This window comes from Clarias gariepinus, chromosome 6 (assembly GCF_024256425.1).
Source record: "Clarias gariepinus isolate MV-2021 ecotype Netherlands chromosome 6, CGAR_prim_01v2, whole genome shotgun sequence".
Classification (NCBI taxonomy): domain Eukaryota; kingdom Metazoa; phylum Chordata; class Actinopteri; order Siluriformes; family Clariidae; genus Clarias; species Clarias gariepinus.
The window spans coordinates 29,779,105-30,067,462 of record NC_071105.1 but is presented as its reverse complement, the minus strand read 5'-3'; the positions used below and the strand labels follow the sequence as shown (position 1 = coordinate 30,067,462).

At 36.8% G+C, this 288,358-nt stretch overlaps 11 protein-coding genes across 21 annotated transcripts in view; 6 read left to right on the top strand and 5 right to left on the bottom strand.

Moving 5' to 3' along the window:
- Positions 1 to 14,308, top strand: part of stx16 (syntaxin 16) — a 15,659-nt gene extending 1,351 nt beyond the window's left edge. For 2 of the 3 annotated variants that reach the window (XM_053498734.1, XM_053498735.1), the window contains exons 2-8: positions 5,812 to 5,919; positions 8,420 to 8,560; positions 8,979 to 9,141; positions 9,902 to 9,990; positions 11,599 to 11,742; positions 12,279 to 12,359; positions 12,476 to 14,308. In XM_053498734.1, coding sequence (XP_053354709.1) covers positions 5,812 to 5,919; positions 8,420 to 8,560; positions 8,979 to 9,141; positions 9,902 to 9,990; positions 11,599 to 11,742; positions 12,279 to 12,359; positions 12,476 to 12,577 — 828 coding nt within the window. In that variant the 3' untranslated portion in view covers positions 12,578 to 14,308. Of the gene's footprint in view, positions 1 to 5,660; positions 5,673 to 5,811; positions 5,920 to 8,419; positions 8,561 to 8,978; positions 9,142 to 9,901; positions 9,991 to 11,598; positions 11,743 to 12,278; positions 12,360 to 12,475 lie in introns of all 3 variants that reach the window. The other variant, XM_053498733.1, reaches the window with a different exon arrangement.
- A 10,201-nt stretch (positions 14,309 to 24,509) lies between these two features.
- Positions 24,510 to 80,657, bottom strand: gnas (GNAS complex locus). Of its 4 annotated transcripts, XM_053498200.1 has the most exons (14): positions 79,207 to 79,253; positions 61,054 to 61,126; positions 60,476 to 60,583; positions 54,564 to 54,618; positions 54,350 to 54,469; positions 49,707 to 49,804; positions 39,158 to 39,212; positions 38,907 to 38,980; positions 38,632 to 38,690; positions 34,838 to 34,936; positions 33,153 to 33,273; positions 32,888 to 33,018; positions 32,699 to 32,766; positions 24,510 to 27,923 (listed from the first exon to the last, which is right to left on the bottom strand). In XM_053498200.1, exons 5-14 carry the CDS (start codon positions 54,452 to 54,454, stop codon positions 27,777 to 27,779), a joined length of 957 nt encoding a protein of 318 aa, XP_053354175.1. In that variant the 5' UTR covers positions 54,455 to 54,469; positions 54,564 to 54,618; positions 60,476 to 60,583; positions 61,054 to 61,126; positions 79,207 to 79,253; the 3' UTR covers positions 24,510 to 27,776. The 4 variants fall into 4 exon arrangements, with proteins under 4 accessions (XP_053354175.1, XP_053354173.1, XP_053354176.1 ...); XM_053498198.1 differs by lacking the exon at positions 60,476 to 60,583 and having other exon boundaries at positions 79,207 to 80,657; XM_053498201.1 differs by lacking the exons at positions 60,476 to 60,583; positions 61,054 to 61,126 and having other exon boundaries at positions 79,207 to 79,319.
- Positions 80,658 to 93,708: 13,051 nt separating this feature from the next.
- Positions 93,709 to 99,863, top strand: tubb1 (tubulin, beta 1 class VI). Its single transcript, XM_053498692.1, has 4 exons — positions 93,709 to 93,831; positions 94,425 to 94,533; positions 95,821 to 95,931; positions 96,228 to 99,863. The coding sequence occupies exons 1-4, from the start codon at positions 93,775 to 93,777 to the stop codon at positions 97,337 to 97,339; spliced, it is 1,389 nt and encodes a 462-aa protein (XP_053354667.1). The 5' UTR covers positions 93,709 to 93,774; the 3' UTR covers positions 97,340 to 99,863.
- A 9,485-nt stretch (positions 99,864 to 109,348) lies between these two features.
- Positions 109,349 to 152,506, top strand: mtss1 (MTSS I-BAR domain containing 1). Of its 2 annotated transcripts, XM_053498759.1 has the most exons (16): positions 109,349 to 109,750; positions 109,940 to 110,052; positions 127,322 to 127,383; positions 134,353 to 134,426; positions 136,663 to 136,747; positions 137,957 to 138,048; positions 140,996 to 141,070; positions 144,228 to 144,385; positions 144,840 to 144,947; positions 145,073 to 145,170; positions 145,308 to 145,398; positions 146,789 to 146,899; positions 147,102 to 147,258; positions 147,634 to 147,660; positions 149,717 to 149,997; positions 150,135 to 152,506. In XM_053498759.1, exons 1-16 carry the CDS (start codon positions 109,651 to 109,653, stop codon positions 150,867 to 150,869), a joined length of 2,367 nt encoding a protein of 788 aa, XP_053354734.1. In that variant the 5' UTR covers positions 109,349 to 109,650; the 3' UTR covers positions 150,870 to 152,506. The 2 variants fall into 2 exon arrangements, with proteins under 2 accessions (XP_053354734.1, XP_053354735.1); XM_053498760.1 differs by lacking the exon at positions 147,634 to 147,660.
- A 9,401-nt stretch (positions 152,507 to 161,907) lies between these two features.
- mych (myelocytomatosis oncogene homolog) lies at positions 161,908 to 165,155 on the bottom strand. 2 transcript variants are annotated; one of them, XM_053497801.1, is made up of 3 exons: positions 164,989 to 165,155; positions 163,713 to 164,217; positions 161,911 to 163,487 (listed from the first exon to the last, which is right to left on the bottom strand). In XM_053497801.1, exons 2-3 carry the CDS (start codon positions 164,203 to 164,205, stop codon positions 162,988 to 162,990), a joined length of 993 nt encoding a protein of 330 aa, XP_053353776.1. In that variant the 5' UTR covers positions 164,206 to 164,217; positions 164,989 to 165,155; the 3' UTR covers positions 161,911 to 162,987. The 2 variants fall into 2 exon arrangements, with proteins under 2 accessions (XP_053353777.1, XP_053353776.1); XM_053497802.1 differs by lacking the exon at positions 164,989 to 165,155 and having other exon boundaries at positions 161,908 to 163,487; positions 163,713 to 164,982.
- Positions 165,156 to 171,913: 6,758 nt separating this feature from the next.
- ergic3 (ERGIC and golgi 3) lies at positions 171,914 to 187,339 on the bottom strand. Of its 2 annotated transcripts, XM_053498328.1 has the most exons (14): positions 187,179 to 187,339; positions 186,791 to 186,861; positions 185,055 to 185,142; positions 184,725 to 184,844; positions 184,509 to 184,602; positions 183,638 to 183,803; positions 183,414 to 183,471; positions 179,865 to 179,879; positions 179,631 to 179,662; positions 179,429 to 179,525; positions 174,060 to 174,124; positions 173,137 to 173,273; positions 172,909 to 172,964; positions 171,914 to 172,829 (listed from the first exon to the last, which is right to left on the bottom strand). In XM_053498328.1, exons 1-14 carry the CDS (start codon positions 187,264 to 187,266, stop codon positions 172,750 to 172,752), a joined length of 1,167 nt encoding a protein of 388 aa, XP_053354303.1. In that variant the 5' UTR covers positions 187,267 to 187,339; the 3' UTR covers positions 171,914 to 172,749. The 2 variants fall into 2 exon arrangements, with proteins under 2 accessions (XP_053354303.1, XP_053354304.1); XM_053498329.1 differs by lacking the exon at positions 179,865 to 179,879.
- romo1 (reactive oxygen species modulator 1) lies at positions 174,221 to 175,896 on the top strand. The gene is made up of 3 exons (XM_053498330.1): positions 174,221 to 174,371; positions 175,096 to 175,243; positions 175,656 to 175,896. The coding sequence occupies exons 2-3, from the start codon at positions 175,113 to 175,115 to the stop codon at positions 175,762 to 175,764; spliced, it is 240 nt and encodes a 79-aa protein (XP_053354305.1). The 5' UTR covers positions 174,221 to 174,371; positions 175,096 to 175,112; the 3' UTR covers positions 175,765 to 175,896.
- Positions 187,340 to 191,814: 4,475 nt separating the features above from the next.
- On the bottom strand, positions 191,815 to 192,566 carry atp5f1e (ATP synthase F1 subunit epsilon). Its single transcript, XM_053499292.1, has 3 exons — positions 192,414 to 192,566; positions 192,045 to 192,169; positions 191,815 to 191,934 (listed from the first exon to the last, which is right to left on the bottom strand). Exons 1-2 carry the CDS (start codon positions 192,443 to 192,445, stop codon positions 192,046 to 192,048), a joined length of 156 nt encoding a protein of 51 aa, XP_053355267.1. The 5' UTR covers positions 192,446 to 192,566; the 3' UTR covers positions 191,815 to 191,934; position 192,045.
- A 2,433-nt stretch (positions 192,567 to 194,999) lies between these two features.
- Positions 195,000 to 211,511, bottom strand: chmp4ba (charged multivesicular body protein 4Ba). Of its 3 annotated transcripts, none has more exons than XM_053497698.1 (5): positions 211,129 to 211,511; positions 203,453 to 203,630; positions 197,023 to 197,137; positions 196,772 to 196,898; positions 195,000 to 195,389 (listed from the first exon to the last, which is right to left on the bottom strand). In XM_053497698.1, exons 1-5 carry the CDS (start codon positions 211,310 to 211,312, stop codon positions 195,265 to 195,267), a joined length of 729 nt encoding a protein of 242 aa, XP_053353673.1. In that variant the 5' UTR covers positions 211,313 to 211,511; the 3' UTR covers positions 195,000 to 195,264. The 3 variants fall into 3 exon arrangements, with proteins under 3 accessions (XP_053353673.1, XP_053353675.1, XP_053353674.1); XM_053497700.1 differs by having other exon boundaries at positions 195,000 to 196,111; positions 211,129 to 211,510; XM_053497699.1 differs by having other exon boundaries at positions 195,000 to 196,114; positions 211,129 to 211,507.
- Positions 211,512 to 227,903: 16,392 nt separating this feature from the next.
- Positions 227,904 to 245,802, top strand: ahcy (adenosylhomocysteinase). Its single transcript, XM_053498997.1, has 10 exons — positions 227,904 to 228,043; positions 231,964 to 232,154; positions 235,784 to 235,859; positions 236,410 to 236,562; positions 237,119 to 237,231; positions 237,960 to 238,167; positions 238,274 to 238,361; positions 240,245 to 240,362; positions 241,019 to 241,213; positions 245,564 to 245,802. The coding sequence occupies exons 1-10, from the start codon at positions 228,016 to 228,018 to the stop codon at positions 245,693 to 245,695; spliced, it is 1,302 nt and encodes a 433-aa protein (XP_053354972.1). The 5' UTR covers positions 227,904 to 228,015; the 3' UTR covers positions 245,696 to 245,802.
- A 7,668-nt stretch (positions 245,803 to 253,470) lies between these two features.
- Positions 253,471 to 266,065, top strand: dtd1 (D-aminoacyl-tRNA deacylase 1). Its single transcript, XM_053499242.1, has 6 exons — positions 253,471 to 253,738; positions 253,951 to 254,041; positions 254,179 to 254,414; positions 254,518 to 254,615; positions 254,769 to 254,916; positions 265,771 to 266,065. The coding sequence occupies exons 1-6, from the start codon at positions 253,696 to 253,698 to the stop codon at positions 265,785 to 265,787; spliced, it is 633 nt and encodes a 210-aa protein (XP_053355217.1). The 5' UTR covers positions 253,471 to 253,695; the 3' UTR covers positions 265,788 to 266,065.
- Positions 266,066 to 288,358: the final 22,293 nt, after the last annotated feature.

The window sequence follows — 288,358 nt, the reverse complement described above, 5'->3', positions numbered from 1 at the left end:
GTTTCCTCATTTCAATTTAATTTTTTATATAGCTCTTGTAACATGATCATTGTCCAAAGCAGCTTTACAGAATTAAAAGAGAATTAGAGGAATGAGTATGAAATGTGTGTAAATCAAATTGATCAGATTGTGCCTGATGAGCAAGCAGAGGGCGATGGTGGTAAGGAAAAAAAACTCCCTGAAATTCCAATAAGGAGAAACCCTAGAGAGAGAGGAAACAGACTCAACCCATCCTTAACTGGGTGATCATTTATAGCAGGAATTGATAGGCAGTCATGCTATTTTCTTAGCAACAATCTAGCCAACTAAACTGTATTGAGGGATGTATACACTCACTGAGCACTTTAACACCTGTTTACCGAATCATTCTTGGATTAGCCTGTCTAATCAGCCAATCATGTGGTAGCAGTGCATGATGACAAAATCATGCTGATACACTCAAGCAGCTTTAATGAATGGTTACATCAGTTATTATAAATGTGGGAAAATGTTATCAGAGTGGGGGGAAAATAGCAAAAATGCTGTGTAAATTTCCTGTGGCATAATTATTTGTGCCAAACAGGATGATTTATATACAAGTATAAATGCTGATATCACACACACAATCTCTCTCTGTGACCTATTATTACCAACTGTAATATCACAGTTATGATATAACTACAAGGATTGGACAATAACACTAAAACACTGGCCAATTTAATGTTTGAGGTTTTATGGCAAAATTTAACCAGCCTGGTGGCTAATCTTTATTGATTGCACATTCCACCAGTAAGAGCAGAGTGTGAAGGTTTAATTAGCAGAGTAATAGCACAGTTTTGCTTAAAATATTGCAATGCACGCAACATTAGAGTGGAAAAGAGGACACATTGGACACATTGTTGGTGCCCTTTACAGTATATCATAAATAGGATCCATCAGAAGAGTTACAGTAGTGCAAATTGCTCACAAATGCTGCCTGTAATAGAAAGGTGTTAGTTAACCCTAACCCTCTTTAAATATTGTCGCTGACAATTTTAGTCACTTCATGACCACAGTTTACACATCTTTTTAACATCCTCTTTCCAGCATATTAAATAATGCTCCAACCAAAAAGTTAACTTAAACTGTTTTTTTGCACCTGACAGTGGGATCAGTTGTTTTCAGTGACCTTCACAGTCACCAGATCTGAATCCAGTAGAACAACTCTGGGATGTGATAGAAGAGGAGATTTGCAGCATAATAGTGCACCTAAACAATCTGCAGGAATTGCATATTGTCTATCATGCCAATATGGACCAAACTGTCAAAAGAATGTTTCCAATGTCTTGTGAAAGCTATGCTGCATTAAATTCAGGCTGTTTTGAGAGCAAACATAAAGCCTGTTATATTAATCTAGGCGTCTAAATAAAGTGCTTGGTAGAGCACTATGGTAGATTTTTATAATGTATGTATTTATATGTAACATTGCAAAGTTATGGTATAGTAAAATAAAGGTATGCTTTTTCATTTATTATGAATTTAACCCCTAAACATACAGACAAACTTGTAAAATATGGCAAACAAACAAACATGCAAGCAACGCTACATCTAGCAAGTCCTCACTGACATGATGTCTTTTTCTTTTCTTTTGAATTAACCGAATTATTAAAGAAAATTACTAGGATTAGTTAAAGCAAGTCTGTGTTTACTCGTATTACAATGCGAAGCTAATGGTACAAATGCGATTGTCTGCTCTGTTACACACTGTATGTGGGTGTGTTTTCAAACCAGTTAATCTGGCACCAACAGCATTGCTACAGTTAGGTTACAGATGAAACATTTTCCTCTATTCTGATGTTTGATGATAACATTTGATGGGAGTTCTTGAATTATTTTTGTATAACTGTATGCATTGCGCTGTTGCCAAATGATTAGTTGCTTAGATTACTACATTAAGGTGGATGGAGTGTGGTTGAGTGTTTAAGGTTCCCACTTTTCACAACAGTCTGAAAAGAATATTGTGAAGAATAATAAAAAAAAAAACTGTTAAGAATCAAAAGGTAATAGTGGGAGTCTGCTTGATAAGACAGTGTTAACCCTTTCAAATTCCTGTTGAAGCCGAGTGAGAGTCATAGCTTTCACATGACTTCAAAATTTTGTCCTGTACATGCCTTTTCATTTTTTAAGCAACCATAAACTACAACTTGTTAGTAAACCTTGGCCATTTGGTCATTCCTGCAGTTTAAGTCTATCATAAGGTATCAGCTCAATCCATACAATTATTGAGGCATAGGTCAAGAGCTTCAGGTGATGTTTATTAGTGGTTTCATAAGTATTAAGGGAAAATGTGATTTCTGACTTTGACTGTGGAATGGCTGTTTGTGGCAGATTAAGGTGCTTTGTGGTATCTCTAGAACTGTATCATAGATCTTCAATTTGATAGAATTTTCGGCTTGTGATTTTTGTAGTTTGATTAAATGGAACTAGTGTTTACTGCCTAATTTACCTTAAGCAGCTATATTTCTTACAGGTATTAAAATTTTAAAAACTAGTATTTAATAAACAGGGAACTGCTGGGTGGTGATTTGTTTGACATGTCTTCTGCCCAGTCCACCAGGTATTGCACCAACCGTCCATAAACTGCCCAGTCCACTAGGTGACAGTATTGCACCAACCGCCCAGAAACTTGCAGGAGTATCTCTTTTTCAAGTTGCAAGTGGATTTATGTTTTCTGCTAAAGCCGTAATATTTTTTTTTTAAGGATTTAAATTAAATTAAATTATTGAATTAATTGAATCGGATGACAATATATTGACTTAATTAATTATATCTGACAATAAATTATAAGGCCCATAACCCTATCTGCTCCAGGGGCGCTGTATCATGGCTGACCCTGCGCTCTGAATTTCGCTGTGCAGTAATGTATACAGTGGGGCAAAAAAGTAAAAGCCTGTAACTTTCATCATAGGTATACTTCCAGTGTGAGAGACGAGGTAAGAAAAGAAATCCAGAAAATCACATTGTAGGGTTTTTTAAGAATTTATTTGCAAATTATGGTGGAAAATAAGTATTTGGTCAATAACAAAATTTTATCTCAATACTTTGTTATATATCCCTTGTTGGCAATGACAGAGGTCAAACTTTTTCTGTAAGTCTTCACAAGGTTTTCACACACTGTTGCTGGTATTTTGGCCCATTCCTCCATGCAGATCTCCTCTAGAGCAGTGATGTTTTGGGGCTGTCGCTGGGCAACACAGACTTTCAACTCCCTCCAGAGATTTTCTATGGGGTTGAGATCTGGAGACCCCCTCCAGGACCTCAAAATGCTTCTTATAAAGCTATGGGTGGTGTGTTTGGGATCATTGTCATGCTGAAAGACCCAGCCATGTTTCATCTTCAATGGCCTTGCTGATGGAAGGAGGTTTTTACTCAAAATCTCACGATATGAGGCTGAATTCAATCTTTCCTTTACACGGATCAGTTGTCCTGGTCCCTTTGCAAAAATAAAAGGCCCAAAGCATGATGTTTCCACCCGCATGCTTCACAGTAGGTATGGTGTTTTTTCTCCCCCAAACACAAAGTTCTATTTTGGTTTCATCTGACCATATGACATTCTCCCAATCCTCTTTTGGATCATCCAAATGCTCTCTAGCAAACTTCAGATGGGCTTGGACATGTACTGGCTTAAGCAGGGGGACACGTCTGGCACTGAGTTGAGTCCCTGGTGGCGCAGTTTGTTACTGATGGTAGCCTTTGTTACTTTGGTCCCAGCTCTCTGCAGGTCATTCACTAGGTCCCCCCGTGTGGTTCTGGGATTTTTGCTCACAGTTCTTGTGATCATTTTGACTTGCGTGGAGCCCCAGATCAAGGAAGATTATCAGTGGTCTTGTATTTCTTCCATTGTCTTTCCAGCCTGGTGCAGGTCTACTCGTTGGTCTTGGCTAAAGTGGAGTTTGGAGTGTGTCTGTTTGAGGTTGTGGACAGATGCCTTTTATATTGATAACGAGTTTAAACAGATGCCATTAATACATGTAAGGAGTGGATCGCAGAGGAGCCTCTTAAAGGAGAAGTTACAGTTCTGTGAGAGCCAGAAATCTTGCTTGTTTGTAGGTGACCAAATACTTATTTTACTGAGGAATTTACCAATTAATTCATTAAAAATCCTACAATGTGATTTTCTGGATTTCTATGGTCTCTCATAGTTGAGGTATACCTGTGATGGAAATTACAGGCCTCTCTAACCTTTTTAAGTGGGAGAACTTGCACAATTGGTGGCCTATTAAATACTTTTTTGCCCCACCGTATGTGACATATAGGCTTAACTTGTTAAAGTTAACTGGCTTGACTTGGAGTGGGGTTCCTAATTATTTGGTTAGTTGCTGTAAAATAAATTTTCAATTTAATATGAATAAAACAGTGATGCATAAATGTGAAAGTTGTTGTTTTTCGTGGGTATTTCCAATAGAAGCTGTTTGAATCTACAAAACTTGAGTTAATCCTAGCTACCCCCCTGTATCTAACCCACAGCATCAGTACAGAATGAGCTAAAACAAAAATACCACTACATATAGTCTAACAAATTTAGTTACGCCACTACCCACTTGGCTACATCACAGAATAAAGCAAGTCTAATTTTTTATAAGGCAGGCCAGGCCACTAGGATTTTCACAAATCTTTAGATGGCTAACCAGATGCCTCCAGAGGCTTGTGCAGTGGCCACTACGCATGATGGTCACTTCTGCCTTCTTCCCTTCTTACCCTGACGTGCCCATTGTTCTGTTATAAGTTCAGTCTGACCTCATCAGACAACATGAGCTTCTTTCATTGCTCTTAAGTGCAATCTTTATTGATCCTTGGAAATTCAAGCCTTTTTTTTGTAAACTTCACACAAAAGTTTAAGTAATCTCAAAATCCTTTTTTTTTTTTTTTAACAAACTCAACGCTAGTTGAGTGACAGTTCAACGCTATCGTTTCAGGTTTTGATATTGTGTTGAACAGTTCCTAAACCAGTTGCTTTCATTTCATTTCCTTTTTTTTTTTGCTTGATGCAGCCCAATAATTTGACCCTTCTAAAATGGCAAACCTTTATTTCCAGGAAGTGTACATAGACAGATAGTGTACTGTTTGGTGCTATCTGTGTGTCACTTGTGCTGTGCATTAATTTGACAGCCATTAAAAGGTTATTCATATAAATATTTTACATGCTGAACACTATGGATTTGAATGGCTGTTTTTGTCCTTATAGCCTTGTCGTCCTTGTTAGTTTAGCAGCACCTTTTTACGCTTTGTGCTTGCTCATCTTTACCTTGAACAGTTGCATGGATCTTTTTGGAATTGCCCACTGCAATGCTAGTTATCTGCTTGAAAATTGCATGTCAGTTGATCAATGTCTTAATTTGTTGGGAAAAATAAGTTTTGTTGTTTTAACTTATTGATGCAGTTTTTTTTTACGATATGAAATTATTATACAAAATCAAAGATGCCAACTGTTTGCTTCATCTGTTGAATTAAACCTTTTAACTTTTCTGATTTTTTTTGTCATAGTAAATTATTTCTGTATTCTGTTTCCTAAAGCTGTTGTATTTTTAATGATCTTTGCCTTTTGCTTTGGACTCATTTAATGTCATTTCTTCACCTGTCTACTACCTTCTCCTTCCTATCTCATTGGATGGCACTCTACTTGGCTCTGTCAATCAAATTAGGAGTATGATGAGGTATTGTACACGCATGTCGCATCTAAATGGGTGTAATTTTCATGTTTAACAACTATGATGTGCACAGTAAACTCCAGTAATGAAAGTGGTTGTTCATATCATAATCATGTGTGTTTTTTATTTTTTATTTTTTATACAGCTGGTTGATGATCGAATGGCTCTGGTGTCTGGAATTAGTTTGGATCCAGAGGCTGGCATTGGTGTCACTAAAAGGCTCTCACCCAAATGGATAGAGGGTGTGGATGAGGTAAAGTAGGTTTTTTGTGAACTAAAATAAGGAAGAGTATATATTTTAAAAATACCTATAAAAAAGAATTTCGTATAAACTAGGTCCATAGGTATTTGAACATTAATACTGTACAGCATTCATATTTTTGCCTCTGTATATCGCCATAGTAGATTTGCTATAGAGCAGTGAAGATTTGATTGCAATATAACCGTTCAGCTCTAGTCAAGCAAAAAATATTGCATTAACCATATAAGAATTACAGCCTTTTTCTCACACCCCCTGGATTTTTCACAGGCTCAAAAATAATTGGACAAACCAGTATAATTATTCACTTTAGGTTTCTTTGATACTTGAATGAAAAAAAGCAAGCTTAACTGGGTTTGTTCTCTAGCATTCTGGTACAATTTAATCTTGTATCAAAACTAAGCAGGCCTTTTTAGAGGACTCTGGTCTTTCTGTTCTTTTGTATTACTAGTGATTTGCATCTAGAGTTTATAGGTTTTGTATTTACATTCATATTAGACCATGATACTCCTACCTCTTTCAAAGAGTTTTTTGCTTGGGTACATGTTATTAAAGTTTTTTTTTCTTTTGTAGGGGTTTGTCTTCTGTGCTCTTCAGGGCCTTTTTGTTTTGCTAAGCTCGCGTGTGCATTCTTTCTTTTTAAGAATGTGCCAAATTATTAATTTAGGTCTGTTTTGTATTTTAAATACCTACAAATAACAGGGGGCACCACGGTATTTTTGAGGTTTTACAAAGAGCACTGAGGCAAATTAGCAATCGTAAACTCTAACCCGAGTTTTATTACAGTCATTTGTAACATTACAAAAATAATGTAATTATTAAAATGTAAAAAGAAGCACTGAAGGTGTTCTATGAACCTACTGCATGACCTTACTTGTCGTCATCTAGATTTTTAAAAATCATTTGGAATTACTTGATTGTAAATGACTGAAATAGCAAAGAACATAGTATTTCATTAAGAGATTTTTATTTGTAGAGTAAAACAGCAATACTGTAGCAGGGCTATAGATGCCTTTAGATGCCTTTTCTGCATCTTATGTTAAAAGAACTTTCGTTTTGGCATAAGTAAATTAGTGTTGGATTTTCAGGCCTAATAGTTCTTATCTGTTGAGCATTGTGTAATCTGCAACTAAAGTTGTTACAAGCTAAATAAGATAAATATTTATTGATCCCGGAGAAAACTGCATAGAATAGCAGTCACAGACTGTTGAAACACAATTACTTAAAGGTAAACAAGGGCATACAGTGGGAATAGTAATAATAAAGTAAGTACAAAAAAAGTTCCATTTAGATATCACACACACACACTAGTACAGATACGTCTTCAGATTTGTCCAAGTATTGTGTATACTGTGTGTAAGATTGTCCAGCAGCAGTGACAACAAACATATATGGTGGAAATTCACTCTTTCATCAGCAACAAGGAGGTCGACAAAACCCTGGCCCTGCAGGGACTCATTAAAGATCCTAATGGCTGCAGGTATAAATGACCTCCCATAACACTCTTCAGAGCAGTGAACCTCCCAGTCTATTACAGAATGTGTTTTTATTTCAATCATTTGTTTTGTTAAGAAAGCACAGAGTGGGTGAAAGTCATTATTTAATATGGTCTCTATTTTCTTTGTCCTTTGTTTGACCACCGTCTCTAGTGTATCCAGTCTGGTTCCTATGACAGAGCCTGCTTTCCTGAGCAGCTTATTAAGCCAGCTTAATATTCTTTTATTCTTATTTTCATTTTTATCTTGTAACTACTTATTCTTTTATTATTATTATTATTATTATTATTATTATTATTATTATTATTTAAATGTCTTAATAATCTGCACAGTCTGGAGTTTGGCGCAATTGAATTTCACTACTATTGTACTTGTTAAAAAAAATAAAAAATAATCGATTGCCATGTCCCACATTTACACCATTGCCCTTGCACACCACAGCATAGAAAAAAATTATGCTGAGTCTTCTACACTTCCGTAATATCTCGATTCCTTCATTTTAAATCCATTGTGTTGATGTACAGGGGCAAATAATTTTGGACCTGGCTGTATAATTCCCTGAAACAGTTTGTGTTTATTTCCTAATAATTGAAGTTTTGACCTTTTCATTTTATTTATCTTTTTTTTTTAACCTTTATTTTATTTTGCTTACACAATGATTGTGCAAATGAATTGCCTGACATTCCTTAATTTGTTGTCTATTATTGTCATGGCATTTTTTAGAGAATATTAAAATGAAATAAATATAAGAGGTATTCTAAAATAATATCTTCTCAACATTAGAAAAACATTGTTCTAATAAGTCATGAGGTGAGATGGGTTAAATGAAAAATGGTACAAGCCATCCAGCTTATAGTGAAGGCTAAGTAGTAGCTTAATTAACTGAATTTAATAAATAACATGCCAGTCACTGTTTTTATACTCAGAGCTTCGGATGGTGAGATATCGCTCTGCCTGGCTCCTAGTGGCTTTTTTCCATTTGTGTTTTTTTCCCATAGATTCAGTATGAGATTACACGGATAAGGCAGAAAATGAAGGAGCTGGCAAGTCTACATGATAGACACATGAACCGGCCGACACTGGATGACAGCACCAAAGAGGAGCATGCCATCGAGATCACTACACAGGAAATCACGCAGGTTAAATCCCATTCACTGTGTCCACAAAGGGCAGTTTTACTCAAAACTAAATGCAGTACACAAATTCAGCACCGATAATTATTTAGTCATTACACAAAAAGAAGAATTATAATTCTAGAATTAATTACATGTTAAATTGAAAATATTTGGATTTGCAGTTATATCTGTTATATCTAAAACAGCAACTTCGCTGGTCATTGTATTCAGAGTGCTATTCTTTATTGTTTTGGACATAGTTTAGTCATTAGGGAGTACTGATTACCAGATAACCACTGATTGTCTGTTCAGCTCTTTTTTTTAATGTAGCATGCAAACGATGAGGAAAAACTTATAATATTCAATGTGTAGATTAAGTTGTATAAGCAACTGGTAGTATTTTTTTCTGTTAAACATCTTTTTTTTTTTTTGGTGTATGTAGATGTTCCATCGTTGTCAGCGTGCAGTTGTGGGGCTGCAGTCTCGGTCTGGTCACTGTACAGAACAGGAGGGGAGGCTGCTGCGAAATGTCATCTCCTCATTGGCACAGAGCCTTCAGGATCTCTCAACCAACTTTAGGCACACACAGTCCAGTTACCTAAAGCGTAAGTGTTTATTCATACATTACATAAATTTAAAGCACATACAGTTTAAACCATTGGAACTCCTGGCTACCAGCATAAGTAATTTTGCATTACAGACTAACATAAGACCACAAATGATCTCTAAACTGTTTTAGCTACTATGCTAACATTAAAACGCTAGTGGCTGAGAGGTGTTTTGTTGTGTTTTTCTCTTGTGTATATTTAAATTGTTTATATTGCGTTGAAGTCATTTCTTTTGCTTCTTCAGTCTTTTGGTTTTAGACCTATTTTTATTTCATTTGTATAAAACACTTTTTTTTTTTTTTTATCATTTCCATAATATTTCTTCAAACCGAGGGCACAGAAATATATGGAGAGGCTGGAAGACTTGGGGTGCCCCACTAGTAGTCTCGTACTCGTACTGTACCCACTAGTAAATTTTATTTAAGTCACATTTTAATACATAAATCCATTGTAGATTTTTTTTTATTTATTTTGTTTTTTTTTAAGATATTGCCTACAGCAAAAAAAGTTATAAATAATCTGTATCTTGCAATAGCCTTTTACTACTAGAGAGGGCAAAACCTTACATCAAACAGCTTTAATGTAGCAGAATAAACCAAGACACTTATTGTATGCATTCATTATAATTTTATTACAGGGCAAAATGATTCTTTTTATAAATCTTAGACAATCATCATAAATGGCAGGTTCCAAAACAGAATAATGCTTTTACACTGTTTGCTTTGTTTTCTTGCAAACTTTTCTCACTTTATCTCAGGCATGAAGAATCGTGAAGAAAGGTCCAAACACTTCTTTGATTCTGGGCCTTTGATGGAGGAAGATGAAGGCATAGCACTACATGACCGGGTAAGAAGGATAGCAGTGGAGATGTCATGATAAAATTTTTTTCATAATGTTGATATATATATATAATGAAACCTGCTGATGTTGATATCTATCTAATATTTGTACAAAGATCAAAGTCATTAACTTGTGATTGTGACCTCAGATATGCAGCCTATAAGTTATGCTAATCCTTTTGCTACATTTGGCAACCTGAGAGACACTAACAACTGCTGTTAACACCAAATGATGTAGAAAATCAAGCAATGTGTGGTCACTAATTCCCTGATTGCATGCAGAATCCAGGCTGAAATCAGGAACTCCATAACTCCATCTCTGTTCTTTGTTATTAAAACTGTCACTGTAGCAGCCAATATTCTAGGTAATAAAAAGCATGGCCCTTTGTGTTGTGTTAGTACTGGCGTGATTGGCATGTGCTTCTTGAACAAAAAGGGAAGAATGTGGAAGCCGAGATATTGTCCATGTTTTACTGCAGAGGGCATATAAAAAAGGGGAATCTTTTAGATCTGTTGCCAAATGCAGTAATGTTTATTCACAATTTGCAGTGTACAGAGAAGATATTTGGGTTTCTAAAATTTCAGAAATGATCAGAAATAACTATCTTGAATAAACCCTGGCCATCTTGTGGTGGTGCTTTTCTCCTGATTTTATTTCAGCTCCATAGTTTCTACTTCTGACATTGATTATGCATGCATTTATACAAGGTTGTTTAAATTTATAACCAGCCACTTATGTGCTGATATGCCAAAAAATGCTGCTAATATCTCTTGCATTTGGGCACTGTGCTCACATCTACTGTGCATTTTAGTGCAGCTAGGGTATACCAGCTATGAACCGCCTATAAGATACAACACAACTTTGTCTGATTGTAAAGCTACACGTAACACATTTTCCAAGATGTATTCCAGTAGTTGGACCAACAATTACTGATGCTCTTGTCAACCATCTCGAGCCTGGGCCAAGCATCCAGGCCCTGTACCTGTATTCCTTTGATTGTGCCACAGCTCAGCTTGCTAATTTTTCCTAGCATGCATTGCAATCAGGTGGCATTGCTACCAGCAGCAGTTCTTCTGTAGTATTCTATAGGTATCATAAATGACATTAGGTTGCAGTTAAATCAAGGGCTTGTGTAAGGGCTTAATCACAAAATCTATAAGCTTATGATAATTTCTTTGTTTTCACAGCACCACACTGCTGTATATTAACACAAAGGGCCATTTGTCTGCTCGGAGTATGGAACAAGTTTTGATGAATCTATTACGTCACAATCACCCATGTGGCAAGTCGGTGAATTCTCGCTGGTCGTAATGATCTTACCACAGCTTTTAAATAAAATCTTTTCCAGGAGTTATTCGATACTTCTCGTTTCTGCTACTAGGCAAAATAGGAATGGAAAGGAGTATGAGTGACATATTTTAGGCTGTATACACAGGGTCATGACCACAAGTTAACAATTTTGCTGTTAGTAATCATATGGAAAATGAGTACATGGGAAAACCAATTACGGAAGAAAGAAAAACGTCATTGTTCAGGAATGTAAGGATATACAAATAGCTGTTTTTACTTCTCCTTCTGTCCATGGTGTTTGCACACTTTTTCTCTCTCTCTCAGGGTTTTACAGATGACCAGCTTGTCCTGGTGGAGCAAAACACAGTAATGGTGGAGGAGAGGGAGCGAGACATCCAGCAAATTGTGCAGTCCATCTCTGATCTTAATGAGATTTTCCGAGACCTTGCTGGCATGGTAGTAGAGCAGGTCAGTGATTTTTTTTTTTTTACTATTATTTTTTTTTTACTTTGCTAGAGAATGTTTTGCAACTGAATATTTACAGTTATGATCAGAGGATTATATACATTCATTATGAACTCATCGTGTTATGGCAGTATTGGACTTGGAATTAAGAAAACTAGAAGAATTTGTGAGAAAATGAAAAAAAAAATGTTTGAGGCTGTTGTTTCAGCAGCTTCCAGTCATGGGCATTGGTGGTTCCTGGCAATTAGTGAACTTTTTGGACATAATTCTAAAATATTTTGCTGCAAAAACAAGGCAGCTTATTAGTTAGCCATTTTTTTCCCACTTGTAACTAATGTTAAATTCCCCCACGCTATCATTCCATTTTCAATAATATTTGATTGCTTTCCATTGCTCATGCAATTTTATTCAGTGTAAGAATGATAAGTTTGTTTCATGTGGTCAACACAAAATGCCTGGGATCCCGTTGTTTGTATCATCGGGCTGTTTGTCTTTGACAATGAAGAGGCAGCTTATCTGTTTTCTTATCTGTGAAACAGGGTACAGTTCTTGACCGAATTGACTTTAATGTGGAGCAAGCCTGCTTTAAAACGGAGGATGGACTGAAACAGTTACAAAAGGTAATGACCATTACAGAAGAAATACACATATTTAGTATTGCCTTCTTTATTAATAATATCATCAGTTATACGCTCACTGCTGTGTATTAACAGTCGTTTTTTTCTGTTTCCTTTAGGCTGAACAGTATCAAAAAAAAAATCGAAAGATGCTGGTGATTTTAATCCTGTTTGTCATAGTTATCATTCTAATACTTGTTCTGTTTATGACAAAGTTTTAATAATGCAGTTTATGTGTACCCAAATTTGTGTGATCTATTCTCATATACTGTAAATGCAATATAAAGAAAGAGCACCAACTAATTTTCTTCTTGTGCAGGAGTTGATAAATCCAGTGTCATTAGCAGGGTGCAGTGTCCCTTAAAAGCAAGCCAGTCCTTGAATTAATTTTTATGATTGTCTTCTAGTTGTCTTTGTCTCAGTAAGGACTGGATGTGTATGTTCTGTAAAATGACAGCTTCTAGTTTAATCCTGTTGCTATACAGAAGAGCAACCATCAAATGCTACCCAAAAGCTAGAAGCATTGTTTTGTCCTTTTTTAATAAGCAATCATATTTCCTAGTTCTAATGTGCACACTCCAGTATTTTTACAAACCGATCCTTAACTTGATTCCAGAATTTACTTAGTGAGTAGGACGAATTGGGCATGCCCTGAAATTTATAACATTGTTTTAGTAACTTAAAACATGAGGAAAATAGTTTTATGAGTGACCAAATCTTCTCTTGATCATGAGAGACTTGAGAGCCGAATAAGATTGTGGAATTTAATCATAACTTTTTTCAAACTGGTTTGGATGTTATTTGCCAGTTGAATTATGTTTTTTGAAAACCACACTTTTGGGATTTATTCAAATTTACGAGTGATGCCCAATTCCCCTCACCCCATTATCCTAGCTCGGCAAGCTTTTCGGAAGGGTTGAATATGTGACTGTGATTGGAATTATTGTACCTGTCTGTATCTGATTAACAACCTGCCACTTAAGTTAAGCTGACCTTTGACCAAACACAACTCAGGTCTGTGTATGTGACTATACTACTACTGCGTTCTGTTCAACATGAAATTAGAATGAAAATTCAGTTATTTATTTAAAATACAAGAATACCACAGGGCCCTAATTGAAGTCTCCATACGCAGGGGAAATTAATAGAATTGAGCAATTACATGCATAACAGTTCATCATGAGTGGAAAAGACAACTCTGTGTGTATTTACAAATAGATGGCAATCATGTAGAGAATATATTGTAAATAGCTGTATTTCACTAAAAGTATTAATTTCCCCAGTAAATGAAGACTTTTGGGAAACCCTGTCTGTGGCTAAAACTATGTGGACACCTGACCATCATACCCACTTGTGATTGTTGAACATCCCATTCCAGATCTACTGTAGTTCTGCCTTTGCTGCTTTAACAGCCTCCATGCTTTAAAGGAGCTTTCCATAAGATTTTGGAATGTTCAGTTAAAGGTGTTCGGTGGAGTTGAGGCCAGGGCTCTATGCTGCCCAAGTTCTTTCATGGCGACTTTGACAAATTATGTGGTTATGGAGGTAAATTCATGCACAGGAGCACTGTCATGCTGAAACAGGTTTGGGCTGGTCCACATACTTTTGGGCATACAGTATTTGTGTGTGAGTGTCGAGGGTATTTAGTGTATATATGAAAAGAGGTTTTATGTTTTTCTGTTCAATATTGTTTTTGTTTTTTTAATTGAATCTTATTATTTTATGAAGAGGATTATATGTGCACCAAAACTTTATGAACTTCCCACATTTTGAAAAGACAGATCTTTATGGTAAGAAAAATGACAGGAATTGTTAATCATGGTTGTAGCATTTGTTGGCGTTTGTTGATTTTTTGAGGTTATGTGAAGAACTGCTGCATCAGTGTGGAAATATATCTGATATTTTCTAAAAACTGATAGTTTTGGAGGAAATTAAACATATTATACAAGTCACTTTGTGTGGTTATTTCTAAGATACATCTTAGAAAGTAAGCACAGATGATAACGTTGATAAGTTTGCCTTTTAAAATTCTAAATTCTATAATTCTTAAAAAAAAAAAAAAAAAACTCTCACCTAAAGAATTATTAGGAACACCATACTAATACGTTGTTTGACCCGCTTTCGCCTTCAAAACTGCCTTAATTCTATGTGGCATTGATTAAACAAGGTGCTGAAAGCATTCTTTAGAAATGTTGGCCCATATTGATAGGATAGCATCTTGCAATTGATGAAGATTTGTGGGATGCACATCCAGGACATAAAGCTCCCGTTCCACCACATCCCAAAGATGCTCTATTGTGTTGAGATATGGTTGAGGTACAGTGAACTCATTGTCATGTTCAAGAAACCAATTTAAAATGATTCGAGCTTTGTGACATGGTGCATTATCCTGCTGGAAGTAGCCATCAGAGGATGGGTACATGGTGGTCATAAAGGTCAGAAACAATTCTCAGGTAGCCTTTGGCATTTAAACAATGCCCAACTGGCACTAAGGGGCCTAAAGTGTGCCAAGAAAACATCCCCCACACCATTACACCACCACCACCAGCCTGCACAGTGGTAACAAGGCATGATGGATCCATGTTCTCATTCTGTTTACGCCAAATTCTGACTCTACCATTTGAATGTCTCAACAGAAATCGAGACTCATCAGACCAGGCAACATTTTTCCAGTCTTCAACTGTTCAAATTTTGGTGAGCTTGTGCAAATTGTAGCCTCTTTTTTTTTCTATATGTAGTGGAGATGAGTGGTACCCGGTGGGGTCTTCTGCTGTTGTAGCCCATCCGCCTCAACAAGGTTGTGCGTGTTGTGGTTTCACAAATGCTTTGCTGCATACCTCAGTTGTAACAAGTGGTTATTTCAGTCAAAGTTGCTCTTCTATCAGCTTGAATCAGTCGTCCCATTCTCCTCTGACCTCTAGCATCAACCAGGCATTTTCGCCCACAGGACTGCCGCATACTGGAGGTTTTTCTCTTTTCACACCATTCTTTGTAAACCCTAGGAATGGTTGTGCGTGAAAACCCCAGTAACTGAGCAGATTGTGAAATACTCAGACCGGCCTGTCTGGCACCAACAACCATGCCACGCTCAAAACTGCTTAAATCACCTTTCTTTCCCATTATGACATTCAGTTTGGAGTTCAGGAGATTGTCTTGACCAGGACCACACCCCTAAATGCATTAAAGAAACTGCCATGTGATTGGTTGATTATATAACTGCATTAATGAGAAATTGAACAGGTGTTCCTAATAATCCTTTAGGTAAATGTGTATATATATATATATATATATATATATATATATATATATGTTGGAATATATGTTGAAATTTTGCAAAATTAATATTTTCTTTTTCAACATAAAGCTTATTTAAGTTTGCCCAGGACATGTAGTTATTCAAATATTCATGTTTCAAATTATGTAAATTTTTTTGGAACATCCTGTATGTTTAAGGTGCAAACTTAAAATGATGTAAAGTTTATGATCAGTGAGATTAAAAAGGCAACAATAGCTTCCAAACAAAACCGGTTTAAATACATTTGAATACCATAAGACAGTTGTGCCTGGGGAGGGGAGGGGAGGGGAGGGGAGGGGAGGGGAGGGGAGGGGAGGGGAGGGGAGGGGAGGGGGTGGCCTTGGGGCAGGTGAGTTAGTGCTGTTTACGGCTCAGTTCATGAGGTTGAAAGAGCCTTAGTTTTGGTTGATTAAAAAAAATGCCTGAATGGTCGGTTTGCCTGTGCTGGTTTCTTCAAAAGGGCCTGGTCGGTGGCAGGCCCAACAAGCCAACCTGGCACATAAAACAGACCTGAAGTGTATAGTAGATTAGGGCAGTGTCACAATGGGGGTGTCATTTCCCAGTCACAGCTCCAGGGTCCCTGGTTCTAGACTGAGCTTCAGTTATAACGTGCATTCAAAAGAATTCATGGCCTTGCAGAATAGGTTATGGGAAAATTTGTTTAATGAAACTTATTCTCATTGATGTATTTGCACAGTATTGCAATGTGGTATCCCTGTATCTGGAAAAGATGCTTGAAATTTTCCACAAAATAAATTTGTGTATTTATCGCCAGCTTTAAAAATGTGCTTCACCAGAAAAACACATTCCTTTCTAGTTAACATTTTCACACAAAAATACACGGCCGACATTAAGCAAAAAACTCCTTGGATACTTGCAACTTAAATTTCATGCTGAAACAAACTAAATAAGAAAATATGTATTTGCTTTTATGTCTGAATAAACCGATTGAAAAGTCACATGATTTAAATGGATTTCCAGCACCGAAAATCCATTGTATTAAGCTGTAATACTAAATATATTTGTGGACAAGAGGGAAGACAATGCCATGCTTGTGTGCTTCCCTTCCTTTAAACACAGAAATAACCAGCTGATCCAAGAAGACAGAAGGAGTGAAGAGGATAAGTTGGTTCTTTCCACATGGGGAATGTGGGGAATGTGTGCACTTGGGCATTCTAAAATGTTGGGATGGTTTATCTTACTGCGGCGTGAATGCACAATTAGATTGTGATTGAGATGCGACATGTGAACTAAGATGGTTAAAATTAACATGTCCTCACAAAATTTACTTTACACAATGACCAAGTTATATATATAGTGGAATCTTGGATTGCGAGTGCCTCGGTCTGCTAGTATTTTGCAGGATAATATTTAACTCTGTAAACAGACGAGATCTTCTCCCATGCTCGGTCTCACTCTCTCACTCATACAGTATAGTCAACATAAACTGGTGTGTGTGTGTGTGTGTGAGAATGAAAGTCGTCCTACACACTAGCCCCCTTCCTCCTCCTCTCCTCTTTCTGGCTCTGTTGACAAGCTGGTGTGTGTTTGTCCATGTGTCTGTATGTGCGCGCACTTATGTGGGTGAGAGTCTCTATTGTGAAATTGTTGTGTGTGTGTGTGTGTGATACTCCCTCCTCCCCCCCTTCCTACTCTCCCCTTTCTAATCTCAATCACTACAGCCACAATTATTTTTAAAGGTAAAGTGCAGATGATTTTGTTTTATTTTTACCTTACATTTTGTATTGTAATTATTTTTATATAAATATTTTTGGGTTGTGGAATGAATTGTTGAAGTTTTCATTATTTCTCCTAGGAAATTAGCTTTGATATATGAGTGTTTTGAGATACAAGCGGGCTTTTGGAACAATTATGTCGCAAAGTGAAGTCTTAGTAGATGTAATAGCAGAGAATCTCAGTAGGTGTGATCGCTTTAAACTTGACTTAGCAGGGCATCAGCGCATCAAAACACGATTGAAAAATAAACATGATGCATAACTATCGTCACCATGGCGACCTGATGTCACTTCCCAGTGTCTTGCGCTGTTAAATAGTTTCATATTTTGTTGTATTTAAACTATTTACAGTATGTAATATGTTTATATTTCAATAATATATTAATAGTAAACCTTATCTTACTACTATATGTACAGCAGTGACAGCTGGTAAAAAATGTTGTAGATGTGCTACACTGACTAAACACAAGTAGTTCAGATTCTTACTTATGAGTCTTAAAATAAAAGACACCGTATGTAGGCCTACCCACTCATCTACACACACTTATTATTTATCTATACCGCCTTATCCTGTATACAGTGTCGCGGAGACCTGGATCCCAGGAAACTTGGGGCACCAGGTGGTGTAGACTCTGGATGGGTGCCAATCGCAGGGCACACACACACACTCATTCACATACTACAGGCAATTTGGAAACACCAGCTCACCTTATCTGCAGGTCTTTGGACTGTGAGAGGAAACTGGAGCACCTTGAGGAAACCCACCAAGCACAGAGGCGGGAATTGAACTTGAACCCTGGAGCACTGTGCTGCCTGCAGGCCCACCGTATATGATAATAGAGAGCATTTCATTTCCATTTTTACTAAATTAAGACTGATCAACATTAATAATTTTTGTTATTAATAATAAGACATTTTTACTTTAATTTATCATATATATGAAATGCCTAATAAAATTATTCTGATACTATTTATGTCCCAGATAAAAGACTATTTATGTCCCAGAGAAAGAATACAGTTCCTCTGTGTCAGTTTTATAGCCTAATCATTTTCTTTTCATTAGCGTAGAATACATTTCACATTTCAAGTTTGTTAGTAGTTTGCATTTAAATACATACTGTACTTTACAGAATGTAGTGAGACAGTGTTACCTTTTGTGTGTGTGTGCAACAAAACTTAAAGTTGACGAAAACACAAAACAGCCCCACATTATAGCAAAAACCAAAATATAAACTACTGTCTGAATAAGAGAATCCCACTGAATAAGGAGGCATGTAAAGGTTATTACTGGGTTAGATTTTAGATCAACTTGGCACATTAATTATAGCTGTTACACAGAGACTCTGACAACATAATTATATCTGACTAATGATCGGTCAATACAACCTATGACAACACATATACTTTAATTTATTGTATTTAATTGCAAGCTGCTAACCGACACCATGGGAAATATACACTATGCTTAATAAAAAAAATATTAAGGCTGTAAACTAACACTTGCCCTGGTTATTCATTAACAACCTGCTCGCTTGTATGGGGGACTGAATTTCCTTCTGGTGTGAAGCAATGTCACATTTGACCCTTGATCAAAAGAAAAGAACTTAGTGGTACTAAGATACAATAAGTACTAAGTCTCACCCCCATGTAAAAAGAAATATAAAATATAATATAATACTAATGCAAACTGAAGAATAAAAGCAAAGCAACTATTTGAAAAGAAACATAAAGTTGATCAGTGATCAAGAGTATAATACAAATCAGCAATTTGCAGGTTGTAGTTTTATTCATTCATAAATATATATTTTATATAAAAAGTTCATTTTATATAAAAACTTAGGAAACTAAGTTTAGATTTTTTTCTGCACATAGAACTGTAAAAAAAAAAAAAGAAGAAGAAGCACATTGTTTCTTGTGACTGGTGACTTACAGTCAGAGCTTAAAACACTTAATTATGGTTAAAGCTAGACTATATTGCCCACAATGTTCACCTAAAAGAACATCCTTCTTTTCCATGAACAGTATGGTACAAAAAATGCAAAAAAAAAACAAAAAACGCATTCATCATGGCATTGTTTCAACAACCTCATGCACAACATTTATTTCCGTCCAGTAGTATTATTTTTTATCCCAAGTCCTTGTATTGATAAAGCACTCTGTAACGTCTTCTCCAGCGCATGAGAAAACTTACAATAGGGTTAAGGGTAGGACTCAGTGAGGCCAATTTATGTATGGAAATGATTCTTCACATACAGTATATTTTGGATGTTGGCAAAGATGTATTCTGTTTGAGAAGGGTCCAATTCTTTGCTTGCATCAAGCAAAGAAAACAACTAAGAAGACTGCTGAAAAAAAATGGGTGAGGGACTGTAAAACACATTATTCAAACCTGGAAGGATAGTGCTGGAGCAAAACATCTTGAATGAGTGTGATTGGCGATCACTTAAGCACTTCGTGACATCAAACCCTAAAAAACTAAATTAGAACTCACTGCTATGTTTAATAGTGAAAGTAAAGCATCTCCACACATACAATGTGTGCGAAGACAACTCAAGGGTTTAGACTAAACTGCGTAGCCTTAAGAACACCAGTTATCAGTGAGACTAATTGGAAAAAAAGGCTTCAGTTTGCTGGGGATCATTGGAAAAAAGGCCATTATGTGCCCAAAAATTATGTCAGCTGACTAACTGCATGATATTTTTTTTCCCTTATCACACAGGCAAGATAACAATGGCAGCATTAATGGTGCTCAAATGATAAAAGAGTGGTACATAATAAATAATGTGGGCTTTATAAACAATTGGAGTATGTTTGAGGGAAAACCTGGGCTGTTAGGGCGGGACGATGTTCATCCCACTCGGGAAGGTGCTGCTCTCATTTCCTGTAGTATAACTCATAGTCTCAGAAGAGGCCTAGTTAATCAGTGACAATCTAGAGCCCAGGCCAGGGAGCAGACAGACAGGCTAAACCAACCGTCTGCTAGCTGCATAGAGTCATCACTCAGGGTTCATCATATTGAGACTGTAACTGTTCCCCGAGCTAAGAACAAATTTAGAAAGACTCAGAAAGTCTGTTTTAGTAATGTAATTTATAGAGAGACTAAAAATTCAAAGCACACTGAATACACTACCTGATCTGAAGCTAGGACTGTTAAATATTAGATCTTTTACATCTAAAGCTAAATCTTAAGTTATTGTTAATAAACTAGCACAGATCAGGAGTTTGATATACTCTGTTTAACAGAAACCTGGATTACACAGGACGAGTATGTAGCTCTAAATGAAGCTAGTCCTCCTGGATACAGCTACATACACCAGCCTCGGCTAACTGGTAGAGGAGGAGGCGTCGCAGTTATTCACAATCAGAGACTGACTATCATACAAAAGCACGGACACAAATTCTCTATAGTACCATAAAAAGTGTAGCTAGAAATATGAAGTCAGCTCAGTCGATCCCACTTGGTATCATTTACAGACCTCCAGGGCCGTGTTCCTCTCAGTGCAGATTTCCTCTCAAACCTAGTCATTTCTGGAGACAAAGTGTTAATTGCTGGAGATTTTAATATTCATTTTGAGAATCCTGAAGACCCTCTGAGAACAGCAGTTATGTCCATACTGGATTAGTAGGAGTAAATCAGTGTGTAGTAGGACCCACTTATAAAGCAGGTCACACTTTAGATTTAATAATATTCTTCGGATTAAGTATAAGAAATATAACCACAGAAATAATTTCACAGTCCATAGTTATCTCAGATTACTATCTTGTCTCAATTAAAGTGTGTACGCCGCGCTACCGTACTAAACGTACATTCACATCAACTACCACACAGAGCTTTATCAGTAAATCAACTTTGATTGGATCGCCATCTGACTCCACAGAACTCGGATCAGGCGACTGAATATCTAGAGTCAACATTTCGTTATACCTTAGATAATGTAACTCCAGTTAATGTACACTCACACACACTTTTAAACAGACCGCTCGGAAATTAGAATGCAAATGGGACAGTTATACGTCCCAGCAAAACCAGATGAGAAAAAACAGCTGACTAAAGTTGAGCAATGTGTGCAGGACATGAGAGACTGGATGTTAATTAATTTCCTTCTGCTTATTCCTGATAAGACAGGGGTTCTAGTCATAGGACCACAAGCAGCTAGAAGCTTTTTGATCAAACTGTATCTTTAAATGGCCTTTCTGTTCCGTTAAGTGTTCTCTTCTCTTACCTCAGAAATATTGCCAAGATAAAGAATATATTGTCACTAAACGGTGCATAAAAACTAGTTTATGCTTCTTTTGTAACTATTGTAATGCCTTACTGTCTAGTTGTTCAACTAGATGCATACTGTAAACAAGGCTCAGTTAGTCCAGAATGCGGCAGCGAGAGTCCCCACTAGAACCAGAAGATACAAGCACATCACCCTTATCTTATCCACACAACACTGGTATGTTTAGATGCAGTCAAGTGCATCGGTGAAGTGATTGGTCGCATCTCAGGGAGCCCTCATGTCTGTTTCCATCTGGCTCTCAATTTTTTAGAGTTATAGTCCTGCCGGAGTTCCTGCTTACACAGGATACATATACAATATACATTCATTTTATACATTGTTTGAATGTGACCATACTCAACTGCCTCCTTTCTCTCTCTCCCTGTCTCTCTGTCGAGCTATACATGTCCCTCTGCCCTCTGGACCTGTCTGACTCGTCCTGGTGCCTCGCTTCTGGTTGGAGATCTTGTCGCTTGGATGCCCCGTTTTCTACAGTCTACCCAAGCCTCCAATAACGAACTGGACTATATTTTAACTTTAATGCATCTGTTTAAAACTCCTGTTATACTGAACTTTCAGCCTCCTAACACACTGTATGACTGCAGATCAATCCCTGCTATCCGTTTTTACCCAAAAGAGGATGGGTTCCCTGTTGAGTCTGGTTCCTCTCAAGGTTTCTTCCTACTGCCATCACAGGGAGTTTTTCCTTGCCACTGTCGCTGTCGTCCTCGGCTTGCTCATCAGGGACAATCTTATAATTTGGATTTACACACATTCACATTTCATACAAACTTAAATATTTCTTTTGATTGTGTAAAGGTGTTTTTAATTAACAATTTCAATTGTGAATATACTAACTGGTTAGGAGTTCTCAGGAAATGCTGTTTGGGCTGAGACACGGAGGAGAGATGTTTTGGTAAGAGTGAATTACACAGAGCTTATTAAAAGATATAATTTGGGCAAAAATGAAATACTTTATGTGACAGATCTTGTATGGTATGCAACTGGTCCATCAACAAACATTTTATATGATGTATCTAGAGATACTAAAGTAAGCACTACCTAACGTTTTTTATGATCTGGGTTTGGCTTACATGAACCAAAAGCATCACAGCATTAAGACTAGTTACAATAGTCACAACATACAATATAAATATTCATTGCATTGTGAGGTTATTTGCAATATAATTATTGCTTTCCTTTAAAACACCCAAAAATTTTCAAAATTAAATATATAAATATTACTTTGAACATGCCTACAGTACAAACAAGTGTTTTCCAAAAGACCCACACTCTCATTATTGCATTATAATATTTAATGTTCATAATAGATTCAGGGTTGTGGGTTCGAGTCTTGCCTCTGGTGTTTGTAAATGCAGATTGCTTGTTCTTCCCATTTTTCGTTGGTTTCCTCCGGGTACATGTGAATGTGTGTGTGACTTTGGCCTGTGATCCCCAAAAGAGGGTTCCTTGCCTTCTACTTTGAGCTTACTGTGACCCTAAACAGGATAAGTGATATGGAAATTGAATGAAAAAAATGGATATTTAAGCTCTAAATGGTAACTTTGATTTAAAGACCTGTAAAAGTAATATCAGATTTCCGCTAATATGCAGTTAATTACTCCTTCTGTATCTCAAGTAATGCGATTTTAATTGCAATTTTGGCAGTGTTTATGGCTATCAAAAGTGCAGCCAATTTGGTTCTTCATGTATGCCTAACTGATTCATATTTTGTTTAAAGGTAGCCAGGATTTTGTTGATTGTTGATGGTACATTATTATTTATATTGGGGTTTAGGCTGTATAAATTGTTTTTTAATTTAAATAAAAAAACTACTACTTTAAATTAAACCTACCTGATTAATGATTGAGATAAAATTCTATAAAATTTCTAATGAGACAACGTAATACCTTTAGATAATATTTCATCAGAAATTTTGCTCCATAAGGTATGAAATGCATTTGTTTTCCACAGAAACAGAAACAACCAAGTTGTGTATACCCATGTACAGAAATATATTTAAAATAATATGGTGTGATTCTAATAATATGGTGTGACATTGTGATTAACTTTAAATCAATAGCCAAATCATAAAGTACTGTATATTTTACTTAAGTTACAGGTTTTAAGAGAGCCAAATTCAATAAGTAATAAGTAATTAAATCAACCTGCAAGAATCACCAAACAAAGTCAGAAAAGTCACGATTTTTCAGTTTTTTGGGATACAAGAAGTAGATAATTACCCATAATTTTATGATAAAATGTATGCACCAACATTTTTTTATCAAGCAAGGTTTACTTATTAATATAGGCTATAATTAATACTTTGTTGACTTTCCTTTAAGCAACAATCTGCTTAATTATGGAGCAAGAGAGTTATTGTTAATATATTTTTGATAAGCACAGAGACAACTTTCAGAACGCCCAGGTTAAGCAGGTTGGGGTAACTCTTTTCTCTAAATTTAAGTACAATTATTTTATTGGTAAAAAGGGTATTTCATGATATCGACCAAATCCATCTCTGGTATGATCCAGCCTCTTTAAAAATCTCTTTTAAAAAATCGCTTTCCAGGCATAATTTAACACGGGTATATTAAAATCTGAAAAGAACAAATAATCATATAATAATCACATTTTTTGCCGCATTTATATATCATAAAACTATGGGAGTCAATTTACTTCTTGCATGTCTGTCTATGTATTAGTTTGTAACTACTACATTTTCAAAACTTTTTATGGTTATAATAAACCTGTAGGTATGAGGCATGAAAGGAAAAATGAAAACGTACACTAAAATCATGTATAATAAAAAGAGTCAGGCAGAGTGCATTTTGATACTGAAAATCTCATGGACTTATTGCTGCAGCAATTTAGGACAAGGAAACAATAGCAAGAGGGAAAGAATGACAAAGTCGAAATTTAAAATCTTGCAGAAAGTCAGTTTAACATCTTGCAGAAGACATAACCATCTCAGACTGGTCAGTAGTTTTCAATAGTTCTTTTTTTATACCCCAAAAATGTTGCTGTGCAAAAACTAAACAAAGTATAAAATGAGAAATAAATAAACACTGGTGTTACAAGGTGGACCAATAGAGTACCAAGAGGTTGGCCCCTGCTCTTGTAATGGGAACCAGAACAGAAAGTTGGGTTGGGGCATTGTTGTTTTCTTAAGCAGCTCTTGCCAGACAGAAGAGCATTTAAGCAAATCTCGGAACAAGTTCAATATATTTTCCTTTTTTTTTTTTTTTGTCTTTTCATAATATTTAGCAATATGATTTGGTTTGTCAGGAAAAAAAGAAAGTATTAACGCATCTGAATTTTGTTAAAGCTATAATAAGTTACACCCAATTTTAAACCTCCAAACTTGTAGTCTATTGGTGACATACACATAAAACACATACACTTTAAGGCCAAACGTATGTGGACGCCTAATCATTGTGTTCGGGTCTACTCACCTACTTCCATCATCAAAAATCTTCCTTGCATCACACACTACAGAGCACCAAACTGCGTCTTTAAGAAATATGGATCTGAAAAAAAAACTGTGCATCATAAAATGGTTTCTGCGGCAAAGAATCTATACACAAGCCTAAGATGACTGTGTGCAATGCCAAGCAGCAGCTCAAGTGGTGTAAAGCAGTGGAATGAAGTTCTGTGGAGTCATGATTTGCTGAGGTGAATCTCAGCGCCAATGCCCATATAAGTGTGATGCTTATTTGTCCACATACCTAATGCTATATAGTGTATGCATATACCCATTAGGTCAATAATATTTGACCATTGACAATTTTATTATTGTTTGAGCTGTCTAACATAATATACTAAATAAAAGGTAAAGTATAGTCAAAGTGCAGACTTTCAGCTTTCATTTAAGGGTATATAGATCAAAATCAGATGAGCATATCAATTGAATTACAGCACAACACATGTGCCCCTCTGGTCTTTCTGTCTGAGCTTTCACCATGGTTTACAACTTGGGGTTTAAATGGTTTAAATCCTCTTCACTATTTGCAGAAGTCCTTTTTGATTGTCTTGATTGTCTTTGTTCTTTATCGGCCTGTTAACTTTCTTGTCATTTACCACAGTTGGTTTCTGTGGTCTTTGTGGGGTGTTGGTGTTCCTTTCCCTGGCTCATGAGTATTTTTTCTCTTTTAAAATGCAGCAAATAGTTAATTTGGCCACAATTTATTTTAATTGTTTTTTGCTTTATATCATTGTGTTTTTATTTTTTTAGGTTACTTATGCCTTGCTCTTTGGATTTCATATTGAGAGTTAACAGCAACACATTTTAAATGCAGAAAGTAAAAAACAGGCCTTGAGACATCTAAAATAATGAGTGAAAAATGTACACCTGATAAATGAACTGAAACGGAACAACAATCATTTCTATAATACCTGTAACAATTACCAGACTTGAGTATAAATACTCTGAAAGCTGAAAGCCTACACTGAGAGTTCATATTCATTATTCAATTTCCAAATTTTATTTTAAAGTTTGGTTGATTCTTTATGAAGAAAGTGCATTAAAAGACAAAGTGACAGACAGCAACTCTCCACAGACCTTTCATAAGCAAAGTTCTCTGCTCGTGACCCAAGACCAATTTTGCCATTTTTTAAGCCAATTACAGTCCAGTTTGAAAGGAAATGAAGGAAATTTTACGATCAATTACAAAAATGGTCAATATTAATCCAGAGCCTGAAGAGACCAGAGTGTTTAGGTCAAATGTAGAACAGTGAGAGGGGAATGAAGGAGGTAGGGTGGAGCTGGACAGCGCAATGTAACATTACCTTCCTTATATCTTAGCTCATTTTACACATACAATCATGATCAAGGCACAGGGAGCTTCTACAATTACTTTTTTTCTTCAATAAAGTTGTACAAAATATTACATTTTACAGTCTGTACAATAATAATGATTCAGCAGAGAAATAAAGAGAAAGAGAAAAAAAGCAAAGCTAGATGGATTAAAAGGGAAGAGAGAGTAAAAATAGGAGCGACAAATTACTTGGATTTTGTACCCCGTTTCCATGTCATGACATTTTTTACTCTCAGTCCTTACATATTAGTGTACAATATGACTGAAGCAGGGAGCAGGAGGATTGGAAAGGAGAAGATACAAAGAGACAGACTGATAGAGTGGGTGGCACAGAATGTATACTTATGATATCTTGGAAAATGGAAGGTTAAAATTGCGAATAAAGGCAATATTTGCACAAATAGTGCATAACACTCAACAGATGAAAACCATGAAGAGCTGATGTGCTGTTACAGGAATACACAGATATATCTCTGTGTACACACACACATATATTTTTTTGCACTGTAATTGGCTGTTCTGCATTACACTATCCATTGTATGTTCTCACTACTTCTCTTTGTTGCATTTGGAGAAAAGAATGATGTGATGGGACTTGAGTTTAAGTCCTTTTCCACTCTGCGAGCACAGCAACCCAAGGTTGCAAAAACTCCATGAGTCTACCCCTTTTTTATCCTTTCAAGCAAACCATAGAGGTCCACATTCTTTCACCATGCCCTTGTATTAATCCATGATTTCCCGTCTCCATCTGTTAGTCCATTTTGAGGATTGAGGGGAGACAACTGAACCATTCAGGCAAGGAGTAAAGTTTCACAATTGTGGTGTGCATGTGTGCAGTAAGTACATCATTAGAAACACATGGTTAATGTTTAACATACATATGACATTTATGTGGAGCAGAATTGTACATGTGTCTGTGTGAATGCCAAAGAAATATTTTCCTCATCCTGAGCAGAGCCTCAACAAGTGTTTAGATATTCAGCAGTCCTTTTGAAACATTTTTCCTTTCTCTCTCAGCCTATATATGTACGTATTTACCCTCTTTCTCTTTTACCATTCGTGGTCATTGGCTATATTGTCGTTTTCTGGATTGCACAGTCAACCTTGTTTATATTCAATACAGTATTCTTCTTGCCCCTCAGCTATCTCAGGATGGAGAAAGCCTGTGTTGGTGTGTCTCTTATACTGTATGTTGCTGTGGGTCCTGGAAACTCATAAGTAGTAAGTTTCTTGTTTGCATTTTTGGGGCATGAGTAGGACAGGAAGCCTGTAGGTTTTAGACTCGATTCCAGCAGTGCCGTAAGCAATCACAAGAGCTCATATTGCCGCAGATGCATGCGCTGGATGATGTCACGGCAGTCATTGAACACCCGGCGGATGTTTTCTGTGTCCACAGCACAGGTGAAGTGTGGATAGCAGTAATGGCGACCGTCCCCACTTGCTGTACTGATCCTCTAATGGACAGATTCAGTTTAAGATTAGATATACACAGAGACAATTATCCATAATAAATGGCTACATAAAAAAGTAATTGTCAAAACATATCAATCAGGATCTCATTTATTCATTCATTTGATTGATTAACTAACTGATTGATGAATAAGCAATCAAACAACATTGACCAATGAAGAAGTTACTTAAACATTACCATAAAAAGTAGGCAGATTGGATGCAATGTGAAAATGGTCATCGCATCAGCTGTCATGTTATTTTAAGAAAGAAGGGCATGAATTTTCATTGAAAGATGAATTGTTATAACGTGTAGGGGTGAGTCAGCTTCAGTATACAAATGCAGTTCATAAAATTTCCAGCATATACAATACCTCTCTCTAAAGGTAGCCACAGTTATGCCAGAAATAGATTGATTTACTTCACAAAAGAAATTGCGAGTTCAGGTCAAACCATTAATTAAATGACATTGTGGAACACTGATAACATTGCCTGAATTTGTGCTTTAGCACAGCCACTATTTTTGCAGAAATAGCTGATTTTCTGAGTGCATACTGTATTACCCCCTCAACACTCTACAGGCATTTGTAAGAAATAAATGTCATGCTAAATGTTAATGTACTGTAAATATTAAAATAAATGTTAATTTAGAGCCTAAAATTTATATGGGGAAAATTTTAAAACACAAGAACAAAGTAAAGCTTTTCAGAGCAAACTACACTGTATGGCCAAAAACACACAACACATTCAGCCCCAACACTTACACTGAAATTTCTGTACTTTCATGGCATAATTAGGCATACAAGGAAATCTGGAACTAGTAATGACTAAACACTAAAATATATTTATGAGGTCATTATTTTGTGCAGAAATGCTTGGGTTGTTTAGACATGCTCTAGAGTTGACACCAAGATGAAATATATACCTAGGCTAAAGACATTTAATCTCAGTTTTTCACAACACATTTCATGTCACTATACATTTCCTTTGGCAAGTCAATAAGAGCTAGCAAAAAACTGTAAATGTTTATCAAAAATAAATAAATAAATAAAAAGACAATACCAACAACAATAACAATAATAATTATTATTACATTATATACAGTATATACATTCACCTAAAGGATTATTAGGAACACCTGTTAAATGTCTCATTAATGCAATTATCTAATCAACCAATAACATGGCAGTTGCTTCAATGCATTTAGGGGTGTGGTCCTGGTCAAGACAATCTCCTGAACTTCAAACTAAATGTCAGAATGGGAAAGAAAGGTGATTTAAGCAGTTTTGATCGTGGCATGGATGTTGGTGCCAGACGGGCCGGTCTGAGTATTTCACAATCTGCTCAGTTACTGGGATTTTCACGCACAACCATTTCTAGGGTTTACAAAGAATGGTGTGAAAAGGGAAAAACATCCAGTATGCGGCAGTCCTGTGGGCGAAAATGCCTGGTTGATGCTAGAGGTCAGAGGAGAATGGGCCGATTGATTCAAGCTGATAGAAGAGCAACTTTGACTAAAATAACCACTTGTTACAACTGAGGTATGCAGCAAAGCATTTGTGAAGCCACAACACGCACAACCTTGAGGCAAATGGGCTACAACAGCAGAAGACCCCACCAGGTATCACTCATCTCCACTACAAATAGAAAAAAAAGAGGCTACAAATTGCACGAGCTCACCAAAATTGGACAGTTGAAGACTGGAAAAATGTTGCCTGGTCTGATGAGTCTCGATTTCTGTTGAGACATTCAAATGGTAGAGTCAGAATTTGGCCTAAACAGAATGAGAACATGGATCCATCATGCCTTGTTACCACTGTGCAGGCTGCTGGTGGTGGTGTAATGGTGTGGGGGATGTTTTCTTGGCACACTTTAGGCCCCTTCTGGCACACTTTCTGACCATGTCCATCCCTTTATGACCACCATGTACCCATCCTCTGATGGCTACTTTCAGCAGGATAATGCACCATGTCACAAAGCTCGAATCATTTCAAATTGGTTTCTTGAACATGACAACGAGTTCACTGTACCTCAACCAGATCTCAACACAATAGAGCATCTTTGGGATGTGGTGGAATGAGAGCTTCGTGCCCTGGTTGTGCATCCCACAAATCTTCATCAACTGCAAGATGCTATCCTATCAATATAGGCCAACATTTCTAAAGAATGCTTTCAGCACCTTGTTAAATCAATGCCACGTAGAATTAAGGCAGTTCTGAAGGCGAAAGGGGATCAAACAACGTATTAGTATGGTGTTCCTAATAATCCTTTAGGTGAGTCTATATATATATATATATATATATATATACACATATAATTAGACCCTATAAAAACAACAAAAGAAACTAATGAAGCAGCTAAAGGCATGCGTTATCAAACTATGCACAAGGCTTGAAAAGCTGTTGTTTAACTAAGAAGCTGCCATTTTAATACCAGCATAAATAAAATTCCAGACTAAAATTTGCAGGTGATCATCCTTTTGGAAGAGTGGTATCTGGTCAGATAAAACTAAAAAAATTGTGTTTGCTTATAACGATCACGCTACTGTATTATGTTGTTGGTTTTTCGCCTGCTCCCAGCAAGGGGTCGCCACAGCGGAATATACTGTATGGAGGAAAAATGGTGAGGCTTTAAATCTTTAGTCATGTTAGTCAACATCTGTAATGCCTAGAGGTGGTAGCATCATACTGTTTAGATATAGGGCCTTGGGTACTTAAGAACAAAAATGAAATCATGTTAAATCAAGTTAAAACTTGGTCTTTCAGGAGCACAGAGGTCCTAGATACAGTATATTTCCAATGTATCAAAATATTGAGGTATTAAAAGAATAAAGAATTCAACTACAAAAAAAGACATGCCTGAGGAAAAAGGCCCAGAAGCCTGAGTGACCTAAACCAGCCAGTTCAGGAGGAACTGTGGACAGCCATCAAATGCATTGACGAAGCAAGGCAATGCCAAGAAATACTCTTAAAGTGTGTGAAAACTTGACAGTCAGATATAGTAAATAAAAGCTGATACTATATATATGTGTGTGTGTGTGTGTGTGTGTGTGTGTATACAGTGTGTTTATATATATATAAAAATGTAAACACACTTCAACATGAAAAATATGTGCCCTTTTCTAACATATAGCATCAATAGAAGTGCTACTACTGACATCTTTAGAGGAAACACAGTACTGCACATGATGCAGTACTACACACATAATTCAGTTCGAGTTTTAAAAAAGATGTGAATACCAAGCATGTGTGTGTTTTCTACTATTTTAAAATGACTTTATGAAAATAAAGTAGATACTTTATCCTCTTTAAAAACCTCTTTGTCACGGGTGATGGTCTGCTGCTGCACACAGAAATTTTATGGAGATGACACCTTTGGCAAGAGCAATGTGCAAAGATGAATGAAGTTTAATAAAGATATAGAAACCCGCATTGAAGACAAAATCTGTTGCTTGTGATGAAGATTATGTTGAGTATCTATGGATAGAGGAAGAGTTAGTCTACCAACATGTGCAGTTCAAACAACCTATGGTTCTGATCACTTTTGCACTGTTTGGTCCAGTCGTTATATATTAACATGAAGTGTGTTGTGTTGAAAAATTCTGAATTTCTTTAGCCTAAGTACAGCATAGCATTTGGCCTCAAATGCAACATTTATTTGTTAAAAATTATCCGTGGCATGTTACTGTACATACTGTAGATTATCCCTTATGGAGACACTCTCCAATCCGCGGAGAAGTAAATGATATAGGATATAAAATTTTACAGGATAGGTAACAAACTATGCCTTCAAAAACATAAAACCATATTCAGTGATGAAACTTGTGCTATCAAAATGTAAGATACGAAACCTGCATGTACACCTTGAAGGCTTACTTAATCTGCCTTGTTAAAATACCAGTTTATCTAGGGAACTGTTCTAGGCTGAAAGGGCTTGCAAATATACAATATATTAAAAAAATATATATATCTCTAAAATCAAATTCTCTATGATTAAAGGACATGGTATAATAATAATAATAATAATAATAATAATAATATTATACAAGAACAACAGGGTGCACACATTTGACAACATGTCAAATGTGCCTAGTGACAAATATAAAAACTACTTGGACAGTGATTAGCCACTTTCTCTAAAGGAAAGTTGCAATGTTGTCATGCCAACCCCTGTCAGTCAAGGTGAGACTGAGCTGCACATGCTCGCCGTGACCAATCACAAATCCCTGTTTGCTTAGGGAGCTTCTTTGTTTTTATTCACTGTATTTAATTAGACTCATCCTTTTTTTATGTGAATTAAAAATAAAATACTATAAATATATGTTTACAATAATAAATATAATTAATTACTTATTTAATTAGTTAATTATTATTTATTAATTATTATTATTTAATATCTAGTTATTTAATCCAATAAAAATAATAACAATGGAACAATAAATAATCTTCCACTTTACTACATATACAGTTTATTCTTTTGTAGTTTGAAAACTGGAGACTGAAAAACTGCTAAAAGCAACTGATTGTTTTAAGTGTACCAATATGGCACCAAACTCCATCCACTAGCTTCAGTCCCATATACTGTATATGCACACCATGATTTTTGGCTGCTACTAGTGTCTATGCAAATACTGTGTAATGATGCAACCAACATGCATATTTGTGTGTAACATCATTTACCAACATCTAGTAGGCTTTAGCTACAAAAATATTAGACAACAATGTGTGGGTGTATAGCAGTGTGTTCACACATAGCTGTATCAGCGCACTGATACACTCACCAGGAACTCATCCCGGATGAAATATTTTGCTCTTGTAACTCGTGGGTCCTCCCCCACTTCAGGTGTAGCTAGAAACAGAAAATGTTTAGCAGGAAATGCATTTGGGGTATTTATATTTAAGGTTACACAATATGCTAAAAAAATCCAGAAAGAATGAGAGACAGGTAGTAGAGTGTGGTTCTTACTGACCATCATCTGGTGTAGTGTAGCGTGAAAACTCTGGGAAATACTCTTCTATTTTTGATTTTCCCGCTAGAACCTTTTCAGCTAGTAGGTCTTGCTTATTTAGGAAAAGAATAACAGAAATGGTTCGAAGCCATCTAGAAATTGTAGAGAGGGGGATAGGGTGAAAGTATAAAAAGAAATAATAAATCAATGCAAAGTACATAAAATACAACCACATATAGAAACAGACTTCCTAAATTAAATTAATAGAAACCTTATTATGCCCTACCTATTGTTCCATATGTTCTTGAACAGGTTCAAAGCCTCCTGGAGACGGTTGGTTTGATTGTCTTCTCGGATGACCATATTGTAGCTACTGCTGGCCACCACAAATATAATGGCAGTCACATCTATAATCACAGATATAGAATCACACAGTAGTCCACAGTAATCAAGTTTGTTTTACATCTTTCACTCCACACAAAGACTTGACAGGTTTTGCTGTACAGTATTTGGAAAACAGTATAGTGGTGGTGTTCTTTCAGCTGCTCCCATTGAGCCCGGCAATGTCCGTTTGGAAAACAGTGTGTATATATTTAAAGAATTATTGAAAAAGTAAAAATGATTACACCCACGGTCATTTAAAAAAAAAAAATTATGGTTTTAAGCTGATTACATTCTAAGTACAGTGAAACCTCAGATTGTGAGTAACGGGGTTTGCGAGTGTTCTGCAAGACGAGCAAAGATTTTTAATAAATTTTTTTAATAAAGATTTTTTTTTAAATCTTTATTTACGAGTACCGAGTATCATGTAGCACACATCTGCTTCTTGTTTTGACGCCAAGAGTCACATGATCAGAACTAAGCCAATGGTTTTTCTCTCTCTTGCGCTGCGGAATTCTGGGTAATCGTCTCCCCTGCTGGGTCTTAGAGCGTCTCTTACTGGTGTAATTAACATCCGTGCACTGTTTACTATAACACTGTGACCATATGTGTGTGTAAAACATTTTATTTTGTGTCTGTATGCGTGTGTGTACAGCGCGCATGTAAAGCAAAAGCAAGTCTCATTAGAGAGGTTAAAGATCCATTTTCTCTCTTTGTATCAGCCTGCTATTTGTGTCTGTGTGCGCGCGTCATTGGACACCGTGACACACACACACACGCACACACAGACCCCTCCTACTTTAGCCTTTCACATTCTTTCTCTCTGCTCTACAAAGAAACACTGCTGTCGCGATTCTTTTCAAAGGTAAAAACCAGGTTAATTTGTTTTCTTTTTACCTTACAGCAGTGACTCCATTAGTGTGATGCTCAACTGAGTGTCATTAGAGAGATTTCTTGTTTATTTCTCCGATAAAATAGTTGTTGTTTCCGTTATGTGCACGTGTGTGTGTGAAAAGAGTGAAGGTAGGGTAACTTGGTTAGATGAGAAGGGGGAGGGAGTACACAGCGCCTGCAAGCACAAACTGAAACACTTATCTGTCTGGATCTATTTTTACTTTATATTTTGTGTTAATTATTTTTATGTATTTATTTTTGGGGGCTGTGGAACGAATAATTTGGAATAATGTTTTGAAATACGAGCCCGCTTCCAGAGTGAATTATGCTCGCAATCCAAGGTTCCACTGTAAAAAAAAAAAAAAGTGTCACATGCTTCCTCCTAAACACACTTTTATTTAGGACTAAATAAAGAAATCCATAGTATCCATAATAGTTACTGTATGATATCATGGTATTTATAGTTGGAGTCAGAAGTTTACATATACTTATCCTGAACATGAATGTCTTGGCAATATTAAGCTGGCGATGATTTTTCACTAGTCTTTTTCTGAGGCAGAATGATTGTGCAACATACAAAAAAAATAAAGACGTTCCAATTACACGTTCCAGAGCTTAAAGGAGACATTTTTAGAGCACAGGCATCAATTTCGGATGGTAGACTTTCAGGCCATGGTAATGTAAAACTTACTTAACTATAAAGAGTGACACTGGTGTTCCAGCAACTGCCAGTTCCTGCCAAGCATATGTCTGGGTCCTGGGTTGTTCCTGGCCATCTGACCAATCTCCTCTCAGCTGAGGATGACAGTTTTTATCTTCTTTCAAACTTTGGCAAAGTGTCTACACCTCGCAATGAATCGTAATTACTGCACATTGAATCAGCAGTTAATTAGACTTGCATGCAAAAGACATTCCTGACTTGCTTTCATAATTTTCTCCAATCAGCACGAAACTCTTTAGACTTTCCCACTGTATAGGTACACTACCGTTCAAAAGTTTTAGAACACTTTCTTACTTCATGATGGTTCCTGATTTTTATTTCTTTCTACATTGTAAAGGAATGCTAAAGGCATCCAAAAATGCATTAATCTCCTTTGAACAGTTGATATTGAGATGTGTCTCCCATTTATGCTCTGTAAAGACTTTATAATGCCTCTAATCTGAGGTGCTGTTAATTGGTCATTTTTCAGGCTGATGACTCTAAATGAACTTCTCGTCTGCGGCAGAGGTAGGTTTTGGTCTCGCCCTCCTGGGATGGTCTTTATGAGAGCCAGTTTCATTATGGTCCTTGACGAATTTTGCAAATGCACTATTGCAAGAACTATTACAGAAAGGCTGACCTCTGTATCTTAAAATAACAACTAACTGTTGTTTTTCTTGTTGTTACGTAATTACCTAATTCCATATGTGTTATTTTATAGTTTTGAAATCCCCAGTATTGTTGAAGAACGTAGAAAAAAAAATCACTAAACAAAAAAAAAGAAATTTGCAAGTGTTCTAAAACTTTTGAACGGTAGTGTACGTGTTCAATCCAAGGACTGCTGTCAATTAAACTCTTTATATGTTGGCACAGAGATCACTAACTAAGATGTTGAGAGTCTTTGGTTTGGCAAATTAAAAGCCAATTTGGATTTTCAGCTCTTACTTTACTTCCACTTATGATGTGTGTTTACATTCATTTCCCCCAGAAAACGACCTATTTTGTCATGAATTATGCCATGTGTATGATGAGTATATGTAAACTTCTGACTAGAACTTTATAAACGGATAAGAAACTCGATATATGCCAGTGATCTGGATAATGCATTTTACAGTATGTTTACCTTTACCTAAATATAGTATTTTAACATTTAGACAAATAGCATCTAAATAAAACAACAGAAATGAAAAAGCAAAATGTATGTTTAAGACTACAAAAGCATTTTAAAAAATAATATCTTTTTTTTGTAATTGAATTTAAAATGCAAAACCCTCATACAGATTAATTAAAAATCAAGTAAAATATTTTAAGTCTTTTTTGTTTTAATTTCAATGTTTTTGTTTTAATTTAATTATTACTTACAGATCATGACAGTCATAAATCCATTATCGCAAAATATTAGAATTTTCCTAAGATCAATCAAAGAGGATTTTAAAGAAATGTACAACTAAAACTAAAAGTTTGTTTATTTATGCATTTAATACTTTGTCAGGGCTCATTTAGCATTAATTACTGTTTCAATGCAGAATAGGATAGAGGAAATCAGCCTGTGGCACTGCTAAGGCTATGTTGCTTTGATAGCAGCTTTCTGCCCATCTGTATTCTTGGGTATTTCTCATCTTCGTCTTGACAATGGTCATCAAGTCAGCAGTGGTAGTTTTACTGGAAAAGGAAGTGGTAAGTCATTTTGGAAAAGGAAATCAGCATGTATATAAAGCTTGATAGCAGATGGAAGTGTGAAGTGCTTTAAAATCTCCTGGTAGATGACTTCCTTTACTTTGGACTTGATAAAACACAGTGGAGCAACACCATCAGGTGAAATGACAATTGAATTATCATCAATTGTGGAAATTGATGCCACACTGAACTTAGATTCTGTGGCTCTCCACTCTTCCTCCAGAATTTACATTGACAGATAATACTTTGGTCCACAGAGCAATGGTCCAGCTCTTTTTTTAATAAATTTAAATTCAAATTTTATTTGTCACATACACAGTCATACATGTTAGATGCTTGTGACATTGGCTCTGGTTCAGAAGTGGGAATGAAAACAGTTGTAGCCCCATTCGTAAAGACATCTCTGTATGGTGGCACTTAACACGCTGACTCTAGCCTCAGTCCTGTCCATGTGAAGCTCTACCAAGTTAAATAAGCTTTGCTTGACAATCTTTGTAAGGCTGTGGTCATCCATGTTGATTGTGCACTGTTTCCTACCACACTTTTCCCTTCCAGTTAACTTTCTATAAACATATTACAATATAGCACCCTATCATTAGCCAGACCTTTTAGCAATGACCTTCTGTGGATTAACCAACTTGTGGAGAGTGTCGATTATCATCTTCTAGACGACTGTAGGAGTCAGGAGGCTTCCCCATGACTGTGGTTGCATAAATCATCAAAAAAGGCTTAAAATATTTCACCTGACATGTAATAAATCTATGATATACAAATTAAGCTACAAAAAAATACCACTTCCACAATAATCTATTTTTTGAGATAACACTTAGAAATTGAAATTTTATTTATTTTTATGTTGGCCCCATTTAGTGTTTGTGCACAATTAAAGACTGGCTGAGATTATTAATTACTGAAAGATGTGGTGCACACAGTTTTGTTTTGAAGAAGGAGGAAATTCTTTGATAGAGCGATGTGTGGCTCATCAGTTGCTTTCATTTGCCCAGTGCAATTTAAATTCAAGGGTTTTACCCACAGGCACATTTCAGTATGAAAATTGGAGAGTGGTCAGACATTTACTAATTATGAGGTAAATAATGATATCTTGCATATCTTCACCCTGCTCAAGAATTTACATGCATGAAAATTACTTCTACAAAGGCAGCAAATGAGAAGACTACACTCATTACAGTACTTCCTGTTAAATGAACCCCCTGAACTTTAGATATACAGTCCTCTATTAACGTATTGCAACAGCAAGGCCAATTCTTTTGCTATACACAAAATAACTAAGTCATATTATTACAGAAACTGTCATATTATTTTTGTCAAGTTATTAAAGTACTGAAATATGTTTTGACAGGGGTTACTTTTGCCCAAATATACCCTTTTAGATTTTATTGTTTAAACAGTTAATAGCTCTACTCTTCACAGTTTTAGCTGTCTACGCTTGAAAATCTGATAAATTATTTATAGGAGAAAAAAGCCATTTTGTAGCTGAGAAAAAAAGAAAAACTTGTTCAAGCATTTTGCATAACCAGTACAACATGTTGGAATGTCATGTAAAGTAAAAAAAAAAAAACTAAATAAACAGGCTTTGAACAGGTCTGTAAAGAAAAACAACAGCAAATGATGTCAAACATTGTAAGGTCTGTAAAAACTATATATATATATATATATATATATATATATATATATATATATATATATATATATATATATATTATGACAGCACTACACTGTAGAACGATATTCTGTAGAACACCCATTCTCAAGCTTAACAAGGCTGTGTCCCAATTTGCAATGTAAAAATTTTGGTTTAGTTAACTCTGACTGACACAAAAGACTAAGACTATCACATTGTTTAATTCCTAAGGCTTTGTGTCATTAGTTGTAGTTATTATTTACATTTAAAAAATGAATCAGAAATATTTCAGATAATTATATACCCAAGTACAAAAATTAACATTAAAAACATTAAAAAATTACATTATTTATTTGTCACAAATGTCCTCTTGTAACTCACCTGTATTACACTTACCCACACTGAAATACTGACATTTACAGTGAGCTATAAATTATACTAAAATACAGTAAAAGCGGTTAAACCACTTACCATTAAAACACTGGATCCATTTCCTTCTTTCATCTCTTTGACCGCCAACATCAAACATGCTGAAAAGAAAAAGGGGAGTTGATAAAATATGTGGATCAACCAAGCTATTACTCGAGGTAAAACTTGGTTTGTCCCTGCTAAATAGGATAAGTAACATGAATAAATTAAACTTGTTGTTGTGCCAGCTGAATTTAGCCAGTTACCATGGTAGATACTGTCTTATATATCTGCTTAACAGCTACAGAGAATAGTGATTTTTTTATTCTTGCACTTACTGAAAATTAACTTTGTCCACTTGAAACCTTGTTTCAAAGATCCCTGATGTCAGCACTCTGCATCTTAACAAGTCCTAAAATGAAAAAAGAAAAAAAATCCAAGAAAAATTACTCAACGAATTTTTCTTTTGGCCTGTTTAAAAGCTTATATCCAGGAAATTATTAAAGTAATTACAAAAGTATCATTAAAATGATAATCACCCCAGTAAAGATGATGATAATTATAATAATAACAATAATTGGCATTTTACCTGATCAGTAGGTGTATAGTCACTTTGCTTTATAGTGTCAATCTTATCTAGGAAGCTGAAAGAAAGGGACAAAAGTTGTTCATTAATAATCGAAATAAGAAATTAATTTGTCTGTAAAATTAATATATTCTTATATTCTTATTTTAAAATAGAGTTTAATATTTAAGTCCAAAATTGTATGGTCAGAAAAGATTTGATACGATAAAAGTATTTGGACACTATGCAATATTATTGTTTTTCTTTTCCCATTGCTGCTATAACAGCTTCCACTCTTATGGTATAGATTTCCACTAGATTATTAAACATGGCTGGGAGCATTTATGCCCATTCAGCCACAAGAGTGCAAGAGATTGGTCATAAATGTTGAAGTGACAAGTCCTGGTGCACACCCGTCTCTCCAACTAATCAAAGTTGCAATGAGATCAGGTTCTGTGCAGGCCATTTAAGTTCGTCCACTCCAACAAACCATGTGTTGTAAAAAGACTTTAGTTTGTGTACAGGAGTACTGTCATGCTGAAACCCAACTGGGCTATATTGGACATTTCTATATAGTGCATCTTGGATCATCTGATCTCTATCATCTAAGTATACCACAATTCAGACATTACATAAAAACCAGAGTAACTGCTGTGTCAGAGATAGCCAACAGGTGGCGCATGTCTGTGCTAGAGATCTAAGCATGCGGTCTTCTGAGTCATAGTGATCACAGTGTGTTCAGTCAGATGCCACTTTAGTCAATGGTTCTGCCCTAGTGGCAGGAAACAGTGACATAGAGAGTGAAAACAGGCAAGATAGAGAGGGAGGAAGGGAGGAAACTGCTGTTTCACTTCAGACACTTTCAAGCCGAAGAGCATCGCTACATTGGGTACAAAAACAGAGGTGAAGACTAAATGTAATATATTACTAGTCTATCAATCACTCTGTTAAGTAGTCTAATGGTCAATGCTTAAAATTCTAAATTCGAGCAGAGAGCCTACACAAACTGCGTAAGGTTGCAACCTGAAATCAAGACGCTGCTGTACAACAGATACATTTGGGCATGACAGAGAAAAAAATTAAAAAGACAGGAAGCGAGAGAAGAAGGACTAATAATGCAACAGACCCCAGTTGACCAAGAATGTAACACGAAGGGTGAAAATGTGGCATAGGGATTGCAGGTCGTACAAATGCACAGAAATACTGGTCTGATATAACATTTGTATCAGTTTGTGTGTGTTAGAGCATTTTAGTTATATGCAATTGAAGCATGTGTAGGTGTATAGTTTTGCCTAGTATAGTCCATTCCACCTTTTGTATTATTATAGTGATCATGCACGGGACACTGTGAGGTCACTAAGTAAGGTTCTCAACATGTTATACTGCTATGATGCCCATGTTAACCTGAAATCTTTGACATTTTTTAGACCATATTAAGTCTCAACACATAGTACATATCCAGAACAATACTTTTTAGTATTATAGTACATATAGTAGTACATTATAACCACATTAGTAGAGAAATTAAAATATATCACTCCAGTGTAGCTTCTTCCCAGAGACCAAACCTTACCAACCAATATTGGTCTAAACTGCCAGGAAGGATAGTAACTTCAATAATCACTCTTTTCTTCCATGATGAGCAGAAGAGCATCTCAGCATGCTCATGACATCCACCAGAAGGCCACACACTGAGTTGCACTTCTGTCAGCCAAGAACAAGTATCTGAGGCTAGCATGGACACAGTCCCGCTAAATTCACCTGGTCTTTTTCCAGTATTTTTCATTCTTTGGTTGCTCATTATGAAAAAAAAAAACAATTAATCTATATTTGGATCTCTAAAAAGCTGCTTTAATTAATTCCTGTTTAGTATGTATGACATCATGAAAAGACTACCAGACAGACAGCAGGTGGGCCGGTGGAACAGCCACCTTTGTTGTGCCCATGGCCCTTGTCCGACATCATACAGTATCTCAAGTATAGCATTTCTACCTATTAATTGTGGGCCATCAATAGTAGCAAAAGTAGTTCGATGCTTTAATCACCCCTGCATTACAGGTCAAAAACCTAGCAGCCATGACTGCAGTGCAACAGGCTCTGTTTAAGTTCTTAAAACCGTTTATGTACTAAACTAAACAGGGATAGAGAACATTCATTACACAATTTTTGGTTTTAGTTGGTTTCTACTGCATCTTTAGGGTTCCTGTAAAATTAATTTCTCATACAGTATGTGTTTAGGCATATATGCAAACACACGCAGGCAGACACACACACACACCACCCCACCCCACTCCACCCCACATCACATCACATGAGGCATATGACTTGTACAACAGAGAACCCTTTCTGTTCAACATAATGCAAGCAGTTATACACCACTCAGGTTAAAAAGTAGGCACATTGTCAACAATCTTCAGAAAAGCAAAACAGAAAAACAGTTGTAATTAAACTATATTAATCCATTAATTATTAATTATTAATTAATACCTTATTCAATCATTAAATCTTTTAAATTTAAATACAGATAAAGCTCACATTGATAGATAAAATATACTGCAACTGAGAAAAATCTATTAATTCATAGTGCTATTTGAGCAATCTACAAATAATAATAATTTTTAAAAAGTTGGTCGATGTTTAATATGCTCCATCCTTCTTCATGCACATACAGCGCCTAAGTTGCAACAGAAAAGCAGGAAAGTGTTGGACACAGGGAGCGGTAAAAAGAAAGAGAACAGGCTGTGTGTCTGACATAACAGCGGCTCTCCAAAAATAGTTCTCCAGCACCCTGGCCTCCAGTGCGGTTGTCATAGCGACAGAACCAAAGGCACTATAAATAGACTATCAGCTCCAAATCTTGTGTGACTAGAGAGAGGCCAGAGAGAGAGAGAGAGAGAGAGAGAGAGAGAGAGAGAGAGAGAGCGCAAGAGTCAAAAACAGTAGAAAGGAGAAATCGAGAGGGGGTTGGGCTTTTAGGGAAAAACAGGAGCTTACAGAATGGCAGGAGACAAAAAGAGAAAGAATGCAGCAATGGGAAAGAGGTATGCGTACAGGATTTACACAGCTGAGCCAGGTACATTTGAATGGGAAATATGTTTTCAATACACTACCTGTAAAATGATAGCTCCATAATTTAAGAAATGTTTAAATGTTTCCCCCCGTCCAAAAAAATTATGTGGCTGAGTAACATGTTACTGGATGTCAAATTTACTGCATAAGACACTTACACAGTTAACTATTTTCATTCACAGTGATAATATTAACTTTTAACATAAATGTAGGTCTGTGAATGCTGTTCAACCTTTTACTCATGCACCACACAGCCCAAGATTTTCCAGAAAGGTCAAGCAGCGACTAAAATTGAAAGGAATGATCAGTTACAGTGTGGAATTGTCGAAACTTATGATCTTTAATTGGCCATTCTGTTTATTATCTGAAAAATATAGCAAAAGAATGTGACAGAAAATAATATTTCTTAAAATACTAAGAAAAAAAAAAAATGGTCACCAGTCTAGTGTTGAGTCAAGTCTGCAGGTACACACCATGAAGGTGAGGACAGAAAGCAAGCTAGCAGAAACTGACCTCACAAAACTGACAATGAGCCAATAAACTGTGCAGAGAACATTGCACAAGAGCCATCTGAAACATGCAGCGTTGCAGCCATGCACTTATGTCTCTTCGTTTTTGCCGGCTGTAACCAGAAAAATGGTCTCAATTTCAATTAAAATTATGTGTTTTTTAATTCAGGGTAAATGTGTTTAATATACCAAATGAAGTTTATTTGAGGTTTTGCATCAATCATTTAAGATGGTGCTTGCTTCTCAAAAGAATATTGAAAAAAGTATTTAAGGACTGCAGCCTTATTGGCTATAAAAGCTTAATGTTAATTATTTCCATATTTTTTCTTAAGGCAATAAACTCTGAACTGGCATCAGTATCAACAAATTGTGCCTCACAGTATGCTGATTGGGCCATCACTGGTACAGACATATGATGCATTTTTCCCAATTATTAGCTATTAATTCGAGCACACAAGCATTTACTAAACAGGTGCAGGTTCAGAAAGTAAAGGGATCATAAAAAAGGGTATAACAGAAATAGGAAAAAGTAAGTGCACCCTTCAAAAACTCTCTACTTGTTTTTGTTAATCAGGATCTACATAATAATTGTCCTCAACAATTTTGTACTGTTGAAACCAGACGTTTACACACACTTAGATTAAAGTCAATTAAACTTATTTATTTTATTTTTTTTAAGATTGCATGTTAACAAACCATAGTTTTGGCAAGTCGATTAGAACATCTACTTTATGCATGACAAAAACATTGCCTGGGATAGATTATTTTGCTTATAACTCACCATGTCACAATTCCAGTGAGTCAAAAGTGGGTTCAAACTTAGTGTCTTCTTGCCTGACACCAGTCAAGACCTCAGAAAAAAAATGTGGACCTCAACAAGTCTAATTTATATTGGGAACAATTCTAAATGCCTGAGGGTACCATGTTTAACAATACCAACAACACTACACAAGTATAAACAGCATTGGACCAAACATGCATCATACAGCTCAGAAAGTGTAAAGTTTTATAATATTGTAAGACTTTATAATTTAATAAAAAGATTCCTGTGCCCTGAGAACAGACCCCTCCCTGTGCTTCCTGATGTCTTATGTGGTAACACCTTCTATATCCTGTATCCAGACGAATATACATCCAAATGGCTCTTGTCTGCTAGAACCCTTTTGTTTAATCAAGAGAATGTAAATGTATTTCCTTTCTCCTGTCTGTCTCCGGCTCTCTCTATGACTGACATGTTAATGACTGGTTATTTTGATGTTCGGGACACAAGAAATAACTCTTCTTCTTTTAGCTTAAAACTGTCTGGGACACACTTCTTCTTTACTTAAACCTAACAGAAAGGAAATGCATATTTTGGAACAGAAAGTTTAAATCAACCCCAGAACAACAGCAAAGGACCTTGCAAGAACAGTGGAGGAAACAAAAGTAGCTATATCCACAGTAAAATTAGACGGACAATGACGCAACATGAAAAAAGCAAGGAAGAAGCTGCTGCTCCAAAAATGCCATAATAAGCCAGACTTATGGTTCACTACTACATATAAAGACAAAGACCTTACTCGGAAAAAATGGCACAGTATTGGTAAATTCACAGTACTGGCATGGCCCTGACCTCAGTCCAAAATGTAGAAAATTTGTGGTTCTGACCTCGCTTTGTGATTTTACACGGCCTACTACTTTGTGGCTGAGTTGCTGTCATCCCAATTGCTTCCACTTTGTTATAATACCACTAACAGTTGAATACGGAATATTTAGTAGCAAGGGAATTTCATGACTGGACATTCTTACATCTGTAACAATGGAAGTGATTGGAACAGCTAAATTCAATGATTTAAATTGGCATGTGAATACTTGTATGTGTATACTATATTGCTATACATACTATATGTACATACAGACATGGTATACAGTACAATATGTTCCTCAATATCTTCCTTATTGGATACATCTAAAATCATTGCACTAATTGTATATAACTCCTTCTCTGTATACTATTTACATATGCAAATTCTTTATCATGGTATACAATACCTTCCTTATTGCACCCATGTACAATCATTTGCACTAATTGGATTTAACTCCTTCATTGTACACTGTTTATAAGTGGTAATTATTTTGCACTATGAAAATGCACTTCTGGTTAGATGGTAATTGTAATTTTTGTATATTGCTTTGTACCATACATATGCAGTGACAAAGTTGAATTATATATATATATATATATATATATATATATATATATATATATAATTCCCAGGTCAACTCCAAGTTACCTTTCTTTGGTAATGGAAACTATGATTCTAAGGGTTAGGGTTAGGGTTAGCTCAAGCCCTGCAATGTACCTGTTTATCAAATTGGCCACACCCCTAATTATGCATAATTCTATTCCATCCATCCATCCATTTAGGAACCTCTCTAGTCCAACTAGGGCTCATAAAAAGAAATAGCGAAAACTGGAGGTCAATGGTGACCATTTTATTTATTCCCATTTGTACAACCATGGTACTAGGACTTCCATTCAAGGTGCAAGGTGACAGTGCTAACCACTAACCCACTGTGCCGCCATAATTTATTGCCTAATGTTAAATTAAGTTACAGAGACCAAAACCTTTTCTCCCCACTTTAGGGCCAGTGGTAGCTCTGCGGGTAAACTGTTGCACCACTGATCAGAAGGTCCCAGGTTGGGCCCTCCTGAACAACCCTCAACTGCTCATATGTGTAAAACAATTACAAAAAAGAAATTTGCTTTGCAAAAGAGTGTCCGCCAAATGCCATGAATAAAAATGGACAAGGCTGCAGTTTATTTCTGTTGTAAAGCTGGACATTGACTTACTTTTGGAGTCATTGACTCCTAATAGTCATTCATGAAACTCTATGTTTTGGCAATTTTGGACTTATTTTTGAGAACCCAAGATTGCCTCTTGGTCTTAACATTGTGATTGACCAGTACATATTATGTAAATATAAAATATAAAAAATATTGCAATCAAGCCTTCTTTGATTCATGATCAGTTGTACTGCTTGTGATGCTTAATGACTTATTAGTTTTGCCTCCAGTGTCTTGTTAGCACAATGTGATGGTGACAGTGGTTTGATTTTTGTAGAGCTTGTAATTTATGTATAAAGAAGGTATATTAAGAATTATATTGATCACAATTAAAATCTGGCTAATTGTGCTGTAATATATGCTTTCACTCTTTCAAAAAGATAAGTGTTTAGAGGTTTTAAGCTAGATAGGGTTAGTCAACATATTTTTAAATAAATAATTTAATAAAAAATTTCAATAAATTTGAAGAGCAAATACTTTTAAATACTACAGTCAAATTAATTAATATTTACTGTAACCTGGTACATGTGGGTTTGATTAACCATCAAATAGAAAAGGCTAATTTAGGTTTAGTTATTTTAAATAAAATAGCCTCCTGGTACAAACATTAAAAAGAGTGATTACTGTTACTGTGATCAATGTGGACTGATACATGTGAGTTTGACATTAGAAATATGCCTTTTAATTTTAATTAGATAAGGTTAAACTAATGTTTTGGCGTTCAAACCTTTGCATTGATGTTGATCATTATTTAAGGTACAGTATTATAAAACCTCATTCATAGATACTGTAAATCATGTGTTAGTTTTTCTTTTTAATGTAAAAAGTTTGGTTGTGCAAAAAGTCAAGCTGATATGTTTGTGTAAAACTTGATGACTCTTGCTGATAAGTAAAAAGCTAAAATCTCAGTGAGGTAGTTTAATCTGCTTTTAGGATGAGGGTCTGTTTCGCTACAGTCTGAGGGGCTGTTTTCGTTTAGCATCCAAGCTAAGCTTTTTTTACTCCAGAGCTTCATCTGAACAGATTACACCAAACCTGTTACCTGAGGTGGGTTACATGTGGCCCATTCCTTATAACATTAGTTTTCTCACTTAAAAAAAACAGTATAGCATTTAAACAATGAAAACTTACTTCAATGCTAGTGCTGAACCGTTAACTTGAAATTTAATTTTGCAAAAAAGCTATTTTTTACGCAAGTTGAGTTGCTGTGAGCATGTAGGAGCCTGAGGCTTCTAATGTGTGCACTTGGGGCTTCTAACTCGCACAATTTTCGACTAAGTTGCACTCTCTGTGTTTGGAGACTGGTGCAAGTGGGTTTTACACTAATTCTCTCAGAGTTTAGAGAAGAAATGCAGATCCAAGGCTTTTAAAGGCCTCGATTTTTGTTAACGCCATAAAGTGTTTCTGTTGCGCTACACAGAAGCTTCTGTGGTCCAGAATTGTTTGTATCTGAGGCTCATCGGCGGATCACAAGTCACCGCCAATCAAACTGAAAACCAGCTAATTCTGGTCACTGGCCATTCAATTGGTTCATCTCTATTATAAATGTAAAGATAGTTAAAAAAAATAATAATCTGGAGTCAGTGAAACGATATGAGAATATATCACCACACAAAAGAATCACAATTCATAACGTAATAGATTTTATCCTCATCTTTAACAAGCCCTCCCCACCCACACACTATTATTCAAAACCTAACTGATTAAAAAGTCATGAAAAAACACAAGATTTTTCCAAAACACACACCCCCGCACACACACATGCACACACAGAAATGTGCAAAAGGCTTAAACCATCCACTATAAATTATGTAGATTTAATAAAAAAAAATGGGAACAAATGTTTTTTGCAACAGGTTAGAAAAATACCTAAAGATACAATTTAAAAAGTTAGTTGTTCATTTAACAACCTCTAGCAGGTTCGTTCCATAAGTCTACATTCAAATAAAATAAAATCTGGCTCATTGGAAGCAAGAAATTAAGAACTTAAGACTTGCACAGTAACACACACACACACACACACACAAATCAGTTATGACATCATGACAGGAAGAACCCAAAAATGTTCAGACCGAAAGACGACCTTCTATTGGCTAAGGAGCAATCAAATTATTTTGTCTCTTCCTTCAAACAACACTACATTCTCCATTTTATGCTATATCCCTTTTTTTCTCTCTCTTTGCCTTCTTTCTTCCTAGGGACACTCTTTTATGGACTGCATACTCATTTGACAGGCATCTTTGCTTACTGATTTCACATACTGAAGAAAACAAACAAAAAAAAATACAATAATACAAACAGGATGATCTGCCTTCTCTAGCTGTCTGTCTCCCTCAAAAGACTCACTCACTCGTGATGCCCATTTGTAAAGAGACTAAGGGAAGGAGCTCTCTCTCTCTCGTGTTTACATAAGCACATAGAGAAGGAGCACTTCCAGTCAAAACAGCCTAGCCTAGAATCCTTAACAATCACCTTAAAGAAGTACAGAAGACACAACCAGTGTGGACCAGCTTGTCCCTTACTATGGCATTATTATGTTTTACAATACTTCTACTAATTAAAAAAAACCCTATAAATCAAGAACCAAATAACCTGATAAATTTACCATGAAGGCAGGGACGCATCATATAAAAAAGCTGCATAGTACCAGGTCTCCTTAAAAGCCCTAGTGTTCCTGTATTTATCTTCTCAGTTAGTCATGGATTTGCACACACAATTCTCAATAGTAGAAGCTGAGAAACCACCAAAAGTAAAAAGTAGCATTTATCAAAGATGGTTTTGTTTCTTAAATATGCATCCAAATTTAAAAGCTTCTTGTCTAATGATTATTCACAAACAAAGTCAAAGGAACACAACAGGAACTGTCTAAGAAAAGAGAAATTATTTTATCCCAACAGTTATTTAAATGCAATTAGTTGTTTAAATATGTATACTTTGCGTCAACTAGCAGCTTTAAGTACTTTGTGAAATGCTTCAGCATCAATACCACATGGTAACAGCGAGTAAGCAATGCTTCTTAACTTCCATGACTGAGTACACTGTGGAAGTCTGAAATCCCAACCTACCTACCTTACTACCTAGTGTTTTAGTACTGTAGCAATTTGAATGTAGTAGGTTTGTTCCAAACATCAATAATTCAAAAACAGGTAGGTCTGGAAAAATGTACTTGCTGTCTGGCCGGATGGTGACTAGATCCAGAATTTGAAAAACTCTGGACAGTATGAACTAAATCCTCTTACAGTGGAACCTTGGATTGCGAGTAACTTAGTCGTTTTACAAGATGAGCAAAATTTTGTATTACTTTTAACTTAATATACAAGCGAGCTCTTAATATACAAGTAGTACGCATGCGGTTTGAGTGCCGAGCATCACATGATTGCAACGAAGCCAATGGTGCTTCTCTTTTGCGCGATACGAGATTATAGGTAATCGTCTCCCATGCTCAGTCTCAGTGTGCACGCTTCACTCGTATAGTCAACACTATAGTTCGTTCGCATAAAACATTACCGAAGTTACTTGTAAAAGATCCAGTTTATAGAGTCTGTCTCTGTCAGAAAGCAGTTATTCCGTTAGTGTTTGTGTGCGCGCGTGTGAGATAGTCATCCTACACGGTAGCCCCCCCGTCCCTTCTTCTCTCACATACACACAAACACACACACACACACACACACACACACACACACACACACACACACACACACACACACACACGTGTGCGCAGAAACACACACACACTAACAGAAATACTGCAGGAAGATAAAGGGCAACTTAATTTGCTTTATTTTTATTTTGTATTTTGTATAAATAATTTTCGATTAATATTTTTGAGTTGTGGAATGAATCATCAGTTTTTCCATTATTTTTTCATGAGGAAATTCATCTTGATATATGAGTGTTTTGATATACAAACTCGCTTCTGGAACAAATTATGCTCACATTCCAAGGAGTCACTGTATAATGTAATGAAAAGCATTTGAAGATATTATGACTCTTAGCTGCATTACAATATGTAATTTGAAGAACTAAAAACATTGACCCATATTTAAAAAAATGAGGAAATGATTAAAAGCATCTGATTTTCTTAAGAATATGGCTTTTTTACATACCATTAAGCAACTGAGAAAGAAAAATAGTGCAAAAGAGAGAAACATTAAAAGTCCATACTCACTACTGAGCACAGTCAATCAGTTGATACTCATTCGATCTCTCGAAACAGGCCCTTACTCCCTCATCATGCCACAGGGTCTTCGTGTGTTCATAAAATTCCTGTCAAGAAGATGAAAAAAAAGAAATAAGAAATAAACTAAATGAGAAATAAACCAAAATTTTGCAAATAATTTAGTATTTTTCATTATGTGTAATATAACAGAAGCACTCATTTATAAAGCAGTCTGATATTTTGAGGTAAAGGGTTTAGGTTCTAATCAACAGGATGATCACATGTATCATACAAATAAAACGCTGCAACCAGCTTTAGGTTAACATGTCAGTATAAGCTAAAGATAAAGTGTGCAAAAACAGTGTGCATTTGCAAAAACAGATAAATGCCCTTCTTAAAACAGTAAACTGACTGCCGTGCATAATTTTTTATACTTCACACATTCTGAACCTTAAATCTGAGGTTTTTTTTGTTGTTTTTTTTAAATCAAAACAACCCCACACCAATTTGATAGATATTTCCTGGGGTGCATAAAAAATTAGATTTTTGACAATTTACAGGGCATTCGAAAAATATTCACAGCGCATCACCTTTTCCACACCTTATGTTACAGCCTTATTCCAAAACAGATAAAAAAAAAAAAATTCTCAGAGTTTTACACACAACACCCCATAATGACAATGTGAAAAAAGTTTACTTGAGGTTTTTGCTAATTTATAAAAAGGAAAAAAAAACTAACTGACAACCTGTTGGAACGTTTTAGCCAAACAATGCAGTGCATACTGGTATGCATGGTGGATGAAGTGGAGTAAAACTGGGACCTTCTCTTCTTTACAGCTCATGAACCCCCCCAAAAAAATCTCTATTGTGTTTAAGCTCTTCAAGCTCCTTCTCAGGAGGAGGCCTGGGAGACTGCTGGGTTATGTCCAGGAAATGCAAACACAGGTTGACCAAGTCCTCCTTGTTGTCCATGAGCATATGTAATAGGCCCCTAGCTAATCAGTAGCAGGTGGCCTATGCAACGTTTGGGATAACAAAGCAGCACACACTCGGAAGGCGAAGCCATGAGACAGAACTCAACTGAGAAAAAACTGGCGCACTGTAAAAGGCTGCCACAATGTGTAGCGTCCTGAGCGCTCCTTTCATGCTCTCTTGCAAGTAGTGACACCGCTGAGAGACTTGCTTCCAGGCTGCTGTGCAAGATGCCACCGGACCCACCAACTCACCACACAGTTGAGCATTCACTAACTTAAATGACATGAAACCAATGTATGCATTTCAATCAAGTAAAGTCAATAAGATTTTTTTAGTTAGAAAAAACAAAGCTGAAGATCCCTAAGAATTTCTATACAGAAACAAGATAGGCATGAAACCCCAAGATCTGCAAGCTACATCAAATCAACATGCCTGTGCACATCATTAGCAGTAAACAAAGTAGCATTTCTTTTCTTTAAATGAGTTATGCTGTTTATACAAGTATTGCCTTTAGCTTGTTAAATCAATAAAATAAACTACACAGTTTGCTATTTTGAGAAGACAAAATCGTTCATCTCAGATATTAGGCTAGCCTATTGCTAATATGGCCCAAACTTTGTGTAATATGGTGCCAAAACCTGTGATGCTGTCAGATGTGATGCTGAAACAGGTTTTGGCAGCATAGTTCCAGTGAAAGGTGGCCACAAAGTTTTGGTCATATTTTATACTTTAGATTTTGCATTTCTATATCGCTACATTCACTACTACTTATTATTGTAAACAAATTTGAGATATTGACAATGTTAAACTTTTTAAAAAGACTTTCTATGTCTAATGTCTTCCTTTGAAGCAGGTATTCATATAACAATCCAACAAACTTGATCTAAAATGAATCGCAATTAAAATTTGATTAATGAAGATTAAACAGGTGGAATCTATGCCATCTTGAGAATACCGTGTCCTTAAAGCAAAAAAGGGACACATCAACTACTAAGAAACTCTATAATTCAATAATATATAATAATAATACATTTAATTTTAAATATTTTACTTCTCATTTAAGTTATATATATATATATATATAATTATTATTATTTTTTTTTGTATATATTGTATATATAGTTATATCAGGTGCTGTGTAGGTTCGATATGCTCCATTAAAACTAAGGTAAAATCATGCTGGTAATGCTAAAGCTAAAGTTAAATAAATAAACTTAATTACATGTCTAATATTAATTTAGTCTGCGCATGCTGGCATGTTTCTTGACCCCCCCAAAAATAACTGACTAAATTAAACGCAAAATGCTGGATTACATTTAAATGCCTTATTGCATTCTTTGGTGGCCTATTGGCTGGGCCAGTCACACTGACAGTTGAAAGAATGCAAATGAGACCACTTTATTTTAACTGTATTTCCTGACCTCAGACTATGAAAAATCTAAAGAATTTACTCCCTTAACTCTGAATTCCCTCTCTTGAACTCAAATTTCCTCCAAATTCAGCAATGTATTTCCTCCAAATTTAGCTTTCTTTGTAGTTCAAATGCAAAAATGATGTCATTCCAGGCTGCAACTTTTCCACATAAAAATTTATATACACCTGCAACATTATATGCAATCTATAATGTATCTACCACGGATCAGAGCCTTATCTCTGCCATGAAGACAAGATTTTTAAGTTTTTCAAAAGAAACAAAACAGGGTCTCGACACATCTCTAAAAGAGAGAAAGAACTTTGTACGTCATGCAATCATCACAGTGTAAGATGAAAAAAAACACACTTAAATAGCATTGTTATATTCATGCATTTTTTTCATTCTGAGTAAGCAATTTAAAATATTTGCCTCAGATTTTTTTATAGTATTTGTTAAGCTATGTACTTACATGTACATCCGCTTACTAAAAATGATGGTTTTTTTTTTGCATTTATATTGAATTTATTTGCACTTTATATCTAACTCTAACCCTCGTCATTGAGGCTAATCTAAAAAAATGGCTTCAAATTGCTAGGGAGCATAAAAAAACAAAGATAAGAAGGGAGGCACATGAAACTTTTTAAGGGCTGGACAGTGTATATTAACTATTTAAACTGTAACTCTACTGTGTGGAGCTTCATAGGTTAAAACGTCTCAGTGTGATCCTGCTTATTAAATATCCGCAAACTGCCAACAACTTCCACACTTCCATGGATGGTATAAATATCTCCAAAGTGGCTCTTTTACCTGACCTGTGTGCCATGAAAACCATTTGCATTCACGCAGACACCCCAGTGCTCTGACTACACTATAATACCTGTGAATATGAATGTTACTATTATTCCTTTGATTTGCTTAACCCGGTGTCCTTTTATACATGTTTATACGTAACATACAACTATTTATTTGTAGTAGGTAAATTATTCATTTACTGAAAGATGTGCATTCATATTGACTTACAGGCCTACATGATAAAATGTTCAATTTTGATTTAAAACTTCCAGAACTTTGTCTAACTGGACCTACAGTATATACAGAAAATACTCTAGGGTGGTAATTCAACACTGGGAAAATTAAGTTTGATGTATAGTTAATAATATTTTAAATTCAATATTAAACCAACAGCCAATCCACTTTTTTTCAATTTGCATTTATCCAAGTGCCCTTATAAGAAGTGAAATGATATCCAACTATTGTCTAGACTGTTCTTTACAGGGGTTGCTGCCTTTCTGTTATCAAACGAGAAAGCTGCCATTAAACGAGCGAGGAAGACAGTTGAACTAATTGATGTTTCTGCAGTTCACTCTCTTGGGTCTGTGTGTGTGTGTGTGTGTGTGTGTGTGTGTGTGTGTGTGTGTGTGTGTGTGTGTGTGTGGCCATCCTTCTATTTCATTTTTTCACTAAAAATGAAGCATTGATGTGCATTTAGACGAGGTGTGGCCTTCTGTATTTACACAGCCTACACTGCGTAGTTTGTGTATAGAGTGGTCTAGTTCTGAGTATGTCCTACATAATTGCAGTTCATTGTATTTTAGATATATACAAATAAGTTATAGTTATGGTATCAGTACTCAAATGTAATAGGTCCAATCATTTATATACAGTGAGCCAATATTGTTGTTTTGTTGAAACAAATCAATCACCCATCTTCCATTCTGATATACTGTAAATAAGGACAGAGAAGGTGAGCTTTAAATGGGTGTAAAAGTACTTTTGATACTCACATACAGTAAAGCACTGTAAAAAAAAAAGTCATTATAAGTCTAGATTATACATAAATATATAAATATAAATTTATTTATACCCAAATAAATGGTATTTGCCTACAACAACATAGTAGGTAAGTCGAAATCTAAGCTGAGTGAAAGGAGTGCTTGTGCATCCTTTTCATAACATTATTATAATTAAAGGAGACAGAGTCCCAATGGGGCAGATTAGGGTCTCTCTCCTCTGTTCTCTCAGGCCTTGAATAAAACACTTAGATTCTCTAGGGAGTATTAATGCTTATTATCTGCCTTAATAAGTTCAGTGGCATAACACCTTTAGGGTATACACCGCTCCCTCAGGTTGAAGAGTTTTTTTTTATTCATTTGTGTGACATCCCAAAGGATAGGATAGGAAAGGATGGAGGATACAACAAAATTAAAGCATTATCTCACTCAGGCTCTTGACACCAAAAAAATAATAATATGATAATACTTACCGAAGTGAATTCAAAGTCCTTTTGATTGGTTAAATTGAGGATGTACTCGATTCGAAACTGGTTTCCTGGACAGGCTAACTGAACAGGGGGTACCAAACTGTTCATTGCAGTCACAATAGTCTATAGAGGGAATAGGGTTTTCACATGATTAAAGCACATCTTTAAATATAGCATTTACTTAAGCTCATTGATATTTGTTATAATAAATGCTTACCTCTATAGCTTCTTTTATATTATTCTTAATATCCTGAACCTTCTGTTTTTTCTCTCTGTGAAACAAACAAACTGACAGTCATTAACTTTGCATTGAAAACACCAATCAGGCAATATTTTTGTCATCCAATTATTACCCAAAAACATGAAATATGTATACACAGGGGTTGGACAATTGAACTGAAATGCCTGGTTTTAGACCACAATAATTCATTAGTATTGTTTAGGCCCTCCTTTTTCGGCCAATACAGCATCAATTCGTCTTGGGAATGACAGATACAAGTTCTGCACAGTGGCCAGAGGGATTTTGAGCCATTTTTCTTGCAGATAGTGGCCAGGTCACTACGTGAGGAAAACGTTTCCTGACTCGCTCCTCCAAAACACCCAAAAGTGGCTCAATAATATTTAGATCTGGTGACTGTGCAGGCCATGGGAGATGTTCAACTTCACTTTCATGTTCATCAAACCACTCTGTCACCAGTCTTGCTGTGTGTATTGGTGCATTATCATCCTGATAATGCACCTATAGCAGCCCGGCCATGTACATTGACCCTGTAGAGTGTCCACAGTTACTAATGTTGGATGTGGTTCGTCCTTCTTGGTGGTATGCTGACATTACTCTGGATTCTGTGCCTCTTTATACATCACAAAGACTTGCCAGCGAGACGCGCACCAACAATTTGTCCTCTTTCGAACTCTGATATGTCACCCATAATGTGGTGTGCATTGCGATATGTTAAGCAAAACTGTGCTATTACTCCGCTAATTAAATCTTCACACTCTGCTCTTACTGATGGAATGTGCAATCAATGAAATCTCAATTTAATCATTTTTAAACATGTGATATATTATCCTAAGAAAATCCAATCAGACCAAAGGAATCTATATATGTTAAAGCCAAAACATAGTATTGATGGTTAAAAATTTCATCTATTATAGGTACATTTATAGGGCACATTTGCAAGGTAGTGGGAAAAAAAAAAAAAATGAATATAATAAAATAAAACATAATTTTTAAAGTGTACCCAAAGTGGCACAGTCACATATTGCTTCACAAGGTCACTGTTTACAAAATGTGTTTTCTGGAGCACAGTACAGGCAAAGTAGTGTAAAAGAAGTGAGAGCTAAAGCAGCATGGCATCTGTACAGAACACAAGATATGATATTAATCCAAAGTAAAATTGCAGAAAAAAACATTAAATCTGTGTAATTAATAGCCCTAAAAATATGTTGTCATAAAGCTACAAAATATTAAAAGATCTGTTTGTGTGTATGCAGGTCATGCTGAATATTTAATCCTTAATTTAGGATCAAGCATCAAGCAAATAAAACTCAAAACAGATCCTTTTTTAACCCAAGAAAATACAAAAAAATAGCACGTCATGACAAACCTTTGGCACTGGTTGCTAATATTTCTTAGTCTTTTTATAAAAAGAGGATAAGAAAACTGATAGGACTAATGATTAGGACTATGACTTATTCAGAGAACTAAAGCATTTGATAATCAACCACTTATCAGTGTAAGTGTATTACACCAGTATTAACAAGTCACCTACATGCAGAAATGGGAGTAAGGCATATAAAAGGTATGAAGATAACAGGTTTTTTTTTTAACTAGTAATATAAGTTACTTTAAAATATAGTACTGTATGCAATGCATATTACTCCAATAGTGCTTCAAGTGTCTGTGCATTTTGTGAATTTTCTGTTCATCCCTTGATATTCATGTTTGTGGCTGATCCAAATTACCAGTGTAACATGTGAGCGCCATGACACTGTAATCAGGGTAGAGGTAGGTGTACATGAGAATGTAAAATGTACATGTGATGTATTTAAATGGAAGTGATAGATGGAGGCTTGTAGTTACTGTAGCTAGGTCAAAATAATGAACAAGAAGAAGAAAAGGTTTGAGGTGGTGCTCACAAAAAAAAATTGTACCGAGAAAAATAGCATTGTGATAAAAAATATAAAATTAAAAATGTAAAAAAATGTAAAAATGGGTGTGCTCTGTGTCTATGGCAGGGCCAACAGAAGGTTCTGTGCTTTGTTGTCACATAAGGTACCTGACATCAACATCAACAGCAGAGATGATGACCACTAAAACTGTAGTCCTAAACCTTTAAATCTCCCCATCGATCAATGGGGAGTGAGTGACTGTTAAAGGTTTATATTGGGTATGTTAAATTATTCACACAATGTGTCAGAATGCTCTCAGTTGTATGTACTGTGTATATTTGACAGTGTAGAGGTTCTTATGGGGGGTCAGGATGGGATTGATTGAGGCTGTGAGAGAATCATCACAGTATAGAAGACCATAATGAAGGAAAAAGTTGGACAATTCTGCTTTCATTCATTTTTATTTCATTCACCTTTCGCCCCTTTCTCCTCTTGCCTTTTCTTTTTTTTTATAAAACTACACTAGGCAAATTGAGCTAGTATTCTTAATGATTTCGCAAAAATGGAAAAAATGCAACAAGTCTTTCATTCCATATTATACAACAGTTATTGAGTAACAGAGCAATCTGTCTGGAGAGACGCATTTCACGAGTGGTGATATAGACAGTAACAGCATGGGGAATATGCATCACAAGCTGTCGGTCGAAGCATGGGTGAAAGTAGATCGGTACTGCCTGCAGTACTGAAGAAAGAATAAACTATACACCATAGTGCACTGGATTTGCATTTAACAGATTTAACCCTGGAACTCGTAAATTAAGGTAGCTGATGTTCCTAAAGCAGAATAAATAAGTGGAAATATAGTTGCAAACAACGATGAGCAACCCAACCATTGACGCACCGCACAACCTGTGTGTTATTTGAGCATGTTAAGACCTACAAAAACCCATTGCTGCCCGGGTGTACCACACAACTTGCACACGTCACACCCTATAGGGCTGATGTCAGTTTGGGCCCTAAATTTTTACTGAGTGCGTTAGTGTGTGTATATGTATGTGTGTGTGTGTGTGTGTGAGAGAGAGACACGTAAGGGTTAGTGTATTTGAAAGAGAGAGAGAGGTGTGTGTGTCAGTCTGTGTGTGACAAATAAATGTGTTTGTGCATGTTGTGTATGAGTCTGTGTTAACATTTGTGATATGTTTAATGTCGGTGTGAAAAATGTGACCTGTTAGTGTGTGTGTGCGTGCGTATGAGTGTGTTTCTGCGTGTCTAAGTGTGAGTGTCTTAAATTTGTAATGTGTTTATGTATGTACGTGTGTATGTGTGATGTATGAGTGTGTTTGTGCGAGTGTGTGTGTGCGTGCGTTTGTGTGTATGAGTGTGTTGTGCGTGCGTGTCTGTGTGAGTGTTAACATTAGTAATGTGCGTGTATGTATATGTGTATGTGTGTGAGATACGAGTGTGTTTGTGTGTGTGTGTGTGTGTGTGTGTGTGTGTGTGTGTGTGTGTGCGTGCGTGAACGTGACTGAATGTGATGGCACTGATCGTGATGTCCCTGAACGTGTCACTCAATATAATGCCACTCAGAAAGTTATTAACCACTTAACGGATGGCGAAATAACTGGTTAAACAAATCAGAATCTGTTGATTAAAAATGGTGTTTGTGGAACTGTTAAGTAATATGACACTCACGGTTGTGCTGTTGTGCTGGATATCAGCACAGCTTTAATGCATGCTTATGGCCACATCACAGCAATGCTGATATCCAGAACAGCAGCATCCCCTCTCATGTGTTGCATTGTACTGTATACAATATCCTGGAGGTTTTTTTTTTTTTTTCTAAAAGAGAGAAAGCGAGAGATACTGGTTTAACTTGTGCTAAGTGAACCTATCACTGTTCTTAGTGGACAGGGCTTCTCTATCCTCTCTATCTCTTTTCATCAGTCCAGTGGTGACAGGTGTATGATAATTATTGTATTTGTACAATAATTTTGGTCTCTGTTTGATGTACAATCAATAATTAGTAAAGATTATTTTATATTCATATTGCTGCTGATTGGCCCAATTTACAAGTGACCCGTGTGAGCACCACGACAATGCTTGCTAGATCAATATGTAAGACAAAAGAGTGGTGCCCATAAAAAAGTTATTACAAGAGAAAGGGATTCATGATAAGGAATTATTTAAAAAGATTTTAAACTGATAGGATTCTTTAAAGCTATAAATAAGAAGGGAGGAGACTCAAGTTCATTAACGAGCGCAGGTGGAGCGATACATAGCGTCACAAGCCAGATATGACAGGAAGACCGGTTGCAGTTACCTGACGTGTGTGTGTGTGTGTGTGTGTGTGTGTGTGTGTGTGTGTGTTGGGTGTGTAAGTGATTTATAGGGTTTGCTGAGGCCAAAGAAGAAGCTAGAACTTATTATATTAATATATAAACAATAAGTTTTATATATACTGTATACAGTATATAAATACACACACTGTATATAAATAATTATTTGTTAGCAAATATACTTAAATAAAGCAAACTGTCCATGTTTGGGTAAATCTGTCATCCTTAATTACATTAATCTTGTAATCATTTGGAAATCTTCGTTTGTATAATTTGCGATAAAAAGGCATGTGCCAAGTTTCACATTTAGACACAAATTAGACATGTTTTCTAATATAAAAAAAATAATAATTTGACCACCAATCAGAAAACACATTTTAAGGCTACATGAGAGTTTTTTTGCATACTTGCAGGTATACTTCAGCCTTTATAGAAAAGGGTCACTCAGTGGCATGTCTAGGGCAGGCGAGTGGGATTTTTTCATGTTTTGTATGTGTGTGCATGCTTGTGTGAGTGAGAGTCTCTCGGCAAACTGGTGTGTGTGGGCGTGTGTGAAAGTCGTCTCCTCCTCCTCCAACTCCTCTCTCTGCTCTCAATCACTACAGCTACGATTCTTTTCAAAAGTAAAGTACAGGTAAGTTCGTTTTATTTTTACTTTACATTTTGTATTAATAATTTGACATTATAAATATTAATCAGAGTCATGTCCATAAAACACTACACTTCATTTAGATCTGCTTTGCATGAAACTCTTCATAAGCAGTAACAGCTGTTAAAAAACATTTAGAACTTTACTACAAGTAGAAATGAGAGAGACATGTAAACCATAAGGGAAAATATTACCAATATGGTAGCAAATATACTATTATCAAAAGATATAAAATGTAGCAACATAAAAACATTAAAAAAAACAATTAGCCATAACATTAACACCACCACCACCTGGTGAACTGAATAAAATTGATTATCAATTATATCCTAGTAAACTGGTGACAGGATCATGGATGCCCAAGGCTCATTTATACCTGTGGGGACCAAAGGCTAGCCTGCCCAGTCTGATCTCACAGAAAAAGCTAATGTAACACAATTCACTCAAAAAACATTAATGTGTGCTTGGATAGAAAAGTACCAGAACACTCACAGCATCACAGTTTGCTATGTATGGGGTTCAGCAGGCAAATAATTCAAGGTTGTTAATCTAGACTCCAAATTCACCAGATCTCAGTCTGATCGAGGCTCCCAAGGGATGTGCTGGACAAACAAGTCTGATTCATGGAGACCCCACCTTGCAACTTACAGCACTTAAAGGATGTGTAACACTGTACTGTACACACCCTGGTGCCACAGCACACCTTCAGAGGTGTCGCAGAGTAATGCCTCAATGGTCAGAGCTATTTTAGGGGTGAAATAGGAAACTAAAACCTAGGTGGTTTTAAAGTTAATGGTTTTAATGTTGGGGCTGATTGGTGTGCACGTTCATAATGAACAGAAACTGCAAATAAAAGTGCTGAAAATACATAATGAAAATGCATACATAATTAGTGGCATTGATTCATACAAAGCTAATCATTGTACCAAATCACATGTGTCAAACTCAAAGCCCACTGCCTCATTCCATTAGACCTGCCCAAACCTGGAAAAATATAATGGAAAAAAAGGCCTGTAGTACACAATTACCCACCATTTTCACATTGGAGCTGTACTGAAATCTTAAGAAAGGAGTTGATGAGCATATACCACCATCCATCCAATCCACTTGTTCTGTCTGCACCACCGACACAACTGTATGCTTAATTTAAAAAAAATGGGGACAGTCAACAGCTAAAACTGATCCGAAATGGACATCCTTACGATGACCAGCCTGCTCTTGGCAAGAGCTTTTTATTTGAAACATCATAGGCACAATGGCACCATGCTTTACAACAATTTATAACCTATGATCAAGTACAAAACATTAACTTTGTAAATATGTATATGCCGCTTGATTGAATCAGAAAGTACATCATATCAAACCATATATTACACGTCCATTCAAGACTAATATTAGCACAATAACAATATTCAGGGTCAGATTTGTGCTACCCTACCCTTTAAGAATCTTTCCAAAATAGAAGAAATTATTAACTAACAACATAATGTAAACGATGATAACGAAATGTTGCCACTCAATATTATAATACAATGACAGTTTCTTATTGTTTGCCATATGTTTGTCATATCATTTATCATGCATAAAGTAGACATGGAAATGGCACTTACTCAGCATTGAAGCCATTGACATGTAAAATGCGCATCTGTTTGACTATAGTGCTTTTGCCCGATTCTCCAGCTCCTAAAGAAAAAAAGGAGATTCAAAGCATGGGTGAAGAAAAAGGGAGATCAGTTCATTGAATAAATTGATAGCATAACCCCTAGTCTAAAAATACACTGCCCTAGGAATCCATATTACAGATTGCTTGCATTAGTACCAAATATGTACTAAAGTAAAGATTAGGCAAGTTTCCACTTGAAAGAAAACACCAAGATATCCTAAAATACTGCCCAAATTAATTCACTGATCATACTGACTTGGGAACCGTTTTTAATGTGTTCTTTACATTCAACAAGGTCAGGGAATTCAAGTCAAACCAGGACTTTTGATTTTTCAGAATAGCAGAACACAGTTATAAGAGTACAGTTAAGTTCACAGTATATGCACTTATCTCAATGTTTTAATAGTCCTTGGAAACCATAAGGTACAAAGTTTTCTCATTATGCCATAGGCTTGATCCAACTTCCTGCTTTATGTCATTGTCAATGACGAAACACTGGACTCCCAATATCTCCTTTAATGGGCCTCTCCTTTAATGAAAAAATGACCTGATTTGAGCACGAAATGAGTTCTGTTATGGCAGTACAATGTACGACCTCATACTTCCACTTGCACATTACAGGGAATCGGCTGGGAGGTTTTGCCACATCTCTTGTACAGTGTTGAGATCGCTTCAAGTGGTTTCCACCTGCTTAGGCCATTAAATAAGTTCCTAGTGAGCACTTGAATAAGTACATTTGTGTAGCTGGGCATTATATAGAGAAATAAAAGTACACTAGCACAAGTACACTAAGACTTGTCAAGCAGAAACATACACAAGCTATATAAGCGGTGAGAGAATTAAAGTAAAAGTAATGGAAACATTGTGGCTATTAATAGCATGGAAGGCATTTTGCTACCATGGTTTGGCTTCACTTGGACTGAGGTGATTGCAACCACCACCATTTCAAAACACCCATGTTAATAATGGCAGTCATCCTCCCAGTACAGTTCCAGACTTTAGAATCTAACCTCAGCCTTGTGGTTGGTGAGATCAAGTCTTATGCAAATTTTGCAGCCTAAGCAATTGTTTAGTGTTGCTAGGGGGTTGCTAGAACATTGACAGGCAGTTCCTATGTGATCACAGGAGGTTCTTACTAGGGATGCACCGAAATGAAAATTCTGGGCCGAAAACGAAACCAAAATTTTTGGATGCACTTGGCCGAAAACCGATACCGAAACCGAAAATGGCTTCATTGAAAAACATGTTTAAAATATTTTCTTTTTGTTTGTATTAAAAAAACTACAAATTAATTAAGCAATCAAACTTTTATTGATAATAAATAACAGTAATAAGGCTGTTTAACAATAACAAAACTTGCTTCCAAGTGCTTTCAAACCGCCGACATACTCCGTGTTTGATGCGTAATGACAGCGCGAACGAGACAGGAGGATGGGAGAGGCGTGGCGACAATTTCCGCTTCTATTTTCGGCGCTTTCTTACGTTTCGGCCGAAACCGATAATGCTATTTCGGCCGAAAATTTTCGGCGGCCGAAATTTCGGTGCATCCCTAGTTCTTACAGTAGTATGTTGTTAGGTGGTTGCTAGTGAGCATTACCACCATAAGATTTGTGGTGTCTGAAAAACATGTACATGAATTTAACCCTGCATCCGATGGATAACCATGTCCCCCAAGCTTAGCCTCTTATCTTGAATACACCATATATTTTGTTCAAATACTTTTTCTCTAGCATTAGTTATAGCTTTTTAAGTAAATTAGCCTCCATTGTGCATTGACTGATTTGTATATAGCAGCCACCTTATTTGGAAAAAGGAACCCGTTTTTAATAATTATTGAAAGTCAGACTATAAAAAGTAAAGTCCCACATTTTAACTATTGTGCAGTAAATTTAAAAGTAGGTTTTGCGTATTTGCAAAACTGTCAGATTTTAGTATAGTAGGTAGGATTAAATGCAACAACACTTTACCTTACATATTGTTTATAAGTTGACCCTATTCCAGAGGAACAGGCACATCAAGGGTAGTGTGCAAAGCAATGCACACATCATGCGTAGTGCCTACTGTACAAGCCTCTGGAGGCAGTGTTATGATGTCAGAGCCGAGACATGACCAGCTGAAGCAACCCCATGGTCTCAACTGGTCAGGTCTAGGCTCAGCAACATTATGTAAGAATAAAATAAAGTTGGCTGATTACTAATTACTATTCTAAAAAGTACAAGTACTATTCTATTCTTTTAGTACTATTCTAAAAGGAGTTTTGCTTCCCTGATTGAACCGGCTAATTTCAGGATTCAGATTGTGAAAGGGTAAAGCACATAAAATTAGTTTTGACTTGGACATGTGTAGAAGATGATTTCATAAAGGTAGCTCATCCCAAAAGTGTTCTATATTTAGTTCCAGTTATGATCAAGAAAAATAGATATGATAACTGTGGCCATAACTGGATGCACATTGTCAGCAACCATACACTGTGGCATTTAAGCAATGACTGGGTATTGTGTGTTCTGGTATGAAACACTATTGCTAACATGAAAGCTGACCAGTGGAGGATGGAGGCATTGAGTTTGAGGTACACTTTTGCTACATAAACTTGTACAGGTGTAAAGGTGGTCAGTTGTTTCTAATAAAGTGCTTAGTGAGTGTATATTGATATATAGTTTTATACACTTCTCAGCCAAAATTTTTTTTACTGGTTTCACTTTCTCTTTGATTAGGTCCCATGGCATCATTTTGATAAGCTTATACAATGTAATTTGTTTCTGTCCATAGTCCATTATGCACGGCCTTCTTTAGCACATCCCAAAGATTCGCAATGGGGTTTAGGTCTGGACTTTGTCTATGATTTGATTTTCCTAAGCCTTACTACGACCACAGGATTTAGGAAATGAGAAGCTACTCACTGCATCATTTAGGGTTAAATAACTTAGAAGTAAAGGTGCAATTGCACACTGCTTTCCCAAAAGCAAAAAGTAAAAAAATAAATTGCTGGTTACTTGTCCATATTCAATTTAATTCAATTTTATTTGTATAGCGCTTTTAATAATTGTCATTGTCACTGTCAAAGTAGCTTTACACAATCCCAAGGTGAAGCATGGTATAATGGGTATAATGTGTAATATACCCTGGGTATAATGTCCTTGGTTAATGAGCATTTTTGTTTTTGTTGCAAAATGTATGTTACATCTTGGTCTCAAGAGACCCTAAGATATTTTGCCCCATGTGTTAATGAATTTTAGCAAGGTTTTATTTTATTTATTTTTTTCGAACCTGGATCCAGCATCATAATATCAGCCCTTCGCTTCTTCAGGAGATGGTGGGGAACATAGTCAAAAAACATCATTTGGATATTATCTTGGAGTCAATCTATTTTGGCAAAAAAAAATAAAATAAAAATAAAAAACTTGCAGGCTTCTGTGAGACAGGTAAAGAAAACCAACCTAAAAGACAAATCCAAGTCAACAAAGAAATGACTTCATACAATCATTTTAGATTGGCCAAAAAAATTAAGAACTTTGTAGACTGATTTGAGGAGGTCTGTGCACAGGTGAATCCCACATCATTTTGATTCATACACTTTCACATTTCAATAAAGCTGCTTTGCGACAACGACAATTGTTAAACGCGTTATACAAATAAAGTTGAATGGAACTGAATCTGAACATGTTTTCCCTCAAGCATTTGTTAAAGGAAGGGTGCAACAATATCTGCTAAGCTGATAGACTCTCATTTCCCAAAGAATTCGATGTGCATTTTGCTATCCAGGCAAAGCATAGGGACCAGAAATCTTCATGTTCAGGACTGTATTAAGCTAACCACACATGGCTAACACACTAGTCCTTCTTAAAAGCTACAAAAAAAAAAAAAAAAAATAGTTTAGCACCATTAGCATTTAGCCCAAACAGCTAACCAGCTCTTTAAAGCTGCTTAGCTGTTTTTACCTGGTTAGGTTTTTACGAAAACCTGTCTCTCAGGGAGCAGATCTCTTCCGATCCCTTCTTGGGCTCGCCAAAAATCTTGGGACAAGTTTTTTTCTATTAGCTGCGTTAGCTGCTAATGTCAAATCTACCCTTCTTAGGAGCAAAGGAAAACTAGGTTAGCCATTGGCAGGTAACTGTGCTGTGCTAGCCTAGCCTTATTTATTGTGGCTCTTTAAAATGTCACTGAGTTGAGTAGAGATGGGCTGAGCTGAACATTGTGTCTGGGGAATTGTGTCTTCCAAGATATGAGATCCCAGTAGGGGAGGAATCAGATTTTCTTGTTTAAGCTCCAGTTTATTTCATAGATCAACTTTAATAATTAATATTAATTGTATTTATCATATATATATATATATATATATATATATATATATATATATGATAAATACAATTAATATTAATTGTAATTAAACATTGGTTTTACTCTTACATGCTTTTATTAATGTTTTATTTAGGGCTAGGCGTAATGCAAAAAAATGTATCATGATATTTTTCGTTGGGTCTTATTAAATCAATATAAAGTATATAAAAGTACATTCAACCAGTACTGTATATTGCCCTAATATCAAAAAGATACAGTTTAAATTTCTAATATTTTTGTAACATAATAAATATAAATGTTATAAATTAACTGTTCTACACAGTCTCCACACAACATGTTCTGTGGACACGCGCAAAAAAAAAAAATGCCATACTGACTAGCAAATCAATACTCTTTTAGATGAAAAAATTTTCTCTCACGCTCCACTCTGCTTCTGTTGTTGAGTGTGTCTCAGGAAGAGTACGAACTGCTATTGGTTAAATATTTAACCACATTTTACGAAAACCTGTCTCTCAGGGAGCAGATCTCTTCCGGTCCCTTCTTGGGCTCGCCAAAAATCTTGGGACAAGTTGAGCCACTAAGAATACACCGTTGCAGCCTTCGTTTTTAGGGGAAAGCAGGCTGCATTTGAAGGAGCCTTAGTCGCAAGCATGCACCCCATGAATTGCGACACACTAGTAGTCTCCTAATGCTATGCTTTTAACCAGCCATCCTATCAAAAAAATTTTTTATTGTTATTGAGGAAGTCTTTTTTTCTAATTATGTATTGTTATAGTACCATCGCCCAGGACTAGTTTTATTCACTGGTTGAGTAAATATAATATGCAAAGATTTGAAATTAGTACAATCATCTATTACCACTGTGATCACAAAGTTCATTAATGAAATTTTCAACCACATTAGTAAACCATAACCGTAGCAGACATTTTCATATTTAAATTAAACATAAGCATGTACTGCACATGCGCATATACAGTATATATATGGAATGTAAATATAAATGAATGTAAATGAAAGATTAGCAGGACTTTCCATATGTTTAGTTAATCAGAAAGATACACCATACAGTACAATCCTTGTAGTTCTACTATGAAATAGAGCTTTCCTAAGATTTACCAATCATACTACAATTAAAAGCCTGTGCAAGCATAACCTTCACCAATCACAAGGCATACAATGTCATTACCTCTGTCTCAGCACAGATCAAAAGTCTGCATACATTTTTTTATTTGTTTCTACCTCAAAAGCAAATGCTAACCCATCAGATAGTAGTACTGTGATATGTCTATTAGCTTCTTAAACGTCTTGCATTTTGTTTATTATGGCATCTTGAGAATGGTAGTGGTTATACACATTATTGAATTCTAGCTTTAAACACTAAAGTTGTTTTTATTTTGTACCTGTTTAAGGTATTTTTGTGCCCCTTGACCTTATTTCAAAATTGTAAAATGAGCATGAATTTAATCTACCTACCATTACAGGTACTTCCACATTATTGTGCTGGGTTTTTTCACTTTCATTTGTATTAGTGTAAATTCATGCATGTTGCTGATATTTGAAAAGATTCAAACATCACTTCAGAGATATGGAATTTATACAGTTTTAAAAAGTCATGAACAATAAGGATAAACAATATTTTTTTAAAAATTCAGCATTATATCCTAACAGTTAACTTCCTGGTGAAAGTATGTCATTTCCAAATTCAGCGTGTTGAACAGATGAAGTGAAAAACTTCAGGTTTTGTTAACAACATGCTATGTAGGTAACTTTGGTGAGTAATGCATATCTTTTTTTCTCAAACAGCAAACTATATAGTGTGTTTTAGATTTTCATGCTGTGTGCAGTCCTGTTGATTTAAAGTTAAAGTTATTGTAAATGTACGCTGTCAAGAAAGAATGGTTTACTGAGTTGTGCAGTAATAGTAACAGTATTGTAGTAAATAGTATAGTATAGTATAGTATCCTTTAAATTTCCATTGTTTGCACCATTTAACAGTGTTATTACTATTAGGACTGCAACATTCGTTGACGTATTCAACATGTAAATGTGTTGACTTCCGTGGAATCCCTTGATGTGTCGTAATATTCATTTTGTGGCAAATTTTGCTGGAATATAAGATTTTTTTCCCCCAAAATAAGACTTTAATCACAATCATGTGTGGTAATTCTTTAAAGAAACACCTAATAAAATGGTGCTCTGCATGCTGTGTCAAAGTGAAATGGTTTACCACAGTACTCACACACAACTCACAGAAAATCTTAAATGAAAACACCTTGTTCTCTCTGAGAAAGCAGCCCAAGTATGTATTAGAATGAATTTAGTCTAATTTTAATTCAATTTAAGTTAGAAACGGTTGCTTCATACATAGACTTCATGTTAAAATAAGTGATAATTGTATCTGCTCAGTAACTAGCCTTACTGAGAGAATTGCAATTAACATACACTGCCTGACACATATTTCATTTCAGTTTATGTGTAAACTGAATTAATTCTTCATGCAACCAGTTTGAGTCCTAAAATATGCCTCATAATACCACATAATGTTGCTAAGCCTAGAGCTGACCTGAAGAAACCCCAGATCACTGCTTCCAGAGGGTTGTACAGTTTCCACAATGCATGATGAGTTTCATGAATTTCCATTCTTACCCTGACATACCCATCATTCTGGTATAGGGTTAATCTAAATAAACATCAGATCGCATGACCCTTTGTCATTACTCCAAAGACCAATCTTTATATGCCCAAGCAAATGGAAGGTTTTTTCTGATTAGCGCTTTTCTTAAGAAAATACTCTTACTTTCACTTTTATACATGCTACGATTTTTTCAGTTAGCTAGGGCCAGGGGTAGCTCAGTGGTTAAGGCATTGGACTACGGTTCGGAAGATCCCAGGTTCAAACCCCACAACCACCAAGTTTCCCCTGTTGGGCCCTTGAGCAAGGCCCTTAACCCTCAACTGCTCAGATGTAGAATGAGATAAAAATGTAAGTCGCTCTGGATAAGAGCGTCTGCCAAATGCCTAAATGTAAATATTTTAACCCATTTAGTAAATATAACATACAAAGACCCTAATGTTTAAGTGACCTCCTTTCATAATTTTCTTTCACCACATTCTGTTTAAAAAAATATATATACTTTAACCTAGGTTCAGCAATTTTAAATCTCTTAAGTTATTTTTCTTGCTTGATGCGGAACAATAATTTGACCCTTCCTAAAAGGTGACTTTATGTTGTTGTATTTCTTGGCCAGGCAATTTATGGTAATATGTAACTGATATAATTTTGTGGGTATTTTTTGGCCAGACAAGAAAATAAAAAAATCTCTTTTTATGAGTAAAAGTAAATTAGGCGAATATAAAACACGTTTAACCTGCCTTGCTGTATTGCTTGTTTACATAATCTTGTCATGATGTTAGCAAAGTTAAGGCAAAAGGTGTTTTTTTGGTTGGTTGTTCAGTACCCTGAAGGAGAGCTCATCACTGCCCGTGGGGGAAATTTTGGTGCCAAAGCACCAGAGTAAAAATTACAGAAAAGGTTAAAACACAGAACTTAAAGCCATGCAATTAGCAAATCAGTCTAAAAAACTAACAGATACACTGTTTACTACAAAAAACATAATGCAAACCAATTAAGTAGCAAATAATATTGCTTTTTTTTTATTTATGATAATACATACATTCTATATACAACTTTTACAAATCTGTAATCCAAGTCTACACAGGTGTTATACTGTATGTACACACACTATAGAATAGTAAAATAATCAAGAGTCAATCAGGATTTGTAGTGAAATTAGTGAAATTTCCCCTGATACCGGGAACCGTTACCACGGTCTGTGAAATGTCTATGTTTGAGCGGCGTGTAAGGGGTTAATCACAGGCGCCGAGTGCCCGCCCCCGGGCCCCGGCTGCGGCTCAGAGCGAGGAGAAGGCGAGGCAAGACATGTCAGCCGTGTGGAACTATTTCAAAGTGAATAAAGACGACAAAACAAAGACGGACTGCAAATTGTGCTGAGCTAAATTGTTCAGAGGAGGCTCAAAAGGTAGCGCATTTAACACAAGTAATTTAATCAAGCACCTAAAATCCCAACCCGACAACGAGTACAAAGAGTTTACCCACGCTTCTAAACCAACACAACCCATACTGCAGCAAACTCTAGCAAGACGAGAGAAAACGTCCAGAGACAAACTAGTCCCTTGTTTTTTTGTTAAATTATATGACTAAAGCTGTTACCTGTAAATTTAAATCATGTTTTTATTTAATACTCGGTATTGGTATTGGCGAGTACTAAAAATGCAAGTACTTGTACTCGTTTTCCAAAATAGTGGTATCGTTGCATCCCTAGCTCACGTCCTTTTTTTCATTCATGTAGTTATACACGAATATAAGTGCTCCAGAAGACCAAACTGGCAAAAGATATACTTTTAGCAGTACTGTGGAACTTGTTGCGAGTTGCGAGTGTTCCACAAGACGAGCAAAAGATTTTAATAAATTTTAACTTGAAAAACGAGCCGTCTTGATTTACAAGAACAAAGCATCATCAAGGAGCATGTAGCGCGCACACTTCTTGTTTTGACACCAAGCGTCACGTGATCAGAACTAAGCCAATGGGTATTCTCTCTCCCTCTTGAGCTGCGGAATTGTGGATAATTGTCTCCTATGCTCTGCCTTGGCAGAATAGTCAACATTTGTGCGCGTGTGTACTACAACACTGTGACCACGCGTGTGCACGTGAAGCAACTTTTATTTTGTTTGTATCTGTGTGTAGGACGACTTTCTCTTACTTTCTCTCTCACACTCACACACACACACAATTTATGATAATACATACATGTGTCCATGTCTATCCGTGTGTGTGCGCAAGTGTCCACGAGTGAGGGTCTCTATCGGTAAACTGGTGTGTGTGGTGTCACTACAGCCACGATTCTTTTTAAAAATAAGGTGCAAGTTTTATTTTTACTTTATCTTTCGGATTAATTATTTTTATATGAATATTTTAGGTTGGGTTGTGAATTATTTCTTATGGGGAAAATTCGCTTAGATATACAAGTGTTTTGATACACAAGCACGCCTCCAAATTAGGCTCGCAAGCCGAGGTTCCACTGTAGTCATATTATCATCATATACAGGTGAACCCTGATTTTTGGGTTACATCCCCACAAGCCTATTGTATGTCGATAATATCTTAAGTCGAAAATAGCTTAATTATGCAAGGACATTTTATTTGAATAAAATTAGTCCAATTTTCATTCAGTCCAAGATGAGGTAAAAGGACCCAACTGGGTGAAACAAACCCTAAACTCACAATGCTGTTGTAGCATATTCGTTCTTTTCTTCTTGATGGCAATGCTGGCTGGAGGTTGCAGCTGGCTAGTGTTAAGACAGCACATCTCCCTGCATTTTGTTTGCCAGGAAAAAGAGTAAATCTAAAACCCGCAGTACATATTCAGATTATTCATCACTTTAGTAATATTCACACAATTGTAAAGTCACAATTTCACGTCAGGGTTCATCTGTAATCTTGTGTATTCAATTAATTAAACATGCTCAATGACTGTTAGAATTGTGTAGTGTTTTTTTCCAACCTGGTTTCTTTTTACTCTTTGGAAAAAAAATATATAACATGATGCTGTCACACAAAACACAGTGAGTGCCATGTATGACTTTCACTTATACTCCTCAAGTCACACAAAACTGTCTATTAAAAAACAGTTTGCAACTGTTAAATCCTTTATTTAAATGTTTATTTTTGCCAAAAATGTTAATTAATTTTTTTGTTGTAAATGACTGAATTTTGCGCAATGCATCCAATAATGAAATTAATAAAAATACATCCTTATATTAAAAGCTTAGTAAAGCAAAATTAACCACTGCTCAAATTTGTGGCTCCTGTGAATAAACTAAATGCATTTCATGGAAATGTAAAGAAAACTAAAGCCAAGAAAACCCTAACCCCAACTGAAAAAGGTCATGTAGTCTGATGAGCGCATCAGGGTAAGAAGGGAAGCAAATGAAGTGATGCAGGGAGTATAGCACCCGCTGTACAAGCCTTTGGAGGCAGTGTTGTGATCTGGGGTTGCTTCAGTTTGTCAGGTCTAGACTCAGTTCTGTGACAACAAAATGAAGTCAGCTGATGACCTAAATGTACTGAACAACCAGGTTATGCCGCCTATGGAGTTCTTCTTCCCTGGTCGCATTGGTATATTCCAGTACTGGAAGAGTGATTCTGGGAGCATAAGGAATCATTTTTACACATGAACTGGACACCACATTGTGTGCTGTAATCAAAGCTAAAAGTGAGTAAGCTTAGAGAGTGCAACTTGTGCGTTTGTGTGTGTGTGTGTGTGAGTATATATACACCATGTGGGGTGTTGTTGGGGGGCTCTCATGAAGACGAGAAGTTCCTTTTGAATTCAGATTGAAGCTGTTACGAAGGCTTAACAGGTCATAAGTAGCAGATACATCTCAACATCAAATGTTTAAAGGCGATTACTGCATATTTTGGAATGCCTTCAGCATTGTTTTACATGGTAGATAGAAATAAAAATCAAGTAAGACAATGGAATTAGAAGAAGTTTAAACATTTGACGATGTGTGTGATAATGTTCAAATACTGGCCATTGAGAATCCCATAAAACTATAAGCATCAATTGTACAGCTGATGGTTGACAATTTTTTTTTCCTGGTCAGTGATTGAGGATGTTTCCATTCCATACTCTTCCGTTCACTCTCAGACTCGTAGTGATAAATCCATGTCTTGTCACCAGGAACGCTTCTCTGCGATAGTCCTTGAACTTCTCTAGCCATACACACCTCTTTGCAATAAAACACAGTCTCCAAACTGTGCTCCAATAAATTATGCCACCACCACCATTCCACAAAAAACTAATCACTGCACTAGGGCTCGATTACAAAAAATGATCGAGGCAAAATCTTCTGCCTTAAAGCTTCTTTTAATTCATTTTAAAATAGTTGTGTTATGTTTTTGCGCAATTATTTGTTTGCCGTGACATAAACATAGACAAAGAAGAAGCGCTTACGTCACCCAAAAAAGCAGAAGGAGACGCAAACAGTTAGCTGTGTATTGATTTGATGGAGCGTTCTGTTGGCTGCAAAATGGAAAGAAGCGATAAAATTATAAACGAGCCAAGAGAAGAAGAAACCAGCGAGAAAAAAGGATAGAAATTGTCAGTAAAGGCTTATGTTATGCCTGAGCTGTAAATTTGAAAACTTTTCGTTTTTTGTATATTTATTTATTTTAATGTGTGTGTTATGCGCTTCCACAGATCAAATATAAATATATTAGAACAACACAATCAAAAATGTATATTATTATTATTATTGAATATATTATTACTATTCTAATTAACCCTAGGCATGTGACAAATTAATACATGAAAACACATAATACAATTTCTCATATAATGTTTAATTTGGGGCACATTTATTTTGCAGGGGTTTGTCATGTAATACAAAAATGTTCACACTAAATAAATATTGTTTATGATGAAAAATTACATGAAAAGTTTTTAATTATAAAATAAGCAATATAAAAATATAAATGTATATGAAAAAATATATAATTTATATATATATATATTCCCTATACAACATGTCTTTTTTTTATATTGCTTGTTTTATAATCAAATTCGTTTGGTGCAATTTGTAATTTGTAAATCCTAATCCTATAAATTGACGTTCTACTATATAATAATTTATATAGATTATGTAGGGGGGCAATCCGTGGCTGGAAGGCATTTTGGCGCATAACAGTGTGCCTTAGTTTTTTTGATACCTAAAGTCATTTGAAATACTTTTTTTTTTAGTTTTTGTAGCAAAAAAGGCTTTAAAATAAGAATGTATGGCACTGTAATACACTTAATTCATCTTAGTCAACTTTAAGCTATTCCTTGTACTGTGTATAATGACTGTTTATTTTTGATAAAATGCATTAAAAAAATTAAAGTAGATTTTTCTAAAAAGAAAACCAATTAATCTTTGTTTCTTGTATATATTTTATATTGCTGTTTAATTAAGCAAAATTACATTTTATCCGATTACTCGATTAATGGATCAAATTTTTGGTAGAATACTCAATTACTAAAATATTCGATAGCTACAGCTCTACACTGCACGCTGCTCTTTTGTCATGCAAATCACTAGTGGGGCATGCATTTTTGCTCCTACCGCAGTTAAAAAAGAACTGATGAAACATAGTAGTGGGAGACAGTAGCCTTGAACTTAAAGTGCTGAAAAGACATTACAGCCAACAGAAGCTTTAATATAATCTCAGTGCTGATGACTTTTTTTTTTATTCGCCCTTGTGTTTGCATGTGCATGCATATACAGTACAGTGGGGAAAATAATTATTTGATCCTTTATAGATTTTGCCATGAAGAAATGAAGAGTGTATAATTTTTAGTATAGGTTTATTTTGAAGAATAGGGACAGAATATCAATCAAAATAAAACACATTATATAAATATTATTTATGTTGCATTTCAGGCAAGTAAAATAAGTATTTGATCCCCTTTCAACAATCATTCTAGGTCCCACAGACTGGTTAGTTAAGCAAGTTAAGTAGGCTTTATTGTCATTTTAACCATATACAGCTCAGAACACAATGAAACAAAACAGTGTTCCTCCAGGACCAAGGTGCTTCATACAACATGAATTACCAGAAACTAACCAGCTAACAAGACACCTAATTGACACCATAAATAAAGTACTATACAAAAGACAACAAAGTGCACACGTAAATGTGCAAACAAGAGCAGCAACACAACAATGCAATGTACTGTGAAATACTGTGATAATGAGCTGAGGTAGTGCTAATAAATGACATGATGGATAAGAAAACAGTAAACACTTCTTGTAAAAGTAGTAGCAGAGACAGGAAAGAGTACTTGTAAAAAAGTAAATAAAAATAAACGTATAATACTTAAAAATAGAAATATTGTACAAAAAAAAAGTTCTTATTTAGTACACAGATTAATTTAAGAAACTGCTCCTAACAACAACTCGTTATTTATAAGTCACCTGTCCACAGAATCTCTATCTTCCATTTTAACCTCACTACCTCCCTACTACTGCTACAGTATGACCAAAGAACTGTCAAAGGACATCAGAAACAAGGTTGCACAAGGCTGGGATGGGCTACAAGACAATCAACAAGATGCTCGGTGAGATTGGATGAAGTGAGGGATCAGCCAGAACTACATGGGAGGAGCTTTCGAATTATCTCAAGACAGTTGGGACCACAGTCACCAAGCAAATCATTGGTAACACAATATTCAAGCATGGATTGAAATCCTTTAGCACTGCTAGGTCTGCTTCCTCAAAAAGGCACATGTACAGGCCTATCTGAAATTTCCAAAGAACAGAGAAAGATTGGGAGACTGTGAGAACTGTCATGTATTGTAAATACTCAAAACCACCAAGGCTCAAGAAGAATCACATTAAGGTCATTGAGTGGCCTAGCCAGTCTCCAGACCGTACTCCTATCGAAAGTTCATGGAGAGAGATGAAACTTTGAGTTGCTAAGCAACAGGCAAGTAACCTTAAGGATTTAGAGAATATCTGCAAAGAATAGTGAATCAAAATCTCTCCCGAGATGTTTGCAAACCTGGTAACCAACTACAGGAAACTTCTTACCTCTGTGCTTGCCAACAAGAGTTTATTAACCAAGAAATAAGTTATGTTGTGCTTGGGGATCAAATATTTATTTTACTCATTGAAATGCAAATCAATTCATAACCTTTGTATCATGTGATACTGCTTTTTAAAAATCTAGGAGACCGATGCCACCCGCAAACGATTTATTAGTAGCGGACAGTACACCGTTCTCATGCTAGCAGAATAAACTGGTACAGTAGCGGTAGCTACGTAATGTCCAGCTGGTTAATTGATAGCGGATGGTAAAAAGAATAGGAAAGGCATACTGACGCTTGTGCACAGTCTGCAGAAACACAGAGTTTTGCACGGTGAACGGCTCTTCTTTAAAAAACCCAGGAAGATTAATAAAACTCAAGCAGCACGGATCCATGCGGCACACAGCACTGGTCAATGACTTACTCACAAAATATGCATATTATTAATATTATTAATACTATTATTATGTTTTTGTAATAGTAATAATATGACTATTACAGAAACAACCTAAGCAGATGGAGAGGAGGGTTTGTAGGTTAAATCTCTAAATTGTAAAATAAATAGAAATATCAAATAAATGTAAATATCGTAAAAAGTCACATATACATCCTGTACTGCATGGGTCAGTGTATGCATGTACATACTTCAGGGACATAATATTCACTTGCTGCCTTCCCAGTTCCAGTTGCTATTGGCACAAGATATTGTAACTGTAACAAGGACCAAATTGTGACAGAGTACTGGTTCAGTGCAACTACAAAATTGCAGGTCTTGTGGGATGTACCTGCAGTGGTCAGGACATACCAAAAGTGGTCCAAGGAAGGAAAACGGTCAACCAGGGAAAAGGTTATAGGCAGCCAAGGCTCACTGATCCATATGGGGAGCAAAGGCTGACCTATGTAGACTGTTACCATCAAATACTATGATGAAACTGGTTCTCATGAGGAACATCTCCAGGAAAGACCAGACCAAAGAATCTTGTTCTGTGCGTTTTTGCAAACAGGCTTTTGTGTGTTTCACACTAAGGCTTTTATCTAGCTACCATAAAACCCAGATTAGTGGAGGCCCTTCTCCACCAAATGGTCAGTTTGTCCAAGTGACAGCTTTATATATATATTAATATACAGTATATAAATGAAACCCAAATTCTGGTCTACTGTCTCATATGCAGCTACTGGGCCTAACAAAAAGTTTCTGGTATATAGCAAAAATTTATCATTTTGCTTACTTGTGCTTCTAGAGTTGTGGTAGAATGAAAATACACCCTCCTTTAATACTATGTTTTTATTTTTTAGGGCTTAAATAAGAATGAATTTGATTCTCACCAACTTCAATATTTTTTTTTTAATTCCCACCTAAAATTGAAGGAAAGTGCACTTATTCCCATCACACCCTCAAACAGAGATAGCATGGCCAATTGCTTACAGCCACACATATTGCTAACATTATAGCAGATCTCATTGAAGAGCATGGTGTCTACATAATACACAGCCAAAGGATGCCACATTTCACTTCTGCACTGTTAGATGTGCCACAGGCAAATGTAAGGGCTATAGCTGTGAAACTAAAGTTTCTAGGTCCAACCACCTCAGCATCACTTCACCCACAAAGCAGTACATCATACAATCTCACATAGTGGGGTTGCCATGTGCTGTCCCATCATTGTTGCATCACTCACTACACACAGTAGCTCTGAACAGCCTCTGGAAGCAACCTCATTACAAGAACTGTGTATCTGGAACATTATGGAACAGGCTTCCATGGTTAAGCAACTGTACAAGTGCAAGATCAAGCAGAATCTATACAGATTTTACCCTATTTTATATCAGTCATTTTAAAATCACATGGAGGTTCAACCTGATCAGCTGGCTTCCAAACAATCTGGATTGCCTTCTGACCGGTCAGAAGTTTTGGTTAGCTGTTTTGCAAAGTGTGAGCACAACCACAGTTTTTCCACAATTCCACATGAATTTACTTTAATGTACAGTGAAACCTCAGATTACAAGTAACGTGGTTTGTAAGTGTCCTGCAAGACGAGCAAAGATTTTTACAAAATTTTGACTTAACAAAAACTAACAAGTCTTGGATAACGAATACCGAGTGTCAGGTAGCTCGTATGTGCTACTTGTGTTCACAACTGAGCCAATGGTTTTTCTCTCTCTTGAGCTGCAGAATTATGGAAAATCGTCTTCCCTGCTCGGTATTAGTGCGCATCTCTCACTGGTATAATCAACATCCCTGCGCAGGTGTTCTGTTTACTACAACACAGTGACTACGTGTACTGTGTGCGCGTAAAACATATTTTATTTTGTGTTTGTATGCGTGTGTGTACAGCGCATGTGTACTCCTTATTATAAGGCTTTATTATAAGGCTTCACACGTGTGTGCATGGTAAAAGAAAGTCTCATAAGAGAGATTAAAGATCCATTCTCTCTCTCTCTCTCTCTCTTTCTGTATCAGCCTGCACGTTGTGTGCGCGTCATTGGACGCTTTCACATCCCTCCTCCTTTCACCTTCACACACACTCCTCTTCTCCTCTCGCCTTCTCACACACACTCTAAAATTTTACATTGCTCTGTCGCGATTCTTTTCTAATGTTTTTTTTTCTTTTACTTTACAGCAGTGATTCCGTTAGTGTGCCGCACGTGTGTGTCATTGCGATGTTCCTTGTTAACTTTCCCGATAGAACAGTCTTTCCGTTAATGTGCGTGTGAAACTCAAATAAGAGAGAACGAAGGGTTACTGTGTAAGACGAGAAGAGGGAGAGGGGCTGTGGAATGAATAATTTGAGTTTCCATTATTTCTTATGGGAAACTTTGATTAATAAGTGTTATGAAATATGAGCCTACTTCCGGAACAAATCATGTTCTTAATTCAAGATTTCACTGTACGTCCAAATTTGCTTCCCTGAATCTACACAACCATTTTTGTTCCATACTCTCTTCTTGTTTCTTTTTTAGTTGTTGTTTGATTACAAAGTAAAATTTGCAACTCTGCTTTGCTCTGTTTTGACACACAGAACTGCCTTCAGATCTCTGTAAACCGTGTTTGAATCCCATTTTATTGGCTTGTTACTTAAACATACTTGTTCGTTTAATTTTATTGTTTACGAACAAACCAACTTAGGGGTTCTGTTCAAGCATACAATCTAAGCATGCACATTATGCCCAGTCGCTGCAACGTACAGTTTGCGAAGAGAGGTCTTAGCTTCATGCAGTGTGGGAAAACGGATTTAAACATAGTTAATAATCTGTCTTCCTAGTCTAAGATCACTATGCTCAATGACAAGCATCAGCTAAAGTGTGTAAAGCATACTATGACTACTGAGCAGTGGAAACATGTTTTCTGGAGTGATTAATCACTATGTAGAAATCAGATTGATGCATATGGGGTTGGCAGATGCCAGAAGATCTCACTCTCTTTTGGAACAAATAATACAAACATTAAAAAGTTAGGCAGTGAAGGTATAATGGTCTGGGGATGTCTGTCAAGGTTTGAGTCAAGGCCTATTATCTCCAGCAAAGAATAATTTTAAATGCTGTACACTTTGTTGCAACAGTCTGTGGAATGTCCTTTACAGGGTGTTTGTGCTCCTATGCATAAAGTGAGAGACAAGATGACATGAGCCGAAAAGAGAGATGTGGAGTAACTCCAGTGGCCTGAATAGAGCCCTGACCTCACCCTTGCTTTATCCTTAGGGTGAAATGTAATGCTTACTGTGCCCCAAGCATCCATGCTCAACTTGACTAATGGTCTTGTGGCTAAAAGGGGCAAATTACCCCAGTCAGATTCCAAATTCTAGTAAAAAGCCTCCCTTGAGTGTGAGGAAAAAAAAGAATATTTACAAACGCTTTAAAGACAATACTCTGACGATAACCTGATACTACTACAATGGGAAAAGCTGGCAGATGGTGACAGTATTAAAGCTCAGAATCCACATGCATCTTTATTTCTATATTCGAACATCGTCAAGAGAGTGATGCAGCTGGTTATCTATGCAGATAAAATTCATCGTAAACACAACAACTCACACCTGAGTCACCTCAGACAAATTAGGTCATCAGAAATCCATCAGCATTTGATCAGGCTAAGAAAATGATTATTATATAAATTTTTTTGCAGCAATAAACATTGCATTTGAAAAAAACCTACCTAACAGCAGTAGCCGATGGGTTGCTCTGTATATCTGTTTGTCTTTCTGTAACTGTTTTTCTATCTTTTTGTTTGCTTCTCTCTGGGCCTTCTCTTCATTACGCTGGTCTTCTGTTTTACTGTTGCCCAAACAGCCCATCTTCCCAAAGTCCCAATAAAAAAATGATTTTTTTTTTAAATTATTCCTGTGGATGTGGGATGAGAGTATAAACAAATAGCAAATAATCCTTGATTGGCACGTATTCAACTCCCAAGCTTTGGGAATTCTGACATGTGTGTGTTCATATGCACATTCCGTAGAAGAACAGCACACGGGGATGGATGAAGCAGTCGTTTGAAGGGATGAAGGGAGCAGAATGGAAGCTATGCCTTTGGGTCAGCGCTCAGGAGGAGCTTTAGGCAAGAAACGGCGGGCTTGTGATGGTGGTGAAAACATCAAGGCCGGCCTACACACAAGGCCGAGTCCTCCGAGCTTTTTGGTGCAGTAATATCCGAGTGGTAGTTTTACACTCAGCCGTAGATGTGTATGCCACCACGGCGTTACATTTAAGTCCTTGTCTTTCTGTTCCAGAAATCTGATAGGGACTTAACACATTTCTCTTCTACAATCCATAGTCGCTTCCCTAAAATGACAGTCGCGCCCGGCACTCCTTGCAAAACCATCGATAACTTTAGGTAAACGGGTTTTATTGTCTTTTATTCTATCGCATCCGTTTACCGACACACCAAAGACGGGAAAGGAGATATACAAAGGTTTTTAAAAAACCTGGAGAGATAAATATCTTCCCGAAATTGACGGCCTGCGGTTCATTCCGCCTCGAGCCGTGGCCGACATTAGCCTTAAAAATAAAAAAAAAAAAAAAATTTTAAAAGCCCCCGGTATGAAATGATGGGTCAGAGAGGGTTCTTTTGTATGAAATCCGAAAGGTAAATAACTAATTCCTCTTGCTCTGCAAACCGATGGCTTATGTAGCTATTCGAATCAAAAGAGGCGGTTTTGTCCTCTCCGTTAGCTGCTGTAATTTGAATTTCTCCTCACATCCGTAGGCTGCATGCAAACAACAATCCGGACGGCTTCGCTAACGGGGCGCACGCGGCACACGCAGCTGTTTCGAACAACGTAATTCTGCGATATTTTTCAATGCATTCTGTAAGCAGAGTCCGCTGTCAGTGTGCGCTTTGTGTTACCCGTTTTGAATTCGACTTGCTGAAAGACAGGGTTACACATGTGCGTTTACAGCCGTGAAGAAAACATGTTTGACAAGAAAAATACCGAAATGACAGCAAGCTCCTGACGGATGCTCTTGTGTCCCTTCTCGGATGAACGCGATCGGATCCGCTCGTCGATAGTGTTTTTGGCGATTTTGCCCTTTCTCAGTAAATCGTACATGGAGCTAGATGGTGTTGAAGAAATGGGTGGGGCAAACAGCTCTCATTGAACCCTGTGTACGGACCGCGGCTAATCACATGACACTCACAAAACGTCAGCAAGCGTTGCTTCTGCGGACCAAAGGCGCCCTCTTTAAACAGACACCGCCGTACAGTGGAGCTTCTTTATATACTGTACACTGTACATACTGACTTGAGTAATACCGACATGTAGGTATAATGTTACTTAACACCACTGAGGCTGAGACAATTCTAAAAGAGAATTAATAATAAAAAAAAACAATAAAAACGATTATATCGGTGTTTTCTTTTTCCACAGAGCAAAGAAATGAATTCGCTGGTGAACGGAATTTAATAACCTAAACATTTGTAAATATATCGCGAAAATATACTTTTTCGGCCTTGCGCTATCATTTTAGTCATTTGACTACACACACACACACACACACTCTCTCTCTCTCTCTCTCTCTCTCTCTCTCTCATTGTAAAGCGTAAACTCATCTGTCCTGGGAATCTTTAACTATACCAGGCGCTTCTAACCGAGTGTTAAATGAACGTCTCCTAAACATATCACCACATCAACGATCACGTTTTACTTTATTAAAAAACAAAACGTCCTCTTTTAAATGTAACCTACAGTAGATTATGTGCCTGTGAAAAAGCTTTTGCTTCCCCTGTGAAAAGGAGACTCTAAATACTAATGTACTAATGGGCTTTAAACACCAATGTATACTTGTGTTTTATATTTGCAAAAAGTATATTTAAAAATGCATTTTTTTATTTCATTTTAGTATAGGGTATGTAAAATTTCTACAGTAATAAAACATGCTTCAACAGACAGAGTCAGCACATAGCATGTGTATAGCGTATTACAGTGAATCCAAATTAAAAGGTATTGTTTTAAAAAGATATATATATATACAGAGCCAGCCATAAAATGTACACACACTTCAGGAAAATAATAACTTGTATTTTAATACTATTACTGAAATTTGTATTTTAATACTATTGCTATATATAATGATAATAATATCATTACATTATTAATATACATCTCGCTATTTTTCTTTTCCTGAAGTGTGTATATTTTTGCCTGACTATATATCTTCCTAAAACAATACTTTTTCATTTAATATGCTATACAAAAATGCAGTTAAGTTAATGTATTCCTTTACATACTTAAGCATATTTCAACAACAATATATTAAATTGTTAATGCAACTACATCACATATTGACGCACACATAACTTAGAGTAAACTAAACTGATAGCATGGCTTGTTTAAGGCCATTGAAAGGCCTGGGTTCAGTTCCCACCCAACGCCAAGACCCCAGCGACTGGACGCAGTACCGGTCCCAAGCCCGGATAAAATGGGAAGGTTGTGTCAGGAAGGGTATCTGGCGTAAAACCTATGCCAATTTGTACCGTATGCTGATCAGATGGCTCACTGTGGCAACCCCTTAATGGGAGCAGCCGAACAACCAACAACAGCACAGTTTGTTTTAATACAGTTATGTCTGAAGGTACACTTAACAATATAAAATGTAACTTTTGCTTAACTGCTTGGAATCAGCCAAGTCTAGTCACATATAAATATGTTGAGGTATATTAAATATGTACTGTATATTCATCCTTTTAAAATGTGCGGGTCACAGTAACATCCACCTGAGTGCCACGAACCAAGATTTCATTAATTTTAAAGCTGTGTCTGTCGACACTGATGGTGCTAGAAATGCAAAAGGGAGCATATGCTAAAACGGGAAATGTATTTATCATCTTGGAGCATGACAAGAATAGAGTGCCTTCAGGAGGGTGAACACTAGGTAAGCAGCAGGGCAAGATAGTATCTCAGGACAAGTCCTCAGCATCTGCACTGACAAGTTAGCACCTGTGTTCACGGTAATATTCATATACGTCTCCTTGTCACAATCACTACTCCCTACATGCCTCAAACATTATTGTCTCTGTCCCAAAGAAACCCCATCCTGCCAGCCTCAATGACTACCCTGACCCAGTTGTAACAAAGTGCTTTAAATGGCTGGTCAGAGACCTCATCACATGTTCACTACCTGACTCACAGAACCCATTACAATTTGCAAACCATCCAAATTGCTCACCCGATGATGCCATCTCACACCTTCTGCACACAATAATAAGTCATCTGGACACTAAGAAGGGGAATTATGTTAAAATAATGTTTGTTGACTGCATCTAAAGCATGTGATGCTGGACAAAGGCCAGGAAAACAGTATCTGACATCAGCCACCCCAGCAATGGACCGTTCTGTTGTGGTCAGGAAAGAGCTGCTGCTCCCTGACGGCCAAAACAGAGAGACTGAGGAGGAGCTTCTTCCCACAGGGTATTTAGACCCTCAACCAGAACACCACAAGGAACAAATCTAATTGGATTTGCTTTTTTTTCTTAACACAATAAACACACACACTACATTCCTGCTTACACATCAGAGTTATTATGATGCAGGCTCTGTTAGCATTTTGATTCTCTTAGATCTTTCTTCTGCATTTGACACTATCTCTCACAGTATTCTCATTTCACCCTGCTATTGGTATTTTTAAAACTGCCTTAGCTTGGTTTACTTCTTATCTGTCTGACCGTCAACATTATATTACTATCCACCAGGCTAAATCCTCTACTGCTCCTGTTTCCCATGGTGTTCCTCAGGGTTCTATTCGTGGCCCTCTACTCTTCATCATCTATATGTTTCCTTTAAGTAAAATCATCCACCGTCACGGTTTCAATTTCCACTGCTATGCAGACGACACTCTACAGTAAAAAATTTAAAATCTCACCGTTAAAAATTTTGGGTATAACTTTTGACTTCTATCTCTCTATCCTACCTCTAAATCTGCCTTCTATCACCTCCGCAATATAGCTAGTTTACGTCCCAGACACTTTTATTACTTCTCGACTTGACTACTTTAATTCTTTTTTTTATGATCTACCAAACACAACATTATATGTAAATAAGCTCCAATAGAACTCTGCTGCTAGGGTCCTCACTTATTTAAAGAAATCCTCACGCATCACTTCCATCCTACACAGACTTCATTGGCTACCCGTTCCCTTTCGCATTCAATACAAAATTCTTCTCATTACCTTCAAAGCACTTCATGGTTTTTCCCCACATATATTTCTGATCTTATTTATACTTACTCCCCAGTTCGCACACTCTAACCTGCAGATAATGGTCTTCTGTTAATTTCTCACTATAGATTAGCATCATTCGGAGGATGAGCATGTAGTATTTCTGCCCCTACACTCTGGAATTCTATTCCCAAACACATCTGTGATCTTTATTCATTACAGGATTTCAAAATCCACCTTAAAACATATCTTTTCTCGTCTTGTTTTCCGCATCTTTGAACATATGATTGAAAAATTGCTATGGATTCATGTTTATCTGTATTCTGTTTTTGTTGTTTTTAGTTGTCTTTTGCTATGTTTAAATATTTTAGTTATTGTAAAGCGACCTTGAGTGTCTAGAAAGGCGCTGTATAAAATAAACTTATTATTATTATCATTATTTAGCATGTACAGTAGCACATTGCTTGCTACATTACATGTTTACATATTGCTCATGTGATCCTTGTTTGCACATTGCTAATATACATCTAAAATGAGTAACTTGCACTTTGGTACATGGACAATCAGACTGCTGCTGACACACATAACATTCTATTTCATACTTCATGTTCTGATCATACCGCTACTGTCATACCCCAAAACCATATTTTAACCGTACTATTTTTTTTATACCACATAGCTTACAATTTCATTCTGTACATTCTGTAAATCCTGTGTAATTTTTATATTTCTATTTTAATTGTATTATATTTCATTTGGAAACTTTAGTAAGTTTATACATTCCAGCTTAATTTTTTATTGCATTTTAAATTACTTTTTATTGAAATGTCTATCACTGTAATCCCTAATAATTTTTTTTTTCATTGTAGTGAAATCTTTTTTAAGTAAGAGGCAATAATATAAGCACTTCACTGCATATCATACTGTGTATAATTGTATTTGACAAATAAAATCTTCTTCTGTTGCTTATTATTATTATTATTATTATTATTATTATTATATTGAAAGGTGACCATAAATAAATTCCTTCTATATGCGTGCAATATGGTCAGAATTGTTGTTGAGGTTACCAACTGTTAACTGACTAGGAAGGTATTTATTAATTGATAAATTGTCATTAAGAATTTGACTTATTAATCATTTATCACCAGTATTGTTTGTTCTGTATAATAGTTCACATATCTATTAACTTTACACCACAGAAGTGTGCAGTAGCAGATCAGGTGGTGCCATACTGGACATTATATTTTTAGCATTCAATAAAGACAGAACCAACAGCACAATTTTTCGACAGCCTCATTTAAAAAATGTTGTTTGTTGAACTATTTCATCTTCATTAATTTGTTTCACAAATCCCTAACTAGTTTGTAAGGATCATGCCTCTTGAACTACAACCTAATTCCAAAAAAGGTGGGACAGTGTGGAAATTGGCGAATAAAACCAAAAAGGAGTCATCTACAAAATGTCTTCGTCTTGTACTATATTAAGAATTTTACAACTCATTATTTGATGACCTATCATGTGAATTTAATTGTTTGTGGAATATATGCAATCTGTTGCTACAGTATATGGTATCTGGTGGCTTTTTTCACCCAGAGAAATTGGGACAGAAGACGGTGTGTAATGCACCAACAGTGTGTAACATCACCATTTATTTTATTAAAACTTTTATGCATTTGGGCGCTGAAAACACCTGTTGGTCAAGTTTAGCTGGTGGGAGTTTCCCCATTTCCTTTACTATTCAGCTCTTTAGTGGTGCAATTGTATAGGCTCTTTACAATGTACCACAGATTCTCAACTGGAGCTAGCAGGCCAGTCTAGTACTCATACTCTGTGTTTAGCAGCCATGCATGTGTAATCTGAGCAGAATGTGGTTTGGCATTGTTCTGCTAGAAAATACAGGGGTGTCTTTAAGAAAGATGGTGTTTGGATGGCAGCATATGTTGCTCTCAAAATAACCTATTTTTTGCATCAATGGTGCACTCACAGTCATGAAATTTACCCATGCCACAGGCACTGGCCCAACCCCAGTATACATACAATGACTGATGCTGGCCTTTGGATTTAAGGCTAATAATTGCTTGGATGGTCATTTTCTTCTTTGACTCTTTGACAACAAAAATATTTGAAATGTTGACTCTTTGGACCACTATGTGCCACTATGTGCCACTGTTCATCTTGGACCAGAGAAATCTTTGAAACCTGACAGCATTGATCCATAGATTCCTTAAGCGTTATGATGCATTTATATGCAAATACACAAATGGGGTTAATGGCTAAAGATTTACTAAATTGTTTCCAAGCCCATATCATGATATCCAGTATGCCAGTATGACTATTTTTAAGACAGTGATATCTGAGGTATTCAGAAGTGGCTTTCACCCTGGCCCCTTTATGTATTGAGAGTTTCCTTGAATTTCTTAATGATATTGTCTATTGAACTTTGAGGAGTGTTATCCTAAAAGTATTTTATAATTTGCTAGTGTATCTGTTGGCAAATCGATAAGTCTCACACCATTCTTGCTATATGGACAAGGCCTTTCATTTAAAATACTTGTATACTATAACATAATTGTAGTTTACCTGTTTAACAGCACTTTCTCATCACTTTGTAATTTGTTTCATTACATTGTTATTATTTTTACATTGGTCCTGTCCCAACTTTTTGGAGCATATTGCAACCACCAGATTTGAAATCAGTGCATATTTTTAACAAAAATTTCATTCACATGGTTAATAATCAAATAATGTGGTGTTGTAGTGTTTTCAATGTAGTACAATGTAAAAATCCTTTTTTTACTTTTTTATACTTAATAATTTCCATACTGTCACAACTTTTTTGGAATTGCAGTTGTATTTAAATATAACTTAAATTGAGAAGAAGGTGTCATGATAAAAATAACTGTGCTATTGTGGCATAAGGGTTAGCATTGTGGCCTGACACCTCCAGGGTTCCATTCTTGCCTTAAGTCTGTGTGCATGGAGTTCTCCCCATGCTTAGCAAAAAAAAAAAAAAAACTTGATGGCTGTTAAGTTTTTCAGATGTGCTCATTTAACTAAGGAAATTCACAATTCGCTTGAATACAAGATATAAATATTTTAGCTAAAATTAAACATGATGAATGCCATCACAGAAAACCAGAAGATCCTTCATGAAATGTGGGGCAAGGCCTTTCAGTGGTTTAGAGGTTGTTAGTTTTATTGTGAGTTATAGCCGTGCAGATACTGTACTGTGATGGGGGTGTGGTCATATCTTTTGGTCCTAGTAAGACCTCTGGCTACTGGATTCTTTTTATACACCTAGTGGGACATACAGACAGTATGCATTACAATAACCCAAGCTAGAGCTAACAAAAGCCTGAACAAAGTTTTCTTCATAATGCATTTTTTTTTATTTTAGCAATATTTCTGAGATGAAAGAAGGAAATCTTAATAATATTATCTACACATATGCATATGGTTCTTGTAGTACTTCCAATGGAGTAGAATGAAATTAATAAGCATCCCATGTCAGATGATCTTTAAACATTCTCAGTGCTGGTGCTCTGTAAAGCATTCAAAAAGACTCTAACCTGAATTGCTGTTCATTGGTGATTTCTGAGGCTGATAACTTTAAATAAACTTCTCATCTGCACCAGAGGTATGTCTTGGTCTTTCTTTTCTGGGATGATATTCATGAAAGTCACAAGACTTTTACATAGTTTTTCTATGATCTTGGAGATAAAGGAGAAATTTTATATTCGCTGATAGTTGGACAGTGGTCAAAGTCAGATTTTTAAATCAGTGGTTTGATTTACATTTACATTTGGGCATTTGGCAGACGCTCCTATCCAGAGCGACTTACAAAACGTGCTTTGAAGTTTCCATCATTGGATAGATACTTACACTGTGTTACTAGATTATTAACTAAGTGCCATCAGTCAAACACAGTTGGGAAGTGGATTTTCTTTTTTAAAGGCGGGGGGATTGTCAAAGACTCAACTGTACGGAGGACGTTCATTCCACCATCTAGGTGACATTTATATTAAAGATTATTAGTGATTTGGTTTAAGGTGCATGTGCACCTGACATTTGGTGCTAGGATTTTTTTTCTAGCGACAGAATACCAAAATGTTAACTCTAAGCATTCAGTCACCTGATCAAGTTCTTTGAGTGATGCAATTATGGTTTGTCTAAACAAGTTAACAGGTTTGAGTTAAAAATCCACAATTCACAAAGAAATTCAAAATATGAATGGTAAGTAATGATTAGTGAAATTGACTTGAGAGGCTTCTTGTGGACACATGTTATGTTAGATTAAAAACTAAAATTTACATTTGTGACACAAATGTAAATTTTAGTTTTACCCAGCAGATGTAGAAGTTGTAGAAGCTGTAGATTGTAGAAAAACTTAAAGGCTGAATTTGTTATATAGTTACTAGTGTCTATAATGTAATAATTCATAATGAAATAATAATTAAATGATTATCAGACTATGTTGAAGTGGTTAATCACCATACACGTCTTTTATAATCACACTGATAGATGACAACTCAATAAACTCAACATTAACTCATATTCATGCTTAAACTTATTCACAAGAAATTATAACTAATAATGTATTAAACTAAAGTGTTTTATTTCATTAATCATTTAAAATAAAGTAATTTACAACTTTAAAATTCATATGTGGTTGACCATATTGACCATATTTTACACAATTCAGGTTCATGCTGATTGGTGACCCTTTATATTTGGTGGAAGAAGGTGATGTTGCTTGTTCAGGTTTAAAGCGCACAGTCCCTTAAAAAGTCTGTAAATCTGCCTCTGTGAGTATTATTAGTATGTACAAAAAGTCTGTGAGTATTCATCCTACAAATCAAATTTCTTTTTTTTTTTTGTTATGACAAACGTGTTAAGGTATCTCTCCCTCACATTATTTATTATGCTATAAAACATGTGACGTGGGGCATATTTGAGTGTTGGCTGTGGATTTAGAGGAGCGGGTCAACCCAGCAGATAATGCTAGTGTCTTACTATCCGCCACGCTAACTTTGATCAAGGCTGCAGGCTGCTTGTCAGTACCATGTATTATGAAAACCACAGCTGGGGGCAGAGTTTTTTTTTTTTTTTTTTACAAAGCCCCAAGGTTATGGAGTAACCTTCCAATTAATGTTTGGAAATCAGACACAGTCAGATAACTTTAGGCTAAAAACCTATTTATTTAGCCAAGCATTTTTGTAAATAGATTTGATTTGGGTAAAGGAGCGGAAGATTAACAATTAGCTAACGTTAGTAACTAAGCTTTCAAGTTACAGTGGAGTAGACATCTCAATGAACTTTTTATGGCCCTTTTTAGGCCTTTATGGCATTATTAAACATTTGACAGTTAATATTACTTAAGCTCTAAATAAAGGTATAAAGTTATAAAGCTGGCTACTGTCAGTCAACAACAGACATCACATGATGATCTTTAACTTGATGAACCATGACATGCCCTGTAGTTAAGGCAGACGCTCAGCCACAAAACATTTTTAGGTTGCTTTCTTTTAGCAAATTAATATTAAATGGCTATAGAACTAATAGTATCACTGGAGTCATGATGAAATTTACGATAGGATTCAATAATATGTAGGATTGAATATTTCTCGCGCCGATAGTACAGGCATCGGCCGCGAGAGGCAGCACATGTAGCATAGAAAAAGATGGCTGTCTGCTTGACTGTTCAGAAGCGAGCTAAACTCGCAGCACCCTATGAAGTGTGGAATTCTGTTGTTCTTGTGCAAAGATGGTGTCGTATAATGAAAGGGGGAAATGCAACACTGCGTCCGGAGACAATAAAAAAAACTGTCATTCAAAGCTAATGGGCTCAGTGAACGATGCCAGAAGAAGTGGCCGCCCATCAGGACAAAGCGTCACACACTGAAGGGCACAGATTCAGGAGAATCTCAGCAATATCCCAAACGGAAAGACTGTGCAGTCCATCCCTGGCCGTTTGAGGGAACTTGTTGAGGCCACCAGTGTCAGCGTTGAAATTTAAATATTTGCTTTCATTTTCTTGTGCAATTAGTTTCAATAAATTTGTATTAGAAACATGCACTTTATTACAAACCTTATTTTTTTAATGCCTAGTTACTTTACTTACCCAGATCTGGATACTGGACCCAAAGTTGATGCCCATTCATTCCAATGAAAGCTGTTCATGTGACAAATAAGCCATTTTTTCCAAGTTTGCTCCACTGCTATGTTGACCATTGCACATGTGTATTTGTGTCAGTTCCATCATCCACCTTTCGTAACTGGGCTGATGTTAATAAGCTTACCATGTTCTGAAAGTGTATAACACTGGTATGGTATGGACATACCATAAAAGTATATTTTTTTTATGTGATGGCAAGCATTTGACGAATAAAGGTTTTTGTAGTTTGTGGTTAATTATTGGTAATGTGGCTTCATTAAGCACCGAGACTTCCCAGCTGATTGATTCAAGAAATGCTTCATATAGCACATGGTTCACTGGTGATCCCTACTGCTGAAACATGTATCATAGCAGAACTACTATTTGCCTGACACAAGACTGATGGCAGCGCTCACCTATTCTTCTCCGGACCAACTCTTTTCCAGATGCCCCAAACAATCGGAAACAGAATTCATCAGAGAAATGACTTTGCCCCAGTCCTCAGCAGTCCAATGCCTGTACCATTTGCAGAATATAAATCTTTCCCTGATGTTTTTCCTGGAGAGATGTGGCTTTTTGCTGCTATTCTTGAAAGGTATGACGATGAGTACTACTATTAGTCCTGTGTCATGCCAACGGTAAAGCATCCTGATACCATTCATACGTGAACATATTCATTTGCTAGGAGAACTGTATTGTATTATTGTTGAAAGGCCTATGTAACCATTGTCAAAAGTTACAAGTTAAAAGTACTTAAAATACTTAAATAACATCAAGCATGTGTAACCAGAATAAATGAATTAGATTAATAAACACCCAGAAGGTGGCAGTATTCTTTAACATTTGTCTTACTGTACACTATGGGTTCGGGCACAGATCAGAGAACACTTTACCTTAAAGTCCAATACAACTGAGTAGTTTTTACTCTTTCCTTGAGTCAAAAAAAGGTTGTCAAGTATGAAACAATGTAATTTTTTAAATATTAAATCAAGTAACAAATCAAGTTTTACACAAAGATAACCCAAGTAAATACCATATGCAGTTTATAAATGATCAATTTATAAATTCCCATTTATTAAGGGGAAAAAGCTGTCCAAACCTCCCTGGCAACAACTGTACTCAAGCATTTGCAGTAACTGGCAATAAGTGTTTTAGACCGCTGTGCCAGAATGTTGTCCCACTCTTCTTTGCAGAATTGTTTTAACTTAGCCAAATTGGAGGTTTCTAAAACTTGGTTTCACACTTTCATTTATTAAACATTTCATCACAATACCTGATGTATTGTACAGTATATGCAGTATAAACAGAATACAGTGCCCTGCAAAAGTATTTATCTCTCGTGAACGTTTCCATATTTTGTCACATTACAGCCACAAACGTAAATTAATTTTTAATTTTTTGGATTTTATGTGATAGACCAAAACAAACATGCACATACTGTAATTGTGAAGTAAAAATAAAATGATTGATGTTCTTATTTAATTTTATACGAATTAATATCTAAAAATTGAACTTGTTGGCCTAAATGCAATGCATTATGTGTGGCAGAGAACTATCTCTTTACATGGTGGTGTCAGCATCACATCTTTCTTTAGAAGGGACATGCAAGCTGATCAGAGTTAATGGGAAGATGGATAGAGCCAAATACAGGGCAATCATAGAAGAAAACCTGTTAGTGTCTGCAAAAGACTTGACCTAAACCCAATTGAGAATCTGCGGCAAGATTTGACAGTGGCTGTTCACAGACACTCTCCATCCAATCTGACTAAGCTTGAGCTACTACTTTGCAAAGAAGAATGGGGAAGATTTCACTCTCTAGTGTGGGAAAGCTGGTAGAGACCTTCCCAAAAGGATGTAATTACAGCAAATGGTCGTTCTATAGAGTAAAAAAATTCCTATAAAATTTGTTTGTGTTTGTTAAATGACAAAATGTGGAAAAGTTGGTATGAATCAAAAAGGGGTATCAGTTTTACAAGGCACTATATATGTATATATATATATATATATATATATATATTATATTTTATTTATTTATTTTTTTACGGTGTGTGTGTGTGTGTGTGTGTGTGTGTGTGAAATTGCATTTGTTTCAGTCAGAATCTTACAAAAAATTGTAAAATTGTGGTAGCATGGTTTTTGTTAATATAAGCAAATATTTAGAGATGCAAGCAGCAGGAAAATAATATTTAAGCTTCATTTTCCTAATGTCAGCACAGTGACTTAGTAGTTCGCACTGTCGCCTTGCACCTCCAGGGTCAAGAGGTTAAATTCCAGCCGCATGGTCTATGTGCATGGAGTTTGTATGTTCTCCCTGTGTTTGGTGTGCTTTTTCCAACAGTGTCTTCAGGATTACTAAGGCTACAAGCAGGTGAGGTTTTTTCAGGGTTGAAGCTGAAATCTGCAGGACTTTGGCTATCTAGGACAGAACTTGCCTATCCCTGGTATAGATAATAAGTGAGTGAGTGAGTGAGTTTTCCTAATATTTTTGTATAATTTTATATGTTATTTATTTAGAAAAAAATAAAATAATCTTTTATAATTAAAGAAAAAACATAAGAAGTTATGTGCAGGTGAGAAAAAAACAAAACAAATAAAAGAAAAGAAAAGCGTATTAATAAAATTACAATCAAGCAAGAAACCACAAAGTTATGACCTTTATAACATAAACAAGCATTGTATATATAATATAAACAAGTATGCAGCATAATGACATTTTTAGCTCAAGCAAGCGGAGTGGGAAGGAAGAAAGTTATGTGGTAATATTTATTCCATAACTGATTCCTCCTATATCAAACTGAATATTGACAGAAAGTTATTTTATATCCTGTGATAAAGCCAAAATACAATTTTGGAATTATATGTATGTACTGTATTACTGAATTTATTTGAAAAATAGTTTGAATGTGTAATGAACCAAATCAGGCTGCTACAAGCATTTATAAATAAATGCATGCGAATTATACATTATAAATTAATATTTATATTATATTAACATATAATAATATCATTTCACATTCAGTGCACGATTCCATTGACCTCTTGGCTTGTTTTACTGGCATGGTGTCACTTGTGTGTGTCCTACATGAACTTAAATAAAATAAAAACATTTTAAGTATGATGAATAAATTTGAGCTCAGTTTCAACTATCATACAGGCCTGTATATTATGAAAATAATATAAAAACAAGTACGGTTATTCTGTTATGTTATGAGGATGTTAATGAGATTAATGAGAAATATACTGTAAATGGTGTAATAAAAATAAAACTACATAAATATTAATGGGTCAGAATACTTTCTGAATGCACTGTAGGTGTGGTGAAAGCAACAATAACCATACAGTAGCAATGTGTTAAGAACTCCAGAAACCAAGACCTCTTTTGACAAGCTGTGGTATTGTGGTGAATAATTGTGACATCAGTTTGTGTCTGAATGTCCCAGATAGTCTTATCTTGCACAGGCACAAAGAGGCATCTCACGTACATATTCACCAACATTTTTCTTCATGTTGTATTCATTTATGAATCATAAATGCCCGGGCAACGGTATAATTTTTTTCTTTTTTTCTTTTTTAAAGACTAATAGCATTATAAACTTCCTCTTACAAAAATAAGTTTTAAAGCACTTTAATGACACATTTTAAATAATGTGGTTTATTTGAATTAGTGCAGATATAACATAATAATAACAAAATAATAACACCCACAATTTACAATGGTAAAACATGCATTCATGATATATGACTATAATAAAATGGCATTATCTCTTAATAGCATTAAGAATGCCTACAGTAGCCATACTATGAACAAAGTGACAGCACTGTCGGGGATACTCCCTGATAATGACATCATTACTGGTATAATACTTACAGGGGGCTCACACAGATATCTTTTGCATTGGAGTGTGAGTCTGATCACCATGCGCGAAATTGTTCATCTTCAGATCGGACAGTGTGGGAATCAGATCAGTTCAAAGGTATGTGATAGCAAATTTGTTATATTAATTTAATATAAATTTTCCCCTTTAAATAAGCCATAAAGGGTTACAATGTTAATTATTCAAATACACTGCCAAAAACATAGGTAACTGGAAGTTTGTTAATAAAAAGCTCATTGTAATGAGGCATGATGTCCATAGCTTGTATGTTTAGTTAAATTTACTGTGACAATGTCCTTTTACCAGATGTAATTATATTTATTTTACATTATAAAACATAGTTAGTATAATGCCTCTGTTGGATGTATAGTGTTTTCATTTACTCAAGATAACATAATGAACAAGCTAGAAAGGCTAGAGTAAATTATTAGAGAACTATAGAGCAGCTTATTTAGTTCATAATTAACACTTTATGGAATTAGCAAATAGGTTCAAATTGAACCGCCAACAATTTTTTTTCTGCTAGGGTAAGAAATTATATCAGTGTTATGTTTTGGACAAGTTTACAAATATCAGCATATTTAGTTATTGTTCATTGTACATTTAATTGCATGTTCTTTTTATATTAAATAAATTGAGTGTCTGAAGTTGATGCGCTCATTTTGTCTTGTCTTTGAACATTGTTTTTAAAGTTTTGGGAAGTTATCAGTGACGAACATGGTATCAGTGCAAAAGGAATCTATGAGGGGGACATGGACCTTCAGCTGGAAAGGATCAGTGTCTACTTTAATGAAGCAAATAGTAAGAACTATTTAATGTTGTTTATTATTAAATATTTGGTGATAGCATCTGATTAAACCGCTGCCTAGCATTAATTACATTTATTCCATATTCCTAGACAACCTGAATATCACAAAGACAATTCGCTTTAATTTGTCCATAGCCCTATTTATATATACTATACACTTTTGATAAGCCAGTGTATGTTGAATATTATTCTTTCTTACAGAAACTGTATAAAGTAGTAGTGATTTTGTTACATTTTTATTTTGTTCTATTTTTGTTTTCAAACCTGTTAAGAAAACTGAGATTAATGCCCCCAAAATGTAATCTTACTTGTCCGCTTTACTCATATCTCCCAGACAAAGCAAGCTTGTTATAAGAGACCAAAAATATTTCAGACCAATTCCATATAAATTTCATTTGCTACTTATGTGATACCTTGTATACTAATGAGCTCTTTGGCCAAAAAACATTTAGGTTATCTCATCTTTAAAAGGTCCCAAGATCCCAGCAGCAGCACTGCATCACAGATTTATAGCAGATTGTAATTTTATACCTAGTGTTTATTTTTTGCGACAAATTTAAAATCTAGGAAATCACATAATATTTTTATGTAACCATTGTTGTTAAATATGATTTTGCATGTTTTGGAAAAGACATTGAAAGATGGTTATAACTGGACTGGACTGTAGAAGTTCAGAAATTAAATAAAGGTATGTTCTGCAAGCTGCTATTTACTGTTATATACTGTTACAATAATTTTTTGTTAGCTTTTCTCAGCAAACTGGTTTTATTCAGTGTATTTTAGTCTTTCCAGAATTAGAATCAGAATATTCACAGGGACAAAGTGATAAACTTAACTTAATAAAATGATTTAACCAAATGGCCAAATCACAAGATGCAAAACGCTTATCAGCAGTAAAATGCTGAAGGTTAAAGGTGTTTCTTACTTTTATTCACGGATTATTTTTATACATTTGCTTACCTAAAAATCACATGATTTGTGACCAAAGGTGCCATGTTCTAAGATCTTTAACATAGGTTAAATAAAATCTGTAACTCTCATCTTTTAACTCTTATTCATCTTTTGATCTCAAACCCAAATGTCTTAAAGCAAACAAATTGACTTGGCCATTCACAAACCTTTAGGGGGACTATATATAATTTATATATAATAATAATGCCATTTTTTTCAAAAGTAAAAATGTTTATAAAAGATGAAAACATCTGCAATTAAGCTACAGCATACATGAATCACTTTAATTAAGATTTTCCTTTACATTATCTTTTCATGTGTGTTATTAGGTGGGAAGTATGTCCCCCGGGCACTGCTGGTGGATTTGGAGCCAGGAACAATAGACAGTGTGAGGGGAAGTCATATTGGAGAACTTTTCAGGCCTGACAACTTTATACATGGTGAGACCAAGTAAAAATAATTACATTATTTTAAAAAAGTTAGAACAATATATTGTTTAATCTTATCAGCCATTAAATAATATCACTCAATAAGGTTTAAAGCTCTGTCTGTGTTTTTTAAATGTACTAATTTAGTAATTCCATTTATTTTTTATTTACTATGTGTATATGTTTTATGAGATAATACCTAATTGTTACCATATATACCATTATCTTACCATTATGTTTTAAATAAGAAGAGCCTGTGGTTTCTGTTTTTGTCAGTGGAATTGATTTCCATGTGCATTTATTGACAGGGAATTCTGGGGCTGGAAATAACTGGGCAAAAGGTCACTACACAGAGGGGGCAGAGTTGGTCGAGCAAGTAGTAGAACGTGTCCGTAATGAAGCTGAAATCTGCGACTGCTTACAGGGCTTCCAGTTTGTTCACTCTTTGGGCGGTGGTACTGGCTCAGGCATGGGCACCTTGCTCATCAACAAAATCCGTGAAGAGTTCCCAGACCGAATCATGAATAGCTTTAGTGTCATGCCTTCTCCTAAAGTCTCTGACACAGTAGTGGAGCCATATAACGCTACACTGTCTATTCACCAACTGATTGAGAATACAGATGAGACATTCTGCATCGACAATGAAGCACTTTATGATATCTGCTTCCGTACCCTCAAGCTCACCACACCAACATATGGAGATCTCAATCACCTTGTATCTATGACTATGAGTGGGGTCACAACTTCTCTGCGCTTCCCTGGTCAGCTGAATGCTGACCTCCGTAAGCTGGCGGTCAACATGGTGCCCTTTCCCCGGCTTCACTTCTTTATGACTGGGTTTGCTCCTCTCACTCCACGTGGAAGTCAACAGTACCGGGCACTTACTGTTCCCGAACTCACCCAACAGATGTTTGATGCCCGGAACATGATGACAGCATGTGACCCTAGACATGGCCGCTACCTCACTGTCGCAGGAGTATTTCGCGGTCACATGTCCACTAAAGAGGTGGATGAACAAATGCTCAATGTTCAGCAGAAAAACAGCAACTACTTTGTGGAATGGATTCCTCACAATGTTAAAGTGGCGGTGTGTGACATCCCACCACGTGGCCTTAAAATGGCATCGACCTTCATTGGAAACAATACAGCCATCCAAGAGATTTTCCGACGAGTTGGGGAGCAGTTTGCCGTAATGTTCCGCCGCAAGGCATTTCTGCATTGGTACACAGGAGAAGGCATGGATGAGATGGAGTTTACAGAGGCAGAGAGCAACCTGAATGATCTAGTATCTGAGTACCAACAATATCAGGATGCCACAGCCGAGCTGGATTGGGAGCCAGAGGAAGAAATGACAGAGGTGGAGGGAAGTGCTGCAACAGTACCAAGCACCAGGGAAACTGAGACAGTGAGTGAAACTTAGTCTAGTAAACAGTTTTAATGAAGAGGGTCGTTTTAAGCAACTGTGCTATATCTTGACTATCAAAAAATATTAATTTGAAAATATATCTTATTGTTACAATGTATTGATTTAAAATGGTAAATTAATATTATTCCTGTTATTTTCATTAAAAATAATACTTCCTACTTAATTGTAATGAATGATTACTTGTAAACTTTGTGTTTATTATATTTGGAGTCACTTTTGCATTATGTAATATGTATTAACCAATATTGTTTTAAAGATTTACTAAATGTAGAAAATAAAATGTATAAAGAAAATAAATGTTACATATTTATTATATTATATATTTACATATATACATATAATATATATTTTTACAACGTTAAATTAAAATAAAAAGAAATCGTTATATAAAAAAAGGAAAGGAAAAAAAGTGAAGAAAAATATATATTCTATTTTTTGTAGTCAAATCAGCTAATAACCCAATGAATGTACAAAAGGCAACTCCAGCCTTCCAAACAGGCAGTCTGACAGGACATGATAGCTCTGTAGATACTGATAAGCAGTGCAGAAAAAAACTCTAATACTCCAACTCCAACTGTAGATTAGAGAAAAAGCTGCTGTAAGTGATACTGCCAACTTGTCTCTAGACAACTGAAAAAAGATCACCCCTCCCCTCAGTCATTTTTCACTTCTTACAAACACATGTACATGTTTAGAGCATAAAAAAAATGTAAGCATAATACTGCAGAAAAGTTCACAACTGGAGAAAATGTAGTGTTGACACATGCAGTTTGGATGACTCGAACGTCCACATACACCACACTTTTTTTTGGCCAAAATTTAAGCAAATTATATGAAATGGATACATATATTTAATCTTTTGTGATAAACTTTGCAAGTTGGTGGAAGCACAGTGAATATAGTTATGTTTCTACCTAATGGCAACTAATAAAATTGAAAAAGGCAGCTAAACATCTTCTCATATTTGAAACAGATATAAAGGTTAATTTCCACAGAAATGAGAGCTTGATTTGTGTTTTTATATCCTAGCCTATTAGCTGAGAATGACCACTTCGTGCATAGCAAATAAAATGGACTCAAAATGGACGTTGCTAAGCTAAAATTTTGGCTTACTGCTGTTTAACATTCTCAACTTGAAATCAATTTAAAATGTGATTGTATGATAAGTGTTATAAGTATATTAGTATTTATGGTTGTGTAGTGTTTGTACACTTGCCACTCTTAAACTTGGTACTTAAACAAATAGCACTACACATCTGCTGAACGGGCAAATCATTGAAGACAAAAGGTTGGTCTCTGACAGTACTGTATATTCCTTGACTACTCATTTAACATATTTACATTAAAACAAATTATTTACAAATTCAAAACTTTACTGGTTAAAACTGGTTAGAGACATGGAACATGAAAACAACATTTTGTTTAAAGTTTCTATGGTTACCAAAGGACTATTACCAGGATACCAGCAAAGAGCAACCTAGCCCCACTTTGGTTTTCTCACAATCGCTTAACCCAGTTTTAGACAACACCCAAATTAACTTATCTTTATCACCATGTATGCCCCAAAGGCTGTGAGAAATTCTTAATTGGACCCAAAACAGAAAAAATACTAAAGACATTTTATTTGTCATTTAATTGATTTTAAAGAGGACTCATTCAGCATATATGCTGAATATGTATATATATACATATATATGTACATATAAATGTGCTAATATTTATTTATAAATCAATAATAAAAAGGCATTTCAGATATTTTTGGAGTATCTAAAACTTGTTGACGTTTCAGATCAGAGGAGACAGGTAATTTAATAGTGTTCAGAAGTACTTTATTATGAAAACATGGTGAGACTCAGTTGCTGTTAAGTTTTTTTTTTTTTTTTTTGCTTTGTTTTTTGTCCTAATCTACATTTTAAAATTTGTTGCTGGTATGATTTAAATAGACCTTATTTGTATATGTTTTAAAGCTGATTTTTAAGGCAGAAAACTAAAGTAGAAAAAATGCATTCATGTATAAAATATTACACATAACTAAATTAAGACTGCATTTTCAGCTTGATTACATGCATACTTAATGTATTATCTTTTGTTAGACTATTGAAGTTCCATATTTGTTAGTAGTTACTAGGGATGCACCAAAATGAAAATTCTGGGCCGAAAACGAAACCGAAATTTTTGGATGCACTTGGCCGAAAACCGATACCGAAACCGAAAATGGCTTCATTAAAAAACATGTTTAAAATATTTTCTTTTTGTTTGTATTAAAAAAATGTTGCATATTGCAACTTTGCTGTCCTCATCTGAAACTTTGAAGTGCTTCCAAACCGCCGACATACTCCGTGTTTGATGCGTAATGACAGCGCGAACGAGACGGGAGGATGGGAGAGGCGTGGCGACACTTTCGGCTTTTATTTTCTGCGCTTTCTTACGTTTCGCCCGAAACCGATAATGCTATTTCGGCCGAAAATTTTCGGCGGCCGAAATTTCGGTGCATCCCTAGTAGTTACCTTGTCTCATGTTCTATTTAGATCAGGTGCTTTTGTTTCTACTGTGCCTGTTATGTTTGTGCTGGGGCTCATGCTAAAGCTAGTGATGATATTAATGCCAATTCCTAGTTTGTGGTCTTGTAACTGTGTCTTATATTATTACATTGATTTCTTAAGGTTTAATAAAGCTATGCTTCAAACTACTTGCCTCTCATAATCTCTTATACTGAATTTTTTCCCCGAAGTGGGGCTCGTGGATACTGATAGTCCAGCCCCACAAAACAGTGTCAGTTGTCATGTCCCTATGGATTCTTACTCCAGGGCCCTTGTACAAGCCTAAAAGATCTGATGCCAGGGGAGAAGGATTGGCTTAGATCCCTAAAGTTCCAGCCTTCTGGCCTAGTGTATGTATCGGGCCAGAAAGCCTCATTCCCTAGGGATTTCTGAACTTGGAAAAACCTTGCAAAGTTTGTAAGATTGCTGAGGCAAGGTTGTAAAAGTACAAGCAAGCTGGATGGGATGGTGGTAAGGCAAAAACTCCCTCAATTGTTATAAGCAAAAAACCTTGACACAAACCAGACTCGAAAGCAAACCCATCCTCAATTGGGTGCTGCCAGATAACATGAACATAAATAAATTCCTTTGCAAAAGTGCAGTTATGGTAAAAAGTACAGAAAATATGGTTTACTGTAATTAACATAAAGTTATCTTGTCACACATGATCTTGTTGAAGATCATGTGTGCTCAGGAAAAAAAATAAAAAATAGCAGGTGAAGACCAGAAGAGAGCAGAACAGGTTTAACATAAAAATCGATGCTCATCAGTCCCCCAACTCTGCTAATGTACCTAAGAAAATATAAGAGCCAGCTGAAGGAGATAGTGGTATGGGAAAAACTCCCTGCAATATCATGACCAAGAAACCTTGAGACGAACCAGACTCCAAAGGGAACCCAAGCTTATTTGGGTGATGCCAGATAACATAAACAGTACAACAATAATATACATTATATTATAGCTGTTGAATTTATTTTGATTAATCATTAGAAATGACAGGTTTTTCAACATAATCTACTTGGCTTTCTATATATTTTGTCTATCTGTCAATGAGCTTTTATATTTCCTTATTAAATCATCAGAAGTGACTTATCATTCTTGTGTGGCTGATCTTAGGGAACCAAGCAGGTCAAGTCAGATGAAGCCATATCAGGACTATAGGGAGGATGCTTTGACATCTGAAAAGCAAAGTTTTTGCAGTGTCGACAGTGTGGTAAGAAGTGTGCAGACGTGCATTGTGCAGCGCTATTGGATAGCAGTCCTCAGCATTTAAGCTGTTTAGGCTTCATCTCTCCAATATGCATCCTACTGTAATGAGTACTGTTGATTGTTAATTTTTTTTTTAATAATGTTCCAATACAATCCTTTGAGATATCAAAAAAACTGTAACCATAAATTTTTCATCTGAGGATTGACTTTTTAACTTTTTCTTTTTCGGCAATTAAGGATGTTTCCATTTCATGCTCTGCTGTTTACTCTCAGCCTTACTGTAATCCTAACACTAACTATAACGTTAACCGAGCACATTTCAAACCCTACCTCCAAACCTAACCGTAAATGTAATCTCAACCCAACCCATATATTATAATTATATAAACCTATATATAGGTAGGCTATATTACCCTAACTGTAATCCTATCGATAACCCTAACCTTATCCATAACTTTAACCCTAACTGTAACTCTGAACTCTAACATTAACCGTAACCCCATCTCTAATCCTTAACCACTTTTTTAACCCTATAACCCTTAACTATACCCCTAAAACACCAATACAATGTCTTAACAAACCAGAACTCTAACCATAATCCTAACACCTATTCCTAAACCTAAGACTAACTGAAAGCTTAACTCATCATAACAATAACCATAACCTTAAATATTTAACCATAAATAAAAAAATAACCTTAATGCTAACTTTAACAACCTTAATTAACAACCTTAACTATAAACACTATTCAGATTCCTAATAATAATTTTATCCCAAATTTAACGCTAAATCTAAAACTTTTTGTAACCCTTACCCCACCCCATATCATAACCACAACCCAAACCCAAAACTAACACCTACTCCAACACTTACTCTAAACCCTAATACTAAGCCTAAACCGAATGCTACTGTAACAAATGGCAATAACCATAACCCTAGCTGTAATTGTAACTGCAAGTGGTTACTTTTTACCACTTTGGTTGCTTTGATTTCACTTTTCCTTTTTGTCTTAGGAGCTGTAGTGGATTCATTTGACCTTTTCTTGATTCTATTTATTTTATTCATAGATTATTCTTTTTATGTATTTATTTAATTTATAAAAATGATATTGATTAATTGATTAATTTATTGAGTTTTATTATTTAGTATTTTAATTACATTTTTATTTTATAGATTTATTTTTTCAAATTGATTTAACTTAACAAACCAGTCCTATCCTTAGCCTTTTTAATTTCCAGAAGAATTATATAGGGTGCCCATGCCGAAAATGTATACAGTACATATACATACGCTGTACACACGTAGTGACAGTGTTATAGTAAACAGTACATCGTGCACAGATGTTGAACCTATTTCACCATATCATCCTTATTCCAAATGCCACTGGGTACGCACAAGGCAACTTTTAAGGCATTTCTTGTGGTTCTTTGATGACACTTGCACATTTGGCATGATTTTTCATCCTGTTTGCTAAAACTTATACTGTATATCAAGCACCCTAGATGTTTGGTCCTAGTATCCTTGTTATTAAATAAAATTTCATGAACAACTGTTCTTTATTGTCTTTATTCTTTTCTATAGTCATTTCCCACTTTGATGCCTAACCCTAACCCCTTACTCTAACACCAGACCTAACCTCTAATCTTAACCCCTGACCTAACACTGGCAGGTAAGAATAACTGGGCATCATGTTCCTCACTGAATCTCTTCTTTTTCCTGACTGTATACAGCTCTGTTTTCATTTTTAGTTGCTGCTCTAATGGTATTCTAGTTTATTTGAAAATGTTTGTATTATTTTTTTAACTAAAACCTCACTCACTCATCGTCTCCCCCTGAGGGTCGCAGGGGCCTAGAGCTTATCACAGGAGACTAAGGGCATGAGGAGTACAATCCATCACGGACCCTCCATAAGTGCACTTTCTAATGTTTGCCAAAGGTGATGTAGAAGAGCATCTAGCTTCCCTGTTTGTTGGCGGCATGACCGCACTCACCTGATTAATCTCCTTATAAATCCTTCTTTTTTTCTTTTTTTTTTTACCAATGGAAGCCAACTTCACCTTGGTTCTGACAAATCACAGTTTGACGAGGTTATGACGATATCTTTATCTTACTGGTTAATCTATCTTTTTTCTTTCTTTCTTTTTTAGATAAAGAAAGCCATCTCGTTCTGGTTTCCGCTTCTGGCGACAGTAAAAGTGCAATACCGTGTTTTACCACATAACATTCGGGGGCGCTGTTTCACTCTCTGTAAAGCAACAGCACAGAGAAGTTTATTACCGAAACGAATAGTTAAACAAACAGCTGCGTGCTCTTCGGGAAGCCATGCCTTCCCAGGTTTTCCCAGTACTCTTAATTTAATATAAAAAATATATATTTAATAGTTTTGTTTCCGTAGTAACTTCCTGTGTGCTGTTGCCTGACTGCCGTCTCTTCTTTGTTTTCCACCGAATATTTATTTAACAGTGAGTGAAACAGCGCTCCCTTAAATGGTCCGTGGTGAATATGTGGTGAAACACGGTATTGCAGGCCGACTTGGTCTCTCTCTTTCTAATATATATATATATATATATATAAATCCGTTAGCAAACATTACAAAGTGCAGTTATGGAGGGTAGAGATTTTGCGTTTGTAGTACAAATACTACTACTACTAATAATAAACTGCCACTAGAGCAGCAACTAAAAAACAGAGCTGTATACAGAGAGGAAAATAGACTTTCAGTGCGGAACATGATTTCCAAACGAAGTGCCTCGCTGGTACTGCTAAACTGCAGCTGTTGTTTTGATGGCTGTAGTGGCATGGGAGGGGGAAATGTTTGAGGAAGCCAAGTGAGACGACCTATATGTCCTTTTTATATTTTTTTACTCTATTTGTGGGTGGGTGTTTTGTACATCAGGGTTAGGTTATGCAGCTTTAACACTATGACGAACTTCTGCAGCCAAGGCCAAAGGTTTTGAAAATTACAAATATTTATTTTAAAGAAAAGTTCGGTAATGAACAATGGCTTTTCAGGCATGGAGTATCTTGCCATAAGGTAAAAGTGCTATCTAAGTGGGTCAGGGAACAAAACATTGAAATTTTGGGGTCATGGCCAGGACACTCTCCAGACCTTAATCCCATTGAGAACTTGTGGCCAGTCTTAAAGAGTTAGGTGGACAAAGAAAAACTAAAAAATTCTTGAGAAAGAACAACACTGCAAATGTTGACTCTACAAAATAATTGTAATAAACACTAATTGTTAATAAAAGCCTTTGACACTTATGAAATGCTTGTACTTTTACTTCAGTATACCATGGTAGCATCTGACAAAAATATCTAAAAACACTGAAGCAGCAGACTTTGTGAAAATTAATACTTGTGTCACTCACAAAACTTTTGGCCACAGTGGTTTTACAGTACATAAAACGTTGCATGTGAGCGGGTACCCGCTGCAGCCAATGCTTGCGTTTACCAACTCTCTCACTCTAACTGTTCTCAACAGTTAGTTTATGCAACATTTCTCATCTCATTCTACAGATGCAGTAAAGACTCAATAATAAATAAAAGAAACATTTGTTACAAACTCAATCAGGAAAACTCTAATTTACACATGACTTATAAAACCTGTTACATGGATTTGACAAACAAATTTTTACGATAGTTTTTGTTTTATGTGTTTAATCAGTATCAATAAACTGACCACTAAAGTAATTAACATATACAGTAAATCCAGCCAAGCAATTCACATTAAGCAATATAATAAGTCACAGCCATAAGAACATCAGCTCATGTTTAGCAGTAATAGTGAGTCACTCAGTGTGGACATCATGTTCCTCCCTGAATGCAGCTTTGATTTTTTTAATATGTAGTTGCTGCATTGGTGGTAGTTTAGTTTTAAAAGTTGTTTTTTAAACAAAAACTCAAAATCTTCACAATCCATAAAGTGCTTTACAATGTTGGCTAACTGCTACTGTTGGAAAGCTGCTTGGAATTGTAAGATATAAAAAAAAAAAGTATGTTAATAGAAATGAAATAGAAAAAATATTTACTACTCAGTTTGTTTACATTAAGTTTTTTTTGTGAAAAATAATTATAGTGTATCTATGATGTATCTGTGTATCTATATCACAGATATCATGATATAGTATCTACAGTATGATGTACTGTAGATAGGTGTTCCTGGGTTCCACTGGTTTCTGCCATTTTTTTTGCTAATGGTATTGCTGGACATCTTACAATGTTGAAGCAAAATTATGTGTATTTCATTTGCTCCATTAAGTTTCCTTGGCCAACCACTGTGTCCATCAACATTGCTTGTTTCTTTGTGCTTCAAAATAGCATGAGAAACTCCAGTCTGCTTTAAAATCATTGCCTGGGAAAGACCTGTATTTCAACCTACATATGAAATAGATTATCATTAGCACTTGGTTGGTATAATTGGTTACACATACACCTGACTGTGATCCTACAAAATCCCTGTCATTGTGGAAGTGTGAAAGTGTCCTGGTTTGATGCTGATTAATGTTGATTTAACAATAAAAAATATACAGTTTACAGCATTTCTATATTCTATATTACGGTATACAGAGTCAGTCAAAAATTTAAAATTTATACACAATTAATTTTTAATATTTGAATACTTAATTTATTGGTTTAAGTTATATATTATACTGGAACCTTGGATTGCAAGTAATTTGGTCTGCGAGCGTTTTGCAAGACAAGCTAATTTTTAAAATAAAATTTAACTCAATAAACGAGAGAGGTCTTGATATACGAGTAGTACACATGTGCTTTGTTTGCCGAATGTCACGTGACCACAACTAAGCCAATGGTTTTTCTCTCTCGTGCGCTACTGGATTATGGGTAATCGTTTCCCATGCTTATTTGCAGTGCGTATGCATCACTCATACAGTCAACATTCGTGCGTGTGTGTTTTGTTTATTATAAAATTGCTTCCCTTCCTGATTTCTTATTCTTTTTCATGTTTGTCACACTTACATGTTTCTGCTTATCAAAAACCGTTAACTATTAGTCAAAGATAACATAATTGAACACAAAATGCAGTTTTTAAATGAAGGTTACGTTATTAAGGGAGAAAAAAAACTCCAAATCTACATGGCCCTGTGTGAAAAAGTAATTGCCCCCCTTGTTAAAAAATAACTTAACTGTGGTTTATCACACCTGAGTTCAATTTCTGTAGTCACCCCCAGGCCTGATTACCGCCACACCTGTTTCAATCAAGAAATCACTTAAATAGGAGCTACCTGACACATAGAAGTAGACCAAAAGCACCTCAAAAGCTAGACATCATGCCAAGATCCAAAGAAATTCAGGAACAAATGAGAACAAAAGTAATTGAGATCTATCAGTCTGGTAAAGGTTATAAAGCCATTTCTAAAGCTTTGGGACTCCAGCGAACCACAGTGAAAGCCATTATCCACAAATGGCAAAAATATGGAACAGTGGTGAACCTTCCCAGGAGTGGCCGGCCGACCAAAATTACCCCAAGATCGCAGAGACAACTCATCCGAAAGGCCACGAAAGACCCCAGGACAACATCTAAAGAACTGCAGGCCTCACTTGCCTCAATTAAGGTCAGTGTTCACGACTCCACCAAAAGAAAGAGACTGGGCAAAAACAGCCTGCATGGCAGATTTCCAAGGCACAAACCACTTTTAAGCAAAAAGAACATTAAGGCTCGTCTCAATTTTGCTAATAAACATCTCAATGATTGCCAAGACTTTTGGGAAACTACCTTGTGGACTGACGAGACAAAAGTTGAACTTTTTGGAAGGTGCGTTTCCCGTTACATCTGCCGTAAAAGTAACACAGCATTTCCGGAAAAGAACATCATACCAACAGTAAAATATGGTGGTGGTAGTGTGATGGTCTGGGGTTGTTTTGCTGCTTCAGGACCTGAAAGGCTTGCTGTGATAGATGGAACCATGAATTGTACTGTCTACCAAAAAATCCTGAAGGAGAATGTCCGGCCATCTGTTCCTCAACTCAAGCTGAAGCGATCCTGGGTGCTGCAGCAGGACAATGACCCAAAACACACTAGCAAATCCACCTCTGAATTGCTGAAGAAAAACAAAATGAAGACTTTGGAGTGGCCTAGTCAAAGTCCTGACCTGAATCCTATTGAGATGTTGTGGCATGACCTTAAAAAGGCGGTTCATGCTAGAAAACCCTCAAATAAAGCTGAATTACAACAATTCTGCAAAGATGAGTGGGCCAAAATTCCTCCAGAGCGCTGTAAAAGACTCGTTGCAAGTTATCGCAAACGCTTGATTGCAGTTATTGCTGCTAAGGGTGGCCCAACCAGTTATTAGGTTCAGGGGCAATTACTTTTTCCCACAGGGCCATGTAAGTTTGGATTTTTTTTCTCCCTAAATAATAAAAACCATCATTTAAAAACAGCATTTTGTGTTTACTTGTGTTATCTTTGACTAATAGTCAAATGTGTTTGATGATCAGAAACATTTAAGTGTGACAAACATGCAAAAGAATAAGAAATCAGGAAGGGGGCAAATAGTTTTTCACACCACTGTATATATATATATATATATATATATATATATATGATACTATTATAAATAATACATTACTATAATATACATTATACTATTTTTCTTCTCCTGACGTGTTTATAAATTATTTTACTTACTTTGTAGATAGATAGATAGATAGATAGATAGATAGATCAGAGACTCAATACTATGCAATCGCCAAACCTTTATGAGGGCATCTCACTGAAACTTATAATAAGTAATGCGCTTGTAGTAACATAGATTACTTACAGTATGCTACAAACATTATCATGAGTGAAATAGTGTGAAATTATATCCAGTGTTATGTATGCTAGTAACACAGCAAGATATATTATGTAAATATATGTAAATAATATGTAAAAAACTAATTATATTGCTGTAGTGAGCCTTTCATTGGGGGGACCTAAAAGGATGTCCACTTATCCACCTCCCCCCTCATCTTTTACTTCTGAGTGATAGACCTTCCGATTCAGTACCCTGCTACACTTAGAACCTACATTCAGGGCGCCAACAAGGTTAACTGACCCACACGGTCCCTTTTCTTAAAAAAAAAAATCAATCATTTATAAAAAAAATTATTAGCAACACAACTTTTTTCATGCACCTAGTGCCACTATTATTACCCTGTGATGTGAGTCAGGACCAATAAGAAGCACATTCCCTGTTTTTTGATTTGATAGAGAACATGTAATAGATTTCACTAAATTGATTCTCAAAATTATGAAACAAAGTGTGGTGAATACATCAGTTAAATACAGAAAAGGTCTTTTAGTTTCCAGTTGAAAGGCAATTACATTTTTTAATGCATGGTTGGCATCCCTAGTTACTGTGACATGCCACGCAGTAGCTCGGCAGACTGAGTACTCAGGTAAGTTTAAAAATCCTTAGTGCACTTACCCCTTTTAGTGCAAGTGCCAAACTCTGGTAATGTTCCCGCTTTTTTAATAAGATGATATCACACTTTTAAAAAACGCATTAAAGGGCGGAATGTGATACTGATGGCATCCATCTCCTTCGAGCTCATGTTGGAAAGCGCAGATTCTAATGCCTTTTGATTGTTTCACATTCCATGGCTGTCTGTCTTGCTCGTGACATGCAGAATCAAAGCCTCCGGCAAACAGCGAGGCATGTTCTCGGCACTCCTTCTCATTGGATCTTTAGTTTTTGGGAAGGCTTTTAAAATGGATTAGATTTTTTCCGAATACAAAGTTGGGAAGGAAAATCCAATGCTTGCTCAAACATCTTAGGATAAAAATGTGGGTGCAACGGCTTCATTCAGTGTTCAGAAACGTATGTTTCTGACACGCGTCCGGCGTTTAATGCAGTAATCTAAAGAGACGAAGTTCAAGATTTTGCTTTTCTGTGTGACGGGTTATGCCACAAATGAAAATAAATACCACTTGTATATTGCATTTCACGCCCCTTCCCGTCACCAGTGTGATTACTTTTCTACCTGGCCTGCCATATTTTACAGATAGTTATTATCTTTATTTAGTTTTACATTTAAATAACTAACATTTCTCCACGGAAAAATTCCAAGTGAGTCGACAGAACGTGTCCTCGCCCCAAACTTGGATCTTAAACTACGGCTGAATTTCAAATGTTCTCCATTGCACTTTAGAGTGTGTTACAAGCCCCTGGCGGTCCTTCCTTAGTACTCCTATTTAGGGATTTGGGAGGCGTTTGGAATACAACCCGGGAACTTCTTACACGCACGTAGAGACGAGGAGCAGAATGCGTGGAGCGGAGTGGAAATAATTTTGTCAGTGCTCCTGTATAAATACACCGCCAGTTTATTCGCTTAAACAGGAATCTGAAGCAGATCAAATCAGATCAGATTAGCAATCACGCCACTTGGATAAACTTCACGGGAAAAGGATGAATCTAAAATGCATTGGATAACGCCATTATTGATCCGATAGCTCTCCTTTTTTGGCGTTAAGTTAGGAACTAGCCAGGCAGTTCCCCCGCGCCTTTAGAGCTTTACCAGAGTTTCCTTTGGTTATTAGGCGACTTCTTGGACTGAATGCGTATTGTGGACTACTCTGTGTTCTATAGACGCGTCTGTAGACTTTTTTTTGTCCCAGCCAACGCGATGAATTTACAGCGGTTTGCATTTTGTCAAGGTAGTAGTAGAAGCTAGTTAGCCGGCTAGCAAGCCAGTGCTAACTGTGCTATCCGATATATACGTTACGCAGTTTGCCACATTATTTCGTCCATTTGTAATATTTACCGTTCACCGGGGCAACAAGCTAGCGTTATCTGTAACAGCTTATAAAATTCTCTTTAATTTGCAAACTTTTCTTCACACGAAGGCAACGCGTCTTGGTGCGATTTTTTTCCGCTCGTGAGAAACATGGATGCGGCGATGGAGAAGGAGTGCAGCGCTTTGGGAGGACTCTTCCAATCCATCATGAACGACATGAAGGTAAAAACAAATACATCACCACCAAAATCGGGATCTTTCAACACGAAGCACACGATTTTTTTTTTTTTTTTACCAATTCTGTGTATACTTTAATGCCTTATCCGCCACGTTCTACCATGTGCCCGTTGCGTAAGTTATTTGCCAGCTGTTTAAACGGCTGCGTGCTGCCAGCGACCAGGCTCCATCTCGGCTAGCAACAGTTCCCTGGTTGGTCGTCTTAAAGCTGAAAGAGGAAAAACAACAACTATGATAAATGTCCCTAAATTACTGTAAATGATGCATCCGATATATTGATGGCTAGATTTCACATACATGTGTAAATCTGGCATTTTATAATACCTTATTTGCTTATGTAATTTTACATTGTGCAGCTGTGTAAAGGTGGGAAAAACTGAATGCTTGATTGTAAAATATGGATTTGGGATGTGACAAGCCATGTGTAGTATTATTAGCATTTTATCTCAACTTATTAAGTCTAAGAACATTTTTACAAATTTATATGTAAGAAGAATAATTAGTGTAAACCACAATTGATTAGCTTCATTTTATACAATTGACCCAGTGTTACTGCAGTTTCATATCTGGCTTATGTTTAAATGGCTTATTTACTTTGATTACACCCACAACTGTACTGCTGTATTCAGAAATGTAGTTCTTTTTCATGTTCCTGTCATTAATTAAAGGACTGTTTAAAACAGAAAATTATTTCAATTAGGAAAAAAGAAATGCAGCCAAATAAACCAAGGTGTGCTCCACTGACTCAAATGGGATTGGTCTCAGTTCTGTTTGCCATGACATTTTTTAATGGTCAAACCAGTAACTGACCAAACAGGCATGTCTCAGTCTGCCCTGAACCTTATACAGTACTCTGTAGTGTGCTGCATGCCGTCATCAGACATCTGAAAGCACCAGGTTTCACTGAGTCATATTCTCCAACTTTTAAAAAATGCTATTTCTGCTGGTATGCCAGTTGGAGTGAATTGAGGCTGAAGAGTGCAAGAGGTTCAAATTAGTGTAAGTGTTGATGGGATGATCAGTGATTATAGTTGATCATTTGATTTTCATGCACATATTTTTACCATGAAAAATTACAATCGAATTTAATTGTTAAAAATGTAGAAAAAACACACAGTGTCGGCACATGTGGCACACCTGGGCAACTGCTGTGTAGCAGAAAAGCACCTCAAGTCTGAGCGGTGTGATAACTGTGCCAATAATTGTGCATTTTCATAGCAGGATTGTGTCTGTCTAACCGGAATTAGCTTTAAGGCTAACTGGGAACTAGACGTGTAACAATGAAAGAAAAGTGGTAAATTTGTACTAAATACGCTATAACTTTATATGATACCAACTTGGTTTACCTTAGTGGGACTGCAGAAGCTTCATGTCAGTCTCAGCAGAACTTTGGAATATATATATATAAGCGATGCTCTGATCAGGATTTTTGGGGCCGATCTCCGATCACAAGAATTGTCCGATACCGATTACAGGGTCTACTTGAAGCCTTATCATGTAGCATTATTTATTATAATTATTTAGGGCTGCAACAACTAATCGATAAAATCAATAATTATCGATAATGAAATTCGTTGTTATCGATTAGTTAGGCTGCTCACGTCACTGAGGCGCGCGACCACAAGATGCACAAATGCACACAAATACACAGCCGCTCGCGTAATGGAGGTTACAGAAGCGTCTGCAGGAAAAAGCGCGCGCCCCTAGTCCTTCAAGGTATGGGAGTGATTTACATTAAACGCCTCCAAGAAGACGGTAACCTGCACGCTATGCAAGACCGAGCTTTCATGGCATGTCATGCACAAACACTTAAAAAGAAAACATGTTGGTGTTACGGATGGCGAAACGTCAGCAGGGTCAGTAAAAACTGTATCTCTTCATCATGTAAAAGTTGAAGTGCTTTTAGTTTAAACTGTTTGCTAACTTCGGGACAGTCACGCCAGATCTGTTCACGTGCTACTCGCTAGCATCACATTACGCAATCACCTCATGAGCAATAGTGATTAGTTAAATGGTGCTACTTTAGATTAGCTTAATTTATATGGTGCGAATAACAGTAGAATATTACATTTAGTGATTGTTGTGGTTTTCAGAGAATGCAAATAACAGTATATTTGTAACCATTAGCTTTTTGCATTTCTACAGTTTTTTTTTTTATAGTCCACTAATTTACTGTGATTTTACTTATGCATACATAATTTTATTATACAAAATTACATTATTTTAGCTGTTTACATTTTATCAACTGAAAATATCAGTGTATTTTTTAAACTAATATATATTTATACTGTACATATTATATACTACATTTCATTTAAGGTTTAAAATGTCAAAATTAAAGATTATTAGACTCTACATGTGGCTTTTGCATTTTTAAAAGTTTATTTTTATACATAAATAATACCCTTATTTTTTTTTTAATAGTTATAAGCGAAATATCAAATTAATGAAGCGGATAGGTTTCATCCGATTAATCGAAAACATAATCGCCCAACTAATCGATTATCAAAATAATCGTTAGTTGCAGCCCTATAATTATTATTATTTAGGACCACAGGTAATAAATTGCACAACAAAAGTAAATAACAATAAAAAACTACAAATAACAAAAAAACATCTCTATATCTGTTTCTATCGATCTGCAACTTTAATTCACTTCTCAGGGCAGGCCTAAAAAGACATTGCAAGTTCACATGTTTTGGGATGTTAAGAAGAAAGGTAGTAAACTAATAGAACTAGGGCTAAAACGATTCCTCGAGTAATTCGATTACAAAAAATTATCGAGGCAAAATCTTCTGCCTCAAAGCTTTTTTTTAATAATAAAAAAAAATAATTTTAAGCTTACATTATGTTTTTGCGCAATTATTTGTTGACAGCGCGCTATTGACCAAGATATCTTCCGTGTGCAAGCCGCGAGTAAACACAGACTAAGAAGAAGCGTGTACGTCACCCACAAAGCGAAAGGAGACGCAAAAAGTTAACTGTGTATTGATTTGATTGAGCGTTCTGTTGTGGGCTACAAAACGGAAAGGAGCGATAAAAATATTAGTGTGCCAAGAGAAGAAGAAACCAGCAAGAGAAAACAACAGATATTGTCAGTAAAGGCTTATGTTATGTCTGAGCTGTAGATTTTGAAACTTTTAGTTCATTAATTAATTCATCTCAGTCAACTTTAATACTCCTATCTCACCTAGCAGTTTCGCACCGTGGACGGAAGTACAGTTCATCATAATTTACTGCACGTTTCTTTTCGCACAGAAAAAAAAAGTTTAAGGTGCCTAATACCTCTATCTCATCTATGATGGAAACGTACTCACAGCGCCAAAACTCGCGGTGTATTATGATGAACCGTACTTCCGGCCACGGCGCGAAACCGCATAGGTGAGATAAGGGTATAATCTATTCCTTGTATTGTGAATAAGGACAATATTTATTTTTGATAAAATGCTGTATGCATTTAAAAAATAAAAGTAGATTTTTTTAAAAAGAAAACCAATTAATCTTTGTTTCTCTTATATTTTGTTTCTCTTGCTGTTTAATTAAGCAAAAGTACATTTTATCCAATTACTCGATTAATCGATAACATTTTTAGTAGAGTACTCGGTTACTAAACTATATAAGCCCTAAATAGAACCACAACTGCACTATCATGAATCAATGAAAAAATTCTGAAGTAGTTACTTTTTTTCTGAGAAGCTCAGGCAGATTTTGTGAGCATTTAGAGAAGCAGAGAGAGCAAGCGTGAGCTAGAGAATGAGAAAGGGTGGATAAAGATTTGTAGCTTACTTCTTAAGCATCAAGGGCAGATTTTTCTTAATAAATATAAGCATCTCCACATTTTTCCCTGACAGCTTGTTGCGCTTCTTATCTATAATATTTCCTGCTGTGCTGATAAGTTGCTCACTATCAACATTTGTGCATGGGGCACAGAGGTAGGTTCGCTGGAACCCTTTGTCTTTCACAATAGACAGCGGCTGATGATCTAGGCATATGAATTGTATTATTTTATCCGATATTTCTTTATGCTTTTAACTGTCCTTGCAGTAGGGTTGCTGTCTTTGAAATGCCTCTGTTACCGACGGCTGAGTGAGTGGCCGCGAGTTGCTAAACTCTCCCGCTCTCTCTTAGCGCTAGCAAACTTTGAAAACTGCTTATGTTCCTTTACGTCAGTGGTTCTCAAACATTTTCTGTCATGCCCCACTTAAGGGGGTGGGCAAATTTTCAAGCCTAAATTGTCAACAAAATGATAACGAAATCGGCCAAGTTTACTGTTTATTGAAATATCAATTTCAGATAAAATATATACAGATTAAATACACGTTAAGTGTTATAACAGGCTTACTTCGTCAGATTAAATTACACGCAAGTGTTATAACAGGCTTACTTCGTCTATCTAGAGCTTACATTCAAAGAAGTCAAGTGGCTTGTTAACATGACTGGGGTGTGTTGTCTCTGTGTCTTCCTACTTTGTTGGGTCTCATGCTATCTGCTGCCAGCGGTTTAAGACACAAAACACACACAGGTCTCTCCTCTGTCCCCACCATCCCCACCATGAATCCAAGCGCAACATAGGCTGCTTTATGTTTTCCTTTCGGCTGGCTTTTTGGTTGATTAGACTAATAGTGCTGAATCGCCTGCTTTTTTTGTGGTCCATGTAACAAATGTATCCATTGACGTTATTATGCTCACTACATACAGTACGCTACTGACCCGGTTTTTGACATTGGTAAAGTTAGTTTGATATTCGCATCTTCGAATTTAATAGCTGCGTAAATAAACCTGCAAATAAGATACCCACATATATTTTCTCTCTACATTGTCTTTAAGCTACATCCGCCTTAAATTATACATGTTTAAAAGCATAAACACCATTATTCTCTACGGCGCAACGAATGATTTAGGGATCATCGCAAAATGCCGCACACCAACAAAAAGCATAGAACGATATTGATCTTCCCTTTTGTTCAGCGCCTGAAGGATCAAAAAGCAACTTTGTTGCCACACTGGAAACTAGAAATGCCAGACTAGTACTGCCTGATAAAATAGTAATTTTTAACAAAAATACAGAAACATCAGCATACACATTGGAATAAATGAAAACATAATACCGAATGTTACCTTATATATTGTTCCTTTGCAATTAACATGCCGACGTTAAACCGTTATTGTTGCACTATGGCTCCACTTTTTCTCTGATGTTATTTTAATTTACTTTTAGTTTCAAATGTCCGATCTTTATTGTCAATAAAGAAAAGCATGAATTAAAATAGGTACTTTCCTGTTATTTTTCACTAATTCCCTCCCATTCATTGTGCTCCACCGGTCATGTCTGTATTCCCCACTAGTGGGGCGCGCCCCACACTTTGAGAACTACGGCGTTACGTGACTAACCTTCAATGTCTGATGAGGTTTGTGGTGTTAAAATGCTTTGTGTGCCTTCCGCCTAGTTGAATTGGCTTGTTACATCTGATCGCCTTTTCTATATCAGCCATTATAGAGACTGCCGATCAAACTTCCCAAAGCAATTACTGTCAGATTATGAACGGGCGACCGATCAATCGGAGTACCCCTTATATATAAAAAAATATATATATATAATATATGGAATTTGTGAAATATAAAGTATTTATGTTCTGGATAAAAAACTTGGGTGACAAACTTGGGTGTGCAGAGCAGGAAAACTTATTAAAAAGGATGACGTAAACCTATGGTAATATACTTACATGCACATAAATTTTAATTTGCTTTCAATTGACAGTCTTGAAAAAACAGAACCTTCAAAGAAGCGTTTGTACTGTGTGCTTAAACTGATTGTTGAATAGTTATCGACTCTCATCACTAATTGTAGCTGTATTTAGTCTTATAGCAGTAAAATTTACGTGTTTTAAAAATAATTATACCTTTGGTTCTACATGAAATATCCTGGAACCCAAACCCAGTTTGATGCCAGGGCCCTCCCCCTGTCAACACACACAACACAACATCCGTATACAGAGTTGGTCTTTTAAAATTGGTCATTAACCAATATTTTGTTTTCCTGGCACGGATCTGCTCAAGTTCCAAGGGGAATAGTTAATAGTTAACTTATAGTCCTTAATGTTTTTTTTTTTTGTGTAAATGTGTGTGCCATTTTTGTCAGACAACTTGAAGATTTGTTGAAGACACAAACAGTATAGCAGACATCACTAATTGGTGGACTGACGTTCGGATCTTGACCAAGTTATGGTTCTAACTGAACCCTGATATTTTTTTGATTATCATTTATCTAGCATGTTTTCTTTAAATGAGGGCACCTATATGCATCGCTCAACAAAGACAACCAATGCCATAGTTTACTGTGTATGTACCAAATATAGGTGTATAGCACCTTCATCATTCTTGTACGAAGGAACCTAAAGGGACTAGTTCCATCTTGTCCTATAACTGGAAATATGTTCTGAAACCATGTCGATAATAAAAAAAGACACGGACATCGTACCTGTAAAGTACCTGAACTGAGACCCCAGAATTACCAGAGTCCATTCACATTCATTTATAGCCCAGCAGCCTGCTAATAATGATTGATTAAAGCTTGTTGTTTGTATTCCGTACAAACACAAGCAAATACACAATGCCATCAAAGTTTAAATTGTTCACATTTAACATAGTTACTGAAAAGTGACAATTAATGTTATTGAAATGCTATAGACTTACGATGACTGCATATATCGAGATCTGAATCCCAACACAAACATGAGATTTGGACCTTTTTCCTCAGAGAAAGCATATTGTGCTATGCTTCAAGAGAGCATAGCACAGTAAGAAGTGTTAACTAGAAAAGTAAACCTGGAGAAGTGCTTTCAATCTGTTCTATCCATACTTTTTCACCCTAAACTCCAGAGAGAACTGGATTATCTGGTGTTGGTGGAAAGAAGTTTCCTCCAATTACAACAGTTGTAATATTGCAACTTTTATGCCTTTTGCAGTTTAACTATTAACAAAATTTTCACAGGTTACTTTTCACAGAGACCAATTTTTTAACCAAAGTTGCACATGGTTGATTTCTGTTTTTTGTAACTGCATTTCCATCAGATTCCCATTCAAACAGGTGACTATTTTCTTCCTGTGGATCCAAGTATGCCCAGTTTTGTTTTTTTTTTTTTGTTTTTTTTGTCATGTTTCTATGGGTCGTAGAATCAGCAATTACTTTTGGTTGCAGGGACGAGATTCACAAGGATGCAGTCACCATCTTATAAGAAGGTGAAAAGTAGTGATTAATATTAATCATAAGATGCAGTAAATTGATCAGGTCTAAAAGTAGTGCCAAACCACAAGAAGTGAACCAGAATGGTCTTGGAGAGCATAGACATTAATACACTAGTAGATGCTGCTTTGACAGCTATGTCTTAGCTTACAAGGCTATGCCACTATGGCAGATCAAATTTTTGTATATATAAACAACTAGGGATGCACCGAAATGAAAATTCTGGGCCGAAAACGAAACCGAAATTTTTGGATGCACTTGGCCGAAAACCGATACCGAAACCGAAAATGGCTTCATTAAAAAACATGTTTAAAATATTTTCTTTTTGTTTGTATTAAAAAAAACTACAAATTAATTAAAATTATTGCAACTTTGCTGTCCTCATCTGAAACTTCGAAGTGCTTCCGAACCGCCGACATACTCCGTGTTTGATGCGTAATGACAGCGCGAACGAGACGGGAGGATGGGAGAGGCGTGGCGACAATTTCGGCTTTTATTTTCGGCGCTTTCTTACGTTTCGGCCGAAACCGATAATGCTATTTCGGCCGAAAATTTTCGGCGGCCGAAATTTCGGTGCATCCCTATAAACAACCATAACATTTCTCAAATTAGTTCTATGGGGGTTTTTATATTTAGGGCTTCTATTATTTATAAGTCCAGGGTGAATGGGTTCAGATGATTTTTATTTTTTATTTTTTAAGATGTTGGGAGCTCGTTCAGGAATTGACATAAATATTATTTTTGGCGGTTATACATTTTATACAAGGTCTTGTGTTTGTGTAATGTTTAATAATTAAATATACAAAATATAAAATAAAAATAAAAATAGACTAACACAAAAAACATAGACATGTATATTTTACATCTGCCAAATATATACAGTGGAACCTTGGATTACAAGCATAATTCCTTCTGGAAGTGGGCTCATATTCCAAAACACTCGTAAACCAAATAAAAATTTTAAAAACACACTAACGGAATCCCTGCTGTAAAGTAAAAATAAAACATATTAACCTGCATTTTACCTTTGAAAAGAATCATGTTTCTGTGTAGAGCAGAGAGAAAGAGTATGTGTGTGTCTGTGAAGTTGAAAGTAGGAAGGGTCTGTGTATGTGTGTGGCACTTGAGTAGAAAGAAAATGTTTTCTTAATGTCTAAGACCCAGCAGGGGGGACGATTACCCGATTACGGATTTCTCTGCCTCCGCCATGTATCTTTCCTTTTCTTTCACTTGTTTTATTTTTGCTCCGCCCTGTCTATGAGGCGCCAAACTCTGCTAGCATCATGCGCAAGACCGGGTTTGTTCACTTTGTACTGTAATTGTTAAAAAAAAACTCAAATTATACCAAACCCCATTAGGTTTTCATGTTTTAATATTACATTTTATATTTCTTAACCTATTCCCAGCCAGTGCCGGTCCCAAGCCCGGATACAATGGGAGGGTTGCATCAGGAAGGCCATCCGGCGTAAAACCTGTGCCAAGTTGTAGACGCACTGGATATTGTGCTGTGGTGACCCCTTGCCGGGAGCAGCCGAAAGACCAACTAAACTAAACTATATTTTTTAACCTAATTTTACTTGTTTCAGCCATCTCCTTAGTTGTTTTTAGTCTTAGTTGTCCCTTGTCAGATCCAGTTCTAGCATGGCGGTCATTGGATAGAATTAAATAACTTGCTGCCACCTGAACAAAATGAATTACGACAGTAATCATTCAATGGAAAGCTCTTAACTATTTGTTTAAATAAACTTCATTAGGTAAACCTGTTTATCTGCATTGGCAGCAACTCATTTAGGCATGTAGACATAGTCAAGACAATTTGCTAGAGTTCTGATCATCAGAACGGAAAACAAGGATGACTTTGAATGTGGCATGGTTGTGGCAAAACTGCTCATCTACTGGGATTTCATTTATTTTCATGTTGATTGTGCTGTTATGCTGTGGGGATATTTTCTTGGCCTCTTAGTACCAGCTGAGGATCATTTAAATGCTGTAGTCTACATGAGTATTATTGCTGGTTGTGTCCATCCCGTTATCCTGCTACATGTTAACATGCCATGCTACAAAGCTAAAATTATTTTACACTAGTTTATTAAACATGACACTGCCTTCACTGTTCGCAAATGTCCTCCACAGTCACCCGATGTCAATCAGTAGCCTTTGGGATGCGTTGGAACATCATATTTAGGCTGACAAATCTGCTGCAATTGTGATGCTATTATGTCAATAAGAACAAAAATCACCATTGAATGTTTTCAGCACCTTGTTGAATCTATGCCATGAAGAATTGAGGCACTGTTGATAAGACTGTTGATAATGGAGGCATGGAGGGTCCAAAGGGTAAAGGTGTGGTAAGGTGTGGTGTGACAGTTATGAACCAATAGTGTATTCTAATGGTGCCAGACATGTATAGTTGAGAGAGATACTGTATATCAGTGCAATTTCTGTACATATAATTGTGAAAGTATTGCAAACAGTGAGAAAAAAAATAATATTGTAAGTACTCCAAATGAGTAAATAAAATATCAATGTTGCACATTTAACAACGTTAGCAAGTTTATTTTTCTGTCATTGTAGCCTTTCCTGTATGTAAATTATTGTATTATCAATTAATTACCTGTATGTAAGGTCACACAGGTCATTTTCTTTATATACCCTATAATGATGAGTATTATTGAGAAGACATGGCAAGTTCAAGTCAAGAAATGAGTTGATTGCAGACGGTTTGCTTTTCCTTAATTTTAAAATGTATTAAAATAGCAAGCATGTAGTACATTTTATAAATAATTTGGAATTTGTGTGTGATATAAAGTGAGATATAGCTTAGTAGTAAAACATTATGCATCTAAATAGTAACATAATAGCATCTAAATGCTACACTAATAAGGCGTAGTATGTGTATTTTATTAACAGCTTTTGACATAAGTAGATACTGTAGACAGACTTGGTTAGGTACAAGGTGTAGATCATAAACTCTTGAATATAAGAACCTCTCAGTGAAATCGGTTGAGAAATGTAAATGTTTTAGTGCTTTTTATCCAAAGAACGCAGAGGTACCTCATTTACATGTATTTGTTTACAAGCCAGTCTTGCTCACAACAATATGGCTGATATTGGCAGCAAAGGTCTGAGAGCTCCAGAGAAACTATAGTGAAGGAGGACTGAGCCCACATCAGTGCTAAAGTGACCTGGAAAGAGACCCTGAACAGAAGTCTGGTTCAGTTAAAAAGTACTGTATATATAAAAAAAAAACAACAAAAAAAAAAAACATGTTTTTATTCAGGGACTTAAAAAACTAGCCTAACAGAAAAGATACTGAGGCTGCGTTCTGTTCCACAGTGCACTTTAAAGGATGCTTCCTTCTCCATGTTCAGGGAATGTTGGTTACTGTAAGGGAATTTCCCTCTGCAAAATTCCACAATTTGGAACACGCTGCACGTTACGTTACCAGCGCAGACGTCCCTTCCTCCCTGCGGATACAAGTTGCTGCTGAGGAAATTTCACACTGCCTAAATTAAATATTGCTTATTTATTAATACAAAACCCAATACCATTATAAAATGTATAATATTGAAATGTGTATAACTCATGAATAAATTTTGATTTGCAGTTTGTACAAAGAAATTATTGAGTTTTTTCTTCTACAGATTACTAGCCTATATAATAGTAAGGATTTACGATTAAATTAAAATTTGTCTGTCATCCTTGATGAAAATTATAATAAACATCTAAATTTTAATCATTTTAATTTAAGCTCTAGCGAGACACAAGGACATGAAAATTGAAAATTGAATAAAGTGAAGACCCATTGTTCACTTGTTCTACAGTTTACAATTGTTTACAGTTCCCTTTGAACTGAGCAGTTTCGCTCCCTGCGGTTTGGAATCGCATTTAACACGTCTGAACACCCTGTGCAGTATATTTCACAAGACACTTCCAAGTTGAACGGAATGCAGCCTCAGTTCTTTTTGTGTTCACATTTGAGGTCAGTTGGAAGGGGACTTTGGTGTCTTTCTTGTCCACATTAGCTCCGAGGTGGTCTCAGTCCCCTTTCTGTTCATACTGTAGGTCCCCTGAAGCTCTCAGACCTTTTCTGCTTTGGAAGTTTGGCCCAGAAGCCATGCTTATTTTTACTGCCTATGTTGCCACCATACAGGCAAGATTGCCCTGTAAACAAATAAGTAAAAGGGGAACTGTGTTTTCTTATGTGTTGTTTCTGTGTTAAATAACTCTTCTTTCTTTCTTGTTGGCATGATAACATTTACATTTCTCACCTGACTGCAATAAGGACTTTTTTTAAATAAAAGGATTTATAATCTTTATATGTTAATACTCATCCTGCATCCTGTTGTATTCATAAGCTATTATTGAATATAACAAATTCTATACTGCTGTACTGCACTAAAAATATGCTATAGTACTCAACTATATTATCTATTCTGTATTATATTTTTATTTGTATGCCTAGGTTTTGTTTTTTCCCATACGAATCTATACTTTTAAAATGGTACCTGACCTTTTTTTTTTATTTTTTTTTTATATATTGTTTATTTTTAACTAAATAAACAATATATTAAAAGTTTAAGATGTATAATATACACTCACCAAAAGGATTATTAGGAACACCTGTTCAATTTCTCATTAATGCAGTTATATAATCAACCAATCACATGGCAGTTGCTTTAATGCATTTAGGGGTGTGGTCCTGGTCAAGACAATCTCCTGAACTCCAAACTGAATGTCAGAATGGGAAAGAAAGGTTATTTAAGCAGTTTTGAGCGTGGCATGGTTGGTGCCAGACAGACCGGTCTGAGTTTTTCACAATCTGCTCAGTTACTGGGGTTTTTCACGCACAACCATTTCTAGGGTTTACAAATAATGGTGTGAAAAGAGAACAACATCCAGTATGCGGCAGTCCTGTGGGCGAAAATGCCTTGTTGATGCTAGAGATCAGAGGAGAATGGGCCGACTGATTCAAGCTGATGGAAGAGCAACTTTGACTGAAATAACCACTTTTTATTGACTGAGGTATGCAGCAAAGCATTTGTGAAGCCATAACACGCACAACCTTGAGGCAAAAGAGGCTACAATTTGCACAAGCTCACCAAAATTGGACAGTTAAAGACTGGAAAAATAGTGCCTGGTCTGATGAGTCTTGATTTCTGTTGAGACATTCATGTAAAAAAGTTAGAATTTGGCGTAAACAGAATGAGAACATGGATCCATCATGCCTTGTTACCACTGTGCAGGCTGGTGGTGGTGGTGTAATGGTGTGGGGGATGTTTTCTTGGCACACTTTAGGCCCCTTAGTGCCAGTTGGGCATCGTTTAAATGCCACGGGCTACCTGAGCATTGTTTCTGACCATGTCCATCCCTTTATGACCACCATGTACCCATCCTCTGATGGCTACTTCCAGCAGGATAATGCACCATGTCACAATGCTCAAATCATTTTAAAATGGTTTCTTGAACATGACAATGAGTTCACTGTACCTCAACCAGATCTCAACACAATAGAGCATCTTTGGGATGTGGTGGAACGGGAGCTTTATGCCCTGGTTGTGCATCCCACAAATCTTCATCAACTGCAAGATGCTATCCTATCAATATGGGCCAACATTTCTAAAGAATGCTTTCAGCACCTTGTTGAATCAATGCCACATAGAATTAAGGCAGTTCTGAAGGCGAAAGGGGGTCAAACAACGTATTAGTATGGTGTTCCTAATAATCCTTTAGGTGAGTGTAAGTAAATACAAATAACCCAACTACAATAATTAAACCACAATAACAGCAATACTTGGTATTCTTGGTATGCTACAAACCAGCTTCAAATTTTAGCAATTCATTTGCACAAATATGACCAGTTTTCCCTATCTGGCAAAATACCACACCTCTCCTCACTTAGCTAGGATTAGTCTGACTCTACTTTTAACTTCATCCTGTGTGTCCTCAAATGTTTCATTAGGTTTGACATGTTTCCCCTTTGACATGCAACAAATATTTTTCAACAATTGTGTGTAGTGTCAAAATCCTTTGTTGTAAAATCCAGCCACACTTTAGAATGTTTAGCTTTAGGCATTTTAATTTACAGTCTATAGTTATATAGCGCCACTCAGCGGTAAAAGCCAGCAAATGCATAAATCCAAATGCTGCTGCCGTGAGGCGTGGTGGTAAAACCATTATTCCGGTTGACTAATGCTAATGCAACCTGCTGCACTCGGAACGTGCAGTGTAATTCAACGGATGCAAGTAGTTTTAACTGCATTTACACGGATGGTCTCGCTTTACTACAAACATTAGTTAGATTAGCTTTTTGTCTTACGTCCACAGGAATTTTCTAATGGAAAAATTATTCACATGCAGTGAGTGCGATGATGCTTCTTGCGTCTGTTTCAGAGTACGAATATATCAAACGATTGATCAGGCATTTAAGTGGCACCGAAGTGAAGCACCGAAATATGTCATGTCAACGTCCAGACCTCGATTGGCGAATGCCCAAAAACCTAATCGAACTGAAACATTGTTTTAAAGAAGAATAGTCCAAAATTCCTTCATAATAATTTGAGAGACTGATAAAGTAATACAGGAAACAATTACTTTGTTAATGCTGCTACAATAACATAGAAGTCCACAAACTATTGAATCAATGTATTGTTAGTATTGCACACCCTTTTTTTTTCTTTATTTTTGTTAAATAAATTATAGCAGGGTGAAAAAAAAAAATTTAGTGCAAGGTTATATTTGCCCACTATAAGACCCAATATAATCATATTGTTTTTAAGCATAAAATTTCATATCGTGTGTGTGTGTGTAAAATCAGTGTTTCCCACAGGTCTGAAATTTACTTGCAATGGTATTCACTGGAATGAGCATGTATTAATAAATATATATGAGGTCAGGATTGTGCAATATAGAGTAAAATATCCTAAAAGTGTAAGTATATAAAGTATACATACAGTGTTTCCTTAACATAGTGTGTACTTAAATGGGCTGTCCAAGTATGTTGACACCCGCCCAAGCATATTTGCCCAATATATTTAAAATTCTGTCCTGAAGAACTTTCGTCCTACCGCTTCTGTATCCGTTTATTCTGCTACCTTGTAAAAAGGATAAAAATCCGGTGGCAGTAAAATTAACATGTTTTAAAAGCATTGATAACATTTGATGTCTAAAGCTTCTCTCCTCAACACACCTCGGAAGGACTTTGGTATAAGCATTTTAGACCATGCTGTTTTGCCACACAGGTCCATGCCGCTTAAGTTTTAAGAGTGGGGTTTTACAGAAGAGTCTGTTAATCATGCTCATTTAACTGTTTCTCTGTGGAGCATGAGCGACTGTTAATTTATTTCTTTTTTTTAATCCTTTTTACATGGTAGCAGAATAAAAGGTTACAGAACCGGTAACGTGAAAGTTCTCCTAGACAGAATTTTAAATACTTTGTCAGATATACTTGATGGGTGTCAATATACTTGGGAAGCCTATCCAAGTATGAAGGAAACACTGTATATACATACATACACACACATATATGCAAATTTTTGTAGTGCAACTTTTTTTATGTGGTTTATTGTGCAGCACTAACTAGAATTGAGATAATGGAGTCTAGCCTGCATGGAATGATGCACTAAAGTCATGATGCAAGAGACGTCTCACATTCCAGCCTTCTTCGAGGTTGAGGGTTTTTATATTAACTCCTACATGTATTTCATGTTTTTATTATGGAGAGATGTGCCTTCAATGTTAAGGCTAATAGCAAATTTATTACAAATTTTGGTTACTGTTTTTTTTGTTTATTTATTTGTTTGTTTGTTTGTTTTTGTTTGCTTGTTTCATTTTTTTCCTAATTTATTTTTATAAAGTTTGGTACTGTATCTGTATCCTAACATCTAGGTAGGCGCTACACTAGGTGCTGCCACCTAGTGTGTAAGAAGAGGTAGAGCTCACAAAGAATATTAATAACGAAAAGTTTTATCAGTAAAGAAAACCTCATTTCACCAGTGTTTTATTTTGCAGCATTCAAGACACTGAAATTCTGTCTATAATACTTTATATTTCAATATTAGTTTTATATATCTTTTTAAACATAAAAGGAAGAAGGTCTGTATTTGCTGCCTGCTTATTCTTAAAGCTAATCTTAAAAAAGTATTAAGCATACAACTTTATGTATCTAGAGACAGTGGCTTCAATACCCATTTGTTAGATTATTATTGTTTATATAATATAATGATATACTAGAAATAATTATGGTCCTTCATTTTATTTTCTACATATTTTCCTAAATATTTTCCTTAAAGGGGTCATCCAGACACATTTTTCATTAAATGTTAATATGATCTTTAGGGTCTTAATGAAAAGTTGGTAATATATTTAATTAAAAATTCTCAATGGTTGTGTAAAAAAAACATTACTTTTAACTGGTAAAAACTAGCTCTGTTCTTAGCAACCTGTTTCAGAACATGTTCCTTTAAATGCTTATGATCTCTGCTGAGCCCGCCCCCCCAGTTCTGTGGGGCGTGTCTTCACAACACACGTGGGGTATAGCCACGGGAGTGTAGTCCAGTGCGGGCAATGCTTTGTGGGTAATGCAGTCCAAACTGAAAAACGCTGGAATATAGAGCCTGAGCCTGTTTTCTTAAGTAGTTTTTGGTTTAATTTAAGTACGGAACCTACGCGGAAGTTTGTAATATCGCCTGACAACGCAGAAATTAAAAGAATGGACATGCATCGACTTGATTTGTCTTTCTCTTGACTGCATGGGCATGAATTAACGGGCTGTTACGCTGCTGCGAGCAACAAAAAAAGCGGAGAAGCTTACTGAGAGAGATACGAACACGATGTGTTTACTGATGTGTTTACATGACTTCTTAATCTTCGACAGACATCGTTATAAACCATCTAACGTAACAAAGGTAAGCATAATATAGTTTTCCGACTACGTACACAGTTTGCAACTAGACAATCACCTTAATGCATTGTTTATTATAAACGGGCGATTAGGGATTATATAGAGACGGATGTACATAGAGAAGAAGCCATAACCATGTTCTATGAGAGTATAAGTTAACTTACACTTCGCATTCATCGTGATTATTAAAAAGGCGATCTGCAAAGAGTCATAGAAAAAGGAATTACACTCACCAAGCCTGGTGAAGATGAAGCAGGAACACGAAGTTAGTACAGATCCATTTTTTAGGAGCAGCTTCGTAGCAAAACCTGTTTTATATTGACCCGCGTTTATAAAGCAGTCTGGTGAAAAATGATTAGCGCAAACATGAACGCATTTAGGTAAATCGGCGGAGACGTTAGCTTTAAAAACTAAATTCAGGCACTGTGTCCTCAGCGGCTCAGATGTCGGTAGTGAATGACGACTGCTGTGTTCGCTATTACACCCAACAACTGTACACCACACTCGCTTAGGCGACATTTGCTCCACCGGTGAAAAACAATGGCCGACAGCTTCTTCTCACTCGGGGCGGGTCTTTGCTAAAACACCAGTGTCAATCAACTAGTGTAGGAGCGCCGTGTGCGGTGTGGCGTCACATCGACAGGCATTTGCGATTGGCCTGATTTCAGAAAGGGCATGTTATTGTAATAAATGAAAAGAAAATCACTGGGCGGCTCTTCATCATCGTAGAGTGGTTGTGTATGCACTCTCCTAACATACAGTTTAGTCCAAACAGCTTAAAAAAGTGCATGTTGGCCTGTATGACCCCTTTAATGTCATCTTGAGCAAAAATGTATGCGGGAATTCTCACCCATAGTTCATGCATCAGAAGCAGGGCTAAGGTGGATTTGGAAATTTTATTTTATTATTATTTTTTTAATCCCTTACCTACTACGGTATAATTATGGCTATGTTTTTGGTTGCAATTTTTTAAAATACAATAAGCATGTTATGAAAGCTCTTGGATAATTGAAGGTAGAACTGACTTATTTTAAATAATTTTTTTTTCTGTTTGTTTAGACTGCCTTTACCTATTTTTCCACTTTTTTATTTTATTTTTTATTGTTTAGGCCAGTTACCCTGCCTGGGAGGACTTTGTTACGAAAGGGGCCAAGTTACAGTCACAGCTAAGGTAAGAACTGCTTGCATTACTACATACACACACTTCGACCATTTTAATATATGGTTTTTGTTCAGTTTCATACACATTTGTGACTTTGCAAGCATAATGAAAAGGTTTAAATTTACAGTGGTGGCCAAAAAGTGTAATTCTCTGTTTCTAAAGAAGATTTTCTGAAATAATGACAGATGAGGAAGGCTGGCTCGCATTCTCTCCACACCAACTCATCAAACCATGTCTTTATAGTCTTTATTTGTGCACTTGGGTGCTGTCATGTTGGAATATAAAACTTTCTCAAACTGCTGCCACAAAGTTAGAAGCATAGCATTGTACAAGATGTCTTGGTTTGCTGAAGCATTAAGATGAGAATAAGGGACTTGATTGAAACACTGAAATTTAATAATTAACAGGTTTGGCCAAATACTTTTGTCCATATAGTGTACATCTGCAGGTCTCTGATGTCACTTAATCAATCCATGCCTCCTTGATTGCTTCTTAAGGATGTATATAGTGTGTCGGGGTGAATCTTGCATGACAATAATAGCATAGTGACTGAATCACTTAAAGTACATTTAATCTTTGATTTATATTTATGTGTTAATGATTGAAAAAATATTAATATTCTATCTGTTATGTTGTCATGATATATATCACATAAGCTCACAATATGTATTGCGTCAAGGTCAGGTCTTGTGACAGCAAGAACCTTTCATTTTTTGCAATTAACTTGAAGTGTTGTGGACCGGATCTTACACGTACAATACATATCTGCCAATGCTGTAAGCCTATGGCTAATATATGATCTTATATTGATGTTGCATGGTGGCTCAGTGGTAGGTGTTTCGCCTGCCATGCGGAAGGCCCGGGTTTGATTTCCAGCCAGTGCCCAAACCCCAGCCGCTAGATGAAGTGCCGGTCCCAAGCCTGGATACATTTGGAGGGTTGCGTCAGGAGTTGCCTCGCAGAACCTCTTAATTGTTTTTGTGTTAATTGAAACACTCTCTGGTACCCGCACATGCTCACTTAACATACCACTACTGTTAAATCTGATTGGCAATAAGACAATGTGTCATAAACACAAGCACAAATGAGCATTCTGCATTCGGGCAGTGTTCTCTCACCGATTTCATCCAGGCTTAAGAAATCACATTAAAACTAAAGAAAGATATTAGTTTATCACCATGCATATAGTGTTGTTCTTAACATTTTTAATCAAACCAGTATCAGAAAATGAAAAAGAGTATCATAACTAGTATTCTGCAGTCATGCAATGTCACTGAACTTATTAAATCTGTTTGTCTATTATTTTTACACATTATTGTGATAAATGAAAAAATTAAGTGTGTATACTAAAAGTAACCTTTATTCAGTCATTTTTGGGAGCTGAAGTGTTTATGTATGGATCTCAGTCTTCCCATGTAAAGTAAAGAAGCGAGATGGTAAGAAAAAAAAAACAATCATTGATAAGAAATACTAACATTTTTGGGTATAATTGTTAATTAAAAGAATTAAACAGTAGAGTAATTCCATCTCAAATCACTTTTCAGATTTTGCTGATTTTTTTCACCAATTGTTGGTATTGGCATGAGAACAAAAAAACCCAAACTCTCGCTCGTTAAAAAATGGCAGCAATCTTGATTTTTGGCCTTGACGTACTTCAAGATGAAGTCATCAAAAATTAATTGTCCAGGTTTTGCAACATTTTATGATTTGACACACAGAAATGTACTGCAAAATCTGTAGAATACTTAATGCATACTCATAAAATCTGCTCTTTTCAAAGTGGAAGTTACCTCAAATTCTTCTGTAATGCATGTCTAGTCAAAGACTGATAATGAAGTTATTCATCTCTCTACACTGAAAGGACATTTTAGACTAAAGGGTCTGGTAGCAAAAATCACCAATCACAGTTTTTGTTTCATCACCCTTATTTTGAATGAACAAAGCCCACAAAATGAGTTTATGTAATAAGACCAAAAGGGTACATGTACATATAGGAGACCTGTCAAGCTGCAGTGACACAAATAATATCTAGGAAAGTCATTTTGCTCGGAAATGCCTCCACAAATGTTTGACCACTAAGTGGTTTTAGTCATCTTTGCCTGAAAGTTTTCAAAGCATGCTTTAACGTTCTTGATATCCTCAGCTGGCAATCTGTATTGTCGTCCCATTCCACTTTACTGTAAATTGCATGCACTAGAGAGGTATCCTAAGGATGGCTGTGCTTGTAATCTTAGACTTAATACTAGATTGCCTCTCCCAATTTAGCACACCATCAATAGATCCATGTCTCTAAAATCTGAATTCTTAATGTTTTAATATTATAAAAATTAAGTCTTGGTTTCCAGTAATTACTTTCTCAAGATTTGTAGATGGAAAGATTGAAATTTTCCTAATAAAAAAAGCTTATGTTTGGGTCAAATGTCAAATGAAAGGGAATGCATTAAAAGAGGCTTACCTTTTACTCGCTTCTTGTAAATATCAAATAGGTTGCAGCATCTGTTTTGCTGAAGGAACTCGAAGTGTGAGAGAAAAGTAGCTTCATGGTGAAGGCACATACAGTAGTTGATCAATTGGAATGGTTATTACCGTCGCGCTCACCGCCGCGTAAAAACGTCAGCGGCCAAAATAAATCAGTTGCATTTCAAAGTCATTCGTAAAATGGCCGCCAGGTGGCGCAAAGTGACATTTTCGCTCGTTGCCGTAAATACAACAGTGACCGTTATACAGCGTATCTCTGTATCGGTTTATTGTTATTTAAGTTCTGGATTATTTCAGGTACTTTAAACACATTGTTGGGTTGCTCATGTTGGCTCATATGAGATGTAGTTTACAAATAAACACCTGGTTGGGTTATTTTGACCCAACAACTGGTTTATTCATTATTCTTTCCTTTCTCCAAATATCAGCCTGCAGAATTTTTGAAATATTACTGTTTATTGTGTCACAGGTGTAGTTTTAAGAGTTGTTTAGGCAGGAATGCGTGTGTATACAGCTCAAAACCTCCATCAGTTATTAAAGATAGCGGCTATTTAGAAAACATGCCCAGTGATTTCTGAGCTTCAGGAAATCTCCTGGCGCTCTGCGCATAACACCGAGCCAACTCATGTCGGAAAGAATTTATAAACGGTTTCTAAACATGGGCTATTGTTTTTTTACTTATAATATTTGTTAATTTAATTTAAATGAGGTTTGGGCTCAGGACTTCGACTCGGCATCGTGATTCAACTCTTTAATTTACTCCATAGTTTTAATCAGCGGTCAGGCGCATGCATGAAGATTTCCAGAGCGCACCGGCAGAAGTAGACTAATGATTATGAACGCGTCGGGAAAACAGCAAGCAGACTGACTCTGACCTTTGAAAAAAACGTTTGCGTCCATTTTCTGACGCGCTCAAGTTCACCAAAAACAATACAGAACAGCGCAGCTTACAACACTTACAAAATCACAACGTTTTTTCGTTATTGTGAGTGCGCTTAAATAAAAGTTGAGTCTTATAAAGGCATGTAGTCTTATATAGTTTTATTATATAGTTTTTGCACATTAATCTGACAGTTTTTTCAGCCTGTCACTCAATCAATCAAAATCAATATCGCTCCTCGCTCACTAGTTAGGCGGCCTCCCCTTCAGACATGCGAAGCAGCGGGACCGCAGAATTACACATGACTGGTGAGCTATCGTTGCTATCGTTGCCCGGGCTTGCACCCCGCGCTATAAAATACTTGGGGTTTGTTGGGCTACAGTGGATTTTACTACGCGCTGTGTATGCAGCGCGCGTGCAACAACGCGGAAGTGCGGCATGCAAGCAGGGCAAATGGAACGCGCCCCAGGGACTTCAAAGGAGCGAGAGGTGGGAGGGGGGCGGTACGGCCATCCGCGGAGAGCAGAGTCAGCGCGAGCAGACGGATGGCCATTGCACTCACACCGCGTAGTAAAATCCACTGTAACCCAACAAACCCCAATCATCACCAGCCGTGCCTGATTCCGTCATGTCATGTGGGGATTATAAGCTTTGTATTAAAAACTTCTAACTAAAAAGTGGCAGCTGGCACGCCTAAAAATAGACGCAGGTTATTTTTTTAATAGTCTAAATAAAAACCCTCCGTTTTAATTTCCTATAATCTAAAAAGCGCTCAACCGCACGCATAGTTTTCCCGAGCGCGAGGAATTTTTTTGTGCTAAATAATGTTTATGCAGTATAAGAATTCCTATTAATCCTGGGTTGTCTTTTAGTGTCACTATAGTGCTTTACAATGCCAGACAACATTCAAATACAAATTATTCACCCTCCCCAGGTGTGAATCGGCTGTTCTCACCTATACATTCAGAGGAACTGAAATGCACTTCTCCCCACTTTAAAAACCTCTTGAATCTGAGGCTCTTCTGGAGACTTTCAGTGATTTCAATTTGTGTAATTTGGATCTCCTGGATTCTAAATTCTAAAGTTGACATTGTTACCTTTTTTAATCATTGGAATGGAAGAACTTGTTATTTTCCTTATGATAGCATAAATTGCATTGTTTTTAATCAGTCTATACACAATAATATTCTTTGGTATTTTTTTTTAAACGGGTATGGGGGCTATCTTGGTTCATTAATCTCCGTGCCTGGTTTAGGTTTAGTATTCAGTGCGCATCTGTTATATTACAACTATCATAACACTCAAATACCTTTTATTGGGGGTTAAGTGACTGATGTGCCTAACATTTTTCAGCTGAGCCTTTGTTTTACTGAAAACGACCGCGACACCCCTCTCTCTCTCACACACACACACACACACACACACACACACACACACAGAGCCGACCAAATCATTAGCACGTCCCTCCCCCAAACAGCACAGACATTTACTTTCTATCCATTTACTTACACCTGAACTGAGTTGTTTGAGTAACATGGGTCGAATCCGTTACAGATCATAACAGTCTACTGCATTTCATTCTTATAATAACGCACAAACACAAGCGGGGCTGAATGACCAACATCAGCTGACGCAGTAGAACGTCCTGACAATGTTATAATTTTTATGGTCATTTATTTTAGTTAATAAATCTACTATAAATTTAAAGAACACAAGATATAAGACGACACAAAACCCTACACGCGTCTTTTCTAATTACACGTGATAAAATTTAAAGGCTCACTGTGTTAACATTTATTTTGTTTAAATTTGATCCTAATAAGATTTAATTTAATTTAAATTCTACATTTGTACTGTAATTTTAGTTCTGTGATTATAAATTTGTTTAACTACAATGTTTTACTTGATTTTATCCGCTACTACGTGCAGTTCTAAAACTCTGTGTTTCATTAATCCAGCAGAGAATGAACTAAGGCATGAGGCGTCAGCCTGTAGTTATATAGCGCCACTCAACGGTAAAAGCCAGCAAACGCACAAAGCCAAACGGTACCGCCGAGCGCGGCGACGGTAGGACCTACATTCCGATTGATTAACCACTGTAGTTGCATCCATTGGGTTTAGAGAGTCAGCAGCTTCTAATCAGCAACATATGTCGCTCATTTTCATTGCTTTAGATGGCATTGGCTATTGAGAGCCAAGCCAATACTACATGGTTCAGGTCCTTCTTTCATGACTTTCATAGAGATTGTGATTAAGACAACAAACTACATTGGAAAGATTCTCACCTGCTTTTGTTTTTCTGCACTTAATTAGTAAAAAGAAAAAGATAATGCAATCACCAAGTTCCTTGAGTGCGAGGTCACTTATGGAGTTGGTTGGAGATAATTCAACTTTCTGATCAGTATGAACCTGAATGGTTCAGTTACAAGATACTGTTTGACCCACCATAAAATGACACATTTACTGGTAGATAAGGCCTGTTGTGTAGATCCATGTACATTCTTTGTATATAAAATGTGTATCAAATCGTAAAACATTTGCAAAACCTGGACATTTAAATTTAGATGATTTCTATAAAACGGGGCATAACACATCCCTGGTTTTATTTATTTTCAAGATGAGGTGATGTGAAGTAACCCCTATTTTTTTAAGTAACATATATATACATGCAGACCTAGGGTTCTGGGGGGGTCGAAAAGGGGTACCCCCCAAAAATCTATATCTCTATAACCACAGGAGATAGCCAAATTTTGATTTCAGAATATGAATCTACATAAAAAAACTACACTTTATCTCCATATGACATACAGCAAGTGAGTTATCTAGGAAAAGAGGATTTCAAAAAAGGGCCTGGCATGTCTCGAAGCGTGTCAAGGCCAAAAATCAAAACGGCTGCAATTTTTTAACGAGTGGGAGTTGGGACAAAAAGTTTTTTTTTTTTTTTTTTCATGCCAATACCAACAATTGGTGAAAAAAATCAGCAAAATCTGTCATCATGTGGTGGCACCCACTGGTTGATTTGAGATGGAATCACCCAGTATATTTATTATATAAGCTATTTTTTGTAGAGTAAAAAAGCTTTTTTTCTTCACTCACTGTGCTTTTCAATAATTGCTTTTCCTTGGAACACAACAGGTGTTTAACAGTATGTTAAAATTGTGGTTTGGTGTAAAAGTGAAAAAGTTTTCATACACCACCAAGTAGTCTCTTAACTACTTATTGTAATACTGAGGGTATTTTAGTGGGTAGTTATGTTAGTTATAATGGCTAATTGATGTTTATCTGTAGTGGAATAACCAAATTGTTGTCATGCCCAAATAAAGGATTTTTTAAATATGCATTTCTTTAGAATATTATTTAATTTAATTAGAAAGCAAAAACATCTAGCTTTAAAGCAACAAGCAACTTATTTCTATTCTAAAAAGAAAGACTCTCACTTTTGAGTCTTGTCATGAATGTATATGGTTTCTGTTTCTGCTGCTAACACTATATAGATTTTACAGTGGAAAAGGCAGTGCTCTGATTTGTATTTGTACTTTACAGTGTAAAATGTACAGCCACTTTAACCTTGAAGAATTCAACTATGTCTCACTGAGTTTATCTTCATTTTTACTCATTAGGACAACTGTCATTGCCATTGGCTCATTTCTGGACGCTTTCCAGAAGGTTGCTGATATTGCAACTGGAACACGAGGTGAGTCATTTCTCCTCACTTTCATTTTAGTCTTATCTAGTTTTGTTTGATGTGTGTATGTAAGCACACACCAGGAATTCTAATAGAAACACATAGTCATTAACTCATTCAGGCATTTGGACAATTATATCACTGCAATACAATGCATTGCATAAAGTCCTACAGATCATTTACTGCCTTTTACTATTCACTTGGGATGTAATGATGTATCCTGGTGGATATGGTCACAGTCCTACAACAGCAATGAGACTAAATAACGATATTGTTAAACTAAATACAACATGGTTATTTTGCTAATATAGCTGTACTTCTATTTAACACTCCAGTACAAAAACTGTCAGCAATACACCTTCAACCTGGATGCAAACTGGCAATAAACTCAAAAGCAATATTAGTAGCATTGCTGTATTCCGCATGTTATCAAGAATAAAGACTCCCGTCACTCAGGAAAAGTGGTCATCACTTCAATATCTTCAAAGGTGAATGGAGCATTCACCTTTGATTAAATTAAATATAGCCTTTTCCTCATACAGTAAGTTATGAATTTCTGCGGATACGAATGATAACATGATACGGTAACGTGATATGCAAACATAAGAACAACACAAATGATGCAGCATTTTTTGCATTCACCTCTGACATGGTTGGTTAGATTGCAAGTACAGTTTTTTCCTGTGAGAGATTGCTGCCTTTTTCTACTGGTTAAACCCCTCAATGTAAGTTGAATTGATTTGTGTGCCTAAAGTTTAATGATGATACCTAGTCAGAATGACATTCTAGAATTTAAATGGCCTATTTACCTAAAACAGGCAATGTATTTTATGAGTTATATAGCTATGCAGTCAGCCAGCCCATCAGCCAGTTAGCAATCCCATGCCATGTATCCACAGTAAGTAGTAATCATCTAACAGTTAAATACTGTACATGTTGATTATAACTTACCATTGTGAAAATGCGGTGAATGACAATGTCAAGAAATGTTGCTGAAGGTGATGCATGTCTGTATTTCAGCTGGCACTCATGCCATGCAATATGCCTCTTTGTTACCTAGGCAAACTGTGGTCAATTGTTTTGCTTCTCTGCTGAAAAACTGGAAAATCGCACTTCATTTACGATATTAATTTCACACTGTACAACCATGTTTTTAAGTGGGATACTACAGTAAATTCACCGCCATGGTGTCTGCCTACAATTCTATCACTATAGTCTCTACTAGTGCCTCTTTGTTTTGAAACCCCAGAAACCATGCGTTGCTTGCTTTGTCTGATGTCATGAACTCTGGTTGCTGGGTCTGCATGGTGAGTTGTCATGACAGAAAATTTCAAAGTAGTGGAAAGTAGCATGATTGTGATTTCATCTTCTTTTACCCGTGATGTGCTAAGTTGGATCCAGATTGAACTTACAGTATTGACCTGCACTGATGGCAGAGCACTTGAGTTCTTCAACACTGCTGAGATTCTGTTCATCTCTCACATAACTTGGGGTGGGGAAAAAAGTGAAGTTCTTGAAATGAAACATTTCATAAAATTACTGCATCAGTACAGGAAGCATTATTTTTAAATGCCTACAGATATTTCTGAGTTTGTTTCATGTTTTGTGCTCTAAAAGTGTATTTCCAGTTTTCAGGAAGCCGAATAACTTGTATATATTTGTTGCAATCACTAAGTTACCAGTTTCTGTTATGTGAATGACTTGTACAGCATGGCAGAGGGTTAGAGCCTGTAGAACCTGAAATCTTCCAGTATGTAAAACACAAGATATTTTATAACTACACCTGATGGCAAATTCCTGAAGTGTGTTTCTATAGATTAATATTACACACCCTCTTTCTAGGTATCAGTAAACAGCCTAGAGATATTAAAAGTAGATGGCTGTTATCGCATGCTGTAAATAAATGTGCATCAAGGGTTACTACCTCATTATAAAGTTTATTTCTAACTGGTTGTGGTCCTACTAAAAGTACCTATGTCATGTCAAAATTGAGTATGAAGTTATTTAGCATGGTATTCTATATAATTGTCAAATTTCCTTGTTCTCAACCGTCTGCCATGCTGTACAACTACTTCCAGATAATTGTATATTTTTAAAATGCTGTGTATTGTGTGTCATGGAGGAGACCCTTCTTATACCCAGAGAAGAGTGTTATCTGATACATTACTCGATATTGTTTTCTTTGTCTGTCTGTGGACTGTCGGTTAATCAAAAAAACCAAAACGTCAATGTTCGTTTTTTACAGGGGCAACAAAGGAAATTGGCTCAGCATTGACCAGAATGTGCATGAGACACAGAAGTATTGAGAACAAACTCAAACTCTTCACTACGTAAGGATATACTTTATCCAAATTATTTTAACTACTCTTTTCTATTTTCTACACAAACTTGGTTGTAATGAAAGATTCAAGCTTAGAAACAGTGATAAATGTCAATTTTTTATAAGATCTATATATGTTTTTATATATTTAATAAAAATATATACAAGTGAACGGCTAAATTAATTAAAACCACTAATGCTGTAGTAGTGTAGACTTTCCCAAAATGTTTCGTGAAACACCTTCCAATTTAATAACGGCCCACAAATATAATACATTTCCTGCAGCCGTAACAAATCCGTGCATGTTAACACAATTTGTTTTACTTCTCCTGCCTTTTTTTTTTTTTTTAGCTTAGACTTTTTGATAGATTTCTTATTACATTGTCAGTCCTTTGAAAAAGACTAATTTAGCTGATAAAGATTTTACTAGCTAACGCTTATTTACATTTAACTCTCACATGCTAACATCTCATGATATGAGCCATGAATAATTTATTGAACTTGTTACAAATAATTAATGTTAAAGGCTTTCAGCTGAAAAAAAGTTTTTTTCTTTTCTTTGCTAAATTACTAGCTTAGCTTAGTTAGTCTAAAAGGGACTGGTGCATCGATGGCATCAAAAGAAATGAGATTTTTCTATAAACATAGAAACAGCTTACAGCTCATGAAAAACAAAAGTCCAGTACCTTAAACATTTTAATATGTAATTTCAAGTTAGAGTAAATTACTATAGTAATATAATATCCTATACTACAGAATCCAAGTTGTTTGAAGTCCAGTGTGAATTTTCCAGTCTGAGGAGACTTGGTAGAACAGTGAACCAACATCAGATGACATGGAACCCAAATTTTTTAAATCACTCTAAAGATAAGACTCCTAGCCAGAAGTTTTTAAGTTATGTTAGTTTCTCTATGATGGGATTCTTAGAAGCTTTATGAATATGTCCCCTGGTTTTTAATAACACCTCAGCAATCTGATTACTTAGTCTGACTGAGGCTGATCGCCCTCATGCTGTTGCGTTGATGCAGTAATTTGTGTTTAAATATTTAACTTTAAATGTGATGAATCTAGAGTTTCACTTTAAATGTTAATTTCTTTCACAATATTTTTATTTTTCAAGATGCACTGTATATGCTTTAAAGATTAAAATCAAGCATGACAATCTGTAACATTAATTTGTGATCTTTCCTGTGTGTGTGTGTTTGTGTGCTTGTGACAGAGCTTTTGTGGATAACCTGATCAGTCCGCTAGAGCTGGCACTGGAGGAGTGGAAGAAAGGGGCCGGTCAGCTTGATAAAGACCATGCTAAAGGTTGACACTCATAACTCCACAGACCAATATATTTTTATTTTGTGAACAAGACATCCAACGCTTTAAATATAGATAATGGTGTAATCACCCTGTTGTTTTTTTCTTTGTGTGGGAAAACATGCTAGTAGGTCTTTCTCATTAACGGGAAAATGATCAGCATCCCAAGAAATAATTGTGATTATATATCTACGCTTTTTAATTAGATGGCTGTTTTTAAAAGGATCTTGTTTGAATATACAATCCAAACTTATTTTCTCTCTTTCAAAAAATATATATTGCACAGTCGCTATATAATTAAACAGGATACACAAACTGTTAATTCGAACAACAAATTCAACTGTTATTGCTAAAATATATAATAGTTTAATATATAAAAAATGTGAACATGTGACCAAACCTAGTAGCATTGCAATAATGAACAGCAATTTTTGTACGTACAGTGAAACCTTGGAATGCGGAAGTGCACTTGTATTTCCCCATAAGAAGTAATGAAAACTCAAATTATTCGTTCCACAACCAAAAAAGATAAATACATAAAAATAATTAATACAAAATATAAATTAATAAAACGAATTAACCTGCAGTCTACCTTTGAAAAAAGTAACAATAAATCCTGACAGACATGCACGCGCTGTGTGTGTGTTTGTGTATGGAGTGATATCCCGGACATTATTCAAAAGGAATTACAAATTACATTTGCAATTGCGTTTCCCATATGTGGACGCACAAAGTGTGCCATAATTCCAATGCAATTGCAAACTTTGCATTACAGTTTGCTTTTTCTCCTTTGCGAACGCACTCTGAATGCCAAATTTCAAATGAAAAAGAAAAGTCCATTTGCATTTCCCATGTCATATTACAAGTCATGAACCTGTCATATTTAAACAGCAAAATCATTTAACACGTTTGCTTTTTCACTTTCTCTGCATCGCGCGTGAAGCCGGCCAAAACCCAATCGCAATCGCCAATCCATTTGCAATTGCATTTCCAATGCGTTACATGGAAACATGTCAATCAGCGCCAGGGGTGGGTCTATACTGTGGGGCGTGACGTCACTCGCAGTCGCGGACCAAGAGGGGGAAATTTGAGCAATGGAGGTGAACCGAGATTATCTCATTTGTTTATCAAGAAATAAACACGCACAAATTTTTTTACTCTAAAGTGGACAGAGAAGCTGTTACAAATAAATATATTTTTAGATCTTCTCCTGTTACAGCCTGCTGGAGCTAAATCTTTCAGAAATGCTGCTTACCAGCGCTTTATAGTGATGGAGGCACTAAGGGACCGTCTAAAAAGTGCATGACCAAGACCCAACCGTTTGTTTACAGAAGAATACACAAGATTACAGAGAAATACTTCACAGGACATCAAACATATTACACTGTTAGGCTACAGTATGGATTATTTGTTTATTTATTTGTTTGTTTAATTGATTAATAATTATTTTAATGTACATCTTCTTAAAATAAATGATTCAAAAACTCCAACAAAATAAATGTGCCACAAAACATTATATTAGAATTTGTATTACGTGTCTAAATTTAGTGTATTAACTTGTCATGTGCCTAGGGTTAATAATAATAGTAATAATGTATTTGATAATAATAATAATAATATAATATTTGAATAATAATAATATGAATTTTTGATTGTGATGTCTTAATATATTTGATAGAGATTTTGTGGGGGGTGCAATCCGTGACAGGGAGCATTTTAGCGGATAACACCAACTTTGCTGCGGTTCACCTCCATTGCTCAAATTTCCCCCTCTTGGTCGGCGAGTGACATCACTCCCCATACAATCACGCCCCACAGTATAGGCCCACCCCTTACGCTGATTGACAGGTTTCCGAGTAACGCATTGGAAATGCAATTGCAAATGGATTAACGATTGTGTTTGAGTTTTGGCCGGCTTGACGCAGAGAAAGTGAAAAACCAAACATGGTCATTGATTTTGCTATTTAAATATGACAGGCTCCCCTCTCCCTCCTATTGTCTTACACAGTAACTTTTCCTCCTCTCTTATTTAAAAGGTTGGAGGACTACTACGTGCGATGAATTTCACATACGCGCGCACACACACACACTAACGGAAACACTGCCTCATCGGGAAAATTAACAAGAAACAAGAAAGTTTCACAAACTTAATTGGACAATTGATTGAAACCAGTTCATGGCTAGATGTGGCAAGATAAAAAGAGATTCCAAATTTTTTACACAAATTACTTGCATTTGATTTAAAGAGTTACATTTTTGCATTTAATTAGCATTTTCTGGTTGTATAAATCAACAATTGATTAGGAATGCACCGGCCTGGAAGGAATTGAGGGCAGTTAAAGTGGGTGATCTCCCACTTGGAGTGGGTGATGCTTGTATATCAAAACACTAGTATATTAAAGCAAATTTTCCCCATAAGAAATAATGGAAACTCTAATGGTTAGTTTCACAGCCCAAAAATAATCATATAAAGTAATTAATACAAAATATGAAGTAAAAATAAAACAAATTAGCCTGCACTTTAACTTTGAAAAAAATTGTAGCTGTAGTGATTGAGACCATTTTTGCAGACAGAAACTCTCACTCATTCAAGCACACGCGCACAAACACACACACGTACACACGCACAAACACCATTTTGACGACAGAAGCTCTCACTCACACAAAACACACTCGTACTCATCCCAAATTTTTGGATCTGATAATTTGAGTTTGAGCCCCCTGTCACCCACCATACTACCTAGCCACTGCATGCAGTAATTTGTTAGGTGTTAATGTTCAAGATAATATAAAATAGCTTAATCATTTTTTTCTAAGCAGTTTGTCAAGCAATTCTATTATTAGATTGACTGCAATAAAATAAATAAATATGTATGTATAATTGTTTGTCATTTTAAATTTGCATGTCCTTTATTAAGGTTTTAGAAATGTTAAATATTTTTCTTTTTAGAATATAAGAAGGCCCGAGCAGACATCAGGAAAAAATCATCTGATACAATCAAACTGCAGAAGAAAGTAAAAAAAGGTAAGAATTATGAGCGTGACACAGTGCAACAAAAAAAACAGGGCTTCCACAGGATGTAGTTGTAGCCAGGTGCTGCTAATCATCAGCCTGTGATTAATTGCTTTAGCAGGTGTGCAGACCTCTGAAAAAGCAGAAGTTTTGGCAGTTTGCTGGGCTGGAGCATTCACCACCATGGCAAAAAGGAAAGACATAAGCAATGGTCTTAGTCACTTATTGCTGCACATCAATTTAGAAAAGGTTATTAAACTACTTCCAAACAATTTGGAGTTGAAAAATTCTGTAGTGAGGAAGAATATTCACAAGGGATGAGCATTTAAGTGGCCAATCTAAATCTACAGGCCTCACTGAGCATGTTAAAGTCTAAGACAGAACAATTAGAAGAAGACTGAACAACGCAGAGAGCGGCACGTCAGGGTAAGAACATAAGCACATCAAGTGAGGTCACCGGGTTTATGCATATTGGTAAGTGAATGCACAGCTGAAGCTAAATGATGAGAGCGTTATGCAGGTAGCACTATGGTATATAAAGCAAAAGAGCCTTAAGCAAAGATCTAGAGGTGTTAAAAAGCAAGGTGACAACAAACTTTGTTTTCAGTTTGGACTCCTAAAACACATTCTTCTGTTTGGCTAGGAGCTCTGTGCATTTGGTGATTGGACTTGGCCATGATAGATAGCGCTATGTTTAATGTCCTCCTCTGCAGTACTGCTCAAGAGAATCCAGCTTCAAATTGATGACTGAACTAGCTCTTCAGTCATCTTAGATCATTGTGTGCATGTGACAGTATCACTAATTCTCCACATATGTGGTTTGAATGGGAGGGTTACAAAAAGTCACTTCTCAAGAAAGGCCACATGCAGTGACGACTAAGTTTTGCATAAACACTGGTGGTCTGGTGACACTGAAATTAAATTATTTGGCCACAACACCAAATGATATGTCTGGTGGAAGTCCAATAAAGTTTACCATCCAAATAACACCATTCCTACAGTAAAGCATGGCAGTGTTGATATCCTATTATGTATGGGGGTGTTTCTCTCTAGCAGGGACTAGAGCGCTTGTCAGGATAGAAGGAAAATGGATGTGGCAAAATACCATTATATTGTTGAGGAAAATCTGCAGCCCTCTACCAGAAACCAGAAAGTTGTCTATGGAGAGAAGTTTTACCTTCCAAAATGACAATGACTCAAAGCACATAGCAAAACTAACAACACTTGAGTGCTTGAGTGTGGTCAGACTAGACTTGAACCCCATTGAAAATCTGTGAAATTATGAAGAATGCAGTTGGGGCCAGGGGTAGCTCAGTGGTTAAGGCATTGGACTACGGTTCGGAAGATCCCAGGTTCAAACCCCACAACCACCAAGTTGCCACTGTTGGGCCCTTGAGCAAGGCCCTTAACCCTTAACTGCTCAGATGTGTAATGAGATAAAAAATGTAAGTCGCTCTGGATAAGAGCGTCTGCCAAATGCCTAAATGTAAATGTAAATGTAAATGTTACCAAATTTAAGTCAACTTGAGCAGTTCTGCAAAAAAGAATGGGCAAGTATTGCAAAGTCTAGATGTGCAAAGCTTTGTGTGCCATTGAGAAGGTAATTAGCTTCTAGTAGACCAGGTCCACTAACTCATCAGATCTGTTAGCCAGCAAATTCACGTTCTCCATTATGACTGACCGAATTAGAGGGCTTGTATCTCCACCTAACTTTTAGCTCAGCCTTTAGCTTGGTGCCAACACTGCAGCGAAGAACAGGGAACATAGTGACGACATAAATCACTATGTTCCCTGTTCTGGAGGAATTAAGGGGCAGGTATTGACGATATTTTATTACACAATACTGTTTATGATATCTATCCTTTTTATATGACATCTGGTAGCATCGAAATAAGGATGGGTTCCCGATCAAGTCTGGTTCCTCTCAAGGTTTCTTCCTATTGCCGTCATGGAGAATTTTCCTTGGCACTGTCATCCTTGGCTCATTAGTGACGAACTAATAATTCTAATTTATACACATTTTCATTTTTTTATCCTGTAAGGCTGCCTTGTAAAAAATGCTATTTTTAAAAGCAATGTATAAATACATTACAATTACATTTATTTGAATTATATCGTTGCTCCTAGACATGTCCATTTTAAAATAACAGCTATTAGAGTTAACCAGGTTAGAAGTGTAAAGCGTAGAACACCTGAAATTAGGAGTGGTTTTTGTATATCTTCAAACCTATAGTCTATTTCATGCAGGCTCATTCAGATGAAATTTATTATGTAATATTACTGCATTATGTAATAAGTTTTTAAGGTTTTCTTAGTTGAGTTGTTTATAGCACGGATAGCTCAGTTCTGTATGATCCAGTAGGTAGTGTTGCAACCTTCCAGCTTCAGGTTCTCTTACCATCTGGAGATTTGTGTTGTTCTTGTGAGAATGTGTAAGGGCATGCTTCCACGGAGAGCACTGCTGTCAGATTTAGATTAAGTTTTGTTTTGTTTTTTGTCCTGAGCCACCAAAGAGATGGTAATGGACCTGAGGAAGAAAAGGACAACAATCAGCCCCGTCACAATCATGAGTCAGAATGCTAAGCTGTTTACACAAACCGATACCTTAGTGTGCAATTGACAAAAGCTAGACTAAAAGGCCAACCATACTTTCTGAGGAAGCCTATGTTCTTTAGTGTTGGCAACAAGATGTTGGAGATTGTTTAACAGTCTCTTATAACTATTGCAGCCTTTTTTCCAACAGTATGATGATGATAAGTGGCATCAGAACTGGAGATATAAAAAGCCTCACCAAACTGATGAAAATGGCTGGTGCTGTCTTACATTTTCAAATAAATTTTTTAAAAAAACAGTGTAATACCACTTATAAATAATTATTTTGATTTTGTTTCATATAAAATGTTATTTTTGCATACTCACTGAATTTTCACAGAAAATGAAATCCTTGCTTTCTCATAAAAACACATTACAACTCAACTATACATATGGAGTAAATATAGAATATGTATGTTTGAGCTCATCAGGGATTAATACATTTTCAGGCTTTCGAAGTTGTATTATTCTGGGAATAAGTTAAGGAAATCAGTTTATCAGGCTTATTACGTCTCACTACCAGTCACAAAGATGTGTTTTACAATGTTTATAAAATGTTCTGTGTGCATGTGCACAGGTAAGGAGGAGGTGCGGATGCAGTTGGACAGTGCTGTGCATGATGTAAACACTCGCTATGCTGAGTTAGAAGAGACTGAGAAGAGGTCTGTGTGCAGAGCGCTCATTGAGGAAAGAGGACGTTTCTGCTCTTTTGTTTCAATGCTAAAACCTGTTCTTGTGAGTTTTCTCTTCTCTCTCTCTCACCCCCACACACACTGCTACAACTCACAGCTACAAATTTTATTTTATTTATTTACCTTTATTTAACCAGGCAAGACAGATTAAAAACAGGTTTCTTATTTACAACTGTGGCCTGGCAAAGGCTGAGCCAAATCTTTAAAAGCTTCAGCTAAGCTGTCAAACCCATATTGTACCATGCATAGCACAGTACTGCATTATCAGGAAGTATTCAATCATTTTTGTTGTTTTTAAAGAGAGAGAGAGAGAGACTATATGCACATAAACTTAAGCCTGGTACTGTTAACAAGCTATTCATGAAATACTTTATTAAAACTTTTCAGGGTTACCATTCTGCAGTTTAGACACTGTTTTTGTGGTACTGTGTCATAAATTCTGTAATTTGTATTAGTCTTTAACTATGTTTTGTTATGTTGCTTGTATTTTTTTTAAGGATGAAGAGATTGGTATGCTTGGTGAAGTAACACATCTACAGTCTATTCTTGAAGACCTTTGTAACCTGACAGTAGACCCAAATGCTTTACCACCTTCTAGTGAGCAGGTAAAACCTCTTTTACACTTTCACACAAGCTGCACGTACCAAACCATGCAATACCCAGATACTTTAATTACCATGCAGATACAGCATCTCTCACTTTCTCTCTCCCTTCTCCTTCTCTATTTCAGGTTATTCTTGACGTGAAAGGTTCTGAATACACCTACACATTCCAGACTCCGCCTGCATCTCCTAGCAACACACTCTCACGCAAAAGCAGCATTAGCAGGTTTCCTTTTTCCACTAACTTATTTTGTTTTGGGAACACTTTTATTCAATTTTGTTTAATGGAAATAGTGTATATTTGGAGGCAATGAATGCTTCAATTATATCTTATACTTTCTCTGAATGTGTGTCGTTTTCTAGTAACTATGCATCAGTGCGTCACATGCCCTCTCTGGACTCTATCACCAGTGTCATGGATGGCCTGCATTTCCAAGTCCAAGAAGTAGGACAGGTAGTCTGAAAATGCACACATGCAGACAGATACAACTGCATATCTTTTCATGGTTCACTGATATTCTCATATTGTATTAAAAATTCTCATCACCCCACTGTTCATGAAGTCCTCTGTAAAATCCGTTTTATACTTTTGTTCACGAGAAATTAAATGGCAATCTAAAACAAAGTGGCTCATCAAATAGAACGAAATAATAGTATTTATTTAAAAAATGTTTCTATTTCAACTTTTCTCTGTTTATAATGAAATAAGGAGGTAAAGACACAAAAATCCAATAGCTCAGCTTACACAATGTCATGCTGCACACATATGTGCAGTCAGTTGTAGACAGGCCACTGAGAAAAAGAGTAAAAGAAAAGGAAAAAGAGATATATTACAGCTTTGCTTAAAGAGAGTGAAAGATCTGAACTTACATTTCCTCATGAACTTGAGGAAACTTGAGAGGCAGAAGGCAAAAAAATTGATTAATATTTTTCTATGGGTTAATACTTCAGCTTTCTTAGCCTTTTAATTGTAAAAGAAGGACTGTCAGATGGTGTAACTGGTTTATGTCATTGTAATCATTTCCAGGAATTTTTATGTGAACTAAACTACAAGCCTCTGTTAGAATGCAATCCTGTGTCTATATCAATATACATTTTGACTATCAAGTAATACTTAAACAAATTATACTATATAATATAATATAAAAAACAAGTAATACTTGTACCATTGGCTTTATGTCCCTGTCGATATTTGTAAAAATGTACAAAAAGTAACATTCAGATAATCCTGCTACCATTCTTTTTGGATTGATTATTTTTCAAATTTAACATTAGTTTTTACATGTACAATTACATGTATTCTAGGGATGAAGTATTTAAATTCTAAAGAATAAATAGAAGAATAAATACTAGGTCAGTACTAGTTACACCTCTTGACATTTTCAAGAGAAAAAACCAATTGAATGTGCTTGAATATGGTCTCAAATTAGTTAAAACCATTATATTAGGTGAGATGATCTGATAGACCAAAGGAATGTTACTGTAATTTTTTTATATTTATTTATTTTGTTACTATTAAATCACGTGTGGCCAGCAATATGAGAGGGTCCTACTGTGTTCTAAGTTAACCCCCACTGAATCTAGGATCAAAATAAACAGTGTCCATAGAGGATTGTCTGATTTCTCAAAATGAAAATTCACGTCTCGAAGTAACACTTTGTGTAAAGAAGCAACTCAGTTTGAAACGAGATCCACATATTCTGGGGCTAAGTAGACGTATGGCTAGTTCCAGTTAACCATACAACTGGTGCCAGTTTCCATCTATATTGGTATTGGTATAAGAAAATGGCTGTCCTTTTACCCATGGTGGATAATGTTTTCGTTTATCTTTCAATTTGTTAAAGGAGCAGAGTCGCAATGTTCCTGGCACAGAGAATGGCACCTCTCTGCCTCCTCCACACCAAGTTTACAGTGGTTATGGGGAAAGAGTTAGAGCCCAATCCACATCTGGAAAGGTACTATACTGTATATATGTAGGCTAGTGATGAACCAGTTAGCTTTAAATCAGTGCAAGCATTGTAGTACATGAAAAGCTGAACACTGTTTTGTGTGTTTTAGAATAGGACCGGTGGATTTGTATTAGTTATATATCATGATGCATCAGTTGATGCCTTATAAATAAATATATATATATATATATATATCTTCTATATATAGCTGAAGACAGCCAGGGAGCAGCTAGCTCTGTCATTAGCAGGCACACTCAACTCAGAGACTCCTCACACTAGTCATGACTCTCTGCACTGCTCCAGTGGATACAGTACCCAAACAACAACGCCATCCTGTTCTGAAGATACAATACCCTCACAGCATGGTGAGACCACACACAGCTTCACAAGTCGCACCCATTTTCTGCATGCTTTCACAGAACATATGAACTATTCTTTGAGTTTTTTTATAACTTTATTATTTGCAGTCTGTTGCTAAAGACAGTTTTATGCTATATGGTTTTTCATGTGTTTATAATATATGTATATCATACCTAACATCCTGATTTTGTCCACCCTAACTTTTTACGTAACGTTTTATGTAACAGTTCTTTTTAAATGGAGACCAATCTGAATCATAAAGTAATGGTTTTTCTATGGCAGTGATCAATAGCAGCTCATACACATTATCAAATTGCTGCCTGTATGCCAACCAGAAGTCTTTTATGTACTAGTTAAACACTGTATTATTCTTTTTTCAGCAATAAGGAAAGAGCCTCCTCTATATGGTAGGTTTCTGATAAACCTTGTACAGACTGAATTTTATTTAAACATATTTAATTTTGGTTATCAGATTTTTTCAGTATTTTAGGAATGAGGTGGTTTTGTTCATGGAGAAAAAACATCTTGTATAGGTGTGGTTGTTTTTCCATGTTTTGTTTATTTATATATATATATATATATATATATATGTTATAGGCCCACTGTATGTGTGTGTATGTATGCATATATATACATACACACATACATATATATATATATATATATATATATATATATATATATATAGTCAGCCACCAATTGTGCAAGTTCTTCCACTTAATAAGATGAGAGAGGCACCTGTAATTTTCATCATAGGTATACTTCAACTATGGGAAACTAAATATGAAAAAATATATAAAATAAAAAAAGTATGTGGTCACCTACAAATAAGCAAGATTTCTGGCTCTCACAGACATGTAACTACCTCTTCAAGAGTCTCCTCTGTCGTCCACTCGTTACCTGTATTAATGGCATGGTATTAATGACAGGTGTCTTTATACATCAGTATAAAGACACCTGTCCACAACCTTAAACAGTCACACTCCAAACTCCACTATGGCCAAGACCAAAGAGCTGTCAAAGGACATCAGAAACAAAATTGTAGACCTGCACCAGGCTGGGAAGACTGAATCTGCAATAGGTACGCAGCTTGGTGTAAAGAAATCAACTGTGGGAGCAATTATTAGAAAATGGAAGACGTACAAGACCACTGATAATCTTCCTCGATCACCCCATGGGGTCAAAAAGATCACAAGAATTGTGAGCAAAAATCCCAGAACCACACTGGGGGGATCTAGTGAATGACCTGCAGAGAGCTCTGACCAAACTAACAAAGGCTACCATCAGTAACAAACTGCGCCACCAGGGACTCAAATCCTGCAGTGCCAGACGTGTCCCCCTGCTTAAGCCAGTACATGTCCAGGCCCATCTGAAGTTTGCTAGAGAGCATTTGGATGATCTAGAAGAGGGTTGGGAGAATGTCATATGGTCAGATGAAACCAAAATAGAACTTTGTGTATGGAGGAGAAAGAAAGCTGAGTTGCATTTAAAGAACACCCTACTGTGAAGCATGGAGGTGGAAACATCATGCTTTGGGGCTGTTTTTCTGCAAAGGGACCAGGACGACTGATCCGTGTGAAGGAAAGAATGAATGGGGCCATGTATCGTGAGATTTTGAGTGAGAACCTCAGCAAGGGCATTGAAGATGAAACATGACTGGGTCTTTCAGCATGAAAATGATCCCAAACACACCACCCGGGCAACGAAGGAGTGGCTTTGTAAGAAGCAATACAAGGTCCTGGAGTGGCCTAGCCAGTCTCTAGATCTTAACCCCATAGAAAACTTTTGGAGGGAGTTGATAGTCTGTGTTGCCCAGCAACAGTTCCAAAACATCACTGCTCTAGCGAAGATCTGCATGAAGAAATGGGCCAAAATACCAGCAACAGTGTGTGAAAACCTTGTGAAGACTTACAGAAAACTTTTGACCTCTGTCATTGCCAACAAAGGGTATATAACGAAGTATTTAGATGAAATTTTGTTATTGACCAAATACTTATTTTTCCACCATAATTTGCAAACAATTTTTTTTTAAATCCTACAATGTGATTTTCTGGGTTTTCTTTTTCTTATTTTTTCCTCTCATAGTTGAGGTATACCTATGATGAAAATTACAGGCCTCTCTCATCTTTTTAAGTGGGAGAACTTGAACAATTGGTGGCTGACTAAATACTTTTTTGCCCCACTGTATATCACTGTAATCATCAGTCACCACATGCAAACAGGTACACTAAATATTTTATGCATCTCATTTCCTATTCACACTTAAACATCATCTAATTGAGGTCTCAGTGAATGTGTAAGCTCTGTCATATTTTCACAACTACTGGTTTTACTGTAGGCTAGTTCCATTGAACATCCCAAAAAAAGTCCCTTGTTACACAGAGAAGATCCTTTTCCTGGTCGAAATGAATGGTGACCCATGTTATTTCTTTTTTTCTTTTTGCTTTTATACTTCATTCTCAGATTATGACTATATCTCTCTTCACGGAGGTGATGACAACTCCAGCCCTTCTGATTTTGACAAATCATGCACAATTCCACGTAACAGTGAGCTGAGCCTGAACTACCGTAAGCTGTTCCAGAGCAAGAGACCTGCATCTACTGTAAGCCTGCTGACTGAGCCCGAGTCACTACTGCTACATCAGCATCACACAGCCACCATCAGGCGTAAACCATCCAGCAAAGCCAACCTTCGACGTGGTACCATCAGTGGAGGCGTGCCAATCCCCATCTCCACACCGCAGGTAATCACTAAGTGGTAATAATTAAATATTCTGATTCTGTTAGATATGATCGCTAAATGAATTTTTTTATTGTTTAAACAATTTTGTGTAATGAAAAAAAATTCCGAAAACATTTTCACATTGACCTCTCTTGTTAGGTGCCGCTAAAACCAGCTACATCCCACACTGGTTTGGCCCAAAGCTGTAGTGAGAATGAGGGAGTGTGCCTACAATTGCCCCCTGAAGCTGTTCGACACTCCAGCTCTAATTTGGCACCCGCTAAACACACACCCTCCACCACCACTCATAATATGAGTACAATGCCCACCCCATACTATGCAATGTTCCCTGGGCAGCCACCGGTAGGTGTCACAGAGCAGATTTACCAAACTGGCAAGCAACATCAAAGGCAGTTTCAACACCACACTGACAATCATCCACAGTACAACCAAAAACAAAGGCCGTGCCACCAAGAGTACAACAAGCAGCAACACCCAGTACAATATCAACAATACAATCAAGCACAATGGGAGCCACCACAATACATCCATGCACAACACCAGCACCCACATCAACATGACCACAAACAACACAATCAGCAACAAGTTCTGACCATAAAATCTCAGCATTCACAGCTTCCCAAACAACATAATCCAATCCAGCAGTATGAACAACAGCAGTATCAACTACCTCAGCAGAATGCTGCACTACAACGCTGGTCATCTGTTCCAGGTCCAGACACTGCAAATTATTCAGATGATACAAATGATTCCAATCAACTCCCAAGTGGTGGCAATGATATGCTAAGTATGATCCGCAGGGGGGTGAAACTTCGACGCACACTTACAAATGATCGCTCAGCACCTCTCATCACCACCAACTATCTTAACTAAAGATTATTCTGCATGCATAAGGCTATTACCTTTTTTTTTTTTTTTACTTTTTCCCCATTTTTATAAGGGTTAGCCAGTCTAACTTTTCTACATAATGACTTTGTCACATTACTTAATTATAATTATGTCTTTGGAGCACCGGTGTGTCCATATGAATGTCGGGTTTCATATGCTAAATTTTATTATATTGGTACCTATTTAGAGAAAAAATATTTTAGATCAAATAAAATTTTATTAATTTGTATACTTTTTAAGTTTGAATGAACCTTGACAGCTCCACTGCCTTTATTTGTCTGAAATCTGAATAAAATAAGTGAATTAGTTGTGTACAAATATAATGATCAAGTATTGTAGGGGGAATGTGGCCAATTTTTTATTGCTTGTAATTAATTAATGTGGCTATATATAAACCTGTTTTGATTTTGAAGTTGTTTGTAAATATATGACTGCTGTTCACCAAAGCTTTGAAAAGTTAGGCTGTTCCAAACACCTGGTATTTTTAAAGAAGGGATACAATATGGCAAGAAACGTTACTGAAATTGCAATTTCAGTCATTTCTACTTTATTGGTAGGTGTGACCTAGAGAATCTTTGTCAGACTAATAACAAAACTCTGTATCTTCTTCATTTTTTAAATATTATTATTTAAGTAGGTTTTTTTTCTGTAATGCTTTCTTAAACTTTTTCCTGCTTATTTTTTAAACAGCATTCAGGATTATGATGATATAATTTTAAGTTTGTGAATTAAATTGTACACTGCCAACTGTTAGATGTGATTTTGTCTTTAAGCAATATACTGTACATTTTTACATATTCTTAAACGTCACAAGTAATTGTGTAGATTTTTATAGGTGGTGATTGTTAAAATGGCTTTTTTTTGCATCTTCTGTACTTTTGAAACAAAAAAAAGAAATGAGTCTTAAAGAAGCTTGCTGTTTTGAGTAGTTCAGGCCACTTGTTGCCCCTTATCATATGTCATGGAGTCATAATTTCTTTACCTTATACTGTATGAGAGGTTGCTTTTTTTCCCTTGCAGTTTGCAAATGCATTTGATAGGTTTAGATATGCTACATTATGCTGAGATAAATAACTTACCTATACAGTTGTGTTTTTCTTTAACTTGCCCATGACGTTTGAAATGAAAGCTTTGCTGTTTATTGTAAAGAAATGTTTTATGTATTTTAAAATTTATCCTTCAAAGTGACTTTTTATCCTAATTGTGATGCTTTTCTTTAAGAAGTATCTTAAAGAAAGAAGACCTTTCGTTTTTCTTTGGTCAGGCTGGTTGATTTGTAGTTTTACTTGTTTTTCCTGTCCTGTGTAAAAGCTAATGTAAAAGCTAATGCTGGTCATGGGCTTTTGGACAATAAGCATATTGCCTTTGTTCTAACCTTAAATGATCTGCCAGCTTTTTTAGTCTAAGAAATGGGAACATTTTGTGTAGTGATAAAGCACTTTTGAAAAATCTGGTCCAAAAAGCGGCTATCTACAGGCCTCAGCCTAGTTTTAATTTACTAATATATTACATCTTACACACCTTAAATTTACACAGTAGAATTTTGTAGAAGCTGTGTAGTTTTACTGGATACTATAAATAAACACAGAACTAAATTATTCTAATAAAAGACATATGCCATGCCTTAATGTCTACTTTAATATGGAAGACATTTTTCATGAAACACAAGTGTTCATATTCTTATATAAGAGCTTTTTTTTTTTTCTTTGCAGGTAATATTTAAATTATTAAATTTGAACACAATGTTACACATTCATTGTAACTTGAGCTAAACTTTTGTAATTCAAGCAATTCATACAAGTTCTATCAGAGCTTTGATTTTACCTTTTTTGTTTGTATATTGACCTTGTTTTTTAAAAATATTGATGCTTGGAAAAATTCGCCCAGCAACATTCTTTTTGCTAATTATGTAATTTAAAACCATAATCTATCACTGTAAAAAATAATGTAATGAGATCTAATGAGATTTAAACGAAGATTGTGTCTAAACGTTTTTTCTTTTTTAAGCATCGTAGTGTGTTTATAGTGCAGAATATTTTGCTGCTTTATATGAAATAATTAATGGTTAGACTGCCCTGAAGGCAAATTGTAATGTTTAGAAACAGGGAAAATGTTTTAAATCAGATGGCTTAAACCTTTGTCAGTTGTCTTCATATTTGTCTTAAATTGGTTACAAAATTTACTAAGCAAGGTTCTAGTTGGCTATGATTTAGGCAGGTTCACAGCCTCAAAAGGCTGTCATGCTGCTGTGAATTTTATGTTGTTGTTTTTTTTTTTTTTGGGGGGGGGGGGGGGGGGTGGTACCTTTGCGCTTTACTAAATTAAATAGTAAGTGAACAAGGACAATTACAGTAAAGATGTGATAAGCCTGAACCTCTGGCTCTTGAGAGCTATGGGTGGGAGGCCGGGGAGGGAGATGGCTGCAGGTGAATTACACATTGCTCAGACTACTGTAATTGTTTTTTATTGCTCTTTGCAAGTGCCACCCTAAGCAGTTATGGAAGCGCTAGTTAAAGGGAGAATATTTGCCATTAATGGGGCAGACACAGCAAACAAAAGGTCATGCCCAATCACTCCAAGGGCAAACAGCATGATTGATAAAGCTGAAGGCAGAGGTATCATATTATGAAACATTTGTTGAGAAAATGTTTAAGCAAGAGAACATTGTACAAGACATGGAATAGTTGCATTACTAGCGATTAAAATGGCTTAATGAAAATAGATGCTAGTCCTTTAATCTTGTATAATTTATAATATAATTAGCATTAGAGTAATGTCAAGAACCCTGAAGAAGGCTTGTTAATTCTAATCCACAGTACGTAGTGTTAGTAGTGTAGCAATCTTAATTTGCAAAAAGTATTATGTCAATTAATACAACACTGATAACAATGAAGACCTTTTAAACTCATTCAAATCAAGGTTTGAACTGTTCTCTATGTCAGAAGCTGTTGTGTCTTTTACTCACCTTTAGCTTATGATTGACCTACAGTATAGCTTTCATATTCATAAAAACTGTTTTGCTGTCATTCTTTTGCTGTGGAGTTAACGTTATAAGTTATATTAAATATTGCAGAGGGCCTCAGCTCAGAAATTAATTCCATATGACAGAAATGCTAATGACAGATGCAGGAATTTCCAGCATACTATATTATACTCCAACATATTGTTTATGGTAACCACAATATAAATTTCCAGTCAGACCACCAGAGTGAAAACACTAGCCCACGCCGGCAACTTAGATAAACGGAGCTGCGTGTGCGTGTGCGCACGTGTGTTTGTGGGTGCAAATAACAGAGGTGGCAAGTGTATGATTCTAAGTTCCTATTATAAGGTAGTGTGTAGGTTGCTAAACAATGGCATTTCCTCTTGTGTCGATTGAATTCATAAGTTAATATAATGTTTTTAGGACAGGTAATATTACATTTTGCTGACAGATTTAAATTGCTAGAAACATAACACTGACATCGCAAATTAGAATGGAAATAAACAATAAGCAGAATCTAGAAAATTGTATTGAATAGACTTTTTGGATGATGCATGAATGGGATTATACTGGGAAAAAAAATCTCTTTAATGTGCAGTTTAATTTATTCACATTTTATACTTGTTATTTATAAATGGCCAAAAATTCATATAAACGAGCACACTGTGTCTATTCTGGAGTACAAAAACACATTTTTATAAATATACTTAAAAAGTAAACTGGATATCATTTGATTACTTAGTCATCTGGCAGGCAGTCTATTAGAGGTGCAATAAAATAATTTAATGACAACAAGGATCAGAACTCAATTGCTTAACTATTTACTTAGTTTCTTTATTGAAACAAAACAGGAATAAGACAAATTATGCTAACAGAAAGTAAATGCCATAACATTTGAGAAAACAACAAATGAAAATGTAATGGACTGCCTGCAAAAAAATATATATATATATATTTTATAAATCTATATATATATATTTTTTTATTTAGTTTTAATTACAGCACATAACATGGTAACCAGTACATGTTTGTAATGATTCCTTGGGCTTTAAAACGTGGCCAAAAGTTTTGAGAATTACATAAATATATATATTTATATATATTATATTTCAGTACATCCCAGAAACAACTGAAACAACTAAAACAAAGATCTAAAAGCAGTTTAGCAGCAAACTTTATGAAAACTAATATTTGTGTCACTCTCAAAACTTTATAAGACTATAATAACTGTAAAAATAAGTGTATTTTTCACAGCTTCCCGAAAAACTGGACAGTTAAATGATGAAAAAAAGAGAAAATGGTCATTCTCCTCTAACTTCACTTGGAGAACTGATAGGTGTAAACTCTAGAGACTGGGAGGTGGAAAAAAATTAAAAGTGCAAAATCAATCAATCCTATGTTTTATTTATCATGGCCAATTGCCCCATGTGTGTGTGATGTGCTGGGTGGTTGAGAGGATGACTCTGGTAGCTATGCTGGTGCCCTCAATTTTGACAAATGGACTGTGTTTAATAATTTTGGTCATATCATAATATGAATTTTTACAGTAGTTATAGTTGCACTAATAAGATTATTGACTCTGTACTCACCCTTCCTCTGCACAATATAACTGATACTGTGCACTGATATGTGCACAGTAAGAAATGTCACAAATTAACTCGTGACAGGTCATATCTATGAATTGAAAAGCATTTCAGGTGACTACAGTACCTGATGAATCTGATGAGAGAGTGTCATGAGTGACATCGTAGACATACTGAGTACAGAAACTGATAGACTATGTCTAGTGATGGATCTCCCCTGGAGGGCACTGTGTACCCATGGACTACTTTGTGTTTTGTGGGTTTTATGACTTTACTGTTTTTATTTTGTGCCTCACTGCCTCATCCTGCTCACATTTTGTTATTATTGTATTTTACATTCTAGTCCCTGACACTTGTTCTTGTTCTTTTTCTACTTTCACTACTTTGATTTCTTGCTCTGTTTTTATCTGTTTGTCTCCTGGTTGTTTTGTTTCAACCCCCCCTCATAATGTCCACCCAGTCCACTGATAATGTTATTATTGGTTAACATCAAGTGTATTCATTATGTATATTTTACCTATAGACAGTGATACATAGAAACCTTATACTACATGATTTTAGTGTACACCATTAACAAAAAAATGGCCTTGGCATTCAAGTACTTTTAGAAAACACTGTAATTGCTGACAATGTACAGTATGTTATGATTAATACATTTCAAGACTTGAACACTGCTCTAAGATGATCTTTTGAATGATCAAATAATCAAATATTAAAGTCGTACCAACCATTGCTTTTTATTTATTTATTTATTTTTAGCAAAACAACAAGGTTAAAGTTTGAAATACACACAAATCTCTGAAAAGCTGTCTTGTGGCAGTGTCTTTTGCGACAAAGGAATGCCTGTTGTGAATTGATTTCTTTAAATAATTCTCTCGGGCTATATAAACACCTGTTAATCCCCCCACACACATTCCTTTTCATCTGTTCTTGTAAAAGGGGGGAGGTTTCTTCATGACTCTACTGATGTTGTGGTATTACTCAGAAGTTGTGGGTTTCTTTTCTCACCCTACAGAATGCAAATCCACCTTCTGTTCTCATAAACAAAATTCATCACACAGTCATTCATTCAGCTTCTACATAAAGTGAAAAAAGCCAAAGACTATAATGAAACTAACCTTAAAAAAAAACTATAAGAAAATTTTAGCTGATACTTTCTGTAATTTTTTGTATCACATTTAAGGGTACACTGAAGTCGGTCAGCAGTTGGTTCCAAACCAAGCAAATGGAACATTATTGTTAAAATATGCTAGTTTTTTGACTCCTTAAATATTAAGTAAGAAAAGTTCTACAGATTCAAGATCAAATGACTATTCTAAAAAATGGCATATAGCAAAACAGAACTCAATAAGATGCAAATAAGATGCTGATATTGTAAAAGCATAATACTGTTCAGGAGGAAACAGTTATTTTGTGCATTTCACTCATAAGGGGATGTCCCCTGGAGTTTCCTCTGTGCAAAGGGTGGTTTTTTTCACAAAAATTTACAGAGTAGAAAAAATTATGTACAAAATCATCTGACAACACAGGTGTGGATTTCCCTGATGCAAAAGAGTTCTGTAAGTGAGGTGTATATTTTTGTCCTGTGGGTTTTTTATTGCACAAATCCTTTGGTACCATTAGGAGACTCCTTCCATGTCGAGCAATAAAAACTCATCTAGCTCTATTGATGTTGTATAGTGAAATAAAGATACAGTCCCTTTAGGATCAAATTAGACAAAGCCACATAACATCTGTTAGCTAATATTTGGGTCACTTGTTGTTATTAAAACCAGCAATGAACCATCTAAATATTTTAAAATATATTATATGATATAATATTTAATAATCATTGCATAACATACAAAATATACAATGTACCAATTTTTGTATTAGACAATTGGTGTGTGACAAGAATCCACCAGGATGTGCAACATTTGCATCATCTACATTTAAACAGTGTGCAATTGTTCATAAAATAATCTATAGATCGATCTGGTTATGAAAGTTACACTTTGGAAGACTAGCTTTGTAGATGGCGGTGGTGTAGTGGTTAGCACAGTTGCCTTGCACCTCCAGGGTCCGGGTTCGATTCCTGGCCAGGCTCCATTCTCATCTTTGTGTGCATGGAGTTTGTGTGTTCTCCACGTGCTTGGTGGGTTTCCTCCGGGTTCTCCGGTTTCCTCCCACGGTCCAAAGACATGCAGGTTAGGCTAATTGGTGTTCCCAAATTGCCTGTTTGTGTGTGTGAGTGTGCGTATGTGTGTGCCCTGTGATGGATTGGCACCCTGTCCGGGGTGTACCCCGCCTCGTGCCCTAAGCCTTCTGGGATAGGCTCCAGGGGCCTGATGTATAAACGTTACGTACGCCTAAAATGGGCATAGAAATATGCATACGCATTTTTCCACGCACATATCGGGATTTATAAAAAATAAACTTGGCGTAAATAAGTGCGCACCGTAAGGATGCTCTTGACCGTGCGTACGCACTCTTTTAAAAGAGTATGTGTTTTGGCGATACCAACTGGCCCAAATAGCAATAACTATTTAAAATAGTCATCACCCAATTAATCAAATTGCATCAACCTGAATTATCATTATCAGCATTCTTAACCAAGTGCAAATACTTTGAATTTACTTTTTTTTAATGAATGGGCTATAAAAAGGTATGTGCGTATATAACATATCATCATAATGGATGCTCTAGCGCTGTTAGAAGACCTTGCTAATGACGCTCTACGGAGGCAGCGTGTTTTCAGAGACCGTGAAGATTTCCTTGCTCATGATGATGATTGGCTCATGAGCCGATTTCGATTTCCAAGAGCCATTCTCTTGGAATTGTGTTCTGAATTACGGCCAGTATTGGAAAGACCCTCGCGGAGAAACCGCGCTGTGTGTTCAAGTACAAGTGGTGTTGTCTTTTTAAGTTATTTTTTATTTGCATATGAATAAACAGGAAAATCGACTGTTTTAATAAACGTATCTTAAGGACAGCTGCATCTATTGCTAGATTTGTCACTTGGATATTTTAGGACTTTCCACTTCCGCGGAATTTGAATTGGTTGATTTAAATTATCCACAATAAAAAAGCAGAATTTTAAACAGACAAAAACTTATATAATGTGTAGATAAATTAATTACTTACCATCGTCACCGCAAATCACATCCGTATCACTTTGGAATTCTGGAAGAACTCCACTTAATCCTGTTTCCCCTATAATCGCGCCCACCCTTGCATCAAAGGCTGAGAGGTCAGTGATTCCTTGACCACCACCAGTTGTTACAACACTGCGCCTGTGTGCACATATTCTTTTTTTTAACGACTACTTTTAAGTCTGACCATTTTTTTTTTGGTCTCTTGGACTGTGCGAGGCACCGATGTAACAGCATTGACTGCTTCTGTTATACTTGCTCCCATTCTACCATCTTTCTTTTATTTGAAATGCCCTCAGAGAGCCCACCAAATAAAACTTTTTTTCGGCCCTCCACCTCAGACAGCAGTACCTCCATCTCGCAGTCGGTGAAGTTTCTTTTTTTTTGCTTTTCGTTTCTGTTTTTCCATTTTTAGCCAACAGATCAATGACAATTATCGGTCGTATTAATATGCAGGGAGATCATACATATTCAAAATAGGCGGTCTTAACCTCCAAATATGGTTATTTCAGGAGGAGATTGGGGTAAGCTGTAAGCACGTGCTCCTGCGCACAATATTCAGATAATTGTGATTTATAAAGCGAACCTTGCGCAGGTTCTGGCGTACGTACGGTTTTATAAATCTGAAAACTTTTGTGCGTCCGCACATTTTAAGGATGAAATCTACGCAAAGTTTTATACATGAGGCCCCAGGCCCCCGCGACCCTGAATACAGAATAAAGCGGTACAGAACACGAGTTAAAGTAAAGATAAGATAGATTTGTAGATTTTTATTTGGTTAAAATTACAGGGACTAAACTTTGTGGAATTCTTTTTTTTTTTTTTTTTAGTTTTCTAGTTAATTGTTTTAGATAGATAGAGAGAAAGGCAGGTAGAAAGGCAGGTAGAAAGACAGGAGGGCGGACAGACGGACAAAAAAAGACATACAGTAATAAAACAGTTAGTTCCAACTGAGCAATCTAATTGGATAAGAGGCATTCCACATGTGGTAATGATACATGGATTGAACAATTTTGAATATTCAGTTGACTACTCGATCCATCTCTGGCAGTTTTCCACAAGCATTTCCTGGCATACAACATTCATTCCTTCCGGAAGGACATCCAATTATATGGACAGTGGTTGTATACCTTTCACCACCATGAGGTAAAGAATTTTCCTATAGGGTTGAGGAATGGCGAATTAGTGGGGAGGAAAAGGAAAATCTTTCTTAGATACAATTATGATTGTTAGCGTCTTGCCCTCTTTTCTCATCTAGGACAAGCCCTCCACAAGGGATATGTTGAGGTGCTCTTAAAGATTGTAGGCATTTGCATCAACTTACTGAGAGGTAACCATTGGCTACTAAAGCCAAAAGTTATTTGCTGGCCTGCTAATGTGAACTGGAGTAACATCCAATTCTTAATCCGTAGGGTATAATATGATGTATTCTTTCCACAAGATTTAGGAGTGTGTTTGTGATTTTTTGTCCACTATTCTAGAAACGCATTTGTGAAGTCAGATACCGATGTTGGGCGAGAAGGCCTGGCTTGAAACCTCCATTCTAAATCAAAGGTGTTTAACCCAAACGTGTACCATCCAGTTGAGGTCAGGACTCAACCTTATATAAATATTATATTATATGCATTATTACTATAAATGTACAACACACACAACCATATTGTGAAAAGTATTCAGGACAACAGTCGTGCACTCCACAAATCGTTGTGCACTCCATAAATCTCGTATAAAAAGTCCTAGCTTAAAAAGTCCTAGTTGGGAGTCCTAGACTAAAAGTGATTTAGGAAACTTCTCAGAGCAACTCTGAGTAAGGAAAGAACAAAAACCTCAATCTTAGTGAGGAGGTGTGGTTGACCCCGTTGCTGGGGATGATATGCAGCAATTCAAGGACTGTGATTGATTGATAAAAAATCTGTAAAGGTCTTAAAATGCGCTCTTTGAGAAAAGAGAATATAGGATAATAGAACAGACAGTGAAATTATAATGTTTGTATATAAAGAAATTGTATAATCATGACTACAGGCTTCTTTATGCAAAGTTTCTGTTATAGGCTAAATATCTTAAAGTGACAAGAAGAAAGCCACTGTTGAAAGAAGGCCATAAGAAGTAATTTTTGCATTTTGTGACAAGCAAACGTGGAACAAAACGGGGGCAGAGCAAACATGCTCTGGTCAGATGAGACCAAAGTCTGAAATTGTTGTTAACAAAAATCCATAAAAAGCCAGTTGATTAACGATAGCATAAAAACAAAATTTTTTAATTTTTTTTCTAAACAGCAAAAATGATTTGTGATCGGTGGCACCTGAGCCATCATGTTGCAATTTTTCCTTTCAAAAGATGGTAGCAGCAAATTGCTTTAAGACATCTGAAATGCTAAAATCCTGCACATAAAAGTCGAGAGATTCACATCCAACATCAGATAGGGGAAAAAGTGTATCTCTATTGCTTTGATCATAGCATGGTTGCTGATGCTAGAAGGGTTTAACACACAGTATAAATGCAGATCAATTCCTGCTTTCTGTTTCACCCAGATGAGGATGGGTTCCCTGTTGAGTCTGGTTCCTCTCAAGGTTTCTTCCTATTGCCATCTCAGGGAGTTTTTCATTGCCACTGTCGCCCGCGGCTTGCTCACCAGGGACAATCTGTACATTCCATAGACTTAAATAATTATTTTGATTGTGTAAAGCTGCTTTGCGACAATGACAATTGTTAAAAGCGCTATACAAATAAAATTTAATTAATTGAATTGAAATGAAACTGAAACACTACCGAACCATTCTGGAGGACCATGTGCACCCAATGGTTTAAACATTGTATCCTGAAGGCGGTGCCGTGTATCAGGATGATAATGCACCAATACACACAGCAAGACTGGTGACAGAGTGATTTAATGAACATGGAAGTGAAGTTGAACATCTCCCATGGCCTGCACAGTCACCCGATTTAAATATTATTGAGTCACTTTGGGTTGTTTTGGAGGAGCAAGTCAGGAAACATTTTTCTCCACCAGCATCACATAGTGACCTGGCCACTATTCTGCATAAAGGATAACTCAAAATCTAGTCATACTAATGGATTATTGTGATCTAAAACCTGGCATTTCAGTTTCATTGTCCAACTTCTCTCTCTCTCTCTCTCTCTCTCTATATATATATATATATATATATATATATATACATACACACATACAGAGAGAGAGAGAGAGAGAGAGAGAGATTATTAAGTTTAGTTATTTTGCAATAAAATGTGTTGTGTTACCATGTAATGTTCCAAAATATATTTTTTTTATCTATAGATTGCATAAATGTAAGTAAAGGCTAATGGTCATCTAGGACTAAAATGATTTAGTTGATTCAATTGGGCTCTGATAAGCTATTTGCCAAACTGACATTCCCAGTCTTACTGACCCACTACATTGAATAATAAGCTCTTAAGCAGTTAAATAATAGCCATCAACCTGACAAAAAAGCTCCTGCCATATACACATCTTAAAATGAAATTATATTATGCTATCACAATGAGATCTTAATGTCTTAATCTTTCCATACAAGTAGTCATGATTGTAAAATGCACAAGGAAACAACTTTGATAGAATAGCAATATTGTCTACTTTTTAATAGAAATATAAAAAGTGCGGCATAGAAAAAAAACACTTTCAATTTTTCAAAAAAAATAATTTATGTTACATAATTAATAAACTGACAAAATACCCAAATCCCATACAGTTGCCATTATGAAGGCAATAATAATCATCCCAGTCTCCTTGGCAGAGGTAGATAAGAAAAAAATCTATTGTATTTAATACATTAGAAAGTGAGGTTCAAATATGAACTCATTTTTGAATGACTCTTCCAACTTTAAATGATAATGCAAATATGAGACTGGTGGACAATCCAGGATATAAACGCCTGGACTGTATTACAACAGGGATCAATATCTTACCAGGAAATCACACATCACATTCATCCTTAGAAATTTTAACATTTTTGGATCCAGCCAAAAATCATACATCAGTAGCACTTGATCATTTACAATGACTGTGTGTGAGAAAGAGGTTCACTGATTATAAGGAGCCACAAATTATACAGGTTAATGGTGGTTTACACTATAAAAGGGTTAAAATAAACATAATATTGTCCAGAAAATTGTAATTCTTAAAAGACTAATAATTTTGGCATAGCTTTAAAGTACTACTGAGAGCAATTTTTGCATTGAAGTTTCGTATTTCCAAAAAGGAAATGAATAAAAGCTAAGGAAAAAAAATCCAGCCATCTCCTTAGAGATGAACAGTTGGTAAATAGTGCTGCAATGTTCAGGTACAGCATCACCATGAAAGTCTATGAATGCTGGCCATGCCTTATACAGAATTCCAGCTGTATCAAGTCCCAGAACATTCTTCAAAAGCCTCAACAACGTTTTAGCTGCTCAAGTTTGGCCTTTAGCTGTTTCTGTTTGTCTCTCAGCCGGTCTCTCTTCTGACTGAGCTTCTGTCCCTCTGATTCTAGGTTGCGGATGCTCTCCTTAGCTCGTTTCAGTATCATTACCTTGGATGCTTTGTCATTGTTAGATAGCTCAGGCACGTGATGACGCAAACGTAGGAAGCAATTCTTCAACTCATTGCGTCGTTGCCTCTCCATAACGTTATGGGTCCTGCGACGCTCCTCACCGTCTTCCAGATCACAGGAGTGGCGGGAGTTGTAGTGTTTCATATTTCCGCGAACACGTTTTGTACTCGGCAAAGGAGGTGGAGGCGAAGCAGGCCTAGGAGCAGCATAGTTGTGCTGCTGCTGGATCTCAAGGTGACAGCGTTTCAGTGCCTGCTGCTGCTCATGCCGGTCATCTTTCTGCTGCTGTGAGCGAGTAAATATGTTGCTTTGGCGAACAGTTACCACATCAATCTCCTCCTCTGCGTCACAAAACACACACATACACACACGTGTAAATGAGAGCAGCCAAAAAGTAATCCGTGTAGCAAAAGCAAAGTGTAAAACTACTAAAAACAGCTGGCCAAAAACTAAAATTTTTGATTTTTATGACATTCACATACTTCAAAAATAGAAATAGAAAGCGTAGTTTAGTCTGGCAAAGTGAATAGTGATCAGTAAACTTAATAACTTAAATATTCGCTCACCAGAATCGCTGGTCGATTCTCCAGGCGCGGACAGCGAGCCGTAATCAGAGGTGGTCTCGGTCAGCTCCGGGGTGTCCAGGAGTAAGTTATCGCCCTGCATCAGCGCCTCACACACGGCCGCAGCGCCGCCACAATCCAGCGTCGAACCGACGATCTCGGCAAAGATTTCAGTATCGATATCCGAAAGCAAAGGGCTCGTAGACAGGACGGACATTTTCTCGTCCGAGACGGAATACCTCGTACGATCGTCGGCTAAATCACAATTCCATTTCAAGTGAAAAAAGTCGCTGTCCTCGAGCAAAAGCTCCGACACCAACTCGAGCTGGTCGACCCCGGACATGGACTTGCCGAGGCCGGCCTTGATCGGCGGAGACTGCGGCGGCGTGGGGATCGACTGCAGGTCCTTGATTAAGTTCTGGCAAAACTCGTCGTCGAACAGCAGCGGTTCCGACTCGCTAAGCCAGTCGTGTGGCGGGGAACGACTCGGCAGCATATTTACAGAAACCTAGAAAACAGGAACATTGTCTAATCACGCATTACATACTGCAGGATTCTTTGTAAAAATACACTCTGCACTAAAACACGGAACATGGCCCGGCCATGTGGCTTCACAAGTAAACTTTCCAGCAGGAGCTCTGGTGAGTCACACTACTCATCCAGCTGGCCCCGCGAAGCGCATGCGTTCTTCACTTCGGAGTCAAGTTAGGGTCGGTTGTATGTGTGTGAACACTACGGCAGGACTACGACAAAGTAGAGCACATTATCAGAACACCTAGGAGTTTTTTTTAATGCTCCTTTGGTGGGCGGGGCTAAAGGCGGTCTCTTCACTCTTCAGGGTTATGGTGACATCATGCAACAGCTGGAAGGGCCGCTTCGTTCACAAATTTATAAATAACAATGCTAATCATATTAGAATAAGGACTTTAAATCAGATTAAAATACTAATAGATGTTCTGTTAAACCCAACGAGAAATTTTTCTTTTTATTAAATGTTTACGTCGATCTGCTATGGCATTTATTCTCAAGTACTGTAGGTCAGCTAATGGGTTAAAATCTATATTATTACATATTGTATAGTCTTTTTTTTTTTTTTTTTTTAGATCTTATGGTTTTAATAGTCTTATCCAGGAAGAAAGGTTTGACACCAATATTCGTGTCGCTATATTTGTCAAATAAATGCAAACAAAAAGAAAGTGGTTTTAAAAAATGCCATGTGCCATGCTTCTTGCAGATCACGCTGCATTCACTGTGATCTGTGTGAAAATTAACGACTTACCTGATTGCCCTTTTCTTCAGTGACCCTGGTAATTGTAGGCAAAACCCGTAGTCGGCGAAGTGTAGCTGGCAAAGTGAAAATACTGCGAAAGAAATGGTTTGTTAAAACAAGGTAAATTTACCCAGTCCTATGACAAAACCACGCGGTGCGGAAAGACAGTAGGTGGGGCGCTGAGGAGATTTAACTTTATACTACCGAAGCACCTTTTAGTGTCCTTCCACGAACAAATTCGCGCCAAAACCGACTTCTTAAATATGTATTCTAAATCCCAACTATTAGTACGACAAAAAATGCCCAATGGCAAACAATGTTGGATCGTTAATCTTCTAAAGTGTGTCTGACCTCGGAGATTTCTATGTGAGATGCACGAGAGATGTGAATAGTACGCTGCGCGGAGTGATATGGTTGTGGCGAAACGCTGCTGGAATTCCAAGAAAACGAAGGCGGGAGGCGCGTTACTTTCCACGTGTCAGTATGCACAAAAGCCGGCTGTTTGTTCCTTGCGTGTTCCATTTTGGCCGCTTCGGGGAAATGATGACTGTTACTACGAAACTCGCGTTTATCCATATAGTTTATCAAGGAGCGAAAAAAACCTTAAACTACAAATGCTTTGGCACCAAACTGATATACGATGTGTAATAAAGCGAGCAACAAATAGCCTCCTCTCTTAAACTAAAGTTTCGTGTGCTTTATGAATTTCCGGTATTAGGTATGTATCTTTGACCGCCGTACAAAAGCTCCGATATGGTCGTCTTCCTCGATTATAAAAACAAAATGGTTACAAAAGAGAATGCTGTCTTTCTGCTATTCTTCATATCGGATGCATGCAGTCCAAAACAATAGTATACCATTTTGAACAGGAGGTGTTTCCAACTATTACAAATATGGTACATACTGAAATAGTCATGTTTTGAGTAGTGAATAGTCCTTAATATATTTAATTTTTACTTTTGTTCCGTATGCTAGTGTTATATGATGTGATTCTACCCCGCCAGTGTTTTTATCTGTAAATGAGAGTAGCGCTGCTAAAAATATAATTCACTTTTATCAAATCATTGGACTTTTAAAGTTGACTGTTAAACTGTCAATGCAAATGAAATGAAATAAAATATGCAATAAAACAATACGAAGTGTGACCCCGGAAGACAAAGGCAGTGTGGGATGGCAAAACATGACACAATTTTGGTATGTGCAAATATAGTAAGCTTGGATAGGACTGACTGGTAGAATGAATTTATAGAATACCATGTTGTGGTTTTCTAAAGTGCATTTGCCACCTACAGGTCAGTTTGACTCCTGCATTTGTAATAATGTGTAAAGTAGATCATGCAATAGATTGGATGATCACTCATAAACGTCCCCGATTCAACAGATATTTCATTGACCTGTCAGTTTATCTTTCTTCTTTAAAAAACTGCTATGTAGTTGTTGTTTTTTCTGAACACATTTCATCAAAAGAGATTTTGACTCTTTTGAAGTGGGGAATTTTTGTTATAGCCAGGCAGTGTGTAAGGGGAAAAAAAGGCTGTAGCACATGTGCATTAGCAACTAAAGCTTGAGGCAAAGCACTGCAGGAGTAACTCTATATTTAGTGTATGCAAAATGGGAGCGACTGTAGAAGACAGTGTAATGACTATGGGGTCAAACAACCCCAGATACCAGTGTCATCAGGTGACGGAGCATTCGTTGCAGCTTCTGGCAGTATACTCATACTCTTTGTCACCATGTAGGGCAGAGAACTGGCACAAGCATTGCATTGAAGCTCTCAGTGACATGCCACCTGATGCCACTTTCAGAGAGTTCAGTGTTTAATGAAGAGCTTCTTAGAAACACAGCTTCAGGCCTGGCTGCCTTTATATAGACACCTCACACTGGTGCTTCTAAAAAAATGCTCAAGCACTTCCAAGATATCCCAAATGTTGCAAATGTGGGGAATTTATTGAATTCCAATAAAAAATAAACTTACAAAAGTAAATCATGTCATTGAATTCACTTGTGAGTTATTAATATACATATTTGTATATGTTTGTATGTGTATCAGTTCTTGTGACTGAAACAGAATTTGTTTTACTGGTCAAGAAGTCACTTATTAAGAAGCTGACTTGCCATTTTCCATATCTGGGTTTGAAAAAGCATTCACATTTTGCAGCATTTGGCAGCCACCCTTATTCAGAATCTCATACATTTATCTCAGAAATAAACACTGTTCCCAACAGAGGCAGCTTGGCTTTTGATCAGAAGCCTTAACATATAACAACAGCTTTGACCTAATTAAGGTTCAATCAGGCTGATCTGTACATGGAAGAATAAACATTAATAATTTATAATATATTAATAATTTATAACATATTAATAATTTATAACATATTAATTATAATAGTTATGTGAAATAAAACAACCTTTAACTCATTATAAAATAACATACTAATCAATACTGTAAACTATACTACTAAACTTTAATGCCCAAATAGTCAAATTAAAATAATAGATTCAGTTGTACTATACTTATCCCACACAAGAGGGAGCAGTTCAGCAGCATAAAGTCTAAATAATTGACTGCATGTTTGACACCCAAGAGGCTTAACATGGATGTCACAGACGACTTTAAATAGACTTAACTTCTTTTAAACTATTTAAAATGTTTATTTTAAATATAATGCATAGGTGGCCCACAGGTCAATCACAAAAAAAATTACAGAATGTTTCTTGACTGCTGCCTTCCTGTCAGCCTCAACAAGTCTGTCCATTCTCTAATGACATTTTTTAACAAAGGTCTCCATCCACACAACTAATACTCCCTGGATGATTTTCTTTGTCACACTATTCACACCAGTAAACTCAATATAGTTTTGTTTGTGAAAATCCTAAACACGTACAAAAATACTCAAACTAGACTGTCTGTCACCAACAATCATGCAACAATCGAAAAATAATAAAATCACAAGTCAGAATTTTGTCAGGTTAACACAATGGACATGTCAGATATCTGTTAAAAGATCAAGACACTCACCTACTCATCCTCTATACTGCTTTACTCTGTATTCAGGGTCACGAGGGGGGCCTGGAGTCTATCCCGGGAGATTTAGGGCACGAGCCGCGGTACACCCTGGACAGGGTGCCAATCTATCGCAGGGCTCACACACACATTCACACACTACAGGCAATTTAGAAACGCCAATTAGCCTAATTTGCATGTCTTTGGACTGTCCAAGGCAAGAGTGTTAATCACTAAGCCACTGTGCCGCCCAAGATCAAGACAGTCGTCTACAGTCGTGGCCAAAAGTTTTGAGAATTACATAAGCAGCAACTTTTCCAATTTCCAATATTTAAGTTTTTATAATAGCAATTTGCATATACTCCAGAATGTTATAAAAAGTGATCAGATAAATTGCATAGTCCTTCTTTGCCATGAAAATTAACTTGATCCCGAAAAAAACCTTTCCACTGCATTCCATTGCTGTCATTAAAAGACCTGCTGAGATCATTTCAGTAATCGTCTTGTTAACTCAGGTGAGAATGTTGACGAGCACAAGGCTGGAGATCATTATGTCAGGCTGATTCGGTTAGAATGGCAGGGTTAAAAGGAGGGTGATGCTTGAAATCATTGTTCTTCCATTGTTAACCATGGTGACCTGCAAAGAAACGCATGCAGCCATCATTGCCTTGCATTAAAATGGCTCCACAGGCAAGGATATTGTGGCTACTAAGATTGCACCTATATGCAATTTATAGGATCATCAAGAACTACAAGGAAAGAGGTTCAATTATTGTTAAGAAAGCTTCAGGGCGTCCAAGAAAGTCCAGCAAGCGCCAGGATCGACTCCTAAAGAGGATTCAGCTGCGGGATCGGAGTGCCACCAGTGCAGAACTTGCTCAGGAATGGCAGCAGGCAGGTGTGAGCGCATCTGCACACACAGTGAGGCGAAGACTTTTGGAAGATGGTCTGGCGTCAAGAAGGGCAGCAAAGAAGCCACTTCTCTCCCAAAAAAAACCCCAAACATCAGGGACAGATTGATCTTCTGCAGAAAGTATGGTGAATGGACTGCTGAGGACTGGGGCAAAGTCATATTCTCTGATGAAGCCTCTTTCCGATTGTTTGAGGCATCTGGAAAAAGGCTTGTCCGGAGAAGAAAAGGTGAGCGCTACCATCAGTCCTGTGTCATGCCAACAGTAAAGCATCCTGCGACCATTCATGTGTGGGGTTGCTTCTCATCTAAGGGAGTGGGCTCACTCATAATTTTGCCCCAAAACACAGCCATGAATAAAGAATGGTACCAAAACACCCTCCAACAGCAACTTCTTCCAACAATCCAACAACAGTTTGGTGAAGAACAATGCATTTTCCAGCACGATGGAGCTCTGTGGCAAAAGTGATAACTAAGTGGCTCGGGGACCAAAATGTTGAAATTTTGGGTCCATGGCCTGGAAACTCCCCAGATCTTAATCCCATTGAGAACTTGTGGTCAAACAAAAACCCACTAATTCTGACAAACTCAAAGAAGTGATTATGAAAGAATAGGTTGCTATCAGTCAGGATTTGGCCCAGAAGTTGATTGAGAGCATGCCCAGTTGAATTACAGGTCCTGAAAAAGAAGGGCCAACACTGCAAATACTGACTCTTTGCATAAATGTCATGTAATTATCGTATGTCATATTTGAAACGTATGAAGTGCTTGTAATTATATTTCAGTACATCACAAAAACAACTGAAACAAAGATCTATAAGCAGTTTAGCAGCAAACTATGTGAAAACTAATATTTGTGTCATTCTCAAAACTTTTGGCCACGACTGTACATTTTTAGACTCTTCCAACAAATCTCCCTGCATCTATGCTGCCTTTATAAGAAACTTAAGAAATAATGTTCAAAGGGCTTTTGTAAGTCGCTCTGGATGAGAACGCCTTCCAAATGTAATGTAATGTATATATAATGTATGTTCTTTAACCTCTTAAATTAGGCTTAACTTAAATCATAAAAATAATAGATTTCACTTGAAATTGAATATAATTCCAGAACACCCCATTAGTAGTAATAATCCAGAATTAAGACTGTGCAAATTAATATGTGCAAGCATGGACATTATTATTATCTATTAAAACAGTGCATACTGTACAGCACACCATGTGGTTTACATATCTATCTGCAACACAGCCATATATGGATCATGCACAATATGACCTTTATTAAGCATAAAGTGTGGTCATATGTTCTTTGTTAAGCTGAGAAAACTACAGAACATTGCTCAACCCAATAATTAATAACAAATACAAATGTTATGCTCCACACTTTTTGCTGTTATAATTATTGTGGGTATATTATTATATTAGAACCAACAATTTTCCAAATCAGTGCCTGACCTTTTACAAGAAAAAGCCCTATCATTTGGTGTTTTCTTCTTCGCAATTGTTGTGAACAAACACAGTGTTTACCTAGATTTTACTGGGAATAATGAAATCTATATGATGAGGACCTTTAGGTGGATTAGCACAAGCAGTTTTCCTCTAGAGTTGCTCTAGATAGGAATAACAAATCCAGATAAAAATATATATAAAAACAATAGGGCTTTAACCTGCATACAGGGTACACACGTGTACACACTCACATGCTCATTCACAAATTACAGACAATTTGGGAATGCCAATATTATCATTATGGATGATAATACCTGGTTTCTGCTAGTTCACTATGAAACATTAAAAAGAACAAACATTAATTTGATGAGAAAGGGGCAAAAAACTATTTAAATCATTTTAATTTACTACCTTTTTTTAAATAAAAGAATATTGGGTACACTGACCCTTAAATCTTATAACAGTAGTTTAGAATATGAATGATTAATGCTAAATAACAAACCTCAAGTATTTAATAAAGTCAGCAATATTTTATCAAACATGATGTAACTTAATATACTCCATAACTTTTCACATTAAATGTTTGTAATTGTTAATCAAGTCATTTATACACTACACTAGATGCCATGAACTTAAAGGATGAGCAGCGCCACCTGGCCATGGCGCGCCTTCGGGTCGGTGGCAGGCAGTCAGATGTTGCTCGTGAACTTGGTGTGTCTCAAAGTGTCATCAGCAGACTTGCTTCAAGACACAGAACTACTGGCAGAGTTCATGACAGACCCAGGAGTGGAGCCTCACAAGTGACAGACCGCAACAATGACCAGTACCTAAGGACCTATGCACTCGAACATCATTAAGCAACTGCCACACAGCTGCAGGCCTGTTTACGAGATGCGAGGGGTACTATAGTTTCCAGACAAACCATTCGCAACCGACTCCACCGCTTTGGCTTGAATGCCAGACGACTGTTGCAGTTGACTCCACCGACAACAAGACCTGCGAGGTGAGCGATACGTTGAGGTCAACATGGTCCCCAGGATTTACTTTGGTTGAGGAGGTGCAACAGTCTGGGCAGGCCTCACCAGTCAGCGCAAAACAGATTTGGTTATTGTACATGGCTTAGTCACTGCACGTTCTTACCTCAAAGACATCATAGAACCCATCATAGAACCCATCATCATCCCCTAATTCCGCCAGCACACCCCCAACTTTCTGTTCATGGATGATAATGCTCCACCACATCGTGGCTAAATCGTCACAGCTCGACTTCAGGAAGTTGGAGTGCCTCATATGGTATGGCCATCAATGTCCCCTGACCTGAACCCCATAGAGCATGTCTGGGATCAGTTGAGGCAGAGACTGAATGATCGTACCCCACCCCCATGTGACCTGGCAGAAATGCGTACTTGCACTTGTGAAAGAGTGGAACACATTGCCTCAGAACTAAGGAAGGTCTGGTTTTACCTTAAAATTAGGACTGAATTGCATAAGTTTTTCTAATGCTGACTGCTGAAACTAACAGTTTTAAAAGAATTCTGACCATGTAACAGGAAAGCCTCAAAACAGTCAAAACATGGATTTGATATTTTTATTTAAGAATTTGATTTAGTTATCACAAAACTCTACCATCAACTTATTTTTGTAAAAATTGACATTTTAAAATAAATGTCAATCCAAATGAATCCACATGATCTTTTGCACCTCAAACCACAACAGTTCCTTGAGCTAGTTCTGAAATTTCAGTACATAAAACACCTTCCCCAAAATGTGTTAAATATGTTTGCATTGAAATACTTGTTATATGCTTTGTGATTCTGGTGTCAATTTTTTATGCTTTCAGTTGACTATCATGCTAACATCACTGGAGGACTTTCTTGCATTGTTAGTACAGTCTTAGTGCTGTTTTATGGGGAAAAAAATCTTTCAGTAATCTCAAGTATGAGAGATGACAGTGAAAGCTTTGCTGGAGCCTTACCCCATTCACCTTATGTAGTGAATCTTATGTAGTGGTGTACTAAAGATAAAAAGTTTCATTCAAAGTTCTAGAAAGAAATCCAATTATATTGTCGTGAGCTATACAGTAGCTCAGCTAGTAACTACAGAGCATACAGTTGGGGTGGTTAGAGCACAGGACAGGAATGCGTTGTGGATTGTGTAGTAAATTAAATCATTAATCATTAAATTAAATGTACAATTTGTGTCTGAACATCATCTGAGGTGTTTGGTTACTTTTCAAATCCAGTTAGTTGGTTTCTTCGTTAAAGCCTTGGGGAGGTTTCCAGGCCACATGTCAAGAAAGTGTTCATCTTGGCCAAATACACAAACACAGACACACAGACACAGACACAGACAGAACATTGCATCTTTCACAGGTGCCACACAATAGTTTATGGTAGGGTCAGATACACAACTAGGATGCTTTTCCCAACTCAATCTTCTTCTGTATGGCCTTTGCTGAGTGGTATATTAAAGAATCAATGAGTCCAGCAACTATAAAAGAAGAATAGGAATTATCAGGTTTTACATTTACTGCTTAAATGTTAGATACAAACTGTCATACTTCACCTACCTGTGAAAACTCCACCTATAATAGCGCATACTCCTGTTAGAAAGTGAGTAAATGACCTGGAGAAAGAAAAACAAACAGTCAGAATGCTTCTTTGTATATGCTTATGTATACGTACATATTAACACCAGTATGCATTGTTTCCTCTTTTCAGGTGACTAATCTAAATTTCAGTGATAATGAGAAATATGAAATGTGCACAAATACATTTTTAGACCTTTGAAAACATACCGCTGTTTTTCTGTGAATTTGACCATCATGGGTGAGAGCTCATACAGCACAAATACACCAGGCAGACCCTGATCTCCAATTAGTCCATTGGCAATTTTTTCATGTCTGGTCACTGAAAATTGGTTTGTTTTCACCACCTTAAACAAACAAACAAAAAGAAACTTTGAGATATACAATCAATCGTCTGTACAAACTACTGACCTACAATTTCCTTGGTAACATCCATGTTGTCTCTTTTTATTCAAGAATATCTACAATGGAATTTTTGGTAAATAATATTATTATTTCAACAAACTACTCCATTCATTAAAATCAATCAAACCCATGTTGTTTTCCAGCATTTCAAATATGCCATTTCTTTACCCTTTTTATTACTATATTTTGTTGTTATGCTGTTTTCAACCATCACTTCCAAATGACACAAAAAAAGTTTGCTTAGATCATAACAACAATAGTAAAAACAGTATAACAGCACAGCAGGTAGTGTTGTCTCCTCACAGCTTAATGGTGCTGGTTTAAATTCTCCATGAAACGGTATTAAGAGTGAACAGTATAAAAACATATAAGTGCTTCTTGTGAAAATTCATTAAGGCATCCCCTTACATACAGACTGCTATGTGTATTGAAAGCAGCACTTTCTGCCTTGAAAAAGTCAGTATTTTAAACATTTGGTAATTATTTTTTAAAAACACTCCCTTGTTCACTTATTTCTAATTCAATTATAGTCATGTTTTTCTATTCTTTTTTGCCAGCCACTAAACAACATTAGAACTAACTCCTCTTGCAGCAGAGAGGAACAGTTGACCAGAACACACTCCACAAACAATACAGGATTTTGGAGAACAGCATCGAAAGTACGGTCTCATGTATCTCACAAATATTTACCTAAATATTTAGGTTCGTTTTATTTGTAGGAAACTCACCTCCCCGTCGCCTTTAACGTAAATAGTTGGAACTATTTTCACGAAGTACTGGTACATCATGGAGGCTGGAAATAAGAAAGAAGAAGAAAAAAAGAATCGAAAATGTTTAGAATAACTAAGCGCAGTCTAAGCACTGCCTCTAGGAGGCGACAAGGAGTTACGTTCTCTTCCTGTTACGTAGTTTCCTGTTACGTAATTCCTCCTAAAAGGGACACACTGACAACACACAGCTAGTAGTTGTACACACGGCGAACATCGAATCTACGGATTTTAAAAGCTCATTTGAGATAATCAGTCATTTATTTGCCACAGGTATGACTTATTCTGATTTTCTACAAAGTAAGGTTTCTAAAGTAAAGTTAGCTTTCATATTTTCAAAGCTAGACCTATGTGACATTAGCATACGTGCTAGCTGCACTACACAGTTACCAGCAAAACTGATTAGCAGCTTAAAGTTGTTTAGAACCAACAAAGGCTTCTTAGTTGCCTGAATAGCAACCAACTAACGGTATCCACCAATATTATTTAACATTGCTTATTACTTTAAGATTCAAGTAAATATAATGGAACCACTTTATTGCGAAGTATGGGAGGATTGATAAAGATACATACAAGACAATTTAATATTAAGGTTTGTTAATATATTCGTAAGCACCTCGTAATTTCGTTCTTTTGTGAACCTGCTATAGCACGTTTCTAATTAGAAATATGCCTCAGTTCTTACAGCTAAAACATTAACATAGTATGATAAGCCTGTATCAAGTCCTAAAGCCTAGATATACACGAAAATAACTTGTACAAAGGTAATACTGAAGTTACAGCTATTTCTAATTTTAGTAATCATATATTATTTTGCACTATCATCCCAGTCCCTATTTCACCATGACCAAACTAATAGGCATAATGCATTTCATTATGTTACTAGCAAACAGTGTAAGGATATGGCTAAATATTTAAGGCATTTGTCAGATACCTTTATGCAGAGTGACTTAGATTTTTATCTACCTATGACCCCTGTGTGCATGTTTTTATCTAGACTGGCCCAGAGTACAAATGCCTGTAGCTGTAGGACCATATGGACAGGCACAGCCAAGCTGTTTTGACAGAGTCAAGATGGGCTTCATGATGGGCTTTGCAGTTGGAATGGCTGCTGGTGCCATGTTTGGAACATTCTCCTGCCTACGGTGAGATCTCTACCTTGCAAAAAAAGTTTAAATAGGGTAGCTTTTAATGAACCGAGGAAAGAACAAAATGATAAGTCTGTAACATAGGTGTAACACTTGTTGTCATACCATAGTGCATGACACCTAGATTAATTGTTCATTTTGCTGAGAAAACATGTGAGAGAACCTTAATGAAGGCTTACTCTTCCCTGGTTGGTAACAGTTGAATAGTAAGGGAGACTCAAGTGGAAGGGTGGGTACTAGCAATGAGAACTTTGGGAGAAAAAATTACTAGAAAAAAAATATTTAAAATTATGCTATTATTAGACAGATATTAATGTTATCATTTGGTTTAATATCACCTGTATACCATGTAGCATCCTTTCTATCTTTCTGTAGTGTGCTAATTTCCTTTACTCCTGTTTCTATACAGAATTGGAATGAGGGGACGAGAGCTGATGAGTGGAGTGGGAAAGACCATGATGCAAAGTGGGGGTACATTTGGGACCTTCATGGCCATTGGCATGGGCATTCGGTGCTGACTGCACTGTTCACTTCACTTGACTCAATTCTTTTCGTACAATGACACACAATTTAAATGTGCTAATAAAATTGTAATTTAAACAATAAAAAAGTAGACATAAAGATGTAAAATACACAACTTTGGAATTTGCCCTTGTTGTGATAATTGAAATCTTATGCCTTATAGTTAGTACCACGTTGTAGCCACTGCAGTTGCTACATTTGGAGTGATAAGAGTTAATGAAGGAGAGATGCTATCTTAAGTTTATACTACAAGTAACATTTTACTATAACATATGCAAGTTAAGATCAAACTGGTAGTCCTCATAGTGCTACAGAAAAGTGGCAGGATTGTGTAAATTTAAAATTCATCATAACAGCTTAAAATATTTCTGATTTAAAGGGTATAAAGTAATTTGTTACTTTAAAAAAGACTGCCAAACAAACAAAAATAATAAGCTCATAAGTTTGAGCTCATCTACACCTCTCGTTATATACTTGAAATAAAACAAACAAGAATTGTAGTGCTGTGTTTAGGGATGTTCTCCCTTCTCAGATTGGTGGTTCATTGATGTTTAAAAGTAATGCTTTTATTAGAAAAATGTTGGAGACTTAGATGTGCACAGACAGTGATTTTGCCATTCTGGCCAACATGTTGACTATTGACAAAACTTAAATGCAATAAACTTTACTAGATCATTTATTTTGGTTTTAAAGGCAATAAATTTGATTTGGGCATTTACTCAGTAAAACTGAGTTTCACAATAAATATTTGCGATTTTAAATGACATTCATGCTTAATCAATTTCAACAGATCCATTCAGTCTCTCTAACTTTTTAGATTCACATTCAAAATAATCATCAAATACCCTAAACATTAGTTGAACCCAGACCTCTTGTCCAGAGGTGGGTAGTAACGAGTTATATTTACTGTTACATTTACTTGTAACGTTTTGGAAAAATGTACTTCTATAAGTAGTTTTAGTATACCATACTTTTTCCTTTTACTTGAGTAGATTTGTGAAGAAGAAACGCAATACATTCAGCTACACTCGTTACTTTTCTAACCATTTATTGTAAAAATGCAGCCAGTGGATCTACCGCATGACTGTTATACCAATCAGACACAGCAACAATAATCACACGACTCCATTTGACCAATCAGGTCAGGCGGCATAGTGGGACAAAATCTTCATCAGGTGTTCTATAAATTCATCCTACAAGATGAACTGATGTAGGATGCTGCTACCTATTGAGGATCTACCAATCACACCTATCTAGTAAGGTGCTGGTGTGTTTGAAATTAAGATACAGTAGGGTTCATACAGTTTTTGATCAATTAATATCCATGAGGACTTCATAACTTCTCCAGGACAAAATTTTCAAGAATCAATTATAATTTTTATATCATTATTTAGAAAAAGTAATTATGAGAAAGATGTTATGTATCATCACACCTTCATAAACCTTTAAGAACCAGCTGTTATGATCTTTTAGCTTTGAATGTGGATATACATGTACAATTTATATACTACCAGGATTCATGATTTTAAGAAACTAATAATTTTAAAATAAACACTTTTATTGACCCCTTGAATTAAGTTTGAGGTTAACCATCCAGAAATGACAACCTCCTTCATAAACACACACATTTTTTGGCTTATAAATAATGGAACAAATTAACATAATTGCAAAGCTAAAGATTGCCTTTAATACTTGGATAAAAATCCTTTGAAATCAATGACTGAAGTCTGGAACCCATGGGCATGACCAAATGCTGAAATTCTTCTATCAAGATTCTTTGCCAGACTTTTCTTGTAGCTGCCTTCAGCTTATGCTTGTATGTGGGTGTTTGTCCCTTCAGTCTTTTCTTCAGTAAGTGAAAAGGATGGTGTAATGGGTTAAGATCAGGTGACTGACTTGGCAAGTGAAGAAAAATCTCATATCTTTGCCTTGGGTAGCCTTCACTGTATGTTTAGGTTCATTTCCCACCTGCAATACGAGTTCATATGAGTTCTGCAGCATTTGGCTAAATCTGAGCAGAGAGTATAGCCCCCTATGCTGTGTACACTTTTCAAAATGCATGTACAGAATTCATCCTGCAACTTTTAATAGCAGCCAGGTCAGTCTAATCTCGCCTTTCTTTTCTTGTTTGTTATCAGTGGTTTGCACCTTTTTGTGAAGCGTCTGTATTTACTTCATAAAGCCGTCCCTTGACTGTAGATAATGGCACACCTACTGTACATCCTAGCAAGAGTGATCTTGGCTAGATATTGTAAAAGTGTTATTTCTCAGAGTGTATAGGATTTTGCAGTTATCCACTTGAGTTGTCTTCTGTGGTCTTTACCCAAAATGAGGGTGTGTATATGAAAATGGCTGCAATTCCTGACTAATCAATGCCACACTTTTGTCAAACCCCTTGAATTAAAACAGAACTATGTGACTTTGCTCACATTGTGTTAAATTTCAAATGGTGCACAAAGGCCAAATACCTTAATATGGTTCCAAATTTATGGACCTTAATTGATATTCACTGTCAACATAGTGTGGTTATATAAACTGTGAACTGATACATGTGAGTTTGGCATTTGAAATGTCCCTTTTATTTTAGTTTATCTAGACTTTATGAAACTAACCATTAATGCTTGGTAAAATTATAAATAGCATTTTAAAGGCATACATTTTTTATTGGGTGTAATACATTATAGTTTTTCTTTCTCAACTTGATTGATTGATTTTGAAGGTTTACAAACTGTTTAGCTTTTACACTTAAATATTGTAAAAAGTTTTGTTATTAGGGCCTATGACAGTGTTGATATCTAATTGTGCAGATGCCATAGCGTGTGAGGGCCCTGTTGTTCTTCTTAGGATTATTATTTTTAGTGACTATGATGTCATTGCCTTCCTGTGATCTATTGATACAGCGAATAGTGCGTCCAGTGACGGGGGTTTTGGCCCTTGCTGAAAATCGAACCCGGGCCTTCCGCATGGCAGGCGAAACACCTACCACTAAGCCACCAGTCATTCCCCACTTAAGGGGGTGGGCAAATTTTAAGCCCCACTTTTCAACAAAATGATAACGAAATCAGCCAAGTTTACTATTTATTGAAATATCAATTTCTAAACCAATAAGATCCAATAACACCAAGTTCAAAACAGATAAAATACATGTGCAATTGTTATAACAAAGCTTACTTTGTCACTTATCTCGAGCTTTCTTTCAAAGAAGTCAAGTGGCTTATTAACATGATCGGGGTGTGTTGTCTCTAAGTGTCTTCCAACTTTGTTGGGTCTCGTGCTGTCTGCGGTTTAAGACACAAAACACACATGGGTCTCTCCTTTGCCCCCACCATGAATCCAAGCGCAACATACAGTAGGCTTCATCATGTTTTTCTTTCGGCTGGCTTTTTGGTTGATTATCTTGATAGTGCTGAATCGCCTACTTTTTTTGTGGTCCACGTAACAAATGTATCCATTGACGTTATTATGCTCACTACATTCAGTACCCTACTGACCCAGTTTGTGACGGCGGTAAAGTTAGATTTATATTCGCATCTCCGAATTCAATAGCTGCGTAAATAAACCCGCAATTAAGATACCCACCTTTATTTTCTCTCTACATTGTCTTTAGGCTACATCCGCCTTAAATTATACATGTAAAACAACAAACAAACAAACACATACCTTGTGCTGCTGCCACATTAGTTCCATCTAATGGGTTGACAATTCCCGGATAATCTTTTCCAAATGAGAGATGTTTAATCAAATGGGTCATGTTGATCTATGGATATTTAATAAATTAAATTAGTTTATACCAATGGTATACATTTTAAAAATGTAAGGTATCTGACCTTAAAGAATAAATTAAACAAGAAGCAAGGCTTACATTATCTAGTCCATAACTCTGCAAATCATGAACTGAGGAGGAAAAAAAGTTTTGGCAAACATGTTATAAGCTGTTTGGTTGTGCAAAGTAACTCCTTGATTCTGATTAGTCAACAAAGTCAATTCTGGAATGGAAGCAAAGGATAATAAACAGTGAGAAATCAATGGCTTTTATGTATAAAATATGAAAGTATGTAGGGGACTATAAATCCATGTAAGTAAAAGATTGACTTACTTTCCACAGCATGAACTGCAGAAAGAAGAGAAAGGAGTCACAGTAATGTTTTTTCCTTTGGAAAACAAGTGTCCAAGAGGATATACCTGGTTCCATAAACCCATAAAAAATAAACCTATACTGACTGTTCCTAAATCTGTATCTAATGCACTGTTAAAAATTCAGAAGAAAAAAAAATGAGAAACCACTGGTGTAGATTAAAATTTAAATATATTAAAGTCCATAAATAAATGTTTGCTTAAAAGCCAATGTATCACTGCCCCCCTGTTTTAAGACAACAAAAGTTAATATAGAAAAAGATTTTCCCACATGGCATGTAATTTTAATTTGGTCCCTCTCAACAGATTTTACTTCTGGCATATTGAACTGACCAAGCTTTAATTTTCATAAATACTTGCAAAAGTATTCGGCCCCCTTGAACCTTTCCACATTTTGTCACATTACAGCCACAAACATGAATCAATTTTATTGGAATTCCACATGAAAGGCCAATACAAAGTGGTGTACACGTGAGAAGTGGAACGAAAATCATACATGATTCCAAACATTTATTTACAAATAAATAACTGAAAAGTGGGGTGTGTGTAATTATTCAGCCCCCTGAGTCAATACTTTGCAGAACCACCTTTTGCAATTACAGCTGCCAGTCTTTTAGGGTATGTCTCTACCAGCTTTGCACATCTAGAGACTGAAATCCTTGCCCATTCTTCTTTGCAAAACATCTCTAGCTCAGTCAGATTAGATGGACAGTGTTTGTGAACAGCAGTTTTCAGATCTTGCCACAGATTTTCGATTGGATTTAGATCTGGACTTTGACTGGGTCATTCTAACACATGGTTATGTTTTGTTTTAAACCATTCCATTGTTGCCCTGGCTTTATGTTTAGGGTCGTTGTCCTGCTGGAAGGTGAACCTCTGCCTCAGTCTCAAGTCTTTTGCAGACTCCAAGAGGTTTTCTTCCAAGATTGCCCTGTATTTGGCTCCATCCACCTTCCCATCATCTCTGACCAGCTTCCCTGTTCCTGCTGGATAAAAGCACCCCCAAAGCATGATGCTGCCACCACCATATTTGACAGTGGGGATGGTGTGTTCAGAGTGATTTCCAGTGTTAGTTTTCCGCCACACATAGCGTTTTGCATTTTGGCCAAAAAGTTCCATTTTGGTCTCGTCTGATCAGAGCACCTTCTTCCACATGTTTGCTGTGTCTCCCACATGGCTTGTGGCAAACTGCAAACGGGACTTCTTATGGTTTTTTTTGATAACAATGGCTTTCTTCTTGCCACTCTTCCATAAAAGCCAACTTTGTGCAGTGCACGACTAATAGTTGTCCTATGGACAGATTCCCCCACCTGAGCTGTAGATCTCTGCAGCTCGTCCAGAGTCACCATGGGCCTCTTGGCTGCATTCCTGATCAGCGCTCTTCTTGTTTGGCCTGTGAGTTTAGGTGTACGGCCTTGTCTTGGTAGGATTACAGTTGTGCCATACTCCTTCTATTTCTGAATGATCGCTTGAACAGTGCTCTGTGGGGTGTTCAAGGCTTTGGAAATCTTTTTGTAGCCTAAGCCTGCTTTAAATTTCTCAATAACTTTATCCCTGGCCTGTCTGGTGTGTTCTTTGGACTTCATGGTGTTGTTGCTCCCAATATTCTCTTAGACAACCTCTGATGCCATCAAAGAGCAGCTGTATTTGTACTGACATTAGATTACACACAGGTGCACTCGGTTTAGTCATTAGCACTCATCAGGCAATGTCTATGGGCAACTGACTGCACTCAGACCAAAGGGGGCTGAATAATTACGTACACCCCACTTTGCAGTTACTTATTTGTAAAAAAAAAAATGTTTGGAACCATGTATGGTTTTCATTTCACTTCTCAAGTGTACACCACTTTGTATTGGTCTTTCACGTGGAATTCCATGTTTGTGGGTGTAATGTGACAAAATGTGGAAAAGTTCAAGGGGCCGAATACTTTTGCAAGCCACTGTATATTTTCAGCTGTACAGATATGGTTTTAAATGTAAATTAAATGCCAAGTTCATTGGCACAGTATCCAGATGCAGAAGGACATTTTTATACAAACCTTGGGAATAAGTTTAGTTAACTGTTTATGTTTACATGAAATATATGGCAATATTACATATAGTTTAAGGTCAATAAACCAATTTCTCTCCTGTTTCAGCACATATTGGGCCTATTTTTAAGAACTATTGCCAGTACATATAGTTCCCTTAAATGCAACAATTCTTTGTTTTTCTATACATTGAAGCGATTTATAGTTGAGAGAAACATAACAATGAAACAATAGTTTAGAATTTCAGCTTTCATTTGCTGATACAGTTGAACCTTGGATTATGCGAGCATAATTCGTTCCAAGCGAGCTTGTATAACAAAGTAAATATTTCCCCATAAGAAATAATGGAAACTAAAATGATTCGTTCCACAACCTATAAATATTCATATTTATTTAAAAAAATTAATAATTAATACAAAATATAAAGTAAAAATAAATTAACCTGCATTTTACCTTTAAAAAGAATCGTGGCAGACGTAAGACGAGAGAGGAGAGGAGGAGAGTGCCTCCTCCTCTCCTCTCCTGTCGCGTGCACACACACACACACACACACACACACACACACACACACTTTCTAACAGAATCGCTGCTCTGGTGGAACTTTAATGACACTTGCTTTTGCCTACTTTTGAGGATTTCGTGGAAATGTGATGTTGCATTGTCGTTAAACGTCCCACAGTGCAACAGCTTTTTTTACTTATTTTTCCTTCTTGGGGGCTGCTGTTGCAGTACAGTTCCTAACAAACAGACTACACGAAATAATAAAAAATGCTTTACACGTGCACACACGTGGTCACAATGTTATAGTAAATAGTACATGCATGGATGTTGACTATACAAGTGATGCATGCGCAGTAAGACTGAGCATGGGTAAAGATTATCCACAATCCCAAGTAAGAGAGAGAGGAACCATTGGCTCAGTTGTGATCACGTGATGCTCAGCAGACAAAGTGCATGCGTACTACTCATATATCGAAACATCACTAAGTTTACTAAGTTAAAATTTATTTTTAAAATTTTGGTCGTCTGGAAAAAGTTACTCGCAATCCAAGGTTCCACTGTATTTAAAGCAGTGGTATTATACAAATTACACATTTTGTTTGCACCAACCCATTTTTCAAGTGATCTATAATAAAGAAACAGGTATTGGACAGGTGCCCCAAATTGTTCCAAATGAACATTTAAAGACAGCATTTGTTGTAAAAAAGCAAAAAAGTAAGCTATTTTGAAGCTGAGAATAGCATTCAGCATCAGTATCATTGATACATCCATTGGGCATTGTAAACAAAATTACTTGGAATGTCCAGAAAAAGAAATTAAAACAGCAGCTGATAACTAAAACACTCTGAGCTTTAAAAAGAAAAGAAAAAACAGTTGGAGACATCACCAACAACCTTTACGGAGCTCCATGTGTGAAAGCATCACAATCCGGCATTTGAAGAATGTGAGTTATCAAAGTAAACTGGCATCAAAACTTACCATGAACATGAGACTGCTGAAAACTCTTTCCAGGGGCAAAGTGGAAGTTACCAGCCACCTACAGCAAAAAATATATTTATTCATAACATTTTTCTAAGGCAACCTTCAAGAAATCCATTTAATATAGCCCTAGCATGAACAGTATGTTAAAAACAGACCGCTGGTCTGAAAAGGAAATGGGACTTGTGATGAAATATCATGAACATACAGTGCAGGCTTGCTACCTTATTGACCTCAAGGAAGCCATAGACCTGGCAACCTTCATTCTTTTGTTCTTGCATCTTCTGACTGAAGCCCTCTCTCTTGCACTGCTCAATGGTGTCAGGTGTTTTGAAAGCCCAGCCACGGCGACGGTATGCCTCGCGCACATCATCACATGTGTTACAGCACCTAAAGGTTAGTATGAATTTTTTTAAAATAAAATAGTAAAAAAGCCTACCAATGCCCAGAGCGTCTACAAATAGTACAGCAATAATACAGATGAGACATGCTTTACATGTCTCGCCCTGCAGATGGTACTGTGCTGTTTTCACCTCAGCCAGAAAAAAACATTTCATGAGGCTCCCAAAACACAGCTTTTGTGCTGATGCTGCTTGCAGGGGCAGTTTGGAACTCTGTGGTGACTGATGCTAAACAGGATATATAAATCTTTTTAAAATCAATATAGTCCTAAATAGTAATATAAATATATCAAATCCAAAACAAAATAAATACACTTATGGTGTTTAATGTCCCCAAAATAAATTTTGTCACCTCCAACCAAAAATCCAAATTGCACCAAAACTGAAAAATAAATACCAATGGGCCCTTAATTGAGGCAAACCCCATTAACAACCTAAACCTATACTTAATTTTTTTCCTTTAGATTTTTTTCCAGATCATTTTAATTACTGTGTATTGTAATGCATATGTAGTTTAGTATTTCATAACAGGCCTGTTCCAGAGCAGGATGGATCGTACAGACACATACAGAACCAGCAATAAAGGCATACAAATCTATACTTATGTAAAATCATTAATGACCAGATTAAGTAAACACTGCAATCAATATACAGTATAAAGAACAGACCCCAGCTCAGAGAAGAAAAAACTCACTTCAAAGTATCAGTCTCTGCTCCATAGCAGCTCTCACAACGATCTGGATCCAGCTTACTAGGGTCAAAAATCTCACCCTCCTCTTTGCCCAAATCTGCAAAGATGCAGAGACAATATCATTTTGCTTTCATATGAGTAATGCTTACTATGTTACCTCCATTTCACATGCATATACTTAAATACATTAAATCCATTAGTCAAATTGAGAAAACCAACCATGCTTCTCTGCTTCATTGGTGACCGGTTTGCCATCTTTGTCCAGTCTCTGCTTAAAAAGGTTGTGCTCCACATCCAGCTGCTGTTCTCCTGCTACATCCATGGCATCGATGCTCAGATCTGAGAAACATGATTGACAAAGATTTTTGAATTATGAAAGTACCAGTTGATGCATACGCCATACTGTATCTACATTTCACATAACTGATACATACCCATGCATACAGTCACACTGAGACTTTACATTGCTTTATATTCCACTTAAAAAGGGAAGCCATATCAAGGAAGACAAGCTATCCTTGGAAACAGGTAAAAAAAATGTTTACTTACAAGCACATGGCATATGTGGGAATATAACGTCAATGTTAATCTTTAGCTTGTCCCCTCTTGATGTGTCCACAAAGAGTTCAGGGTGGACCTGTAATAAAAGATTTTGGCTAAAAGTCCTATGTTTAGGTTATATATAGCAATTAAAACAATAGTATATTGATTACTTTTATAAACAATTACAGGCACAAACTATTGCTCGCAAAACAAAATCTTAGTTTGTATTCACTGTTTTTTTGTTTTAGTTGCGAATATAGGAAAAGACTGATGATGATGAACAGTAGCAAAGGGAGGTGACGGATAGTGATCTCTGTGTGTCGCCTATACTTTGCAGACAATACAACTACTGTAGATGCAAATGACTGCTGTGCAATACAAATGAACTCACAACAGTACTCAATCCTTTTCTGTACACTTAACCATTGTTAAAAAACATTTAGTGTGCCTTTTTTGCCAAATAAAGTTGAGAAAATTTTAACCAACATGTTGCTTTCTGTTGTTGCTGAAAGTGAAGTTCCATGTCGTGCAAAAAAAAGCAGAAAAAAAATGAATGGGCATCTGTTGCTTAGTCAATCCCTAGTGTGACTGCACTTTAATTTCACTCCCCTGTTTCACTACAAGGCAATGAAGCAGATGACCAGGACAGCCTAGCATGTCATCTGGAAAGTTTTGCCAGCCACAAGGGGTAATTACAATACAAAATATCTAAGGACAGCCCCCAACCACTGCCTGTTTACCTGGCTACCAGTTACCACTTTTAACTGGAGATACCAAAGTATTCAGGTACAGACATTTTGAGTGTCAGCTTCTACACTAGAGCTGTCAGACTGGATTTTCTTGACTTGAAACAGTGCTATGATGTTTGTATATTTAAGTTGAGGTTACACTTAAGTTTTAATTATGTACAGTACATGAAACTATATTCAATAGGTCAGAAATATATATAAAAAAGAGCCCCTGATTTTATCACCTTGAAACAATATAAAGTACAATTTAATACCAACATTTCTGAGCGGGCAGACCATATGCTACAAAACATCCAGCTTTATGTACTTCTACATGACTACAGTTTAAAATGGCTAAAGTAGTTTTATAATGTTCTGACCCATGTGTATGGGCTTGTTTTTGGTATTGCAGAGTGTACTGTCAATTGAATATGCATTGTCCTGTCTCTCTCTGGCATTGTGTAATTGCAGAGCATTTTGCTGTAATTTTAATGTTTTGTTGAGAAAGCTGAAAGATGTATTCGTATTTACAACATTCACTGCACTGAGGACAATGGTAACTTTTACACTTTTATGGCAATTTTAACATGGTTCATCAATAAATAAACAAGTCTCCATAAATAAAAGTAGATTGGTCAGAACTAGCTTTTTTTATTGATATCTTTCATTTTAGTAATATGTTTCATACATTGGAGAATTCTAAACCAGTTTCCGAAGATCTTATGTCTGTCCAGCCAGATTTTGTCACAGCATTGTGCAAACTGTCTGGACAGACTTTAATAACACTTAGGTAGTATGTAGGTATTTGCCTAGAGAGAGTTCTGCCATGCAGACAGACAGACAGACATGTACATGGGCTTCAACCTGAAATAATAATATCACTGATTACATAAAAGCTGATCAGCTTATTTTTTAGCTTGATACTATTTCTACAAAATCTTTCCCAGTCAACGACGGGTACTTCAGCTAGTTAACAAATAAATCTTTGTATTTTGGTGTGTGGTGTTTACTCACCTCCTTGGTAAGGTAATACTGCAACTCCGAGACAAACAAAATCAGCATAATAAGCCCACTGATTATCGTAACTGTTAAATGAACAACAAAAACATAACGAATAAGAAAATCCTGCACATTTCTTTTAGGTTTTAGTGTAAAGGTTCACTTCCTTTCTTTGTAAGCCAAAAACTTTAACCTTCAGTGTTAGTAATTTAAATAACCGCCTTCAGACCAAGTATTTCCAGGTTTCACGATACTGTGCAATTCCGGACTCCTGTAGGAGGTGTGCAAAACAATCAGCAACAACACACAGCTAGCTCCAACCTAGCGATATAATATAAACCTACAAATCTTTCTCCCATTTTCCATTCAGCGTTTGCAGTTATGAGGATTCGGTAATACCCACCCGTGGCTCCGCCGCATGTTTTGATTCTAAAGTCTTCTAAAGTCTTTGGATAGGCATCGAATTGTTTGAGTTTATTTAATGCATCCATCTTCCCTTCCTATTGCAGTGACGTTTCCGCCTTTTCTCGTTCACTGGCGCGTTTCCGGTGTTACGTGGAATACTGTGATCTTACAATACAGGGTTCTCACCGTGACGGCACAAGTCACATGACCAAGCGGGCTGCGTCATTTCCGTTGGCAAACGAGCGTACTGTATATAAATGACAAGTTTAGCAGGGGTGGGCAGCTGCGACGGTACTATGTTTTTTTTTCAGTGTGAGCCTGCGGTTAGATTGAATGCGTTAAAGACGCAAAAAGTGGGTTACTTTAGAGAAATAGAGGTGTTACCTTATTCCTAGTTACTCCAAGATATTCACATCACACATTACCGGACCACGCTCATCTAGTCAAAAAATAAAAGACATAGTTTGAATTTCTATTTCCAAAGCAAATTGGAAGTTGTACCTTGGCAAGGTCCAAATGTGCTTGTAAGTGATGTCGAGCTGCCAACTCAAACACACTGACACATAATCACTAATCTTCACATCATCTCATGCCACACGTCTATATTCTCGTACTTCCATAATCCAAACAATTTTCTGTGGAAGATGCAAGCAAAAGAACTGAGCTCCAGCATCTTTATGTTGAGTCAGCTATAAAAGGCTTTTATTCTGACGTCACATTGCTTCGTCACTCCCTTGCATACACAGGTGTACAGCGGCTGGAATGACGCTCTGCCACATATTTCTTTGGTGTGAAGAGAAAGGAGAATCTTTTCCACTGTATAACATTGAACTCCAAATTGTTTTGATTGTAAAAACCCTTTTCAGATTAATGTGCGGCAACAATTGCTTCTCTAAGACACTTGCTTATGCTGCACTTGGCATTGTGTTAACACGCACCTAAATGCTCCAGACCCACAAGCTGCCTAAAATAGTATACCTACTGATGATCACTTAATCAAGGGCTGATGAATAGAGACACTGGGCTGCAATCTACCCTCTTAAATCATTATTTAGGGTCGTGGGACCTGGAGCCTATCCCAGGAGGCTTTGGGCACGAGGCAAGGTACACAAGGTTGCGATGGATTGGACTGGGTGCCAATCCATCATAGGGCACACACACAAACACTCAAACACCGATTTACACACTTTGGGCAATTTGGAAACAGCAATTAGCCAAACCTGCATATCTTTGGACTGTGGAGGGAAACCAGAGTACCCGGAGGAAACCCATCAAGCACAGGGAGAACATGCAAACTCCATGCACACAGAGATGGCAATCAAGCCTGGCCGGGAATTCATTGGCTTCATTTTTTTGGTAAATTTTTTTTTATCACACAACACCTGACTCTTTTCTCCACCCATTCTATCCTGCCTGTACCCGCCTCTTCACCTCCTTTCCAGGAGTCTCCGTACTTCTGAACCGTTGACCCTAAGTACTTAAAGTCCTGCATCTTCTTCACCTCTGCTCCCTGTAGCCTTACCATTCTACTTGGGTCCTTTTAATTCACACACATGTATTGTCTTTCTATGGCTAACCTTCATTGCTCTGCTTTCCAGAACATACCTCCATCTCTCTAGATTTTCCTCCACCTGTTCCCTTCTCTTGCTACAAAGCACAATGTCATCTGCAAACATCATAGTCCATGGAGACTCCTGTCTATCCTCATCTCTCATCCTGTCCATCACCAGAGCAAACAAGAAGGGGCTTAGAGCTGATCCTTGATGCAGACCCACCTCCACCATGAACTGTTCTGTCACACCTACAGCACAGCTCACAACTGTCTTACAGCTCACATACATGTCCTGCACCACTCTAACATACTTCACTGCCACTCCAGACTTCCTCATACAACACCACAGCTACTCTCTCGGCCCCCTGTCATATGCTTTCTCTAAATCTACAAAGACACAATGCAACTCTTTATTACCTTCTCTGTACTTCTCCATCAGCATCCTCAAAACAAATATTGCATCTGTTGTACTCTTTCTAGGCATGAAAACATATTGCTGCTCACAAATGCTAACCTCTGCCCTTAACCTAGCTTTCACGATTCTTTCCCACAGCTTCATTGTCTGGCTCATTAGCTTTATGCCTCTGTAATTGCCACAGCCCAGCACATCTCCCTTATTCTTAAAGATTGGCACCAATACACTTCTCCTCCATCCCTCTGGGATCCTCTCACTCTCCAAGTTCTTGTTAATCAGACTAGTCAGAAACTCTACCTCCACAGGTATGTCATCAGGACCAACTACCTTTCCACTCCTCATCCTCTTCAGCGCCCTCCTCACCTCACTCCCACTAATTTTCCCACATCCACTCTTCATTCTCTTTGATTTTCCACATTTCATACATTTTTCTAAATACTCCCTCTATTTTCCCATAACCCTCCTGGCACCTGTCAGTACTTTTCCATCCCTATCTTTATCCACTCTAACCTGCTGCACATCCCTTCCATTGCTCTCTCTCTCTCTGCCTCTCCCTCCTTACTGTCCAATTTACCATACAGGTTCTCATATGCAGACATGTGAAGTGCAGAGTATGGGTGCTTTTGTGGACTCAGTGTTAGCTTTAGCTGAGTTTATATATTGCCGTGTCGACACCACTTTGCCCCACTATGAGAGCTCTAAATACCAGAGTTTCAGGATTGCTGTCTTTGCCTAAGGTATCAGACCTTGTGATACAACAAATAATGCTGCCCTGGTCCGCACTAACCCACTCTAAAGTAAACTTAAACTTTGATACAAGCTAAAAACTTGCAACAAACAATTAAAAAACCTGAACCACCAGTAAAACAGAGCCATTAAGTTATTGCACAATCCGAAATTTTCATTTTTCTTAGAATATTTTATTAGCTATAGATTATTCACCTGTCATTGGTGCAACTCGTGAGAAAAGTCGTGCAAATGAGCTCCAAAGTAAAAATGTAAAAAGTAAAAGTTTTCCCATGGTCTTAAATGAAAACACTTTTTTTGTGTTAAAAATCTTAAAATAAAATATTTAGTGCTCAGTTGTTAAATGCAATAGGGTGTGTTTTTTTTTTTTGGTATTACCTTTTCAGGATTATGGGTACAAGCTTTTTTTTATCCACTATTGTTCACTTTCATAATTTGCAATATCACAATATCTACAGTTAGAAAGACTAGGTCTCTGCATTTTTCAACCCCTGATCACTTGCTGATTCCTATTCTCCATTGTCATCATCAGAAAGTCCAGACTGTAGTGGAACAGGAGGGTCTAAATGATCTTTTCTTTAAAAAAATTAATCAATATCTTCTTTAATTGTCAGCAAAGGGCCAACAAGAGTACTTGGCATTCTTCGCAAATTGTTCCCAACCTCATTTGATGATAGCCCCTCTCATGTTTACACACCAGTTCTTACTCCTCCCTCCTGGTATTTTGTGTGTTAATTAATAAATGGAATTTTACAAGTTACATTGGTATACTTAGTACTTTGTCTATTTTAAATGATCAATAATAAAACCAATTAATTGGATCACAAATGGCACAATTAATTAATAGCTCTTATTTTGCTAAAGAAAAAGACTTATAGCTGATTGTAGCTGACAATCAAATAATAAAGATGAATACTACATTAAAAGTCATTAAAAATCTAATTAACTTTCCTGATAAAACTTAATCTAAAACCAATGAAAAGCAAAGTAGCATCAATCTAATATAACTATTAATTGAACGATAGCAGATGGTAATTATGGGAGTTGAAAACAAACTAATATGTGGAAGGGGTGAGGTTAAGTGAAGAAGTAACAGAAAAAAGCGACAGTGAGGTTAAATGGGAAAAGGCCCCTATCCTGAAGAGAATATGACTCACTTTTTTCCCCTCAAAACTGAGTTTTTCACATTTGTTTAGTCTGACATCATATTATACTCTGTTTAACAGAAACCTTGATTAAACACGACAAGTATGTAGCTTTAAATCAAGCTGTCCTCCTGAATACAGCAAATACTGGATAGGTCAAAAATCTTTATCTAAATTATCAATATCTAATCAGATTTCTCTTAAATTTGTTATTTTATCCGCTGGCACACAAAAAAATCGTCTGTTTGACAGAAAGTAATAAGTGTATTGTAAAGGTGTGTGTCAACATTGGCAACGCATCTGTGAATTACCTTTATAATCTTTATATGGTCAGATCCCTAAAAAAAATAATAATAATAAATTCAAACTGCTACCAGGCTAAACACAAAAGCAAATTAAGACAGGTTTGACTCCACATACTATACCTCTTTTTGAATGACTATGTTAGCACAGTTTGCCAAGTCCAAAACAAACAGATGCATTTTTAATGAAAAGCAGATGCATTTTACTTAAAAAAAAGGCAATAAATGTTAATTTATGGACAGTATCTACTGAGGTCATACACTTCTTGTCTATTTATACAGTCATGTGAATAATTGTTGCACTGTCACTCAACTGCACCTTACCATATTTGAAAATGAAATGTAGATGATAATAAGGAAAGAAAGCAAAAAGGCTGCATGCACCTGGCTGCTAGTGCAGTGTAGTGTACTGGTGATGTTACTCTCACCAGGCAATTGTTGTTTGCTGCTGAACAAGAACAATACATGGGGAGTATTGACAAAATTAATCATAATTTATTATCATCAACAGAATACAACTGGTACATTTACTAAAGTCTTCTACAGACAACCCCATCAGCAGTCTCTCAAACAACCGACTTATGTCTCTTCTCCTGCAGATAAAGAGAAAAAATACAAACAAGAAAAACAGATAAAACGACCAGGGACAAACAACATAATACACATCACATTTTAGAACTGGTATAAGCGCGTGCACACTCACATTAGGTCGTCTTTAGTTTAGTGACCTTCACGTTAGCCTCTGCGTTTTTGATCGCTTCGGTCCTGAGCTGAGGTTTCAGCGCTGAGCGCACGGCCCTGGCGCAGATCGCCGAGTACCTAATGTAGCTGAAATGGCACCAATAAATTAACGTCAATTCTTGGTTACATACACGATAAATTAACGGTATATATTAATTTAACTAGCATTTGTTATCTAGGTAAATAACATCAAACCTGCTAACTAGCTGTTCCGTTGAGTTAGCCAGTTCGGTTAGCCATGTATGCGTTTAATTTTAAACAAAGGCAAGTACGGTTTCATTGTCAAACATAAATCAATGTTATACTGTTGCTTTTGCTACCGGTTACATACCTGAGCCCAGCTTGCCGCCAGTATGAAACCATTTTTATTAGTGTGGTGAAACTCGCCAGCGACGATATAACCCAAGGACAAGGCCGACACACACCGGAAATGTCGAGCTCTTCTTCTGCGACTACGTCGTCGTCTTCTTCTTGTGAGGGTTCATGGCGGTGGGCACGCCAGCTAGAAGGTGCATTTACCGCCACCTACTAGATAGGAGTATGGACCGGTGGAATCGAAGCTGGTTAGTTAGACAGAAAGATAGATGAACAAACATTCTGTCTACTTTGTATTTCATAAAGAAATCTTCTGGTTTCACATTCATCACAGTATTGCTGCCTTATTTGTGTTATTTTTAGTGAAAATGTCTTTGTCTTCGTTTCTGTTTAATGATGTAATAAGATTAAAAAATCTATTGCTTTTTTTCTTGTTTCATTTATTTATTTTCACCTTATTCCTGTTATGTTTAAGTATTTGTCAGCTGCCTTAACAATAAATTATGTGTTCAGCTCTTTTGTTTATGCTGAATAGGTGATTACATATACTGTATCAAAAATGTTGCCAATATTTTTATTATTATTGCTGACCTCTCAGCCAATCTCTTTCAACTAAACATCTGAATATATTATTGACACTTTACATTTATCTTTAAGCTATTTTTCAACAAATAACAGTGCTATAAATCTGACTTTTCTCTACTTGTGTTTTTTTTTTTTTAATACAGTTTTAAAGATATTGGTTTGCGCTCTTTTGAAAAATGAATCGTTTTGTTCACTGAAATCTTAAAACACCACTTCTTCTATTTTTGGTATTGATGCTTGCATTTTTGCTTGGAAATGTTTTAGGTTGCGATCCCTCTGTGGAATGGCATTCTCATGTCAAGTGTTTGTGAGTGCGCGTCTACTACTCTTACTTGAAATGTTCTGCTGATACATAGAAAATCTATGTAAATTTTTATGTACAACTGAGCATTTTTTTTAGTAGTTTCAATTCAACTCACTCACTGAACATCTATACCACTTTATCCTGTATTCCCAAAAGACTTGGGGCACGAGGGGGAGTACACCCTGGACAGAGTGCAAATCCATTGCAGGATTTGCACTCACACACCCATTCACACACTACAGGCAATTTGGGAACGCCAATTAGCCTTACCTTAGCCCTATCTTTGGACTGTGGGGGGAACCGGAGTACAAGGAGGAAACCCACCAAGCACAGGGAGAACATGCAAACTCCATGCGCACAAAGACGGGAATCAAACTCGGACCCTGGACGTGCAATGCGACAGTGCTAACCACTACACCATAGTGATGGGTCGTTCATGAACGATTCGTTCTTTTTAAACTAATCTTTAATGTGACTCAGAAGAACAAGTAGTCTCGGAAAGTGATTCGTTTATTTTCTGCTGGGTGCATTGGGGGTCTTTTTATTAAAATGCAACATTTTATTTTATTTCTTATCAAAAGAACGAAATAAACTAAATGACTCAAAAAAAGATTCATTTTTTCACCAAGTCACAAAAATGATTTAAACTTCCCATCACTACTACACCACCGTGCCACCAATCCTCACTAGAACCAGAAAAAAACTTGCACATAACCTCTGCCTCATCCAAACTTCAATGGCTGTCATTGAATTTCATATCACTTTTAAAATACTGCTATTGACCTATAAAGCACTAAATAGTCTTGTACGAGAGTACTTAAGTGTTACAATCCACCACACCTACTTTTATCAAATGATGCAGGCTGCTTGTCAGTACCTCATGTTATGAAAACTATAGCAGGGGGGCAGAGCTTTTTCCTACAATAAAATAACCTTTCAATTAATGTTTGGGCCTCAGACACAGTGTTAAGGTTTAGGCTGAAAACCTATTTATTTAGCCAAGCAGTTTTGTTTATAGGCTATCCTTAGGTAAAGGAGCAGATCTGGGGGACTCATGGACGTAGAGTATTATGATGAACTGGTATGTTTGGGTCTTCCCCACTCTCATTGATCACCCAGGTCTGTTGACCTCATGAGGGAGCACTCATGTTGGTTTGTTTCTGGCTCTCCCTTTTAGTTATGATGTAATGAGACATGACAGACAGCTGTTCTCTAAGGACTGAAAGTCGCTCAAAAGTTCAGGACTGGAATTTCCCAGTCTACCTGAGCCTCCAGTAATGAACTGAACTCCATATTACCTTAAAGACATCAAATATTATATTAAACTTCTAGCCACCTAACACAGTATGACTGCAAAAAATTTCTCCTATTTGTTATCACCCAGATGATGGGTTCCCTGTTGAATCTGGTTCCTCTCAATGTTTCTTCCTATTGCCATATCAGGGAGTTTTTCCTTGCCATTATTACCCTCCTATCATTTTGATTCATACACATGATCTCACATTTTATACACATTTCCAAGACTATCTTTTGATTCTGTACAGCTGCTTGTATTGTATTGAACTGCTTGTGTAATTTTTCTGTCAATCTGCTTGGGCATACATGTCAATCAAAGTCACTGTACCACCCGCAGTCTATTACCTCCAAAGTTCACCTCTTATTAAACTGGATTGAGATGCAATAACCTTGAGAAGTAAGAGAAATGAGTCAAAATCAGTAAATACTTTTTAATAACTATAAATTTAACACAATAATGATGCTGTACAAATCCATCCACATTCTTATTCTATTGGTTAAAAAAAAAAAATGTTCTTCAAAACAAACGTCATCAAGAAGCCAAACACTCTCCGTCATAGGAATGCACTGGACAAACCAGCAGATTATTCCATAGGTATTTGTATAAAAACATAAAGGAATATTTAGGCATATACTTATACACACACAAACACAAAACACACACACAAAATATTTTAATTCATCATGCCCAGAATGAACCCAGAGGGGTAACCAACACTGAAACACATGTTAAATAAATCTGTAATCCTTTTGCCAAATATATATCATACTTAAAAAGCAGATACATGTTCATCATTCCTTGGGAATCTAGAACAATTTAAGAAAATCATAAAATCATAAGTAATGTTAAGAATCATTTAGATACATGCTTACACAAGCATCTAAAAAAAAATATCACAATGCATGTTTCAAAAGTTGTTTACAAAGAGGGCACTTCAAGAGAATGTTAAAAACTATCAAAAAATGAGCGCAAATATTACTGGAGTGTTTTGGACTATTCCAATCAAGCACTTATCTACAGTATGCTCAATAAATTAGGAGACAATGAAATTATCGACAAAGAAATTAGTGTTTCTATTACACATTAAGTAAATATCTGGGTAAATGAAATGCATGAAATGTAAACCTTTAAAAAATGTTTTGTTTGCATATATCTATGTAGAATATATTCTTCTGTTCTGTTACCTTTTTGAAACAATGTACATAATGTTTACAGGGTTGACAAGAGCACTAAGGGATATGCATCTTAATTTACATTAAGGTTGACAAAACGTGTGCTGAAATTATAAAAGTGTGATAGATTGTATTTTGAACAGTAGTGTTTGGAATACAGTTGCACGCTTTTTCTTCTTCCTATTCTTCAGTCCAAAAAACTTTGCACTTAAACATCAAATCTGTCTGGTTCAAATAGCTGCAGCAGTTCATAAATGGTGAGGAGGTATCATTCGTGTTAAACAGAAAGTATTAATTGGCTGCCCAAGCCTCCAGGTCCTTTATGTCATCCTCCTCCTCCTCTTCTTTTTTCTTTGCTGCTATAAAAATACATTTAAAATATGCTCATTAGCTTTGTAGAAACTATGCAGTAATAAGGTTGGTAGAACTAGGTTTTGAGCCTGTGCAAGCATATCAATATTATTATTATCAACATCATTATCAGTATCATGGTTTGTTAAATGTTCAAAAAGAAAAAATAATACCATGGTTCATTATGGATGAATAACCATCATCCATATCCTATAGCTTTAATTTGCCATGCCCACAAAAATTAGATATAGAAGATATCTTAGATATTAGCAGGGTCTCCCAAGCGTAATGTGATGCATCAAATGACGGGTCCTCCACAATCACTTGATCTATATCCAATTGAGGTGGTTTGGAATGAGTTGGATCAGAAAGTGAAGAAAAGCAGTGTGTATATACTGTATATAAATTAAATATTTTAATTGAATAAAAATGTGCTGTCTACGCAACGTTTATGGATTATAGATCACCCAGATTTCGATTCAGTCATTTTCAACAAAAATTTTAATGTTAAATATATACGTGTTGATTATTAATAAAGAATGGCTAAAATGATATGAAATGCTCCATTTACAATATAATAACATTCTAAACCGGAACAATCTCAAAAAAAAAAAAAAAACCTTCAACATTTAAAAGTCTTTAGAGCATCAGCACAAAACAATTACCTGGCCTGGGAGGAAGGGATGTGGAGGGTACATTTGGCAGCAGTACATTTTCTGTTCCTCCAATCTCCAGTAGGTTTTTGTCTAGCTCTTCCTGCTCCAACTCCTCCAATTCTGCCAGCAACTCATCCTAAACCATAGCATAAATTTAGAACTAAAATCAACAAACAACCTTAAAGTCCCACATAAATATGATAGGACATAACATCTGATGCTAGAAAATAGCAAAAGGCATGTAATATTTCTGTTTTTACCTCATCAAACTCCTCTCCAAACCCAACAGGCTTTGAAATTGCATCTGAGATTTCTTGTGCCAATTCCTGCTGCTCTGTGATGTCCTGCATGAGTTCATCAACTTTATCGATGTCCCTAAGACACAAAAAGCAGACCACAGTTTTTAGTAACAGCACCATTTTAATTACATTTTACTATTAGCCTTCTTACTATCAAGGACTTACAGAAGGGTTTCTTAGTCCACTTTAATTGATTATTTAAATCTGAATTTGGTCAATGTCTGTTTCAATTATGGAATACATACACAGATTACTAACACTAAGGCATGCCCACTAAATCACCCACTGAAAAGCCTGAAAGAGCTCTAGTTGAAGACTCTATTCTGAAGCAGTACTTATATCCCAGGTGCCAGAGTGCCAGGCATAGCATATAACCTTAGAGTCATAGGCCACCATAATTTTTCCAAGATAGTTTTCCAAGTACATGCTGGAGCCAATGATATATGCCCTTGTCAGTCAATGGTTAGTACAAGAAACCTTGTAGAGGTGTTTACATTAGCAAATGGATGATGTCTAATGACATAAAATACTCTGTCCCCATACAAATGGGATATGGGGTGGTAGCTCAGAGGGCTAAAGCACCCAGTTACTGATCGGAGGGCCAGCTCCACCAGGTCGTCACTGTTGAGCCCTGCTCCAGGGGCTGACCCTGCGCTCTGACCCCAGTTATAGACCCCTGACCCCTTATAGATAATTGAGGTACCATTGAGGGCAAAGCTTGCCTGTTAGGGTGGGACAGTCTTAATCCCACTCAGCAAGGTGCTGCTCTCATTTCTTGCAGAAATTGCTATAGTTCATCGTCACAAAACAGGCCTAGTTAATTAGTGATTATTCAGAGCCCAGGCCAAGGAGTAGATAAACAGGCTAACCTGATTCATCACTCCTGAGTCATTACTCAGGTAAGACCTTATTGAGAGTATGTCTACTCCTTGAGGTTAACAAAAATTTATAGACTCTATCCTAACAATTTTTTCAATTCAATTTTGTATTGCTCTTTTAACCAATGTTATTGTCACAAAGCAGCTTTACACAAATTGTTTTAATCAAAAGAATTAGTTAAGTTTGTATGGAATGTGAATAAATCAAAATGGTCAGATAGTCCCTGATGAGCAAGCCCAGAGTGACAGTGGCAAGGAAAAACTTCCTAAGATGGCAATAGGACAGAACCTTGAGAGGAACCAGACTCAACAGGGAACCCATCCTCATTTGCGTGAAACAGAAAGCAGGAATTGAACTGCATTCATACTGTGTTAGGTGGGAGGCAGTTCAGTATAACATCTGATGTTAATATGGAGTCCAGGTAGTTATTGGAGGCTCAGGTATACTCGTAGGAAATTCCAGTCCTGAACTATCGAGCAACTGCAGCCAAGTCAAGTCCTCAAAGAAACAGCTTTCAACAACAGTCGAGGGCAGAACCATCTTTATGGTAGAGCGAAACCATCCCCAGTCCTTACTACCGCACAATGTTGTTGTGGAGATTTCTGCAGGACTTATTTCTGGTTAAATTACTAATTACGGTATTAAATAAAAATCTAGGATTATTTTTGTTATTTTTTATAAGAGTGGAGAGATAAATTGATCTAGCAGCACTGAGAGCTTTTCTATAGTTCAGGATGCTCTCCTTCCATGCTATTTAAAATACTAACAATTTAGTTTGAAGCCATTTACGTTCTAATTTTCGAGCGGTCTGTTTTAAAGATCGTGTATGATCGTTATACCAGGAAGCGAGTTTCTTATCTCTAATAATTTTTCTTTTAACTGGAGTTACATTATCTAAGGTATAACGAAATGTTGACTTTAATATTCAGTCGCCTGATCCGAGTTCTTTGGAGTCAACTGGCGACCCCAATCAAAGTTGGTAACTCTGGGAGATTACTGATAAAGCTCTGTGTGGTAGTTGATGTGAATGTACGGTAGCGCGGCGCTGTGTGTACATTATTACTATGACACACTTTAATTGAGACAAGATAGTGATCTGAGATAACTTCAGACAGTGGAATTGTGAATAAATTTCTTATACTTAATCCGAAGAATATTATTAAATCTAAAGTGTGACCTGCTTTATGAGTGGGTCCTACTACACACTGATTTACTCCTACTGAGTCCAGTATGGACATAAATGCTCTAAGCAGAGGGTTTTCCGGATTCTCAAAATAAATATTAAAATCTTTAGCAATTAACACTTTGTCACACAATATTATCTACAGACCCCCAGGACTGTACACTGAATTTGTGGATTTTCTCTCAACCTTGGTCCCCTTTATAGACAAAGCATTAATTACTATAGGCTTTAATGTTTATTTCAAGGATCGAGAAGAAAATTTGAGAACAGCATTTATGTCCATTCTGGTCTCCATAGGGGTAAAACAGTGTGTAGCAGGACCTACACACTGAAAAATAAATTATGACTGACCTTTGGATTAGATTAGAACCTGTTTCATACTCATTTCCCTAATTTTCTTTTGATTTTGTAAAGGTGCTTTGCGACATTGACCATTGACATTGCACTATACAAATAAATTAGAATTAAATTAGAGAAAATAGTGATTTTTCACAGTACCAAGTTTTCTCATATCATTATTTCATCTTATTTAAAGTGCGTTTTAGTTATAAATGTACGTACATTACCGCATAAAAAGAACATTCACGTCAACTACTGCATAATTATCAACTATGATTGTATCACTGACTGTCCCCACAGAACTCAATCAGTGACTAAGGGCACTATCATCCAAGGCACAATTGATTGCTACTGTGCCCAGGAATGATTCTTCTCCCTCTCCACACTCCTGCTGACCAGCGTACATTATTATTATTGTCCATAATTGGTTACATTGGTGTATTTACACTGTCTGATACAGCAGAGATTGAGTGCCCTCTCAGTCAATGTTTGTACTATGCCTAAATTTACTGATATTTTGGGCAAAAATGTCAAGAGTAATCCTCTCGCATGCATTCCTACTCCATCAGCTATGGTTGTGTAGGCCAAAGGATAGGAATGGCACATGCTACACACTAGGGATGGGAACTACCAGTCACCTCCCGATACAATATCATGATTCTTAGTTGCTGATTGGATTAAAATTGCAATTCTATAAGTATCACAATTTGATAAATGTGCAGTTTCGATATTACATTTTCACCCAATTTGGTTCCAATTTTAAACCTTTAAAAAAGTTTAGAGTGTAAATAAATGTAGCCTGTTCCTTATTACATTATTCTGTGCAGCACGTATGCATTATCCACCAAAATTTTTATTTCTAAACAAATTTAGCAAATAATTCACCTCAAATCTTACCTCAAACGCCTCCAAAGTCTCAAAACTCAACAGTGAGCGTGGGTTGAGCATGTATGGCTTCCAACATGGGCATCCTGATCTAACGAACGTGATTTTTTTACTACTTGGTGCTCGTGGCGGTTTGAGAAAGGTGGAAGTATGTGTAATAAGTGGGTTGAGAATAATTCGCCAACAGATTTCAGAGAAGATAGCAGATCGGAGGCTTTTAACTAGTGTGATTTTTGATAAGGTAACATCATAAAAATCTGTTTCTGTTGTGCCACTTTCTGCTCTCTGTATAGAATGGTTTATAACTGAGGCTGATCGATCGATCACCGGTCGTGACTCATCGATTTAAATAACCAGTCAATTCTGGTCACTGGCCGATTGACAGGTTAATCTCTTTTATAAACATTAAAATAAATAAATAAATAAACAATTTAAGTCAGTGTGGTGATATGTGAATCGGCACACAAAAGAATCACAATTCTCTAAATCGAATGTTCTAAATGTTTGGAGTCAGCATTCTGTTATACTCTATATAAATGCACAATTACCTCCATGTAAAAAAATAAGAGAGTAAAAACTAGCATGCTGGTACAACGATCACACATGCACCGTAAAACACTCTAAGATTAGAAGATCAATTGACAAAGAAATTTGTAGCATTTCAAACTGTGTGGAAGGAGAGTGTCCTAAACTATAAAAAAGCTTTTAGTGTGGCAAGACCAACACATTGCTCCACTCTTAAAGAAGAAGAAAAAAAATATTACTAAATTCTCATTTATAACTAAAGTGAAATGAACTAGGAATTAGACCTTCTGCACACCAAGAACATGTAAGGTCTTCATGAAATTCTTTGATAAAATTCAGTGTTTAAAATCAGACAATTTTATAAATTACAATAATGATGATAACCTAACTATATCAGATTGTTGTTGTTGTTGTTGGTCTTTCGGCTGCTCCCGGCAAGGGGTCGCCACAGCGGAATATCCGGTCCGCACTACCACTTGGCACAGGTTTTACGCCAGATGCCCTTCCTGCGCAACCCTCCAATTTTATCCGGGCTTGGGACCGGCACTGCATCCAGTGGCTGGCGTATCAGATTAGCATTTAGAATATTTTACTTCCTGGTAAGAGACTACAGTACACTAGTTTTACTCATCTCAGTCTATTTAAACAGATAATACCAGAAATAACTGAACCTTTAAAAAAAAAAAAAAGTTATTCACTCAGCAATGGCTACGTACCTTAAAAGTTTAAACAATGGAACATTTATTAAAACGCCAATTAAGAAATCTGACCTTGACCCCTATTACATCCAGGGTTTCCCACAGGTCTGAGATGCATTTGTGGTGGTAACCAGCAGAACCGCCAGCAATACCTGCCAGCACAAAAGAGGTCTACTAAAGTTGTGCTTAAAGGTTTGCATACCACATTTGTAAGATGTGTACCATTATATAAGAAAATATGAGTGAGAAGGCAAAACAAATTTATTTTATTTCTTATAGGCCTCAAGTTTAAATGAAGGGCATAACAGAATGGCATAATTGTCACACAAAACATGACAAAAAAATGAGGAAATAATCTATTCAAACGTTTGCATACAGTACCTTTAGTTCTTAATATTGTCTATTGCCCCCTTTAAGCAGTCTTTCGTAGTAATTGTGCATGAGGTCCTTAATTCTCTCAGGTGATATAGCAGCCCATTCCTGTGGGCAAAATGCCTCCAGTTCCTGAAAATTTTTTGGTTGTCTTGCATGAACTGCACGTTTGAGATCTCCCCGAAGGGGTTGAATGATATTGAGGACAGGAGACGGTGATGGAACCTTTACCTTTTTCTGTTGTAGCCATTGGAGGGTGAACTTGCGCTTTGGACCATTGTCATGTTGGAACCTCTAAGAGCGTCCCATGCGCAGCTTTTGTGCTGTAGAATGCAAATTGTCTGCCAGTATTTTCCGATAACATGCTGCATTCATCTTGCCATCAATTTTGACTAATTCCCTGTGCTACTGGAGCCTCAAAACATAAGAGATCCACCATCATGCTTTACAGTGGGGATGGTGTACAGTACTTTTCACCATGATCATTTATGGCTGTGACTAGTTACATTTTGGTCTTCTCACTCCAAATGACTCTGCCCTAGAAGCTGTTAGTCTTGTCTAGGTGCTATCTGCTGTACTACGAGCAGGATTTTTGTGGCATGGGCCACACAGATTTCTCCTGATTTTTGTGTTCAAGTATGTCTTTATTGTGCTCCTTGAAATAACACCATCACTTTTTTCCCAAGAGAGTATTTCTCTCAAAGTTTTTCATATATATATAATTTTTGATTGCATCCCATACAATTCTTCGGGCAGTAGTAGGTGAAATCTTTCTTAGTCTACCTGACTATAGCTTAGTATAAACTGAGCCTCTTTTCACCTCTATCAGAGTTTAAACAGTACTGGCTGGCATTTTAATGTGTTGAGATATCTTTTTATATACTTTATATATGTACAACTACCTAATTACACAGATCTATTGGCAGTTCTTTTGTCTCCCTCATGGTGCAAGTATACAGCCCAGTCAGTGCATCACCTCATGAGCTGAGAAACCCATTGACTACTTATGCAGACACCAATTTGTACAGACACTAGATTTTATCAAGCTGCTTTGCGACAGTGACAATTGTTAAAATCACTATATATATAATATAATACACATATATAAAATTTAATTTGATTAATTACAATTACGAAGGAATTTAATCATAAATGTGAGCCTTCCCTTAAATAGCCAATTGAACCTGCGTATGTCTTTAGATCACAGATCAGCAGATTCCAACCTGTCTGCCAATATTCATGAGTTTTCAAGCAAGTTACGTCACAAAAAAAATAATTCTTGGGAAAACAAGAGGGTCCTGTGCAACCTATAGTGCTTGGGCCCTAATTATAAACTAGTCATCTTTATAATTTTTATTCAATCCTGAAATCCTAATGGTTTAAAGATATAAAAGTTTAGAACGCAGCTCTTGTGTATCAACAACTAAATCACAGATTGTAGAAACAGATGATCACAATACAACTTGCACAATTTAATTAAAAGCTGAACAGAGGAACAGTAATTACTTACATGTGATCATGGGCAGCTTTCATGGCCTTAGCAGCAAACCCCATGTTCTTGATGACCTCAGTGTTCGTATTTGCATTCTCCAGTGCCTCCCTCTGAAACTCAATGGTGGACAACGTTCCATCAATCTGAGCCAACTGCTTTTCATATCGCTTCTTGCGTTTCAACGCTTGTAGAGCCGCTGTTTAAAAACAAACAAAAACAAACACAACTGATATTAATTACAGTTCAGGTGCATCTCCATGGTGCACAATAGGTTATAATTAGGGATGCACCGAAATTTCGGCCGCCGAAAATTTTCGGCCGAAATAGCATTATCGGTTTCGGCCGAAACGTAAGAAAGCGCCGAAAATAAAAGCCGAAATTGTCGCCACGCCTCTCCCATCCTCCCGTCTCGTTCGCGCTGTCATTACGCATCAAACACGGAGTATGTCGGCGGTTTGGAAGCAATTCAAAGTTTCAGATGCAGACAGCAAAGTTGCAATATGCAACATTTATTAATTTTTTTATTAATTAATTTGTAGTTTTTGTAATACAAACAAAAAGAAAATATTTTAAACATGTTTTTTAATGAAGCCATTTTCGGTTTCGGTATCGGTTTTCGGCCAAGTGCATCCAAAAATTTCGGTTTCGTTTTCGGCCCAGAATTTTCATTTCGGTGCATCCCTAGTTATAATCACCTGAATAAGGCACTATTTTATCCCAGTATCATTTTTCTACTAAATAAAACATGCCCTGACTTTAAAAAAAAAAAAAAAAAAAAAAGCCTGTTATTAAGTCAACCTAATGTACAAGTTAACATATAGTTTTATGCTGGAGAGAACAAATGCAATGCTTAGAGAAGCAAAAGGTGCATGTGTGTGTGCACATGTACACATGATAGAAAACGAGGGCACACTCATTTGTGTGTGGACATGAGTTCTGCTCTAGCGTTGACAAGTCTGTGTGCGCTGAGACTGCAAAAAAAAAAGAAAGAAGGAATAACAACAAAAGTACAAGAGCAATCTTGTTTTTGTGAAAGATAAAAAGAACAATAGGCAAAACATGTAATGTGTTTTTACTTCTGAGCACAACAAGAATGTAATGCCTTTGAAGCATGTGTGAAAATGACCACCACTTAGACAGTTAAATTAGTTGTTTTCATGCAGTTCATGCAAGTTCTCTTTTAAACAGACCACACATGTATTTTGCAGGTTGATGTGTCTGTTGATTTCCTACCCAACGATGCTAAATCAGCTTCATTACTCAGGACAGTCTGGTCATCCATTTAAATCAAAAACAGCTTTTTTGCTTACTAGTAAAAAAAAGTTTCTACTTCTAAAAGAGTCAAGTTTAGTCAGATACAATTATCTTAGATTTGGTGATCTTGTTTTCTCTTAATGCAGCCAACATATTGTATATTGGACAGGTGATATTTAACATTTTTTGGCTACCAAAGACATAAAAATTATTTTGACTTCAGAATATGGGACTTATTGAAAACTTTAATTATTTTAACTAAAACCTAAGCATTAGCTGCAATCAAGCATCATTTGCAAATGGACAGAGCTGGGTCCAAATATGTCCTTTAAAACACTGTCCATTACACCCATGACCTTTGTGGAGACCATATCTTGCTGTCCAAGCAAGCACAGGATACTATGACTGTTGTACATGCTGGTGATGCTGTATGCTGTATGTATCATTTTCCTGAACCCAATGCCATTCCTTGATGAACAGCTTGCTTGATTTGGGTTGGCTTACTTTTATTTGACAGGATGTTTAATCAAGGAATAGTCACAGACTCTGGACTCTTATGACTTTAGGTCATGGTCCCAATCTTCAATGCATTTTATGTTTTTTAAAATATTTTAAAATAACAATTTTATTATTTAAAAATTTGTATGTTGAACAGGATGCAACGAAACATTAAGTTTACGCACACAATCTATTTCATGCTCAATAAATATGCATCAATTAGACATATCATTATGACCACCCACCCACCATTATGATGTGCTGTTACATTTGTATTGCAACCAGCACTAACTTTGTTACCAATTTGACCTACAGTATTGTAGCTCATCTATTGGATCAAAATACACAGGCCAGATTTCACTCCCCATGTGCATCAGTGAGTCTTGGCCACAAAACTGTTGCCAGTTCACTGGTTTTCCTTCCTTGGAACATCCAAAGAATTTGTTGTTTCTTAGTATTATTACATTTAGATAGTATAAAATATATCCGATAAAAAAATGTAAAAAAAACCTGTAGCACAACGCAGTCACAACCAAGGCCTAATCCACAAGTTACGGCCTCACCTTTGTGTAATTCGCCGCCGCGCGCTGACCCCACGGTTCCCCAGGCAGTCTCTGTGATTGAAATGGGTGCACTGAAGCTTGAGAAATTATCCTCACTGAGGAACGAAATTGTGAATATTTTTAAGGCGGAACTGCGTGCTGCATTGGAGGATGACTTGTCCACAATTAAATCGGAATTACAGGCTGTAAAGACACAACTGGCTAATGATAAGGCCCCGATTGAGGCCGGACAGTCTGCGCTAAAGGATACCGTAGGTGAGATGGAGCGCTCGCTCTCTGGTTGTACTGATGACATTACTGCAATGTAAAGTAAGATACAAGGTTTTACAGCAGATTTAATTAAACTGCACAACAAGATTACACAGGATCACGGTGTAATAATATTCGCATTATCTGTGTTCCTGAGGGTCCTAACAGCTGCACTACCTCTAGTATCGCTGCATTGCTTAAAGAGGCGCCCAGCCTGAAGAAAGAGCCGACTTTAGACAGATCTCACCGCACTCTACAGCCTGTACCAAAGCCTGGTGATCGATATTGAGCTGTTGTGGCCAGATTTCACGACTACAGTGAATGCCTTGATGTTTTACGGTGTACCGTGTGGCTTCTTCGTCCTTGGGTAGGTCACATTTTTCATTCTAATTTTAATTCTTAGTCATGGGGTGTGGGCATAATAGTAAATAAAAAGATACAGTTTTTACCCAACCATATAATTGCTGACAGAAATGGCAGGTATCTTACTGTTGCAGGCACACTAATTCAGACCAAGGTTTTGTTGGTAAATGTATATGCTCCAAACTTCGATGATCCAGATTTTGCGAATAAATTACTTAGAAGCCTTCTCTGCTTAAACACCCACTTGATCATTTTTGGGGGAGATTTAAACTGCGTTTCTGATCCAGTTTTGGATCGCTCTAGCTCTCGCATTGTGTCCCAGTCTGCCATGTCTAAAATATTTTTTTTTTTCATGTCACAGAATGGCCTTGTAGACCCATGGAGATTCCATCATTCATATTCTAGAATTGATTATTTTTTCATTGACAGTCATCTTAATCTTTCTGTTGTTTTTCAGATTATTTAAGTGTTGTAATTTCTGACCATGCTCCCTTATCACTGGATATACAATTATCAATGCAAAAACAGACCCCATCATTTTTACGGCTTAACTTATTAAATAGTTTCAATTCAGGCAATGCAGTCTAATAAAGCTTCAGGTCCAGATGGTTTTCCAATTAAGTACTAAAAAGTCTGTAGATAAATTGGCACCATTGCTTCTTGGTGTGTTTAATAAATCCTTAGACCAGGGCTCACCACCATCTACTTTTAACCAAGCCTCAATTGCTCTTTTTCTTAAAAAGGGAAAGGATCCCCTTCAGTGTGGATCATATAGGATCATATATCATATTATCATTGCTAAATGCTCATGTGAAAGTGTTGGCTAAAGTAACTGCATCCCATTTGGAGGATGTATTACAACATGATATATCTGAGGAGCAGACCGGTTTCATAAAATAACTGCATTTCTTTTTTCAATCCTTGTACACTTTTTAATATAATTTACATCAAACAAACATCTGTATCCCATGAGGTTGTAATTTCACTGGATGCTGAGAAAGCTTTTTATAGGGTTGAGTGGGAATACTTGTTTGCAGTATTTCTTGGATTCGCTTTCTTTACCAATCCCCCCCAGCTAGTGTTCATATAAATGATATAACCTGATTATTTTACTCTTGGACATGGTAACTGGCAGGGGTGTCCACTGTTACCACTGGGCTGGAAAACCTCCTAGAATCCAAAAGACCTTACTACAGAGATGTAGACTGAGTGGTGGACTAGCTCTGCCTAATTATCAAATTTACTACTGGGCTGCACCATTTCAAAAAATTTATTTTTGGATAAACTCTGAATTCCCATAGTGCAAATTAGAGTTACTGTCTAGTAAACCATTCTGTATATTAGTTCTACTTTGTACTTCCTTTCCAATCAAACATGTTCAATAGACGGATAACCCAGTGGTTCTTAATACACTTAAGATTTGGTATCAGCTTAGATGGCACTTTTCATTTGGATCTGCGTCAGTAATGGGTCCATTGCATAGAAATCATTTGTTTCCCCCGTCACTTCTAGATTCAGCATTTTTATCATGACACGACAAAGGCATCACATATTTTTATAATTTGTATGAAGATGGATTATTTAAAAGTTTTGCTAGTCTGTCTTTGGAGTGTGAGCTGCCTGCAACTTATTTCTTTCGTTACCTGCAAGTTCACAACTTTGTATCCAAGTGTTTTCCTAATTTTCCTTCTATACCTCCCAAGCAGCGCTGGGAAAGTCTGATCACATTTAATCCGTATCAGCGAGGTGTGATATCAAGAATATATCATTTTAGTTTATCTTTTAGTCAATGTAAAATCATTAAAACCAGATCTGCTTGGAAAATGAACTTGCAGTTGAGTTTGGAATACGCTCCAGCTCTTCCTGTGCCCGTATCAGGCTTATTCTGTTTAAGGTTTTGCACAGAGTCCATTATTCCGAATCCAGGCTAGCTGAAATATTTCCTAATGTCGAGGATAGATGTGACAGGTGCCATGCCTTTCCCTGTAATTTAAAGCCCAATCCCAATTCTATTTCCTACCCCTTCCCCTACCCCTCGCCCCATTCCCTTGTCCCTTGAAACGAAGTGGAAAGGGGAAGGGTTAAAATATTTCCCCAAAGAAATGGGACACCACTACAACACTGTTATACGTCACATTTAGCGATTTTTTGCAAACGTTTCTTTACAAAACATCACCATAAACACAAACACAAGACTAAAGGTAATATACATATAATAAAAACTTGTCAAAAAATCCTTATTAATGGCAAAAATTAGTTACATTTATGGGTCTGCTTGCTCGAGTGAGCAGCCATCTTGAAAATTTCGCTTAGCCCTTCGTTTAAAGTGAGGTCCCGAAAAAACTTCGTTTGGAGGGCTATCTGGCCTTTCCCCTTACCCCTACCCCTCCAACCAAAAGAGAAATGAGACGTGAACGGAGGGGTAGGGCTAAGTGTAGGGGTAAGGGGTAGAATTGGGATTGGGCTTAAGTCATATGTTCTTTTTGTGCCCAACCTGCACAACTTTTGGACAGGTTTTTTCAATCTCATGTCCACTATACTTGGTATAGGTGAAGCCATGTCCATTAACTGCTATATTTGGCATTACAGATGATTTAGTTCCATTAATTTCTGCACATAAAAATGTTATCGCCTTCTCATCTTTGTTGGCCAGACGTACAATACTTTTACATTGAAAGACTTTTTTTTTTTTAAGATAGAGAAGATAAAATATACCTACTAATCTTTTTCTTTTCACAAATCATTTATTTCTTATTTTGCAAACTTACAGGTCCTGCCTGAATGATCATCTAAACTCTAATGTATGACCAATCTAATTCACACAGATTCGTTTAAGCTGAAGGATGATAGTGGGTGTGTGGATATGTGTGTGTGTGTGGGGCGGTTTTAGTGTAATGTTCGGGGTGGATAGGGAGTTTTTCATTTTTCTGTTCATTTGACTTATATTAGTAATAATAATACATTTAATTAATTGTTTTTGATATTTTATGTATGACAATTGTTCAATAAAAAAAATTTTAAAGAAAAAAATATATAAAAATTATCCCAAAAAAGCTTGATCCCAATCTTCAGCAGTATGGAAATAAATGCCTAAATAAAATAATGCTCTAAATGTTTTCTAAAACTAAAATGGCCTTACAGAGCCTCTTAAAAAAAACTGAGAATGCTGTCTAATTCTTATTACAGTGAGTTTTGTCTGATTGGTGACATCTGCACTTCAAAGTAGCTGTTCAGTTAATGGCTAGTAGGGCAACCCAGATTTCCTGCACATTTCCAAGAGCTAAGCTGTGTGTTCATGCACATAAAGACTTATTTAAAAAAAAGTCAATTACTGTTATGCTGCTGTCCATTCAAACAATCTTTTACAGATGACCTACAATAGCATTTGTTAAATTATGGACAGCACACAACACCTTTCCTAATTAGGCATACACTGCATAAATCATAACTTTTGCGAGGAATATTGCACAACAATTAGTTCTGACTGAATAATCTGATTGGACGAGAGGCATTCCATGAGTGGTGATAATAGATTGCAACAGTACGACATTTAACTATGCATCATTCCAGATCATAGGTGCCTTAATTGTCATTAATCACACTGTCAGCCGTCAGCATGAGTGAAAGTAGGTTGGCACACTAAACAGTTATAAGGAGAGTGCAACTGCCTTCCAAAACTCACATTTAAAACCAGTCGGCAAAACACTTTCAGCAAGAAAACACACCTAATAACATTATCTTAAAAAAAAAAAAAAAAAAAACTTTGTCTTTTTAATAAATGCTTCTAAATCGTTCCGAATGGCCTTGGAACCCCCCGTGTTCTTTTATTTATGCCTACAAAGCTAACTAGCATCTAACACAAAGCTGGATCACAAATCGCTACCCCTGTTCAAGGGCCCTACGTGATATGTGGGACAAGGGACTAAAATTAAGGGAGCTGATATTCTGAAGCAGAATAAGTATAAATATAAAAAATAACATTACAGAGATTTACAAAGATTGTGCTGAATATCAGCATTGCTGTTATGCTTTTGGCACTCATGCTGCGCCCTTGTCTATGACCGCATCATGTTGACAGTAAAGGATTAACGTTGGTGCCAAAAGTGGATCAAATGTTAGGGCAAACTGCTCCGAGAACATCCCTGGACATGCATTACCTACAAAATAATTGTATAATGCAAGCAAAAATTAATAAACTTAAAACTTGAGAAAAAAATTCCAAAAAATAGAAAACTTCAATAAATTGGTATGTAAAAGATTAAATTCTAATTCAGTTATTATAATAATTTATAATAATTATACTATAATATTGTACAATTTAAATAAACTATAAGTATAAAAAAACTATAGCATTTAATATTATTTTATATTTAATGTAATAAGTATAATAATGTAATATTTTATTCATTAAAATATTTAGTTATATTTATTTTCGTGATCAGCATCCGAAAGTCTATAAAATAACGTACACCCATAAGCATTCAAGTAGCAACATCACTGTAGTGCAGTGTTATCGAGCCCTCAGGTGCTGTGAAACTTGAACAAGAGCTCCTCAGGTACTTTGCAAGAACGAATGCTCTCACCAAAAGGCAAGTTAGTGTTCAAGGCTGAGGAGCAGCCATACTCGTATACCTACATACAGTACCAAGATTTACAAGCCAGGGCTTCTTTTTTTAATTTTTAAATCAATTTAGCATTTTTAGCAATCAAATAGTAACAACAATACTACAATGTTAAATATAGCTCGGGTTAACATCACAAACTCACCTCTTTTGTTCTTTGTACCGTTTCTCTTTGCCGTTACGAGTTCCTGTTCAATTCTTTTTTCCAAAAACTCTTGTTTCTTAGTCAACATCTCTTCTGTATCCCGGAGTCGCTGAATAGCTTCTTGCGGGCTGGGAGCTTTACCTCCTTTGCCACTGCTACCAAACAACTTCCCAAACAAAGCCATCCTTTCTTTTAACGACAGTAATCAATATGTTAAACTTTTGTAGATAATCACAAAACTTTCTAGTTTGTATGTAGGTATAAAAAAAAAAATCAATCGCGATTTATCGGTATTAGATGTGCTGTTCCTTCTTACTCATGACTAACTAGGCCCTGTGACGACAGAGCGACACGCGTTATGAGTGACGGCAGGATAGCACGGCACCGAGCAACTGCACGTGTTCAGGGGCGTGGCTTTGGCTACCCGATCTGCCCCCGCGTTAATCCCCCGGTTTGCACCATGCACATTTTTTTTTGTGCTTTTTGCGTGACGGGGCGGAGAGACACGCGTTTACGCACTGATTGAAGTAACCTCCCGTCATATATATGTTACAAATCCTGCGCTTAGATCGGTTTGTAGTCCCCAGCCAAGCGCTCTGTACAGGGAATGCAGCCATGTAAAAGCATGATTTCAAACCGCAACGTGAGAAACGACTTAATTCTAAGGGAAGGTGTAGGGAACAAGGGAACTTTTTATCACTTCGCCGGAAGTGGACGTGCAAAAGTTCATCGCTGAAGCGCGGGAAATTTAAATATAGTATATAATTATTATAATTGACATGGATTAATATGACAATAAGAATTTGTAACTAATATGTAAAAATTCACAATGATAATAATTTCTCCGTACATCTTGTAAATAAGTTAAATAACATTCAACCTATTCAAACATTTCAGTAGTATACGGTTTGTATAGGTTTCTGTTTCAATCAATATTCAGCATTTAATTTCAGTAATAATTACATTTCCACAACAGACATGAGGTGCGTTCCGATCGGCCTGAAGTATACTGCACATGGTGTTCAGCCATGTTGAGTGTGATTCCAGCAGGCCGCGAACTGCTCAGTTCAAAGGGAACTGCGAACGATTTAGGAAACAACTTTACTTTACCGAAAAAGGGAATTAAAAAAATTCCCATCAGTCATTGCGTCTCGCTGAAGCTAAAAAAAAAAGGCTTTATATATTTATTATCATTATTAACGAGGACAGCATATCAATAGGACGCAATAATTGAAATTTTAATTATATGAAGTAATCCTTTGTATTATATAAACTAGTAATCTGTGAATATATATCCACACATCTTGAAAATCAACTATTTAATTTACAAGTTATACACGTTTCAATAGTATATGTTAAGTACCCTTTAGCTACGTAACTGGCCAGGGCCCGGTTTCCCGAAAGCTTCTTATCGCTAAGTAGTTCTTAAGTTGTACCTTATCCTCTCTCTTAACGTTATGGCGGGATTCCCAAAACGTTTGTACCCTAATATATCTTAGGTAAGTCACACGTTCGTAAGGTTGGTCTGGACCAGGGGCGTTTCTAGGATTTTCAGTTAAGGGGGGCTCAGCCCCCATAGATGTTTAACACATATTTGACTTGTTCAGAATCAGAACTCAAATAAGTCTTCTTGATCACACACGCTGTTTACCGTATAAACCTTTTTCTATGTACAGGTAGAATCAGAAAAATGTAACCAGAAAACAAAATATAACTTTAAACTTACATTGATTAGCAATATAAACAACACACCTATGAGGCTGGACAATGGAATAAACTGTGTGGGTGCCAATTATGTCAAACATTTATCTGTTTATTCTTTGACGATACTGCTGCTTTTTGTTAAAACCTGGCAGACATAAAAAATGTGAAAAATAGTTTCTGATGCAATGACTTCAATCAATGTTGGGGACTGAACAGAGAACTGTAGATGGAAGGTTTTTCAAGTCACATGGGAGTAGGTCTCAAAATGAGCAGCAGGTAAGAAAAGAACATCTTTTTTAAATTTAGTTAAATATAAATATTAAAACTTTGATCATCATGTTATCTAGTTTAATTTAGTGTTTTAGCTACATAAATAAGACAGTGGGTTCTCTATTCAACCTCTTGAAATTGTATAGCTACTAGGCTATTTATTCAAATTCATTATTATAGACAAACATTGTGTTAATGTAATTAAACAAAGCATCTTTTTAATATTATTCTTTTTTGTTTCTATTTATTTAAGAAAGTAACTTTTTTCTAAATCAAAGTGACAACAACCCTACTTTAAGGCTAAAAAAGTTATTTTACGATTTATACAATATTTATTACAAAAACAAGGATTTTTCTATCTCTGTAAATCACACTGCAATGAGTGCACTGAATGCTGTCTGTCACTATTTTTTAATCATTTATGTGCATAACTCTATGGTAGTTAATGCCATATGCACTGTTTTATATAGACAGTTAGGTTTTCCAATTAAAACAGCAGCGGCATGATTGTTTTATAAAGTAGACTATAGGTTAATAGAGTGTGTATTAAGGGCTTCATTATCACCAGAGGAAACAGCTGGTGTGATGAGGGTGAACACAGCGAAGATTTAACTGATTAATCCCTCATGATATTTTGTTAACTGTATTGATGAGAAAGGACTGCACTGATGCAGATAGAACAATTTATCGAAAAACACACACCTTGCCTTAATCCACGCTCTATGATGGCGAATTAAAGACCGCACTGAAAGACGGGGAGGAGCCGAAGGAGTCGAAATCTGCCGCCGCTTTCATATGAAATTTAAAGGGAACGATGGGCGATCAGCAGTGTTTGTGAAGTTTATGGAGAATGTTTAGGGGGGCTGAGTACAAAAATGTCCTAGCGACGCCCATAGTCTGGACCAACCTTAACTCACTCTTACTCAGCGTTGTTTCAGCTGAAGACGCTAGTCGCCGCCACTGAGTATCACTACATTATGGCACGTTATCAAAGTCGTATTAATGATGGAATATACTGTAGGCCAGTTTAAGAATTACATTTTATTTGATATCAGAAATAATAGAGTGACTTTTAATTAGTCTATTTCATAATGTGACTAATGCATTAACATTGGCAATCACACAGGTGGCAAACAATTTGGCTCCATATTAGATCGTATATGGGTAGTGAACTCTGGTCCCAAGATTGGAAGACAGCTTCTTTCGCAGCTGCTCTGCTTTGCACAGCAAACCTTTTTCCAACACTGACAATCTCCATCTCAGACTAATGTCGGTACTTTGCTACTACAAACGAGTCTTTAAAAATAAACATGCACCTAGATTAACATTCTTTAATTTCCTTGTGGATATAGACCGATAGATAGATAGATAGATAGATAGATACTATAGATAGAAAGAGCAACCTTTTACATGTAGGTTTCCTATTGCAGTAGGGAATCAGTTGATCTCCAGACTCCTAAAGAATGCCAAATGATGTCGTGTCTTTGTGCCACACGATTACTTGGTCTTAAGGAAAACACGCACTTGAGACTGGGAAGTTTGGATCATCCTTGACACTTGCCTTGCAAAGAAATAGGTGCATACACTACAAATGACATACAAACAATATTTACACACATCACACACACAGTCACTTGTGTGACTGTTGCTCAGCATCCATGAAAGAAACAAAGACAAGAGTATTGTCTTGTGGATGTACACCTCAAAATTCCAACTTCTTATGATGAGAAGCTTGGTCCCCTTTTTTTCCGTTGACTCTTCTCTGCCATCTTATCCATCTTTAGTCGTGGCCAAAAGTTTTGAGAGTGACACAAATATTAGTTTTTACAAAGTTTGCTGCTAAACTGCTTTTAGATCTTCGTTTCAGTTGTTTCTGTGATGTACTGAAATATAATTACACTTCATACGTTTCAAAGGCTTTTATCGACAATAACATGACATTTATGCAAAGAGTCAGTATTTGCAGTGTTGGCCCTTCTTTTTCAGGACCTCTGCAATTTCGACTGGGCATGCTCTCAATCAACTTTTGGGCCAAATCCTGACTGATAGCAACCTATTCTTTCATAATCACTTCTTTGAGTTTGTTAGAATTAGTGTTTTTTTTTTTTGTCCAACGGCCTCTTGAGGATTGACCACAAGTTCTCAATGGGATTAAGATCTGGGGAGTTTCCAGGCCATGGACCCAAAATTTCAACGTTTTGGTCCCCGAGCCACTTAGTTATCACTTTTGCCTTATGGCAAGGTGCTTCATCGTGCTGGAAAATGCATTGTTCTTCACCAAACTGTTGTTGGATTGTTGGAAGAAGTTGCTGTTGGAGGGTTTTTTGGTACCATTCTTAATTCATGGCTATGTTTTTGGGCAAAATTATGAGTGAGCCCACTACCTTGGATGAGAAGCAACCCCACACATGAATGGTCTCAGGATGCTTTACTGTTGGCATGACACAGGACTGATGGTAGCGCTCACCTTTTCTTCTCCGGACAAGCCTTTTTCCAGATGCCCCAAACAATCGGAAAGAGGCTTCATCGGAGAACATGACTTTTCCCCAGTCCTCAGCAGTCCATTCACCATACTTTCTGCAGAAGATCAACCTGTCCTTGATGTTTTTTTGAAGAGAAGTGGCTTCTTTGCTGCCCTTCTTGACACCAGACCATCTTTCAAAAGTTGTCGCCACACTGTGCGTGCAGATGCGCTCACACCTGCCTGCTGGCATTCCTGAGCAAGCTCTGCACTGGTGGCACTCCGATCCCGCAGCTGAATCCTCTTTAGGAGACGATCCTGGCGCTTGCTGGACTTTCTTGGACGCCCTGAAGCCTTCTTAACAGGAATTGAACCTCTTTCCTGGAAGTTCTTGATGATCCTATAAATTGTTGATTTAGGTGAAATCTTAGTAGCCACAATATCCTTGCCTGTGAAGCCATTTTTATGCAATGCAATGATGGCTGCACGCGTTTCTTTGCAGGTCACCATGGTTAACAATGGAAGAACAATGATTTCAAGCATCACCCTCCTTTTAACCCTGCCATTCTAACCATATCTGCCTGACATAATGATCTCCAGCCTTGTGCTCGTCAACATTCTCACCTGAGTTAACAAGACGATTACTGAAATGATCTCAGCAGGTCTTTTAATGACAGCAATGGAATGCAGTGGAAAGTTTTTTTGGGGATTAAGTTAATTTTCATTGCAAAGAAGGACTATGCAATTCATCTGATCACTCCTTATAACATTCTGGAGTATATGCAAATTGCTATTATAAAAACGTAAGCAGCAACTTTTGCAATTTCCAATATTTATGTAATTCTCAAAACTTTTGGCCAAAACTGTATGTATGTTGCTTTTATTGAAGGTTTTAACCAATAGCTATCAAGAGTAACCGCAGCTGTTTGTCAATCAACTATGATTGTATACCCAGTTCGTGTTACCACCACTACAGGTTACCTGAAAATATTAGCGACAGTTTGGTGATTTAATTGATATATTTGTCTATTATGGCATGCTATTGAAAAGCACTTTTTGTAAGTCGCTCTGGATAAGAGCGTCTGCCAAATGCCTAAATGTAAATGTAAGTTAACCCATGTCGAAATAAACGTTATTGGAATAATTTTGTGCAATGTTAATTTGCATAGAAAGTGCTGTCTTTCTTAACGCTGTCATGCAAAAGGAGTGAAAAATCAATTTCTGAGCAATCAATGACAGCTAATTTAGTACCTTCACTGTAGACAGCGCCTTGTAACGTGATTAAGAGTAAGAGGCAGTGACTTAAGAAGACTCCTAAGCGACAGTTCGGGGAATGCACTTAAAAAGTAAACAACTTATGTAAGATGTATCTTAAGAGTGTGCATTATAGGGAAACCAGGCCCTGATCAATATCCCAGAAGGTTAATTGACTTGACGCTATCCTCTGGTTAAAAAGTGTTCATAAAAAATTTTTGAGCAGTGTACATTTATATAAATCCCTTTAAAAGCCATTTTTTTCTTCACTTAAGCAAGGCACAATGACTAATGGAAAATTCGTCCACTTCTGGCAAAGTGAAACCCATTGTCCTTGTTCCCTAAACTGATTAAAGTTTGAAATTTAAATTAAGCAGTTTCACTTCCTGTAGTTTTGGAATCACACCTAGCATGACTAAATATCCTGTGCAGTATAGGTATCAGTATCCTGTGCAGGTCTAAATGCAGCTATGCTTACAGATTCTAACGTTACCAGAGTACTGTAACTGACTAACATTTTCCAAACACGGAGATGGAAGCACACTTTATAGTACACTGTGAAATGGAACAGTGGCTTAAAGTGTTTAACTTTTTTTACTTTTCCTTAAAATAAAAAATGAAGTAACGTAGGTTTAATAAAGTGCCTGATGTCAACAACTATCAAGTCTTGTATTTTTTTTTTTTATGTGCATGTACTTGTCCCTCTCCCAGTTCAAGCCAGGCCGGTAAGGTAACATCTTTAAACAAAACATCTTAGCAAAATAACAGGTCTTTAAGGGTCAGAAATCTGGCTGATAAGCAAGTGATCAAATACTTACAGTATTTGACACAGTAATTCACAAATAAATTGTAAAAAAAAATCATACAGTGTGATTTACTTCTACTCTGTAAAGACTTCATAACGCCTCTCATCTGAAGTGCTGTTAATTAGTCATTTTTCAGGCTGATAACTCTAAATGAACTTCTCGTCTGCAGCAGAGGTAGGTTTTGGTCTCGCCCTCCTGGGATGGCCTTCATGAGGGCCAGTTTCATTATGGTGCTTGACGGATTTTGCTAATGCACTTGACATTACTGTTCTTGCAAGAACTATTACAGAAAGTCTTAAAATAACAACTAACTGTTGTTTTTGTTGTTATGTAATTACCTAATTCCATATGTGTTATTTTATAGTTTTAAAATCCCAGTATTGTTGTAGAATGTAGAAAATAAATCACTAAACAAAAACAAAGAAATTTGCAAGTGACCCAAACTTTTGAACGGTAGTGCATCTTCTGTTCGTTTAACACATTGTATGTATTTATTGTAAAAGGCCAGCTATGCACTTCTGTTTAGAAGCAAACTGCATTTCATGACATGTCAAATTAGCTAGGCCTTTAGGGGCGGCAGGGTTTAGGTGTATCCCGGGAGCCAGAGCACCGGACAGCGTTCTAGGACAGCATAGGTTTTCTAAGGTAGTGGTACAGTACATGCTGGAGCTAATGATATTTTAGCTACAGCATTGCCAGTAAAAAGTTAGCAATGGTAACTTTACAGAGATGTTTAAACTTGCGAAGGCGATGTCCGATGAAGTAGTATGCTCTGGTCCCATCCCAATGAGACGTGGCGACATAGCTTACAGCAGGTTATGGTCGCTAAACCGCTGGATGTCCAGATGGTGGTCTAAAAATAACGCGGGCTTCATAGACAATTGGAAGACCTTTGAGGGAAAAACTGGGCTGTTAGGGCAGGACGGTGTCCATCCCACTCGGGAAGGTGCTGCTCTTCCTGTAGTATAGCTCATAGTCTCAGAAGAGGCCTAGTTAATCGGTGACAATCCAGAGCCCAGGCCAGGGAGCAGACAGACAGGCTAAACCAACCATCTGCTACAGTAGCTACATAGAGTCGTCATTCAGGGTTCATCATATTAAGACTGTGTCTGTTCCCTGAGCTTAGCAAAATTGTAGAAAGACTCAGAAAGTCTCTTTAAATAATTTAATTAACATAGATACCGCAAATTCGGATCACACTGAATGCGCAGCCGGCACCTCTGATCTGAAGCTAGGACTGTTAAATATTAGATCTCTCGCATCAAAAGCAATAATTGTTAATGAAATTATCACAGATTAGGAGGTTGATATACTCTGTTTAACAGAAACTTGGATTAAACAGGATGAGCTTTAAATGAAGCTAGTCCTCCTGGATACAGCTACATACACCAGCCTCAGCTAACTGGTAGAGGAGGAGGCGTCGCGGTTATTTACAATGATAATCTGTGTAAATATATCGTACAAAAACACGGACAAAAATTTAATGCATTTAAAGTTCTCTATAGTAACATAACAAGTGTAGCTACAAATATTAAGTCAGCTTAGTCGATCCCACTAATTATCATCTACAGACTTCCAGGGCTGTACTCTGAATTTCTTTGTGAATTTGCAGATTTCCTCTCAGTCATTTTTGTAGACAGGTGTTGAAAACTGTTTTTCCGGAGACTTAACATGGCTGCAGTTGCTCGATAGTTTATGATTAGAATTTTCTACAAGTCTACCTGAGTCTCCAATAACTCATAAATAACACACAGTATGAATGCAAATCAATTCCTGCTCTCTGTTTCACCCAAATGAGGATGGGTTCCCTGTTGAGTCTGGTTCCTCTCAAGGTTTCTTCCTATTACCATCTCAGGGTTTTTTTCCTTGCAACTGTCGCCCTCGGCTTGCTCACCAGGGACTATCTGACCATTTTGATTCATACACATTCACATTCCATACAAACTTAAATAATTCTTTTGATTGTGTAAAGCTGCTTTGGGACAATGCCAATTGTTAAAAGTGCTATACAAATAAAATTGAATTGAATTGAATTTATTGGCTCTGTACATGTATTCTGCACAATGACAATAAAGTTGAATCTAATCTAATTTAATCTAATCTAATCTAATGTAAACACAGTGTTTCACACACAGGGTGCACTTGGGTAAGTAAACATCCGCAATCGGCAGAAAGTCCCCTTTAGCACTAGTAGAATAAATAGGTATAGGAGCAGTAGCACAAGATTGGTGTACTGACAGTAATGTAAATGCAGCGAATGCCAGCTGCCATAAAAAGTATGAGAATGCCATACTGAGGGTTGCACATGCTCTGCGGAGGATAAACCCTTAAAACTTCAGCAGCACAGATCCGTGCAGCAAAACAGCACTGGACCAATTTAAAACAAACAACCAAAGTTATAAATACTGTTAAAATGTGTAAATTGTACTGCTGCCGGAATATGGGAGTAATGTGGCAAAAATTTCAAACTAAAAATGATAGTGGTACAGTACATGTTGGAGCTAACGATATATTAGCTGCAGCATCGCAAAATTTCGAACTAAAAATGGGCATAATATTATTATTACTTTTTGATTACGGAAACAACCAAAAACAACCATAACTCATGAGCTTATGAATCTGTGCTATTTCTTTGCCCACGTGACCGATTTTCGTAAAGCATTTTTTTTAACCCATGAGTCATAAGTCATAGTTGTATACCTGGTTAAAATTAAATAGAATTCAGTCCATCCTATTGTCTAGGTTGTACCCAAGTATATTTGCAGATCCTTTATATATACAGTGTATCCGGAAAGTATTCACAGCGTATCACTTTTTCCACATTTTGTTATGTCACAGCCTTATTACAAAATATGAGACAAAAACTCAGGCGCTTCCTGTTTCCCCTGATCATCAATCAGGCCTATATGGTAGAGTGGCCAGAGAGTCTCATTAGACCTGAGAAAATAAATCCAATCTATAACTGACGTTTTTTTTAGTTAAAATGAAGGCCACATTGTTGAAATTATCAACATTTTTCACAGGATCACTGTTATCTCAGAAGTGCCATGTACAAACCCAATTGAAAAAAAAACATTGAGGCAGTAGGGAATTTGTCAGTACAAACAAAAATGAGTCACCTTGTGCTATATTGAAAACACTACAACAACACATTATTTGAAGTTGAGTAATCCAACTGAGAATGTGTGTTGCATTATGAGGTACAAAATATTGTAACTAAGACTCCATACAATTGTGAAGCTGAAGACTTGCATAGTTAGCACTGTGGACTTGCATCTCCAGGGTTGAGGGTTTGATTATGTGAGGAGGAAGAAAAAGAGAGAGAAACACATAACTAGAAGAGTAATAAAATAATACTTTATTTAGGCTGGTGTCTCTTATTGTACTTTGCTGTGTGTCATGCAGAGGAAGCATATATGAAGAAAAAAAAAGCAGTGGGCATAAATCAGATTGCTGCAGAACACCAAATTCTACTTTCACATCATTTACATTTAAAAGCTGATAATCAGTCAAATAAGACCTGAGCCAGTAGAGAGCTGTTTCCTTAACCCTTACAACATTTTTGAGCCAATCAGGAGGAACGGTATGCGTAATTTTGGTCAAGAAACACAAACCATGAACCATTCGAGGCCAGTACAAGGTCATTTGCCAGATTAACTAGTGTTGTCCATATGCTATGATGAGGCCCTAACTCTGACTGATACATTTCATGAATGTTAAACTGTAGCTATGAACATATCTGTTGTGCTGCCATTTTTTTTTCTAGGGTCTTAGAGATAAAGGGGACATTTGAGAGTGGCATCTTGAACAGCTGACAGGGCTGAGGGAAGAACTGATTTTTTTAAGAAGAGGTTCAATTATTTCTGGTAATATCTATTTCAAAAGATGTGTCAGTGGAAATATAATTATGGTCAATGTAGCTTACAAATAGATAATGCACTCCCTCCAGCTAGTAATGCCATTCCTCCAAGGCCAGCTTTACAGCAAGAGCTTAGATTAGTTCAGAATTATCACTACATGGCCTCATAAGTATATTCAAAGAAGGCCAAGCTATGGTTAAGTACATTGAGAAGGCACTAAATATTTCATTAAAGGGAATAAACTGGGTAATATGTAATCCAAATTTTTAAAGTATAATACACCTGAGATAACACTTTGTGCTTTTCAATGTAAAATTAGGAGCAATATTAAGAGTGTAACTTCAACAGTAAACAAAAGAGCTGGTTCTATGTTGCTGCACACTAATCTCATGGAGAGCCAAAAATACAGCAATAAAAAAATTGATGATAACTCTCTCAAATTGCATGATTAAAGAGAGTACAGCTTATTACAAACAAAACATTTTAAGATAAAGAAAATAAATCATAGCATAATCAAAAATTGCACGGAAGAAAGAAAGGCAAATGTAACAAGCTGCTACTTGACTTGCATGGTGCTTGTAACCCCATATATGTCTGAAAGGAAGTTTAATAGAAGCTGTTAATGACAAACAGTCTATAATGAGTAATTTCATCTCAAATCAACCAGTGGAAGAGAAATTTTCCACCATCACTTCTCAGATTTTGCTGATTTTTTCACCAATTGTTGATATCGGCATGAGAACAAAAAACCCCAATTTTTTGTCCCAACTCCCGCTTGTTAAAAAATGGCAGTCATCTCGATTTTTGGCACTTCAAGACGTGCCACGCCCCCTTTTTGAAACCCCCTTTTCCTTGATAACTCAATTTAATTCAATTCAATTCAATTTTATTTGTATAGCGCTTTTAACAATTGTCATTGTCACAAAGCAGCTTTACACAATCAGCAGCTTTACACAACTCACTTGCTATATGTCATATGGAGATAAAACTGGGTGTATTCATGTAATTTTTCATGTAGATTTTTGATTCTTTAGAATTTGGCTATCTCTTGTGGTTATGGAGATACATATGAAAAAACATTTTTGGGGGTACCCCTTTTCGTCCCCACAGAACCCAAGGTCTGTACGTATATATGTTATTTAAAAAAATAGGGGTTACTTCACATCACCTCATCTTAAAAATAAAGGTGTGTTATGCCCTGTTTTATAGAAATCATCAAAAATTAATTGTCCAGGTTTTGCAAATGTTTTATGATTTGACACACAGAAATGTACTGCAATATCTGTAGAATACTTAATGCATATTCATAAAATCTGCTCTTTTCAAAGTGGAAGTTACCTCAAATTCTTCTGTAATGCATGTCTAGTCAAAGACTGATAATGAAGTTATTCATCTCTCTACACTGAAAGGACGTTTTAGACTAAAGGGTCTGGTAGCAAAAATCACCAATCACAGTTTTTGTTTCATCACCCTTATTCTGAATGAACAAAGCCCACAAAATGAGTTCATGTAATAAGACCAAAAGGATATATGTACTGTACATGTAGGAGATCTGTCAAGTTGCAGTGACACAAATAATATCAACTAGGAACAACATGCACATGAAGGCCAAAGTCATTAACATGGTGAGCCAAATTTGTAAAATTGTAAAATAAATCTGAGAAGTAATGCACATGATTTAAATTTGGTAAAAGAACTTTCAGTGGATTCATAGATATTGTGATTAAGACAACAAACTACATTGAAAAGATTCAGTAAACAAATTAACATAAATAAAACAGACTCACCAGCTTTTGTTTTTCTGCACTTAATTAGTACCAAGAAAAAGATGATGCAATCACCAAGTTCCTTGAGTGCAAGGTCACTCATGGAGTTGGTTGGAGATAATTCAACTTTCTGATCAGTATGAACCTGAATGGTTCAGTTACAGGATACTGTTTGACAGTGATACATGTATCTTACATGTACCACCATAAAATGACACATTTACTGGTAGATAAGGCCTATTGTGTAGATCCATGTACATTCTCTGTATATAAAATGTGTATCAAATCGTAAAACATTTGCAAAACCTGGACATTTATAACACACCCCTGGTTTTTATTTATTTTCAAGATGAGGTGATGTGAAGTAACCCCTATTTTTTTGAGTAACATACATATATATATATATGCAGACCTTGGGTTCTAGGGGGTCGAAGAGGGGTACCCCCCCCCCCAATTTTTTTTTTTTAATATCTCCATAACCACAAGAGATAGCCAAATTGCAATTGTAGCCAATTAACTGCAGAATTTGAATCTACATGAAAAATTACATGAATACACCCAGTTTTATCTCCGTATGATATATAGCAAGTGAGTTATCTAGGAAAAGAGGATTTCAAAAAGGGGCGTGGCATGTCTCGAAGCGTGTCAAGGCCAAAAATCAAGATTGCTGCCATTTTTTAACGAGCGGGAGAAAAAAAATTGGGGGGTTTTATTTTCATGGCAATACCAACAATTGGTGAAAAAAACAGCAAAATCTGTGATCATGTGGTGGCACCCACTGGTTGATTTGGGATGGAATCACCCTTAATGAATGTATGTACTTACATTGAGCAGCCACAATAAAGGTCTGCAGCAGTGCATACGAAGGACCATGCGGAAAGGTCAGCTTTGTCCCTTTGTAAAATTCAGTGTCCTTGGCTGTAGGACCTAACACAACGGGCCAGTATTTCCTCCCAAAGTCAGTCGTAATCCTCTGACTATTCTATCAGCACTGAGAGTTAAACTTTCTGGGCGTCTTTAGTTAAGAGTGGAATTAGCTGCTTTGATGACCTGCAGGCCGTTAGCGTGCTCCTAAATACCAGCTTCAGTAGGTGCCATAAGTACATGTCTAAGGTAGAGTTGGCATGTTTATCTCCTGCCCTCACCCTCCACCAGTGTAGAAACTTGCAGCGGGCAAGGCAGAACAAGTGGAACAATAGCAGGAGTGGAACATACTTGCTCTTGGTCTTTTATTAAGAAAAAAGGTAAAGATAAGGGGGAAGAGCAAGCTGTTGAGCAGGTGGTGTGTCCTGGAGGTAAGTGTTAAGGTCGGCGACACCTGAAGGAACAGCTTGTGTATATGACATAGAATTTAAATTGAAATGCACAGGGAGTGTGAAAATATGCATGAATGTGTGAATGCAATGTCCATAAATGTACAATAAGCAAAAATGAAATAGAAATGTGTGCAAATGTGCAGGAATGTGCAGATGTGAAATGACCATAAGTGTCCATAATGTCATAGTGTCCAGGGTGAGTGCAAATGTAAATGTCCATAAATGTGCAATGTGCAAAAAAAGGTTTTATGGCACCTGTGTGGTGTTCTGATTGAGAGGCCGTTTCGCCAGCGGCAAGAAGCTCCTCCCCAGTCTCTCTATGTTGGCGTTCAGGGAGCGGAATCGCTTTCCTGACCGCAACAGACAAAACAGTCCATTATTTTGGTGGCTGAGGTCCTTCACGATCTTCCTGGCCTTGGTCCAGCACCGCTTGCTACCGCATACCACTCCCCAAATGATCTGCTCAGTTTACCTTTATATCTTGGTAGCCTATCAAGGATGGTAAATGATTGTAGCCCACTGGACATGCTGAATTCCAAAGCTGTGTGTGCGTGTGCTGTCGAAAACACAGGAGGTGCTGAAGGGGTGCTGTCAAAGAAGACAAAATAGCACAAAATATCTTCAGTGTTGTTTAAAAAAGAGCTATAAATGTGGTCTATAGTAGGACAATTTAATAGGGTTGGGACATTGTTTAGAACATGATGAACCTGATTATATTAGTAAGTATCAACAGGATTGTGCCTCTGTTCGTTGTCAGTGAAAAGGGTGTGGAAAGTTTCTTAAGGTCACCTGTCAGACTGGCAGCACATGCTCATCACTATTAACATAAGCTGTTCTAGCTACTAATACAATACTAATAAGTTCCCTGTTTGGTCATTTACCAATTTTACTTTTTGTGCTTAACCTCATCCAACAGCTCACTTAAGAACAAACTGTAATGTATAACAGCTGTGCTTTAAAGTCAATCAGTATGCTTACAGACTGATGTGCAGACATTTTATTTCTGGAGCTAAACTGGTTTTACTGGTAGCATATAAAATATTATAATAATATTCTTGGCGCCATATACATGTCTACACTTACATGTTTAAACTAGATTCAAGTACATGTTTAGCTGATGGGTTGACATTTTCATCAGATGTGAAATTGCCACGTGGCTGAACAAGACCACCCAAAGACATTGCAGGCAGCTTTCATTCAGTTGCAGTGAGGTAGTGATTTAATAGTTTCTAGTATTTCCTATGATTTTTGAGACATGTTAAAATAAATTATATTTTGATTGCACACATGTGCAGAGATACAGTGGTGTGAAAAACTGTTTGCACCCTTCCTGATTTCTCATTCTTTTGCATGTTTGTCACACTTAAATGTTTCTGCTCATCAAAAACCGTTAACTATTAGTCAAAGTTAACATAATTGAACACAAATTGCAGTTTTTAAATGAAGGTTTACGTTATTAAGAGAAAAAAAAAAAAACTCAATCTACATGGCCCAGTTTAAAAAAATGATTGCCCCCCTTGTTAAAAAATAACTTAACTGTAGTTTGTCACACCTGAGTTCAATTTCTGTAGTCACCCCCAGGCCTGATTACTGCCACACCTGTTTCAATCAAGAAATCACTTAAATAGGAGCTACCTGACACAGAGAAGTAGACCAAAAGCACATCAAAAGCTAGACATCATGCCAAGATCCAAAGAAATTCAGGAACAAATGAGAACAAAAGTAATTAAGATCTATCAGTCTGGTAAAGGTTATAAAGCCATTTGTGTGATGGTCTGGGGTTGTTTTGCTGCTTCAGGACCTGGAAGGCTTGCTGTGATAGATGGAACCATGAATTCTACTGTCTACCAAAAAATCCTGAAAGAGAATGTCCGGCCATCTGTTAACTCAAGCTGAAGCGATCTTGGGTGCTGCAGCAGGACAATGACCCAAAACACACCAGAAAATTCACCTCTGAATGGCTGAAGAAAAACAAAATGAAGACTTTGGAGTGGCCTAGTCAAAGTCCTGACCTGAATCCTATTGAGATGTTGTGGCATGACCTTAAAAAGGCGGTTCATGCTAGAAAACCCTCAAATAAAGCTGAATTACAACAATTCTGCAAAGATGAGTGGGCCAAAATTCCTCCAGAGCGATGTACTGTAAAAGACTCGTTGAAGTTATCGCAAACGCTTGATTGCAGTTATTGCTGCTAAGGGTGGCCCAACCAGTTATTAGGTTCAGGGGGCAATTACTTTTTCACACAGGGCCATGTAGGTTTGGATTTTTTTTCTCCCAAAATAATAAAAACCATCATTTAAAAACTGCATTTTGTGTTTACTTGTGTTATCTTTGACTAATAGCTAAATGTGTTTGATGATCAGAAACATTTTGTGTGACAAACATGCAAAAGAATAAGAAATCAGGAAGGGGGCAAATAGTTTTTCACACCACTGTACAGCTTTTGTACTATGCAGGTTGCTGGTCAGCATGCGTACGCCACAACGTTAAAGAACTCTAGTGCTTAGCTAAAAATCACTCTTGACAACAGTGTATGTCACTCTTGCTTCAGTCATCAGGGATGCTCTTGCACACATATAGTATAATAATAATATATAACCATTATAATTCCTAAAGATATATAATTATAAATATTCTAATTATAATTTAAATAAATGAATAAATCAGACATTATGATTGAAACTGTTACTCATTCCTAAGAATTTTTTTTTTAACAAATATTTTTAGTTGAGTAATATTTTGAATGACTACTTTTTACTTCTAGTTGAGAAATATGATTTTGAAGTACAGCTACTCTTACTTGAGTACATTTTTTGGCTCTTCTACCCACCTCTGCTGAACAGACAGTCAACTGCTCAGATGTGTAATTATATAAACATGCAAGTTGCTCTGGATAAGGACTTAATGTAAGTTGAAGCTCAAGACACATGTTCACTAATTGTCTCACTTTCCACATGGAAGTAATTTAATCCTCTTCCTCAGTTGTGTCTGTGGTTTCTGTTACTCCTGCACATATGACAGACAGACAGACAAATGTTCCCTCTGTGGCTCTGTCCTCTCTTAACTGTCTATTTATACATGTACTTTTATTTTGTATACCATTTTATGTTTTATTCTTCTCTTCGCTCTGTTAATTAACCCAGGATCTGTGGAAGGCACTGTTCAAATAATACCTAAGCAAAGATCAGCTTATAGAGGCGGAACAGCTCGAATCAAATCTCACTATAAATCAAAAGCACTGCACTCGTCGCTGGTTTCAAGTGAAAGGGGCGTGGAAAGGATTGTGGGCTCGCAGCTCAGATTGGCAGCACGCGCTCATGAATATTATAGCAAGGCGGGTCTGGCTACTTATATACAAGGTCCCGGGTTGGTTGTTTCTCTCTTCGATCACGTCCGCGGCGCGTGTTGGTGCTTATGCTCATCTAACGGCTCACTCCAAGTCAAACTACAATGTGTGACAAGCTACCCTTCAAAGTCGGTTCGTATCCTTACAGACTATGTACAGAAATCCTCAGTTTCAGTTTTACTTCCGGAGCTCTCTAGTGCATTTCACAGCTAATTAATTAAATCATTTCAAGTGGAACAAATGCACCATATGCATGCAGACACTTACTGTATGTGTGTAAATTAAGTTTAGTACCTATGCAAATGCATGTTCGGTTATTTTGACAGCGCTTTAATTAGCGGATACTTTTCTCGTGATCATGAATAGCAGAATTGTGCAAATACATCAATGTTACCTGGAGACTTTTTTTAATCTTGAAACTCATAAAGTGTGGCGACAGCCATGATGAAACCTGCAGTCTTTTTATATCGCGCATGTAGCTGCTCGGCACCCGTAAGCCACAGTACCATAATGCACCGCTGTGTTTCACGGAAGCTAACGCACTGTTAAGACGAGCAACCCAACTGTGTTCGAACGCTTGCTTAATCCCTCTCTCGCTCTCTGTCTAATTGGCAGGTGTTACATACAGAATAGCCACAGCAGTATACTTTGTACAGATCTGTTCATTTTTGTGTATGATTTACACAAAGGGGTAATAAAGCAATGATTAAGCCTGCAGCAGACTTGAATATGTGGACTTTGTTCATTTGATTTAGAAGTCCAAAGTTCAGTATCCAGAAGTAAGGGGACCATTCTACAGGGTGTCAATGTCTTCACAAATAGGGGAAACTAATACTTAATGATGTATTAAAGATTATTTAATAGGAATTTTTTTTTAGTGCAATTACATGTAGAACACCAGGTGTGTTAACACAAGTTTATTATAAGTAGAAGGGTAGGGATGTTAATGATGTTAAAATAAATTATATTTTGATTAATTACTAACAACAATTAAGTAGCTATTAAATTGTACAGTACATGATGGCACATTTACATGGCCCAAGCACTATGACATAGGCACTATGATAGTGTTGTCACATAGTGCAGATGTCACTATTGTTTTTCTAAGGATTATTTAATTAAATTAATTTATTTGATTTTGTTACAAAAATCATGAAAATGCTCAAAAGGTTTAAAAATTAGCACACAGGTTGGAGTCTGCTGCCATTAGAATTAGGAGCCCATGATGTGCATTGGCTCAGAAAATCGTTCAGCTTAATGAGATCTGAAGGGGTACATGCAAGTGTGCATGAGCTATGCTCAGAGAGATCAGGCACCAGGCGATCTCATTGTGCTGAACAAGTTTCACTATGCATGTCATGGGCTTAACTGAACAAAAAATTATTTATTTTTTTTGCAAAATGCATGCAATTGATTTTGCGATGGACATCTACTACTCACACAAAAGTTGATCACATAACAAAAAAGACAAAAATATAATGTTATAAGAAAAAGAAAAAAATAATTAATTATTTACCTGTGTCTTTAATCTACGATTAGGAGACCTCATCTCTGCCAAGTAAAAACAATCATACCAGTAGATTTAAAATTGGGGTAAAAATTAACAAACTATGGCCATGCTAGGTATTTTGAAAAATTGAGAATTTTATCTGCGGTTTTGGCCTTTCGTCTACACGCAAACACCGTTTTAGTCGTCCTCCGTCCAAAGTAAAGATTTTCCAAAACTCTGTTTTCAGTGGTTTCAGTGGGACAGGGCAAACGGCGATTTTGGCTCGTTGTAACATCACCATGTGTGCCGATGATGTCATTGTCGGTGTGTTAGTCTTCTTGATTTGGTGTCAAATGTTTATGAGGCTATTTTTGCAATAGTGGACTTGCATACAGTAAAGTAGTGATGTTGCTTACTGGTCTTTTAACATGCTTGTATATACACACGCATATGTTACTCGCACATGACATAAATGAACCGAGTTGCCTGAATGTACTAAGCTGACTGTTTAAGAAATGAAGTAGAAAAATCTGCATTTTAAAAAATACCCTGCTACATGTAATCATGGCATAAAAGTACTTTGTAGGCTTGGAGTGTTTGAGAGCAACTTATAGCTTATGGCTTGAAAGAGCTAGCATAATCAAAATCTGAACTATATTAAATTAGCAATAATTCTCAATAATTAGAGGTATTGCTGATTCTGGCTTTCATCCATTTTTATTTATTGATATTAACAGACTGTGTAGTGCATGAACACACAAAGACCACCATTTATTTAATACACTCATTGTTAAAACTAAGTCAAGGATTTAGTATCAGTAACAAAAATTCTTCATTAATATCCAGCCCTAGATTAGCCCTTTCACTCCTTGAACACACACGCTCCACATGCTTGTGGAACGTTCCCAATAAGAGGACGGTTTGTGCTGTTGAACGGTTTTATAAAAATATTGTTGCCAGATGTTGAAGTGGCAGGCTGACTAAACCTTGTTTATGAAATTGTGTAGAAGCTCACCTAATAAGTTATCAGCAAGCATGTCAGAAGCCTGGCTACTTTGGATAGCTAAAGTAGTAGCTTGGATGTCAATGTCTGCATAGCTGCTAGTCAATATTGACTGCTTGTGCAAGTGGATAAGGTTATTCTTAATTGTTTAATTCGAACACTGATGATTTTCTCCTGCAATTCAGATAAATATTTTAAAAACATGTTCCAAGACTCAAAGGCTTTATTCTGAGGAAGCATAGAGAAAGCAATCCAAGTTAGAAGCTCAAGAAGTATGATGGGGTGTTGGTATAGGAAGCCTTGTAAAATTAAAAGTTTAAACAAAGAGTGCAAACTTTGCTTACAGCCTAATTGTTACAATCACTTCACAGTGAATGAATGTTATTGTTTTTAATGTTTACATATTTAAATGAAATTCATTAAATTTAATGTATTATTATTATTTATTAATGAATTTACTAAACCCTGGGTTTACATATGCACTGCATACATTTCGTCAACTGCGATCTTAATAAATTGAAACTCAGCAATGTCTAAACTGCAAGTGTGCAAGTTAATGGACGTGAGAAATATTATACAAAACAAACATTATCTGTTAGTAAATGTTTTTTCAGTTAAATCCTTAATGCCAATTAATTAATAATTAAGCATTAATTACCCATGCAATTATTTGGTTTCAAAAGGCGTCAGTTTATTGCATGTTTGATGCTTAGAAATGAATGTAGTATAATGTAATTTTTTTATTAATTTCTTTTACATAGGTAATGAATAAATATTGGCAAACATTCTCTCAATAAGATAATTTGTCCAATTATTTGGTGTTGGACTAAATAAATGTCTTTAAATACAAAATCGTTCATTTAATAGTTAAATATTGCATTGCAATAGTAATCACTATATGTCATAATGATTGCAATGTGATGTTTTTACTATGTTTGTTTTTTAGTTCAATTATACAGGCCTAATATTTCCCACATTTCTGAATGAAAAATGACCACATATTGAACGTTTGTGTCTTATATCACTTGAGGTTTTTAAGGACCACATTATTTACACACTGATCAATAAAAAATATAGAATTGAAGGAGCTTTGACGTACTTACTTTTTCACATGGCTGTATACATTTGAATATTCTTTAGGGATGGAAAACTTTAAAGCTGTATATACTTAGTATAATAATAAGTCTTGTATGTAATAAGACCAAGTTCTTTGGCTGTCATCATCAATAGAAAGTGAGAGGCATATCCACACATCATAGTGACACCCTTTTTGAGGAATTGTCGGATAGTGTTTTCTTTTGAGTTTTACTTCCCAACGTTGCATGAGTAGCACTTTGAAAAGAAATGGTTGGTTGGCGTTACGTGTTTTAGAGGTGGAAACGTGATAGGTTTCAGCCTCCCTTGTGGGTCATTGTTGCCTTGAGAGTACAACCTAACAGTGTTGGGTAGGAATTGGCTAGGACTAAATTAATGAGAAAATCAGAGGTAATCTTTTAAAAAGTAAACATGTTTTTTGAATTTTGCAAGTATGTGAGCATGTGTGTTTGTGTTTGTTCTCAGCTGATATCAGCCTGGCAGAGTGGGGGCGTAAGGCAATTGACATTGCTGAGAATGAGATGCCTGGCCTGATGAAGTTAAGAGAGCTTTATGGGCCAAGCAAGCCGCTGAAAGGAGCTCGAATTGCTGGATGCTTGCACATGACTGTCCAGACGGCTGTGCTTATTGAGACCCTCAAGACTCTTGGAGCTGAGGTAAGGGGGAAAAATGTACCAATTTTACCAATCAGCCATAACATTAAAAGGATTGACATTACAATGTTTTGTGCCACTGAGGCAGCTAAACAAAAACCCTTGTTGGTGCTTTTTCACAGCAGATTGCATATGTGTGCCCTTAGTTGGCACAGGATAGACATTCTCTGCTGGGCCTTCTTGTGAATGGAGTTGATGTTGAGTTCCCATTTCAGGTCAGAAACTTGAGACTCCACAGATGACACAGGGTTTGTGGATATTGTTAGAGGCAGTAGTGTTGAAGGCTGTCTCCTAAAGTCCACTGTCATCTCAACAGTTCTGAGGATGTTCAGCTCCAGCGCACAAGGCGTTCCACCTCCTGTTAATATTTCAGGAGATTTACAGCTGGGTCTTTGGATGTGCAGTCGTTAGTATACACTAAGAATAGCGGAAGGGTGCATTCTTGCGGAGCCCCAGTGCTAACTATTTGTGAGCTAGAAGTAACTTCTCCCAGGCTCACCTGCTGTTTCCTGCCTGTCAGGTGATCTACTGACATATAGCAGAAGGTACAGTTTAGAAGAAGGGTAGTCTTGGATTATCTTGTTAAAGGCTGGGCTAAAGTTAAAACACAGAATTGTTGGAAGATGTGGTGCAACCTTCACCGGTACGCAAACTGTGAGGTGTGATGGTGTTTTTCTCAAACCTGCAGTAGAAGGTGTTGAGGTCGTCAGCCAGGCTTTTGTTTGCGTCAGCGGGGAGGGGTGGTCTCCTGTAGTTTGTGATGTCTTGCAGGCCTCTCCACACTCATGCAGGGTCGTTAGCTAAACCTGTTTTCCAGTTATTTAATGTAGCTTCTTTTAGCCACTTTGATATCCTTTGTGTTTTCCTGGCCTGTTTATACACAGCCCTGTCTCCACTTCTGTAGGCTTCTTCCTTAGGCTGATTGAGGTGTTTAGTCTGGGTGTGAACCATGGCTTCTTGTTGTTATATGTGCAGAAGGTTTTGGTTGGCTGTTAGTTGCAGTTTCAAAGACCGTTGCTTTGCCACACTGGTCCATTTCTTTACTGTTCTAAGTTTCTGCCTGTAGGTTGGATGAAGCAAGCAGTGATCAGAGTGTCCCAAAGCTGCCCAGGGTACAGAGTGATGTGCATCCTTGAGAACTGTGTAGCAATGATCCAGTATGTTATTTTCTTCAGTGGGACAATTAATATGCTGCCTATATTTTGGTAGTTCATGGGCTAGATTTGCTCTGTTAAAGTCTCCAAGGGTGATAAAAAGTGAATCTGAATATATTTTTTCCAGTCTGCCAGGTTATGCAGTGCCTCACTTACATTCGCCTGGTGTGGAATATAAACACCGGCCAGAATAAAAGAGGAAAATCCTCGCAGTGAACAAAAGGGTTTACAGTTCATGATCAATGATTCTGGGTTTGGGCTGCAGTATTTATTTAGCACTGTGACATCTGTACACCAACCTTTTTGTTCATGAAAAAGCAAACTCTGCCACCTTTTATTTTCTCCGATAGCTCCATTACACAATAAATGGAAGCCCTAAATATGTAATCTGCTATTTGGGATGGAGTCACTGAGCCAGGTTTCAGTGAAGCAGAGAGCAGCAGAGAGTGCAAAATCTTTGTCTGGTTAAGAAGAAACGGCTCATCCATTTTATTTTGCAGGAAGCGGAGATTCGCCAGTTGAATTAATGAAAGTGCAGTTCTAAATCCTTGCTGTCGGAGCTTTACTAGCACACTGGCGCTTTCCACAGAAAAGAAAACACAGGCAGCTGCAAAACCATTTTGACATCTAAAATAAAGATAACACTGCATATATCGTTTTTTACCTTTATGCTATGTATATAAAAATAAATAAATAAATAGTGTGTTGCACTTATGAAATCGTTGAACTGCTACAGGTAAAACGAAATCTTATTTCCATGCAACAAAAATATTTTGAAATCCGGAAAAAAAAGACACTGAGTTGAAGGTTACTTTCTAATAAAATACTCTGTGTCTATTTGAGTCCTCCTCGTATTTAAGAAATAAAAAGACCACCTGCAATGCTGTCTGTATCTGTGTGACATCATCCTGTTATCGTGTTGAAAAGAGATGAGAATGATATATTTATTATCATTATTATCGACTAGGATCTCATATTAATACGAAACAATAATTTAAACTTTAATTAAATCAGGAAATCTTTAATATTATATAGTTTAGTAATTTGTAAAAAAATAAATAAATCTCTGTACATCTTTAGCCAATTTTTATTATCAATAATACAGAGGAAGTGACGTCAGCGCTGGTAACTTTGCTGAGGGTCTGTGAAGTACACTTCGAATAGAACGAAGCTCGCGGCTCGAAAAGTTCAATAAATAGTGTTCTGGCGGGTGTCGCACATCGGCAGTTGTGATGCATATTTTGAGCGGCAAAAAACTTAAACCTGATTTATTTTAATATTGGAAAATTATTTAAAATTACATTTGAAAATACTAACGAGCCACGCCAATGCCTGGGTTAGGGAAAACAAACACAGACAATAAACAAAGAAAGTATTAGAGAGCGTTATGCCGAGGCTGCCATTGATGGTACCATTACGCAAATCTTTCTTATAAAACTGCCCAAAACTCCTGATTTTAAGCAATACTTTTTTTACTCCAAATATTAACTGTTTATTTTAATACTCTTTATTGCTCTTTATAGAAGTTTCTTTTATGCAGAAATGTTTTCAAAAGCATATTTAGCTTATGCCATATTTTTGTATGTCCCCAAGACTTTTGCACAGTACTATAAGTAAATCAGCTGTTGGGGTTGAGCTTGCTGGGGTTCTTCTGGTTACTTTGTCACACTCGCTCCTTTCTATTTTTATGCAAATCCCAGGAGCGTACATTTGTTTTTTTGTTTCTATCTAAAAACTAGTCTGTTTTGTACTATATATATATTTTTACAGCCATGCATATATTCTTCTGTAATGTTATTTATAAATTTTTGATGTGGTATATGGAAATACTAAATGATTTTGTACATAATTATACAGACTTGATAAACATGTATAACAAAATTGGTACAGCATATAATATGGATCCTAAGACTTTTGCACAGTACTGTATGTTTGCGTATTTAGTCCTTTAGTCATTTATTTGTTATATATTGATCGGTGGCCGATCAAGCTATGAAACGGCCAAAGTTGATCTGATTGATCAGTAATTTTCTATTATAAATTAAAATAAAAAAATATATATTTCGGATTCAGTGTGACATGAATCGATTTATTTCCCATCTCTAATAGAGTACAAATCAAAATTTTAAACACCTTTTAATTAAATTTATTTTTACTTATTTATTTTTTTACATTCTAGAATGTAGAAGTTAATTTAAAGTTAGTTAATGGAGGCTTCACGGAACACTTGTGGCAGCACATCCTAAAATCAACTGTTTAAAGGAAATTGTTGCTTATTTTGGACTTCAGTATTGTTTTGAAAATAAAAATCACGAAAGACCATTAAATTGGGTGTGTCCAAACTTTTGACTTTTAGTGCACTTGAAGTAGTGTCATTTTCTAGAACTAGGTTACTATTTATATACTTGGTTAAATGACTTTCTTCCCCCTCTCATTTCCCTCTCTGACAACACACAAATCTCCCCTTTCTCCAACCAGGTTCAGTGGTCTAGCTGTAACATTTTTTCTACGCAGGACCATGCTGCTGCTGCCATCGCCAAAACTGGGGTTCCAGGTTTGTCTTTGCCCTAAAATATGTGCCCTAAAATTCAACCTTTGCCTTTCATGCAGTTTTCTGTCCTGTCGTGGACTGTGTCATCATAGTTTAAAGTTCATTCTGTTGGCTAGTGATGATGCACTTTTGAACCTAACAAATGTTGTCCAAAGCCATATGACTTGCATTTGCAAAAGTGTGTAGACATTTTATAGGATAGTGTAGAGGATTTCTTAGATTTTGCAACACTTTTGTAAAACTGTTTTTGTGGATTGTGAACTCAAAAATGGATGGTTGAGCTGTTGCAACATCTGGAACTTTACAGAAGCAAAGTCCAAAAGAAAAAAAAAATCAAAGCTACGATAAGAAGTGTAATCAAGTTCTTCCTTACTGATTGTTTTGTAGTTGCCAAACCATTTAAAGAACCCATATAAATAAAATATGTAGAAACCATTTCCTGTGTAATGTTTATACAATAAATCTTGCACTATGCTTGATTTTAGCTTACTGTTGCATTTAAACCTATGTCAAAGTCACTGATGTATGCATTTTTTTTTTTTTTTTTTGGAAGTGTATGCTTGGAAGGGGGAGACAGACGAGGAATATGTGTGGTGCATTGAACAGACTATCTACTTCAAAGATGGTCTACCTCTAAACATGATCCTGGATGATGGTGGAGATCTAACCAATCTTGTGCACCAGAAATATCCCAAGCTTTTAGCAGGTATAAAAAAAAAAAATCTATAACATTTTATTTACTTTTAATACTTTTATTATAGATTATATGGAGGAACAGCAGTGTATTTTAACGTTAATAAGTTGACGTTTCAGCATTCATTAACTTTTTTTATACCAATTAGTCTTGTGTCCTGGGAGGGGGGTTGTGTCTGGAGCCTGATCCAGGGAACTGAGGCACATGGTTGCGGACACTCTTAGTGGGGTGCCAACCCCACACTGGACTCAAGCATATAACCACTCACAGCCTCAGTCATATATTAAAATTTGGAAGCATTATTTACTGTAGTCTACAACATGTGTCTGGCCTGTGATGGGAACACAGAGAGCTCAGGTTTTTTATTATGGGTCAAGATAATTTTAGTTACTAATAGTTGCTAACACTTCACATTTGTATGCCTTAAACACATATATATCATAGTAATATAACGCTGATATGTGTGTATTGATTACAAATGAGTAACAGTATACATAGCTGTGTTAGCATTACCTGTCTAATGTACAGATTAAGAATTTAACTGTTTTGTATTTTTCATGAACTTTAGAAATTAAGGGTCTTTCTGAGGAGACCACCACTGGAGTTCACAATCTTTACAAGATGCTAAAGAACGGTGAACTAAAAATTCCTGCAATCAATGTGAACGATTCTGTTACCAAGGTACCTGCAGTTTTTATTGTATATAGCTGTTTTTAGCCATAAATAGCTATTTTAGTGTTTGCCATAAAAGTAAGGAATGTATGGGAACGTATTACAGTTGAGTGGTCATAAATGCTTAAGAATAATGGTCCATGCATTGCAATACCATGCTTTGGTAACTCCATTCATACAATGACAGTAAGTATATAACTTGTGTAACTATGAGGATATTTCAATTTAGCTGCCTAGCCAAAAATGTTGCACACTTTCCATACAGTTTCCAAGTATAATCTGTAGCTCCAGGTCGCGGGGGGTCTGGAGCCTACCCTAGGAGACTTGGTGTGGTAGATTTTGGACAGGGTGCCAAACAATCACTGGGCATACACACACGCACACACATTCACACGCTACGGGCAATTTGGGAACACCAATTAGCCTAATCTGCAGGTCTTTGGAATGTGGGAGGAAACCGAAGTACCTGGAGAAAACCCACCAAGCACCAAGTATATGCAAAATCCATGCACACAGAGACTGGAATCGAATCCAGACCATGGAGGTGTAAGGCCACAGTGCTAACCACTACTCAATCGTGCCATCATATTTTATTCATGCGTTTTAAAAAATAAACACCACAAATGTAACATTCTAATCAGCATGTTTATTTTATGGAGAGCCACATGAATGTCCAAAAATTAAGAAAAAGTGGATTTTGCATAATTGGTCTACTTTTATTTCTTTTTTTTGCACAGAGTAAATTTGATAATTTGTATGGCTGCCGAGAATCCCTGATTGATGGAATCAAGAGGGCGACTGATGTAATGATTGCCGGTAAAGTGGCTGTGGTAGCTGGATATGGTGATGTTGGTAAAGGGTGTGTTCAGGCTCTTCGAGGCTTTGGTGCCAGAGTCATAGTCACAGAAATTGACCCCATCAATGCCCTACAGGCTGCAATGGAAGGTACATATTTTACTTATTTGTCGTAAAGTATATAGAATTGTTTATATTGCAAGGGACATGAACAGAAATGCTGTGTTTGTTAAAATGGATTTGAATGGCTTTACAGGCTATGAAGTGACAACAATGGATGAGGCCTGCAAGGAGGGAAACATTTTTGTTACAACTACTGGCTGTAAAGATATAATTTTGGGCAGGTATGTGATAAGACATAGCCATAAACATAAATCTACATACTGACATGGTTGTGCATGCAGTCTTATTTCCAGGGGCCATAATTATAAATAATGGTGGTCTTTCGGCTGCTCCCAGCAAGGGGTCGCCACAGCGGAATACCCAGTCCGCACTACAACTTGGCACAGGTTTTTACGCCGGATGCCCCTCCTGGCGCAACCCTCCTGTTTTATCCGGGCTTGGTATCAGCACTGCATCCAGTGGCTGGGGTTAGGGCACTGGCTGGGAATTGAACCCGGGCCTTCCGCATGGCAGGCGAAACACCTACCACTGAGCCACCAGTGCCCTACGCATAATTACTGCATAAATAATAATAAAATAAATAATAAAATAATAATTGTGCATAAATACAACCGGCCAGCAGAACCCCCGCAAAAATGTAATTATAATGACAAATGTCCTCAGACACTCCCTTCATGGGTAGAGAGATCAACACTCCTGTTGTTTCAAAGTTAAGCCCTTGGCCTTGGATATGCAGCATCATAGGACATAATTAAGCACTGGCTAAAAAGACTGATAATGTCTTGTCCATTTAAGATAAAAATGGTCACCAGCTTTTGTTTAAAAAGTAGTTATTTATTTACTTAACTTTACCAAACCAATTTAAACATGTGTGTGGTTGCTACAGTACTGTGAATGGTTTAAATGGGATGAGAAAGGACTGCTAACCAGTGGGGTCACAGGAGTTACTGTATATACAGGAATTATAAAAATAAGTTGACAAAAAGTTAGTCTACTTTGTTATACATTTTATTTAGATAATTTTGTAGCTAGTTATCTAAGCAATATTAACACAAGAGTGAGCACTGTTGTACTGAATATTAGTACATTCAGAGATCCTTTAAGCCCACTGATGATATTCGAGTTAATGTTGCCTTTCAATCAGCTCGAATCATTCTGGCCATTCTCCCCTGACCTCTGGCATCAACAAGTTATTTTTGTCCAGATAACTAATGCTCACTGGGGATTTGATCTTTTTTTGACCATTTGATCATTCTTTGTAAACCCTAGAGTTGTGCATAAAAATCTCAGTAGATCAGCGGCTTTAGAAATACTCAGAACAGCTTGTCTGATATTCACAAAAATTAGTGAAAACAAACCAAAAAAGCCTAAAAAAATATTCAAATAACAAATGAAAGATAAAAAAAATTAAAAATAAATACATAAATAAATACAATTAACTTATTTTTTTGACCTTAGTTCAGTTTGTTTCAGAGGGGTCTGAGATTGTTTGAAGTGTTCACATTTGCATAAAAAATGCTAAGTAATCATTCTATATTTATTTTGAAGGCTGAAAGGGACCAAATGTCACATTCAAGCGGTGGCTTGAGAATGACAGGACTGTTAATTTTATTATATTAATAAGTATTAATAACTATTAAGTCTGCTGCTTGTTTTTAAATATTTTTGTCAAATGTTGCTAAGGTATATTGAAATATACTTACAAGCATTTCATAAGTGTCAATCTTTTATTGACAATTACATTAAGTTTATTTAACGAGTCAATATTTGCAGTTGACTCTTCTTTTTCAAGACCTCTGTAATTTGCCCTAGCATGTTGTCGATCAACTTCTAAGCCACACCTGACTGAGGGCTTGTGTCACATAATCGGTGCTTGGAGTTTGTCAGAATTTGTGGGTTTTTGTTTGTCCACCTGCCTCTTGAGGATTGACCGCAAGTTCTCAATGGGATTAAGGTCTTGGGAGTTGCCTGAGAGTCTGGGAGTCCTGGACATGAACCCAAAATTTTATTTTTTTTTATTTTAATTATAGTATCTATCTATTACAAGTACCTACTATGTAAAATGCTATTTGTGACTGATTTAATTGTTATAATTTATTCACAGGCATTTTGAACAGATGAAAGATGATGCCATTGTTTGCAACATTGGCCATTTTGATTGTGAGATCGACATGAAATGGCTCAGTGAAAATGCTGCAGAGAAAATCAATGTTAAACCTCAGGTACGAGATTGATGTTTATTATAATCATGAGTAGTAACCTAGTCAGACAACAGTCTACAAATAATAATATATTCTTGTTTATTAAATAACAATGCTTACAAAAACATTAAAGTAACCACAATTTAGTCTAAGCACAAGAACCAACATCATCTATGCTTGCATTTTTATATTAAAACAAGAACTAAGTCTGCTGGGTCAAGAACCAAATAAAAAAACTGATGCCATATTAAAATTTTGAAAAAAATAGTTCATGCATACCATACTGTATATCTGCAGAAATGTTGACATAGGCAAAATTTTAATTTTTGCTTAATTATATGTTGAAGATATGACAAACACCTAGGTTTCTAGGTTAAATTCGTGGGTGAATGTTTGTAGGACTTCTACTTTTCTTGAGGGACAGTGGTGGCCAAAAGGTGGCATTACTACAATCACTAAAAGTAAATAAATAAATGGGAAAATACAGAAATGGTATTGTGGACAGTCCATTTTCAAAAACCTGTTATCTATTGTTTTTATGACAATAGTTTCTTTAGAATAGAATATTTAGTTAATGATTAATTGATTATACTTAATATTAAACCCAATAATCAATAATCGTTTAATAATTTGGCATATTTGGATCCTCTCATAATTCTGTCCTTCTCTCAAACCAGGTTGATCGTTACCTCTTGAAGAATGGACGGCATGTTATTGTCTTAGCCGAAGGGCGACTGGTGAACCTGGGATGTGCAATGGGTCACCCAAGTTTTGTAATGAGCAACTCTTTTTCCAATCAAGTTCTTGCCCAAATTGAGCTCTGGACCAATACTAGCAAATACACAGTTGGTGTGTACTTCTTGCCCAAAAAGGTAACTTTTTTTTTTCTCCCCCTAATTGTACAGATGGGAGTTGTGTACCTCCAGGTGGGAGTGGGGGGGTGGGGGAGCATACCTCCAGGTGTGTGTTTCAGTGTTTTTGCTGGATTTCATCTGGGTACACCAGTTTTCTTTTCTAATTCACCAAATTGTATAATCTGTATGGGTTTGTGCCATGCAAGGGATGGTCACCCCATCCACGGAGTATTTCAAGTTCACTAAGTTAGGCTCCAGGCCGCCTGTGGCAGTATAGATGGTGGATAGATAGATAATTCTGCTTTACATTTCACAATTGTGTACACCTTGTAATAACAAAAGTCAGAAACGTATCTGTTAATTATACCCAGTTATTTTTTTTTGGCTGTTTTTTTTTATTTTAAATGAGATGGAAGCTGCTTATGGTGAATTAACCAAGTTTGCCACTAGATGCCATTTTGACATAATAATCTACCAATTATTGAAACAAGTAATCCACTATTTGAATTATTCTTTATTGTCTTGTGAGAACTGTGGAAGATAAACACTGTGCTCAGAAGCCAATTGCTGCCTGCAGATGACTTGACTCATTTGCATGCCCACAGATATCTTAAATGCTGAGGCACATTTGTGGCTGTGCAGATAGGACAAGGAGGGCCACCAGTTGGGTTGCTTGGAGCAGGTGCTGCCCCATGTCGTTGCTAGTGTGCAGCGGCTAGGTGCTGGCACCAGTCAGCTTCCACATGCACTGCTGCCGTCTTGCCCAGATAGTGCCATCACAACCTATCAGAGGTAGCTTGCTCAAGCAAAGCTGTGGTTTTGTCAGCTCACCTGATATTCAGCTTGACACTGTCCATTAAGGACCACCCAATTGGTGGGGTTTTGTTTATTTTGGGAGCCATCTAGCAGAGTTGGGCCTGCAAGTATTGCCCAGGTACTTAAAGCTATTCATCTTTTTTAGCTGGATATTGCTGATAGTAATTTAGGTTTGAGGAAGAGAGCTGCCTTGTACAGGTCTTTAGACACATGACTCAGTTCTGAGGCAAGTACATTACACAGCCTTGCTTTACACCATTAAGGATGGCGAAGTTTTCAGATAGCTCAGCCTTAAGAGTACTTGTCCAATCATGTTAACAAAAATCATCTAGATGTGTATGGTAAACTTCTGTGGACAACCTAATTTTCTCAGGATGATTCACATACACTTAATGGTGTCAAAGGCTTTTGTCAGATTGCTGATGACGTTGAAGGCTGTCCGCAATTGATCACTGAGTGCCTTATCAGTGAGATTCCGTCTTCGCTTAGTGCCATCAAGCTTATCTGCTTGATGGGTTTCCTGACTTCCTGAGGATGAAGGTTTGTAAACCTAAATTTTCCTCAATTTTTTTGGTGGAATTTTGTCAAGTGAAGCTTGATCAACTGTGGATGCCTCATTGAGAAGTTGGATAAAATCTTCCGTCCACCTTTTGTTTAATACCCTCCTTGTTCTTAGACCATGTGAATCAGTGGGCAGCAAAAGGGATGAACTAGACTGCAGCCTGTTATGTTCCATATATTCAGTTTATTTTAATAACTACTTGTATAAAAAGTATGTATGCAATATTCTACGGGGAGAAAATGAGAGCTCTTATTGTGGAGAGGGGGCGTGTAAAAGTTTTGGTGATTACAGAGGTATGGAAAGTGATTTTTTTGGAAGCCTGACAGCTGTCATTAATAAATGTTATTGGATAGTTCATAGTATTGTCATTTGTCGTTTAACTCAAACACTGTCTTAATGGAGCTAAAGAACAGCTTCAAGTTATTGATGTTAGCAAAGCATTGAATTTTCTCAGCCTTCTTTGCCCACCACTAGTCATACATCTTTCAAATGTCTTATTGTGCTAATTTGCATCTGAAGGGATCTGGAGTCAGGGTCATTTTGCCATTGCATGAAAGCTTAATCCTTTTTGGCCTCTTTGGAACCGTTGTTCTCACTGAACTAGACTTGGGTTTTATTTATTATTATTATTATTATTATTTTTATTTATTTTTTTTGCCCAAGCTCAAATTTTGCTGACATTCAATTGGTTGCACTTTTGGTCTGGACAGTGACTGTAAACCAGCCACATTCTCTTCAGCTGGGTGTTCTTTCTTACAACATTCTTGCTTTCTTTGCAAAGTAGTGCTTGATCATGTCCCTGCCACCACAAAATCCTTATTCTGATTCTAGGGTATTATGCCAGTTAGATTAAAAATGCTTTCCTCACATGTCATCTTGTTTTGTATAATGTGTTTAAAAATTTACCTTTTACACTTTACTTTCAGTTTTTTATTGCAATGAAAAAAATACTCATGGCTGGAAAGCCTAACTTAAAATCACCTCCCTTGCATGCAGAAATAACTTCTAGAGGTGAAAGTTTATACAACATGAGGTGTAAACTCAAAAATACAGATCAGACAGATCAAAAATTTATTTATTTATTTTTTTTATTTTATTTTGTTTATTTATTTATTTTTTTATTAAATCTGATGGAAGGCAAACTGGTATTCCTAAGCTGCTAGTTTGTAGGCATTACTTTAATTTTCATAACCTGCCTGAAATTAACTGTTATTATTTAGCCTATACACTTAAGAATAAGTACCACATATCATAAACATTAAAAGTGTGTGTTTTAAGTTTATATAACTGTTTTTAAGCTTTTACATGCATCTTACTGACACTTTATTATATGAATGTAAATTAAACTTTACATAAGTTAATTTGTAAAGTTTAATTATTTTATTAATTGTTGAACCTACACTGTGCATTAAGCAATCAGTTATGCACTTGGGTGAGATGCATATAATAAGAAAATGCATAAATTAATTGCTGAGAACCGTGCATAAGAGTGTTCACATGCATTAGTAAATGCAAATGTCATCATTTAGATAACAGGTATGTGCATATATAACCCAGTCAATCCACATGCATGTTGCTGACAGCTGCCGGAGAGTGGTACAGTGGCCTCCTATTTAGAACATCTGAGAAGTGTTGCCAGATATCCTGATGCACTCTTATGCCACATCACAGCCATGCTGATATAAAAGCACAATAGCACTCCCTTTCATGTAATATTGCTTTATTAGCAATTACCATGCAACATCTTACCAATGAAACTTTATATATATATTATGTCATGTGCTCCACATACACACGGGTGCCAGCAGGATTATATTTCATGGTACACACACCTTTATTACAAAACTTGAATATCTAGGTGTAATGTAAAAACATACGACAATACAGCAATTGAGTAAGGATATTGTAATGAACATGATTTAACTAATTCTTGTGGAAGTCTTTTTTTTTTCTTTGTCTTTTCCTCAGAGTAATACTCTTAAATGTCGACTTTAGACAATAATAATAATAATTCAGACTTCCAATTTATTAATACCTATTACCCTGCTACTCATGAGATGCAGTGCTTTCCCCACCCCCCTCCAAATCTAACAAGGTTTCTTTAACAACCTTTAACAGTATAACAATTAAATTATTATACTTTAGACCAATCACCTCTTATATTACACCACTGAAAGCTTTTTATAATGGAGAGCTAATGTTTAATTGGCCATCTTTCATTTTGTTATATTCTAAATGTTATGTGTTTTTTTTTTGTGAATGAATGGAACAAACCTCTTGCGATCTGCAAAAACAAGACAAGGCACACATCAATAGGCTGCATAATAAGCCACAGGTGGAGCTCAATACTTGTTACTATTGGTTGCCTGCTGCCCTCTGTCTGCTCAACTGAAAACAAAAGGCTGTGGCCCATATTCAAACAATCTTATAAACTGACCAACAGGGACAAACTGACCATTTTGATTCATACAAATTCACATTTCATACAAACTTAAATAATTCTTTTGACTGTGTAAAGCTGCTTTGCGGCAATGAAAATTGCTAAAAGCGCTATACAAATAAAATTGAATTGAATTATAAAGCCATCACCATTTTGTATACAAAAAAATACAAGATCTTATTTAAATATTGTGTAATAAATATATGATACCTGTGGTAGATGTTTTGATGGCCCTAGTCTTCATACCTAAAGCTCAAGAATTGTAATTAGTCATCATGGACTATTAGTTATTTGCACAGTTTTGACATAAATTGCATTATTAGAATTTTTACTTCTACCCAAATTATATACCCATGGCCACAACTCAAGCAGAGTACTTTTGTTATTCTGTATATTCTCATGTAGAAATAGTACTTGTTACAATACCATATGGCAATACATTTTCGTTTGTCTGTTAGAGTCAAAGCATTGTTTGTAAAGACATGCATTGAATTGATGAGCAGATTTTGACTAATTTTAATCTGTATTTTTGCTTTCCCTATAAATTTAGCTGGATGAGGAGGTAGCTGCTGCCCACTTGGACAAACTTGGTGTCAAACTGACAAAGCTTACAGATGATCAAGCCAAATACCTGGGCCTACCTTGTGAGGGTCCTTTCAAACCAGACCATTATCGCTACTGAGAAGCATCTGCCAGTTGGTTTACATTCATGGTCAGAGTAATGCACAGTCCACCAGTGTTTTCTGTGCCTGCATTCTAATAAATATATAATTCTGGATACCCCCACAATCTCTTGTGTTTCTCACTCTTAATATGAGCAACAAAGTCTGAACAAATCTCTTTCATAATCCAATTTCATTTTCATGGATTTTCTGTCACTTTGCCGTTAAATATATTTTGTTACAATGGATTTTTTTAGATATAGTTACTACATATATTACTTAGTTATATACATATATTACTACTATATGTTTACTTTTACTTAGTATAAGGTGTTACTTAGTACTATACGTACACCTCAGCCAAATACATCTAAACTTTCATAATTCCTCACCTTTGATCTGAGTAAATATTCCCTGTTTTAGGTCAGTTAGGATCACTATTTTAAGCATGTAAAATATAATAGTAGAGAAATTCTTTTACCGCATTCCCAGGTAGTCGGAGGTTTATATACAATAGGTTTGGTAATATTGCTTTTAAATTGTTTAATTTGGGTCAAGTGCTTCTTATAATAAATTGCTAGAATTTGAGCCCATTCCTTGTGATGTAACTAGTGTAACAGTCAAACGTATTTCAGACTTTCTGTTGGATTAAGGTAAGGGCCACTTCAATACCTTGACTTTATTTTCAAGCCATTTTGCTACATCTTTGGAAGTATGCCTGGCCATTTGAAAAACCCATCTGCAACCAACCTTTAACTTGTTAACTGGTTGCCTGTTGCCAGCTAGAGATACTGGTCATCATAAAAAAATAAAAAACCTCTCAAAAGTCAGCAAGATAAACATGATTGGGATGGTGATTTGAACAATCATGGAGAGCCATGGTCCTAATATTGAAGAAACTGGGAGCGGAAAAGTGGGGTGGTGTGGGAGAACTTTGGGAAGGTTAAAAATTAGACGTGCATTCTGGATCAGCTGTAGAGGACGAATTGTGGACAGAGGCAGACATGCCAGGAGTGAGTTGCAGTCGTCCAGTATTAAAATAACAAGCGCCTGAGTAGCCTATGAAGAAAGAAATGAGTGGATTCTTCTGATGTTGTAAAAAAGAAATTGTCAAGAGCGAGTCAGGGTACTAACAGGGCACGCTCACAAGGAAATTAGGAAACTGGTGAAAAACTAGAAATCCAAAAACACTAATCTGACCACACATCAGTCAAAGGGTCAGATATCCAGAGAGTATATGTATACTTGTGCAGACAGGATTACCAATGGAACAGGCTAAAGGCATGCAAAAAACAGGCAGGGTCAGGTACTCAAAAAGGCAAGGCAAGTTTATTTGTATAGCACATTTCATACACAATGGTAATTCAAAGTGCTTTACATAAAAGGAAAGAAAATGATCATAAAATGAAATAGAAAATAATAGGAATAACTATTCTAGTCAGAATCCTGGCAGCAGCGTTCTGGATGAGCTGCAGCTGTCTAATGGTCTTCTTGGGAAGGCCGGTGAGGAGACCATTACAATAATCCACCCTGCTGGTAATAAAGGCATGGACAAGTTTCTCCAAGTTTTGATTGGAAACAAAACATCTAATTCTTGCAATGTTTTTGAGATGATAGTATGCTGATTTAGTTACTGCTTTGACATGACTACTGAAACTAAGGTCTGTCTCCAGAATTACCCCAAGATTCTTGACTTGATTTTTAGTTATCTGACCCCTACAGTGAAGAAATGCATTCATCTTCAGAGCTTCATCTTTGTTTCCAAATGCAATGACTTCAGTTTTCTCCTTGTTTAATTTAAGAAAATTCTGAAACATCCAATTGTTAATTTTATCAATGCATTGCCAGAGGGAGTCTATGGGGCTATAATTATTTGGAGATAAGGCTAGGTAAAGCTGGGTATCATCAGCATAGCTGTGATAGGCAATTTGGTTCTTTCTCATTATCTGACTTGTGGCAGCATATACAAGCTAAACAGGAGCGGTGCAAGAATTTAACCTTGTGGGACTCCGCATTTCATGGACATTTACTTAGACTTGTGCTCTCCTATACTCACATAATAACCTCTCCCTTCTAAGTATGACACTAATATTTTGCCGGAGTCAGAATTTAAACGAATATCATTTATTATCTTTGAGCGCTGTTTCTGTACTCTGATGTCCTCGGAAACCAGATTGAAAACTGTCTAGGTATCCACTTGCGTTTAAGTGGTTGTTCACCTGATAAAAAACAACCTTTTCAATAATCTTGCCTATAAAAGGAAGATTTAAAATTGGTCTGTAGTTATTTAATATGGAATTATCAAGATTATTCTTTTTTAGAAGTGGCTTAACAACTGCAGTTTTTAGAGAGTTTGGAAAAGTCCCAGAAAGAAGTCAGGTGTTCACCACTTCTAATAGATCTGTTTCTAAACTGTTCAACACACTTTTGAGAAAAGATGTGGGAAGTGTGTCTAGGTCACAGGTTGACGATTTGAGGTGCTGTACTGTTTCTTTCAAGATTTTGCTATCAATTGCTTGAAAGAGAGACATAGTAACATCAGTTTTGTGAGGTTTTTATGATCCGTGCACAACTTGATGTGTTAATAGCCCTTCTAATATTACTGATTTTCTCAGAGAAAAAGGAAGCAAACTCATTGCATTTGCTGTCGGAAAGCATTTCAATGGGGATCTGACTTGGTGGGTTTGTTAGTCTCTCAACAGTAGCAAAAAGAGTGTTGCTTATGTTGCTGTTTATATTGTTTGAGAAGAAGGTCTGTCTAGCTTTGGCTAGTTCCACACTGAAAGCACGAAGGCTGTCTTTATAGATGCTATAATAAATTTCAAGTTTCGTCTTCCATCACATACAAATATAGCCAACAGGCATATGGCTTGAAATTTCAAACACAATGTGAAGGAGACGATCTAGTTTACTGCAACCTGAGTCAGGTTAAAATAGATATGTACAGTAGAGCCGTGTTAATTCAACACAGATGCAGCTAATTAGGAGTGTCCTGCTGGCACAAGGAGAAACCAAGTAACTGGAATAAACTGAAATGACGGGAGACATTAGTATATTCGCTGGTAGATTTGGTTTAAATTTTTTATTTGGATATTCGTTTTTCTTTTTTTCTTTATTTTAACAGAGTCCACATTATTTATCTTAAGTAAAATTATTTACATCATTTAAAATTATTTAAATTTCACATTATAACAAGATACAAGATATTAGTAAAGGTAAGCTGCAAAACATTCTTTTAAGATAAATTTTTTAACTGTTAACTTTTAGAATTTGTAAATACATAGGCAATATCTCAGCTCGGGCTCCCGACATCCCGCTCACTCACCACTCTAATGGATCATAACACAAATGAATGACCCGCAGTGAATGTCATGGCTCTATTTTGCATGGCTGTTAAGGAAAAAAAAAGCAGAATATTTTAATTGTGCTGCAGTCTGCATCCTTTAATTAAGAGGAAAGAGAAAACAATGGAGACATCTCAAAGAAGAGCTAAAGAAATATTTGAGAGACATGACAAATGTCCACCCCTGCACACTTGCATGATGGAAGCAAAACGCCACCAACTTTGCAGCCAATCAATGCCTTTACAGCCTTTACAACATACCGCCCACTTCAACAGGATCAGAACACATTTTTCCCAGGCTGGCCACAATAAGATGAAAAGTTTGCTTTGAATGTGGACTAATTAATCTTCCTCACACACAACCTGAGTGCATAAAAGCTTAGGCTTAGCGAGATTACAATGTGATTAGAATTTATTTTACTTATTTTATTGAAAAAAAAGTCTTGTATTAATGTGCCACTGTTACTGTATCTGAAAAGTGTTCCCTACATAGTTTTAGTTATTAGAAATGTTGCAGGACATCCATGGCTTGAAGTGGATTTGTGATGTCACTAACCCACGCTGAAACCCTAATGGATCCTGGCGCGCACAAATAATAGACCCATCAGTTTACTTTCCTGGAAAAAAATGTTACCACCTGCTCTCACGGCTTGTTTTGTTTTGTTGTTAGTGAGATTGCAACTGCTTTGTCAATGTGACAGGTGAGCTTAGGTCCTGCATTCAATACAAATTTAAGTTACAGCGGGTATAGATAGGAAACGGCCCCTTTAAAATAAACACATTTTGATGCTTTGCAGCCTGAAATAAAGACGAAGTTTTTGTTTTATCCAGCTGCATCTACTTATTGCAACTTTTAACATACACAAAAATAGAAAAGCTGATCACCCCTCCTAAAATTACTTCTAGACTCAATCAGATGAAGCTGATCACCTTTTGAATGACAAACAAAGGTTTAAAAATCTAGACTTTGCAAGATGTGCCCACTCTTCTTTGGAGAACTACTAAAGTTAAGTTTGATGGTGACTGTCTCTGGGCTGCAGATTTTCAGTGGGGTCAGATTTAAGCCTGGGCTCTGACTAGGCCATGGAAGTGCATTCACCTTTTTTCCTTTAACCACTGTGTGCTTAGTTCTGCTTTAAAGTGTCCAGACAAAGTCACCCTCTAGACCTACAATGAGTGTTTTTATGTTCTTACTTCACTTGGCAATATGTTTAGCAGCACAACCTTGACTCTTACTCTGTTTTAACAGGACTCTTTTTTACTTTGTCGGATTCACTGGAATGGTCTCTCTCTCCACTGCTGGTGGAGGATAAATTATTTTCTTGACCAGTGGATGGCACCCTTGTGCATTTTTTTTCTCTTTTCTCCAGAATCTTCGCAGGTCACCAGTTTGGTCTCTAGAGGGTGACTTTGTCTGGATACCCTTTGAAGCATGGAGTTCCACTAGGTTGGGGTTGGAAAGGAGTGGTGCTTGGAAGAGCAGAGAGGCTCACAGAACCAGTATTGTTAGAATTTTTGTTTGTTTTCTTTGGCAACTTCTGATTCAACTTAGCCACTCTATTCTTAAATCACAAAAGCTGCTATTCCAAAATTGCTTTGGACCCTGTTGTTGTTTGAATTTGTCATTTACCTCTGTTTTCTCTTTAAGCTGTTATTTGAAGTTGGTATTCAATCTCTACATAAATGGTTTTCACACAGGCCTCTTGCACATTATGCCCATTTCTCATAAAATTATTCAAAGCATACAGGTTGCTTTTATAATGTTTGAATCTTCTGTCCATTTCAGTCTTTTTCTGAATCTCTCTTTGCTGCCGAATGTGTCAGAACCACCAAAGCAGTTTTCATTCTTTTCAGCTTGTTCCTGGTGTCTCTGGTTTATTTACATTTACATTTAGGCATTTGGCAGACGCTCTTATCCAGAGCGACTTACAAAAAGTGCTTTAATGTTTACATCATTGAATACACTGGGCTAACTGGGTTTATCATATGCACTCTTTATTTTCCATATGTTCTACAATTATTTACTGTACAAGCTATGCCACAATTTTTTAAATAAATCATCTTCAGTTCAGGTTTGTTGCATTTTTAACAATCTTAAAGAGTTCACATATCAGCATCTGTGGTCATGTTAACGCTGTCAGTCATAAAAAATGAATAAATCTAGTTAATCACAGTTGTACTCCAATTTTAGCAATTTTTAAATATTCAGATGTACTTTATTATATTATATTGTGTATAGCCTATATTATATGTATTATAAACCTATTATAAACAATGATGAAATAAAGGAATACATGACAAACTGGTTAGAGGAAATAGACTATGCAGTTTTATTATATCTTAAACATTAACAATTAACAAATGTTAAATTAAAATGTCTCTAATGGGACCAGTACTGGCTGCAGTGGCTGGATAGTATGAGGTGTGGCAACCCACTGAGGTAAGGCTTAAACCAGGATCCTCAGATCTAAAAATCAACAACCTAGAGCTTTAGCCACCTGAGCCACACTATATCTTATGTTTAATGTATTCTTGTAAAAAATAATTCCCCTTGAAGATAGCTCATAATACAACATTTGTTTAATCCAAACTTCCATCTAGAAGCTTTTTATAATGAAACCTGGTGATGTTTCCTTAGTTATCTTATTTTCGGTGTTAAACATGCCATTATCTCATACAGTCGGGTAAGTGTGCTTTGATTATGGCAACCCATTTAAGTCAAACATGGTCACATGATTAATTTGTGTGTATTTTTTTTTTAATAATAAATTAACATTTCTAGATTAATCACATGCTTTTACATGTTAATACTAACAGCCCTATTTTTTGTTGCTATAACTCTTAGTTAAGACTTGTACATAATTTACACTTTAAATCTCTTCACTCATTCACAGTAAAAAATATAAAACAGAACAGATACCTGGACATTTAACATAGACAGAACTGTGTTAAATACTTCTGCTGTAAAAAAAAAAATACTTTAATCATCTGCAAGAATACACTTCAACACATTTTGTCATATCCAACCAGCGTGGCCATCATGTACACACAACCCTGTAGGGGTTAGCTCAGTGGTTGGACTACGGTTCAGAAGATCCCAGGTTCAAAAACCACAACCACCAAGTTGCCACTGTTGGGCCCTTGAGCAAGGCCCTTAACCCTCAACTGCTCAGATGTATAATGAGATAAAAATGTAAGTCGCTCTGGATAAGAGCATCTGCCAAATGCCTAAATATAAATGTGTGTGTGTATAAACAGTATATATACTGTATATATATTGTAGCGTTTTTCACTGCTACGAAGGGACTTGGAGAGACGAGTGAGCTTCCTTGCTGCCGCATGCAAATGGCTGGGAGATTTTATTTATCATGGCATGAAACAGCATAAACCACACATCAACAGGACTCACTTCTATCCCACACACACACCCACACACTCTGGCCGAAGCCACTAACCCAAACACCTTTCCTCGACAGGGTGAACACCTAACAACCCCTCCCGCAAAGCATGATGGTTACTAGTCCAAAACCCCGCCCACGCCACAATATATATAGATATAAGAGCCGATATTTGGGCCCATTTTCTTCATATTGAACTGGAAAAAAAAAACAGATGTGTGGTGATATCGGAGGGAAAACAGCACACAATTGTTGGAAAAAATACCACAAACCTGAAGAGACGCATCAAGGCATACCATAAAACTCACCCAGTTTTACAGCCTCTTTTTGGTAATTATGTTTTGTTACATGTGATGTATTTTATTTTATAGTTAAACCGTTGACAAATGCATTAAGCTAATAGGTTAGAAAATTATTGTGACCCATAGTAGCTATTCCTACAACAGTCCAAGTAAATTCATATTTATATATATAAAAAAGTTTCAAAACACTGTATTGTCTATACTGCTCCTATTGTTTTGTAGTTAAAAAAATATGGGCATGCAGCAGTTTTTGTAATAGTTAAAAATAAATATAATTAGATGAAAACATCAGATGAAAAGGTACATTTTAAATGTTAAGATAATTATTTTGTGTAAAAAAACCCAAAAAAAAAAAAAAAAGGGTTTGGCTTTACTAGATTGATGGTAGTGTTAATTAATAATAATCTTATCGCTTAAACGTTACATTTTCATTGACTAAAACGAGACTAAAATGTCCAAACTTTTAGTCGACTAAACTAAAACATGATAGGATTGGCTATTTATCTAAATATGATTAAAAAAACAGGGACATTTATCCCGGGAAATTAAAAATAGCTGACAAAATTAACACTAGCTTAGAGGTATGTTTTTTTGCGTAGGTATTGTACATATGTTGTTGACAATAAGGATTTAAAAAAAACGTACCGCTCCCGGGACCCTCTAGAGGCCGGCTCTGGTAATGCACTAAGGACAGCAATTCGGTTCGCAATGCACTGTGGGAGCGGTAGTAGTTCTTTTTTTTTCAAAGTGCAATACGTATAGGTTTTAACCTTAAATTTCTATAAAACCTTAAATTAACATTAAATTTCTATAAATATATGTATATATTTATGGAATAATTTCTTAACGTTGTTTTGACGTATTATACTTGGGAAAGTCTTTGGAAAAATACTTCCGGACTAAAAAGCGGGATATCGTTGCGGTTCTCGTCAGTGGAACCGGAAATACAAACAACGTGCAGACACCCGATCAAAACCATGAAAGCAGTAATTCAACGAGTTGCTAATGCGAGTGTAATGGGTTAGTATATAGAAACATAGAATGCGCTATAAATATTATGTTGAGATGGTATATAAAGTGTTTTTGTTTTGTTCGTGTCCTAATAAATTCCAAAACTAGTAGACATAATATAAAATCAGTACTACACTTAGTATATGTTATGTGTGCAGTTGTCTATATTGCAGTAGTGATCATTCATTATTTTCGCCTTTAAAATTGTGTCTCTGACACAGCTGGGGAGAACCACATCAGTTCCATCGGAAGAGGCATTTGTGTTTTGATCGGGATTTCAACTGAGGACACACAGAGGGATGTAGATTACATGTGAGTGCTGCTATTTATACACTTACTGTCTGTCTTCTACATATGGCCAGCTGGAGATATTTGTATAATTATTTTAATAAAATATTGTTTTTACTGAAGCCCTTACATTTTATAATTTATGTAATTGTGATTATCAGAGTTCGTAAGATCCTGAATCTGCGTTTATTTGAGGATGAGAATGGCTGTGCATGGAAACACAGTGTAATGGACAAAGGTTTGGAGGTGTTGTGCGTGAGTCAGTTCACACTGCAGTGTATTCTCAAAGGAAACAAGCCTGACTTTCATTCAGCAATGACTGCTGAGTTTGCACAACCCTTTTACAACAACATTTTGGAGCAGTTGAGGATTGCATACAAACCGGAACTCATCAAAGGTGTAAATAGATAGATTACCATATGCAATGACTGTTAGTAAATGTCCTTTTAAGTCAATAATCTGTAAGCATTTGGAATAATGTAAGTTGTACTACTTTTCAGATGGCCAGTTTGGTGCCTACATGCAAGTGCATGTTAAAAATGATGGCCCTGTCACCATTTATTTGGAATCTCCTGCTGCTCCTACAGATATTAAACAGGTATGTTTTCTTATGTTAAGGATTACAACATAATCAATAAATTTGCTAAAAATGACATTAATACATGACAGATTTTGATGTAAATAAACAAACATGAATAATTGGGTAACCAATTTTTATTATTTTATATGTTTTCCTGGCCCTGTATTTAAGCTGTCCAAACTAGAAAAGCAGCAGCAGCGTAAGGAAAAAACAAGAACAAAAGGCAACTCAGAATCAAGTAAGGACAGGGGTGCCTTACATTCTAAAGTGAACACCAGTGTCAGTGATGAGGCCGAGGGTGAGTTGTCTTCAGAAAAAGGTAAGTTGGAGAGCTTTGTGATGGATGATTACTTGGAACAAGTGAAAACTAACCCAACATGGAGCTTCCTAATGCATATCAAGTTACAGTGGAACCTTGGATTGCTAGTAACGTAGTTTTGCGAGTGTTTTGCAAGATGAATTTTTTTTCCAAATGATCTTGATAATATATAAGTAGTATGTATGCGCTTTGTCCGCTAAGCGTCATGTGATCATGACTGAGGCAATGGTTCTTCTCTCTCGCGTTGTCGGATTGTGGATAATCGTTTGTCTCCCATGCTCAGTCTGTGTGCGTGTGTCATGCGTATAAGCAACGTATAGTCAACATCATCAACATAAAGCATTTTTACAGTCCAAGCACTATAAGGTGTGCATAATTTCTTTTTTACCATTTTGGGGTTTTTGGGCATCTTAACATGCTCAAAAACTCATGAAAATTGTCAGACAGGTTAGAATCTGCTGCCATTAGGATGCCTGAGAGTTGTGTGGCACAGGATTTTGGATATTTCAAACAGGTCAGCTGTGATGATGCCTTAAACTTGGTTAATTAAAAATGGTTAATAACTTTTTGTTTTGGCATTATACTGAGTGGCATTAAATTCAGTGACATGTTTAGTGACCTCACATTAAGAAACATCCTAGTTTGATGCTTTTTTTTAGCATTTGCAGCCTATTCTACACACATACAGATCACAAATGTTAACAGTTCTTACACATACACATCTCTCTCATGCACACACACTCATATATATATATACACACACACACACACACACATATATACATACGCATATCTCTCTCTCACACACACGACATGACAAATACTTAGGGAGCAAGCTGACATCGGCCCTATTACATCATATTGTGTAAAGTGCGCGGTGATGGCGTTTTGTAGGTTTTAACACGCTCCACATGTTGTGAGGTGCGTCTGGGTGGCGATGGCAAAGGGTGCTTGGGCCCACTCATTGTTGCTTGCAACTATAATTTTATTTTGTGACCAAGTGTAGTGACTGTTCTTTAATAACTGTACTGCAACAACGGTCCATGTGAAGGAAAAAAAAAGGGTGTAGCAGTGTGGGAGATGAATCTGTTTAATGACGATTCATTTCATGAATTCGCATGAATTGTATATGATAGACCTACAGTAAAAATCACTTCTGTGTTAAATCAACATATGCATTTTAACATGGACAATAAAACAAGAAATCACGGGACTAGGACTGTTTTTGGACTGTGGATCTTTATTATATTGACTTCGTTACCACATGCACAAAACAACGTCAAGCTACATTTAAACAATTAACTAGAGCTGTTAAGTATTTCTGCCATTTGTAATCCAATTAATCATTTCAATAATTGATATGTTAATTGATTATTAAAACTAGGGCTGAAACGATTTTTTTTAGTAACTTGAGTAATTTGATTACAAAAAATTATCAAGGCATTAAAGCATTTAGTTAATTTTAAAAGCTTGTGTTATGTTTTTGCGCAATTATTTGTTTGGTGTGACACAGCACACTTCTGGATACAAGCCGCCACTAAACACCGACTAAGAAGAAGCGCTTACGTCACCCAAAAAAGCATAAGGAGACACAAACAGTTGTGTGTATTGATTTAAGGTAGCGTTCTGTTGTGGGCTGTAAAATGGAAAGAAGCGATAAAATTAAAGGGGGCCAAGTGAAGAAGAAATCAGCAAGAGAAAATGACAGAAATTGTCAGTAAAGGCTTATGTTATACCTCAGCTTTAGATTTTGAAAATTTTAGTTCTGAAAGTTAAGTTGCACAACTTAGTGTTTTTGTATAATTATCATTTATTTTAATGTGTGTTATGCGCTAAAATGCCCCCCCTGCCACGGATTGCCCCCCATTATATAATAATATATAATTTATATATATTTTTTTTCCTATACAACATGTCTTTTTTTATATTGCTTATTTGATAATGAAATTTATTTGGTGCAGTTGGTAATGTATAAATCATAAACCTATGAATTTATGTTCTAATATAATAGTTGATATAGATTATGTAGGGGGGGCAATCTGTGGTAGGGAGGCATTTTTGCGCATAACATATGCATTTAAAAAATAAAAGTAGATTTTTCTAAAAAGAAAACTAATTAATCTTTGTTTCTTCTATATATTTTACATTGCTGTTTAATTAAGCAAAATTACCTTTTTACATTTAAACGTGTGCATGCGTGTAAACCAAAAGAAAGTCTCATTAGAGAGGTTAAAGATTAATTTTCTCTCTCCCCACTCTGCTCGTCATTGGACACCGTGCCCCTTCACACACACACCCCTCCTCCTCTCGCCTTCTCACACACACCCTCCGATAAAACAGTCTTTCTCTGTGTGTGCGTGTACGTAAAAAAAAAATTTATCCCCAATATTAGTTGTAGCCAATTCCTCCCCGTCGCGAGGGGGCTCCCACATTAAGGCTACTACTACCACTCAGTCGGGAGGGCGAAGACTATCCCGTGTTTCCTCCGAACTGCGTGACGTCAGCCGACCACATCTTTTCGAACTTCTTGCTCACGCATCATAAGGGGGGCGGAGTTACACACTCGGAGGAAAGTGCTAGCTGCTCCTTCTGCGTGCGCGAGCTCACAGACGCCCCTGATTGGCTGTAGAGCCGTGATTAATGTGGCAGCGCAAGTACCTTTCATCCCTCCCCCCTGAGAGAGCTCGGCCAATCAGCTCTCTCTGTGCTTCCGGCTGTGAGAGGAAAACAGCATCACCCGGGGTTCAAACCAGCGATCTCTGGATGATAGGGCGAGCGCTTTCCACTGCGCCACTCGGAGGTCCTATTAATAATTTTTATGGATTTATTTTTTTGTTCTGTGGAATGAGCCGTTTGAGTTTCCATTATTTCTTATGGGGAAATTCGCTTTAAGTGTTTTGAAATATGAGCCCGCTTCTAGGACAAAGTATATTTGTAATCCAAGGTTCCACTGTATTGAGGATAGTATTAGTATTGAGGATGGTATAAATATTAAAGTATTAAGGGGTATTATATATATAGACCTGATGCAGTCTCTGTTATGAAGTTTGTAAAATTGGACTTTAAGAGCTCACTGGAGCTCATCTTTGTAGGTTAAGTGCTTGACCCAAAAGCAAAGTAAAAAAAAAAAAGCATGAACTAACATGTTCTTCTGTAAGAATGGCTTTACTTTTGCAGAAATTATTAATTTGGCCTAGTATTAGACTGAACAAAATAACATATAGATGGCAGTTCATGCATTATGATGACAGTTCTAGTCAATAAATCTGACTGAGATCCTTAAACGAGCCGTACATGTTCGAAAAACACCAGTGTGGCTAAATTAAAATCAATTCTGAAAAGAAAAGTTGACCAAAATTCTTCCATAGGAATGTGTCAGTTATGGCAAAACCTCGAATGTAGTTGCTGCTGCCGCCAAATGTGGCCCAGCCAGTTATTAGGTTTAGGGGGCAATTACTTTTTCATATAGGGCCAGGCAGGTTTGGAATTTTTTTTCCCTTAATAAATGTAATTATTTAAAATCTATTAAGTTCTTTGTGTAATTTAAAAATGAGTTTGATGATCGGAATCATTTAAATGTGACAAATATTTAAAAAAAAATTTAAGAAGGTGTAAATACTTGTTCATTGCACTGTAATATTTTGTTCTGCAAATTATTACTCATGAGTGTGTTTATAGTAGTCATCAGAATGTATTTTTTTCACTTAAACAAAACAATAAAATGTGTTAAAATAGTCATGACTTTTAAACCAGGTTTACAGGTTTATTTTTATGTTGTAAAAATAAAAACATTAACATTAAGTGACTTCCATAACATTCACAAGTTTTTTCAAAGCAAAGACACACAATCTTTGTTCATCACTCTTTACATTGATATAAAAAAGCTTTGCATAGAAACGTTTTACATTGTTGCATCAACATACACACATGGACAAAATTGTTGGTACCATTTGGTCAATGTAAGAAAAACTCACAGTGGTCACAGAAATAACTTTAATCTGACAAAAGCAATAAATAAATAAAAATTCCATGAATGTTAACCAATAGAAGTCAGACATTGCTTTTTAACCATGCTTCAACGGAATTATTAAAAACAAAAAAAAACAAAACTCATGGAACAGGCCTAGACAAAAATGATGGTACCCCTAACTTAAAGGGGTCATTCAGTCCCATTTTTCATTAAATGTTAAGATGATTCTTTAGGGTCCTAATGAAAAGTTTGTAATATACTTTAATTAAAAATTCTCAATGGTTGTGTAAAAAAAATCACTACATTTACCTGGTAAAAAACTAGCTCTGTTCTCAGCCACCTATTTCAGTGCATGGTCCTTTAACCCTCTGAGGTCCGTGCACGCATATATGCGTTTTGAGGCGTTTTCCCCTGATGACGCCAATAAGAACTTAAATTACACTTTCAGTTTTGATCGTACAGACAAGATCTATATATTAATAAAATCTTTAAAGTGTCTACTTTTTTTTGTATGCACACATGTTAAAAATAAAACTTTGAGCATTAATAAAATAAAGAAAATAAACAGGGTGCGCTCTCTGTCTCTTTGGTCTGCGTGAACTGCAGGGAGAAACACGTCATTAAAATGAACTGAAACTCATCAAATACTCCACAGAGAGACACAAAATACATATCTATAGAAAGCTTGACCTGTCTACTTTTACATTTACTAATTTAACTCGAAAACAAATAATCTGTTTTTATGTAATCCGTATGAAAGTAAGGAGTGGTACAGATTCTCCTGTATGGAAATGAACCTTTCATGAACAGTTCGCGCACAGGGAGGCTGGATCACATCAGCTGTAATGAAACAAAAAAAGGATAAAAACAGATTATTTGTTTTCGAGTTGAATTGGTAAATGTAAAAGTAAAGAAAGGCTGCCAAATATTATAAAATTTCTCAGTAGACCCTTTAATGGTATGTCTAATTTTTTCCAGCTTAAGTTGACCCATACTCTCTCTTATCCAGTGGGCGTGTGTCGGTGGAGCAGGGTCCTTCCATTTAAAGAGAATCAGCCTCCTAGCTAGCACAGTGTTCATCCTTTTGTTAATAATTATGTTTTCTGGGGCCACACCAAACAATGCAATAAATGGAGATGGTTCTATTCTCTCTTCAAACGTCTTGGAGAAGGTCTCAAAGATGTTAACCCAATATGTGTAAAGCTTAGGGCATGTCTAAAACATGTGCAGCAGGGTGGCAGGATCCTGTCTGCATCGATCACATATGGGGTCTATATCAGGCATAATTTTAGAAAGTTGGGTCTTGGACCAATGCAAGCGATGAACAATTTTAAACTGTATCACAGCATGCATAAGACAGATGGATGAAGAAAAAATTCCTTTTATTATATTGTGCCAAATTTCTTCTGAAATAGGTTCCTCCAAATCTGTTTCCCATTCTATAAAAATGTGAATTAGGGATGTCATATTTCTGTACCAACTGCTCAAAGCTAGCAAAATTCCCCTCGATATAAAGATCAGATAATGAAACCACACCCTTTTTAGCCCAAACATCAAAAGCTTCATCCATCATTGATGGGGTAAACATGAAGTTCTTTGCAACTGGAGCAGCCTGTAATAGATCTTTGCAAAGTGCAAAGGACCGTCTGATTTGGTTCCAGATCTTAACTGAGTGTATACCTATTGGGTTAGAGGTTAAGCTAGATATGGGCTGTGTAAATGGTAGTTTAGAACACAATAAAGCAATTAACGAAGTTGGTTTAACTGCTGCCGCCTCTAAAGCGGGCCAAGCATGGAATGAGTCATCCTCAGTTACCCAGTAGAGCATTGGTCTTATGTTGGCTGCCCAATAGTAGTACATGAAATTCGGGAGTGCCATCCCTCTCATTGAACGCGGTCTCTGTAATATACTTCTTTTGATTCTTGGCGTTTTTTTATTCCAAATGAATGATATTTGATTATCCAGTTTAGAAAAGAAAGATTTAGTTAGAAAAAATGGAAGGCACTGAAAAATATATAAAAACTTTGGCAGTATGGCCATCTTTACTGCATTAATTCGTCCACCCAGTGAAAGAGGCAGATTGACCCAACGTTCAAAATCATATTTCAAATTAGATAAAAGGGGCTGAAAATTGGCTATATATAAGTCTTTTTATCTGTGTGTAATCCAAACACCTATTTCAATTTATTATGAGTAATTTTAAAAGGGACTGAGCCTAAACAAGACAAATTAATTTTATCACCAATAGACATTAATTCACTTTTTTGAACATTAATTTTATATCCAGATATTTTACTAAATTCGGTAAGTAAATTCAACAATTTAGGAAGACTTGAGCTGGAGTTTGATAAATACAGCAACATATCATCTGCATATAATAAGACTTTATGCTCCAGCCCTGGCCGCTGAATGCCCTCGATGTCAGCCCCTTTGCCTCAGGGCTAGGGCCAACGGTTCCATTGCTACTGCAAACAAGAGTGGGGACAGAGGACAGCCCTGCCGTGTGCCACGATGGAGCTCAAAGTAAGCAGATATATTATTGTTAGTCCGGACAGCAGCTAGCGGAGTTGTATAAAGGAGTCTGATCCAAGCAATAAATCTGTGCCCAAAGCCAAATTTCCCCAAAATTTTAAAAAGATAGTCCCATTCCACCCGATCAAATGCTTTTCAAACGCATTGATAGAAGATCAAATTCAGTTTGTAATAATATACGCTTTTTCATCATATCCACAGAGGGCGTATGACTGTTAAGCATATCTATCCTCTGTATTACATCTGTCAGCTCTTTGAGGCACATAGTGTTAATTTTATTTTTATTTGCACAATATATTATCTGGCCTCTTATGTACGCTTTTAGCGCCTCCCAAACAGTTAAAGGGGACATCCCTGGCGTTTGATTTATCTCGAGGAATGATGCAATCTCAGAAGAAATACATTTAGTAAAATTCTTTTCTGACAGAAGCAGAGGATTGAGTCTCCAAGGGCGATAGCTGGTCTGTGTATCAGGAATACACATTGTCATGGCTAAGGGGCCGTGATCTGAAATGACTATGCTTTCATAACCACAGTTAGTAACGAGGGGAAGAAGTCTATTATCCAGAAAGAAATTGTCTTTACGGGAGTAGGTATTATGAACTGGGAAAAAAAAATAATTTTTTCTTGAGGTAGGATTACGAAACCGCCATAAGTCAGCCACTCCATAATTTTTAGGAAAGAGTTTAATCGAGCGAGCCGATCTGGACAGTGATACCCTTTTGGGCTAACTACGATCTAAAACAGGGGAGAGTACACAATTTGTATCGCCACCGAGAATAAGGTGGTGTGTTGTCAGGTTTGGTAAAAGAGAAAAAAATTTTGGCCAAGATAACTGGAAACGAGAACAGCTGTCCCACAACAACAACATAACGCTTGAATGGATCAATTTCTGTTTTAGTCATTGTAAATGGTATATTTTTATTAATAAGTATGGCAGCCCCTCTAGCCTTTGAGTTAAAATTAGAGTGATATATCTGTCCCGACCAATTGCTTTTAAGTCGAGAAAGATCCATAGTGCGCAAATGGGTCACCTGAAGGTAGGCAATATCCACATTATGTTGCCTTAAATGTGCAAATACCTTTTTGCGTTACACTGGGTGATTAAGCGATTTAACATTCCAAGTCATAAAATTGACTCGGCAGCCCTCCATTCTTCTAGCTTTATTAGTATCAGTCATATTATGGGGATATAATTGGATACATGAAAATTAGGAATGCTACAGTGTAATAAAGAACGCAAGATACAGTGGGCATCTGTCAAAATAAGTCTGGCACTTGAGCTAACCCCACCCACCCCTTTATCACCAACAAGAACAGGGTGAACCCTATACCCTTCCAAAACAAATCCACACATTGAGTGTTTGTGCATGTCGGGGATGCTATAAGATCAACAACAACAAAAAAGAACAAACAACAACACAACCCCCCCCCCAGACTCTCGACAAACCCCTCAATTAAGCAGCGTGCACTGTTATTAGATTCCACTTTGAACAGTGCCATACGCAACACGAACATTAACCTCTTTCAGTAAAACATGGCTGATCATCACGATTCCTTAATAGGTGAACCAAGTTATTAACCAAAGGAAACAAAAACAAATAGCAATTCAGGTTAATTAAACCTTCACACTCTTGTACCTGCGTAGCACTTGGAGTACCGTATACATCAGTGAAGTTCAGTCTCAGTCCTTCTCAGTGGAAATGATCTTCTTCTTGACATACCTCTTCGCTTCCTCCGCATCTGTGAATTCTTTTTTTTTACCATCATGTGAGATACGTAGCCGGGCTAGGAACAAGATACCAAAACGGACGCCTTGACGATTGTGCAATAATTTCCGGACCTCCGTGAACGCAGCCCTGGCCTTAGCAACGTTTGCCGTATAATCCGGGAAGATGGCGATTGATTCCCCGTTGTAACTTAACGGAGCTCGGGCGTGCGCACGCTTCTGAACTTCCGTCACATCCTGATAGTAATGAAGTTTAGCTACGATGGCCCGTGGCTTTCCATCCAATCTCCTTGGCACCAAGCTTCTATGGGAACAATCCACAAGTACATCTTTTTCCAAGTGCAGCGATTCCCTCAGCAGCCTAGCCACCGACCCGGTGGAACTTGTCCCATCCGTCTCAGCTACTCCAAGTATCCTCCTTCCCTCCAGGTTATCGCATTTTCCTTTCAGAGCGGTCACCTCTGCTTTCAAGTCTGTTACCACAGTCTGTAGACTATTTACTTCGTCTGACCATGTTGACAATCCACTTTCCACCTCTTTGATCGTGGTTTTCATTTGATCTATCTCGGAGTGAATCGCCGCTGTATGGTTCATGATTTTGTCCTTAACCGCCTGCATTTCGTTTTTAAGGTAGTTGAAATCGTCAGCAAGTGCGTTTTTCAACTCAGATTTAATCACCTCCGAAATGTTCTGAGGGAGCAAAGTATCTCTGCTTTCAAATCTGCCACCTCCATCTTTTCTGGGCTGTCCAGCGGGGGCGGATTCGTTCGCGATTTAGTAACGGTGGAACTCGAGGCCGGTGCGGCGCTGGGCCTAGCAGCCGATGATGTGTCGAATTTGTATTTACGCAGTTTTTCAGCCATTAGTTCGTACATCAACTATTTTCAGATACAGATTTCAAACAGATTTCTCGTGCTGGTATGTAAGATAAAGTAACTGTGATGAAGAAGGCAGGAAATTGATGAGGAGGGACAAATTGACAATGTTAAGCAATGTATTTATGGGTTTATTGCCAGTGGAATTGATTTTGATATTTTGAGCATTGTTCGTTCATTAGCTGACTTGCCTGTTGTTTGATTGTATCTGTTGAGGAGAAAAAAGTGAGAAATAATATCAGTTTGCATAGCTGTTGACTAAGAATATTATTTTAATGTGTATATTATTTTAATGTTTAAAAACAGTAAATTGTTAATTTTTTTATACTATTATTTATATTATTATACTTTTGTTTATATTATTATTATTTAGAAAAAGCTTTTTGTGAGGACTTTACATGCTTGTCTATAATTCTCTTTCGAATCTCCTGAGACAACACTTTCCATTGCTTCCTCTGGTCCATATTAAGTGTGGTACACACCATGTCACCAAACAACACAGTGACTACCTGGAGTCCTACATATAGGCCCAATGACTGATTATAAGATTGTAGACACCTGTGATGCTAATTATTGGACACACCTTGAATTAACATGTCCTTTTGGTCACATTATTACATTATTTTTAGTGTTTTCTAGGGGTACCTTAATTTTTGTCTAGGCCTGTTCCATGAGTTTATCCAATTATTATTAATTGGAATTATTATTATTATTATTATTATTATTATTATTATTATTAAATATAATTGGAATTATTGGTTGGCTTAGTTGAAAAGCAATGTCTGACTTTCATTGGTTAACAATCATAGAATTTTTATTTATTATTACTTTTGTCAAATTAAAGTTATTTCTGTGACCGTTGTGATTTTTTTTATTTTTTATTATTGACCGAAGGGTACCAACAATTTTTTCCTCATGTGCAAGTTAATCCTATACATAAAAAATGTATCCTGTAGAAGTTATGTATGTGACTTAGCCTTGGACCCATAAACAAGAGGCTCATAAATTTATTGGGCTGTGTTTCTATAGCAAGGCTAGCATTGTCATTCCTAACATATCTTTATTAATATGTAACATACCAAATTTTAGCTTTATTCTGTTCTTGTTTCATATCCAATATATGGTGTAAAAGAGGGAAGTTATCTACAAATTATGATCACTTGCACTGAACAAAATATAGAAGTGAGGATTTTAACAAAAGAGTCATTTAAAAATAAATTTTTTAACAAAGTTGCATATGTACAACTTTTTCCCCCTTTTATTGAATTTATCATACATCATGTTTCAATTATATAATTTTTTAATTTTAATATCTCTGTTACAGTTACACTTTTTTTTTACATTGTAATTCTTATTTATTGTTATTTTGAGTTATTTGTTTTATTTGGAATATCTGTCTTTAGTTTAATTGTACTCTGTGTACTATGTGTGTGTGTGTATTTGTGTATATGTATATATACACTGTATATAATTTTTTTGTAGTGGAATCCTTAAAAGTGAATTAGCCTTTCATTGCATATCATACTATGTATGGTTGTTTACTGCTCTAGAAGGTTCAGAAAGAATTCTTCAGGGAAAGCAAATTTGCCATTATGAGCCCTTCAAGCAAACATGACCAGAATCAGTTGTGGGTGTGGCCTCAAGTATTTAGACAAATTGAAAAAAAAAAATGCTCTAAATTTGTTTCACGTATGCATTGCTTCCTTTGTTTAAACTAAACCTTTTTGCATTTTTGTCTTTGATACAGTTTGTTTAGGCAGATGAGAACACCACAATCAAACCCATTGCTTTGGAATTGGATTAATCTGGACTCATCAGGGATAATCTGGTCTCATCATTCTCCATTGCTATAATGTTCAGTCTTTATACTCCCTATTAAATTGTAAATAAAATTATGATCAATATAAGCACTTTTAGTTATGTCATTTAATAATGTTTTGACTTCTGGAAACTACATGTATCCATAATGCCTACTTGGACTAATTATAATTGTGCAAGTGTTTTAAAACATCAGTAAATTCTGAGATTTATTTTACAACTTGTGTGTGGTGTCATTCTCTTCAAGTGCTTATCTGCCACAGAATTTTGGCTTAAGAATATAATCACAATTAAACAGTTCAATAAGAATAAAAAAAAAAATGTGACTGAGCATAAGTGAACGCATGTGTGCCCAACCAGTTATCATGTTTAGTCACATCGAAATTGTCATATGATTTGAATCACAAACATTGTTAATTTATACTTCAGAAAATTGTTAGCAAAAGGAAAATTATCAACAAAGGTTCAAAGGTTCAAAGTTTCTCTTTTTCTCTATTCCTGTTCCCAGGGCACCCAAACTCCCACCAATAGTGTGTAATGCACTGACTGATCAAACAGATTATGTATGTAAACATGCTATAATATGGACACAATCAAGAAGGGCCATCAGAATTGAACAGTGGTTAGTATTTTCTTTTTTCTGCTTTGACTTCAGGTTTTTTTCATATTTGCATTTTCTGCAAGTTCTCCGTTTCCTTTTTTTCCCTGTTCCTGACTCCAGACAACGACTTTTTGGTCTGTGCCGTGAGCACCATCAGCATCTGTGGGAACATGCTTCCCACTTGCATGCTTGCAAATAAGATTCTGCTGTAACTGAAAGTGCCACAGAGAGCTCCCTGAAGATTCAGCTAATGGCTATAAAGTTTAATTAACAAATTATGCTTAAAATAATCGACGAAGTTTACCATCTCCATATGTACATGTGAGTGTGGTTTATTGTCTAACATTGTAGATGAGTGTTAATAATTTTTTTTTTTGTAGTCAATAAATGCATATTCAGTATTCAGTATAGTAAATTACTCTTTGAGCTGCTTACATTTGCGGCAAGCAACCAAATTTAATCGGAGTCTACAATTTTCTTAAGGTGATAATTCTACATTGGACATGGTGGTGTAGTGATTAGTACTGTGTTTCCTTGCTCCTCGAGGGTCTGAGGGTTAGTACTGTAGCCTTGCGTCTGTGTGGAGTTTGCATGTTCTCTTCGTACTTGGTGGGGTTCCCCCCGCCGTCCAAGAGCATGCAGATTAGGTCAATTCAAAAAATCAATCAAATTTATTTATAAAGCACATTAAAAACAACTTCCGCTGACCAAAGTGCTGTACAAGTATAGAACAATAAGTCTGCAAGTATAGGGTATCTACTTAATATTCATCGCTCACTATTACAAACCACAAGACAGAAATAAAATTTAAATAATAATAATAAGAGTAATAAATAAAATAAAACTAGCTTAATAAATCAAATAGAATAAAATGCACAAGAAAACAGATGTGTTTTAAGCATGGTTTTAAAATGATTAAGATTCTGGGCGGCTCTGAACTGCAACAGGAGGCTGTTCCACAGGCTGGGGGCTACTACCGAAAAGGCTCTGTCACTTCTGGTTTTAAGCTTTGTTCTGGGGATGTGCAGTAGATGATGATCAGAGGATCGCAAGTCTCTGGAAGGGGAGTTTGGAACAAGAAGCTCCTACAGATAAGCAGGTGCCAAATTATTTAAGCTTTTAAAAACACAAGAAGTAATATTTTAAACTGGATCCTGAAATGTACAGGAAGCCAGTGAAGGGAAGCCAGTATGGGTGTAATATGATCACGTTTTCTCTTCCCAGTCAGAAGGCGAGCTGCTGCATTTTGAACGACTTGTAGCCGTTGAAGTTGTGACCTATATATAACGAGTTATAGTAGTCAAGGCGTGACGTGATGAAAGCATGAATTACTGTCTCAAACTGTTCAGGGGAGATATAGTGCTTAACTTTGCTAAGAAGTCGAAGTTGGAAAAAGCTGGACCTTACAACTGAGCTGATCTGTTCATTCAACTTACAGGCAGAGTTAAAAATTACACCAAGATTTCTGGCAGACTGATGAGAAAAAGATTCCAGCGATCCAATAACACTGTCATAACCACTGAGGAGATTAGACTTTCCAAAAACAATAATTTCTGTTTTATTTTTGTTCAGAGTGAGAAAGTTTATCTCGATCCATGCTTGAACATTTCTGAGACAGTTCAACAAGGTTGAATAGATGGATGACTATTTGTTGGGAAAGACAGATAGATTTGAAGATCAAGCGATTTTATGCTTCCTGAAAATGGACCTCAATGGAAGCATATACAGTGAGAAGAGAATTGGACCTAAGATGAAGCCTTGGGGTACCCCACAGCTAAGAGAAGACACTGTGGATGAATACTTCCCTAGATGGACTGAGAAACTCCTGTCTGACAGATATGATTGGAACCATTAAAGAACAGAACCTTCAATTCCAACACATGTCTCGAGGCGTGATAAAAGGATGTTATGGCCTACTGTGTCAAAAGCTGCAGTCAGATCCAATAAAACCAGAATGGCAGAATCCGCAGCTAAAAGCAAATCGTTAAACACTCTTATGAGAGCAGTTTCAGTGCTATGCCGTGCCTTAAAACCAGACTGAAATTTTTCAGATCCAATTAGAATTAATGTGTGCCTGTAACTGATTATTAACAACCTTTTCTAGAACATTTGATAAAAAGGGGAGCTTAGAAGTTGGAAAGATCAGAGTGATTCAGATTGCTCTTTTTGATCAGCGGTTGTACTACAGCATGTTTAAAGGCAGCTGGAACACAACTGGACATCAAAGATGAATTAATTAAGTCCACAACATATGGTCCGATGGAATTGCGAAGGCTGCAAAGGCGTGGTGGAATGGTGTCAGAGGGACAAAAAGATGGCCGCAGATGCTTAATTATTTCACTTAGGGTAGTGAGAGAAACTGGTTCATTGAATGATGAAAGACAGCTTGGCAAGTAGAAGAGGTGGAGGGGTCTAAAACAGAGGTAAATGGTAAACATCTTGTATTTGCAATTTTATCTCTAAAAAAGTGAAGGAATTGTTTACAAAGTGCAGGTGAAGGTTCGATAACCGCAGAATCAGAAGGATTAATTAAGCTATTCAGAGTATTAAAAAGAAAATGTGGTTTTTGACTATTGTTTGACACCACCTCTGAGAAGTAATGTGATTTCGAGATTCGAAATATGTTTCAAGTTAGTCCAAAATTTAATACCCTGCAAAAACAAATTTGCCTTAAAATTATCTGTGAACCTAAACAGCTCCTTTTGTTACATTACTAAATTTACAGGTGTTTTAAAAGAAGTTTTTCTACAAGAAGAAAATATTCATTGAATGATTTTCATAGCAAAACAAACTAAATTAGCAAAGTGTATATGCTTTAATGCCTGAATAAACCAATTAAACAAGCTAACCTTTAAGGTCAACACAACAAGACACTGTAATGTAAAATTATTTAAAAGTAAAAAGTACACCGTACCATGTAACTATCTATATATAATTTTATTTATTTTATTTTTTCTTTGTTTTAACAGGGTAGTCACATTGATAAAGGCAGCACATAACTGACAATGTACACTCAAACAGCGTGACTACAAAACATAACCACCAGCAACATATAAAATAACAGAATAACACAATAGATAAGTACCACAAAAACATATCTAAACACAATCAAAATACAAAACAATCACAAAAATAGACTTAAACTAATTTTTTTAAACAAAATATAACAAAAAAACATACATACTATAGATATAAAATACAAAAAACAATCACAAAAATAGACAAATTATAAAAATAACTTAAAAACACTCACATTAATAATTTAAATTATCAGCAACCTGTAGCTTGAAATTAAAAAGTGGAATGAACATGTTAAGTTTTAACTGTTTCTGAAGTTCATTCCAAGTTGAAGGGGCATTATAATGAAAAGCTATTTTACCAAATTTGGTTCTAACCATAGGCACATTAAAAAGAATGACACTATTTGACCTAAGACTATGTATTATTTATAGACAATGAAAAAACATACAGTAGGTGGACAACCAGAATGCCTATTACCGTCGCACTCACCGCCGTTGGAAAACGGCAGCAGCCAAAATAAATCAGTTGCATTTTAAAGTCATTCGTGAAATGACCGCCAGGTGGCGCAAAGTGACATTTTTTACTCTACGCAGTTTAAAATATAATTAAGTCAATAAAAAGTCTTAACAATATGTTGTATAGAAGAAATACTACAGTGATTGTAATTTCCACATCTGAGAACTTTATAAAACAAAAATGAAAAATCTGAACCAGATATATTGATATTTATTGTATAATAATGAGTGAAAAAACAAACATTGGTTAAATGTTGTTTTGACAGACGATCAAGTTCACTAGCTGATAATTTTATTTGTACAAAGAATGAACTGTTATATCTCTGTTTGTAACTGTTTATTGTTATGTTAAAAAATAAATTCAAAAATACATCAAACTTTAAATATAGAAATAACTGGTAAAATAGACTTTCAGAATAAAACATATGAAAACTGTATGTATGATGGTAACAAACCAACAACTGCTTTGTAAATGAAAATTAACCAATAAAGCTGCCTGCGTACCGTCAATGGGTGCCAACCAGATAAGCTCTAATAAAATAAGTTTTATTAGAATTCAATACCAATTTTAAGTAAGTAAGTAAATTTTCTTGTACTCTTATAAACGCCTCCTAAAGTATTATCATTGCCTCAGAAGGAGACAGGGCAGAACAAGAGAGAATGGTGTCATCTGCATAGAGGTGCATATTAGCATTATTTACATGGGCACAAATGTCATTTATGTATATAGTAAACAACAGTGGCCCTAGAATAGAGCGTTGCGGAACTTCAATCTTAATTTCAGCCCTTTTTGATGTAATACCATCACATGTGACACACAGGTAAGATAAACCAACTTAAACCAACCCATAGCGTTTGTAGACACCCCAATTTTATCTAGAGATTGTAACAAAATGTTATTCATTGAATGATTTTACTGTATCAAATGCCTTAGAAAGATCAATAAATAATGCTGCGATATAACTAACAATATCATTAATCACTTTAACTGCTGCTGTGATGGTACTACGCCTCTTTCTGAAACCTGACTGAAAAGGATTAAAAATACTTTTACACCCTAAAAAATGCTGGGTTAAAAACAACCCAATCTGGGTTGTTTTTAACCCAGCTGCTGGACTAACTAAATGCTGGGTTAATTTAACCCAGCAAAATGGGTTATTTTTTTAACCCAGCAAAATGGGTTAAATATTCAACCCAAATGCTGATTTAACTATAATGCTGGGTTAATTCTACCACATAAATTGGTCAAATGTTCTACCCAGATGTTGGTTCATTTTAACTGGAATGTTGAGTTAATTCTACCTCACAAATAGGTTATTATTATTTTCATGTTTTACAGTGAATCTGAAAAAAAAAAAACTACCCACGTCTATTAAACAGTTAAATTACTTTGATATACTGGGCTATTACAAACCATACATATATGCAATAAACAACATCCTATTAAATGTTCATAGAAAAAATGTTTATTTTTCAAAAGCACAAGAACAGATAATCAATAGCGACATCATTACTACAGTATACTATTACTCACAAGGGCAGAATGGAGTAATAACACAAATAGGCTGAGGCAGCTTCTACAGAGCAGGATCTCTCTGTGACATTAGATATCTTTTCTGCAGAACAAAACTATCCAGCCCTGGTCCCGTTTTGACATACAAACACTGTCTATGACTTTTCAAGTAGGCCTTGCTATTTCATAGCAACATTACAAAAAGTCCTATACAGGTGCACACTACTTTAAATAGGTAATGTCAAAAATATAAAATGCCTTGAACCACACATCAACCGCCCCAAGTAGTGTGCATTGCTCCAGAGCCTGTCCCACCAGAATGACGAATGCCTGAGAGCAGCGCTGGTCTTTATCTCCCAACGTCAGGATGTAGGGTACGGCCTTGACACTTCAGCCTGCTGGAGGTATTCCACCATGTTGGTGCCAACCTTAGAAAAAAGAAATGAAAGAAAGTAAAAAAATGTTAAATATGAAAGATTTAACCGAATAAGACTATTAATTTAATGTGTAATAGAATATATACTAAATTTAAAAAATGACAATGCTAGGGTATAGGTAACCTGTGACAAAAACATGGAAACAGCTACTACCAAAAATAAAATAAGCAAAATAAGCATAGCTTTTGGGATAAAGCTCATATATATATGAGCCACAACAACTGCCCGAGTCACACCAGGAACACACAATCCCTCCATCAGTGCTCAGACTGTCCGCAATAGGCAGTCCATGAGGAGGAGATGCACTGCAGTACTTCAGATACTACCAGATACTGACTGGTACTTTTGATTATAAACCTCCCTTCATTCAGGGACATATTGTGAAACATTTTTAGTTTATGTCTTATGGTGTTGACTCTTTTAGTGTTCATACAAATATTTACACAGTAAGTTTACTGAAAGTAAAAACAGTTGAAAGTCAGAGGACGTTTCACTTATCAAAGTGAATTTCCCCATAAGAAATAATGGAAACTCAGATAATTGGTTCCGCAACCCAAAAATATTCCCATAAAAATAATTAATACAAAATATAAAGTAAAAAAAACAAACAAATTAATCTGAACTTTACCTTTGAAATGAATTGTGACTACTGTTAAATGAGAGCAGATGCAGAAGGAGGAGGGCTACTGTGTAGGATGACTTGCTTGCGCACGCACACACACACACACACACACACACTAACGGTATCACTCCTTAGCCTAGGTAATGCATCTGATATTGTCTCTGGTTCAAGGGGGGTTTGACACAAGGAATGCAAACAGTTGCAGCCTATGTTCTGGATATGTCTGTGCATGGTGGCTCTTGATGCTCCACTTTGCAGGTGTTAATTAGCTGATTAGAGTGTGACACCATGAGTCTCCAATATTGAACTTTTTTACAATATAAAATGTTTTTTAGATACTTAATTTTTTTATTAGCTGTAAGCCATAATCATCAAAATATATTATGAAAAAATTTAAAGAGGTCCTATTATGCTTTTTCAAATATATTCTATCATGAAGTTTCATGTAGCTGTATTTGAACATAAACTATCTGCACTATCTGTGACGTTGACAGTGCACGATAAATGAAGTTTTTGTCTATTAAAAAAAAGAGTGGGCTCCCATTTGCCTAAACGTGTCGTTAGCAAATCTAATTTTTTTTTGTTACGGAGCCACGTCACTACGTAACATATACGTCTACATCGCGAACAACTTGCCCGCCATCTTACAATTAACGTTACCACACTCTTGTTAATGAATGTGACCGAGCATTCATGCCAGGTTCGCTTAAACACTTTGTAATATAAAAAAACAATAAAAACGAGAGCACACGAAATCCTTTTTAACTGTTTATTCTCCATTCACCAAAACTGAACTTAACACTCATGAAGTGCGCATGCCCCTTGCCCTTCTACGACAAGCCCCGAGGGGAAAATGCATCACACACACATATTCAAACTCCGGCTTGATACGGTTTTAGCGCAGCCACATAAGTTTTATATATATATATATATATATATATATATATATATATATATATATATATATATATATATATATATAAAATAAGGGCATTAATACGCATGCTGAATAATAAAAAACAGCAGTGCCTTTATAAAAAGGACTCAAGGACTGTGTTTTGGTGCCTCACTTCCCCACCCCTTGTAGAACTACACTTCCTGGTCGCAGGAGGTCAGGGGTTGCAAAAGGTCACCTGACCTGTCTTCAAAGGGACAGCCGGCAAAGAGCGGGGGGGAGGAGTAGTAATGGTGGACCAGCACTGGCATTATTTGTTTGGACGAGAGAAGGAGAGATTGCTGTGGATCATTTTCTTTTGAAGATTTTTAAACCGGATTATCTTTGACTGGACATATTCCCCGGACTTCTCCGTCATCGGCCTCCCTAGCTCCATAACTCCGAACCATACTCCTAACACACATACAATAAACACGGACTTCGGACATTTTCCACTCACTTGCGTTCACATACACATACCGTTTATTAGGCTATATATAGTTTGTAAATATTTTTTATATCTTTGTTTTGTTGTGGTGCACCTTTTTCGTTTACTTTATTTAGTTTTGTATAATACACGTTTGCTTTATCTACTTCTTTGTGTTTGTCCTTTTTGCTCACCGGCCTTTTAACGCAACACCGACACAAAGATAAAAGACCTCACGCAGTTAATATAAAATTATCTGGTCGTTACACGGTAAAACCGATGCCACATTTTCTATGTACTGACAGGTCTCCAGAGCTGTCGTTCAGTTATGGTAATAGCGTTTCGTTTTCCGACACGCTGTAGCAGTTGGCCAATCATAAAGGACCGCGCCATCTGACCAATCACAGCAGTGAGGGCTCATGGAAAGGAGAGGTTTAGACAGACTGATTTTTCAAACTGCTACACTTGAGTCGTTTACGAATCATCTAGAAATGGGGTAAAATTAAATCTATTTTTGGAAAAAACTAAAGTTTTTTTGACCTTGCATACATGTAAACCTGTTTTAAGAGACTCATTAACCAATATTAGCAAGCCTTAAAATGGCATAATAGGGGCACTTTAAATATATCAGTCTGTGTTTAATGAATCTATATGAGTGTAACTTTTTTCAATTGAATTACTGAAATAAATCAACTTTTTAATTATTTTCTAATTTACTGAGATGCACCTGTGTGGACATATAGGGTGATTCACTCCTGAGGCCCCAAATATTCAGTAATAACCGTCTCTATGATTAAGCAATCTGAACCAAAAAAATTGCTACATACCTTATACTTCGATTACATGACATGCTGTACTGAAAGTGATCACCAATTTTCTGCCATACACATTTTGATGCAGCGCTCCATTTTCTTGAACATATTGGCAAGAATGTAGAAAGAGATAGCAGCAATTTCATATGGTGAAATATGGTGTAAGAAACACTGGTGTCAGAAACTGTAAATTCACTCCGACATCACTTGTGAATGAATTGGTAACCCAATAGGTTTTCTCTATTAAGACATTACTTCTTGTTACTAGACACCACCATCCTGATGAGAAGTCTGAGTGAAGGGGTACAGGTACAGTGTTAAACGGCACAATGGCCTTCCATATCCGTCAGACTCGGGGGCATCCCAGCGCATTCAAAGCTCTGTATACCAAGAAGCACATTGTAAGGTAGATAAGAGAAGGATGAAGCATGGTTTGGGTGAGAGACATCTTTGACAATGTTTCTCATCCTCTGCAGACAGCATGTCCTCAGAGATGTGGACTCCAAGGAACTTTAAGATGGGTACACACTCAACAACAGCTCAGTTGATGTAAATGGAAGTGTCGGTGTGATTGCCAGCTCACCTTAAATGTACAATGACAACCTTAATCACACCATGTTACTAGGTGCTGGCTCTCCTCCTGTGAGCTGTAGGCTTGTGGCTTATTTGTAAGAAAGTCACCGGTCCAATTATAGGCAGGCCATTGGGTCATCCAGTAGTAGGCAGGTGTATCTCAGTGGGTAAGGCATTGGACTACTAACCGGAAGGCCAAATCCCAGCACCACCAAAGGATACTGAAAAGGGCAAAATCTACTGCAGTAAGATTCGTAAACTGGAGTCAGCTGGTTATGTGGCGGACCAAACTGCAGAGTCTTGGTTTATTCCGCACCACATGGTACAACACAATGTTAAAGACAGAATTGCCTTCAACTGCTCCTTCCAATACCAGGGACAGTCTTTGAATGATCAGCTGCTACCCGGGCCAACTTTGGTGTTATAAGGTGTCCTCCTGAGATTCAGGATCAGTGGGGACATCAAAGGTATGGTTCACCTGGTCCACTTGCTGCCTGGGGACAAATCTGTGCTGCGGTTCCTTTAGAGAGACATGTGCAGGGAAGCAGGACCTTTGATATATGAGTGGCAAGTGCTTCTATTTGGCACAACGTGCAGTCCCTGTTGTGCTATTCATGCTCTACAATACCACGTTCAAGAGCACAAAGATAGTAAAGCCGAATCAGTTGATATTGTGGAACATTCCTTTTATGTTGACAACTACCTTCATAGTATACCAACAGCAAGTGATGCTAAAGTGATAGTAAGTGGGTTGCGTCAGCTTCTTTCTGAAGGAGGCTTCGATATTAGACAGTGGGCATGCAATCTACCATCCGTAATCGAACATCTACCTTCAGAGCCTAGGTCTACGGGTACCGAGCGCTGATTGATTCAAAGTACCAACTGACCTACAGGAGCTCAATCTTGGTTTGCAGTGGGATTGCATCAATGACACTTTGGGTTACAATGTACATTCTTCTGAGACTGTTGAGCCTACTCTGAGTAACATATATAAAACTTTGGCGAGTCAGTATGACCCTTTAGGGTTCATTACTCCAATTACTACTAGAGCCAACGGTATCATTCAGGACCTATTGGACAGGTTTATATTACCTTTATATTACCTTTGTCTTGGCCAGGTCTAGAGTAGCGCCTCACAAATGCCTGTCTGTGCCTCACCTGGAGTTGTGTGCCGCCCTTACCATTGGGAAAAGTCATCCAAACTAAGTTGACCATACCTTTTCACAAGGCCATTTTCTGGTCTGACTCTACCACAGTGTTGTACTGGTTGACATCTGAATCTTGCCGCTACAAAGTGTTTGTAGGGACACGCGTGGCAGAAATACAGACTTTAACTAAGATGGCTAAATGGAAGTATGTTGAGTTGAATCACAACACTGCTGACCAAATCACACAAGGTCTTACACTGACAGAGTTAGCAGGCACCTATCAGTGGAGCTCACGTTCAGCCTTCCTGATTCAGCCACCTGACCAATGGCCATCAATGCCCTAAACTAAAGGTGAACAGGATTGCAATGAACTGAAAAAATCAGCCTTTATTGGAACACTTTCAGTGCTTAGTAGTTCACTACCAGATCCAGGCCAAGTCCGCACATGGCAAGAGCTCGTCCAGGCCACTGTTAGATCCCTACATGGGGCAGCTACCACTGACACAGACTCTCCTACGAAAGCTTCTGGATATATTGAAGCAGAAAGGTTACCTCTGGCACAGGCTCAGATGGACTCCTTTCCTATTGAGGTTAAACATCTTAAGGCTGGACATCCTGTTTCACTAAACAGTCGCTTAGGTTTACTTGCCCCAGAATATGATGATGTCACTGGTCTCATTAGAGTGGGCGGGCGGTTACGGCGAGCTAGTGAACTCGACCTGAAGGCTATACAGCCGATCGTATTAGACCCTAGCCATCATATCACCAAGTCGTTGATTAGGGAGACAGACCAACAACTCCTTCACCTCGGCTCAGAAAGGGTTCTAGCAAAACTGTGCCGACAGTATTGGATACTTCGAGGTCGAGCAGCAGTTCGTAAACACCAGCACACCTGTCGGGATTGTCAGATGTGGCGCGCCAAACCTCAAACTCCGACTGGCAGATCTACCTCCCTGAAGGTTGAATTTGTATAAGCCACCCTTCTATTCCACTGGCCTAGACTGTTTTGGTCCATTCACAGTCAGATTTGGGCGCCGCCAAGAGAAATGCCTAACAACACGTTGTGTACATCTGGATCTTTTGTAACATATGGACAGTGATGCTTTCCTTCTTTCCCTGTGCCGTTTTATAGCCTGACGCGGCAAACCTATGGAGCTGTTGTGCGAAACGGCACCAACTTCTTCGGAGGAGATCGGTAGTTATGGGAATCCTTTGAAGCCAAAGCTATAGGAACAGCTGGCAGAGCAGAAAATCAGTTTCCGCCATAACCCCCCGAATGCTCCTCACTTTGGGGGAACCTGGGAGTGCGAAATAAAATCAGTTAAGGCAGCACTCCAAGTGATCCTCAGAGAGCAGTCAGTGCCAGAACCAGTACTGCACACCCTCCTGGTGGAAGTTGAAAGCATTCTGAACTCCAAACCACTCAGCTATTGCGGATATGGACCCTGTGTCCCCAAACCTACTACTTATGGGTCATCGAGATGCCACGCTACCCCAAGTGTTGTATGACTCTAGTAACATCCTTGGAAAACGGTGATGGAGACATAGCCAGGTGCTAGTTTATAGTTTCTGGACCGCCCTTATTCACCAATACCTTCCAGGTATGCAGGGCTGTCACAAGTGGACAACAGATGGCAAGGAACTGACAGTTGGACAAGTTGTACTTTTGGTAGATCCACAGCTTCCATGGTCGCTTTGGCCTGTAACAGAGACCTTACCTGGGGCTGATGGCCGAATTCGAATCGTCAGAGTCAAGGTGAAAAACAAAACTAACACCCATCCAGTTGTGGGATTGATCCCACTTCCCCCTCTTGAGGACAAGGACACAAGCACCCATGACAGACTTTCTTAATGTTTAATTATCTTGCCAGATAATTGGGGCCGGCTGTGTCAGAAAGCCTGTTTAAAGGAATTAGGAACTGAAGTTTGTTTTCTCTTTCTAAGGGGACGATTGTTGGTGTGGAATCGACAGTAATGTACAGCTGTCCGTCATTGTTTATGTTGACCACTTAGTAAGTCGGAACAATATTGTATTCAATTATTATTTAATACGCAGGTTATTGTTATTTCTGATGTTTAATTCAACCATAGTGTTGCGCTTAATCGGTTATATGCTCCTTCGATTGCCGCGAGCTGAGCGAGTTTTTGCTCAGTCATTGTTGTATTAGCGCTATATGTAGTTGTTCTGAACAAGTTTATTTTTGTTTGCCTATACCAATATGAATTTTAGTTAGATATTGGTAATCAGACTGTCAAATTGAGTACAGATAATTCTGTTTAAATATATTTGAGTTAAATCTTCATATTTGCTGATCAATACAATGGAGCTGCTTATTGTGTTAATTAATGTTACTGTTAATTCATTCAATAATTAGTCATTGTAATTATTACCCTTTGTTCTTTGTAGACCATTCTTCATACTAGAGACATAGGCAGATGCATATATGAAAGAAATAAAAGTGTCAATCTTAGACTTCTCCTGCTCCCCTGATTCTATGACCGGAATCTAGTTCATACTTGGCCGCCTCAACCAGTTGTAATTTCTATGTAGCAAGGTTTTCTACACAGCCATTTGTTGCCATGGTAAGTAATCCACTTAAGAATTTTGTCACAAGACAGTCACACCTCAAGATCGATTTGCATTTTACACCTTTGCAAAACTCTTCTCTTCCCTATTGTTTTTTTTTTTATCTTAACATTGATTGGTTGTTTTAAGAAAAACACTTCCAAAACCCTGACATCTATTGGGACATTACCCAGTCACTTTCCTGTTAGTATTATTTGATTGGTCACACTTTTTATTTAGCCCAACCAATGCCTGTATAGCGTAGTGACTTGATTGGTTATTGAGCAGGTATATAAATAGAACCTATCCACACCCCCTCCACACACACCAGTTAACCCTAATAAAGTAAAACACTAAAAATTATACCAAGAATAAGGAAAAAAATTAAAATATGGAAAAAATTCTAAAGCAATACTAAAACAAACATGCAACATTCATGAAATCTGACGATTACCAAAGGATTTTTTTGGTCACACTGTAGGGCCCAGTGTCACAAAGCTGGGTTTGCGTCCAAGATCTTGGGTCTTCCAGCAGGACAATGACCCCAAACATATTTTTAAAAGCACCCAGAAATGGATGGCAACAAAGTTCTGAGAGGCCAGCAATAAGTCCAGATCTAAATCCCATTGAACACCTGTGGAGATCTTAAAATTGCTGTTGAGAAAAGGTGCCCCTTCCAATATGAGAGACCTAGAGCAGTTTGCAAACGAAGAATGGTCCAAAATTCCAGGTAAAAGGTGTAAGAAGCTTTTTGATGGTTAAAGAAAGTGACTGATTTTAGGTATTTTTTCCAAAGGATGTGCAACCAAATATTAAGTTAAGGGTGCCAAATAATTTTGTCCAGCCCATTTTTGAAGTTTTGTGTGACATTATGTGAAATTTGTTTTGTTCCAATACGCATGTATAGCAAAACGTGTTGTGGATTGTATTTAGTGGGTTGTTTTCCGAATTATGGAGGCACCTTACAGCTTCCTGTAACATTAAATGAAAAATGCTTTAATATACCATGTTCCAAATTATTACGCAAATTATATATTCTCTGATTTTCATAATTAGTCAATGTAAATGACCCAAATGGCTCAAAACATGATGCCACTACCTTGTTGATGTCGCAGCCTTGTTGGGACATGGTGGCCAGCCACCAACCATCCACTACTCCATTCATCTGGACCATCCAGGGTTCACAACACTCATCAGTAAACAAGACTGTTTGAAAATTAGTCTTCATTATGTCTGGGCCCACTGCAACCGTTTCTGCTTGTGAACATTGGTTTGTGGTGGTCAAATAGTAGGTTCATGCACAACTACAAGCCTTTGAAGGATCCTACACAATGAGGTTCACATGACTCCAGAGGCTCCAGCAGCTTCAAATACCTGTTTGATGCTTTGTAATGACATTTTAGCAGCTGCTCTCTTAATCCAATGATTTTGTCTGGCAGAAACCTTCCTCATTCTGCCTTTATCTGCACAAGTCTGTGCTCTGAATCAGCCACAGTCTTCACAGTACGATGATCATGCTTAAGTTTTTGTGAAATATCTAATGTTTTCATACCTTGTCCAAGGCATTGCACTATTTGATGCTTTTCGGCAGCAGAGAGATCCTTTTTCTTTCCCATATTGCTTGAAACCTGTGGCCTGCTTAATAATGTGGAACAACCTTCTTCAGTACTTTTTCTTTAATTGGGCTCATCTGGCAAAATAATTATCACAGGTCTCTGAGATTCATTTCAGTGATCCAAAGACACAATACCATCCATGAGTTTAGTTTAAAAAACTAAACATTTAATGTTTATGACACTAAGGCTACGTTTACACTGTCAGGTAAATATGACCCAATTCCGATTTTTTGCTCATATGTGACACATCCGATATGTTCTATGTATGTGTAAACAGGAAAAAAACGCATGCATTCCGATATTTCGAGATCGGTTTCAGGCCTCCTTCATATGTGGAAATAAATCAGATATAAATCAGATATGTGCCAATGTGATTGTCGTGTAAACAGACAGATCGGATTTCCTGAGTCATTGCATTCTGTACGTCATTAAAACTGCGACTTCTTTGCGGTTTAATGACATAATGTTATTCTCTGGTGGAAGCGCGTGTGGAATTATAACATCGCAGGTGACATGAAAAAGGAAAAGCACCCCCCCCCTTTTTTTTATATGCTTATTAGCGCTAAATAAAATTAAGAAATCAGTATTTGGTGAATGAAACATATGCGCAGGCTTCAATAATGACATTTTGTTCTCCTCCGTTTTAAAACCATGGTGACGTTTCGCGAACTTTGCATATATTGCAGAGCGTTAAGCATATTTCACCTTCGTCTATCTTGGCTAGTGTGTAGCGCAAGGAGGCAAGAACTTTCCTTTAAGTATGCGCAATGTTTTAGATGACATGGCAAGTGTAAACACGTGTATCGGATATGAGTCATAGTTGAAAGAACGTGTAAACAGACGGTCAAAAAAATCTGATATAGGCAACAAATCAGAATTGTGCATCGAGACCTGCAGTGTAAATGTAGCATAACATCCAATTTGCATAATGATTTGGAACGCGGTGTACATACATTTTTAAAACATGGCTACGTGTGGACATGGCCTGAAACACCCACAGTTTAGTGCATATGCAGTATGTCAAAACTTGCAGTTTATAATCTGCCATATAACTGCTTATAACATCAAAACCAATTTTTTAAATTTCTTTTATGGCACATGTTTAACTTCAGGCAAAAATGCAACCACGGGGGGGGGGGCGCAATCCAGTGTCTTCTTGTGCCAGTCCCAAGTCTGGATAAATGCAGAGGGTTGTGTCAGGAGTGGCATCCGATGAAACCATTTGCCAAATCAATGATGCGAATCACGAATATAATTCCCATACTGGATTGTTAACCCGGGCCACGACCGCCACTGGTGTTGTTGACCTGCAGGGTGCTGGTGGAAATTGGGCTACTGTTGGTCGAAGAAGAAGAGGAGGAAGGCGTGTTCGAAAGCAGAGAGAGAAGAGGAAAGGCAATAGTTTAGGAGTGATAGTAGGGAGTGACAGGGAAGGGAAGAGAGTTAGTTGATATGATGCAGAGAAGAAAGGTGGATAAACTGTGTGTCCAGGAGACCAGGTGGAAAGGTAGCAAGGCTAGAAGCTTAGGATCAGGCTTCAAATTGTTTTACCATGGTGTGGATTGGAAAAGAAATGGAGTAGGAGTTATTCTGAAAGAGGAGTTTGTAAGGAATGTTCTAGAGGTGAAGAGAGTATCAGATAGGGTGATGAGTCTTAAGCTGAAAATTGAAGGGATAATGTTCAATGTTGTTAGTGAAATTCTGGAGTGAGTTAGAGGAAGTGATGCAGAGCATCCCCAGAGGTGAGAGGGTGGTGATTGGTGCAGACTTCAATGGACATGTTGGGGAAGGGAACAGAGGTGATGAAAATGTGATGGGCAGGTTTGGTCTTCAGGACAGGAATGTAGAAGGACAGATGGTGGTGGACTTTGCAAAGAGGATGGAAATGGCAGTTCCTGCCACTTTCTTCCAGAAGAGGCAGGAACATAGGGTGACATATAAGAGTGGAGGCAGAAGCACTCAGGTCGACTACATCTTGTGTCGACGTTGTAACCTGAAAGAGATTAGTGACTGCAAAGTGTGGGTAGGGGAGAGTGTAGCCAGACAACACAGAATGGTCGTGTGTAAAATAACCCTGGTGCTGAGGAAGGCGAAGAGGACAAAGGCAGAGCAGAGGACAAAGTGGTGGAAGCTGAGAAAGGAAGAATGTTGTGAAGTCTTTAGGGAGGAGTTGAGACAGGCTATAGGTGGTCAGGAGGGGCTTTCAGTTGACTGGACAACTACAGCCAATGTGATCAGGGAGACAGGTAGGAGGGTACTTGGTGTATCATCAGGTAAGGGGAAAGTGGACAAGGAGACTTGGTGGTGGAATGAGGAAGTCCAGGAGTGTATACAGGGAAAGAGGCTAGCTAAGAAGAAGTGGGACACTGAAAGGACTGAAGAGAGTAGACAGGAGTATAAAGAGATGCAGAGTAAGGTGAAGGTAGAGGTGGCAAAGGCCAAACAAAGAGCATATGAGGACTTTTATGCTAGGCTAGACAGTAAGGAGGGAGAGGTTGATCTGTACAGGTTGGCAAGGCAGAGAGATAGAGATGGAAAGGATGTGCAGCAGGTTAGAGTGATTAAAGATAGAGATGGAAATGTACTAACAGATGCCAGGAGGGTGATGGGAAGATGGAAGGAGTACTCTAAGGAGTTGATGAATGAGGAAAACGAAAGAGAACAAAGAGTAGAAGAGGTAACTGTTGTGGAACAGGAAGTAGCAAATATTAGTAGAAGTGAGGTGAGAAGGGCGTTGAAGAGGATAAAAAGTGGAAAGGCTGTTGGTCCTGATGACATACCTGTGGAGGTATGGAAGTGCTTAGGAGAGGTGGCAGTAGAGTTTCTGACAAGTTTGTTTAACAAGATCTTGGAGAGTGAGAGGATTCCAGAGGAATGGAGGAGAAGTGTATTGGTGCCAATTTTTAAGAACAAGGGAGATGTGCTGAGCTGTGGCAGTTATAGAGGTATAAAGCTAATGAGCCAGACAATGAAGCTGTGGGAAAGAGTAGTGGAAGCTAGGTTAAGGGCAGAGGTGAGCATTTGTGAGCAGCAATATGGTTTTATGCCTAGAAAGAGTACATCAGATGCAGTATTTGCTTTGAGGATGCTGGCGGAGAAGTACAGAGAAGGTAACAGGGAGTTGCATTGTGTCTTTTTAGATTTAGAGAAAGCATATGACAGGGTGCCAAGAGAGGAGCTGTGGTATTGTATGAGAAGGTCTGGAGTGGCAGATAAGTATGTTAGAGTGGTGCAGGACATGTATGAGACAGTGATGAGATGTGCTGTAGGTGTAACAGGAGAGTTCAAGGTGGAGGTGGGTCTGCATCAAGGATTGGCTCTAAGCCCCTTTTTGTTTGCTCTGGTGATGGACAGGATGACAGATGAGGTAAGACAGGAAAGCAGAGGAATAAAGGTTAGCCGCAGCAAGACGAAATACATGTGTGTGAATGAGAGGGACCCAGGAGGATCGGTGAGGCTACAGGGAGCAGAGGTAAAGAAGGTGCAGGATTTTAAGTACTTAGGGTCAACAGTCCAGAGCAACGGAGAGTGTTCAAAGGAGGTGAAGAGGCGAGTACAGGCAGATTGGAATGGGTGGAGAAAAGTGTCAGGTGTGTTGTGCGATAAAAGAGTATCAGCGAGAATGAAAGGAAAGGTGTACAGGACCGTGGTGAGACCAGCGATGCTCTATGGCTTAGAGACGGTGGCGCTGAAGAAAAGACAGGAGGCAGAGTTGGAGGTAGCAGAGCTGAAGATGTTGAGGCTCTCCTTGGGAGTGACAAGGATGGATAGGATCAAGAATGAGTTTATCAGAGGGACAACCCACGTTAGATGTTTTGAAGATAAAGTCAGAGAGGCCAGATTGAGGTGGTTTGGACATGTTCAGAGGAGAGATTGTGAATATATTGGTAGAAGGATGCTGAGGTTGGAACTGCCAGGCAGGAGGTCTAGAGGAAGACCAAAGAGGAGATTTATGGATGCAGTGAGAGAGGACATGAAGTTAGTTGGTGTGAGAGAAGAGGATGCAGAGGATAGGGTTAGATGGAGGCAAATGATTCGCTGTGGCGACCCCTGAAAGGAAACAGCCGAAAGACAAAGAAGAAGAAGAACTTCAGGCAAATACCTAAGGACTGGCAAAGTTCCATTAAATTCTGTCCAGCCAGATCTGTCACAGCATAATGCAAAACTGGATAAAAAGAATTTAATAAAAATTTGCCAGTCCTACCAGATATATACAGATACATAGATGAGAGAAAATTTTCTGATACTGGTTTCAGGTCCTCCAAGTCCTTCAGAGTGAGTAATGGCCAATTTACAGACAACACCTTTTATTTTTTATTTTCTTTTATTTATATAGATTTTTATCATGTATATTAATCAAGTAGTGACAAGTAGAGTATATTCATTATCTTGGCAATATTTCTAAGATGAAACAATGCTATACTACTTATGTTGTCTACATGAGCTTAAAATAAAAGAAGAGATTACTGAAATTAGTTCAGTTGCTAGAAGGGGAGTAAAATATTCTATTTTTTGTGCTCTTATTTACTAGTTAATTTTGCAACAGTATGAAATACATGAATATTTTCTACACGAGTGTAGTGATACATTGAACTAACACCACTAAGAGCTTTTTTATGGTTCAGGCCACTCTTCTTTCATGCAATTAGGATAAACTATTTTAAAAAATGCTGTGGGCTTTGTAAGAGGAACCTCTTCCTCCTACTGTAGTTGTCATTATACGAGGTACCGAAAAAATAGCTTGCACCATTTGATCGAAAGAGGCATGGCGGATTATAAAATAATAACTGTTTCCCCATGTATAGATCATTTAGATCTTTATAAGTCAATAGTATCATTTTAAAACCAAGGCAAATTTTCACTGGTAAGGACCCTCGCTGCTACATTCTTGATTAACCAGAGCTTGTTTATAGAAAGACTTAAACGGTCCTTACCAGTTAAAATCTGCATTGAGTAATGCATTACAGCAATCCAGCTTAGAGGTAACTAAAGCCTGAACCCGTTTGCTTCATGTAATGACACTATATATCTTATCTTGTCCATATTACTAGGATAAAATTAGTAATCTTAGAATCTTAGTAAAATTGTAGTAAAAAGTAAAAAAAGTGCTTAAAATTAAATGTTGATCACATATAGAATGAATGATCACATTGAGATCTTGTAATGCTGCACATAATGAAACTGAAAGTCTATGTAGTTCCTATGTGATCAGAAAACTTACTTTTAGCTGCATGTGGACGTTTTCAGTCTGATTTCTTAAGGTATTGTTTCATAATTTTAAATTAACATTGTTTTTCAGACTGATTGCCTCCATGCCACACCACATTGCTTAATTAATTCAAGCAAAGGGTGTCACGAATGGGGTGTTGCGGCAGGTGTTGAACGCTGTGGGCGGAAAGAGCAGGCATAGAGGCAGAGGTGTGTGTAATCAAAAAAGGAGTCTTTAATTATGGTTAAACACAAAGTATAAATAAAGACACAAACAAAGGAACAAACAAACTCAAACAATACTTAACTCTGTGCTAACAGGGGCTCTCTGGCAAGACACAAGACTGGAGGACAAACACACATAACACGCCCTGTGGCGAGACACAGGCAGAGGGACACATAACACGCCCTGTGGCGAGACACAGGCAGAGGGACACATAACACGCCCTGTGGCGAGACACAGGCAGAGGGACACATAACACGCCCTGTGGCGAGACACAGGCAGGAGGAGGACAAACACATAACAGGACACACAAACTATGCGTGGAGCTGAGACTGGACACTAGAGGGAGACACTAGAGAGAGGGGAGACACGTAGAGACTAGAGGGAGACACGTAGAGAGTTTTTGCTCAGATTGCTTCCATTCCTGTGACGTAGCTTCCTGTTTTTGTATCGTTGCCGCGAAAGTTTTGCGTTTGTATTAGCGTTTAAATTACATATCTTTTTCATTTATACAATAATAATATTAATAGCAACTATTTTTTACATCTCATACTATTTGGCTTCGCCTTTTTCTGCGCTTTTTAGAGAACGCGCGAGTTTCTTCTTCTAAGAACAACAAACTGAATTCAGCTCCAAACAACTAAACTCCGACTCAGGTACGTTATCATGTCTAATATTCAGCTTGTTCAGTGTGTTGAGTGCAGGATGTTTAGACATTCTTCCTCCGTCGTTAGTGGTAATTTTATTTGTGATAGGTGTGTGTTAGTGAGCACTCTGACGGAGAAGATATCAGCGTTAGAGGAGCGCATCCAGACTTAGAGAGGGTTAGAGAGTGTGAGAGCAGCGTTATTTCTGTAGCGGACAGTCTGGGTGCCACAGGCGGAGATAACCAGCCCCCGACTCCGGCATTAGAGCCCTCACAGCGGGGCGAGTGGGTGACGACTCAGCGGCATACTCGTTCAGCCAAAGCTAACGCTAAGGCTAGCCCACCGGAGCACACCTCTTCTGCGCTTCACGTGTCCAACAGGCTTGCTCTCCTCAGTGATGCACCTGCTGAGAAACCTGAAAGAGCTCTGGTTATAGGAGACTCTATACTGAGACACGTGAAATTAGTCAGGCCTTTAGGGGCGCCAGCAGCAGTGGTTAGGTGTCTGGGAGCCAGAGCACCGGACATAGCAGGGAATCTTCGGGCTCTAGGACAGCACAGGTTCTCCAAGATAGTGGTACATGCTGGAGCTAATGATATACGCCTTCCTCAGTCAGAGGTTAGTAAGAATAACTTTATAGAGGTGTTTAAATTAGCGAAGGCGATGTCCGATGGAGTAGTATGCTCTGGTCCCATCCCAATGAGACGTGGTGACATAACTTACAGCAGGTTATGGTCGCTGAACCGCTGGATGTCCAGGTGGTGCTCCGAAAACAACGTGGGCTTCATAGATAATTGGAAGACCTTTGAGGGCAAAGCTGGCCTGTCAGGGCGGGACGGTGTCCATCCCACTCGGGAAGGTGCTGCTCTCATTTCTTGCAGTATAGCTCATAGTCTCAGAAGAGGCCTAGTTAATCGGTGACAATCCAGAGCCCAGGCCAGGGAGCAGACAGACAGGCTAAACCAACCGTCTGCTAGCTGCATAGAGTCGTCACTCAGGGTTCACTGTATTGAGACTGTGTCTGTTCCCTGAGCTAAAAACAAATTTAAAAAGACTCAAAGTCTGTTTTAGTAATTTAATTAATATAAAGACCACAAACTTGGATCAGACTGAATGCACAGCCGGCACCTCTGATCTGAAGCTAGGACTGTTAAATATTAGATCTCTCGCATCTAAAGCAGTTATAGTTAATGATATTATCACAGATCAGGAGTTTGATATACTCTGTTTAACAGAAACCTGGATTAAACAGGACGAGTATGTAGCTCTAAATGAAGCTAGTCCTCCTGGATACAGCTACATACACCAGCCTCGGTTAACTGGTAGAGGAGGAGGCGTCGCAGTTATTCACAATGATAATTTGACTATTGTACAAAAACACGGACACAAATTTAATTCATTTGAAATTCTTTAGAGTAACATAAGTGTATTTAACTATATTAAGTCAGCTCAGTCGATCCCGCTAATTGTCATTTACAGACCTCCAGGGCCGTACTCTGAATTTCTTAGTGAATTTGCAGATTTCCTCTCAAACCTAGTCGTTTCTGTAGACAAAGTGTTAATTGCTGGAGATTTTAATATCCATTTTGAAAACCCAGAAGACCCTCTGAGAACAGCATTTATGTCCATACTGGACTCGGTAGGAGTAAATCAG

What these genes read in the sequence shown, in the direction of transcription:
- dtd1 (XM_053499242.1), top strand. Translation starts at nt 253,696, where the DNA reads ATGAAAGCAGTAATTCAACGAGTTGCTAATGCGAGTGTAATGG. An exon ending in CAGAGGGATGTAGATTACAT is followed by an intron (nt 254,042 to 254,178) that starts GTGAGTGCTGCT and finishes TGTGATTATCAG; the next exon opens with AGTTCGTAAGATCCTGAATC. An exon ending in CTCCTACAGATATTAAACAG is followed by an intron (nt 254,616 to 254,768) that starts GTATGTTTTCTT and finishes CCTGTATTTAAG; the next exon opens with CTGTCCAAACTAGAAAAGCA.
- mtss1 (XM_053498759.1), top strand. Translation starts at nt 109,651, where the DNA reads ATGCGTATTGTGGACTACTCTGTGTTCTATAGACGCGTCTGTAGACTT. An exon ending in TGATAAAGACCATGCTAAAG is followed by an intron (nt 138,049 to 140,995) that starts GTTGACACTCAT and finishes TTTTCTTTTTAG; the next exon opens with AATATAAGAAGGCCCGAGCA. An exon ending in CGCAAAAGCAGCATTAGCAG is followed by an intron (nt 145,171 to 145,307) that starts GTTTCCTTTTTC and finishes GTCGTTTTCTAG; the next exon opens with TAACTATGCATCAGTGCGTC.
- ergic3 (XM_053498328.1), bottom strand. Translation starts at nt 187,266, where the DNA reads ATGGATGCATTAAATAAACTCAAACAATTCGATGCCTATCCAAAGACT. An exon ending in CCCACATATGCCATGTGCTT is followed by an intron (nt 184,845 to 185,054) that starts GTAAGTAAACAT and finishes CATGTTTCTCAG; the next exon opens with ATCTGAGCATCGATGCCATG. An exon ending in TAATGTGGCAGCAGCACAAG is followed by an intron (nt 174,125 to 179,428) that starts GTATGTGTTTGT and finishes TCTTATTTCCAG; the next exon opens with CCTCCATGATGTACCAGTAC.
- romo1 (XM_053498330.1), top strand. Translation starts at nt 175,113, where the DNA reads ATGCCTGTAGCTGTAGGACCATATGGACAGGCACAGCCAAGCTGTTTT. An exon ending in GGAACATTCTCCTGCCTACG is followed by an intron (nt 175,244 to 175,655) that starts GTGAGATCTCTA and finishes GTTTCTATACAG; the next exon opens with AATTGGAATGAGGGGACGAG.
- gnas (XM_053498198.1), bottom strand. Translation starts at nt 79,345, where the DNA reads ATGGGCTGTTTGGGCAACAGTAAAACAGAAGACCAGCGTAATGAAGAG. An exon ending in GTCAATGGCTTCAATGCTGA is followed by an intron (nt 54,619 to 61,053) that starts GTAAGTGCCATT and finishes TTTGTTTCACAG; the next exon opens with AGAGAAAAAACAGAAGGTTC. An exon ending in AGGACTTTGAATTCACTTCG is followed by an intron (nt 49,805 to 54,349) that starts GTAAGTATTATC and finishes TCTTCTTGACAG; the next exon opens with GAATTTTATGAACACACGAA.
- ahcy (XM_053498997.1), top strand. Translation starts at nt 228,016, where the DNA reads ATGTGTGACAAGCTACCCTTCAAAGTCG. An exon ending in TCAAGACTCTTGGAGCTGAG is followed by an intron (nt 232,155 to 235,783) that starts GTAAGGGGGAAA and finishes TTCTCCAACCAG; the next exon opens with GTTCAGTGGTCTAGCTGTAA. An exon ending in CCTACAGGCTGCAATGGAAG is followed by an intron (nt 238,168 to 238,273) that starts GTACATATTTTA and finishes ATGGCTTTACAG; the next exon opens with GCTATGAAGTGACAACAATG.
- tubb1 (XM_053498692.1), top strand. Translation starts at nt 93,775, where the DNA reads ATGCGCGAAATTGTTCATCTTCAGATCGGACAGTGTGGGAATCAGATC. An exon ending in GGAATCAGATCAGTTCAAAG is followed by an intron (nt 93,832 to 94,424) that starts GTATGTGATAGC and finishes TTGTTTTTAAAG; the next exon opens with TTTTGGGAAGTTATCAGTGA. An exon ending in CTACTTTAATGAAGCAAATA is followed by an intron (nt 94,534 to 95,820) that starts GTAAGAACTATT and finishes GTGTGTTATTAG; the next exon opens with GTGGGAAGTATGTCCCCCGG.
- atp5f1e (XM_053499292.1), bottom strand. Translation starts at nt 192,445, where the DNA reads ATGGTTTCATACTGGCGGCAAGCTGGGCTCAG. An exon ending in TGGCGGCAAGCTGGGCTCAG is followed by an intron (nt 192,170 to 192,413) that starts GTATGTAACCGG and finishes GTGCCATTTCAG; the next exon opens with CTACATTAGGTACTCGGCGA.
- mych (XM_053497801.1), bottom strand. Translation starts at nt 164,205, where the DNA reads ATGCTGCCGAGTCGTTCCCCGCCACACGACTGGCTTAGCGAGTCGGAA. An exon ending in AGAATCGACCAGCGATTCTG is followed by an intron (nt 163,488 to 163,712) that starts GTGAGCGAATAT and finishes TTTGTGACGCAG; the next exon opens with AGGAGGAGATTGATGTGGTA.
- chmp4ba (XM_053497698.1), bottom strand. Translation starts at nt 211,312, where the DNA reads ATGGCTTTGTTTGGGAAGTTGTTTGGTAGCAGTGGCAAAGGAGGTAAA. An exon ending in AAAGCTGCCCATGATCACAT is followed by an intron (nt 197,138 to 203,452) that starts GTAAGTAATTAC and finishes TTTGTGTCTTAG; the next exon opens with GGACATCGATAAAGTTGATG. An exon ending in TTGGAGAGGAGTTTGATGAG is followed by an intron (nt 196,899 to 197,022) that starts GTAAAAACAGAA and finishes GCTATGGTTTAG; the next exon opens with GATGAGTTGCTGGCAGAATT.